Consider the following 260,858-nt stretch of genomic DNA (forward strand, 5'->3'; position numbering starts at 1 on the left):
TCTAAATATACTTTGTAATATAAATGAAAATTCGCACTCGGCGGTGGAATATATGAAATCCACCGTGTGCAACCACAAAGTCACCGTAGGAAAAGTGATACCAATGTGTCTTTTTATTGCTTTTGAAAAGAAGTTCTGAATGATTAAGATCACACACATTAGTACTTAATGGTGGATATCGGATGTTTATAGCAGGTATTTCCTTTGGTCATAAACATCACAGAGAGCAGACTTTGATACCATTTCAAACGAAATAAGAACTGTGATAAATAGCTCCTTTCAAAATCCAATCCAAGGATAGCAAAATTTTTTAATTAAAGATCTTCATCTTACAATGTGCTTCAGACATTAGTGTTATGCTAAATATATAGAATATTACATGATTATTATAGATTTCTCCAGCAGCTCAAATCTGGATCTTTGAGAGTTTTTAAGATGCTGTCTTCCAGTACAGAAAACAAAGCTTAAATATCTTTCTAGTATTAAATAAACATTTAAGGATTGAAATATATACTTGGTAAAATTTGGACACAACATCTTATTAGCTAAGTTTAGGAAATGGTATAATTTGAGAATGGGAGGACTTAATTTTAATCTTCAATGTCTTAACACAAAATATGTTGTTTACTGAACCACTTCACAACAACGTAAAAATGATGAATGTGGAGAATATTCAAAGACATTCAGACTTAAGCTCAGAATTTTCTTTCCTTCAGAGTGTCAATTAGTCTTACCCTTTGACTCTGGAAAAGGCCTTTTCCTGTGACTTACAAGCAGGTTTTCTGCTCCTTGGAGCAAAACAAATGTGTTTGTTCTGTCAATGGAGTTTGACAAGTAAACAAAGAGTACCATGAGATTAATTAACTGGCAAAAACTTTGGAAAACAGGTCAATCTGAGAAATAGCCAAGAGACTGAAGGTATCAAAATGCCACATCATGTCATGTTCATCATTTTTAACCCCATCCCTGATACTTCACCTCACATCGCCTCCTAAAAATGTCTTCAATTATTCAGCAAATCTAAATTATTAACTGTCATCCTGATACACTTGACTGTGCTGTGGGTCACGTCCACACTGCCCACACATTTCCTGCAGACCGACCTCTCAATTTCTTGGCAGCCTGGTGGCCTGATTGTCTAACATGGATATTATTGATTAACATAGCAATCCCAGCCACATATTCCACACCGTCCCGTCTCCATCGACAAAATGAAACACAAATTGCAACTGTGATGATTAACTGAAGCCTTAAAGGGAAACCTGTATGTTTTCATTAGTAATGAGTTCCTTATCCTCACTTATCCGAGCCAATCCCATCAGACACACCCGCTCTCTGCGTGTCATGTGTTTAGGACTGATTAGTTGTTTTGCTGAGTTTACCATAGTTGGTAATAAAAACTATTCATATTTTGTTGGAAGCATCATGTAGAAATTATGATAGAAATGTTTTTCAAAAATTAAGACAATACCAGAAGAAGGAAGGAAATGTTGGAAAACTGGACAGAAACTGTAACTTTATTTCCATCGTGAGTCATTAATGAAGTTAATCTTTAAGTTATTAGTAATATGAAACCAGCTTGTAAAGTAAAAAACAGTGCCTTTAGTGTTTACAGTTGTCAAACACAGTACACCATCACCATATCAGAAGATAATCTATGCAGAAAAGCTTGTCCTGACAAAAACATACCTCCAAGAGCCTGATATAGTGGTCTTTTTCATGATTATATAATAATACTTTTATTTTCATAAAGCTGCTTTGCAACAAGATGATACCCCATTATGAGTAATGCAAGCTTTGCATTACTCATAATGCAAAGCCTGTGTCCTTACTCATCTGAATGAGTAAGGACGTACTCATTCAGATTTAATTCTTATATCTGACTGCGCACATTGAGTCACAGGTTTTTTTGTCAGTAAAGTTGAATATCAAATAACTGTCACATAGTGGGTGGGAACCCACTTCTCATTACGAGAAGTGGGTTCCCTTGAACATATTTGCACATCAAACAAGGCAATAAATTTGAATGAACAATATTAAAATGCGTAAATCCAGAGCAGTCAAAAACGAAACTCCGATAAAGTTATGAGACAGATGTACAGCAAGCTTGATGAGTGTGATTGTAAATTTAAAACGATGAGATGTCATTCACAATGTTTACACCAAAGGGGTTGTTAAAGTCAGCACAGTCATAAATATAGATGGAGTATATATGAGGTGTTTGGAAGTTTATAAAGCTCTTAACTTTCTTTTAAATATTAATTATGAAACATAACTGGTAAACCTAATGGTAGGATTTAGGAGGCCTCAGGATACTTTCTGCACTAAAATATAAACTATAATGAACAGTTGTTGTCTATTTTGTCTTGATTAATAAAGAAAAATGCTACAATTTACCACAGGAAAAAATATTAAAGATATAGATTTACTGCAATCAACCAATTAATCAGTTTGCTTAGGGTCATTTTCCATTTAGAAGACCCACTTTTGCCCAAACTTGAACTTCCTAATGTTTTGAGATGTTGCTTCAATATTTCTACATAATGTTATTCCCAGAAGGTACTGTCCATATTACCATATCTTGGTAATTCTGCTTTTTATGTTGTTTTAGGGGTGAATCCTTCTTCCTCACTGACTGGCCTTTCAGCCAATGTCAGTGCAGAGCTTATTTGACTGTGGGTAGTCACCCTCTTTCTAGCTTTACCCAGCATCCTTACAAAGTCTCTTGCTTTGATGCACACATCATCCACTAAAAACCTGTCCGTTTCTTTCCTGATTGGTGGGCTTTCCCATCTAGTTGATATTTGTGAACATTGTTTTAAAGAAATGAGCCACAGTTCCTCCATGCATTGTTCCTAGAAAAGAACTAGACATATGTACTCCATCAATTCTCCTCTTGATATCTTTTGGGATTTCTTATTTTCTCTTGAGACAGAAAGTTTGAGGTATTGCCTTAAAACACACCTGCTTGCTGCTCCACTTAACTCAGATGCTGAGAATTACCAGTCGGCATAACCTCTCAGAAGCTTACAAACCCATGACTTCATAAACTGGGTTTCCTGAATTGAGTGATCTTAGAGTATGTAAACATTTTACTTTGAAAGAAGAAATAAAACAATTTTCGTATTCTCTGTAATTATTATCCGACAGTTAAAAAGTCTAAATAATCTGGAAAATTTGAAGATAAAACATAGGTTTCCACAAAGATGACCATCTTCATTCCTTTAAGCCCACAGTAATTATATATTGATGGCTGCCTTCAGCAAGACAATGTGTCATCACACAAAGCTCAAATGATCTCAAATGACAGTAAGTACACTGCTCTCCATGCATTTCAGTTCTATTGACCATCATGATTCACATCTTTAAGATGCACAGATTACACATCTTCTGCAACTCTGTGATGCTTTAAAATCAATATGAAACAAAATCTCAGAGGATTTTTTCTGACTTATTGCTTGATCTGTGCCAAAAATAATATAGGCAGCTATCAAGGCCAAAAAGGGTTTGACTTGCAAGGTGTGTCTGATAAAATCACTGTGGAGCCAAGCCAAGCCATTGCAAATGACATAAGAAAAAAGTAAGTAAAAAGGAAACTGAAAACAGAAAAAAAACAGATTTTAAAGTGTAGTATTGAAAATTTAGGTCAGTCAGACAATCTTGACCATATTACTAAATGTGTTCTGGACAATAAGCAAGCATGACAAAGATATATTTAGCCTGCAGCAAAATGGGAATCATGTTCAGTCAGTTACACTATGAATTTTCTGATATTTTAAAGTAAAAAAGCAGCAATATGCATAAGTCCTATTATCCAAGTTAATAACATTTGTCACACAAAGTTTCTCCAGTGTTTTAAGGGTGAAGTGACAATTATAGTTTTGTTCACTCTAAGAGAAGGAACCCCAGCTCTATAGATTTTACTACGACAAAAACAAATGTTCTTGAAGCTTCAGTGGTTAACAAGAGATTCTGTGTTGATCACACATTTTTGGTGTCAGTGCTTTTGAACATTTTTTAACAGGCAACAAAGGTTTATACACTGAGCATATGACTGAATTTTCTTCTGTCAAAATCATACCCTTGTCCAACACAGACTTCGCAAAAGGGCAGTTAATTACTGTGAAAAAAAACTAGATTTTTCGTATTTCTTACTCACAGACATTAAAAGTAAACAATTATTAGGGATGGAGGGCAACAGTGTATTGAAGATGCTCAGAACAATTCCCAGTAGTTTGACTAATGGTTCCTTCATGGTGTGTGTGTGAAAAATTGGGCTTCATGAGCTCGTTAAAAAGCCTCCCAGATGTGTTGGTGGCATGCCAAATGCTCACAGAGCTGTGTGAGTGCTGGTAGGTTTCATGCCACACCAAAACAAAATCAGTATAGATATATATATAGGGTTTGCCATGTCCAACCCTTGCTGTCCTTCAGATGTTTGAAAAACTGTTTCACTTTTGGAAGGTCACAGGTCTGTGTTTTCATTTAGATGGCTGACAAAAAGGGCAAACCTGCAACCCGGAGCGAAACATATCTATAGATATTTGGTCTGTAATGTATAACTCCCCTTCTTTTTCAATGTAGCCATTTTCATGGCTACATTGAAAAAGAAGCTTTCACAGCTGCAATTCTTAACACTCTGAGTCAAGCAGGTCTCAACTAGTATGGCTAGTTTGCCTTTTTGTGATAATTAATTCATATCTGACCAGGCAGGAAGGCAAATCAAGTCAAATAAACAACTGCTTATGCACAACTGCACAACAGCAATCCATTCATTCAAGATCCAATAAGCCATATTTTCTCCTCAAATTGCTGAGGAGAGCTTAACAAGCATTTGATATAGGCCAGGATGGTATTTGTGCATAGATTTATTGGTCTGCCTTAGGACTCTTATTTGGGACTGTGTGTGTCTGTCCAAAGCTCTGAACCTGTGGTTTTCTGTGATTAGCACTCTTTATTTTTCCATTGTTTAAAATGTAGGCCCAGCAGGCGTTTTAAACTTTAAACAAAGCTTAATAAAAAGGTGTGAGCAGCTGAACTTTTTAACAATGAGATGGTGTGGCTCTTTCGTCATCCATGAATCTCCTGGTAACTGTTTAACAGCAGACCACTGAGCCCCAGATCCATAAAAATAATCAGACAGATGATGAGGTCAAAGGAAGATTTATGAATTCCTCCTTAGGACCTTGTAAAACCTTATCAGTACTCATTAACTCATGAGAAAAACTTTGCTCTCATTTGTAGGAATTCTGGTCACATGACTGCTTGATTCCTGGGTTTGAGGGTTTAAAAGGTGGCCTGTGTGGCAGGAGAAAAACCAAACACACTTAGCTGAGCATCTGCTGAGAACAACCAAGAGACCAAAGAAGCTGCAAAACATCCTGCTGTCAACTATCACCATGAAGACCACCTTTGCTGCCGTTGCTCTCCTTGTTCTGGCTCTCGGCTTGACCTCTGAGGCCGTGCAGGTTGAAGTAAGTGATTATGAGATTTTTGATTATTACATACTTGATTACATACTTTATTCATCACAGAGGGAGCATCATGTAGCTATCTACCATGTGGCTTGGACTACAGAGATTTATGTATCTTATCCTTTGCACACATTTAGTCAATGAGCCATTAATAACAACTAAATCTGCTTTTTCCTTCAGGAAAATGGATTGATTTTCTCTCTGGAGGCCGTAAAAAGGCTTCAGGAGCTATCGGAGAGCAGAGCCATGAGCGGCCAACTGAACCCGAGGTTCAGGTCAAGCCCCATTTCGCTCTGTGCCGAGCCCATGCTGCCCCAGGAGCTGCTCCCCCTCTGCAAGCAGACAGGAGGATCTTCATCTCTGGTCAGACTAGGTAAGATGATTAAAAACTAAGCAGCTCATTTAGATATGAAATTATGTGAATAATGTGTGACTGAGCTCTCATCTGTCTGATTTTTGCCTTAATTTCAGCTGCAGTTCCCATGGACGTCTGTGAGATCTGCGCGTTTGCTGCCTGCACTGGTTGCTAAACTCCCACTGCAAGCCAGAAAGCTCTTGCCTCGCTTTAGGCTGGTGATCTTTTTGTCCTCCCATCCCCTTTAAAACCTGATAATTTTTTTCCCCCTGAAAATGATGAGCCAAAGGCTTTATCCCTGATGTTCTGTCCCAGTGGGCACTTGATATATTTTGAAATATCTATCAGACCAAAAAATGGCCACAAAAGATATTAATCAGACTGAGGAATGTTTTGAAAACTGTTACTATAGCGTATTGACTTTTTTTTTTTGTTTATCATTCAACTGACAGCTCTTGCCAAACAATTTATTTTGGATTTTACATTGGATGTTACATTTCTCTTATCTTGCTTTATATATTTAAATAAATGTTTTCTTTTCACCTTTTTATATTATTGTTATTTTGAATAAAAAGCATTCAGTCAATAGCCTTGTACATATTGTGTTTTTTCTTAAAAAAGGTCTGTTGCAACAAATACATGTCTAAATTCAGACCTTTTATGTTGAGAAATTCTTCTTATTTACAGCTGGAAAATATAACATATATACAGTAACTATATTTCTGTCAAAGTTAGAGCCAGAGCTTGCCCATGATTCAATGTGACCATGGACAGTGGGGGGTAACAGTTGGCGGGGGTTAAGGGGTGCTCATGCTGCCCCCACAAGATGCCACCCAGGGTGGTTGCCAATGTTGCCCATATCAGAAACTGCCACTAATTACAATTAATATGACTCATTTTACAGTCAAATAATTAGCCAGCAATAAAAACATTGTAACAATAACACTTTCTATGAAATTCATAAAAAAACTTTGCAAAAAAATAAAACTATCAGAAAGCATAGTCTTTCAATTTGTCCTTGTTCTCTTATTCAGATCTGATTCTGTCCTGTTTTAAACATTTTTCATAGCAGTGGAGACAGTTTTCCACAATTTTACTAAGATGTGACAAAATGCCATAGTTTAGTTCAAAGGTCAATTATAAGAAATGTATGTTATAATATAACATGGCAAAAAAAAAGTATTATTTTGTTTATTAAATTAATTTGAACCTGTACATGTACATGCATACATTGGCTGTTACTCATGAGTCTAAGAATAACTTTTTACACTCGATCAAGTATGATAGAGGATGAGTTATTATTATGATTACACATGTCTTGGAAAATAAAACTTTTGCTCATTTTTCTGGGAAGAATGAAATGATAATGAAGGTTTCTGAGCAAGTGTTACACTTATGGAACTGATAACCGAGGTTTCAGTGAAGATGTTTTTTCTTCTCTTTCCAACCAAAACTCCTTTGATTACCAATTAACCAGAGATGTGAAAAACTGAGAGAAACTCCCTACAGGAGAGAGATGGGTGGAAGGCACCATGTACATGACTGATAAGATATAAAAAGAAAATTGAGTGTTAGGTTTCAATTCTGCTTTCTTCTTCTCTCTTGCTTTTCTTTTCTCACATACATTCAAGTACTTATGAACTTTAGAAACTTTAGAAAAGTACTCACAAGTACTTTTCTAAATAAAATATCTAAAGACAAATGTGTATTTCTGTGATTGATTCAGTGTATCTCTCTCTCTCCCAAAACAAAAAAGAATTTTTCTAAACACAGACAAAAGCAAAGTGTGGCCTAGAAAAATCACCCAAGACTTTATAAATTAGCTCAGGGTGTATTGTTAAGAGAAAAAAAACACAAAAAAAACAAAACCTTTTTATCAATTAAAACAGTTTTCTCAACAAAAAAAAGAATGGCAGTACACAGCATCATTTGCACAATACATTGGAAATTATTTATAGTTCACATTATTATAAAAAGTAAACTCCTAACTCTTCCAAACTACTTATTCTCCCATTACTTCTTCACAAAATGTTGTTCACACACAGCTTTTTATAAACTATAATCTATATTTTAAAATAAATAATATTTAACATACCACATGATGGTGCTCTGGACACACTCAACCAGCTGATTTGATTTTAAGGTCCATATGATTACATTCAAATGAAAGCAAAATATAAATTCATTGAGTAAGGGATCCTTTGCAGCTGCAGTAATTTCACATTACTCCAGCATGTCAATATTGTTAGATTTCACTGTTAGCAAAATTCAAACAAGCAACCAAAAAGTCTAAAAGTCACATTTACTAAATTACCCCCAGCTCACCTGAGGTTAGTTGAGCATGTATTGATACATATAAAAAGCATACCTGTTGAGGAAGAAAATATAAGACTGTAACGTTTCCTCGAATTATTTGAGTGCCTCTGAAACTAAAATTCTTCAAGACATAAATTATGTTTTACTATTTAGCGCAGGGCCACGTTCCAGCCCGGTGATTATTTATGCTCCGCAACACTCTTACTTCTGTCGTATTCATGTCTATGCTAAGGTTTTGTTGGCTTTAGTGTCCTTTATTTGAAAGTAGTTTGACAGGAAAGAGGGCAATCAGAGAGGGAAGACATGCGGCAAATGTCGACAAGATGGGAATCGAACCTGCGACCACCGCCATGAGGACTAGGGCCTCAATACATGGGTTGTGCTTTGCCCCTGTGCCATCACAGCACCCCATATGTTGGTAATTATCTTCCTTAATTCATTAAATGCTAGTGAAAAGGAGGCAAACAGTAGTTTGTAGCTAAGCTAACTATGCTAAATGTTTGATAATCTCACACAGTCTACTCACCTCTTATGGAGAAAAACTGGGTTATAAATTAACACTCTTGCCTTTTTCTCTCTCTCTCTCCCTCTCTCTTTTTTTTAAACCTGATTTTATAACTTTTCTTGGCAGCATAGTAACTGCCACCATCGTTCATGTCTTCCACTGACTGCTGCTAACTGCGTCACTCTGAAGCTCCAAGCAGGAACGAACCATTTAACGCAGGTAGGGGGGTTCAGGGCAAATACGGATGTATGTTTTATGATCTGGGAGTGGGAACATAACATTTTTACTGCTAAAAATAATCTTTGAAAATACAATATAATTAATTTTGTAATTGACAGGGCCCCGATTTTTTTTGTTTTGTTTTGTTTTAATTTCTATGAATAAAAAATAAATAATTAAATTGTGGAGGGCCCCCTATTGGTCAGGGCCCCTAGAATTGCACCCCTGTCTGCATCACAAATAACACCTATACACTGAAATTTGCATTACATCAAAATTCAGCAATGTAAATAATTCATTTTGTGCAGCTAAATTACATTATCATACAGCTCAGCGCCCCAGTGGTTCTTTGTATATCAGCAAATCCTCAAACCTGTTAATTTAATTGACTAACAGCAAACTTAATTAACAAAGTGGATCCATATGGAGAAATTCAGGCTCAGATTGCTACACTGAAAAATTGGGAATTTAATAGGTTGTCAAGTGTTTGTTGTTCTATGCTAGAAGTGTATTTAATTAAAGGTAAGAATTACAAGTAGAGTGAAGTTATTCTAGGATAACTAATTCAAAAGTTCTGTATGTTTCACTCGGAACATGGCTAAAAATAATTAGTTCTACAGTGCTGAGATGAAAAAATAAAGGTAAACTATGGTTAAACTTTCAAGTGTACAGGTGCTGGTCATAAAATTAGAATATTGTGATAAAGTTCATTATTTTCCATAATGTCATGATAAAAATTAAATTGTCATATATTTTAGATTCATTGCACACCAACTGAAATATTTCAGGTCTTTTATTGTTTTAATTTTGATGATTTTGGCAAACAGCTCATGAAAACCCAAAATCCCTGTCTCAAAAAATTAGAATATTATGAAAAGGTTCTCTGAACGAGCAATAAAAATAATCATCTGAATCAACAAAGTAACTCTAAACACCTGAAAAAGATTCCTGAGGCCTTTAAAAACTCCCAGCCTGGTTCATTACTCAAAACCGCAATCATGGGTCAGACTGCTGACCTGACTGCTGTCCAGAAGGCCATCACTGACATCCTCAAGCAAGAGGGTGAGAAACGGAAAGAAATTTCTGAACAAATCGGCTGTTTGCAGAGTGTTATATCAAGGCACCTCAGTGGGAAGTCAGTAGGAAGGAAAAAGTGTGGCAGAAAACGCTGCACAACGAGAAGAGGTGACCGGACCCTGAGGAAGATTGTGGAGAAGGGCCGATTCCAGACCTTGGGGGAAGCAGTGGACTGAGTCTGGAGTAGAAACATCCAGAGCCACCGTGCACAGGCGTGTGCAGGAAATGGGCTACAGGTGCCGCATTCCCCAGGTCAAAGGTCAAGCCACTTTTGAACCAGAAACAGCGGCAGAAGCGCCTGACCTGGGCTACAGAGAAGCAGCACTTTGGACCACTGTTGTTCAGTGGTCCAAAGTACTTTTTTCGGATGAAAGCAAACTTTGCATGTCATTCGGAAATCAAAGTGCCAGACTCTGGAGGAAGACTGGGGAGAAGGAAATGCCAAAATGCCAGAAGTCCAGTGTCAAGTACCCACAGTCAGTGATGGTCTGGGTGCCATGTCAGCTGCTGGTGTTGGTCCACTGGGTTTTATCAAGGGCAGGATCAATGCAGCAGCTATCAGAAGATTTTGGAGCACTTCATGCTTCCATCTGCTGAAAAGTTTTATGGAGATGAAAATTTAATTTGGTCTGGAATCGGCCCTTCTCCACAATCTTCCTCAGGGTCCGGTCACCTCTTCTCGTTGTGCAGCGTTTTCTGCCACACTTTTTCCTTCCTACTGACTTCCCACTGAGGTGCCTTGATATAACACTCTGCAAACAGCCGATTCGTTCAGAAATTTCTTTCTGTTTCTCACCCTCTTGCTTGAGGATGTCAGTGATGGCCTTCTGGACAGCAGTCAGGTCAGCAGTCTGACCCATGACTGCGGTTTTGAGTAATGAACCAGGCTGGGAGTTTTTAAAGGCCTCAGGAATCTTTTTCAGGTGTTTAGAGTTACTTTGTTGATTCAGATGATTATTTTTATTGCTCGTTCAGAGAACCTTTTCATAATATTCTAATTTTTTGAGACAGGGATTTTGGGTTTTCATGAGCTGTTTGCCAAAATCATCAAAATTAAAACAATAAAAGACCTGAAATATTTCAGTTGGTGTGCAATGAATCTAAAATATATGACAATTTAATTTTTATCATGACATTATGGAAAATAATGAACTTTATCACAATATTCTAATTTTATGACCAGCACCTGTAATAAAAACATATGCATGACTTTTACAGCTGACAACGTTCTTCTATTACCTTCTGTTCCTTTTTTCCACAGCAGCTAATTGCCCCATGAATGCAGCGGCTACTTAGGAGTTACATAATCCTAAATCAATGTCAGTGAAAATTTATTGCAGCCCTTATTGATTTTTCCAAGCAACTTTTTCACTCATTGTTTTGCCTACAGCTATTGCATGTGTGTTTGTCACGTTTCTTTTTAAGTCATGACAGAACAGCTGATGTTTATATATCTTGCATCATGATCACACACAGAGACAGAAAATAAACTTTCTATTTGAAAAATGCATTCAACTGGGATGTTTTCCACAAGAAGATAAATTCAGCATAGCACATTTCTATGATAAATGCTGTAATTCATAACTTATGTACTGATTTATTGGGGCTAGAGACCACGGATCATGGAAAAATCTTTGATGTTGTTTTGGAAAGAGGTGTTAACTTTTACAACCACTTATATATATAGTGTAACTCAGTTTATGATCATTGTAAAAATGTTGCTAGAATTGAAGGTTTCTTGTTGTGATAGCCAAGTCTATGGTTACACTCCACTGAAGTCGAGTGCACCTTTGCACCTTTTATTCATTTGTCACATTGACACTTGAATTTGGAATTAGATTTGTGTTAGTTGGTTTAAATACAGTTGTTCTATTTGTAACCATGAACATTTAGCTACTCATTGTTCATCTTTATTTGTGCTTCTGACTAATACTTGTTTCTTTTATCAGTTCTTACCAGATTAGTTTATTAACAAGCAGTTGTACTGTGTTGTTAGCTGTAGCTACTGGTTGTAGTGAGTTTTGTTACCCCTATTTTGTCGCAATGGTGTTATCAGCCAGTATATTTACACCCTTTGTGTCATTTCTGTGTTAAGTCAGTTATGTTTTGTTTGTACAGTCATTTAGTTTGCTCAGTTTGGCTTCTTTGACATTATTTATGAGCACAAGATTCATTTTTTGTAAATATATTTTTGGGGGTTAAAATGAAAACTATTTTTCTAATGATTCCTGTGACTCGATTTCCTCTCAGCCCATCACGCTTCTCTTGTCATAACATGACACAGAAAAATTGGTGCATGAATTTATGTCCAGTAGGTTAGATTACTGCTCTGATGTCTTTACTGGTAGAAAAATAAATCAGGCAGATGCAGCTCATCCAAAATGCTGCTTCCAGAGCCCTGAGCAACACAAGGAAAATTTATCCTATTATGATTCTTAAGTCACTGCACTTAGGATTAGATAGATTTAAAACTTTGCAATTGGTCCATAATGCAATAAATTCTGTAGCTGTTTTCTCACTTTCTCATGAATGATAAAGAAATGGACTGAAGATTATACTAACATATTAACATTAGTTTTTTGGTTTGTTTGTTTTGATAGTGCAGTGCTTTTAAAATCTTAGAGTTTTTTTTATTTTATTTTGATGTTTAGCCTGTGTTTTGTGTAAAGTAGTTAAAATCAAAATATATCTGAGATAATCCTCCCTTTGCACCTTCATTTTCTGGTCTCCATCTGCTCAAAGTTTCATCTCACCAGGCAGTAGCATGCCTATTAGGTTCATTTACGATTCAAAATTGGCTCGCGATTTGAGACGTGAAAGTGCATGGTCCTCTGACTCTGTCATGGTCCCATGATGGATTGGACACCTGTGCTTGTTCTAATGCTAATGAAAGCATGCCTATGCACTGAGCAGTCTCCCATTTAAAATTCAGCCAAATATATCGCTTATTTGGAGGAGAAACTCTTAAAGGGAAATTTATAGACAAAACTGAGAACAGGAAACTGACAAATGTGTGGAGAGCTGTGGCGCATCCAGCTGACATAAATTGTATTGCAACACAGCCTTGAGCATAAAAAGGTCTCAATTAGATCACTCCCACACTTCAACCATGAACTGGCTTTTCATTTCTGATCAAATAAATCCAGACTCTGACTCACCGTTACATCACAGAAAGATAGAAACCTCTCCTCTAGGAGAACAACGTTCTCTGTTCAAAAGGACAAGATTATACATCCATTTTTTTCTTTTTCTATTTGGGAGGAATTTGGGTTTATTTATTCTTGGAAAACTTTTTCTGGATAACGAACATGTCCAATCAGCACTCCAAATTTCTACCACAAGGCTGTTTTTCTACCATCCATTCCTTTGATATGTCAATGGACAGCTCTGTGACTGTAGGGAAAAGAGTAGAGAAGAAATAGTGAAGAGGTTAAACTATAAATATTTAAATGTTTAAGCTCTTTGCTTGGTTATTAAGATGATGTTTCTAGTTCAATCAAACCACAATTTAAAGGTCTAGCAGTGGACTATTTTAGTAAAAAAAAAAAAAAAATCTGCTGAAATTATTACTTTTAAAAGACACTGATTGTTGCTGTGTATCTTTAGGTATGAAAACATTCTCACCTGCTTTTATACATTTTTTTGTTTTGCTCCTAAATTGTGCATTTTCTTCATGTTTGGACTGCCTGGACTCAACTGCATCAAGTTGTCTCATTCAGCATGGAAGCATAGAGTGAAAAAAGAACTGTCGCACAATTAAAGATTTTTATGACAACTGAAGTTGATATAGTTACTTGATTGTGCTATAAAATGTCACTGTGTGCCTAGAAAAACACATAGTGAATCTTTAATCATTATCAATCATTTAATCATTGACAACAGTTTGTTGTTGTTGGAGTGAAATTAAGAGACATGAATTTGTTTTACCTGAAAACAAAATTCATGTACAACTTGTTCAATATTTTTGCCTCTTTCAGCAAAAGTATAATTAAATGGACGTTTTTGTTTATCTGTGCTTGAAGTAATAAACTGAATCCTAACTTATTCTAATTTATGTTAAGAGATTGGGATTGTTTGGATTCTATTACTTTTTAAATATTTTACCCTACTGCCTGGAGTTACAGTAACTGGACTGAATTTCCAGCTTTTGAATAATTTCTAAGTTATTTGATTTCATATTGCAGTTCGCTGGCCTTATTTATCACTCAAAGCAATTCATGCTTGAGCCACATTCGCCCAACAATACCACACATTCATAAATCAACACACCAACTGGTAGGCAACATGGGGCTGAGTGTACTGCACATGGACAAATCAACATCTGATATAAAATGCACATTTACCTGAATTTACCATTTTAATTTGAATCGCATTTAATTCACAAAAAATCTGTTCTTAATGAGTTAAAACACTTCAGTGTTGCAGGTGGGAATTCCAGACACTTGCAAATATTGTAAACACTTCAACAAATGACCTACATGATTCCACTCCTTATCCGTACGGTTTGTTTATCATCCAACAGCTCTGCGGCTTCTATGTGTGAGAAAAGTCAAGAGACGAGATTTATTAGGTGTCGCTGTGGGATGTTGAGAGTTAGTTTTAAATCCAAAGTCAACACTGGGTTATGATGATGGCACAGAGACCCAAGATAAGTGCTGTAAACGCATGACAGAAGAGACACCATAAACAAAAAAAGAGGATCTAAAGCACTCAATGTACGTTGGAACAGCCTTTGATTATCTTTCTGAAGTCTCCGTTCTTTTACACCCCGTGTCTTTCTCACTGTCAGGCGTCCGTGTTAATAAATCACTTAACAATCTTTGCTACCACTTTATAAAGAGGTTGTGAAGGAATCCAGAGATCACAGAAGAAACGCAGCTCAAAACCGAGACGTATCGTGAATCATCTGAAAATGAGGGTACTCGCTGTTGTCCTTGTTTTGGGGCTTTGTGTGTGGAGGGGAACTTTGAGTGTGCAAGTCATGGTATGTAAAATATATATTTTTACTTTATTTTTATTTTCTGAATTATTTTCTTTCTGGTTCACACTCGCATGTGTTCTTTTAATTCATCATGGTGCAAATCTTTCTAAAGTAGCCCTTCCAGTTGTGTTGTATTGAAAAAAAACAGGAATGTATTGGTCAGAGAAAACTTGTAAAGAAGTGTTTTTCTAACTCTGTTTGTCGAAGACTTGGGTTGTGCAATGCGTTTATTATACCTACAACCTGTTCTTGAACTTTCCTCTGCAGGTTGGGGACAGGAGTTTCCCCCTGGAGGCGGTGAAGGAGCTGAAGGAGCTGATGGACTTGGAAGACAACCTTAATCCTCACCTCACAGAGACAAGTACCGCCGCCGTTTGCGCCCACCCTCTCCTGCCTCAAGTCTTTCGCCCAGTGTGCCAAGGGAAGGGCGCAGGAATTATTTTCTCGCGACTTGGTAAGGACAGGATGTTGGGGTTTCTTTAGGCAATACATCATAAAATGCTCTTTTCCCAAACTTACAGTTAATCCACTTTTTGACCTTCATAAAAATGCAAACAACTTGTCTTCGGGCACACTGCAATTCTGCTTAAGAACTGCAGAAGTTCTTAAATAGAAAAAGTAATTCTGACTGCCAATAGAAAAGTAGATGTTTAATCACAAGTAACTTTTTACAGTGCATGTTCAGAAAGATAGTGTATGATTACATCCTTTTCCTCCAAATGTCAATATTCGAGTCAATGGAATATGTGGTTAGTATGTTGATCATTGAAAACACCATCGCATGATCTATTAGAAGTATTTGTTGCTGCCTACTAATCTGGAAATTTGAAAAAATTACACTACAGCAGAGGATGTAAAACAGAATGGTGAAATAAGAACACAGTAGTGTTATTGTCCAGTCAAAGTCCAACCTCACCCTCACCCACATAGTGGAGTTTATTAGTAGTATGTTCCACATAAATGAATTCCAATTAACCTAAAAAAAAATGTAACAATGTGGTATAAAAAAGAAATTCACCAAATTGTTAATTCTTCCACAAGGACTTGAGAATCCTAAAAACACTCCGATTTATCTGGTTGTAGCAATGTTTCGAAGTAATAATTTTCAATGTTGTTTTTGTCATTTTAGAATCTCTTGTGTTCATTTTATACACTGAGCAAAGATTTACACAATAACAAATCTGGTAAAAACTCAATAATTTGTTTTATTTGTATAGAACCTTCAAAGAGGTTGCTCTCTTCTTTTACGTCAACTTTTATGGTTTTGTTGTGTTGAATTTGGTAGTCTGGGGGAAGGGTTGTAAGAAGCAAACTTATCCTATAACCAATCTTCTGTTCTCGATTGAAATCAATAAATGTGCTTCCTAAAATGTCAGATTGTTTAATATCAACTGGGCTTCTCGAACACCTGCGCTCCTATTTTTCTATTTCTATTCCTAGAAATAGAAGTCTATTTCTGACTTTTGAGACAATAATACAGGAAAGACCTCCTTTCTAGAATTCCAGCTTCACCTTTAGGTTTTTCACTCAGGCACACACTCTATTTAAGTGTTTTGCTTGGATACTGACACTATACACACGCTTTGGTTAGTTTACTCAAATGCATTCCTAGAGTTCAAAGTTTACACAATGTATTATCCACACCCTGCAACTCCTGCACCATAAAGTACCTCTGGAAAACTGAGCAAATAGTCTTTGGGGCCCTTTCAACCTCATCAAGCAGCATAATTGCAACTGTTGTGAAAGGGAAATGGAGCCCATTATAATTATAGGCCATTTAATTAAGCTGAAAAGTTGGTTAATGATAGTAGAAGGCAGGATGAATACTTATCTACCCTTTGTTTTTTGTTTTTCCAGTGCACATCATCATGTCACCTGATCCTTGTGAGATATGTGCCAACCCTTCCTGCTTTGGATGTCTGGACTAAAAGTCCCATCTGCTAGATGCTCAAACACATCGAATGAGACCCTCAAGGGAGACTCATCTTCAATAGCTTCATTTTCCACATCTCTATGTTTAAGGCATCCATGGAAATAACAAAACCTACCCTGTCGCCCAGCAATAAGCCCCAAAAGCCCCATGGCTCAGCGGTCAACAACGAATTTTGGATAGCAGTTACATTTAAAAATTATTAGATGTGGTATTTTTATACATGCACATTCTAGATGTTGGTAATTATCTATTATTGTTTCAAAGTTTGTTTCAGAGATTTACCACATCACTTGAATAAGACATTCAATTTGGTAGAAAGCCAATGAAGAAGCAACTACATGTTACAGATTTTGCATGTCTATAATTGGGCTTATGTTTGGACACGCATGATGACGCCTTTAATCACAGCTTCCACGGGAGTCACTCATCTACCCTTTAGACAACCTTCATTTAGTTTTATTTAAAGCTGCTCTCCTGCCTGCATCGCCTCTAAATTGCAGCTGCTCATCTATAAACTGCACAACCAAATGAGTCTAATGGATCAGTTAATGGATAGATCAAATGAAAGAGGTGAACCATAACAATTACTGTAAAACGAAAAGAAAAAAAAACGGTGGTGACTCATGCATGTTTGTACCAGTTTGTTCCTACAAAATCTGCATTAAAATGTTTGCAAATAAAAATATGATTTATTCCTTTGGTTAATGCTGTTCTTTTAATTATAATTCCAACAAATATTGTAATTGGGACATTAATAAAATGTTTATATCTTTGTAAAAGAAAATGCAAATATCCATCCATCCATCCATCCACTTATTCCAATCGTAGGAGAAACCAGAAATCCACAGGTCTCTTTCTTCACTCTCCAGTTCATTCTGGGTCAAATGGGATGTTACAAAAGCCTCCAAAGGGAGCAATTTGAGAGGCACTTTGATCACATCCCTCAACCACTTCATAAATCTCAGGATTTAGGAGAATTTAAACCCTAAGCAGACTGTTTTTATTATGAACTGGCACTAAAATAGAAAAGAGGGAGACCTCTTGAATTAGTTTGGTCTTTGATTTTTGTCAATGCTGGACAACTGTCGCCCTCTCGCGTTAATTCACTGACATTACAACCAAGTAAAAGTTTTTAACCGACAGATACCCGAACTTAATGCGCAATCCTTTGAAGACTAAGTAAACAAATGAAACGTCAAACTTGTTTTACGTATATCAGTTACAGTGAATAGTAGAATAGTCGTTCTTATTTAGTGAAAACCTCCAGCGTGTTAAAGCAAATTTGGAGCCAAGTGAAAGCGCCGAAGAACACTTGCTGCAAAATAGCACAGTAGCGTATCAACGTCACAAAACTGGAAAAAAAAAAAAAGGAAAACAAAACCGGTTGCTTACTACGTCAGAGATGGACTAAGGGTCCTATGTCTTCCGTGGTGGCTCGTTGGTCTAGGGGTATGATTCTCGCTTAGGGTGCGAGAGGTCCCGGGTTCAAATCCCGGACGAGCCCATTTTTTACTGTCCAGTCTTCTGACCGAAGTGATTGAAACATATTGCAGACTCAATCCGTGCATTTAGTATCAATATTATAGAAATATATTGAAAGTAGTATATCAAAGTTAATTTTAGTTCTTGTGTAACCATACTGTTGTGACAGTATTATAGGTTTTACCTTGAGTTTGGATGTTTTATTGACGTTAAATTAAACATGAAATATGTCAAAGACGTTTTGATGTTATCCAAACACTGTTAGTTTTCATCTCAAGCTTTTAGTAAAGAACCCTGTTAACTGTATTTATTTTTATGTCGTTTACATGCAGACTTTTTGATAAATTGTAAAGTTGCTTTTTAACTTTTAGTAAATTTGCAAAAACATCTCTAAGTGAATTTTTTTTCACTGTCCAAAAGAATATCATAAATGTAGTTTCTTTCTTCGGGTCTGGTGTTTTAGTGTTTTTTCTAGCTTATTCCCACCAGAGGGCGCGCTACACTAAAATATCTTTTGTACATACCATTTACTTTGTGTTGCATAAAACTAAAATCCACAGCAAAAGCAGCATGGGATTTCGTTTCTATGGCCCTCTTCTTTGTTGATTTTTTTTAATCCTTACTTCTTATCATCTAGATTTTGTTCATTTAGCTTAGTTTGAATTCAATTTAGATTATTTACATAAAGCCAATACACAAAACAAACACAATTTTGGGGAACTTTAGAGGACCGACAGATCCAATTTAAATACAAATGTAAATCCATTTATCATTTGTCTATACCCGCTTATCCATGTATGGTCACGAACGGGGCTGATGGTTAACTCCAATGGTCACTGAATGATGTCCCATAGATTGCAAATAATCACCACAATCCATCCATATTATGGTGTAACTGATTGAAATTCACTTGCATACAGTCAATAGCTATAAAACTATGCAGCCAAGTTCAGCTTATTCAGCTGGTGAATAAGTTTACAAGAAAGCCCAGCTGATTACATCAAGTCACAGATTTCACAGCAATTCTTCTAAATGAGTTGGTTAATTTTGCAACAATCCCTCATAATGAGTAATAACTTGGCAATAGAGTGTTATTAATAAAATTGGATATTTTTAAAATTATATTGCATAACACAGATTATCCGTGGAAAATATCTCTCTCCACTGCCTTCTCCCTGCGCTCCTAGAACTAACTGCAAAAATACACCAATCAGGAAAATTGTATCATTATTGTAAATCATGCTTGTGTACAAGCTGCTCACACTCTCCCTCTTGCTCTCTGCTACAGTTCACCACAACACCAGCTGTCATGAATGTAAATGTGCAGGCTAGTTAGCATGGCCATTGATGATGGCAGACAAACAGTTTTCCTCTAATAAGTTGTTTCTCCACCATTAGTACATTGAGCAGCATGTACACAAGAATGATTGTCAACATTAAGATTTGTTCTGATTGGTTGTTTTTAACCAGGAGAGGTTCATTTCTGCAATTCGCAATAGTAGCTCAGGGAAGAGGTAGAGTAGCTTGATTTTTTTTTTCACATCTTATCTGTCTCGTATTATATTGTCAGGATATAGTGTCAGTATAGTTTCTACAAATACTTAAGAAACTATTTTTTTATAAAGGTTACATACTGCAGCTTTGAAGCAGATTAAATTTGGGGGTAGAAATTACAAAGCAACTTAATTGCAAAGTTAGCAATGTAATCCATTTTATCATACTAGTATTGCTCGACATACGTGAACAAAATGTAAATGTTTAAATAAAGCAAAATATTAAATGTGACAGATAAATTATTGTACACTAAGACAGCTGTCAAGTAAAAGCCATGGAAAGCATTAAAGTCATAACATCTTTATGAACAGAGAACCAACTTTGGCTACGTCCACAAAAACATTGCAAGGAGTAAAAACAAGGCATGAAAAATATTTTTCAATGTTTCCATGCTTTTTTTTATATACTATTTCCTCCTTCTGGGATCTTACTTTGTCTTTGACAAAATAAGTTTCAGACAATTACAAGTCTTTATCGGAAATTACCAAGATATGTCAGTTAACCCAGGACTGTGTGTGTGTGTGTGTGTGTGTGTGTGTGTGTGTGTGTGTGCGTGTGTGTGTGTGTGTGTGTGTGTGTGTGTGTGTGTGTGTGTTTTAGTACAGTGATCATTGAAATTACACTTTGCTTTCATACAAGCTTCTGTTATTCAGCTCTTGCAGCTTCAAAAGCACACACTGTTGGGAGCAGTGCTCCTAGTCATGATGTCCTTGTAAAGTTCACAATAACCTCAGTCTTGTTTCCTGTCTCAAGGAGCCAAGAGACAGGACTGGGATTGCTCGGTGATGTTTCTAGGACATTTGACATCTTTGAGAAAAGAGTTCTTTCATTTTCACAGAATGTTTTATAGAAAGAGACGTCTCTTATCCTGTTTAGGAGACGATTATATTTCACGTAAAGACTTGGATTGATTTTGTCTTCCACTAAATAAAATCTCTGTAATAAATTGCACAAATCATCTTTTGCTTCTTTAGTTTACGTGTCAGTTTAGAATTGGAGACATGGGGTGGGGGTGTATGACTCCTTTAAGCTGAATGTTTCTCACAATGTAACACTGTGCAGTTTATTATTACATTAGATGACTCAGTAGTGCAGTGTATTGCGTTCCTGTCTTTGTCATTTATTGGAAACATTGACCAATATTTAAATCCTGTCAAAATTCTGTTTTTTACAACACCATCAGTAGGTCTCATGGGGTCACAACTTAAACTAACGGGACGTCAGAGACTATTTTTGCTTTCCAGAAGCAAATATGTGTCAATCAACATTTCTCTAAAGCAGCTTCAACACTCAGTGAGGGGGGATGTTTAATGATATCCTCCTGACTACCAGTAGTTCATTTTTGTCCTCTGTAGAGGACATTTATAAACTTTAATATCTCCACACCCTGCATTCTACTGAATTAATTTAAAGGTTTGGAAGGCTTTGGTGGTTTGTCTCTACCTGTTTCGCACATGCATAGACTGGAATTCGTCCCGTCTTCTGTGTAAAATAACTCCATCAGATTTGTAGATTTTCAAGTTGCAGATTCTCAGTTAGATTAAATCTGAATTTTGACTTGGACCTTCTAAAGTAAGAACACCTTACTACGCCACTAGTAATTCTGCCTGTGTGTTGAGTTTTGTTCCCCTGCAGGAAGCTCAACCTCTGCCCCAGTCTGTGGCGTTCTGACAGGTTTCCATTCAACCATTTTGTTTCGTTTCATTTAAATTCCCACTATTTCTGATGAAAAGAAGCATTCTCACAGCATATTGTGTTGTTTACTACTTTCTCTTGCTCGCTTAGCTAAAATTGCAATAAAGTACATGGAGGTTTGAGGTTTTGACATCGCAAAATGTGTAAAAACTGAAAAGAGGTGTAAACAATTTAATGTATCGAGTTTCAATAAAAATATTTTGTTTCTACTACAGGGGCTAACTCTATTAAACTCAAATTTCCATTATGATACTTCATTGCCAAATCATTTGTGTTGTATCACTGAAAGAAACAAATAACACAAAAAAGTGAATCTGATTGTGCAAGCCTTTGACTCTAGTCTGCAAGTTTACTTAATCTTTTTATCTCTAGCTTTCATTCTGCTGTAGTTTGCAAATAATCCGACTTATCTCGCTGCATGAGCAGATGGACAGATAGGCAGTCATGATTTCAGCAGTGAGATAATGCTGCGATTACAACTTGTTACTTTTTAATGCTCTTGTGCTTGATCACGAACATGGAGAAACTCCGGGTTTTCCAAATAAGGCAACTGTTGATGTCTACCGAGGTTGTGGCTAATTTTTTTTGCATGAGCCTAAGGGGTTTTCACTGCATATAAATTTATGTTTACTTCAACTAACGGCCTCAGTTGAGAAGAAAGCAAATGATGATTAACCCAGAAAGTTTGCTGGGGAATAAGTAAATCCCAGCTGAGGCTCATTAACATCCATAAAAGACTCCTTTGTTTCTGCCAATTTTTTGCACAGCCTTTCATGTGCCGTCATGCTGAATTAGCAGCCAGAAGCGATCCGTTTAAATAAACAATAACTGGACATTCAGTTCATTTCGTGCAACAAGGCAAATTCTTCAAATATTTTGTTGTATATGGGCCATTATAAACTATAGAAAGAAACTGGCTTTAATAATTAGAATAATTAAAATTTGAAAGTACTTTGCTTTTAATTTCCTACTTTATCCAACAAATTAATTCAGCAGTTTTGAAGATCAGCCAATACGACGAGTGCCTTGATCCAGCTTTCTGGAAGATGATGGCAAACCTTCGCATTCCTTGTTTTCATGCAGCAAAAAAAGGAAACAAGTGTCTAGAGGGCAGTGGACGATTGATTTTCTCTGGTTAATCTGTTGGGAGTTCCTCAGCTCCTAGAGCAGATTTGTGTGGATTCGTGCTGAACAACCCTTCAGGCTGTGACTGCGCCACAGGTCTGACCACTCAGCTGGAGCCTTTGGTCTCATAAAGCCAGATCCAGTGGTGTCCATTTGAAAAATGTCCAGAAAATCTCACAGTCAAGATTAAAGAGGCTCTGACCTTTTTTTAGCTGATCCCCTACATAAAACCCCACAAACCGGATAAAGACTGGAATATAAATTACAGCATGTCAGTTCTAAATAGAACAAAATAAAAGCCCCAACCTGTTTTGTGTAATTTAAATCTAACTTCAGAAGAAGAGCTGAGAGAGTTTATGTTCTATTTATTTTTTATTGAAGTTAATGTTTAAAAAAAATATCCACATATAATAGTGCTAGAATAAGATGTAGACAACTAAATAATGAATAATTAATAATTAATAACGAAAAAATAATTCGTTGGAAAACTATTTTATTGAAATTGTTTTGATTGTTTTTTTTTCTTGTTGTTTTGCCAGTTCTTTTTTTTTCAGTAAAACTGCAAAAGTAGGTGAACATGCAGGTGATACAAAATGTAATTAATATTCAATATGGATATGTTAGTTCAGAGTAGGTTTAAAAAGCATACATGTTTAAAGTAAATAAGAATGTTAATATATAATTTTTATAGCAATTTTTGTGATGCAGACAGTTTTTGTCCTTGACACCTAGTTTAAATTCTTAAATTATCAGTATGTGTGTGTGTCTGTTGGGAAAGTGAATAGTGACTGAAAAGAGAGGGCAAAGGGAAAATATGGTGCCCCGAGAGAAGCTAAAGGAGGCATGCTCTTAGCTTAAATGCTCTCAACACAAAACACAATGCAGAGTCGGTCAAGGACAAAACCTGCGAATGCTTTGCTCAAAGCCTTTCCAAATTTTAACTGAAGGTTGGTGGAAAACCCCTGAATATTCAACATTTCTGTGAAATGTTTAGTTTACGTAAAACACAAAACCACAGTGTTAACATTCTAGTCAAATCATGACTCTAATCTACACATTCTGTTTATACTGCATTTGTTTGGGGATTTTTTTTACATTGCATTTTTTATTTTACATCTTTGCTCTGTTTGCTGCTGCACAAATAAATTGGGTTTCAGAGACATAAATTGAGTGTACTCAATGCGAGATTGTGGTCAATGAAGGAAACACGATTATGCTTTTGAGCTAAAAATTTAGACCACTATGTTTCCAGAGCAAAACTAACACAGAGGAAAGAAAGAAAAAAATAACTTTTTGGAGACAAACCCCGTATGACCTGTCAGCATCTACGCTTGTTGAAAATAGCTGCTATTAATCCATCCTATCTGCTCATTCTTGGAGGATCTCTAGCAGGGGTGGAGTCTATCGCTAGTGATCATTGGGCGGGAAGTGGAATACACCTTGGACAGGTCACCAGTTTGTCACAGGGCAACATAGAGTCACACATACAAGACAAACTACCATGCACACACATTCACACCAAAGGACAACGAAGACCAGTTACACACACTCGCAGGGAGAAGATGCAAACTGCATCCAGAAAGACCCCAGGCTGGGATCTGAACCCATATTACTACTTACTATATTACAAGACTACATAAGAAGTGACTGAAAGTAAATTATTATTCTTTTAAAGGGGACACGGATAGGTACTTTCCCAGTTTTCTTCTTCATACTAACTGTAAAATGTTTGCAGTTCTTTGAAGCTGTGGGCTGCACAAACATTTCATAAGACACTTTCATGGTCACAGGATTCGATGGAGGTTCTGTAAACATTAAGGTCAAAGTTCTAAAAATAAACAAATAGGGCGCAAAGCACAAGCTGCAGCTAAAATCTGATGATCGTACAAGAGTTGCAAACAAAACAGCAAGAAACAATCAGCAGCCTCACAGAATAAAAAAAGACTTTCAGCCCTGAGACAATCCAACAAATGAATAATATAAGCTTAAGAGAATATAGACTGTAGACTCTATTGAGGTGAGTCTAACCACGGGGGAAGACCAGTATAGAAAACAAACTGCAGAGCTTTACTGAAATCATCTGGAGCTTCATGCTTTTTCTATACATGCCATTCTTGCTCTTTAAATTATAAACTTGGGAAGAAAGCAACTGTCATCTTACAAGTTTTTTTAAAAAAAACAGCCCCTTCATCCATTAGGCAGTTAACTTGCAATGGGTTTCATCACGTTTCGGAAAAGGTTTCCTTTTGATTCTGTCACAACATTCCCTTTTTTTCTTAGTAAACCAAAGCAGCAACGCATCTACACATTGTTTAATTGGTCAATAAAGTTGATTCTGATTTATTTGGTAAAAACAATCAACAATCAAAGTGTCATTGTCCCACCTTCTGTCACATTATAATCACAAACTTTTATATTCTTGCTTCCACATTACTTTATGGATTATTTTATGAATAGTTTTCAAAATATTCAAAAGCATGGCCTACATTTCTACTCAGTCATCTGTGCTCCTGAGTAAAAACCCAAGATACAAAGTTAAATAGTTACTAAATAGCTGCTCTACTGTGTATTATGTTCTCAGTATAAACTCATCTGTACTGCCAACTTTTTTGACAGAAAAAAGTTAATAGCATCATGAAGACCCTTAGAGGCATGTTTGGTTGTAAACTAATATCCTAACATTTTAACGTTTCTGTGTTCATTCCAAAATAGAGCATATTCTGGTCAGATGAGACACAAAACTCACCCTTCTGTCCCGTTGTATGTCAGCAAAATAAGATGCCCGCATTTTATTTTGCAGACATAAAAAATAAAATGTATGTCAGCAAATCTTTACTGAAAACTGACAAATCATCTCACTCTTAATGCATAATCTCAACTTTGAAACATAATAATGTGGGGTTTCTATTCTTCAGCAGAGACTGTTGAAATCTCAGAAAAGGGATGGAGATGAATACAGCACAACTTTGAAAGATAATTTGTTAGAGGCTGTGCAGAACTCGGCCAGAGAGTTGTCTGCTAGCAAACCCTTAATATGCAGATATAAAAATTAATGGTTTAGATTAAAATCATAATGAGGTCCAGCCAAAGTCCAGACTTCAATGCAATTGAGAATCTGTGGCAAGACTTCAAAGTTGATGTCAAAAGTTGCTCTTCAACCATTGTTCCTCAGCTTGAGGAACAACGGTTGAAGATTTTTCAAATAAGGATGATCAGTATTTTGCAAATAAGGATGATCAAAGATTTTTGTTTTCTACATGAGCAAAGGTCAAGGAAGCATATGCAGGTCATGCTTTTAAATATAAATTTATAAGTTTGAAAAATATGTTCTTCATTATGGTGGTCACATAAATCATGTATAATCTCATTAAAATGCATCAAAGTCTATTGTTCTAATGTGATTGAATGTGTAGAGGCTGAACAAGTTTGAAAACTATTGCAAGGAACATATCCTTCTGAAAAAAGAATGACTTTTGAAGCAAACTGCGCAGAGGCCTGTTGCTAAGTTTTTACACAGCAATGTGGACGACCATCTGTTACCTAATCTGCATGTATGTGCTACCCTCTCTTTCCTCTCACTACCAGCACAGTGGGGCAGCCTCTCTTTGCCTCAAGCTTCCTGTGCTTTCACAGTAACAAAGGTGTTGGAAAATCGAACTGCTGTAACAGCAACAGCAGTTAACACATAAATACAATGTGAAATTCTTCTGCTAACATAGCCTTCAGTAATGAAACATCAAAGTGCCTTTTTAATGAAAGATATGCATTAAAAAAAGCAAATATATATGACTAACTAGAAAAAGACTGTTACTGACATACCCACCAACGTCTTGAAATAGAAGGTAAATAACCAATAGTGTTCTGACTTCAAATATATATGTATGTCTGTTTATTTAGCATAAGGCTAATCAACCAACATAGTTTGACTTTGACCTTTCTGGTGAGTTCCTTTGTGTTAGGCTCAGTCTTTGTCAATAATGTAAAATCCCATTAAAATACAATTAAGTTTGAAATTATAACATGACAAAATATTTAAACTTTAGGGAGGTATGGATGCAAGACCCTTGTGATTTATGTAAGGATAGCACACTGGTAGCCCATTCTCAGTTAGAAAGCCCATTCTCAATATTAGAAAGAAAATGCCACTTTGGAGCCCAAAATGCCTGGATACAATGCTTCTTGACCTGCTATTCGCTGGCATTTATAAAGCTAGTTTTCCTTGGCACTGATTGCCTATACCCTATGGAGCTGAGGTATGGAACACTATTATCTAAAACAGTTTCCATCTGTATATATTTGGTGTTTGAACTATTAAAATAAGCAGTCATGCAAGTTTTTAGAGGGGGTCTCAGGTATTTTGCAATTTTTAGCTTTTAGCCATCAACTGGGGCAGTAACCCCTATGAATATCTGAGGTCAAATGTAAAACCAGGAGAGATTGTTGCTAAATTGATCTGACATCAAACCTTAACAGAAACTCCTCTGCAATGTATATCTCCATATATTGCCATAATTTTCACTATGACTGTGTCTGCAGTCCCCGAAAAGTTTTTTTTATTATTATTTGAGTTGTATTTGATATGTATTGATATTGTATTTGATATGACAAATTACAGTATTTTTGCAGCCTTATGCCTGGCAGTGCAACACCAGGTACTTTATTTCAGGTGGAAAAGGACTCTAGATCAGGGGTGCCCAATACGTCGATCGCAATCGACCGGTTTTGAGTCGATCTCGGCAGATAACAAACTGATCACCGCCAGGACGCTGAGACCAGCACTTCCTCTTTTGACGGGCTTATCAAAAATATTCACTAAGATGCTAAACGTTTGTAGCTTCATTAAAAAAAAAAAAAAAAAAAAAAAAAAAATATTTTAAAAAATCAGCGAAACGTGTTAAAATTAATAATCTCAGTAATTATTGTTTGAACAAGGTGTGGCGCAATTCAGTGCGTTTCGGTCTCATTAACAAAAAAAAAGAGAGAAAAAAAAGGCGACTCAAAGACCGACTGCCGAGCAGAGCAGGAGTTTAAATTAGCTACTCAGCCAGCGCTGTGTTCATGAGAGGCTTATTAATAGTAAATAAATATCAAGCCTGGAAACGTGATATCGTAACGGACTGAATGTTGTGAATTTAATTTAATCTTTGCTCGGCAACGGGTGGCTTAAACGACAAAGAGACAGAAAGTAAAAAGGTAGGAGTGGTTTAGAGGTGATCGTCATTTCGGGTTTTACCTTTGTCTAACGTTGCTGTGGCTCATCACACCCGCTGTAGTTTCTGAACATTCAATAAACGACAAACTTGGACTAATTACCTCGTTCATTTGTGAGTATGTGTCTCAACAAACATCAAATGGGACAAATATATTTCATTAAGTTTAAACAAATTCTACTGCGATAATTATGTGAAATTAAATTAATTATATCCCGACTTCAGAAGATTTGCCTTTACCTTTGCTGGGCTCTTTGGTTCCTCCTATCAGTCTGTAGTTTCTCATATTGAGGTCATCAAACCAAATTTCAGATCTACTATGACTGACTGACACCTGCTGGCCTCAGGTTTGCAACCAGCTTCTGACTGAGAGACCAGTAACCTGCTCCCAGTGTCAGAATCTCACTGGGGAAGAAACTGCGTTAGGTTTCCTGTCACTTTATTATTTCTGTTATAACTGATGTATATTCGCATATAAAATAAGTCAATAGAGTTTAATTTGCAATTTTTATGTCTTTGTGTCATGAGGTAGATCTCAGGCAGCTGGTGAGAGAAAAAGTAGATCTGGCTCTCAAAAAGTTTGGGCACCCCTGCTCTAGATAAATAATAAAGAGATTTTTGCATGAGTTCAAATATATAATGGAAGCAAATCTCAATCAAATACAAAGCAAAATGTTACACTCGTCACAAAACATCATTGCAACATTTCACCATCCAGCGCCGGAGCTTTCGGCTTGGTCTACCTAAAGGATAAACCAAGAGAAGCTGAGATCAGGATCCAATCCACAATTCTTATTCTCTGCGCTACATCCCCTCTAAGGGGTGTCACTCTAAAACCTTAAGCCTCTGTGATGTTCAGCGGTTATGTGTGTGTGTAAGCTGCAGCTGTGAGCGTGTGTGCAGCTAAAAAAAAAAACACTTTCTGACTACAAAGTGCAACTACGGTTGTACTCAGATCAAAGCTTAGACTCAAGGCAAAAAGTTGAACTTAAGGCGAAAGTTAAATACAAACAGTGATACAAAATCTACAATAATAACAATGTTCAATCTAAATATTTTATCTCAGACAAAACTAAATAATGTGCAAATTGTATTAGGATTGGCACAGAATTTCAGTGGTTATAGAGCGTTTGACAAAGAAGCTGTGCCATCCATGAGCATGAATAAGAAATAAACACGGCGCAGAGTAAAAAATCAACTGTATGGCTAGTGCTTCCATGCTCTTTATCACTCTGGATTTTGGCCTCTGGATGATTTTAAATGGTTGAGGAGTTGTTTAGCCCGGCAGAAGACAGCCTCTGGCTGAATTTTTATCAACATTCCCTGTGGCAGTATGATAAGACACACCAGAGAAGAAGCAGTTACCTTGTCAGTGGACAAGAGTTGGTGAATGCAACGTGTGAAATGACTTTTGCCTGACACACACAAAACACAAATAAATCAGGAATCTTGTTCTGAGACGTCGCTATCAGCAAAGCAGCAATTAATGAGATAGCCATCATGATTTATGGCTTTCATTAAGCTCGCAATAAAGGAAATGTGGAGCGGAAAAGAGCTCAAACTCAGACTGGCCTGCAAGTCTTTTAGTTTATTTGCATTAATTGTTGATAATGGCAGTTTTATTGTGTTTCTGAGATAGACAAATGTTGCTTTTACATGACTTGTTAAATTAAATCGATCCACAGTCATTTAATGTTTTTACATATCCTTTTCCTAAAATAATGGCCTAAGACTCTTACATCATTTTTTGCCAAAAAGTGATTTTGGCAAAAAAAAAAAAAAAAAAAAAGACGATAAATAGACATAAACTCACACAGACCTGTTTTACACCATATCGTTATTTATTTAACAAGAATGAGCCAACATGGGTAATTAAAACCAAAACTCGTTTCCTCCACTTTGGAATTGCCAACAGTAATTTTTTATTATGGGCTTCTCTGACATTGTTGTGGAAAAATCCTGAACTACTTTTTCACATGTTGTAAAATATAGACTTTGTGGGGAGTCTTTTGCCTGTCTCTCCTAATATTTCATTGCAACATTTCAATCAGGCTGAGACGTTTGCTTTTCCCAGGACATTACAGCAGCTTTAGTCTCATTTGAGTTACAAACTTGATAATCTATCAAATCTCAGGTTTTATTTTCTGGGAAGTAGCTTACTATAGTTTATTTAAAAGACACTTTGTTAACCTGCTGTCAACCATGCTGCCATGTTCTTTTCAAAGACAAGACGCTTTCTCCTGGGAGCCCTTCCCAAGAGACTGTACTTGTTTAGTATTTATCTAGTTGTGCTGTTATGAAAATCAATATGTCTAAAAACATGTAACACTTGGTGATTTCTCAATTTCTTAACTCTCAAAGAACCTGGAAAACAAATGGAAACATCCAGGAGTTACATTTTAGACTCCATAGGCCTCTGTGGGCTTGTTGAGGTTCAGACTTCAAGTTGAACTTTATAAGACTTCCATTTCCACAACTTTTCTTTCTTGTCATATTTTCGTATGGAGCACTCAAAAACCAGAACAGGGTGTTCTTGACCTTTTTGCCAAGACTGTGTTTAAGCTTGCACATTTTCTTCCAGTATGAATATGTTTAAAGGTTACTTTTTTTTTTTGAGAAACTTGTTTGCCATTTTATTCATGGTATCACAGCACAGACCGTTGGTGAAAAAACAAAAATAAAAAAGTCTTGTTCCTAAACAGTTTGTTAGCAGTAGCTCCACTGATGCTCTTCCTCTGTGGCCTTTTCAAAAGATAGTAGCCGCATTTCCACTGACCATAAAATTGAGCACATTGCAATTATGAAAATTAATTCACTTAATGGAAACAAGTCAATTTTGAAAGAACTCACTTTTTTCAATAAAAGGTTTTTACGCTGGAATGAGGGGTTGTTTTTTTTGACAGTACCGAAATTAGTGTATTTCGCAAAGCTGCAACAGAAACACTTTTTTGCATCACATAAGTCATGTGATCAACTCACCCGGATGTTATTACTGATGGAAGAGACAAAGAAAACAACAGGAAGTGCTTGGTCGTTGCAACTTCTACTAACACAGCAAGAAGGTCTTGAAAGATTAGACACAGCAGTTGGTCTATTTCAGCTTCATTTGCTACTTTCATTTTACATTGGTAATATTGAAGTTGGCATGAAAGAAGCAAAATATCACAATGACTTCATTTGGTTATAATCTGTAGCTGTTTGCACTCCCTTTCTACTTCACACCTACTCAACAACTTATCTCTATGACTTTATTATTTCAGATCTCAGAGATGTAACATTGGCTTTGAGCCTTTCAATGCCTCCTTGGTCTCTATAGGTTTTACTCAGACAAAGAGAAGGTGTTAAAAATGTGTTGTAAAAGATGTGTCATTTGTCTACAAGGACCATTTTTTATTAGAATATGGCATCATAACAATTTATGGAGAAATTAGAAATTGTTCATTAAAAAAAAAAATCTGAGCACTTGAAAAATTGAGACCTCAAAAGCAATAGAGCTAAAAACAAGGTTGAGTTCTTTCCAGTTTCACACACTGGTAAGTCATTGCTGCTTCCTTGCTTATTTTATGCAGTCTCGTACTTTCTAAAGTTGATTTCTTTGGGAAAAAATCATATGAGGTTCTTTGATAAAGATCCAAAAAGCTTAACTGATTCAAAACACCCTAGCTAGAAGCAAAAGTAACTGAATCAAATGGTCTGAAACGGATGAAGAATCAAATGACTGAATCTCATCCCTGAGCAGCTGAACCCTGAGCAGTAATTGAGGTGATGTCTCAAAGAGCAATTTCATTTCTGTTGCTTGAAGGCATTTTAATCTTGGATGGCACTCTGGAAACTTATTGAGATGATCCAAGATATATATCATTTCAATTTTACCACGACATGCAGTGTCATTTTAAACTCCCTGTGTAGGCAAGAAAATTTTATATCTAGATTATGTTGAGCATTAAGAAAGGCAGAAATCCAAAATATTATTTTCTCCTTCATAAATAATGAGGTAAAAGTAAAGTTTGTGATATTCGAATCATGTGAAGCTGATCTTTAAATTATGAGCTCTGTGCTCATGTTCAGTCAGCTTTGGGTCCTTGAAGTTTTAGATTTATTTCTGCAAAATTTATGGCTGACCTATTTGTTACATTTCTGAACTTTAGGCAGATGTGAACACAAAGTTTTTTTTAGCTTTGACCTATTTATGGTTTTACAGCACGTTTGTAAAAACTGGCTTCATTGTGAATTCCCCCAGCTTTTCTAACAGATACAATACTACTGCATATTTGAAGCGAATAACAAATAGATCCTTTAGTTTTGTGTATTTATGTTTCTAAATATGGAAAAATATATTTATGTTTCTTGCATCTGTTCTGCTTCTGAGTTCAAATTCACTCGTACGTATCTAATAAGAGCCCATTCTGTTTCCTCTTCACAGTATCTATACACCTTATCTGCAAGGAAAAGTAACTATTCTTCTCCTTCACCTTTGAACTTTTCACAAGGATGAAAAGTTCAAAGAACAATAACCGCAAAATACCAATTTCCCAGGTTTCATCATACATTTCATCATTTTAGGAACTAGATTGTTTAATTATTCTGGATGAAGCACTGAGACTCAAATGCAAAATGTGTGAATAAGACAAAGTTCACACACTGTGACACACTCGGATATAGCCTAACATCCACCGTTGATCTCTGAAAACAAAAGAGATGAAATAAGACAGGATTGCAGTGAACCCATTTGTGGTAACCCAGAGGAACAAAAGAAACTTCCTGATTATTACTGTGTTTGAAGCAGCCTCTGAGGCACCTCAAAAAGTGTTTAAAGGGCATACAGTTAAGATATTAAAATAAACCAGGATTCAGTAACCTCTGCAACCATGAGGAAGTTAAGGTAGAGAATACTGAGAATGAAAACATAATTCCGCACCTGCATTTTTTAACCCACACATCCATAACTGCTTAGATTCAGTGTTTTTGCATAAATTAAGTTCCACATTTTTAAATGGAAATCGATCCTTAGGGGCAAAACTGTTATATTTTGAGGTCCAGTAGCGAATTAGATGTGACCAAGAGGTATCAATTTTACTTTTAGCTGCATCCAAAAGAAAGTCTGTTTAGAGATTAATGTTTTTGTTTGCTTGTTTGGGATTGCAGCTCTATATACTAACCACACAAATAGTTATTAGAATGTCCAACTTCTATTTTGTTGCATGTTGCCTTTTATATTTGGATACAGTTCATAGAAATACATTGGCTATCGGCTTGTGTTGTTATTCGGAATGCCTTTCTCCTCCTTGTAGAAAGTTTCATGTTATATATTTATTTTTGATAAGAAAAACCTTCATAAATCTGTATAGTTTTACTTTCTTTAACAAACATAGGAGTCTAGACATCCATCCATTCATTTGCATGGTCCTCCAGTCATTTAAAGCAACACATTCAGCAAGAAAATCCTAACATTCGTTTTCTCACTGATCCTCATCGGCTCTTTAAGGGAGATCCTTAGGCATTCACAGGTCAGAAATTACATAATGTATCTGATCTGGGGAACGTCTCTACATCTAGAGACGTCCTCCCCTGGAGCATCTTAATGACCTTAGTGGCTACAGAGAAGCAGCAGTTTCAAACTGACCTCCATTGGGCTGGTGAACAAACCCCACAGAAGAAGCTTGTTTCTGCTACCTGAATTTGAATTAAATCAAAGTTCTTGGAAAAATGTGTGTTCAATATTATTATTTTTATGGTATCCAAGAGTCCACTGCAGTTATTGATTGTATTGATTTATCATTTACTTATTTGTTGGCCTTTATGTTTCTAGACACGGTCTGGGTTCAGAATAACATGACATATTGATGGTTGAAGTGAAGCTTACACAAAGGAGCATTTATAGTATGTAGAAAGACCAAGTTTCTAGGTTAATTTCCTGTTTGTGAGACGAGGAACCATCGTTTCTAGGTGATTTTGTGGGTTTGCAAAAGCACCACCTTACGTCTTTTCAAAGTACGTAGGAAGTATAAATAACAAGATCATTTCCTTTGTTAGAGAATGCTCTGACCTGACTAACTCGTTGCATTTGCTCCTTGCTGACATGCAAGCAAAGATTTCTGTCTTTGTTGTTCGTTTTAACAAACAAATGTTTCTAACAGAAGTAAATCATGATCTGCCATCAAAAATGTTTTTTGACATGATCATTTCATACCCACCTCATTTTCTGTGCTCCTGCCAACTTAGGTCCTTTGATATTCTTCCTTAAACACAGGAATGAAGAAGACAAGGAGAGCTAGTGGGAAATGACAAATTTCATGTGCTAATGAAGTGAGATGAGTCACCAACCATACGAAGAAACTTCTCATGTTTTATCTGAAGTTTAAAAATGTTTTTAAGCTAAGATGTTGTGTCAGGTATATTGATTTTATGGTTGAAGTTCTAAAAATATGCCAAAAAACAAACATTTACATACTCATAAATAGACCAAAGCCAAATACTTTATCGAAAATCAAAATTTATTGGTTACACGGTACAAGTTCTGATTGAAGAAAATAATGAGTGAGCGATCTTATGTTCATGAGAATGGAAAGTGTCCAGCTTGAAAAAAATATATATCCTTGTAGTCAGTTTAACAAAATGATTCTATCATGTTCAGACACGAAAAACGTGTCTCCTAAAAGCAAAACGTTCCAGTGAGTAAGATAACCTGTGGGACTGAATTGGAAGAATGCGAGGTAGTTTCTATCCATTCTGTCATACAATATAAAACAAGTTCAGACATTCACCCCTGAAGGTTTCTAATGCAAACCTGACATCTTTATACATGACTGAACTAGCTCTATACCCCTTACTGAGTCCAAAACTGAAGCTGCAGTGCTGTTTCTGATGTTATTGTGAGCTCTTCCCAACATTGCTTTGGGATTTTTTTGCATAACTGGTTGACCAGAATAATTCATACTGTCAAATTTAGTCAATTTGAAAATGAAGCCCATGAGACTCATTTAAGATTAAAAGTAACTTAAAAAAACAAACAAACAAACAAACAAACAAACATTGAAGCAGATAATAAACATACTTTTTATCACACCCACATTTCTGAAATAAAAATGTTTGCTTTTTTTATTGGTCTGAATATTTTGAATTAAACTTGTCGAGTTTTAAGTAACTGCTAAGTGTGAAATAATTTGAATTAATAGAAATAAAAGCTTTTTTGAAGGTGATATATTAAGCTTCCTTGAGCAGGATAGGACAGGTATGGCTGTTGAAAACGTGTTTGGTAGGGTTGCAAGGTGATGGGCTGGGCTTTGCTGGGGTTTCTAGGTGAGGAGCAGAGCCAGGTGATTTGTGGCGTTACATTCTGGAGACTTTTGAAACGGCTCATTTTACAAACACCAAAAAACATTAACTTATTGCCAGAAAATGGTTTTCTTGTGCTGTGTTTAGAAGCATTTCATGTATAAATTAAATGTAAGCAATTTTAAATATCCATTGTCATAATTCATTAAAATACTTAAGTATTCCATTTCCATTAATTTTTTCCATTTTCTTCCGCTTGTCCGTGGTCGGGTCGCGTGGGCAGCAGCTTCAAAAGGGAGGCCCAGACTTCCCTCTCCCCAGCCACTTCTTCCAGCTCCTCCGGGGGAACCCCAAGACGTTCCCAGGCCAGCCGAGAGACATTGACTCAGCTCTCTCTTCACCATGACGGATCGGTACAGCATCCATTTCACGGCAGATGCTGCCCCAATCCGCCCCAAACAAATAAAAATTTGTTTAAATACATGGGTAAGATCTGATAATAAGAAGAGATGAAATGGTAACAGACGCAAAACAGGTAAAAGCTTGCACAAAGGGCAAATGAACCAGGACCAAAAAAACAGTCACCTGCTACCTGACAACTCTCTTCCATAAAGACCCAAAAAGAAGTACAAAAATGTGCAAAATATGAATTTTGCATTGTACATCCCCTTTAAGATTTTCAATAGAATGTATGTATTTTTTCTTGTGTGGCAGGAAGGTGATAAATAGGGTGGCATTTTCCCTTCTGACTTGTTTTCTTTTCCTGAAAGTGGGCTGACAAATCCCTCAAATCCCTCTCACTGCTTCCTAAGACTATGTGGTTCAGCAGTCTTTCTCATCTACATGCCTTCTTCACTGAACTGAAGACACTGTACCAGTGTTGCTGTACACTGTAATGGTTAAAAAAAATTATTTGAAAAATCACAAAATACTGGGGGCAGGCGCTTTTTTTAAATCGCTGGACGATAGTTTGTGATTTTGCTGATTTCGCATTACAAACATTACATAAGACATTGCAAAATGAAAAGCACAAAGGCTAAAATCTTAAATGTGAAACAGATTAATAACGATATTAACAGGACAAAGTGTCTGAGGAGGGTCAGCACAGGAGCCGAGTGACTGTGAGAATGGTTGCAATGCTGGAGAACATTGGCGTCAAGCCCACTGCGCCGTCCTTCAACATGCAGTGATTCTTGTTCTGGCCGATACAAGCCGCATACGCCATCACATGGGGGATGTAGTTCTGCTCTTGCACCCCATGCAGCAGGTGAGCCATGGGACCCTTGGCAAAGACAGCCACGTCTTCTCCTCCATGAGTCTCCGCGCTCAGAGGCACAGCTGCCTGGGCCTGGTAGTTCTTTTCTTCTGCAAGACAGACACACAATGTGCTGTTAGTGGAAGTAGAAATCCATGGATGTTTACATGGTGCTTGTAAATATTAATATTGTAATATTAACTCCAGAGCCTGATGCTGCCACCACATTTAACTCATTATATGGTGTTCTTTCGGTGTCCTGTGTTCTTTTGGTTTTGGGCCAAACATGCCATTTGGCACGACGGCCCAAAGGTTCAGGTTTGGTTTCACTGTGTCATAGCACGTTCTCACAAAATGTTTTTAGAACAATTTTGTTCTAAAAAGATTTTGTTCTTTAGCCCCATGTTCTTTGGATGCTTCTATCTTTCAGTGCTACTCCTTAGTGGAGAAAAAAGTAGTTGTCAGAATTCCTGCATCTCCTTCAGTTTCTACTTTTTCTCAGTTTTGAAGAAATGTCCAGTTTTTGAAACATCCCTATTATGCTACATTTTCTCCAATTATCATTGATGGCTACCTCAACCAACTTCAAGCTCAACAAATTTAACTGTCTCTTCAGTGTAAAGCTGGGATATAAAGCTTTATCATTGTTTGTTTGATTTGTAATGTAGCTGATGTAAATACATCCCAAACTTGAGCGAAACCAAAAATTCTACTTACCATATTTAGTAACAGAAGCATTCTCTCTTTCACCTTTGACAAGTTTGTAACCAGGTCCATTTCCATACAAAATGGAGGTATAAGACTTGTGGTCAACATCACTTGTCTTGGGGGCCAGACCTGTGGAGAGACAGCATTACGGATAAGACAAAGCTTGACCACCATTACAAAGAAAATACAACCTCACAGCTACACTTTATGTATTCAGTTTTCCATTACATACCAAATATTGTGTTTCCTCTGTGTGTGTAGCCTCCAAAGCTGAAAACGTGAGAATGGTCTGCAGTAACGACACTCAGGGTATCATGAATGCTGGTCAGGCGACCTGCAAGCCCGATGGCTCTGTCCATTTCTACAGCTTCATGCAAGGCCTGCTTGGCCTTGCCCTCATGGTGTCCGTGGTCAATGCGTCCTCCTGTCAAATAGATTTACATTTTACTAGGAAAGCAGGTTGCAGGTCATTAAATCAAATGTTGCATTGGATTGTAGTACTCTGAGAGTTCATTCTTAATTCCCCATTCCCTTTGAATGATTATTTTAATCAATCAAAGGGATTTTGAATTGAGAATGTTGCTTGTTTTAGCAATGTATGGTTTTTAAGAATGTAACAAATTGCAATTAATTCTATTAAGATGTTAACCGAGTCCCACCACTAGCTTGTATGTGCTTAGAGCAAACTGAAAACAAAATGCTTGTATGTAACAGACATTTTTAATTGAACCTTTTTTTTAAACACAAAAATGCTCTGAAAAATGCTTACTGTAAAGCACCCCCTTACCACTCTCTCATTCTAACGTATTGCTAATTGTACTCTTCCTTCCTTTCCTAATTACAGGAAGCAATTTGGCAGTTTTGTTTGCCTTCTGGACCGCAATACATCTTCAGCGACCTACGTTTTTAAAGCTTGGCTATCTCTTTAACAGGTTTATTTATTTTTCTAAGACCAGTATCATATCATCTAAAAAACAAATACTTCCTACAAGGGAAAAAGTGCTGAGATTTCATAGAGAGAAAGATTAGGTGATCCTCCAAAAAAATCCCTCATCAACTAACTGACAGACCAAACAGAGTCAAGTGCATACCCTCTACAAGAAGGTAAAATCCATTGGGGTTATTCTGTAGGATCTTGATGGCCACCTCCACCATTTCTGTCAGTGAAGGATCAGTATTGATGTTCCTGTCCAAGTCATAAGGCATGTCTAAAGGTTCAAAAAGACCTGAAGAAATGGCCGCAGGAGACAAAGAGAAGGAAGTTATTACACACATAATAGGCATACAGCGAATGCAAAGAGTAATATCTCGTCATTTGCACTTCAATGACTGTCTCATAATGAAAGTGAAACGTACCCAGCAGGTAATCCACATCTTTTGGATTCAGGGATTTGAGCTGCTCCTTGTTCCATACATAATGGGCCTTCTGTTCAAAGATTGAAATTAAAAATACTTTTAACATTGCAGTCATTTTATACATGAAAATATGAAATTGTAATTGGGGAAGTGAGAAAACAAGAGCAGAACAAGTAAAAAAAAAATTACTTCATCCTTCATTTTGTTTTTCCATTCCTCCACCAGGTTTCTTTTGTCCTTCCGTGTGCCACTATACTTTGTCATATCTGGATATTCGACATCCGACATGTTTTTGGGGTACATAAATTTCCTTCCTCCACCCATAATCACCTAAAAAGTGGAAAACTAGATTTAAAAGTCTTTAAATTGCTTTATTTTTTGTATTTGAAACACAACTAGGAAAGCTAAAAATTGAAATAATAATGCTTTTAATAAGAATACATAGCAAAATATTTTGACTTTATTACAAATAACTGTTTGCATTGCAATTACAAATGGTATTTCATAAGTATTAAAAGTCGTTGCTGGAACTCTGACTCACATTAATGTAGGGAATGTTTTCAAACAGCTGCCTGGCGATATCCTTGCAGCCGGACTGCAGCGCTTCATCTGGCATCTCGTTGTCTGAGTACCAGTCTCTGTCCACGCAGTGGGCGTAGGCGGCACTCGGCGTCGCGTGGTTCACGCGTGTAGTTGTCACGATTCCCACTGACTTTTCTGCAGTATCGACACAGAGAGAAAGAACTGCCTGAATCAGGGTTTCATTTTTGAATGAAGAACAGTGACACTGGAGACTTACAATATTTTTTTTTATAATTTAGCTTTAGCTCTTTGAACCTAATAATTTGCAATATTATGTGATTCAGACTAGGATGAATGAAGTGAAAAGGTTTTAATACAGTTGAGGACATATAAAGCCACATTAGATGTATTCATAATTTAAAGGTGATTTATCATTCTTCCTTGAACAGTTTATTACGAGTCTAAGAGCATCACAAAACATGGTCGTCACATTTTTTTCAACAAAGTCAATGGCTGCTGTTATTTCCAGCAGCCATTGTACAGCAAATATAGTGGCAAAATCAGCTGGCCAAACATGCTAGAACACAGCTAGGGTTGTTAGTTAACAGGCTGGGCTTCGCTGGGGGTGCTAGGTGACTCTGTAAAATATCTTTGAGTGTCTTAATAAAGCACTATGTGATTTATACTTTTAATATCGGTACATAAAGGTGAGGAATGACAAACCAAAGTTTGACAACTTTTTATAAATTAGCAGGCCATAAAACATTTCTTTCAGACAAATGGATTTCACTCATCTAGTTCAAAAGTTCAAATGCTGAATATGAAAATGCATCAGCTGAAAAATGACCACAGAGCTTTTCTTCAAAGACTTTGAAGTCAGGGCCTGAAGCAATTAGGTCACTGAAGTGAGTATTCAGCTCACAATACATACAGCAACAATTCATTCTTATTTCAACAACATAAAAATGGCAAAACAAAATAATGCCAGTGTTATAATAAATTTAAAGCCTCCTCACTTGCATCCTTCGCCCATTTGAGGATGGAGGTGACCTCGTTGCCCTTTGTGGTGTTACACTGGGAGCGAACAGCTGCTGCACTCACACCAACAGTGCCCTCATTAGCCTTAACCCCGCAGAGGTAAGCTGTGGCTGTGCCCGCACTGTCTGGAACCTGAGCATTAGTGTTGTATGTCTGCAAAAAAAAAAAAAACACAAGTCAATAATTTAGTTGTATTATTTTTTTTTTTTGTTCTAATCACATAAAAGAACAGAATGTAGTTTCATATAAATGTGCAGAGTGAAATGTGTCATAGATTCCCTGTAGTGGTATCACTGCAAAGACAAAGTACATTAGCTTCAGACAGAGGGTAGATGTTTCACATAATAATGCACATTTTATCAGATCATGTTTGTGTTGCCAAATATATAAAAAAGTTAATTCTAAGAGTTCTCAAACTCTGCAGCTGCATGTTTCATAATTTTTAAACATGTTTCACGTTAGTTATCTTGCAAGTTACAGTATGTAATTTTCCTTACAAATCACAGATCTCAATTTTCACACGGGTTTTTCTAGTCAGCTAAAATGCTTATCCAAATACATAGTTTGCTTATTGTCAATTCCCTGTGGGGATGTAAAATTTTAATGGTTTTCGAGATTATCGTTCGTCAGGGTTCCCACAAGGTAATGAGTTCCATTAGGTAAATTGCTGCCATAACTCCTATCTTAAAAAAACCTGGTGCTGATTGCTACAATCTGAATAATTTCCGTCCTATCTCCAACTTGCCTTTCATCTCTAAAATTCTTGAGAAGATAGTAGCATCGCAACTTCACACTTATTTATCCAACTATAACCTCTATGAACTGTTTCAGTCTGGTTTTCGTCCCCTCCATAGTACAGAAACAGCTCTTATAAAAATCACTAATGACCTCCTTATGGCAGCTGACTCTGGCTTACTGTCCATTCTTATCCTACTTGATTTGAGTGCAGCGTTTGACACTATTTGTCACGACACCCTACTTAATAGACTGTCTTCCATTGGTATCACTCAGACCCCTCTAAACTGGTTTAAATCATATCTTTCCTGCCGCACTCAGTTCGTTCGGATCAAAACCTTTTCTTCCCAACCTTCCTCTGTTACATCAGGAGTTCCCCAGGGCTCTGTCTTGGGGCCCCTTCTTTTTATTATTTATCTCCTTCCCCTGGGTAATATCTTTCGTAGATATAACATTGATTTTCACTGTTATGCAGATGACACCCAGCTTTATGTTTCCAGTAAGCCCTCCTCCAACCTTCCACCATCCTCGCTTACTGACTGCTTGACTGAAATTAAATCCTGGTTCTCCTCTAATCTACTTAACCTTAATAGTGATAAAACGGAGGTCCTTCTCATTGGTACTAAATCTAATCTGGCCAAAATCAAAAACTTTAGTCTTGAAATTGATAACTGTTCTGTTTCCCCCTCCCCTCAGGTAAAGAGTCTGGGTGTTATTCTTGACAGCACTCTTTCTTTCCAGTCTCATATTAACAATATTACCCGCTCAGCTTATTTTCATCTACGCAACATCAACCGTCTTCGCCCCTCCCTTTCTTCCCATTCCGCTGCTATTCTTGTTCACTGTCTTGTGACATCACGCCTGGACTATTGCAACTCCCTTCTGTTTGGTCTCACCCAGAAATCTCTTCATAAGCTCCAACTGGTCCAGAACTCAGCTGCCCGTATCATTACTAAAACCCCATCCATGCACCACATCACTCCTATCTTGCAAAGACTTCATTGGCTGCCTACCAAGTTCCGTATAGAATACAAAATTCTTCTGTATACTTTTAAGGCTCTACACAATTTTTCCCCACTATATCTTTCCAATCTTATTCATATTGCCACTCCCTCTCGTTCCCTCAGATCATCCTCCTCCATCCATTTGTCTGTCCCCTCTGTTCGTCTTACTACCATGGGGAGCAGAGCTTTCAGTCGCTCTGCTCCCCAACTCTGGAACTCATTACCACCTCACCTTAGAAACATAAAGTCACTCCCTAAATTTAAAACCGAACTTAAAACACACCTTTTTAGATCTGCCTTTTCAATATGACACAATTGGTTTGCTTGATTTTTATATAGATTTTTTACATAGATTTATATATAGATTTCATATAGATACATTGTTGTGTATCTATCTGATCTATTTTTAATTGCTACATTTTTATTGTTGCTGTTACTTTTCGCTCTTTGTACGGTGTCCTTGAGTGCCAGAAAGGCGCCTTAGAAATAAAATGTATTATTATTATTATTATTATTAAGGTTAGCTTCTGGCAGGCTGAAGTTATTGCACTAACAGTCTAGTCAAGATAAATTTATCAGTTCAGCAACAAGGCAGTTCAAAGTGGTTTATACCCTAAAATGTCATACACTCATCAATTATGAAACATGCAGTAGATGAAGAAGATTGATTATGTTTATGTACAGCAGATGTTATGGTCAATGCTATTATCAGATATGGTTATAGTGTTTCCTATCATTTGCACTGCATTACAACATATTTATTTTCAACTTTAATGCTTTGAAATGGAATCCCCTATATTACTTGTACAGTAATTTGAATTATTTACATGTGATATCTTTACACAACCTGTCATTTTTTTCATGTATTTTATGTTTTGTTATGTAAATGGAAGTTTAGAAAAAACTGATTAAAAAAAAAAAAGAATTACACGAAGCCAAACTGACAATGCATGTAGCATTCTGATTTGAGTTTTTAAAGCATTCTAAATAAGATAAGGGTTTTCTTAAGTTTAAAGTTCTGGAATTTGTCAGTTTTTATTAAAGGTTGCAGGATATTTTGCCCTTATTAACAAAATATACACATACCAAACCTTTTCTAGGTATAATGCCTGGTATGTTTTGACTCTGACTGTTCAATATTACATGATAATCTGACCTTGGCCAAAGAAACAAAAGGGAACTTGTCCATCTCCAGCTGCGTCTCTTCGCCGTTTTGTCCACTCAACTGACCCTTCAGTATCCGAGCTGCCGTCACCGTGGGGACGCCCATTCCTGAACACCAAAAGTAGGCTGACTTTTAGGATTGATTTCTCCATAAGGAACAGAGAGAGTCTGATCACAGATTCCTAAACATTCATACTTTTCACTCCCTGTTTCGTCATTCTTAGTTAGCAACACATCATCTTGTTTTTACTGACATTTTAGAGCATCTTGACTGCTGTCAGGTAAAATATTTTCTTTGATTCGGATTGCCTCTAGTGATTGCAAAATAATGGGAGACTGTGAAATCTGCAGGAGTCTGTTCAGATCTTTAACAAAGAAAACAGGCAAAATCCCAACAATATATAATTTACATACTATGTGTTTAAGCTTAGAAGAAGTAGGCATTTTCAGGACTTTGTTGTTCATTTTTTTTAAACCTCAATACTTAAAATAAACTGTCTACAGCATGCTAAAAAATGACGATGATGGAACGCAAATGCATATTTTCTAAAGTGTAGCTGTAAACTCTAGTTTGACCTGAGGGTTCTTTTCGTATATTTGAGGTTGTGTGTGTTTTATAAATCCTGTGGTCTACAAAGAAATTTTCAATTAAGTGTCAACACGAACAACAGATTATCAGTTGACCTGTGTAAAGCAAACAAACATATTCCAGTTAAACAAGTCTGCACATTTTCTATGGTATTCTAAGACTGGGCTAATGTGATTATGGATGCAGCAATAGGCAAGAATGCCATGCTGTGAATGCAGGGGTGAGAGACATCAGAGGCCCAGGGAACGATGAATGTTGTTGTAGAACCAGAGAGCATCCCTACATAAACAGAAGCCCAGCGGTTTGATGGGAGCTCAGCAGCTTTGCTCACTGCTATTGATTCACTTCACCCCGGTAGAAAACATCTCCCTCATCCTTCAAAGCTGAACCCTTCAATCTTTCCACCAATTATTAAAAACATTTGAGCATTTTTGAGTCTTTAGAAGAAAAAAACAACTAAAACCCTGGAAGCTTGGTAGTTATCTTTCTATAATTCAGATCCATCAATTTCAAATTTCATTCAACTTTGTCAAGGAAACTATCGTAACTTTTTGCAACACACAAAGTGTACAATCAGAGGCTTACCATCTCCGAGGAAGAGGATAAGATTCTTTGCTTTCTTATTACTGAAGTCCTGCTCCAATGAGTCCTTCAAGGTCTGCTGAGCCCAGTCGTTCCAGAACTTGGGATTTTTCTCTTGTTCTGGGTAATTAAGTGAAGAACTCTGGTTAGATTAATACAAAACTAAGTCACAAAAAAATAACAGATAAGATTTTGCAAAACTGTAAATGTTCCGAAAAGTCACATGCATGGGCAGTTCTAGATAAGGGACAACAGGGGCCAATGTCCCTGTAGAAGTGGCACTGGCTGCTGCTATGGATCCTGTATTTCTCTGGCACAGAAACCATAAGTAATTGGAACAATTTCATTTTTTGCTTTTACAATTTTACTTTAACAGTGAGTTAAAAATTATAAGGTTGCACTATTAGCTTTCCCAGACCTCTTTAGGGGTCTGCAACGTGAAGCTTCAGAGATGCCAGTGACTCTGTCTTGTAATAAGATATTCTTTTGATAATTAGTGAAACACTGAGTCAATCAGAGAAATGTGCATTTGTCTTTTAGATATTTATTTAGAAGATCAGAGTAATAGCAAAATCATTTATTCTCAGAGATAAGGCTAGAGAGAGAAGTAGAGAACTGTACTTAAACTTGCAGTTTAAGAAGTTAAACTTAACACATACAATTCTCTTTAATGTCTTCTTCAGTCACCTACACAGGACCCCCCATCCAGAGGCTAATAATTAAATATGTGTCACTTTTGAATAACTGACTCTGACACACTGGGTTAATATTTATTTACTCCAAGGTGATGGGAAAAACTGGGAGAAACTGAGGAAGTTTCTCTCAGTTTTTCCCATCTGTGGTTACTGATACTTCTGGTACTTCTGTCCCTAAATCAAACCCTCCTTTGAGTTTCCACCAAAACTCAAAAAGAGTTTCCACCGAGACTCTTCCAAGTGGCAGTGGAAAGGAGAAGAAAAACACCTCCTCTGAAACCTCTGTTATCAGTTCATTCTTCCTGGTAAATAAGAAAAAGTTCCTATTTTGTCATCACAGTCTCTATGGCTCATTATTAAATGATAATATTTTGCACAACAGTTTTCTTTCATTCTGTTGTTTTGTGCCCACAAAAAAAGACATTGGCCTCACCCTGGCCACGTGGAAAATTTAGTCTGGAACAACCACATGTCATATGGCCTCATATTTACTTTAACCGTTAAAAATAATTAATAGAGTCTTAATCTAATATGATAGAAACCCAAATACAAAACATTTGTTCAGATGAAACATGACATTTCAAGAATGAATGTAATGCAGCAGAACTGACATATTTGTAACTTATTACAGGTGGTAGACGTCAAATTCACTTTTCAAAAACCTGAACTGTTTTCTTAGTTGAAAAAGTCTTGAATTCAGTCAGTAACAGTTCACCAATTTCTAAGTACATAATGATCCGCCTTTGCATCAACAGGTAAGATAGTCTTAGAGAAACCCAGCTAAAAATTGCAAAATATTCACCTGATTCTGATCTATATAAATATCTTTTCTTTTTTAAATCCCAACCAGAGTTCAGGAAGCTTGAGTGTAACCAAATCATAGCCACACAACAATGGTTAAAACACTGAAGCTCAAAACGGAATAACAAATTCTAAAACTGGACTGTTTGGATTTTTCTGTCACAGAACACAGTGACAGCTGTTACCCTAAAATACCCAAACCTCTGGACAACAGGATGCCCAGTGTTTGTAATAGCCTTATCACAATGGATTCCTGTTATGTACTGTAGCGCCGGCAAACTGGCTTCAGCGGGTGAAATATCCAGTGTTCTGAACAGGATGTCCACGTGAACAAAAATCAACTTCCATGAACAGGTTAAAGGTTAAAACATACGCCTCCAGTCCTGAGAACATGTCCTTCAGCAACGATATCTATTCAACTACAAACAGCTTTTCTTTTTATTGTTCGGTTGCAGAGTAACTCACCAGGGAACTGTGGCATCCCCATGCATCCAGAGATCAGAAAGGAGCAAGCGATGAGCAGGCCTGACGTCTTCATGTTGTGGTCTGAGTGCGGCTGATGCGTAACTCTAGACAGCCATAAGATGCTGCTTTGGGAAGCTGTGGAAGGCTGTCTGCAGCGATGTCACAGCTGCAAAAGAATAAGATCAGAGACTAGTAATTAAATATGTGTCACTTTTGTATAACCGACTCTGACACACTGTGTTAATATTTATTTACTCCAAGATGCTTTGACTAAAGACACCTGTATCAAGCAAATAACACTGCTCAAATCGGCAAGTAGGATATAATTCACTCTATGTAGGTGATTTTTAGATTTAGTAGAAGTGGAGTGAAAATGGTATGTTTATGTTGTAACGGTTAGTTTTGACAACAAACTTCCGAGCAAAGGAGCAAACAACTCTCTCCTTACTTCCTTAGAGACGATTCTTTGAATGCAGTCACATCTATAAAATTAACACAGTTTAGGTCAGAAGTTTGGATACACTTATCTTATACTAATATACTGAGTTGATCTTTTCCATATGCAGAATAAGTAAAAACTCACAAATCATAGAACATATAGTATACACCCTGTACATGTCACCAGTTCTTCACAGGGCAACGACACAGAGCAAACAAGCATGCACACACACTCTCTATGGACAATTTAGAGATCAATTAACATGCATTTATTTATGTTTAATTAGATTTAATATCTGTATAATCAGAGGAAAGTTGAACCAAAGTCACATTTCTTGTTTGTGTGTACAGACTTAGCCAGTAAAGCTAAATTTGAAGTTCATATTAATACTTTTTGTTCACAGCTAATTAATATTTGGTTCACAGATTTAGAATATTGCATAAGGCAGATTTTAAAAAGGATATTTTCTTTTAAAAAAAACCCAGAACTATAAGAAAAAAACATATATTACAAATTTGTGTTTTTAAATTGAATTGCTGACATTTTTATGATAGTCTGATTTACTGAGCTTCAAACAATTAATGTTTGATTCAATCTTAGCAATTCTGTCCATTCTTCTTGGAAGAATTTTCAATTAAGTTGGTTACTTTCTTGTCAAATATCTGTCTTTAAACTTTACTCTAAATTTTTCAACAAATCTAATTTTGTGGTGTAGGAAGAGGATTCTGATGTAAATATCAGAACGCTTTATCCATTATGAAACTGGCGTGGTAATGTATTTGGAATCGCTGTCCCATTGGAGCAGCAAATTGTCTCCAGGTTTCCAACCATCTGTTTGAAATTGTCTACCTCAAATTAAAGGGAAATTGTCTAGGATGTCCAGAAATAGCTCACGAACCACTGCAGGCTACTGAAACAACCAAAACAAAACAATAAATGGAAAACTATCTTCAAGTTCCTTGACTTCACCTCAAATCAATAGGTAAATGCCCTAAACAAACAAATACAAATCAAAACTGGTTTTGGACTGAATAAAGCAGGTTTACATTAAGCTTCTGAAGTTGCCCCAACATTAACACTTCCGTTTGAGGACTTTGCTTGAAAGTGACCGGTTTAATGGTGGCAACAAAAAGTGTTTTTGTGTTGTTTTTTGGCTATCAGGGTTTGTGTGTACATTTGAGTTTGTATGAAGAATATTTTGACTCTATGTGCATTAAAAAAAAAATACAAACTAAACTCAAACTTGAGCACCCATTTTTTTTTCTTTATTAAAGTTTTACATTTACCATCAGTTAAAAAGATAAAACAGTTTAAATCAATCGATGTGTTTTATAACTAGTGCCAGTAATCAGTTATCCTTTCAAAACTAAAGGAGGATCTATCAATATGTGTTTATTTTTAAATGTCTATTAGGTTTGTTTTTACAATTTCTTACAAGCTTCTATGACTCCCTATAGCACGAGCTCAAGCCAACACATCATGCTCAATTAAATCAAAATATGAAGAACTTTCTTTCCATTATGTTGCAGCAAAAAACTAGAAAAAGCTTAAAGCTGATGATCTTTTTATCAATCAAATTTTTAAAAAATATGTCAATGAATGTGTTGTCTGAAACCTGCCTGTTTCCGCTTAAATATTTCACGTTGAACATATAAAGTAGATACTTTATATGTCAAAGTGTCTACTTTTTGTATTACCTCAAGAATGTTGTTAATGTTTGTTTATTGTAAATGTATGCTGATTGATCTGCCTATGTGTCCTGCCCTCCCAACCTCCCAGGTTCTTGTAAATAACACAAGTAAATAAGAATCTGTTCTTAATTACTAACCTGGTTAAATACAGGTTAAATAAAAACAGAGTATGTGAAATTTTCATTTTAACTCGAAGGGAATACGGAGAAGCAACATGCTCAAGCTAAATATTACCATCTGTTTTCTAGTCGTGAAAGCAGAACAAAAAAAAAAAAAATCTATCAAAAAGTAGATCCTAAAAGCCCCAAAAGGTCTTAGGGAGAAATAACAGAACAGCTAAAGTTGAGCTTGAGGCCTCTCTGCACGCGGTTATGACCACAACAGGGGCCCTTATAGGGTCCTGGCCGGCCAGCCTTTCAACTATAATTATCCACACCCTGCTCCTTTCTTCCTTGTGCTTATGGTCAAGGTCATTTTAATGGGATTGAGCTGCAGAGCACTGAGAGGTTTAAGGGCCATAACAAAGCCGATTAGCAGCAAATGACTGACAGGTCACGTCTATGCCAGGAAAATAAAATAAAAGATTCTAGATATGAATTATTTCAAGACAAATTATTTTGCCCAGGTCTGATGAGAAACCTCTTGAATCTGTTTATAGCTTCCTGTTCCTGTTGTCCTGCACGCAATCTTCTTTAATGCCAGACTCTTTATAACTAACAGTCAAGTTCTTCGTTAAATGGTTAGATTACTGAGTAATTACTGTATTTCTCACCAGTCTCTGCTCCGGTAGGTACCATACTAAACCTCCCCACTTTATGGCTGCCTCTAATAAAACTTCAAAACACCCGGACAGAAAATCTTGTCAGCACCTTCCCAAACCTAACCTAAATTGGGAACAGGGCCAGACTCTAGTAGGTCTAATGAGAAACAGGCAAGTTGGAAATAAACAGCACCGAACACTGATGCCAGGCTGTTTTCTTTACCATTCCTCAGTTGCACTTTGCCAGTTGTGTCTGCAGCAGCAGCACAAGTCTTCAGAAGCGCCCAGGTCCACCAAGAGGCAGCGATCCTGCCAGTCTGCAGGTGAAGTAGCAAAGAAGAGCTAAAACTGCCACCATCAGAGCTCCAGACAGCAGTGTGGTGAGCAACACGTGAAACCCCGCTTCAGACATGACTTCGATGCTGCCAAACTGGTGCCAAATAGGGTTTCCAGTTTTTCCGTGTAGATGCAGATCATCTCAGGCTCAAACTGCCAGCAGGTTGTTGTAGCAAGGCATGGATTAGGCTTTTTATTATGATGTAAGTGGAGCAGATGAGGGCTTACCTTCATACAGCTTAATCAAAATGAAGGAATGAGTGAGTCCTTTACCCCATCCTGCCAGGATTTCTAGTTCTAACCACCACGGCTGGCAGGACACAGAATCCTGGCCCCACTTTTAAATGAGCAACTTGTTTTGCTTCTCACATCCAGCCTCTTGCATGCTCAGAATGACTAAAAATATATCTGGATTTACCACACCAGCTGGGGCTCAACCCAATTTTCTGCATATTTTTTAAAGGGTTAAGGAGAGAATTTTAAAAAATCACAAAATAATAAAAAAGAAGAAATCCTACACAAGAAAGGTACAAAAGGATGCGCGCTTTGCAAAAGCATCTGTGCAGCAGGCTACTAAAATCCTCTAAAACAAACCCAGAACTGCTTGTTTTAACAATCCTGTAATAAACTGTAGCGAGAAAAGCGCGCAGAAAAAGACGATCGCAACGCATTTATTCATCTCATCTCACCGACAGCGTGGTGTCTCCCAAAGAAACCGGTAGTGTGTTGCAAAACAAAAAGTTTATCACAGTTTTACTTACTACGGTGGACTTTGTGTGGCACAAATCTACATCCAAATGTGTCCGCGGTCCATTCAGCTCCCTTCACCTTGAAGTCTATGTTCTTTGTGCTGCGTTCACGCTGCTTTTTATAAGGCCGCACTTGTCCGGATCCCAGAATAGCGGTCTGTAACCCACGAGGAAGGAGAGAGAGAAAAAGCCCTTTAGAAATAACGATTTACTGCTGCTGTGGGAATACAGACCAAGAGCGCCACCTGCCTGTGGATCCACGCACTGCTTCACGATAGACTGTCATTACAACAAGTGGTCACACTTGAGTAAAAAGCTCCAATAATAATAATAATAATAATAATAATAATAATAATAATAATAATAATACAGCAAATTCTGTAAACTTGCTGTATTCATTATACCATAAACAGTTTTTTTTAAACTGTAGAAACACTAACGAGTTATGTTTTGTTACACTAAAACTACCATATTCTTAGCACTGTACTATCTACTGCATTTGTAATTTTAATTCTGGCCATCATTCATAATAGTTTAAACTGTTTTTCATTCAGCACTTACTCTGTAAATAAAAATGAAGGAATTTTAAGCTTTTATAAAAGGAAAGTCACAATGAAACACAACACAGTTGTATAGATTTGAGGTCAGACATGATAATCTTATCTGGATAAGTAGAAGGCAATTGAACATCTCTTGAAGTTCAAGAGATGTTTCATGTTTCATCCAAACGGCTTCTTCTCTTCTTACCATAATCAGAAGTAACAAGGTTTTAAGTTGTAGTCTGAAAAATTGCATTAAGAGGGCCTTTAGGGTCACAAATAGGACAATCAGGACACATGAGTCACTACAATACCCTCTATTCAACTCAATGTTTGGATTGTTGTTGCTTGACAAACAAGAATGTCCCTAGATGACATCTGAGTTGATAAACTAATGTCTCAAGTGAACTGACATCGCTTAGGGAGACAAGTCAAGATTTCATTGTTGATAGAAAGATGAAATCTGGTGTTACTTCTTTTATTTGGTGTTGGCTTTTTACATTTAACATAGATGGATTCAAAGTTCCTACAGTTACTATGCATCTTTAGGCTATCTTTTAATGGTCTAGTTGCAGTGGCAGATTGATCAGAGTTCACTAAGATGTTCAAAGCTTGGGTTATTTATTATAGCCCAACTCTGCATTAGACCTCTCTGGAGTTTGTTGGTTTGTTCATTAATGTTCTCTAAAGATCCGAAACATTTGGAACTGCTATGTTTTTTGCATGACTATACATGTTTAAACATTCCTTTGTTCCTGTCATTTTTATTTCCATGTCTATTTTCTTGTTTATTTGCGATATTTTCAAATTGTCATTGCTTATAACCTCTTCTGTTTGAGGCCTATTTTTCATCCTCTTGTCCAAATTTACAAATGGTCTCCCAGACCTCTAAACATTTCCATATTCAAATAATGTGTGTATCTGGGCATTTCTACATACCTATCTCGTATTTTGCTGCACAATAGGACTTCCTCCACTGTTGATATTCAGTAAAAACTCTTTGGTCAGTTTAACATTCCCTCCTTTAGATGTCGCTGTAGGACATTTTTCTGTCACTACTCTCAGATTATCTAAGGTTTACCTGAATCTTCGCTTCATAAAGGATGCAAAAGGCATAGCTATTTGCATGTTTTTTAACCTATCAGTTCCCATTTTAAAATAATTCAACGCTATATCTGTTTGAACAACCTCCTGTCAAGCTGTTGTGTAATTAGCCCACTTGTGTCTTTGTAAATCCAGTGGGGTAAAGTGGGTTTTTTTTTTCTACTGTAGCCTGTCAGTACATTTCGATTAATGTTAAACCCCACTTATCTGATGTTCACACAGTGCATTTAATGGACTGTTGAACCTGCGTATCAATATTTTCAGAGTAAAAGCATGCCCTGAGCGGCCAGTCAAGAGCTTTCATCACAGCTTGTGTTTTTCTACCAACCTCATTGGTTTCCTCTTCTGAGAATTTAGCCCAGTGTTATTTTGAGTTAATCCTATTTTTGCTTCTCACTAGTAAAGAAATATAGTTTATTGCTATTTATAGCATACAAGTGTACAGTGGTGTGCTGTAGTATACATCATATAACATGTACATTACAGTGTAACAGTGTAACGTACATGTTACACCAATTGGACCAATTGGACTGATTTTTAGTGTCATTTATCTTTGTTTAATATAGAGCTCAGGGAGAGTGCTGGAAACATTCTAAAGAAAAAAAATGAGTATTGCGAGGAAAAGGATGGTTAATTACACTGGTGAGATATTGCCATATTTCACCATAATATCGCCATTTATTTTTGTTTGTTCATTTCATTTCTTTTGTCATAAAGAGTGCTTTATTTTTGTAATAATATTCAGTATTTACACATGCAAATTGTTGAGGATTTTGACCTCTGCTGGATTTTCTTAACTGACCACTACAACCATTAAGAGTACAACAGACATTCAAAAACTATAGAAACACACTAGCAGCTAAGAAAAGCTGTCAAAAGTGATAATTAACATCCACCTATTCATGTCACTTGATGACTGTGATACTGGTCTCAACAGTAAATAGAAAACAGATCAACTGATGTATGTCAAAAAGAAGAAAATAAACGGAACAAGCCTTCAAAAGATAAGGAAGCACTTCAAAATAAAAGCATAGACATGAGACATTGAAGTACTTGAATAACAGACGCCCCAACATTTACTTGTAAATGTGTAAACTCAGAGATTCTTCAAGTCTCTTTCATGTCATCCTGAAGTCCAGGAAGCTCGATGAGTCGAGCAACTGGTCTCATGTAGACTTTGTCTTTGACCTTGACTACTGCTGATTTGACACATCCATCTGAACTAATAACAGTCTTAACAATTCTCCCAAAGGGCCACTGAGCTCTCAAAAGTGATGGGTCAATGATTAGCACGACAGAGTCCACAGTGATGTTCTTCAATGATGTTTGCCACTTTTGACGGGTCTGGAGGTTCGGCAAGTAGTTCTTTGTAATTTGGAGCCAATACTGATCCACTAGTGCCTGACAGTGTTGCCATGGATGTCGCCCTATACTTGCTGGTGCATAGGTCACTTGAGGCAGAGTGGCATCCTGCTGCCCCATCAAGAGGATGTTTGGAGTGATGGGGTCCAAATCGGCTACATCAGCTGACACATAGCCTAGTGGCTTTGAATTTAAGATTCCCTCTACTTCCCCTCTGCTGTGGGGAGAACTCAGTGGGTTGAATTTAAAGTCAATCTGGTATTCTGTCAGTTGTGAGGTTTGTAGGCAAGGATGTACTCCTCTAGATGCTTGGGTGTACGGTGCTGCCTTGCATGTCGCTCTCATACATCAGTATGAGGGTGGGTTGCTGTATTTTCCTCTGATGATATTCTGTAGCAGTCAATAAATCCGGCTCAAAGGACCATTTGTTGAGGATTTTGACCTCTGTTGCTGTATTTTCTTGACTGGCCACTACAGGGCTTCGGTCAGAAAGCACGCAGGTGTTTAAATAGGTTTACTGAAGAATCATGTCAACGGTGCAAATAAATTGAGGCAGTTTCTGAAAACACAGAAATAATAAATAAAAGTTCCGAATTACTATTGTGATAATATAAATTTCCTTTGTAAAGTGCTGTTTAAATTTGAAGGATGCAGAATAGTACCTGGAATCAATCTACCTCTAACTGCCCAAATCTCAAGACAGTTAAAAATATAGTTTCAATACTAAATCACAACCATTAAGAGTAAAACAGACATTCAAAAATTACAGAAACACAATAGTAACCAAGAAACGCTATCAGAAGTGATAATTAACGTCCACCTATTCATGTCACATGACTAATACCACTACTTACATCACCAATAACAGCAACACTGGTCTCAACTGTAAATAGAAAACAGATCAACTGATGAACGTCAAGAAGAAAATTAACGGAACAAACCTAAACCTCTTTCAGAATAAAAGGAAGCACTTCAAAATAATAGCATAGACACGAGACTTTGAAGTACTTGAAGAATTAATAACACAAATGTTTTATTCCAATATGGTTGTTTATTTACATTTAAAAATTATTTATGATCTAACCTTTTTTATCATTTTATTTTCTTATGATTAATAAAGTTTGGGGTTTTAGAATTTTTGTTGGTGTTGTTTTGTCTGTTTTTGTTTGTTTGTTTTGCTTTCCATGGTGAACAACAGGTTGCATCCCCAGGTGTCAGTTTGCAATATTTATCATTTTTATTATTTACATTAATATTAACAATTATTTCGCCAGAAAAAAAAATACCACTGAGGTTAAAAATTATTTTACAAGAAAATTCTGGCCAAGACTGGGAGCAGCATCCAGAATTTACGGAACAGTCAAAGAAAACAGAACAAGTTAACACCGTCATAAATAAATCAATAATATATTCCTCAAACTGCTTGCTTAACTCTGTGTCGAAAAGAAAGCTGTTATCAAAAACTTGAGCTTCCTGCAATGACTAGCTGCACTGCATGCCTGTACACTACAGTTCAGCATGACGTCGCCATTTCACCGCCTGAGTTAGGTAGTGACGTCCACTGCGTCACGATTTCCTGGAAATAGCGGTGTGAGCGAAGCGAGTCCTCAGCGGGATGGGAACCATCTTGACAGAGAAGCGCGGTGTCTTTGGTTGTTGCAGCTGAAACTCACTCACTGTCCTGCTGGTCAGAGTACTACGGAGTCACGGCTGTGGCGGCGGACAGAGTCACAGCAGGGTAAGACCGTGTCCTCTGGTTGTAGTTAATCTTTATGGGCGTAATCAACTCTTGATTTTAAACTGATGGGAGTTTTATGACATGTGCATGATGCGATTTGGCCACAGAACTGTACGACGTGCTGTGGAGAAGATGTTGAAATCGTTTTTAAAGAAAGTTTGGGGAGTTTGTTTATAAGCTGTATGGAAAATTGAATGCAGATTGTTGCCATTATGTTCAAAATATATTTTTTAATTTCTCCTATAATCCTATAATCTAATGACTTTATAAATATTATGTTGTTCCTATATTGATCTTACGTCTAGCATTTGCAATGATTTTATATGGATTTTCAATTCTCCTATGACAATAGCTCCCATTTGTCAGCTTTAAGCCTTAAGTCATGCGGTCACATATTCCCAGAGGTATGTTAAGTGACTCATACAGCCAGCATCATATTTACACATCGACCACTTAGTGGCCTCGGTCATTGCCAGTGACCCATTTAGTGACACTTTATCTCCAGTCAAGCGGCTGCAACCAAAACATAATTTCAGCCAAAATATGTGTAGCCACAACACAGCTACACGTGTTTGTTTTATTCTATCTTATTGTGGCCAAGCTGGATAGATAATGTTTACACTGACAGCCAACATGATCTAATGTGGCAACAGAAAAGATATCACAAATCATAAATGTCCTAAAGATACTCTAATTTTCCATATAAACTGTCAGTAGAAGGTTTAGTATTTTAAGTAACAGTATATTTATATTCTGTAAACAAACCACCCCAGAATATACAATGTTTTCCTGGAAAACTAAACACAAAAAGGAACAAATATGCAAACAGCTACTTAAAACTCAGTCTTCAAAGATCCTGTGAGTCAGTTTCTTGAGAAAATATAGATTGCATCAGTTTGGTTAAGTTGCGCCAGGACATGTCCTCCCACATTGTGTCACTGCTAGTTCTGCTTTGCAATCTTTTTTTCCTAATTTATTGCTCCAATATGTCAAACCTGAAGGTTAAAGCTATAAACCATTGTCCAGATGTACGACCTGAAAGGATGTATGCGCAGAAGATATTTGATCAGTATTTGCAGAGACTCCTGCTTGGGTGATTTACTAGTTTATTAACATTACATAACCTTGGTCCTGCTTTTCTCAAGGGATCTTGATTTACTCTTTGGTTATTCATTACCTAGGTGTGATTGGGAGTGTGCTGCAGCCTGCCACAACAACTGCTAGAACAAGTAATCTCCTATTATCTGGCTGTGCCTGTGGAAGCTTCCCTGTGCCTTTCCTTTAATCCGCACCTTATGTTGATAAAAATCTTGCCAGCAGGGTATTTATATTTAGGCAACAGCTTTTAATAGTATTAATGTGTGTAGTATGCAAATTCAATGTTTTTACATTTGTTTAGCATGAATCTCCGACTGCTTAAAGTTGATACACGGCATGATGGTGAAATGAGACATGGCTGGCTGATATTTGATCCTTGTACATACGTCAGAGCACCTGAAATGTATACAGAATTGTGACTCAGAGTCTTCTGATGGCCAGGAATCTGAAGAATTTTAACGCTGCTACCTAGATATTATAAACCAGTTGAGAGAAAATGCAAGCTCTTTATTTTCTCAATGCGGCCATGCTAATGAATCACTAAAAATAAAATCCAAAGTGTTATGATTCTGTTAAAGTCTTTCAGCTTAGTCTAACAATCCCACTGTAAAGCAGTACAAAGCCGATTTCCTGGAAAAGTGGATTTTATTTTTCATTTAATGCTGTACTATCAGGATGTGGGCTTTTTTGTGTGTTTGTTTTCCAGAGGAAACATCTCGGCTCTGTGACAGTTTTGTCTTATCTGTGTCCTTCAGGCAGAAATGCAGGGAACACCGATGATAATGTTAAAGCTAAGAGGGTTTGCATTTATGAAGGTCAACTAGCACACCCTGTGAATGGAACAGGGTCAGATTTTGCATAGCTGTCTGGTTCCCTGCCATCTGTCAGGGAACCAGACAGTATTTTATGCAAACTTACATGATACTTTTACTCCCAGATGGCAGGATGCGGAATTGGAGCAAACATAAGGGTCGACATGGTCATAATTTCCTGCAAAACTATTGATGCTCTTTGAACTTCTCCACATGTTGTTTCAACCTCAAAGTCAAATATATTTGATTGGGATTTCATTTGGTAGACCAACACAAAATAAGACATATATGTGAATTAGAAACATAAAGAACATATTTTACTAATAAAATCCCTAAGTCAGTATGTTGTTGAAACATTTAACCATTTCCTCCTCATATAGTGTTTTGTAAATATATTTTTTCTTTGACCTTTCTTCTCCATCCTTGGCCTGCCTCTTTTTGAGGAAGATCGTGTCTTCGTCAGTTTGTTGCTCTGCATTAATCTTTCAATCTTTGGATAATGGTTGGAACAGCGCTCAGTGAAATGTGCGAAACTGAATATTTCCTTTCGTAATACTGCTTTGTACTGAGATTAAATGACATACATGTGGACTCCATTTACTACATACTAAATTTAGTTGCTCTGAAGTTTAGTTGGCGGTATCTGAAAAAATAGGCAAAATGCAAGTGCACCCCACACTTTTGAGGTTTTTTTTTTTAAAGAGAAAAAAGTATTTCTTTCCTTTCACTTCACATATTTCAATATTTTATTTTTCTTAAAAGCCTGAGTATTTTTTTATTTTGTAGGGCATATTACATTGGATATATTACTGATACTAAGCTATTACTGATACTACTGATTTCTAAGCTGTTTGTTCTTCCTGAAGACAGTTTTAACCTCACGTTTTACATAGAACAGGAAGTGGGAGCTTTTCTAATGTAGCTGTGGTTTCTCAGTGAGGTTATGACTGTGCTGGTCAGAGGTGATTGCAGAAGTTTCAACAGAAGTGTGTTCCTTTACTGTTGTCAAGTATGCTGCCCAGCAGTCCCAGGTTTGCACTTGTTTGTGGTGGTTTTCTGATTACTTATCATATGTAGCCTGAAACTATATCTAGATCTTGCATCCAGCAACTCAAGATGGCAAAATGAACTACAGAGTTTGTAGTTCATGGCATGTACAGCCAGAAATCACAATCTCACTTGTTTTGCACTTTTTTGTTCTTGTTTTCCTCAAAAATTAGTTGTGAAAGGGTGTCCACTGCAGCACATGCAGCACTCCGTCTCAAACACACAAAAGTTATTCTTGGAGGAATGCTCTAACGCTGCATATAATAGTCTGGTTCGCAGGATCAGTGACGAATTACTGACGCATGTTTGAGGTTTACTGCCTCACTAAAGGGTTGTGGCCTTGTGTATTAGCAGCTTTTTCTATGGGAAGACATAGTGGGACACTTTGGGGGATTTGCTACAAACCTCCTAGAAGTGACTTTAACCACAGAATTTGTGTTTTGGGACCTAAGTGTCTTGGACCTACTTCTTAGTTCTTTTCCATGGGAATTACAAGGTAGGTGTTGAGAGGCGTTTTACGATTCAACACCACAGCCACATTAGGAAGAGCGTAGGTTTTCATGATTTTAGGTTATTTAGAAATGCGTACAGCATTGGTTGCAGTTATTGGTGAAGATGTGTGAAAAATATATTTGATCTCATTAGCATAATCTCTCTCTCTCTCTCTCTCTCTCTCTCTATAATTTAGAACAAAAACAATTTTCATATGAACAATTTCACATTAGAAAATAGTTTGTCACTTTTCAGTAAAATGTTCTGAAATATTTGGTCGAAACAACATCAAAATTGTTTGTCAGATTTGAAAAAAAATAATACTTTCCTCAGTGGTAATCACAATCCTAAGATTAAAGTCAAACATAAAACTCGGAGACTGAGCTGAAAAGATAAGTTCAGCTCAGTCTCAGTCTGAATCAGTTCAGCCTATGCTGAACTGATTCAGTGTGGTAACATGTTCCTGCGCTTCATGCAAAGATGCAAAGATGCATGACTGTATGTTCCAACTTTGTAACTCACACTTCTCCCTCACATGAGAAGAGTGAGGGATGTCCTATTAGCAAAAGGGGATTGCACCAACAGATTTTCCCCACTGAATAATTGTTCTCAATTAAAGGTTCGGTTTTTCAGTGTGAGGTTAAGCTACTAAAATAAACAATGCATTTATCGTAAGCATCTTTCTGCGGAGTGCCAATGAATGTTCCCAGTGTTGTACATTTGTAGAAACTGAGCTAATGCTTCTTGTATCAACTGGTAATGACATGTTTCCTCAAAAGAGGCTGATATTGGTCACCATATAACACGAACAGGGAATGGGAAGTTGTGTTTTCACTAAGAACTGATTCAGCCTACGGCTTTCAGTCTGTGTGGTAACATGTTCCTGCGCTTCAGCAGACTTCAATTCCAGGAAAGTGTTCAAAAACAGCGAATGTGAGCTAAGGAATGTGTGTGTGACAACAGCAGGGTCTATGCCAGTTTTCTACGTTGATCGGCACACAGATCTAGCACAGAGCGGATGATTAAGTCACAGATGTTTTAGGGGAATGTCATATTTTTTCAGCCAAAAAAAAAAAAAAAGAAAGAAAAATAGTTCTGACTGTTCAGCAAGCACTCTTTGTTTAGTTTCAGTGCACCTCTGTAAACCCTCAGTAAATTATAGGGTAAACGTTGATGGAGCAAAGGAGGAATGCGAGACAAAAGAAAGAAATCAGATAATTGTGTTGCCATTACACCTTTCCATGCACGTGAGTGGTAACATAGAACCCTTGTGTAATTGAAAAATGTCAGACAGTTATAGTAGTTCCCTTCTTTTCACCGTCCTCCCTCCATCCTTATCTCGCTCCATTTCTCAACACATTTCAGTCCTCTGCCCTTTCACAACTTCATTGTTTTACTTTGTTGATCAGCTCTGAGGCTTTTAAAAGACATAATAAACCCACCAGTACGGGGAGAGTTTGAATATGAAAGGAATTTTCTTATTATCCCTTAAGTATTTATAGGAGGCAAACAGTAATCTCTTACTGTCTGTACAACTGGGGTTGTTTAGGAACATCTTGTGTAACAGAAACAAGCTTTAACTGGAATCTGTGCTCCATGTTTGACTTGAATTGTTTAAGATGTGGGAATACCATTCTTCTTCAATGGCATGTTTATATGCAGCAAGTTATAAGTAAGCTAAAACAAGCATTCAAGAATAGATTACAGTTCAGTTGTGTTTATAAAAAAAAGATCTAATCTGTTTTATTTAAGAATTCATGGTCTGTAGTTGGTTTGTTTTGTATTTAATGGATTAAGCTGGACAGATAAAAACCAGAGCCTGAGGGTTTATGTAGTGCTCCACATCTGATGTTGAGCAGGTTCACATTCAGACAAATTTCTCAGGCCCATCTATGTTCTGTTTTGCTTTGCCATCTGTCCTAGAATGAGTTGTTTTTCTGTGACGCTGCCTGGAGATTAGTCACCGTTTTTACAACACTGTTAAACTTACTGAAGTCTCTTCATTGTCTCACATAAGTTACAGACACATTTCAGTTAAATTAATTGCTGAAAATGTAATTGATATCAGTAATTTCATTAAGGAACACTCAAAGCTAGACCCATGTTGCATAATGGTGTATATTTAATACTTTTAATAATAAGTTGTTTTTTGTCTGCTTTTGGTTTACAGCTAGCCTGGTGAACATTAGCCCTTTGTTTCGTACAGAGGGTCTGGGCCCCCCGCTATTGAGAAATGACTTCTTGCTGGAGGCGTAAACTTTGCTGAAGTTCCCCACTGCAAAAAGAGAAGTGCTGGGCTGGATGACATCTCTGCCAGCGATAAAATGTCTTAGGCATTCCTCTTGTTCCAACTTTAATTGCTTAATATTTGGATTTGTGGACAACATGAATGGCTTCACTTACATCCTCTGCTGCCATTGAAAAACTGCATTCAGACTACAATTCTGAAACAGCACATAAAATCAAAGCTTTTGTTCACTACGTCTCGTTCTGTTCCCAACTTCCCTGATTGGCCAGGTTGAAATTCTACCAGAGAAATCCAGCTCAATGGGAGAAATCCCAGACTGAACACTGAGGGTACATGAGAATTAAGCAGAATTGCATAGGAAGGCAATGGCCAGGCTAGCTTACATTTAATGAAAACTTGATTTCCAATGTTTCTCAGAACATTTTAATATTACCTAAGTTCAATAACAGAAATATTTTTTCACAGAGAATGCGGACCTACTAAAAAATATGTCTGTATTCTGTACTGTGTTTCCTCTTAATGCTTAGGACCTCTTTTGCATTATTTACTGTATCAATTCAGCATGGCATGCAGCCAATAAGCGTTTGGCTCTGATGAGGTCTTATGAGGCCCCAGTTGCTTTAACAGTGACCTTCTGCTCTTTGGGATCAGTGGGCCTGATATCCTTTTAACTTGCTCTTCACGATACTTTCATTTATTTATTTACCTTATTTATTTAAGGTTCACTTCCTGCATAATAATTCACAGTTAAGCCATGAACATTAAGCAAGTCTTGATATTTTTGCTGCGTGGTGCCAAGGCCTGCTGAAAAATGAAATCAACATGTCCAAAAAGTTTGTCAGCAGATTAGAGCATGAAGTCCACTGAAATGATTTGGCCGGCTGCATGGACTTTGAACAAACAGCAGCAGATGAAATGGCTTCATAGGTTTTAACTAACTGTGTGAAAGTCACACTAGACTTCAACTAACTTGGTTTCTATGCCTGTCCACTGTTTCTTCAGACTCTGAAATGTCAATTTCCAAATTAAATTCATTGTTAACTTTCAGCTGAAAAGAGAACTTTGGACTACTGAGAAACAGTTCTGTCGCTGTCAGGTGACTTCTGACATTAACTCTGGTTCACGAGTGGCTTAACACAGGAACTGCAACAGTCATTGCTCATGACTTAGATATGTCTGTGTGTGCTAGCTTCTTAATCATCTGTATTCTTCATTAAGTTAATCAAAAACTCCTAAATGTGGTTATTCTTCCTGCCTGTGCACCTCTTTTCTACCAAGCTTTTTCTCTTCCCTTAACTCCAGCATTCTGAGAGCAGGCCTTTGTAGCCTTCTCTTATTTTCAAGAAGTTTTAATGACTACTTGTTGGACAACTGTCTAGTTGTCAATCTCTGTGATTGTGTTTGCTGCGAAATTACATCACGGTGTTGAAAATCGTTTTTAGCAGTCTTATACAAATTTCCCCAGAAACTGAATTTTGGCTGTAAATTCTAATCAACTCAGTTGGTGTAACCAACTACTGAATCCTATTTGTAAATGACACAATACAGAAAGAGGTTAGTGGGATGATGCCTCTTTTTAATCAACATGGAATGCCCGTTTAAACATGGAATGCAAGTTAATCCAAAGAGTCAACCTCAACATATAGTCAAACACTCTCAGACTCTTTGACTAAATATTGCTGTAAAAAACTTGTGTTCGTTTTTGCTCCACCATTATCAAAGTTCCTCTTAAGGAACATTAATAATTTACTTACAAGCACAAATTTGTCGGCCTAATCAGATAAACCTATAATTCCAGTAATTGCGCAAGTAGTAGTTCATATGTCAGAAGTTCATGAAGAGTGTTTCTGAGTCTGTTTGCATCTAGAGACAAACTAAACAGGAACAAAAATAATTTTTTTACACCAAGCTAAGCTTGAACAAACTCCAACAAGGACTTTCTCTGCAGTATGATAACTGAATTAATTGTGCCTCTTACATCTGGAAGGGACTCAGATTTTATGGGGTGAAAGAGGATGATAGTCAGGCAGTCAATAGGCCTGACTGATTTACATTCAAACAAGTTTCAAAAAGTATTCTCTCCACTAATTGTTTAATCACGTGTAAACTATTAGAACCTTTTGGTTAGTATTTGGTATTTTAAGGAGCATGCTGTTGTGCATCAGGTAACACAACAGACAACAGCAGCATGCAGTTGGAGGAGGATCTTTTGTTTCGATGCACCACCCCTGAGTGTATTTCGTCCTATAGAAACAGCACTGGGTGTGCTGTAGCGGTGAGATTCCCTCCCTAAACCTAAGTGAAACCACATTGAGGAATGTGCTCACACAAAGACACACATCGTCACACAATCACTTGCGCGCACTCTGTCTCAGTCATGTAAATCGCTCAAGTCAGACCTCCTTCCTGTTTTTCACTAGTTCCGTGTTTGCATAGAATGGGCTGAGGAGGAAGTCCAAGAAGAGAGAAAGAGAGGGAGAAAGAGAAGGAGCTTTTAGTAGGACTTTCAGGAAGATTTTAGGTGTTACGTCTGTCTTTGTGCCTAAAGCCATGGGGGCTGCTAGAGGTGTCGATAGGGAAGGTGCTTTCAAAGAAGCGGACTGACAGTTTTTCCTTTTCTTAAAAGAGGGTCTGCCTTTTGGATTAAATAGTTTCAACCTGAAAAACAGAGTTTTTCCTGAAGGATTTTAAAGGACCACCCTGGTCTAAAACCTCAAGAACTGAGGAACAATAGACATCAGAAATGAAAAACCCTCTCCCTCACATCTCTCACCTGGGAAAGATAGGGGCTTGAATGGAACATGGAAGCACTGAGAGAATCATTTCTTCATTTGACTTTTCAGATGTCAACCTATAAGAGAGCAACGTTAGATGAGGAGGACCTGGTGGACTCTACCAGTGACGATGTCTACGCACCATCACCCTTGCAGGTAAAAGCCCAAAACTGCTTTAGATCAAAATCAGTAATTATTTTCACTGCTCCATTGTCAGTCCCTTTTAACCCTTCGTACTCCAGGAAACAGTATATTTTCAAGTAAATACTTTAACAAAAGACTTACAAAATGTACATAATTGACTACACTACTTTGCATGAATCAAATTAAATATTACTAGATATGCATCAAAAGCACATCTCTAACTTCTATCTGAATTTTTCCAACAAAGTGTCTCAAGAAACATACTTGTTGATGTGTTTACTGACTTGTAAACAGAAGTTGTGAATAAATAATAAATGATTAAAAAGTTTAACCAGAGTTCCGACTTTATTCTGACAGAGAATCTGTGGAGGAAGCGAAAGATTAGGGTGATGACAAGTATGTGTTCCAACTGTATAGACTTGTAGCTCATCACCAAAAATAAATTGTCTGAGTGCCAGTGGAAACATGCAAAAACCAAGTCAGCCATTTTAGGAAAGGTTTGATTCATGTAATTCCAATAAAGATTTTCTCAAATAAATATTGAGAAGATCATAAGTATTTTTTTATCATGTCATTTTTAAAAAATAAAATGACAGTAAAAATGTTTTTTGTGTATCTGAAATTGATTCTTCTTTGTATTATTTTAAAAGTCTGTCATATTTCCTATTGGAAACAGATTTACTGGTTGCCATAAAATGCAAATCATCATTTTTGCTTGACTCATTTCTTTTTATTGTACATTTAGGTCTAGTAAATAATTGAATTCCTAAATTTACAGTTTTGTAGAAGATCATTTTGTTATTTCTCTAGTCTCTTGATTGTTTTAGAGTCAACCAGAAATTTATCTGTGGAGCTTAATTATTGTTTTTGATTCAAATCCAATTCTTCCTTGTTGTTTTAGATTAGTTAGCTTAAATTTTTTACTGACTGTGAAAAGCTGCAGATTGAACATGCTTCCACAGCGAGACTTTCCTAATTAGACTCAAACCAAATTGTATTTATGTAGCACATTTAACACATCACAAAATGCTTCACAAACACAGCATAAAAAATTAAACATGATTAAGAGAATATATGATTCGAAGTGTAAAAAGCAAGTTGAATGATACAGACAATGAAATAGATGCAATAATATTTTTCAAAAAATATGTCTGTCTGTGTCTGTCTGCACATGTTTGACCATGTTAAATGTCAATAGAAACAATTAAAAGGATGTGTAACCTTTTCTTTTACCAACTTTTGAGAATGCTTCATAGAGAAAGCATTGTGCTCTGAAATCAAACCAGTCATCCAATCTCTCAGAAATCTTTAGCAGTTAATTCATCAAGGTAAAAATAACCAGTGTGTATTTTAAAGCTTAAAGTCTTTGTGATTTAACCCTGCAAATACCTTTCTGGTGATACCTCGAATAGTTCAGTTACGTACTTTATGTGTGTGTGTTTCTGTGCACAGGTGAACTTTTTGCCAGGCCAGAACAGCATGTGTTGGGTGGACAAGACACAAAAAGAGAAGAGGCTGCTGTTTTTAGTGTGTCTCCTGTCAGTCGCCATGTTCATATCATTCATCTCTGCTGGAGTCTTTTATAATCAAGGTGAGCTTAAGGCTTTTTGTACCCTGAAAGGCATCAACTGCAAACACACATCCAGATTCATTGGAATGTTTTTGCTCAATTAATGCAGATTAATATTCTTAAAATAGTGCACATACAGTCATGGGTAAATAGTTTTTCAAATTTTTGTTATTTAACAGCCCAAGAACAGAATCTGATTAGTTTAGCATACATACCAGAAAGAATAAGAATCATAATAAAAAAAAACATATTTGAACCAAAAATAACTTAGAATTTTGTTTGCAGGTTCACTTGTTCAGGCAAAAGTATTTTTATTTTTGGCTTCATGCACATCATGTGCATAATTTGCACAGTACTTTCTCATTCATTTTTCCTTTTGCTGGGGCCACACCTTAGCACTGAGCTGCTTGAAAACAACCCGAAATCTCTCCCTTGAGCCTGTTTATAATGGAAAAGATCTTTTCGACTGGCTGCTTCTCATCAGTGTTTGTTTCCTCAATTTTATCATGGGAAACAGAATGCCACTTCCTCCTATTCAGGAGTGCATGTTGGATCACACTTTGAAATAATAAAAGGAACAAGGATGAAATGTCTTCTGGGAAAGCCTAACTTCATCACTACTCATAATTTTGCATCAGTCTCTGTCTCGTTCCTTATATGGCTGGTTGATGGTTAAGGTTTCAGTCTAGGCCAACTGTTATAAACGGAGCTGTTCATGTACTGAGTAATAACGCATACTTTTTCTTCTCTAAACAGTTTTTGTGGGTACACAAAAGCAATTAACACACCTTAACACTGATCTTCAAAGTGCTTCCTTTTTTAAATGAATCTGTTGATCATTTATTTTCTTTTTCTTCAATTATACAGTAAAGAGTTAGAGATAGTTTAGATGATGCATTTCCCTTGTCAGTTCTCAGCTGACTGTTTATAAAAGACTTTTCTTGGGACAAGTATTCCCTCCAGGTTGTATTCTTTGGCTTAAAAAATGATAGCTTCCAGATGCTCTAAAAACCCTCATGCATATTTGTCTTACCATGAAATATTTTCAAATTCTCTACTGTTTCCCACAAGCAGAAAGTGAAATATCTAAAATGTTAATCTTATTTTTTCTTTTGCAAATATCTTTCTGTTGCAGCTCATCCAGGCCTGTGTCTTTCAGAGCCATGCATTACTGTCGCCAGCTCTGTCATGGGAGCCCTGGACAGATCTGTGGACCCCTGCCATGACTTCTACAACTTTGCTTGTGGGGGCTGGGTGAAGAACAACCCTCTTCCAGAGGGGAAGTCCCGGTGGGGTCCTTTTAGCAACTTGTGGGAGCACAACATGCTTGTGATGAAACGTTTGTTAGGTAAGCGTATTCTGTTGGACCAAAACTTTGGAGCAAGATTTTGGAAGCAAACTTGGTGGCTTACATTATAATGTCTTTTCATTGGTTTCTTGTCCATTGTAGAATTCATTGTAAACTACTGACTGTAAGGGTCCTTCACGGTCAAACTCCTTTTTATATTACTGAATTGTTAAAGCGACACACCACAACATGAGGCCTCAAACCAAAATCTACTTGTATTCCCAAGGATCCTGTATAAAACTCCAGGGGACTGCTCTTTTCAGACTGTTGGAATGAGATTCCTTTGTTTTGCATAATCATAATTTAAAATCAACTAAAGATATTCTGCGAATACTCTGCCGCCTTTGGCTTTTAGTCTTGATTTAAGAATCGAAAACAAGTCCTGACCAGTCAACCTTACAGATATGATGGTCAGAATCTGTGAGAGCAAACTATCAGGAGCACAAATTCAGTTGGAATAAATTATCCAACAACCAAGCTTTAGCATTTTTCAAACATTCTGTAGCATCAAAACTTCCTCAATTTACTGTGGTTTAAAGGTTACAAAAAGTTTAATGTCATTAGCATAGAAGTATTAGGTCACACGAGTAAGCCATTGTAAAAGATGAAGAAACACAAAAAAAGCATTGATAAAATAAAAATGAGAGTAGAGTCGTGTGGAGCTCCATGCTAAAGAGTAACCAAAGATGTTTTAAAGTTCAGTTTTTCAACAGAAATTATTCCAAATGATAATTAAACTATCTTTACCCAAAGTAAGATAAAGCCATTTTCTTTTTTCTTTTTTTCTTACTGGCCTCATTTATCTTGTTGTATACTTGGGCAGAAAACACAACTATGAAAGGATTGAGTAAGGCTGAGGAAAAAACCCAGCGATACTTTCAGGCCTGCATGAATGAGTCAAAGATCGAAGAATTAGGAGCAAAGCCTCTGCAGGAGCTAATCAGCAAGGTATGCTTCTTTTACGAGTACTTACACATCAAACAAATGTACAGTTCCTGTTGTTGATTATTGCTTCCAGCTCTTTGCGTCACAGTGTGTCTACTTAATGCCTGTCGGTTTCAGATAGGAGGGTGGGCTCTGACTGAACCCTGGGACAAGGACAACTTCCAAGAAGTTCTCCGAACTGTCTCTGCCAGCTTGAGGACCTCCCCTTTCTTCACTGTGTTTGTTAGCACAGACTCCAAAAACTCTAACAGCAATGTAATCCAGGTATACATTCTTTACCTAATGCATTTATTTATTGAAGCTATATATTGATATGTGAGGAATGCCTTTTTTAGCAACATTTTAAATGATATCCCATCTGTTCTACAGCCAAACAAAAGCAGCTTTTGTTGGCTTCTCTAAAGCGTACGATTTTATGTATGACATTCTCGTGATATTCCTCACGCTATTGCTTGGACATGTGTTTATCTGTTTATCCTGAAAGATGAGATTAACCAGTTCTAAAGAGACGATCGGTTGCAAGCCGTTGCTCTTAAACAGTCATGCTTATAGCGGAGGAATGAAAACAATATGTTCTCTCTGAGTGTTGAAATCGAAGAAGAGCAGAGATTCATGGGATGTGTCTCTTAACTGTAGGTGGATCAGTCTAGCCTGGGACTGCCTTCAAGGGATTACTACCTCAACAAAACAGCCAATGAAAAGGTAATATTGGGTAATTATGCACAGTAGAATTCAGGTGTTTACAGTTTTAATCTCAAGTATGCAAATTTGATGTTATAATAAATATTTAAATTTTCTTAAAGTGCGTCATAAAGTGTGTCCTAATATTAGAATGCACGTCAATACCTAAAATGGCTCTTCTAGTTGATTTGAATGACACATGCACGTTGTTCCCTTCTACTACTGCTTTTTTATTGTGCTTCTCATGTGGTTTTTGCAGTATCTCACAGCATACCTCAACTTCCTGGTGGAGTTAGGAGTTCTCCTGGGCGGCTCGGAAGAGACGTCAAAGACGCTCATGAAAGAAATTGTGGACTTTGAAACCACCCTGGCTAACATCACAGTGCCTCTGGAGGAGAGACGGGATGAGGAGCTCATTTACCATAAAGTACAGGCGAAGGACCTGAAAGTGAGTGATGGCATTGGCTAAGACAAGAATGAAACTCAAGTCTTTTTCATGTGAGTCTGCAGGGAAATGGCAGGCATTGTGTTCAGAGCTCTATAGACCTTCATTCATGTCCTGTTGCAGGATCTGGCTCCTGTGATCGACTGGATGCCTTATCTGACAGAAGTGTTCACACCTGTGACACTTAATGAGTCAGAGCCTGTTGTTGTCTATGCCAAAGAATACCTCCAGAAAGTTTCTGAGCTCATATCAAAGACAAATAAAAGGTAAAATTGTAGGTCACTTTATTGCTTTAATGCACTAGTAACTCTGACTGCATGCTTTGCTCTTTAAATTATATATGCAAAGGCAAAAGTCTCCCACAAGGGGCATAGTGTTTAAGGGAGAGCAAAAGCAATGATGTGACATTTTCTTTTTTGCAGCCTACTCAATAACTACATGATAATGAAGGTGGTGAGAAAGATGGTTTCCGTCTTAGACCAAAGATTCCAGGATGCAGAGCAGCGCTTCCTTGAAGTCATGTATGGGACTAAAAAGGTAAAAAAATAGACATTTAGGCCTTCGAGATATTTTTTTAACTCAAACTCAGTGGTAAACTTGTTTATGTAAAATAAAAATAGTGATATTATGCACATTTGATCTGGCAGCTGATTTTTATCTTTATAAATTTGGAGCCATATTGTCACATGTTTATCGGAAAAAGAGAAGCTGTGAAGAGTTGTTAAGATACCCAATTGGCTGTTGGTTATTTTCCCTTTATAGTTCAGCGTACAGGGGTGGTGAAGTTGGTCCGCAAGGACATCTTTTCTTGGAACTGTCCTCTTGACCTTATGTACTTCCTTATTCATTTTTCCGTGTTTCATTTTTACTGAGCACAGATAATTGGGTGCAGTTGCCAAGAGAGAAGCAGAATTTACCCAATATTAAAACCAAACACTGATAGATGGTCAGTGTCACATCACTGACTGTAATTTCTGAAACTAATTTTCTCTGGTTTTCCTTGAAATCTCCTGTTTTGTTTTGTTTTTTTAGTTGTTTTTGTTTTAAACAAATTGATTAGTGATGCTCTGAATATCCCAAGATCTGTACCATAATTAAAGACCAATTTCAAGATTATGTGTAAAACAGTTTTTAAATATGTTTTTTTTTATTTGTCAAAAATTGTGACACATTTTTGACAAATAAAAATTAGTCAAAATTATAGGCATGCAGTCTTTGATTTAAATCAAAGCATACATTCTTTGATTTAAGACTGCATGCTTAAATCAAGCATGTAAAATTGGATTGTAAAATATCCAATTTTACTATTCAGTTTGTCACTTAACATCCCGATAAAGTACAATGAAGTTTGTGGTTACAATGTGACAAAAGGTGAACATTTACAAAATGTATGATTTTATCTGGCAAGTACCATGTGTAAATTTAAAGCAGAATATTCACTATTAATCTAACTAGACAATTGAAATGTAGGTCCATGCATTGAGTAACCCTTCAGTGAAATCTTGTCTGTAACGGTTTGACTGTCAAAAGCTCCTGTGACCCCAGCCCTTATCTTAGCCAGATCCTTTTCCTCCTGCTGTGCTTCTTGCAGAGTTCAAGCTGTAAAAACAAACCAACTCTATCTCTCTGTGTGTGTCTTTGTGTTTTTGCTTTGAGTGAGAGGGCAGCTGTGTCTCTTTTTCCATCCTGATCTGTGTGCTTAAGTAGATTTTTACGGCTTTGCTTGCTCAGAGTTCTCCTCACTTCCTCACTGTGACCTTGTTCATTTTTCCTACTTGAACATGCGGTGTCCTTGTCCTTCCTTTAACCCAATCATGTCTTTATCAAACAGGGACTGTATATCACTTGGTTACAAGCAATCTGGTAAAAAAAAAAAAAAAAAAACAGTTGTAGAATCTTTTTGTTAAATGCGCTTACATGTTTAAATTTTAATTGGCTAAACAAAAAATGCTTTTTCTAGATTGCTGAAGTTTCAAGGTTTTTTTTTCCATTTAGATTTGATATAGATGGCCAACAAGTGGACATGTGTAGGCTTCTGTTGTTGTTTACGTTGATATTATATCTAAGTGTTGCAGTTTTACTGGAGATAGCCCACCTTCTTGAAACATTGCACTTTGCTGCAGTTTCACCACTACTCTTCTTGTACAAACATGTAACCTACACCTGAATCCAAATCCACCAAGTGACATTAATCATATAGTCCTTCTCACTCATTCTACAAAATTTTAAAATATATTACTTATAAGGTTTCAAACCGGATTTACAAGCACAAAATACACTTCAGGAAGTGACCATAATTGAACATTTTCATTTTGTGTGAATATATGAAACATGTGAAGTGACGTAGAACAGTTCCAGTCCTTGACATGTTTTGTTGTTGTTTTTGTAGAGCTGTACTCCACGTTGGAAGCTGTGTGTCAGCGACACAGACAGTGCCTTGGGCTTCGCTCTCGGTGCCCTCTTCGTCAAGGACACTTTTGCAGAGGACAGCAAAGCCATTGTAAGCGTCTCATGCAGAAACGTCTTGCTGCTATGTGACATGATGGGGTTCTATATTTATTTTACTTATCTCTGTTTTGTCTGCGCTTCAGGCTGAAGAAATGGTTGCCGAAATTAAAGGGGCATTTGAGGATAGCTTGAAAGATGTGAACTGGATGGATTCAGATACAAAAAAAGCTGCAAAGGAAAAGGTAAAAGGAGGAGACTGATTATTTTCGGTCAATGAACCCTATCGCTAGGGGACTGTTGTTGCAAAACAGTTAAGTGGCAGTGAAATACAGCGCTGCCACCTGGTGTAAATAAGTGACTTTTACAGTTTTTTTCTGTTTTCTTTTATAGGCAGATGCTATTTACAACATGGTTGGATATCCAGAATTTATTATGAACGCTACAAAGCTGGACAAAGTGTTCAATGATGTAGGTTCTCTTCTCTAACAAGACATGCCATTTCTATGTACCACCTAATCCCATTTGACTGATTTAAAACAGTGAAATCCATTTTCCGTTCCCTGTCGTTGCTCTTTTTTTAGTTTATGGTGGTGTCAGATCTTTACTTCCAGAATGTCATGCAGTACTACAACTTCTCAGCCAGAGTGACTGCAGACCAGCTGAGGAAAGCACCCAACAGAAACCAGTGAGTTGTTCAATGTCGCCCATCTTCATTTAGAGGAGGAGCATGCTTTGATGAAAACACATTCCCATTGTACTGACTCAGCAAAATACTGCTGCCATCCACAAATGTTCCCAGGCAACCAGCTTCTCTCCACTGAACCGATCCTTGTATATAATTAGACTGTGTTGGGCGAGAGGTTAGTTTGCTGTTCTCATGCCCTCTGAACTGATCTGTAGTCCACCTGGCATGGAGGTTGAGCAAATCATTATTCTCAATTTGTTGTGACCTTGAACTGAGGAACTTCTTTCAGCTTTACGGCTCTTGTTTTGCAGGTGGAGCATGACCCCTCCGACTGTAAATGCTTATTATAACCCGACAAAGAATGAGATGGTTCTACCAGCTGGGATCCTTCAGGCTCCGTTCTATAGTCGATCGTGGCCCAAGTATGTCACTCTCTTTATGTCAAGTCCATCACGTTGTCCGTACTTTAGTTGTCCCACTATAGTACGGACAACATATAATGACGAAGTATTTAATTTTGGTACTCTTCAACTGTCAGTGATGGAATCTAAATCAAAAATCCAGAAAACTACACTGTATGATTTTTAAGCAATTCATTTCCATCTTATTCCACAATTATTAGAACAACCGATGATTATAATAGCTGTTTAATTGGAAGATTGTAACCTCTAATTTGAGTATTTATTCATTTCATAACTTTTTAAAAATAATGCAGACTCAACTTTGCTTCTTATCTTGCAAGCATGATGTCTTTCCCAAAATAAAACAGCTCTTTCTACTCATAAAACAGCACTGTGTTTTTTTAAACTCTGGGTGCAATTTATTTTATTTTTTACAGAGCTCTCAACTTTGGTGGAATTGGAGTTGTCATGGGCCATGAACTGACTCATGCGTTTGATGACCAAGGTTTGTAAATAAAAGGAAAATAACCATAAAGATATTTAATTTTTTTTATCAAAGTAATAATTGTAAAACAGGCATTGTTTAAAGATTCTGATTCATTTAAAAGGGAGGGAATATGACAAAGATGGAAATTTGCACCCCTGGTGGAAGAATTCGTCTGTGGAGGCCTTTAAGAGGCAGACCCAGTGCATGGTGGAGCAATACGGCAATTATAGCATCAACAAAGAGCCTCTGAATGGAAAACACACATTGGGAGAGAACATTGCTGACAACGGGGGATTAAAAGCTGCTTATAAGGTGGGATTTGATTTTAAAGACATTTTGTTGATATTCTTCAAAGAAATTAAAAGAAACTGTAACCATATGTGCTGATAAATGTGTTTCATTATTATAGCAACTTACAGTTCTCAGGTTACTTACTCACATGTGAACTGTAGAAATTTTGCGAGATTTTATGATGTATAAGGTCAGACAGCGATCATCCCTGCCGTGTTACTGTCGTGTGAAGGTTTGTTGATAGTCATCTTGATTTTTCTGTATTGGAAAAAGTACGCTGTTCCGTGTACAGCGAGGTCTGGAAAGGCAACAGGTGGTTATGAATGGCCTTGTCAGCTTCTGGTTACTTCCTCACATGAACACATTCTTTCCGTGTAATCAAAGGTCATATGCAATGAAGCAGATGAGAAGGTAACAGGGAACTGAAGCAACGACTGAGCAGGAACCAAAAACATTTCCTCTGCAACATCGGTCTAACTTAAAGCTAGTGTAAACATTGTACTTTCCTATGAGGAGGGAAAACTGATTCCATATGTGTAACATGATAATTTGTTGCTTTCAAGGCCTATGTGAACTGGATCAAAAAGAACGGTGAGGAAGCAACGCTGCCGGCTCTGGGAATGACGAATCATCAGCTGTTTTTTGTCGGATTTGCACAGGTTTGTATTTTCCACTAGATATTCTTCCCTCTGTAGATTGTACTGGCATTATGTTTTAAGGTTCAGCTTCTTTCTACTTTTAAAAGCCAAAATTATTTGCATGAAGTGACAAGTTTACGCAAATAGACTGTATCCTGTTAATCCTAATATGTAAAATATCCACAGCAGACTTTAGTGTTTATTTCAAGTTGAAAATATGTAACTATAGTTTTGTGCAAAAGTATTTGCTCCTTTTAGTTCTTTTGTTTTGTTTTCATCACACTTTCACGTTTTAGATCATCAAAAAATATTAGACAGAGATAACCTAAGTAAATACAGAAATCAGTTTTCAAATTAGGATTTCATTTTGAAGAGGATTAAGCCTTTTGTAACATTTACTCCTCTTAAATCATGGCTTAACTGTGTTCAGCCACATTTTTGGAAAACTAAATTCAGTTTCTGTTGTCACACCCAGGTCTGATTTTTGACTGAATTGTTGAATCAAGGATTCACTTAAAATAATTAACCTGACTGAAAGATCTCACCAACACACCCTGTCCCAGTTTAAAGAAATTAAAGAGTAAATCAAAACAAAGTTAACTAATTTCTTAGCTAACAAAGTTAGCCCACAACTGACAAAGCTAGAGTGCCAGTCTGGAGTGCCACACTTTTTAGTCGGGAAAGTCTGGCACTCCAAAAACTACAGTGAGAAACATTATCCAGAGTGATGAACCTTCCCAGGAGTAACTGCTTGCTAAAATTACTTCAAGTACACATCAGCAACTCATTCAGAAGGTCACAAAAGAACAAAAACAACACTTAAAGTTCTGCATTATTTTAATCACTTAATGCCATAAAATTTACACATAAAATTTACACGTTTCAGAAAACATACTAGCAGTCACACATTTTGATGGTTGTGTGATAGTCTGTGGTTGCTTCTTAAGGATCCAGACAAGTTGGTGTAATTGATCAAACTATGAGTTCTCCTCTCTTGCTGAAAAACTCGAATGAGAATGTCTGGCCATCAAGTCCTCCAACAACAACAAAAAAACTAAGTTAAAGTTTGGACTTGGCCACTCCAGAAAGATCTACAAGACCCCAAAACAAGCAAGCTTAAATGAGTGGGCCAAAATTTCTTCTGTGATGTCAGTTTTGCAAACACTTATTGGCAATTATTGTTGCCAAAAGTGACACTGGAAGTTGTTAGGTTAAGAGGGAAATTACTTTTTCACATAGAGCTAAGTTGGTTTAGAAATAAATTTAAAAGTGATCAAGCAGACTCCACCACACACCTTTCTAAGAGGATGATTCTGATTTAAGGATATGTGTGGTGGAGTTAAACACTTTTAAGCTAACTTTAAGCTCGACCTTCATTGGCTAATTTTAAGTTGTTATGTTACCAACTAGTATTTTTTAGCCCATTGATGTGTAAACACAAACACTCAGACATAAACATTTTGGATAAAAAGGTTCTCCTTTCACTGGTTGGAGCTCGTAGATTCACATTGCTGGCAAAGAACTAAAGGAACACATGGAAAAGATTTGTAGTTAAGACACTATAAAATAAACATACAAGTATCTTGGTAATAACTTTTAAATCACTTACCCCGAAAATGCCTCAAATATCTTAGAGATATTAAAAAATCCATTAAAGATATAGGAAACAGCTGTGATCATAGAGGCTGGCCATAAATTGGATAGATGGAAACAAAACAACAAAAAATATTTCTTTCTTTTTTGGATTTTAGGTATGGTGTGCTGTTAGGACACCCGAGAGTTCACATGAGGGTGTAATCACCGATCCTCACAGCCCATCAAGATTTCGAGTCATCGGTACCATCTCCAACTCACAGGAGTTCTCAAAGCACTTTGGCTGCAAAGCAGATGCTCCAATGAACCCGAAACATAAGTGTGAGCTTTGGTGACGCCTCGCTGCCTAGCACTGTCTTTCAACAAATGGTGAAGTGGACACAGAGAAAAGACCACAATGCCGACAATGCTGAAGTCTCTTTGGATGAAAATACAAGAACTACTAAAACCCTTCACACCGTCCCACTTAATGCTTGTCAGGACCCTTATCTGGACAACATGTGCCTGCTTCATGTGGAAGACAGCGATGTTTGCTGCTTCACCACAAGAACTATTAGTGTAGAAAATAGCTTTCCTCAGCTTAAATGTAGCAATAAATCTGTTTTCTACACTAGAATCCCATTACATAGTTAAAAAAGAACAGCGGGGATTGTTCAGATTATGCAAACTGCTTGTTTCACAAGTGACAAAGAAACAAAGTGATGTTTCTTTCTTTTTGTGTGTATACTATCTTAAACTATGCTTTGATCTGCTCTGGTTTATTTATAGTTTTATATATATATATATATATATATATTTTTTTTTTTAAAGCAACAACATGCAAGATTTATAACAATATAATTACTTAAAAGTTGTATGATTGTTTTTATTCTACTGCTTTGTCATTGAGCCGTTGCAATATTTCCAAAAACGTTATAAAACTGTTATTTAGAACATGAGCAATTTTTAAGCTATGATGTAACATACATTGTCTTATTTGTAAAAGTTTGTCACAAATTATTTTGTATAGTAAAATCAATCTTGAAAAAAATATTTGTGTCTCTAATTTCACATGTCATTTACCTACAGCTTCTCCTTAGCAAATGAGAATATCATTGAAAAGAAGAAAAATACTTCAGTATTTCAATTCAAACAGCATTCATTCATAACATTTATATAGAAATAATATATTTCAACTGTTTATATTTGTTCATTCTGATGGTGACTTGCAGCTAATGAATTCCTAAAATTCACTTTCTCAGACAAAGATATTTATAAGACTGATAATTTGATTTTTATAGGCTTTTCAGTAGGAATACTGTGGTATAACCAACATAACTATGGGAGAGACTTCTGATTTGGTAGTTTTCCACAAATATACCAATGACATCCTCCACAAGTTGGGTAAAACATCATTCCTATTGGAGCTGGCTGTTTACAGTGCTGTACCCAAGCATATTAATTGTGTGGAAGGAAAAGGTTTGGTAGAAAAAAGGTGTATAAGTAAGAGAACCAGAGCCCAAAGTCTGTGAAGAAAATCCAGGTTGAATCTGGTTATAGAGTAAAGAAGAGACTGACCAAAATATCTCAGGCTTTGGTTGACCAGCAAATTCTTGACCACATCACATACATTATCTGTATCTATGAGTTTTTGTCAAGAAGAAGATGAGACACAGACTGCTGTTAATGCAACCTGGGCTACTTAGACTTAGCAAACTGTTACGCCGCAGTAATTGATGGAGTAATTCACAAAAAGAACTCCTTGACTTTGACCTTGGTCAACATTTTTGTATTAAAATTTGTCCTTTTAACTTTATGCAATATAATTATCTGAGTAACTAAACTTGGGTTTCATTGGCTTGAAACCATAATAAACTACACTGAATGAAATAAAAACGGTAATTATTTTTCAAATACAAACAAGTTTTATGTTTACATTCGAATTTCCCAAATCAATTAGATGACATTTTAAATTATCGAGATAAACCTAGTTTATCTCCAATAGGAACTATTCTTATTTTGTAGACGTAAGTCTTGAACGTGAACGGTAGATGGCGCTGACAACACGTTCGTGTTAAATTGTAACTGACAAAGCGGCAGTATTTCAGTAGCTTGTGGCTATTTATTTATTCATCTATCTATTTATATATTATTTATGTATTTATGATTCATATAAACTTACAAATTACAAGATGTAAATATATAACATGGTGCATAACTGTGGTCACACGATATTGTAAATTTTGTTTTACTGACGCTTTTAAATCCTACATTAAAATCAAATTTTATTAAGTATTTAATATGCTAATTACAAACAGTGGACAATGACAGCATTAATATGAAACAAACAGGTTTTGTGAACATGAGGCGATGTGTTTGATTGAAGGTTAGTTGATTAGCCGAGCGACTCCGTAACTGGCCGAGAATTGCCGAATCATCTGTCCTGCCCGGACTGCTGAAAGCGGCCGCAACGCCATGTTGGCGAAGTCTCCCATCTCTGTGAGAAAAAAATGATAGAAAACATAATTGCCGAGAAGAAAAGGTAAATCGCCGAGGGAGGAAGAAGACCGCGGCGATTGTTTCATTTTTAAGAAACGAACCGAGCCGGATCCGCAGCGGTTCCGGACGGACGAGGGAGGCTAAACCTCCCAACCGTCCCCATGAATAGCACCGCTGATCCGAACAGCGACTTTCCATGAAAAAAGACGTTTGTGTTGCTATTCGAGCTTCGTTATCCCAGTTCGTTAAAGGGATTTCGGGCCTGCTTCAGGATCAGCTACGCTTGCTCTATGAATGCAAGCTAAGCTTTGTTTGCATCAGTATTTATTAGTGTATTGTTTTTGATTTTTTTTCCCTTTTTTTGCGATGAGTTTGCCACCGAAAGTGGTCAATAAGACCGCTGTCGCAGTTAGCGGACCTGGAAGTGGCCCCTCTTCGTCGAGCCAACTGCGGGCTACCCTGACCTCCGCTCTATCGGGAGCCCAAACAGCTCCTCAGCCGGGCGCTGTACCACCATCTTCGTATCCTTTCACATGGGTAACACAAACTGGATCATATATATGCATCTTACTCTATTCTCTGACAACATCTGACAAGGGGATTTGATTATTGGAAGATTGTAGTGGTTGGATGTGGGATGATGGTTTCAGTTGGAGGCAGCTGGGAGGGGAGGGTACAATTAGCCTGCTAAGTGTGCTAATGTTAGCTAATCAAGCCGGTTGTCCTAGCTAACAAATATGTTGATTTTAAGTAGTTGACGCTGTTTTGTATATTTTCTTATTTATGTGTCTAGATATGTCAATCTCCGAGCTGTAACCTCGGTTTTTATTTTATTTTTTAATAATGCGCATAATGGGATATAGTAAAGCTCCAGCACAGGTTGCTCGCACTGGTTACCGGCTTTGTTCAATGCTCATCATAAACTAGCAATATGTTTCAGCCGTATTAAAGCGCTTATGCGGCCAAAGATAAAGCAAAGGCAGACCCTGTGTTTGGCAAGTGTTCGGGTCAGAGGATGCTACATCGCATAGCCGACGGGCTCCATCCATTTGAGCGCCTTGACTTGAGTTTTTTTTTTTCTTTTCTTTTTTTTAAGTGTAATTGAGCTAATACCGGTTAGCACTAGGCCTGCACTTTAGGAATTGTTTAGATATGTTAAATCCAGAGGAGCTCTTGAATGGGTCATGAAGTGGCTCTTGAAAGCGGTCTTACAAAACCACATATCTACCTCTCGTCACTCTGAACTGTTTAAGTACTACCAATTGAGAACTTTAAAAAAAAAACACTTGCTGTATGTTCCTGGGTGTTTAGCTTTTATTGCTATAAAATTGTCTTCCTGCTGCAGTTACCTTTCAGTTAGCTCAGTGGTGGCCTAACATTACCTAAGCCTGCTTTTGGTTGAGTGAAGTCACCGTTGTTGTGTCACCTCCTGTTTTATTCACAGCGTGGTATCAGTAGTGTTTGTGTGAGTATGAGAGGATTAGGTATACGTTTTCTTCTGCTTGCTACTGGCAAAACCGTGTGTATTTGTGATTTGACAGCTTGTGATATCTCGACCTGATTCCCTGCCACCCACAATCACAGCTACCCAGTTTCTTATTTTTCCAAGGGCAATGAGTACCAGAGTATAGCCTGTGCCAGGGCAAAGCCCACAGCTGGTGAGAGTTCAATACACAATTATGTAATGTTTTGGAGTTGCTTGAAGGTTATCTGAGTGAACAAAACTGCTTTTTCTGGTGTATCTTGTCTTTGTTTTCACTCAAGGTGTTTGAAATGACTGTTAAATTTTCCTAACCTACTTTCAGTTGAACTTTAGTGGTATCAAAGCACAGCTGCTGAGTATGCTATGAATATAACTATCATCCTGAGGTGGGAAAATGTTCTATTTTTTCTATCTTAAATTCTATATCAGTTACCTTTTTTATTTCTACAAATTTGTAGACTGTTTAACAATTTATGAATGTGGAATTTAGTAGTCAAAGAAAAACACAAATAGATATTTGGTGATCCTTTAGGAACTTTATTTGCAGTACCACATCACGTATAACAAAAGTTGATGATGTATTCTCAATTCGTAGATGGTATTCCACATCCACATGTGCTTTGAACCATTTACATATCAAGAGATGAACTTGTCGATCAGAGATTGGAATCTGATAATCTTCTTTTGATAGGCTCTGGTCGGTGGTCAGTTTGTCAAATATTGAAAACAAAAATGTTTTCCTTACTATATAAATGCATTGATCAACATATATCTTAGTCAACCATTTGAGTTTAATAAGAATCAGACAAAGGTTAGAGAAATATACTTTGATGAATAACTGCGGATAATCTTTTAATCTTTTCAGTTTGTTCTTTTAACTCTTAAAGAATCTTGTGTTTATTAAAATTAGCATACAAAATATATAAAAAAAAACATTGATTTAAGTTAGGAAATGCCTGATTGCTTCACCTCTAGCTTTAGGTGGACATGGGTTTTATAGCCACTAATCCAGCTGTAAAGAGCACAGTTGGAATCATGGTGTTTAGGACCATTTAATAAATGTAAATGGGACTCCAAATTTCTAGAAGTGTAATGTATATTTATCCAATTTTTAATCAATTTGATCAGTTTTCATAAGCAGATTCTCATTGTGCACTATTTGTATTTGAAATTTTTTAGGGCCGTGCTATCAAAAGTCAGTTCTCAAGGGCTGGTGTCCTGCATGTTTTAGTTCATCACTGCTGAATCAAATGATGGTTCATTAGCAGGCCTCTGGACATGTTGAGGAAGTTGGACCATTTGAATCAGCTGTATTGAAGCAGGACAACGGCTGGACACCCCTCATTTAGGGGCCTTGCATAGTCAGACCGAAGTTGAACAGTAAATCTGATGTTACGTGCTTTCGGGACCTTTGTTTTCAAACACACCTTCAAAGTCCACAAGACACACCGAGCCGAGTTCCTATGGTGTTTTTCCGTATTTGAGGTTTACAAGAGTATAGTCAACACATAAGTCATGACAGACAGGAACAACCATTACGAGTTCCCAAGTTCCTTCAGAGGAGGAAATAATTGATTTATTACAACATCTCATTTTATTTTCCATTTTACCGTAAGCCCAAAAATAGAAAAAACATTGTCCGGACATTCACGCCTGCAGCATCGGACGAGAACCAACGCGGTTGTTAAAATTTAGTGTTTTGGTCCATCAGTACGTCCTTCCTCACAGCCTAATACAGTTGTTACTTAAACCTATCCATCCAGCTTTGTGGCTGAATCTAAGGCTTCTTGAAGTTGAGTTGTTGGTGCTGTTTTCCACATAAGCAAATCCCCCCTCCCCCTCCTGAAATCCTGACTAGTTTCGCATGCAAAGGAGGGAAAAAACATTCACCAAAATGGTTGACAAAAAAAGGGGCAGATGACACGAGGCTGAGAAAAAAATTATGCAATTTTCATCATGCAACTGCGGCAATGAGAACTGATTTCTGCAGTTTGGCCCGACCATGCGGAGCCCTCTGGGGTTTTTGTACTTCGAGTGTCCCCATACAACTTTTTCACTTAATGATATATCAGCATGAATCATACATAGTATTGTTACTTATTTTGTAATGTGGAATGTTAAAGAAGGCTTAGTCAGATGATATTATTCAAACAGAGAAAGATAGTCAACAACACTAGCTATCAGAACACCTGATCCATTTACCCACACCTACCTAAAATAATGATCTTAAGTCATTTAAACTATTTGATTTCTGATATCTGTATCAGATCGGGACACCCCTAAATTGTACTTGACTACATGCAACTTTTAAGAGTCATGGACAAAAGCCAGACAATCAGTAAATACATGATTAAAAAAATGTATAACATTGTCAGCATTGCAGATTTAGAAATTGGTGTAGGTGGTGGGTTTAGACTGTGCATTTGATCCTAATTCTTAGTTTTGAGTTGTCATACTACATGACACCATAAATCATAAAAAGGAATTGAATGAACAGCAAATTAACATAATTGCTATTAAAATAAACAAATTTCTGCTGAGAAATTTTATAAGTGTGTGTTCTCTGTGTTATTAGCCTTGTCTCGAATAAAATTTTCATATTTCGAGGAACGTGTCCCTCGGAGAGTTGCTGCTCATCTGACCTCTTGCTCCGCCTCAGCCTCTGAGGTCAGGAGTGTGGGAGCGTGCTGCTCTGCGTCTGGTCAGGGGGGCTCCTGGCATATGGGAATTCCTGCTTGGAGAATGTGTGTGTTTGTGGAGTCCTGAGATGCGTGGAGGTTTACAGAGGCACGGCGGTGCTGCGTGGCATGTGTGTGTGGACACACAGTTCGTGTCTGTTCCTGGTTGTCCGAGAAACACCCAGCGCAATCGTCTGCTGCTGCGCCTGCCAGACAAAAGCGCTGCTGCTTAGCATTCGAAGTGAGAGGCCAAGGTGGTGCTTCCCACCATCTGCCAACAAAAGCCCAGGTCACCCAGCTTGCCGAGCCCCCCCCCCCCCTCTCACTTCCTTCCATCCCCCCATAGTTTACCTCACCCCTCTGCTGTCCCAGCTGAGAAAACTGCAGGATTTTCCCCCAATTGCCCCTGGTCTTTTCCTCTGGCATCCCCTCAGTTTTCACATTCATGGTCCAGTAGGTTCATCTGTCTTCAAAAGGCTTTCCGCCTTTTTGTCACTTTCTGCTTTGCAAGTTTGCAAAGTTCCTTATATTTATGGTTGGAGCAAAGACCAGATGTTTGCACAAATGGACCTTTTCCAGTAACTGTAATCCTACCTTTGCAGTTGTGCAGCTTTGCTGTGTTTATAACCAGCTGGTCGCTCGTACAACGGCGTATTCCTGCATTTCGGGACAGGTGTATGCAGTCTGCACAACGAAATATTCTCATGAGCATACTCACTGTGGGCTGTTATAAATAAACTGCTGAGTTGAGATGAGCCAGCATGCAGGGCTGTTCTTTCCAGGGAAGGAGTGGGCTGATGAAGACAACCTGCATACCGACAGTTCTTTCTTTTGCACAATATTTAGAATAATTCCTTTTTTTGTTGTTGTTGCTGAAAGTTTTTAGTAAATATCCTTAGTTTGTGATTTTTAAATGACAGCACTATTTGTTTCTTCTGCCTTGAAGACCCTAGCCAATTTTATTTATTTATTGGCAGCCAGGTTAGAATCTCCCTAGTGCTACAGCGAAATCTTTTCCCATATTCTTAAAACACTGCAAGAGAGAGCTTCAGTCTCTGTTGAGTGTGCATCTTTTTATCAGGGAGATTTCTTCCTGCAGCACAAAGATATACAATTTGAGTAAATTAGGGTTTGTGAATGTGATAACCCAATAACTCTTGACGTGTTCATTCTGAACCTTTCCTGTCAAGAACAGTCAGTACGGATTTGTTGTGCACCCCTGCTGATCAGAACAGGATGTACAGTGCCTTGCTAATGTAGTCATACCCCTTCAAATTATTTATTTATTGGTGTATTAACACCACAATTTTCAGTCTGTGTAGAAGAATAATGATCCTGTAATGAAAATCTGAAAAAAAAAAAATATATATATAATATTAAAGCAGAGATGTAGCCTAGAGGAGTGTTTCCCAACTCTGGTCCTCAAAAAAAATCAAGAATAGAACTAAGCCTGGTTTATTGTGACAGAGGGGAAAAGAAAAAACTAGGTCATGAAAAGTATGAGCTTGGACCAAAGTTGAAATATGTTCAAGAAAAAAATTCACGTGACTCAGTGGCTGTTGTTCACTGATTGTCTCCATCCAATCTGAGTGAAGAAGAATGCCCAGAAATGTCTGTTTTAGATGTGCAAAGTTGGTAGGAACGCACTCCAACAAGCTTGAAGGAAAGTGGCGTACAAAGCGTTGACTTAGGCGTAATAAACTTTGTCATTTTCCTTTATACACCATAACAACACTATGTGCACAACTATAAGGCAAGTCTTATGGTGGATGATTATTTTTAGTAATCACCAGCTACAATTCACCCGGTTAATCCAAAATGTTAATAAATCTCAAACATGAAAGTTTAAGAAGGTAAAAGTGAGGTTTTGGCTTTCTTAGGAGAATGTTTTTATGTGCACAATTATTGAGCCGCTATCATGCAGAATTATTATGCAGCTAAATGGAAAACACATTTTCCACTCTGACTTTTCATATTTTCATCTGTTTAAATGAGAACTATAAATGACTCAAAAATGTTTAAGTAAGCATTTTTGACATTAAAAATAATCTGTAACCAGTACAGCCACCCATCTTTCCAGTAATAAGGATTCCATTGACTAGTTTCTTGATTTTTCGACGGTTGACTCTTCATGCAGCAGCAACGACAGCTTCTCAAACATTGTTCAGATAGGTGGACTGTTTTTTTTTTTCACAAGTTCTCAATTGGGTTCAGGTCAAGTGAGGAAGGTGGACATGTCATACCTTCTTAATATGTAATGGCTTGACTGGCTAGTCTTTTCGAGGAGTACTCCAAATGTGAAGGATCATTGTCCTGCATAAAAATCATTCTTTTTGAAAGATGCAGACTTCTTCCTAACCAACTGCTTGAAGAAAGTGTCTTCTACAAACTGGCAGTAGGTTTGGGATTTGATTCCGAGCCCATCTGCAACCCAAAAAGGTTCAACTAGCTCATCTTTAGTAATACCAGCCCACAGCAGTACTTCACCACACCTCCACCTTTCTTGCATATGACTTGAAGTGGAGTTCTGTGCCTGTGACTGATCCAGCCGCAGGCCCATCTATCTGGTCTGTCAAGAGTCACACACATTTCATCCATAAAATCTTTGAAAAATCTCTTTTCAGACATTTCCTGGCCCAGCCTAGAGGCTTCGGCTTCTTGCTCTCCCGTTTTGGTCATGTGTGTCACTCGGTGAGATATTCGGGTCTTATGGATGAAAGGATGTCATGTTATCCAAAGAGTAGTAGAAATCGAACCTCCCCATCATGCCGCTGTCACTGTAGCCCAGAAGAGGGAAGTTGCTCCTTCTTTAGCTTTTGTGTTTGCCCTGCTTGTTTCATCAGCAGTTGTATAGTTCACTTTTCCTCAGAAAGCAATGAGCTAATAATTCTTCAACACCACATTATCAGCAGTTTTATACTTGTAGGGAAATAACACTTCATGTAATAAATGAAAGTATGATTGTGTCTGCGGTAGAGCTATAACTAATGATTATTCCACTTATCAATTAATTAATTATTGTAACGATTATTTGAATAAAAAATGGCACATTCTACAGAATTTTCATTTAACCATTTTTAATGTTGGAAATGCATAAAAATATGCAAATAAACAAATGTTTATGTTCCTTTTTTTTAATTAAGAAAATAAACATTTAAAATTCAATACCACAACATTCCTTTAGTGAATCTGAACCAAGTGGAACTAAAGCTATGTCACTTGAGAAGTTTTGGCTAAAACATATTTACAGCGAAATGTATATATTTTTGCACAGTTTTATCTTAATTGCTGTTCTGAATATATCTTGTTTTCATTAAATGGTCTTCTCTGAGCCTGAATACATCAGTTAAGAATTAATGGATTATTAGTTGACCATTTTTTAGATAGTCATTTTATCATGTTAATATGATTAATTGATTCAGCCCTATTCTGATGTACTAACCAGCTGTTGAGGTTGTTGCATTTCCTTTTAATGTTTTTTGACTTTCTGGAGTTCCTCATGGTTTGAATTCATATAGTTCCCATAAGTCTTTGAGGAAGCATATATTTGTTTTGTACTGAATCTCTGCTCAACTTTTCCCCTAACTTTTCTAAAAGATTGCTTATAGTTTGTGTTGCAGCCATCTAGAACCGTTAAGATCTGGTTTGCTTGTGTTGAGCCACCATTCATCCATCCATTGTTCATACTGTAGTGAAAGAGCAGTCTCAGCAACAGCAGACAGGCAGTGAGAGCTTTGTGAGTTTTGCTTCACACAAATACACACTGTGTGCGTGTGTGTGTGTGTGTGTTACTGTAAGTGGCCAGTGAGCCTACAGGGAAAAGAAACGTTTGTATCTGCACCATCTGGGCTGTCTCCACTCACTTCCTGTACCTCCACTTAAAGCTCTGTGCAGCACTGGCAGTTCCAGGTACATCTGCTCATTCAAACATAATACTGCATTTTCCATAAGGTGTGTGCAAAACTTGGACCATAGTTATGAGATGTAACAATTCCCTCAGCCCCCTCTCTAAATAAAGAAGCTGCATATGTGTACAGTTATGATATTGTAGATGGCACCCCTTAATTTATGTGACGTTTGGATGGATAAGCCAAGTCGGCAGAAATATCTCACCTCTCACTCTGACCCTTTTTTGCTTAATTTTCCTGGTCTCCACGTATGATTTATTTAGTTACTAGGCTGTTAACTTTACACCCCTAAATTATTTATTTATTCAGCAATGGCAGATTACAGTTTATCACGCAGTATCATCCTCCTGATCACACCCCTGCTGTCTGTAAGGCTATATTTCCTCATGTCTTTGCCTTTCTCCCTCTCCCACATACTCAGCACTTAAGTGGCTTTACAGTAAGCTAATGATGAAGCATGAGCTACAGCAGCTTTACTCTCCTAACCAAGGCTTATGTGTCACTGTGGGGCAAGGGGACATGGAGGAGTGGTTGAAGCTACGTTATGATTTTTGAAAAGGAAAAAGGAATGCACATTAGTTTGTCAATCCTCAAATTTGGTGTGTAAACTAGGGCTGTAGTGATACAATAATCTCACAAAACGATACACGATATTCTGCTCACGATATGATATATATTGCAATATTCAGCAAACGATACAATTCAGTACACTTTTGCGATTTTCTGAAAGATTTTAGAGGGACAGAGTGATTTTGTTGACTGTTATAGAGTTGGACTGAATTAATTTAACTGAAAACTGATTAAAAGCACCAACTACACAATACCTGGCTCTACGTTGGACATGGACACAGACTTAAAGTCGACAGCTGGGCAAAATGAATCAAAGAAGTGGTGAGAAAACATGTTTCTTTTAATTGAAACAGTACAAACTGTAGCTTACATGCATTTGTAAAGTAAATAAAGTACACCAAGTACCCTGCTCTGAATAGTTTGATACCTTTTTAACCTTGACACCTAACATCTGAAGGAATCACTCTAAGCCTGATGACCTAATCACTCTCCCGGCGAAGCAAGCAGTGAGTGAGCAAGGCGACAGTTGGATGTTACGATACTTGCGGATGAATATCAATTTTTTTCTAGGAAAGAAAATATCGATTGCAAAATCGATATTATTACACAGCCCTAGTGTAAACTATGTAAAAGTTATCCTCAGGCTATTTGTTAGCATGATTATGGAATGTTTGGAGTCACAGTTGGTAAATCTTTGAGTTTTCATCACTCGAAGCCCTCGGTTGCAGAATTTTGTGTACATTCGTCACAATACTTTATATTCACTTTTTGTTCAGTGGCTTAGAAAGACGTAATGACATTGGAATTCTCAAGCATCACCTTATTATGCAGTTGACAGTTTCATGTTAATTTCAAACAGAACAATAACACTCTTGTAAAATTTAACATGTCTACCTAACACTTATGTAACAGTGTGAAAGTTATTTTTATCATGTTTGTGAAAAAAATGTATGAAAGTTCTTCACAGTAGCATCAGTGTTACAATTACTAGTAAGACTGTTACAAGTAGTAACTTGAAACTACCACTTACTAGTTTCAAGGCTAGTAAGTGGTGGTAATTTTTATCACTTTCTCACGCACATACTCTGGCTGGTTTCCATGAGCCTCATGCTATTTAAATTTCAAAGATTTTTGCACCTGGATAAGGCTTTTATTGTGAAGTTGACTTTATCGATGGAAGCATAAACTCTTATTATTTTTATATGTCTTTTCGAATGTAATCACACCCTGCTGGTATCTCAGTAAAGCTGACCTGCTGGTAACCAGTTAAAGACACAAACCAGACCATGTGTGCAGGTGTCCAGCTACATTTGATTGAGTCACTGTTGGCCTCTAACTAGCAGCAGCTGCAGGGCTGTCCAGTTTGAAAGCAGTAGGAAGAAAAAAAAAACATATTTCCATGTGCCCGTACAAAAACCAAAGTACAACTGCTCTTGGTTCTCTTTGGTGGATTAAATATCTCTGGGATGCATTGTAACACGTCCACTAAATATAGTTTTGATCAGAATTTGTTTTCTTCTGTTGACTTGATTACTACTACAGTACCTTTATGTGAATAATTACAACCAGTATTCAAAAAGTTGTTTATAGTTGAGGAAAAAGGAGGAAAATGAAACTGAAGTGTCAAAGCATGGAACTGCAGTGCATAAAATGTTCCTTATAACTGATCTCATGGTTTCTCTCTTGGCAGCCAGTTGACATTTTGTAATCATTAATAATCTAAGACGGTCATATCGCCCATGCCTCGTCCATATTGACGCAGACGACACTTCAGATGTGACTTTATGTTCCACAAAATCCCTTCATTTCCTCACAGTTGGAATGGGAATAGATGTTTAAATATGCCACCATACATGACAAGATGGGGAAACGATGTGACAGCATCTTTTAAGCTTTTTAGCAAGTTTACAACAGTTTTCCGCTACATTTTCTGGCTGTAAGAAGGGAAATTCTTAATGTGAGTTTTAATGCTCTGCAAGGTGACGAGGTACCATTTCATCAATACTTCATAACCAAGAAATTTAATTTATTTTTGACATCCATGTCTCAAAATGTCAGTAATCTTTTTTGTAATATTGATCAGTTGCAGATTGTTTTAGCAACACTAGAGCGTTTTAACTTTATGCTTGTCGTTTTACTCCCTGCAGAACCTAAACAGACTCAAACCCAGTTATTTCTCTCTCATTCAGATTGGTTTTGACTTGCATGTGCTGCATTTATCTATGAAGCATCTGCATCTTTCTGGTTACTCGGTCAGCCTCAAGAAGGGCCTGATTGAGATGATGTTTCACCGCAAGACATTTGATCTTGTGTTATGATACTGCTTTAGCCTTCAAGAGCCCAAAATTGCACATATTGCACAATAAATATTTATACTGATGGCAGAAAGTCTTCGTTCTGTGGTGGTGAAGGGTGAATTTATCTCAGTTTTGGTCTGTTTGTTCTGAAACTGTAGGAAATAGGAATCCAGAGTTGCTTTTAATATTGAAAGAACTCTGCTACAGACGAGAAAGCTGTGCAATTCTCTGAATGGGTGCAAAAAAATAAAAAAAATGGGGACGGGAGGTAAAATCTGCCTCTTTCTACTTAGATACTCTTCTGTGGAATACAGTTTCCCCAGAATGTCATATGTTGGCGATCTAGTGTGCAGCATATAAAAACGTGACGCATTCTGCATGACTGCAGGTGTTTTTCCTTTAGAGAAAACAGAAATCTGCATGCTGGCTTCGAGCCATTTGGCTGCGACTGGAAGAAAGTCCTGTTTTTATTTTTTCGTTTTTATTTTTTTGTCCTGGATTTCTTCACCTCATCTTACCTCCTCTGATCATTTTTGCATCTGCTTTTCCTGCTTGTGTCAGCGCATGGATCGCAGGTGGAGGCGCACCTGTTCAGGACAGGTTTAACCTGGGTTCACCTTCAGCTCTACGGCGTATGACCAGTTGTCACAGCTGTTGCTGCCAACCAGTGGTAGTATAGAGCTTAGGAGTGGGAGACCTGGACTTGGTTCTACTGCAATATCTTGTGGTACTATTGTGACAATAGCTGTGACTGCATGGGACGGCAATCCCAGCTCCACAAATACCAATACTGTGCTTCTTTAGGGCACCAGTCACATAAAGAAGTAGGATTTGCATCACTATCTACACATAGTAATTGCAGTTACTGTAATAATTTATTGATTCTCTCAATAGAAAAATAAATTTAAAAAAACTTGAGAAAATGCCAAAACCAACATTGCTGCAGATATTCTTTTTTTTTTTTTGGCGGGGGGGGGCTTAATATCATTAATTGAAATTTATCATGATGATAAATCACAATTATTATAAGAAATATATCATGATGGATGATAAACCACAATAAATGCCCTTCCCTAATAGAGCCGATTGTTCATGTTTTTCCTTTGCTGATTTGTATTTTTCATTCAATGGAACAGTCAAGAAACGTTATTTTTATTGATTGATTTTTTTCAAACAGTTTAAAGCCCTGTCATATGTTTACGCTGTCAAATACAAATAAAGCCCACACATTGAGGGTGCTGAAACTGCAATGTTTGACAGTGTTTCCTTTATCATGACTTATTTTTCTAACTGTGAGTCATAAATAGTCATTTTTCATTACTTGCAATGCTGCATTTCTTGGATGATGCAGGCTGCGTGAATCATTAAGGAATCAGGCTTTCATGATTTCAATTCTAGAGTTCAGTTGAGGGATAATATAGTGTCTCTGCACAACATGTTGTGCTTCCTCCCACCTAAACTGTCGTATGATGGAGAACGTCGGCCGCTAATTGCTCCAAATATCTGTGTGTGTATATGCATGTGTAAAGTGGAGGCGGCGGGGGCACGTATTGTTTTTCGAAATTTTCCCCGGCAGTGAAACAGATCGTGTTTCCTGCTGTGCCTCCGCGTTTTGAACCGGCGACTTTTTTTTTTTTTTTTTCTAAGACTGATTCTTCACTTTCTTTATCTTCCTCCCTCTCTGTTGTATCGCTGGGCTGCGGGTAGGGGTGCTGGCAGGGGTCCAGCAAAGATGACGGGCCTCTCCAGGCAGGAGGGGAGTGAAGGAAGGGAGCTTGGGGCAGGAGGAGGCGTGATTTGGGTGAAAGGAAGAGAGCCAGACGTTCTGTTTCCCTTAAACCATGTGATCAGTGGTGTGTGAGGCGGCCTGTCACAGACGGCTGCCTGAGCAGGTTACTAATCGGAGGGCTTCCCTCTACTGTTTGAATATTACACTTTCCCTTCTTTTGTCCGTCCGTCCCAACGTCTGACTGATGTCTCCCCTTAGAGTCTCATTATTACATGTTCCAGAATCTGCAAAGAAAGTTCCCTTGGCCTTAATACAGCCAAACGCATTATAGATGTGTGTTTTTTGATGAGTGGTTGGGGAATCAATAAGCTATCATTATTATTCTACAAGCATTGGGAGAGGAGAATGCATACAGATTGTGCTCTTCCTGTGTTGTCTAATCCTCTGCTTTGGCAGTCACCCTGTGTGAAGTAGCCCAGAAATCCATGTCAGATTTTCCTTTCAACTCTTGCAAAATGATGAAGGTACATAGTGTACTCTGGGAGATTGGGCATTTTGGGTGGGGTGATCTGGGGATCCATCACATTAACTACGCAAGCCACTGGGGTGTAAGCCCTTCACTGTGAATTCCTCTGAAGTTTGAAGCAATTGCAGTCAAATCAATCTTTTTTATTTTGCTTCTTTTTTTTTTGCAGAATTTTGTCACTGTTTGATAAAAGCTGAACTTATCTAAGTGCTTAGATCTCCTGTGCATCACTTTATAAACTAGTTAAATTCCACCCATGTGGTTCAGTTTGCTGCATGTAGAGTTAACGGTGTTTTTTTTTTTTTTTTTTTTTTCTTTTTGTTTTTTTTTTGTTTTGTTTTTTTTTCTTTTTGTTTTTTTATCTGCAAAGCTGTCCAAATTTTTTCTAACAGAACACTTGTTTCAGTTCTCAGATTTCTTGAATTTTCTTTAACGCACACTCCCCAGAATTCCTCGTGTTCAGTCTTCACTGGACGAACGGCTCTTCTCCACACAGCCTGGAGTCGCTGTCTACAGCGTGAGTCTCTTTACTCTGGGTTTTATGTTGTTTTTTTTTTTTATTTATTTATTTATTTTTGTTGCTTGTTTGTTTTGTTTTGATTTTCCTTTATCTAACCAGGAATGCCCCATTGTGATACAATAACTCTGCCAGGTAACTCTGGTTCAATGAGCAGCAAATGTGTCGGGGATAAATTCATCCAGTGATGGCATAGAACAGATGAGACATCAGTCATACTTACCCCTTTTATTTATTGAAGTCCTCGCTTGAAATTGATGGATATTTGTTTAAAATGACTACGTATGTGTATACAACATATATTCTAAAAAAATATATAAAAGCAGACATGAGTTTTTTTTTTTAAGTGGTGAGGTCCATTTAACTAAGTTTACAGGTGCTTCACAATTGATGAGCATTTCAGGGCAAATGTGATTCATTTCAGTAGTTCAATAAAAAATAGTTAAGTATTATTACACACAGTTTTTAATAATGTATATGTACAAACATTCATTTATTTTCATTTTGAAAATTGGGTCATTAATAAAATTATTTTTAAAATGGGAATTATGCAAATCCAGAGTTTGTTTCCTGTGAAAGTTTTTCTACAGATACGTGTGAGAGTTCATTCCAACTCTGGAAATAGGTCTTGGTTCAACTGAAAGCTAAAATCTGGTGACGTTCACCGACAGCAGGACAGCAAACTGTCCAGCGAGTCAAATAGGAAAAGTGAGAAAATTATTAGAAGAACATGAATTGTTATGAAAGCTTTTAAATCCTAGCTTTAATTGCTCTGTGTCTCTTGAGCCACTGTCTTTGTCTTGTGATTCTCCCTCAAACTCTTGTGGCCCATGCTTCACAAACTTCTCAAGACTGCAGTAAATCCAGTTGGTTCTGCATCTTTTTTTTTTCTACCACCTCGCTGTTTCCTCTTCCTCAACATGCCATTGACATTAAATTCGGTGATCAGCCAGTTTATCTGGTGATGTGGCTTTTCTTCAACATGGAGGACAGAAGACTTGGCACTGTCTTCTGGACATCTGCCAAGTCAGCATTCTTCCCCATGATTGTGTTGGGTGTAATTGTGAAATGCATTGTCTTTATTGGTCTTATGCAATATTCTTATCTTTACAGAAACATTTTTTTATCAGCTGTAAACCCCAATTCCAAGAATTAACTGAAACACCTGAAATATATTCATATAAATAACTAGTAGTAATAAATATATTCTGCAAGTACTTAATCTTCATATCCTAAATCTTTACTTTTTGAATTGACATTGAAATTGAAACAAGTAAACAATTTGACATTGTAATTAAATGAGACGTCCTTTAAATTTGTAATATCCATCACTGCATTTTTGCCTAAAAATAATTGGGCAAAATTATTTTGGAAACTTTTCTAACAGAATGTCTAGGGACACACATAATTTACATCATTTAACAAAAGCTTCACAATGAAACTTAGTTGGTTTGCAAAGTTACTTTCACTGGAAGGTTAAATATTAGCAAACCCATTTCTGATCACTGTCAAACTATTTAGGATCAATACTGTCAACGTATTTTTAAAACCTTCATTTTTACCCCCAACTCCAAACTAGAAGTGGAGGATATATATGTTTTTTTTTTTCTTTTTTGAACTAATTTGAATCACTAAGCTGCATGCCTAATTAATTTTTCCACAGAATTTATTTTTTGGTGATCAGATGAGTACGTAGTGATAAGATAAAATTGTCAAACCACAGCAATGTACTTTGCTCTTATGGATTGAGGGAGAACAAAACTTGACTAGTTTCTTTTGGTTATAGTAGGGACCAAAGAAATTCCAAGAAGGAAAGACCATCTACCCTGTAGCTAATGCTTTTATTAGTCCTCACGTTTTTCATCTGGAGGGCAGCTATTAAATTTGGTTGAAAGCTACATAGACTTTGATACATATCTGTCAGTTGGAAACTAAAAGGTCATTCACATCAAGAGGGACGACGGTAACAATGTGAGCATTCATAGTGCTGCATAGTAATGTTCAGTAACCTGGTTTGTCAAGCACACGGTGGATGTCCAAGCTGTTTTACATGCTGTAAGCACACTGTACAGATTCTTCTGACGCGTCAGAATAACGTCTCACGTTACTCGCACTCTGATAAGACGTTCTTTTTTAAGAACATGGCGGTATAGCCCGAAATCAAAATGTTTCCCTTAATTTCTTTGAAAGAAAATGTTTTTATGTATCTTGTTTTAGATAGGCCTCGACTGCAATCTAAGGAGATGGGAATGTTAGTTTCACTTTCCCTATATTTGCTTTTGCTCCTGAAGCGAAACTGACTGGTGTTTTTTCGCTAAGCATAAAAGTGAAAGACTACTAAATTGTTACCACATGATGCTGTCATGTATTTAAATGCAGTAGTTATGAGCTAAATGGTGTAATATAGAGGCACTTGTTGACATGAAAAGCCGTCCTCGGGTCATTTCTGAGATGTGGGAGGAACATTAATCGAACTGTACAGGAACGCTTCTGTTTGCCGGAAAGAAAGTCTATTCATCATTCATATTTATCTCTTACGACACAGCAACAGTATAAAAGACAAGGTTTTACAAGATGTTCCACTTCTGAAGAATGGCTTTTTTCTTTCCCTGTTGTTGCAAAGTGTTGGAATGATGGCACTGGTTGAAATAACCAGTACTGATGACATGGGATGGTAGTTGTGCAGGGTGGAGGTGGGGATTACTTGGTCACTGTTGCTACCTCTTTCTCTCTTTTCACATACAACCACCATATAGCTGCTAACTGCCCCTCCCCCATCCGATCACGCTCAACTGTATGTCCTTAGAATCAGATTCTGGCCTGAAGTAGAGCAGGCTCCTCCCCTGGCAACAGCAGCGAGTGTTTTTATCCCAGGTCATCTGAGGGAAGTGGGCCATGCTGTAGAGATGCTGCAGGGATCTCTACTGTAGATGCATTATGTCACTTCACTTCAACTGCTGTAACTAGAAATCAGTCACAAATCAGACAAATGGAGAGCATGTTTATGAAATAATGCCATAGCTTTATGGTATATTTTCAAAGATTCAGATATTAAGTCACATTTTTAATGAATCTGTTCTGTATTTTCTAATTTTGTTTTCATAATAGTCAGTAACGCATCTGTTCGTAACAAATTTTGATCTCTGGAATTGTTTGAAGCAGTGCTGTTTCATTTTAAACTTAAAAAATGAAATATAAAATTGAATGATTTTATATTTCCCTCTCAGACAGAAGGACTTTTTTTGTTTCACCTGCTGACATCATCTGTTTAAAGTAACTTCCTTTTTAACCTCATTACTCACTTTCCGCTTTTTTCTGCGAGTGGGATAAGCGATCAAACATGTTTCAAATGAACTTTCAGAAGTATTTGAAGACTTGATCACTGAGCAGACAAACTTGATTATTAAAGATGTAGTGTCTTGTGCTTTTTTGATATAATAGTTACACGGGAAAAGGTAGTTAGTTTGAGTTATTTTATGTTTTACAGAATTTGAATCAGAGGAAACTAAAACTAAGATCTGGGTGGAAAATATTTACAGAATGCAAAATGTTTTGGTACAGTTTTGGCTTTAATACTATGAATATGTTCTGTCCACATTTTTTTATGTCTATATAGTCCAGTTAACGAATAATCAATTCCTAAATTACTAGTAGCCCCACTGAAATGATTTTGGATTTATTCAAGAATTTTATATTGTAATTTAATTTTTGGTCTCTCTTATCTGCAGAGTTGATAAAAATAAAATAATTAACCATCCATTAGCTATTTTAGCACTTTTTTGTCTATGGGATCTTGAGCATTCTTCTCTACTATCAAATCCTAAAGATTTCCTTTAAGACCTAAAGAAAAAAATGTCATGTTTACTATTCTTGAAACAGCATTCAGATCACTACTTACTCTCTTCAGTCAGTTTCTCATGCTACGTTTACACACTGTGCAGCTCTGCTACTATTACTGGGCTGAATTCGCATGACTGCAGTGCATTTATTGCACCAGGTGTTATCAATCTGTTACAGATGAGTAGGGTTGTAATGTAATTATTCAACCGTCTGAGGTCTGTGTGTCCTCTCACTGCACAGTCTGGGCTGTGGTCTTGTGCAGCCCACTGTGCCAGTATTTCATCAAACCACAGCCAGCTTCATCGACTGCAGGTCTTCACCTCCGCACACACACTGGGAGCAATTCTTCACCTTGAGTGCTTAATTTACACTCCTCAGCAGGAGGGGAGGACTAATCACCTGTCGAGTCCCGCCACTGCTGTGTTCCCGCTCTGCATACCTCCGTCACATCTCATTTTGCGAAGCCGGCTAACCGCTCTGCTTTTATGCCGCACAGGTACCCAGGCACGCTGGCCCCACTTACACAGCTCACGACATCACAAAGGGACACCCTAACTTGGCGGGAACCCCGCCTGGTCATGCCCACTCCCCAGCGCTCTCTCAGGTATCAGTACCCACAGCTTCCCCATATCGCTACCCTAAGGGCTGGGAGGCAGGCGGAGGGGTGAGTTTGTCACTGCGGCCGCCGTCATCCTCTCTGCATCTTTCTGTCTTCATTCGTCCTTTTTTCTGTGACTTTGGATGAAAGGGGTTGGAGGATCAGTTGTTAGCATCGTTATTTACAGGGTTCCCAGTTGTCCGGAAAGGATGGAATTTGTTATTTAATAAGGATAGGTATGGCTAAAAAGGGTTGTATGGAAAAGTGTATTCCTAATCCTATTGCCGAAGTCATTTTGCAATACAGCGTCTATCAAATGCTAATTGTGTGGACTTTGGATATTCCATAACTTGTAGAAAAAATATTTATATTTTTAAAAATGCTTAACAAACCAAGAATAAACTTGTTGCAATAAATCAATTAATCATACAATAAAACGAGCTCGATTGTTTCCATTTGCAAAAAAAAAAAGAAAATATTTTAAATGCTACTTAAAGATTTGAGGGAATATGTGAATCATAACATTTTTTGCCATATATTATTATTATTTTTTTTTTACAATTTTTTTCCTGTTCTTTTCTTTCTCACCGTTTTCTTTTCCAGCTTAGAATCATGGGCATCAGTGCACTGACTTAATGTCGTAGTATAAGATCATAAAGCCCCACTCAGACATGCTCTACAGTTCTGAACATGACTTCATGTTCAGCCTTCTCAGCTTTAATGACTTTCACATATTGCAAATACTTTGGCACATGCCTGAACTGAAGAATCTGATTGACAGAGAAGCACAACTGTTACTATTGGCTTAAATTTGGGCGATATCAAGTCACCTAAATTTGATATCACCCAGCAGGACTTTCAAAACTCTAAACGATTCAGAAAATGGCATTTCAAAAGCAAAGTTTATGATTTTTTTAAGCACCAATATTTTCAGCTGATTTCTTCCACCTCAATTCTGACACATTTGTTCTAAGTAGAGTTTAAGACTACAAAGTGTTTATCGTGTTGTAATTTTTTATTTAACAATTTGTTTATCTTAAATCGGAAAAGCTGAGACAATCTAGTCAGATTTCTTTGTAACACCCACGCTTAAATCACATTTAATAAGTATAGTAGGGAACTCTGAAGCTAGTCAGAAACGCTTTTGTATTTGCACACAATAACTAACAATGTTAGAGAGAACTGCAACTCTGAAGACATCAACAACCTCATACAACCAAGATTTTACTACATGAAGTCTGATATATTACCAGTGTTTTGTTTTTGCTAACTATGGCTTATACTAAATGAAAGTATAAAATTCAGTGCAAGAAAATTAAATTATTATATAAGACCAACAACAGATTAGTTTGATATAGAGATTTCATACCATGTTATGGTTTATGCTACCATGGGGAAAAGTGCTGGATTAACAGTTGACAGTCATTGATACCCTTCACAAGGAAGGGAAGGCACAAAAGATTATTGCTGAAGAACCCGACTGTTCAGTGTTCTGTATTCAATAAGGCTGGCCAACTCGTCAATAACCATATATATTTTTGCCAGATTGTGCGATAATTTAACTGAACTCTGATTCAGAACCGCACAGCATTCTGGGGTATGTAGGCTGAAGGAAACTTTAGATGCTCAACTTCTCTCAGCAAGCTAAACAACGTTGGTGGCATCGACTAACAAGCTGAGTAACTTGCAGAGCAGCAGTTTCAGGTTTTGCCACTGTAACTCATAGCTGCTTAAAAGTCAATAATAGCGGCATAGAGTGAAGGGAGAAAATGAGTACAACGTCCCGAGAGGAAACCGTGCCTAGAACGATAAATGTCGTGTCACCAGTTTGACAGTATTTAAGTTATTTAAAACAAAATCTAATCACTAATTATCAATATCAACCGATATAAAACCCTTATATTGTGATATTTTTTTCCAACTATATCGCTCAGTCCAACTTGGTAAAAGATTCAAGTTGCTTTAGGTCCAGTGTGCCATTTCCACAGCCTCTGATGATTCAGGGAGCCGTGCCATCTGCTGCTGTTGGTCTCCTGTGTTTTTATCAAGTCCAAAGTCTGCGCAATCGTCTGCCAGGAAGTTTCAGAGCATTTCCTTTACTTCTGCTGACGAGCTTTATAGAGATGCTGGTTTCGTTTCCAGCAGTACTTGGCACCTGCTGACAGAGCCAAAAGTTGCATTACTTGGTTTAATGATCCCTGTGCTTGACCTGGCCAACCCAAACACCATAAAGACTCTTCAGGGTGTTGTCAAGAGGAAGATGGCGAACCAGAGCCAACAATGTAGATGAGCTGAATCAGCCATTAAACCAGATCTGGGCTTCCTTATCGCTCAACAGAGTTAAAGGTTGATTGCTTCCGTGACATGCTTTGCATTATATAAAGTAAGACAAGAGGATATGTTGCTTTTGAGTCGGTCAACATTTCTGTTTCAAAATTCTCCATGTTTAGATTTGTCATTAGCTGTAAGCCATAATCATTTGAATTAACAGAAATAAATGTTTGTGCTCTATTAGAAATCTTTATTTCCAGACAAACGGTAATCCATATAAGAAATAAAATAAATCAAGTGAAAAAGGCAAACCCATCCACCACAAAGCAAACAGCTATTCCAATATTTAAAAAAAAAAAAAAAAGCTTGAGATATGTCTTATGTTGCTGCATGTTACAGTTGACGAAGAGTTGTTTGATACATTCAATAGTCATATACGTTTATACTTGTATTTCTGTGTATGGCATGAGCTTCACTTTTTAGACAGAAGTATTGAGAGTAAATTACCTTTTGATTATACTGTGTGTGGGTGTGCGTGTATGTGTGTACAGTATTGGTTTCATAGGTTCTGTGTAGTTTTTGTCAAAACTCCTGTGATTTTTCCAACTAGTTTTCCTTTTGAATGTTATTTTTTGTATGAATTTCCCGGGATTTTCTTTCTGTGTAGCTGAGGCGAGATCAATGAATGCCTAACTGAGACAAGATTGGGCCGTAACTAAATTAAGAGTGACAGAGCATGAATGTGTGGGTTATTAGATAAAATACTCGCTGCTCGCCCCCTCTAGTGAGACATGCATTACCTCCGCTGGGGTAAAACTACCAGCATAAAAAGTCAGTCCATGAATCCCAAAGACATAAACACTGTCAGACAGTGACGTTGTTGCTCTGCTGGCACCTGCGTTAACCCTGCAGCTCCTACTTTGCATAAATCCCGACACCGTGACTCAGCGTCTCTGGAAGCGAGTGACTCGACTTGTGAGGAATCCAGTTGTTCCTCTTTACTGTCATAGCCTACTGGCCCACTGCCTCACCCCAAAGCAGCTGATGTCTCTCACCAGCATTCTATAAATAGTCGAGTCAGCCAGAACAAACTACAATTATCATAAGCACAGCGACAGCAGCTTAAAGGATGGCAGATCTGCCTAAGCCCTCCTGTGCCGCATTAGATTGAGCATAAAGCAACACAGGATTGGGAGTCCTTCAGGGTACCAATTATCTTCGCCGAGTACTTAAGCTTCAACTGAAAACCACTTTCTCCCACAAACCTCCACTGCCAGTTGTTGTATTATTCTAATGTTTTCTTCCTGTATGGTGTGAAATGTCATGATTGATTTGCTGTACGTTTCCTAGTCTGTATCGAATTCTCACCTGTTTGCGCCTGCTTTCTTCTTTTAACAGTCACCATACAACACTGGGCAAAACGCCGGCTCCACTCCTTTAGTGTATTCTCCCCAAACACAGCCAATGAATGCACAGCCACAGAGTCGCCCGGTGAGTTTCTCTCTGCTTCCACACTTCCAGCTGACTCACCTCAGACACTTTAAGCTCTACTCTGATTCTATTGGAAGTCGGGCATCTGTGAATGGAGGGAATGGGGGTGGTGGGAGAGAAAAAAAACAAACTTGAGTCTAGAAGCCACTAGGAGATTATTTGTCGTCTGATCGAACTGCCCAGGTACTTAACACAGTTGTAATAATTTAATGAGGCTGTATTGTTTCCTAATGAGCTCCTTGTGGTTGTTCTTATCGCTGATGACACGTAGGAAATTAGTTTATGCTGGTGTCATTTTCTTTATCTTTCATGTTAACCACTGTATAACCCCTTTCTGTAATGTTAAGCACACATACCAGTCTCTGCTGTGCATATTAAAACATCAATTGTAAATTAAATGGATTAAACTATTTGTGTAACTTCAGTGTTTGGATTATGGCAGTTTTTGTTTTTTTTAGATTCATTTTTGACATCTTGATTTAAATTATGGTCAGTGTACTTCAAATACATTTCTACTATCAGCCACATTTCCCCCAGATTTATTTTTTCGCAACTGTCATTTTCCAAGGCCACTTTGATTTTTCTCTTCTTTTTTTTGTGAGCGTTTCTAGTGTGTAATGTAATGTAAACTAGGAATTGGCCAATTTCACTATATAGCAACTTTAGACAGGCACTTTCTCAAAAGTGCTAAATATGCATCGTCCTGCGCTTAAGCTCCTTTAAATGAAATCCCAGAGGCAGTGCTGGGTTTTATCTGGTGTCACTAATCACAGAGTGAACATCATACCTGACCTGCTGCTGCCAAATGAATGGCAGCACCAAAGGAGTAGAATTCCTCCAAACGCTTTTCCTTCTTTAAACAAAACAAGTACAGCCCGATAATAATACATTGCCAAGAGTCCTGAATTGGCCACCAGAGGAGCCTCACCTAGGGCTGCACAATATATTCCAAATCTGTCTTTTATCAATGTGCACAATATCAGCAGTTCAGCAAGACTATTTGGAATGAGATTTTTGTTGGCTATGATATTCCAAGTCTGAAAACTTTAGCAACTTGAACTTCATCTTCTATGTCAGATGTGAACACCTACTGCTATGAGCTCATCACAGAAGTAGATGTTGGAAGCATCACAACAACCGATGGGATAGTGAAGCGTGAGCAAATGAGACGTATATGGATGTTGTGACTGATGCCGTTATTGTTGTATTGGACATTAAGGTGACGGTTGAATTATGCTATATTATTCTGTATCCCTGGCGCTACCCACCACTCCTTTATATAACAATTTAATGACGCACTTTCTGACACATGACGCATGAGTATTAGCATGTCTGTTGACAATACAAGGTTGCAAACAAAACAGGTAGTACGGCTAAATAAATAACCCAAGTCTACTTTAAAAAAAAATAATCTTCACACCCCTTTATAGTGTTTAAGAATTTTTTTCCCCCTTTTTATTTCAAATATTAATATTGAACTAATATTTTCTCTCAATATTTAAGATGTCATTTGGATTGAGCCTTGAAATGAATCCGTGTCCAAAATTATGTGGGATCAGAACTGCTGGAACTCTGTTAAATATTTATAACAAACTGATTTTAAAATCTTCCTCCTGCATACATGAAACGCACTCACTGATTTTTCTTTCTTTCACTCTTCTTCTACGGATCTTCTCATCAAAATTTAAGATAACTTTAAATGTATTATTATCGGGCTGTCCAATATATTAGAGACATTAAATTAAAACGATCAAGGCATACGTGTTTATCTGATTGAAATTTTCTGTAAGCATCATTACAATATAAAACCTTGATGTTTTGTTTACATATTATCATGCCTCCTGAATCTATACCAATGCATTCAGTAGATTTTGTATTACTGAAGTCGTGTCATATATCTTGTGCCATGTGTCTTTAAAGCTTTGCTCTGTGGTATTGTTATTGTATTTTCAAGCCTCTGCCTCCATCGCTCATCCTAAACCGTATCTGTGTCTCTCTTCTGCTCTCTATTCTCCCCGCTTTGCCATCACTGCTTCACTCTCCTTGCTGGACCTCTCCTCCCTCCCCCACCAGTTTGCTACGGGCCCTCGACCAACCCACCATCAGGTAATTTGCCCCTGCTGAACGCCCCTCCTGCATCCCTCTTTTGCATCATCATCATCAAAGCAGTGTGTTGGTCCCTGCTGGCAAAAGAGCTTTTTGTGGAGGGTCTGCTGGTCTGCTTAAAAAACACAGATTTAAAATGTTTTAAGTACCTTGGAACCTGATAAAAGGGTGTTCCAGTGAGTTATGACTGTGTTTGGGTGTTTTTTTTTATTATTTACATCTAGACTGACTTTAGTTCTGTCCATCTCTTCATATAATCTGTACCTGGCTTGAACTCCCTTAAATAAGTTGTTTTTGTTGGTTTTGTGCTCTTAGAACTCAATAGTACTGGAATGAGTTATCATTTTGGGATTTCAGTCTAGTATTCTGCTTGGATCCCTTAACGAATTATTCAAGATTAAGATCAGTTTTAGAGGTAATTGTATTCCAGAAGCCTGTTTCCAAATTACTGGACTGATTTATACTCAAAATGTTGTTTCTATACATGCTCAGGTATTTTGTATTAAAAAGACTTGTATGGTTTATGTAAAAACTACTGATTTCAACTTTAATGTCCAAAGTTACATGCAAATTCTGATGCCTGATTTCTGTGCAGTAGCTGTTCTAGTTATGTCTGCGGTCAACCTCATTAGAAGAATATCTTGGCAAAGATTCCACCTGATTTAAAATGATGATATTATTTCAAGCAGATGACTGAAATGTGTGCCCTTGTTGGAATGTTTGACAGAGTGAAAACTTTAACAGCTGTGGATTCCAGAATTAGCAGGATAAACTAGGGCAGTTCTAGTGGTTACTAGTTATTGATTACCCTGTCAATTATTGTGATGATTATTCGGATAAAAACATTGGCACATTCTGCAGATTTTTTTTAGTTAAGCCTTTTTTATACAATATTTGAAATGGATTCATTAAAGGCCCTGTTTAAATTAAGTAGTACTTATGTGAAAGGTCTCTACATTGCAAAGATATAGAAGAATCAAACGGTCACCTTAAGGCGAAAGAAAATTTCTCAGGACGTTTAGGAACAACCCAATAACCTAGAAAAGCTGGAGCTTGACTTTAACTAGATCTTTTAGAACACCAGTGTCACATATTAATGTTGTTTGACCTATGTGGTCAAACAACCAGATAGAATCGCACCAGTTATTGTTGGGTACAGGAGGCAAATATTAGTGTGGGAGTTTGCATATAGTTAAATTTCATCCTATATGCACCTTTTAAATAAATATTCTGTAATTATTCTACTCTTAAAAATGTATTGTTCAAATAAATCTTCAAAAAGGCCTAAAATAACATTTATGGCAATTCTGAATTTATCAATCAAATTTTATTTGTATCGCACCTTTCAGCAATAAGGCATTAAATTACATTTTGCACATCAGATTATTGATCAATGTTTCATGATTAGGTTTCAGAAACAACTGAGTTTTTATTCTCGATTTAAAGGAAGTCCGTGTTGCAGCTCTTTTGCAGTTTTCTGGAAGTTTGTTCCAGATTTCTGGTGCATAGAAGCTGAATGCTGCTTCTCCGTGTTTGGAGACTTTACTGTTCAGTGAACAGCAGACTTACTCTGTTCTCTCAAGCAGAGTAATTTTGTCAGTTCACTAAATTCAGAAGCAGATTAATTTAAGGTGTGAACCTGTAAAATATCTTTTACTTTCATAAAATTCAGACATAATGTTGTAAGATTCTGTTAAACCCGTGTAACGATAATCTGACCCCACACCTGAACATAGACATGAGAACTGTGTTAGTTCAGTGGTTGCATTGAGAAAATCTGGTGCAGTCTTCATGAGACTTTCATCTTATTAGTATGCAAACATTAAGACTGCTGTTTATTGGCATTTTGGCCATTTGATTTCTTTAAAGCTACAACTAAGAAAAAAAAATTAGACAGACACCAAACAATGGCAAATTACATAATCGCATCTCACTAGTTTTAGAAGAATTAACTCCTATTGACAGTTATTTTTTTTATTTGTGATAATATAAAGTCCCTGCTGGTCAGATGGGAAGTATTTTGGAGTATATCTATGAATGATGGTGTTTACCTGCCTCAGTGCAGGTCTGTTTTCCTGACCGACACTTTAGGAAGTCCAGAAACTGGACAGCTGACACATGCAGAACCAACATCTGTGGATTTTGAAGGGCAAATTGATGTTTGTGTCTGGCAGGTCAGTGTTTATGGTGTTTGTGCATTACCTAGAGGACGGAAAGAGTCTTAAACCTGTCTTGGTGTTGACATTTATTTCATGTGGCTTTGAGTTTGCTTTGTGTGTGTTGACTCACACAGCAGCTTGCCATGAGACTGATGTGTTCATTCATTGTGCTCTGAACGAATGGCCACGGTGTAACTCACTCGGTAACATCCTCACCTTCTGGATGCTTCTCTTTGGACACATTTTAAGCAGACTATTAATAGTATGGTGTCAAAGCGTAACTGGTGTGTTCGTTGGCGATAGTGTGTGTGTGTACACACACTGGAGTGCATGCTCTGGCTGTCACAAACTGGCTCTGAGATTTCTTGTGCCACCACGGAAGTGGAATTGGAAAGCAGATGAAGCTGAATAGTGGCTCTTTATACTCACAGAGAAAACGGCTATTGTTCTCCTGAAACACTCTCGATGCACAGAAAAGGAAGCTTTAATATGAGAAAATTGATTTGGCCAAAATACTCTATTTGAACTTTTATGGATTTGAACGTCTGTGTCGGTTTCTTTGAGGAAGAAGATTTAAGTCAGAAGTTATTTCAACACAAAAAACAAACAACCTCTGTTTTTCAGTAAGTGGTTTTATTATTAGTATTTCTTCTATAAAAGGTTCTTCTTTGTTGGTTATGCTTTCAGTATTTTTCTTTGAACTAGCAACACCACAGGCCACAATAACAAGTGCTTGCTATGATTTCCAATCATTTAGGAAACATTTGACTCAAGACTTGGCTTGTATACCTCTAAGGCTGGCTAAAACAGATTTGCACCTTATTGACATGTAGCTCACAGTTTTATTTAAACATCTTTGCTCAACTCAGCTGCAACCTTCCTGTGCTGGGATACGCCATTAGACACCAGACATTGTATTGTCTAAATGAAGCTTTGCAGAGTCGAGTCGACATCATCAGGTGGATGTTTTTAGCAATAGGTGAGGAATAAATAATGATGTGGAGTTTTGCACTCTGTCTCGACTATTAAAATGTTAGACTTGTGGAGGCACGTGTAAGCCTTTGTGGATTGATATCAACAGAAGAAGTTTAGTTGAGTCAACAAATGTGCTGCAGATGGGCTATAAGTCGTAGTTGGAGTAAAGTTTGCAAAAATGTCAGTTTAAGAAAAGATGAAATACAGTAGGAGAGTGTGATTTCAGAAAAGAAAAGTATTTCTGAAAAGCTAAGTGGCTTTTCAAAGAGTGAGGACAAAAACAAAAAATGTATATATATGTTTTTTATTTAACATATTGGTATCAGTCCCATAACACAAATGGCAACAAGATGGAAATAAATATCTGCTATTGATTGGCCCAGTTTTACTTATTGGACCAATATGTTAAAAAATGACTGACAATGGCTGATGCTGATGAATTACTAGAGATGTGTGTAATGGTTATTGCCCTTAATGATAATATATTGGATGTTGATATTTACCTGAAATGTGCTCATTGGTGCATCTCTGGTGTAAGTACATAACGATTTATCCATTTGTGGAGAAGTATTTATCTGCAGTCGGCATTCTTAGGCTCCACTGTTCTCAAGCCCCAACACTTTCCCATAATTGTTCATAGATTGACTTTCATGCCCTGAAGGCTAACCTCAACTCTAACTTTGACCTCTAACACCAAGCTTAAGCACAAGCTACACCAGCAGGTTGTTAAATTATACGTTTGCCAGTCTACTTGCAATCGTGAACCAGAAATTAACTTGAACAGGTTTACGCTTGTGCATGCCCCAAATAAATAAGTCATGCACAAACTGGGAAAAGCGTTCCTTGGCGGCAAGACCTTAGTGGTGTTGAGTCCTTAATGGGTCTGTGGTTCAGCAGTAAACATGTTCTGAACAGGTTACATCATGAAAGAGTTCACAGCAAGCACTCTGAGAATTTAGCCAGCTGCAAGGGTAGAAAGTTAGAATCTAATCTTTTTTGCTCTTTTCGTTCTTTTTTTTTTTTTTTTTAAGAGGCTGACCTAAAGAGTGGTTGCTTAAATCTGTTGTATTTAATTAGTTTTTAATTAAAAATGGGGAAATTGAAGTCCACTAATGCTTCCATTTCAATTGTAAATAAATTAAAGAGGGCCGCTAAAAGGACAATGTTTCCGGCTTTTATATATAAAAGATATAGAAGATATTGAAACACTGCAAGATCAACATCAATGTCTGTCAAGTTACAAGCTCAGAATTGAGACTTTTGCTCAAGGATTAAGGAGTACCACACTCCTTCAAGGATCAAATCAGGACAAATTAATTTTTATGGCAGTTTGGGACATAAAAAAACAGACAACAGTTACGTTGTCCTTCTATAAAACAGCTTACATGTAAAGACTGTTGAATCAAACCGGATGTTGCATTTTTAAGATGACTTTTGTTGTGAATTGTTGCTGAATGAATAAGATGAAAGTGAGGCAATATCCATAAATGAGGTAGTCTGGCGGTGCAGACGTTTTTTAGTCTATAAGCTACCAGGTGAGTCACCACTGTTGATTTTTTATATGTTGAGTTAGGAGATTTCTCACCTGTGACAATCTCCATGGTTTAATATGATTCTGTGAAAAAGTTGGGGTTGTCAAACCTGCATTGTTGTGTCCTCGGGTAGCTAAACCTCATATTTCCTCTGTCATTGAATGCTGGTCAAAGTGGCTAATGAATGATGATGGATTTGTGTGTCAAGTTGGAAGAAGATGCTCAGCTTTCTGTTTGTGTGTGGATGTTTAAATCTCACCAGTTTATCCTCCCACTGGCTTCTCTTTCTTTACTGCTTTCAAACCCCAAGGGAGGATTCAGGCCCATCCAGGTAACACTAACATCCCTCTGTGTCGAGTCTCTGCAGAGATGCATGGCATGAAGAGGATCATCCTGAAATGATCCTGTCCCTCCTAACTTTTAATCCCGTGCATCTCCCCTACCCCTCCTCCATCTTTACCGCAGTAAACACAGAGTACGGAGGCTTGTTATTATCGTTTTATTCTCTAATGTCATTTAGAGTGCCGCTAGGGGACTCTTTTGACACTTTTCAGTTTGTCAAATTGGCTCCATTCATTACTCATCTTTAATGAGCTTGCACAGTGAAATGAATTGCATGCCTAATAATGAGAGATGCGGCATATTCCCTTCGTAAGCGTTTTCTTTGTTTTTGTTTTCTTCCTGTCAAAATAGTTTCAGTGACGTTTCTGAATTGTGTCGTATTGAGCAAGTTTAAGTGGTTTCTGTGTTGCATAAAGATCTATTTTAGTTTCTCCTTTTGTTTTGAGCCAGTGTTATAAAGTTGTTTTTGTCTTTTCACTATTTGTTGCTTAGCCAACAGTTTTCCCGAGAATTTCACTGAGAATGTCTTTAGGTGACTGTTAATGAACAGTTTTCTGTTCATTTCCCACATTTCCCCCACAACTATTTACAATAAAACCACTCAGGCTGATATGTGAAAGGTGATTTCCCTCTTGGGTAATTCTAGACAGTTTTACAGCCTTGTTTATCCCTGTGTCCGACACTTATGGGATATTTGAACTTGGTCAAATATCCCAAGTTTGGCCTAGCGGCCTTCTTTATTTTTTTCTTTCTTTTTTTTTTTTTTTTCTTTGTTGTTTTCTCACAGAAGTACCTGATTTTAAGCACTTGATTGTGACGTGCTTTACAGAAGTCACTGTTGCTGCATTTGCAGTCATTTCTGGTTTAGCACATCTGAGACAAACTGATAAATGACAAAGTTTTAAAGATTTCTAAAAATGTAATTTTGGTGGCAATGCCTGTGCAGAGAAATTGGTACTTGTGGTTTGCATAGAGAATATAAGTTTTGGCATAGATGTTGATTTATAGATTTTTTTTTATTTTTATTATTTATTTATAACTGAAATTCAGAATATATTTAACCAATTACATAATTAGTCCAGAGTTTCCTTCAAAAAACCTGCTAAGCCCAGTCTTAGGGATGCTAGGGCAGTCATCCAAGGGCCCACCATGTTTTTGAGATAAAAATGTTTAAAGTTGACTGGAAATTTGAAAATATCACTAGGTAATTATGCGTTACTGGAAGACATTAACAATACCTAAACAGCAACTATGACGTCTCAAAGGGAAACATTAAAAAAAAACTAAATAAATAAATAAACAATGCTTAGCCCTGGTGGGGGGCAAGTAAAGCCTGGTGGCCCGCCAGGGTCGCCTGGTGGCCCGCCAGGGTCGCCTGGTGGCCCGCCAGGGTCGCCTGGTGGCCCGCCAGGGTCGCCTGGTGCATGTTGTCTTAAGTGCACATGTATGTTTGATTTGGTTTGAGTAAAAAAAAAAAAAAGGTGCCAATGGAATCAAATATCTGTATTTGTCCCATCCTTTTTGACTGGTAGCCATTTTGAAACTGTGTGCTTTTCATTTATTTGATTGTGCTTTGATTGATTAAACTGTTAACATGAGCACTTCAAGATTTCTGTAACAACTTGCAGATTTTCTTTTCTTATCTTCGGTTTAAAATTTTTCTTGGTGTGTTTTTTTGTTTGTTTTTTTTTTGGGTCTCTTGCTTTACAGAATACTTTTTGATCTCAAGTTTCTGAAAACAATTATTTACCAATAAAACATATTCAGTGTTTTTATTTAGGAGCTCCAAGATTAATGCCAGCATTCATGTTTCTAAGTATTATTCTGCATTTCATTCATCAGAATAACTGATTTTAATGCTGAAAATCCAAGAGACATTTTTGAGCTGCCTAAAATAAAGGATCCTGTTCGAGGAAAATATCTGGATGCCTGAAAAAAAAATGTCAGTAACTGACATGTCTTGTTTTTTTTTCTGTCTTTCTTATATTACCCTCAGTTTTTTCAAAGGACTCAGATGCAGACTGCGAGGGCCTCGATGCCGACAAACTCGCCCTCCATTCGCCCGGGTTCGCAGGCTCCCACGGCGGCTGTCTACCCCACCAATCAGCCCATCATGATGACCATGGCCCCAATGCCTTTTCCATCCCCACAGGCTCCACAGTACTACATCCCACAGGTGGAACGCAAACCTCCAAAAAACTAGTTTTCCTGTTTAGTTTGGCTTAAAAGTGAATCAGGCAGAATGTTTTCAACAGTTCTTGCTAGACTGCTCTGCCTTTTATGTTGCTTTTATTTTCTTAATCTTAACAAAAGTAATTACAATTTTAATTCAGATTGATTCATTAATACTTTGTGTAGCTGAAATTAATTTGACATCTTTCAGTTTTAATCACATTAACTGAATGTGAAAGCCAAAATGAAAATTAAACCATGCAAAATCATACATTTATATATACATTTATATCAGTACATTAATATTATTGATCAATTTTAATGGCCAATAAAAATCATTAAGATATAAACTATATATCTTTTGATGAATTAGATGAACACAAACATAGTCGCAGGCTTATTAATGTCAGTATCTGTCATGTTTTGTTTTTGTTTTGTTTTTTGTTTTTTTTAACCTTAAAACATTTTGTGTGTGTGTGTGTGTGTGTGTTTTTTTGTTTGTGTTTTTTTTTCACTCACTTTCTCTTGCGTCCCTCCAGTATCGGCCCAGTACACAATATGTGGGACCGCCACAGCAGTATTCAGTGCAGCCGCCCGGTTCTGGCACCTTCTACCCCGGTCCAGGACCAGGGGAGTACTCCAACCCATATCGTGAGTCTTCCACCTGTCATTAAGCACATGCAATCTCAAATCAGAACCACTCGTTCTGATTCCAGAATTCTGCTTCCAGGATTCTGGAAGTAGAATCTTGCTTTTACTAAAAATGTTATTTTCTTTTCTTGTAATCTGGTTCAGATCCCCTCAGGTACCACCCTCCGGTTTCACCCTCTGTCCCTGCTCCCGTTCCTGCAGCGGGGCCAAACTTCTACCCTGGCCAGACTCTGTTCCCCCACTCAACCTCGATCATAGTGCCTACACAACAGCAACCTCAACCGACCAGGCGTGAGAAGAAAACAGTAAGTACCTTAGTAGTTTTTTCTGATTTCTGTTCTTTTGCAAGTTCTTGTGTTTGACATTTGCACACATTAAGTCACCAATTAACTTGGTAACAGAAATATCAGTACCTTTCAGGACGTTTGCCCGGTCACCCATTTTTTGGGAGTGTGAATGGCCACGGCGAAAAATCCGATTTGACAAAAAATCGGAATTGGGTCACGTGAGGCTGCAGTGTGAACACAGCCTTAGAGCTGCAACTAACATTTATTCTAATAATCAATTATTCTGATGATTAATTGCATTAAAAAAAAAACATTGGCACATTCTGGAAACATTTTATTCTTTTTTTTATATAATGCTAGAAATACACAAAAAATGCAAACAACTAATACAGTTCCTATTTCAAATAAAAACATTTTCAAACTTAACATGCAATATCCAGCATTCCTTTAGTGAACACTCGATCATTTGTAGCAAAGGAAGCATATTCAGTTAAAGATTATTTCTAACTTTAATATGTGAAAACTCAGCCTTTTCTGCTTGACTTAACATTAGTACAGTGTAGGGCTGCTCTGGTGATTTTTTTATTTGTTTTTGTTTATTTTTATTATTATTATTATTTTTGATTGACCGATCAGTTAACTGGATTTAATAGCTGGATAGCAAAAGGTGCTTATTAATGGACAGAAGTTGAACCAGGTGAAGCTAAAACCGTGAAAGGAGTTTTTGGTAGAACAAATTCACAGACAAGGAAAATTTTAATCTTAAATGCAAATGTATATTTTTTTGGTTTATTTACTACACTGAGTGTGTTACTGTTTCCAAAAATTGTCATTTTTTTGAGTCTGTATAATCCAGTTAATGGTTAAGTGATTATTAATTTAGTTGTTGATTATTTTAATAATTAATTATCACAATTCATCGGCTATTTTCATAATCGGTTAAGGTTGTTAGGTGAGGCTCATTCACTGTGTCTGCCTTCTGCTTGGCCTCAGACTTTAAGACTTTAGTGAGGTCCTGTTTCTTTTTTTTCTGCCATTGTCCTCACAGATCTGTATCCGCGACCCGAATCAGGGCGGTAAGGATATCACAGCAGAGATCTTGGCAGGGGGCTCGGGGAGCAGGAACTCAACGCCCCCTGTCGGTCCCCCTTCCACCACCCCAACACCACCACAGGTATGGCTCTCTTAGGACTCTGGGAGACCTACGATACATCCACATTATGAGAAGAGCCACGAGTTAACTTTAGGAACAAACGGGAAGTTCTTTCTTAGTAATTTATGACAATTATTCCAAGAGTCGTAACTTTATTAGTAAAAACTCCGTGGTTTATTACACCTTAAATTTTGCAGATATGTTGGGTAGTAAATACGAATCTGAATGTTTTCAGTGTGGTCTTATGTGATGGAGCAACACTAAGAGATGCGCCACTGTAAACAGGAAGGAAAATGAATCATTTTTAACAATTTTCCCAACAAATAATCTGAAAAAGGAGGTGTGTATGTGTATTGAACCCCAAATAGAATAATTTCACAAGGCTCTGTAGAACATTAAGGCGTGTAGTAAGAGGCTCAAGGCCTTGTTATGTTGAAAACATCTCTGTCTGTTTTCCACCTGCTTTCTTCGCATTGCTGGTTGTTTTTCCCTGCCTTTTACTGTAGGTTGCATCAGTCTGTAAACTCCTGCAGAATCCTCTCAGATAGCCCTGACTTTCCTGAGTCAGCATGAAAGAAAATGTAATTAGTTTGACTTGCTGCTTAGAGTAACTTGGATTGTGCGAACAATCCTCAGACAAATGAGACAAATTGATTTCAAATTGGATTTCTCGTCTAGATTGTGAAGAGGAATGTTGGTGACTTTTTTCTCTTTGTATTTTCCTGGGGGTCTCCACGGCGTCTTTCCTGTTCTCCATGTTTTCATTGTCCTGTGTTTTCATCCTTCTCTTTCCAGTCCTCCCACAGTCATCCTCCCCATCATGTTTCTCATCCACCGCTGTTTCCTTTTTTTCCCACTTGTGGTCTTGTGTATTTGTATGTTTACTTGCCTACATTTCAGTGCCTCTATTTTCTGGTTTTCTGTGTTGATGGACTTTATGGCTGCACCCTCATTATCTTCGCATTTTCTCCCTCAAATCACAGCACCCGAGCAGCAGCCAGACTCCGGAGCAGCAGCAGTCGCAGCCCCCGCCCCCTCAGCAGCAACAGGCTCATCCCGGAGGCCTGGCGCTCGAGCCGCAGCAGATGCAGCAGCCGCCGCTAACCACCGGTGCTTCAGACACCAAACCAGGGCCAGGTCTGCCCCCAAAAAAACCCTCCTTCCTACATCCCACACTCTAAGAAGTTCAAATGATCTTTCAATTTTTACTTCAAGCACAAAATGACACAAAAATGATACCTTTGGTCCAAGCAATGACCATGTGCAAAATATTTCTTCTTGTTTCAACTGGAATTTAGCACTTCTTTAGGAGAAAAAAACTCCATGTAGGAAGAAATGATTTAAGCATTTAATTTGTACATTTAATTTGAACTTCATGCACCTTTACACAAACCTATTTGTTCGATGTAATGCATGTTTATTATTTCTAATGATTCTATGACTTATTCATTGAAATGAAGGTTGTCTTATACATTAGTTATTGAAATTGAGGGATTTTTTTGTGCTAAATTAGTATTTTGTGCTATAGGGCGTATGAGAGAAAATGTTCAAAACGTAAAATTCAGTTATATTTTAGTCACAAGACATCATTGATCGATTAAATGAAGTCACAATAGTGAATTGAAAGTGTTGTCATTTGTATTGTTTTATCTCCAAAGTGTGGTGCTGGAAAAAGTTTGAAAACTTACCTTGAAAAATGCTTGACGTTTACTGTGGGAAATGTGTACAAACCCTGTTCAACGTTTACTTCAAGTAATATTATCACTGTTTAGTATCCTTCTGCATCATTTCTTTCTTTCTCTTCCTCTTATCAGTGGATTTGCCAAAACTGGAGCCAGTCGTCCAGACGTCTTCCTCTCCTGCGCTCCTGCAGCCTGAAGCCCCTCTAGAGAGACTGGAGGTCGACGTTTCTGTGTCTGAGCCCTCCGTCTCCGTTGAGCCGGAGCTTCCCTTCCACGCCGCCGCCGCCGCCACAGCCGTTGCGCCACCTACAGCAGCCATCGTCGGTCCCTCAGCCAGGGAGCCCGCTGCCTCAGTCGCCTCCTCTGGTGGAGAGAGCAAATCACCCATAGTAGCACCTCACATGCCCAACACGGACAAAACTCTTCCAGACCCGCCGCAGACTTTCGACGCTTCTCCGTCAGCTGCCCCCAAGGCTTTGAATGGCCTCGCCGACTCGGGGAGTGAGCTCGACGCCGTGGCCCTCGAAGTCTCCCTCGTCCCACCGGCTTCTGCTCCCGCTTACAGAGATGCCTCCTCCTCTGAAAGTGCGCCCACTGACATGAGGCCAGAGGTGCCAATTGCTGCTGCGCTCTCCCCTCTGTCACCTGTCGCCGTGGTGCCTGTCACCCTTACCTCCAGCCCCCTCCCAGCCCTGCCAGTCATGCTCCCCCCCGGCCTCCCACCTCTTGTGCAGGCCACAGCAGAGGCAGACGAGCCGTGCAAGACCCTCGACGTAAAGGACCTCATCTCCAGAGCAGGGATGGAGGCGCAAAGCGAGAGCAAAATGGATTCCCAGCAACAGGCGCTGATCAGGAGGAGTCCTACAACAGGTAACGGGATTCACTTTCAACTAGCAAGACTTGGATGTTCTTTTGTTCAACTTTGGATGCTTTTGTTTGTATGAGTTGGGGACAGATTTCTTGTGGTGTTGCTTTTTTGTCCTATTTTTGACGTTTTAAATCATCAGATAGATTTTTGTTTGTTTTTTGGACACTTTATTTATGTTGCTTTTCAAACCAACAACAAACAATTGAATGCAGGGTTTCGCCACAACCTTAGAATGGTTTAAATGAATGTATCTAAAATGAAGGCTTAAAAATGTCTTAAAAATATATTTTTTATTAAATTAGTTGGCCTTAAATAAAGTACTATTTAATGTTCTATGTTCTATTTAGTTTTTTATGTTTTTCCTCACAAGACTTTTCTGTCAGGCAAAGTTTGAGTCACACACTGACATCTTAATTGCGTTCTGTGGCTCGAGGTGATTGAAGTAAATTTTTCATATATGTGGAAGTTGTTTCTGATTTCCTTTTTCTCTTAATAAATGAGGTTATAATTTTAATCTGTCTTTTTAAATTAACTCGGGTTATCTTTGTCTGATATCGAAGCTTTTCACCAGAAATAAACGTGACAAACCATTGTCACACACTGAAATATTTACATTTACCTGCTTGCACATTAATACTTGTTTGTTTCCTTGCAGTTAATCAGACTTCTTCTGCTATACCAAAGACCTGGAGAAAACCAAATGAAATGTTCTGTGCCGGAGATGCACCTCACAAGGACGATGAGGTCTGTTTGTTGGAAACCGAACAGTTGGTGACTAAACAAAATGTTGGCATTTGGTTTTCTTGTAGTGGAAAGTGTCAGTGTAGTGGGACAGAGTGGGTAAGGGGGAAAGAAAAGAAACAATGTAGGCAAAAGCTCAGGAGAAAAATATTTCCACATGTGGAGAAGGGAGGCAGACGGAAATGACATTCGGTCGTTAAAGTCCAAAAAAATACGGCAAGACGACATCATCAGCCATCTTTAACCGTCCTGCTAAGCTATTGGTTTGTGCTTTTTTTTAAGGGTGTTGCCCCAAAGGCTTGTTGTCACATCATCAAATGGAAACAAATAGCCTCAAGCTGCTTATTTCAGGCTTTTGGAGAAGTTCTGTAAAGTGTTTATTTCAAGTCAAAAAGCTCCAAACTGAACCACGTCTCACTGGCTTAGATTCTAAGTTGGTTCAGTTTACCGTCTGTTTCAGAGTGATACAAATGGCTACGCAAAAAGAAGCATGTGGAGGCGATTCTGGTTCATTTGGAGACTGAAGTTTTTTAGAAGTTAGAAAATCCTCAAGACTTGAGGAGTGTTTTGTTAGCCAATAAGGTCTTTCCTCCTCAGTGTGACTGCAAGTCTTAACAGAAGGTATACGGCATGCAGTTATCATTTTTTGACAACTTAAAATTCAAAAATAAATATGTCAAACTAATTTTGACATAATAAAAAAAAAACAAATTAACTCTACAAGTTTCTGTCTATTTTGCTTGGATTTTTATGTGGGTGGTTTTCATCCAGCTGTTTTGTTGAAAAGTAATTATTTTTCCATTCATGTGAAACAGATTTAACATGGGGCTGGGCGATATGAATTGGGAAAAGAAATTTCATGCCAGTGCAGATTTCCAATTTTTCTATTTTTTTCCTACAAAACAAAATTCACAAATGAGTAAAAAAAAAAAAAAAAAATCCCTCTAAAAGTCGCTTTTATTTCAATCTTTCCCTCTGTGAGTTGTATAACAGAGTTTCGGAATCAGGCTGAATCTTTTACTTAATTGTCAAGAACATAGACACAGTATTAGCAGAAAAAAATGCAATTCTACCAGAAAAAACATCTTAAAATTAGACAAGAGGGAAAAAATCTTCGATAGATCTGATGATAATTTCTATTATCATCAGCTATTAAAGTGTTAAAAGATTAAGTATTTTTAGGTATTATCTGTATAACTTGGAGCAAAGTACTGCTTCACAAAATGCTAATTTTCTTCTCATAGAATTACTACTTTTGTTCTTTTAATATTACGTCTTTATGGTCGCATTATTTTGACTGATTTGACTGTATTCTTGTACTAAAAAGTCTCAACCTGGCCCTTACATCTGGTCTTAGATTTGATCTGAATCCAAAGTCCAAATAAATAGAAGCAGTAAAACATGCTTGTCAAACAAGATGGCGGCCTTGAGAAAAGCAGACATCACTATGAAGTAGAGCATTGTCCAGTTTCCCAAAATTAAATCTCCAAAAACCAAAAATTTGATTAGTCAATAAGATAGATTTATCACCCAGCCCTAATTTAGTTTTAGTTTTTTCCATTTTATGCTCTAATAAGATGTTGAGGAAACTGCAGAAAAGCAGAATCTTAATTCGAGAAAACCTGAATCTGAAGACTGAATCTGGTGTCCACTCAGGAGGAGCCTAAATTTGTCGGCTCGCCTGCTGGTGACCAGGCCCTTCAGCTGGCCCCCCTCAGCTGCAGCCCTGGGCCCCTGCCGTCAGTCTTCCCCTCAGCCCCCGCTCCCGCTAGCAGCCCCGACGCTGACGAAAAGTCCAGCGTTTCTGAGGAGAACGGCGAGGCGGAGTCTGAACCCCTGAGAAACGGAGCGGGCCACACCTCGGAGACGGAGAGCAGCGACGGTGGCGCCACCCCTGGAGACAAGGAGAACTCCACGGGGGCTCCTCAGGATGTGGAAGGTAAGAAGTCTCAGCGGACAAGATTTTCTACAAATCCTTATTTTTTCGCGACAGTCTTCAGCAAAGACACTGTTTGACTTCCTTGTTGAGTTTTTTTTTTTTTTTTTTTTTTTGTTTCAAACCTGCTTGGTTTTCCAGACCTCGTTGATCCGAGTGGGAAGCGACAGTATGGCAGAGACTTCCTGTTGGGCTTCCAGTTCATGCCTCAGTGCGTACAGAAACCCGAGGGGCTCCCACCAATCAGCGATGTGGTGCTAGACAAGGTAAGGTCACGCAGATATCATCATTCTTTAAAAAGAACATATTTAGTTTGACACATGATCCCTATTGAGCTTTTCCTCCACTCAACTTTCCATTACCATTGCTGGATACAGCCAGCTTCTTTGGCAATCATCCACTTTGGCTAATTGTTCACAGAAAGTGTCAGTAACTGGTAACTCGTAGTATTTGTATTGAAAATCCCTTTTTCTTTTGATGCCATTTGGCTTAGTTAGTAACTGTTTCTCGCTCCTCCATCTTTCCAAATTTGTTCAGATTGTCGTTGAATAAAGGCTTCAAAGGCCAAAGCAAATGTTAAAAAAAAAAAAGTTTATTGGTGATTGTTTTTCAAATTCTCTGAGAAATTAAAATGTTGGCCCTAATTTGTCCCTCTGTTTCTTTTTTTTTTATTGATTCTGATTAATTCATATGGAAGAGAAACCAATATGTCACCATTAGTTTCAGTTGCTTATGATGTTATTTTGGTGCTATTTAAATGAACCTCAACATTCTGTTGAAACATCCACAAATTTTCACTCACGTTATTTACACAAAGAACTGTCAGACTTCCTGCTGCTTGATTTCCAATGGGTTTGACATAATCAGTCATTTCTGCTGCCGTTTTCCTTTTTTCGTCTGAAGCTCTTTGCTAAGTAAAATTGCTCGTCAGTGAGAAATTCATGTTGTAACTGGGTCTCCCGTAGATAATTATTATCCAACAGCTGCACTAATAATAAAGTAACCAAGTCTTTTATTATGCAGCTTCATCCGTTTAAATATATCTGAAATGATTATTTAATCAGTATTATAGGTTATTAGTTGGAGGAAAGATCACTTATGAAAGCTCGTGCTGGGACTTTGTCATAAATGTGTCTAAAGATGAAGCAATAAAGAATAAACTAATTAATTATTAGCATAATCTGTGGTGCTGATTCCACTTTTGGGTGATCTGTTAAATGAATCCAATTTATTTTCTGCTGCCTCACAGTGAAACAACATGGACGTGGTTTTAGTTTGTCAGAACATCTTGATCAAAGTTGAAGCAGCTTGGCTTGCTTCTCAGACCCACGTCTATGTATGGGTGGAGCATATGGCCCGTTGAAATGCTGTTTTGATTAAAATCACATTGCTATTATGTCACCCTTGGCAGCTTTAGGATTACATGCCCCTCCCCCCACTTTGTTCAAACAGAACGGTGAACAGTTGATTGGTGCCGTCCCAAAGTTTCGTTTTTCTCACAGGGAGAGAGCCGAGTTTCTTTGGAAAAGCTCAGAGAGGAAGTGGTGGACAGCTGAACGACAAAAAGTCTGACTTGTTCTCCCCCACACACTCCACTCTTCTTTTTTCTTTTTTCTTTTTTTTCCCCCTGCTCTTCACTTCCACCACATCTGGTTCCAAAGTACTGATTGTCTCTCTGAACATGCCAAGCATATTTTAATATCAGTTTAGAAAGTGCTGATCATAAATCAAACGCTGATGCTTTGATCTGCCCATCATTAATAGCAGGTCAACTATAGAGGATCACACACACTCTCTCACACAGGGCATGCTGAGCCCCTTCTGCTCTGTTGCCAGATTTGTTAGAAGATCACTGCGCCCCCTGCTGTTCAACTCAGCCTGGCGTGTGCACACATGCGTAACGGTGTGTATGCTTTGTGTCACGCAGATGAACCAAAACAAGTTGCCATCTCGGGCGGTGGACTCCAGGGTGATTTCCAGAGGTCCCGATTTCACACCTGCTTTCGCCGATTTTGGGAGGCAGATGACTGGAGGACGAGGAGCGGCTGTGAGTCACACACACACACACACACACACACACACACACACACACACACACACACACCCAGACCATAGCCATTCATAAAATCACACACACTCCGGGTGAGAAAACATGTTCTTCCAGCAGCTATAGCAGGTAAATATATTTGAGTGATATAAATTTGCTATCAAGGAAAAATAAAGCTGATAAAATCATAAGAAAAATGTGGATTTCTACTTTTTATACAAGAATTTTAACCGACAAACCAAGAGGAAAACTGATCGCCTTTGTAGAATTAGAATTTTATTACAATATTTTGTAGAACTATTGTAATAACGATAAAAGTGACCATAAAAAAGCTATTGCTAATTTTTTAGATGACTGGATAAAATGTTGTTCTTGAAAAACGTTCAGCTTCTTTAGGATGCCACATACTTAAAGAAGTGTGATTAAAATCACTTAACTGGACTTACAGGCTTAATTTAATCATATTTTTTTAATTTATTGATATTTATTGTTCCTCTTATGGAAAAAAAAAAAACAGGAGAAAATAGGAAACAAAATTTTAATCAATTTTTTTAACAGTAACTGTAATTTATTGTAACAATAGATTACAATAAATCACAATTCTTATAACAAATTTTTCACAATAAACGGTACAATAAATGCCCTGCCCATGTGTTTTCTGCATCCACAGCTGATGAACATGGGGACACGCCGGCCTCCACCCAGGAAGATCATCGTGAACTTGTCTGTCAACGATGATGTTCAGCTGAAGAAGTCGGAGAACGCCTGGAAGCCCGGCATGAAGAGGGAGGGCCTTCCAGAGGATCCAGAGGCGCAGAAAACACAGGCAGGAAAACAAAACAACACAAACAACTCAAACACAAAGGAAATGCTCAACACTAAGCTACATTAACGTCTGAACTCAAGCTTCCCTTACGGGTATTTTTGTTTCTTTTTGCTGCAGGAGCTCTTCAGGAAGGTACGAAGCATCCTGAACAAGCTAACGCCACAAAAGTTCAACCAGCTGATGAAGCAGGTCACCGATCTGACCATTGACACCGAGGAGAGGCTCAAAGGGGTCATCGACCTGGTTTTTGAGAAGGCCATTGATGAGCCCAGCTTCTCTGTGGCTTATGGACAAATGTGTCGGTGCCTAGCTACGGTGAGCAATGCGTTTAATCAACTATCATCAAATAAATAGAATGGAGAGTACTGCATCTTATTTGCTGCTGCGACGCCAAGTCAAATGGTTTCCCTTATCCGACTTTTATCTGTTGTTTCTATGCAGCTCAAAGTGCAGATGACAGACAAACCCAACTCCACTGTAAACTTTCGCAAACTGCTGCTAAATCGCTGCCAGAAGGAGTTTGAGAAAGACAAGGCAGACGACGTGGTGTTCGAGAGGAAGCAGAAAGAGCTGGACTCTGCTGCATCGGTTTGTCTTCTCATTAGCATTTTCTATATCCGCTTCCAGCTACTGGGGCCTGATGTTTGTCCTTCTCGGCGTCAGGCGACAGAGCGCGAGCGGCTTCAGGAGGAGCTGGAGGAAGCCAAGGACAAGGCCAGGCGGCGCTCCATCGGCAACATCAAGTTCATCGGCGAGCTCTTCAAGCTCAAGATGCTGACCGAAGCCATCATGCATGACTGCGTGGTCAAGCTGCTGAAGAACCACGACGAGGAGTCTTTAGAGTGCCTGTGCAGGCTGCTTACCACCATTGGGAAGGACCTGGACTTTGAAAAGGCCAAGGTGAGCGGCAGGTTTAAAGAAATATACTAGATTGCTCTAGCTTTGAGGGTTAAACCGTTCGACTGAAACCCCTTGTCGGTGCAATACTATAAAGTTACAGTGTGGAGGTTAGTAACTCAGTTTAACAGACTTTAATTGCCCCGAAATGTTCTAAACAACTGGGGGAAAAAAGCACCTCGTGTTCCCATAAACATGCCTGGCATCTCTGTTGGACACAGAGCAAAAATACACACTGTTCTCTGTGTGTCAGGTTAGCTTTTCATTTGGGATTAGTTTACTCTTAAACAGCTACACTGCATTATGCCACCTATAATCTTTTTGACGAGATGTGCCATTGGTGTGTTTATTGCAGCTTGGATGTTGGACTCCTAAGGTTTTAAAGACGTAAAAGTGAGGTTTGTGGTAGGATTTGATCCAGTAGTGGTTGGGTACCATTTACATTGGGATGTGCTTTATCTTCACAACAGCATGGAAACTAAATGTGAATTAGACCTGCTTTGCTGCATCAGTGTTCCTTCTGAAAAGTGTTTCCAGGTTACAGAAAAATGAATTAGACAAATGTCAGTAAATGGTGCCAATATTTTTCTGTCATTCCTATTTAATTTATACAACTATTCTTCTGTATCTTTGAGTGATGAGGGTTTTTTAAACACTAGTCAGTACTTTAAAAGGTAGTATTATGTATTTTCTAGGCACTTACTGCCATTTTATAGCACAATCAAGTAACTGTTAACTTCAGCTGTTATAAAAATATTATATATTTATATACATATCAGATAACTTAAAAGAAATGTGACTTCACAATTAGATGCTTTGAAATTGGGCCTCTGTCTCTTTAAGAAGCTCCTACTCTTTCCGACACACTATCTTCAACACGTCACCACAACAATGCTCCTACATTATCCTTTCTGCATCTGTTCTTTGGAGCGTTGAACTGAGAAGTAGTTTGTATGATAAGCTCCACCAGGTGTTTGCTAAAGGCTGTTGGCTGACGACGATCTGATCAGGACTTTCTGTCTGATCAGTCATTTCAAAACAGCCACAGGGAGGAAGTTAGTCCTGTTCACGTCCTTTGTAAAATTCAATGAAATAAATGCCATACATACGTTTTAAAGTGCAGTAAAAGGACACCCTACCGCTCAGTCACCAGTGTCGTTCCAGTTTCTGGAATCTCTAATGTTCTTCCTTTTCTTGAAAGTGATAAAATATTTAATCTTGGCTGGAGTTTCTGCTGTCCAGTCCAGGCTTACTCTGTCACCTGAAAGGCTCATAGCTTCTTCGCTTGTCTCTAAAGATAAACTTGAGCAGACACAAACAGCTACAGAAGTCAGTAATTTCATATTTTGTTCCTGACGGTTTCCTGCAAAATATTTTTTTGTTTTGTTTTGTTTTTTTTTTATCTCTGTTTTGATATAGATTGCTAATAATTCAGCCCAAAATTAAAGAAAAGAGATCTAAGGAAAATACTCCTTTGTTTTGCACATTGTAAAACTCTAACATTTGTTTAAGTCCGAATATCTGACCAGAGCAGATTATATGACAAGAGGCTGGAGCTTTATTGCAATATTATAATTATTGTAAAAAGTAAAAAAAAAAAAAAAAAAAAAACTTGTATTCTCAGCAGAACAAACGGTTTGATAAACAAACATAATCTTTAGAAATTGTAAATCAGTTTTGGGATCCATGCCAAAAATAATCGAGGGTTTAAAAAAAAAAAAAGGCCAGTGCAAAATGCGTCTGTCTCTCTCACGGGAGGAACAGCAGGTATCAGGAACTCATAATCCTGATTCTTCAGGACTCCCCCAGTCGGTACCCAGATCCAGTACCTGGGATTATATCCATAGAAGATTTTATTTTCTGGCATCACCTTCCTAATCAAACAGAAGCTCATTTCAAACCATCCCAACACTGTTTTTTTTTCCTCTGCAGCCTCGCATGGATCAGTACTTCAACCAAATGGAAAAAATTGTCAAGGAGCGGAAGACATCATCTAGGATACGGTTTATGCTCCAGGATGTTATAGACCTAAGATTGGTGAGTGTGTCATTCTGGTACTTTATTTTTAGTTTCATAGATAAGTTTCATACGTTCGTTCAGATTTCATGGTGCGCTCTTTCCCACATAGGTTTGTTTCGTTGTTTCTCTTTTCTTGCTCATTGGAATGCCATCTTGACTGTTCAGGTCATGTTGTGCTGAACCTGTTGTGTGCCATCAGATTTAGAGTCAAATTTCAACTCTTTTACGAGAAAGACTGATTAGTCTCCCAATCGTATTTTAAAAATAGTGATGGGCTTTTATCCAGAGGCACAGTGGCAAAAACATTTTGCTCATATCTGCTCAAATCTACTGTCATGTTTAAGATGAGCAACATCAGATGATTAAACCAGTTATGTGGTGCAGTAACTGCATTAAAAAAATCGTGAGAAGAAACCCTGAATCATGGGGCCAGTTAAATTAAACAAGCAAGCAAATGGAATGTAATAAAATAATTTATGTGAAGGAACAAAGTAGTTAAGGAGGAAAACCTACCAACCCTTCAGTTTATGTCCTCAGACAGCTAATTTAGGGAGTTTCCCATTCAAAATTCTTGACAGATGATTAAAATAAGAAATATTTTCATTAATTAAGAGTAACTAGAAAAAATGGCTTCATCAGCCAAAATTAATTTATGAAAAATGAAAGCGTATACTGTATATGTTAGCATCCTCTTTTTTTAAGGGGCTTTAACACTTACTTGTTCATATCAACTCAACAACAGTAACAGGTTTAGGTTGGTTAGTCAGTGGCTGCTCGTTGTTTTAACACATGGAATTTCTTTTTTTTATTATTATTCATGGCTCTTGAGCCTTTTACTTTCTTTGTCTGAAAAGTCTTCAACTTTTTAGATTGATTTGTGGATAATCAACCAGTTTAATGATTTAAGAAAGTAAGATTACTACTTTGGGCAGCCATTGAACAGGTTTTAATCTGGGATGCAACTAATGATTATTTTACGAATCAATTAATCTATTGATTATTCTGACAAGTAATTGATGAATCAGATTTAAAAAAAATTGTATTCATTAGATTTTTCTAGGGCTGAAACGATTCCTCGAATGATTCGAGTACCTCGATTACTAAAATTCCTCGAGGAAAATTTACCTGCCTCGAAGCTTCGTTAATTTATGTTTTATTAGTTAGCGCACCGTGTTCCGGCCGGGACTTCATTTGCGTTGCGCGGAGCTCTCACTTCCGCCTCTGAGTTGTTGACAAAAGCTAAGTCTCAGCGGCATAAAGTCCAATCTTCAAGATTGGCCCGTGGGGATTTTATTGATTGATGATAATGCCCGACTTTTTATCGTTTTTGGGGAACCAATAAGCATCCTTAACATGACTGGGGGAATGCCTGGAGTACGGCAGCATTTCTCCTCCGGGGCTGCTGGTTGAAAGCGAACGGCGGGAAGAGCGCTGAGGTGAGCGGATAGCCTGAACAGGGCGGGCGGCTGAGTAGCTGATGCTTACCGTGTAAATGTAGCTTTACCGACGAACCGCACAATAAATTTCATATCCAGGTCTGAAGAAACGGGTGGCGGAGCGCATCGTACATGGCTGGTAGATGAGTTTCTGAGTGTGACCAGTGAAGGTGTCGTAAATATCCCGTATTGCTTCCCCCCGTGTTCGTCCCCCGGTCTAACGGTTCGTCAGTCCGCTGGTCTATTTCCTCCCCTCCACCCCATCTTACGTTCGTTCATTCGCCCTCTCCTCCCACTCCAGGCGGCATTTCCCGTATTTTCAAACCCAAAGCGTGACAGGTTAGGTGGCAAGGTGAGTTTAATTAATCTATTAAACTCACTGAAGATGAATACATAAACTAAAAGCTGGATTGTAGACATTTTTTATAAGCATATTTGTGAGCCTGCCTCTTTGTTATTAAATTCAATATAATTTCAGATTTTTCTATAACTTTTCTTCTGGTTAACTTAGAAAGTGAGCTATTATCGTTACAGGTTAGTTTTCTAAACTACAAAAAAGCAACTGTTAGGGATGCTCAAATATGAAAAATTGGACTGATATTGATATCTGATAGTAAAACCGGTATTATGCCAGATTTACCAATATTTCATTTTATAAATTTTTTTTATCCGATTACTCGATTAATCGTAAGAATAATCGATAGATTACTCGATTACTAAAATATTCGTTTACAACAGCCCTAGATTTTTCATTAAAGCACTTAACGTTTTTATACAATATTAGAAATGCATTAGAATATGCAAATAAACAATTTAATACGAAAATATATTTTTTCTTGCCTAACATGCAATAACAAAGCATTCCATTTGTGTACGCTAGAATATTTATAGCAAAGGAGGCATCTGCAGCTAAAGAAATACTAATATTTTGATGTGATATCATATCAGTCCTTTCTCCTTGACTTAGCATCAATACAGCAGAAGATTCAGATGTTCTTTTGTTTTAGTTTTTTCAATTAACTGATGAATAATTTGATGCAAAAGGTGCCTAATATGATTTATAGACAGAGAGAGAGAGAGAGAGAGAGAGAATGAATTTTAACCAGGTGAATTAGACATTTATCTTAAATGCAAAATGTATGTGTTACAGCTTAATAACTGTGTTCTTCCAGCAAAATGGCCTTTTCTTTTTTTTTTTTTTGAGCATACGCCAGCTGTTGACATTTAATTGATTACTAAATTAGTTGAAGATTATTTCAGTAGTCGATTTGTCACGATTAATCCGATTAATCGTTTCAGCTCTAGAGTATTAATCGTGGCGTTGATGTTGAGCTGCCTTGTTGGAGCTAAATGTCGTGCCGTCTCCTCTACAGCACAACTGGGTGTCGAGGAGAGCCGACTCCGGCCCAAAGACCATCGAGCAGATCCACAAGGAGGCCAAGATTGAAGAGCAGGAAGAGCAGCGAAAGGTTCACCAGCAGCTGCTCTCCAAAGACAGCAAGAGACGGCCGGGTCAGTCCTGTAGTCGGAATCCTCTTTAAAGCTTAGACTCACACATCGGCTCGGGAACCCTGCAGGCATGCAGGCACACTTCCTGTCCGTACAGCCTGCAGAAATCCCATTGTGCCCAGCAGCAGACAGGAAGCCCCCCCACTGCCTGCCATCTGTCACCTGACTTATAATATTTCATCATATGCGACAGTAACTGTGGAAAATGTCTCAAATGTCCTTTGTATAAAAGGTACAATATCACAGAATCATTGAGTTCATGATAAAATTCTATTTTCTCTTCCTGTTTGTGGCGTGTTTGTTTGGTGACGTAGATCCACGAGAGCAGAGGGAATCCCGCAAAGAGGAAACCTGGAACACTGTGCCCATGACAAAGAACAGCAGGACCATCGACCCCAATAAGATCCCAAAGATCTCCAAGGTGAGCCATTCGCCTGAGGCTCACAGGCTGGGTTCACACAGCCGGCGGATTCGACCCAAATCCGCTTTCTTTTGCCCAAATGTGACCCATATTCAGCTTTTACACAGCAATCTGAACGGCCAGATTCTGATCTTTTCACCCCCAAAAAAATCAAGTTTGTGCCATTTCCATATCTGGTACTAAATTCGGATGCACATCTGATCTGCAGTCTGAACAGTCATGTCACTTTTTATTTGGCATGAAACATGCATCTAATCCTGTTTTAATAAACAGTTAATCAATTAATCGAATGATAAATTTAAATAAGCTTAATCATTTCCATTCTGATAATTAATGTTTCCATTCTGATATTCCATATTTAAAATGAAATATTTCCATTTTTATTTCTACTTTATTTATAGTTTTTGGTTGTTAGGTTTTATTTTGGATATTTAAAATGTCTTCCAGTTCCAGTGTTAAGTGCTCTTTACAAAATTAAAATTTATTAGTCTTTGAACAGGCAAACTTGCACTATCATGCCCTTATCAATATATTATTTGAAAATGGTCTCAAAATGACAATATTATCGTTTATCAAAATATCTTTTGGGACAGCTTGTCAATTACAGCTGTTCAGACCCAATCCACTGCATTAGACAGTTCTTTACCCAAAGTCTTCAGTCTCCTCATTTGACCCTAAGCAGACCAACATCTTTCCATGACCATAAAAAAACGTGAAGTGACTCATTGGATCAGTTGGGGTTAAATAGCTTGTTGCCAGCTAAAAGATAATTGCCCTGCAGTAATTATCCAATTGGAGGCCCGATAAGTTACATCCAGGTGCCGATGGACGAGTAAAGGACTTTGAGCAAGTTTGACAAGAGTTGACTCATCTGTTGGCAATAAAGAGGTTTGCATAAATCACCTTTGGTAAAAAAATGACTGTAGCCATTTTTTAGGAAGGTGACAATACAGGAAGTGAAGCTGAGACGTGTGCTTCGACAAAAAAAGCTACAGCAGCTCAGATTATTGAAGATGTTGATTCTGGTTCTGACAAGAAGATCCAAAAATGTTATACATGAATAATCCATGCAAGATTTTTATAGTATAAAAATGTTAAACTGTAAAAATGTTATGCAGGCAGAGAATCGTCTTTCCAGCTCATAGTCTCTCTCTCTGTAATAGAAATAATAATGCTTCAATATTTTTGGAGTGACTTTTTTTTCTTCTTTTTACTCTGAAATTGAAGTAAGAGAAACTTTGCAAAGTTATTAATTGACTTGAAATTATACACTAGACTCAACAGAAGATTTTCTTGTTATGCATTCATTAACACTACATAAGTGAAATTTTAAATTTAAAGTTATGAAATGAGAAACTAATTAACAAAGAAAGTATCCAACTGCTCGGTAACAAGCCAGTGCTGATGTTTTGTTGAACTGTTTCTGCACTGTCCTTTAGTTTGTCATGTCGCGACACGTCTCACCTTCATTAAGCGTTTGTCCTCCGCTGCCACTCAGGGCTGCATGTTTTGTTTTTTTTTTCTTTTGGCAGAATGTAATTTACTGTTTCCATACCAACAGGATGTCTTGTGGAACAGAACTGATCTTTAAAGGCTCCCTGGTCTGCATCTGGTCTGCATTATTGTGGTTTAGCTTCTGCAGTGCATTTAGTTGCCTCCTCTGCTGGATGGATTGGGTACTGAATGACCAAAAACAAAAATAAAATTTAATTTTGGACCATAGACTGTAACAACTTCTTGATTTCATTTCCAGGATTTATGGGCTAATTAGCACCTCTCTTGACCTCCCAAGTTTTCCAAGTTTTATGGGGACATTTGTTTTTTTTTTTTGTTGTTGTTGTTTTTTTAACTTCTGCTTTTTAAATGCTTTCTCGGGGGCCTTTTGGTTAGTTTTCAACTATTTTCATTTTTAAATCATTAGATCTCTGGCTGAACATTCTCATTGCTTTTTAATTTTTTTGTTTTTTTAATCTGTTGATGTTTTCCCACAGTAAATGTAACAAAAACTGATTTTACAGCCTCAGATGGATGAGAAGATCCAGCTGGGCCCTCGGGCTCAAGTCACGTGGGTGAAGGGCAGCAGTGGAGGGGCCAAAGCCAGCGACTCGGGTAAGAGGGCAACCAACTTAAAAACGAACAAGATTTAAAACATTGAACTAAACATGCAGCATAAGTTGATTCAGTTGTGAAATGAAGTTCAAGTCAGACCCAGTGGTTAAGGTTAACATGATTATTTTCACATTAGCTGGAACTAGAAAAATTCTGAATATCTAACCTTTTCCTCAACATTTCAAAACTCCGTTTAATTTAAAAAAACAAATAAATTAAATGCATTTTCAATTTACAGGGATTGTACAAATGCTAGAAATCCTTAAAAATGCTAGAATTACAATTAGCTGTTTGTTTTTTTCAGGGTTTGGAAAAGGCTTGATTTCTGTATAAAGTTCTTGAAAGTGCTTGATTTCAAAACTGCACAGTTTTGTAATAAAAGTTTGATTAAAAGCCTAAATTTGGAAAATCTTATTTTAATTGAAAGCAGATATTTTCATTAGCACATTTTTCTCACCTAATATTCATATAATATGAGCAGAAACACAATTTGTTTGGATTTTTTCAATGTAATTGTTTATTATCCCCAATGGGTCAATGATTGTCTTGTGTTTTGTGTGTTAAACAAAATGATTGAAATTGGGGGACTTTTTTTGTTAAATATGTGTTTTGTTTGACCAGTCAGGTGTGTGTGAGAGAGATTACAAAACATAACATTTTGCTATGTTTTAGTTTACTTTTCTCAGTTTTATAATGTAGAACATTTCCACAAAACATTATTAAACGTCATAAATTATGTTATATAATAGTTATTTAAAACTGTTCATTTATGTTTTTTTAATCTCCAAAATGTGGTGCTGGAAAAGTTTGAAAACTTTTCTTGAACATGCTTGAAAAGGGCTTGAATTTCACTGTGGGAAAATGATTACAAACCCTGTCTTTCTTGACAAATGGATGGAAAAAAAGCAATTTTATTGTGATTTTTGTCACTGTTCTCTTTCATTCCCAAACCATCAGAACTATCTCGGACCGCCGGCCTGAACCGTTTCTCTGCACTGCAGTCCACACCTTTACCTCAGCCCTCCACCACGCCTCCACAGAACCCCGACTACGACTCCAGAAGAACTCTGGGAAGGTAGAACCCACCTGGACCTCACCTGAAACTGGTAGCTACTGGTTTTCCTCCGCTCTGTTGACCTTTTCTTCTCCACCTCCCAGCAGTCGGAACAATGCGGTCAGAGAACGCAGCGAAAAGCCGCTGATCTCGGCCCCGTCGTCGTCGTCGCGGCCCGGCCCGTTCGTCAGGGGCGGCAGCTCCAAAGAGCTGCTGGAGACTCAAAACCCGGAGGAGCCGCGAAGAGAGCGGGAGGGAGCAGAACCCCGGAGGCCGAGCGTCGCTGAGGACAAGACCGAGGCGGAGCGCAGCAAAGTCAGGGAACCTGGTGAGATCACTGGTGTTTTTCTAATGTGATTAAAATCGGCAGATTGTTGATTTGTCATTGTGTAGTTACATATTGAACAAGATGGCTCACTAACAGACTCTGTTTTGCTAGAATAAGATGTGGCCGGTGCGTTTCTATGTGGCTTTTGTCAGAGCAGACCCAGCATTGATCTGAATGTCGCTCTTATTCCAGTGAAACCTGAGCCAGCGGTTCAGAAGCCAGACAGGCCTGCCCGGTCAGAGGAGGAGATCGAACGGAAGTCAAAGTCCATTATTGACGAGTTTCTGCACATAAACGATTACAAGGTAGCTCTGAATTCAACACACTGCTAGTTAAACGGAGTGTTTTCCTGCAGATTCATGTCAACGTTTCCTTCAAAGCCCAGTATGCCTTCAGGCTTAGTCCTGACCAGCAATCATTAGAATAATTTTGTGGCTCTCGGGGTTCATTCCAGTGTAATCTGCTCCAGTTCCAGTTGTCCTGTTTGTCCTGCTCATTTTTGTTTTGATGATGATATCTCGTTTTCCTGCAGGAGGCTGTCCAGTGTGTGGACGAGCTGGACTTGGGCTCTCAGTTGCACATCTTTGTGCGCGTCGGGGTGGAGTCAACCCTGGAGCGCAGTCAGATCACACGGGACCACATGGGCCAGCTCCTCTTCCAGCTGGTGCAGCAGGGAATGCTGCCCAAAGCACAGCTATACCGAGGGTCAGTCCACCTGCTGCAGGCCTCAGGCTTTAGAAGGAAACCAGCACAGCATAAGTTTGCACCAGAAGTGTGTCTGCAAATTAGGAAAAATATATTTTTGTACATATTAGGGCTGCAACTAATGATTATTTTAGCAATTGATTATTTTGATGATTAACCGGATAAAAAAAGTAATTAAATGTCACATTCAAAAGATTTAAGCCTTTTTAGCCCACTTAAGCCTTTTTAGATGGTATTAGAAATGCATTAACAGATGCACATAAACAAAAAAAATTAATTCCTTTTTAAATAAAAAAATAAACTTTTTTTTTTTTTGCCTTAAATGCAATGACAATGACATTCCATTAGTGAATTTGAACCTGGTGAAGCCATTTAAGCTTTGAGTAGAACATATAGACAAAGGTGTTTTCATATTAAGTCCAAAATGTATCTGTTTTGTACAGTTTTAGCTTAATTACTGCACTGAATATATTTTTCTTCAGCAAATCATGTATAAAGTTATACATTATTATGAAAAGATCAAGAAGAAAAGGTTAATTTTTGTTTTACTTGTGGCATGCACTAAAATCTGTTGTCGACAGAAAAGTTCACAAATGGAATAAGATGCATAAAAACATCAGAGATTTAAATTCCACACTTCCTTTTAGGAGCACTGATAACCTGTTGTTTGTTTGTTTTTTCTTTTAATCCAGCTTCATATGTTTTTTTGTAAAAAGGTCTCACATAAGCCTTACTATTTTGTACATATTGAGTTCATGTTAAAATTATCCCATATTTTGTATGACTATTTCAATATTTTGTAAATTAAACCCCAAGAAGATTAGTAAGCATTTTGGTAGAAACTAATGCAGATTAGTTTGGTAATGGGGATTACCAAACTAATCGTAATGGTTCAGATGGTTTCTGAAAAGTGTGTATTTCTCCATCTTAATTTCAGTTTGAACCTTCTGTTTCTAAGCTCCGCTGCTGTTTGTGGTTCCTCAGGTTTACAGACACGTTGGAGCTGGCCGACGACATGGCCATCGACATTCCCCACATATGGCTGTACCTGGCTGAGCTGCTCAGCCCTTTGCTGAAGGACGGATGCTTCTCTATGAGAGAGCTCTTCAGGTGATCCTGCATGAATGTTTCACATGTTTATCCAGAAAGAGAGTACATATTTTCTCTGTGTTCCACCTTTTTACATAACCTTCATGACTCCTTTCTGTTTGTTTATAGTGAATTAAGCAAACCTTTGCTTCCTGTTGGAAGAGCTGGGATCTTAATATCTGAAATACTGCACATACTATGCAAACAAATGGTAAGCAGCACAAGTTTTTTTTGTTTTTTGTTTTTTTTTATGTCGCCTGCACTCATTTTTGTAGCATGTTTTCGTTATAACAAAATAATGAACAATTTTCTACAATAAACCATCAAGTTTTTACCTTGTGATATGCACTTTCATTCATAGCATTTAGTTTGTTTTACTACAATTCTACTATATTGAATTACTATCCATTTTTGGTAAAGTGTAGTAAACAAGACACAGTCCAGACAGAAAAAATGGATGATGTTGTGTTTTGTTTTGACAGAGCCATAGGAATGTGGGATCTTTGTGGAGGGAATCGGGCCTGAACTGGACCGACCTGCTACCAGAAGGCGAGGAAGTCCAGGATTTCATCTCACAACAGGTTTGGAAGGAAAAAGAGAGGAGCTGCAGATCCTTCACCTGAGAAAACTTTTTTTTTTTGTTTTTTTTTTTGTTTGTTTTTTTATTTCACTGGTTTAAGTCTTTTGCCACTTCCATTCGCTCAGATGTTCCTCTGTCCGTCTCATCCTTGTCACTCTACTCTCCTTTTTATTTTGCTCCAAACAGAAACTCCAGTTCCTTCAGTCTGAAGGTTCGAGTCCTGAGGAGGTGCAGGCCAAAAGGATCTTGTCTCCTGAGGAGCTGAGTCGGCAGCTAGAGAAGCTCCTCCTGGAGGACATGGCGAGCGACGAGCACATCTTCGACTGGGTAGAGGTACGCCACTTGAAAATCACCCAGAAGTCCAGTTCAGTTTATTTATGTTACACCAATTCACAACATATACAATGTCATACTTCACTGATTACCATTTATATCAAATTATTTCCGATACATCAAAATCATATTGACAAAAATTCAGTTTATGATGTCAGTTAGTTAAAAATTATTCATCTTAAAAACATACTTTGTTTTAAAAAAAAAGGCTTGAAAATGTTACACAGTGCATAAATATTAACACCGGTCATGATGCATGTTGAAGATACCTAACTGTAAGATTTGTTGCTTCAGCAAAATTACTTCAGAAAAGTTTAACTAAGAGATCAAACACTATTTGTGATCAAGCACAGGTTGAGATGAAGAAACCAGAAATGGAAACAGATGGAGGAGCCAAGTCAATATATTTTTTTTGTATTTCTATCAAGTACTTAAAGAAGAGCTGTGATATTCCATCAGCCGCACTCCAACACATGTACTTCAGTTATTTAATCCCCTTTAAGTGCTTTTTTTTTTGTAGTCTGAAGAGCACTGCTAACGCTAATGCTTCCATTAAAGTTTAACATGGAGTTGGCAGCGCTGTCAGCCAGCCGAATATAAACACGTGTTTTTTATTTTTTTTTTATTTTTTAAAGCATTCTTTCCAACATGCGTTCTTGTTGTTGCTGCTGAGCTAGTTTCCTTTTCGTTAGTGGCATGAGCTAACTGAGCTGATTTTCTTCTTCTCACCAGGCAAACCTGGATGAGTCCCAGGCGAGCTCGTCCCCCTTCCTGAGGGCTCTGATGACGGCTGTGTGTAAAGCAGCAGTGAAAGGTAAGCACTTTGACGAAGAGACGCATCCTCGTTAATGTCTGCATGTACGCAGCGCCAAACTCCAAGCAGAGCAGCTTTCCATGCATCAACTCTGCCTCTTGCACTTCGCCCACAGATGAGAACCCTAACTGTCGTGTGGACACGGCCATCATCCAGAAGAGGTTGCCTGTTTTACTCAAGTACCTTAACTCAGACACTGAGCGACAGCTGCAAGCACTTTATGCACTTCAGGCGCTGATCGTTTCCCTCGATCAGCCTCCAAGTAAGTGCTCAAACAAAGCAAATACCGCCATGGTTTTAATCCTTAAAACCTAAGAGGGTGGTTAGTACTAAACACAGATGTTATAGATATTATAAAAACTGCTCTTAACTATAAAGTTTTCAGTGTTAGGCTTTACAGTTATTTACCTTTTACCTTATAAAATCAAAAAGCACAAAATGGGGCTCGTACAGACTTGAAAGTAAAAAAATAGTTTATGTTTCAAATACCACTTCCTAAAATATCAACATCTTTTTCAGTTTTGGGCATGAAAAATGTGTAATAGCCCTTAATATTTAGAATAACAGGAACACAAACAAAACATCCTCAGTCTTATGGTCTTTAATGAAAGGAAAGCAGCCGCAACCTGGTTGATATGTTTCCGGATCAAGCTGCAGTATGTAATTTTTATGCGCATGTTTTTTTTATGTTTTTTTTTTACATATTTGTTAAAACTATCACAAATTGAAGAAGTTGAGCTCTACCTTTTCCTTGTGGTCCTACAGCCACCTGGAGAAATGCACCATGCTGTCAGAAACAACCAATCAGATCCAGGAGGAGGGTCTTAGCACTGTCAATCATTTGTGCATGCACCGCAGCTGTGTCAATAACAGAGAAACAATTTACTGTTAAAGGGAAAGTGTTTATCCACTATAATCGGTAGCCATGGAAACGTCCCTGAGCATTCATGACAAGCTCTGCTGTGGGGACTAGCTGTAGCTTAGCAAAGAGAAAGAAGGAAATGTAAGCAGCAGGAACACGGGGATTATTGACCTACTTCCTTCTCTGATTGGTTGTTTCTGACTGCAGATGTATTTCTGCAGATGGCAGCAGGACGGATGCAGAGAAGCTCCTTTTTTTTTTTTTTTTTTTTTTTGATTGTCTCATATTATATTGTCACGACATAGTGACAGTCGTAAAAAGCACATTGTTTATAAAAGTTCCATACTGCAGTTTTAACGTAAAGATTAAAATAAAATATTTTTATAAAGCATGTATCGTTCATAGATATGGAGGGAAGAGGTGGGAGGGAATGGAGGTTGACGGCAGCGTTTCTGCTCTCTTGCAGACCTTCTCCGGATGTTCTTCGACTGTCTGTATGACGAGGACGTCATCTCAGAGGACGCTTTCTACAAATGGGAGTCGAGCAAAGACCCTGCCGAGCAGGACGGGAAGGGCGTGGCCCTCAAGTCCGTCACCGCATTCTTCACCTGGCTGCGGGAAGCCGAGGAGGAGTCGGAGGATAATTGACGAGGGCGACTCCCGGGACACGGCGTAGTGGAACGGCATCCTTAACAGCAGAACAAATTTTTCAAGTGGCTGCACGGACAGGGCGACGTGTTTACGGCTGGAACTTTGTTTTTGTTTTGTTTTCCCTCCTCCTGCGGTACAGTCCTGAAACCTACCGCCATCTTCAGTTTGGATTCCAATGGTGGAAGCACTAAATACTGTATCATACATAGAAAATATTTTTGTTTTAAATTTTAACTTACTTTTTTTGTTACTTTTTAAGAAGAGACTTAAAGATAAATAGGTTCTGGACTCCTTAATTTATTATTTTTTTAAGGACTGCAAATACGAAAATTATTTAACATTTGCAGATGCTCACAACAAGAACGCGACAACAGAAATAACAATATAATTACTTATAATAACAAAATAATTGTGAGATAAATATCCTCCCTGGATTTCACTCTGGTTGAGAACAGGGTAAAAAGCATCTTTATTTTAGGATGAAGGGGAAGCAGAAATGAAAGAAAGGAGTGAATAGACAAGAACTCAACTCTGTTGGTCAAAGGTCATCTTGTCATTACCAGGAAGTTATTTTCTTCAGCCTTGGCTCACTCTGCGTTGTTATGGGCACCTCAAGAGAGGGAAAATATGCATCTAGGAAGTGATGCAAATCAGAACTTATCAAGTTGCGCAGATGAACAAAGTGATAAAGAACTAAAGTTCAGCATTCAAAAGCTAATGGCCAGGGTCGCTGAAAACAAGATGCTTGTAATACTTCTTCCGACCTACAGAGCAGAGTAAAGCTTGTAAATACATTAAAGACAAAAAATGTATTTAAAAGGTTTTGATTCTTGTGACTCATTGTTGTGGGAGGTGTGGCTCACAGAGGTCGCCTCTGATGACTGCAGGGTGCGTGGTGCGTTCAGGTTGCAGCGATTCTGGTTTGGATGGAGAAAAGAGCAGCAGTGAAAATCCTAATTTAATCTCCACTCAGTCAGATGTCTTGCAATTATTACGTCTTTTGAAATGGTGGCACTTTTACGTCACAAAATGAGTTTTCATTTCTTAAATATGCTGTTATATACATATTAACTGTACACCATTAAACAACGGAACAGCTAAGGAGGTTCTTGACGGCTTGTTAGCAAATTTTAAGCAACAATTTTTAAGTGCAAGTTCGCACCAAATCCAGAATATGAACAATGAGCGTGTTCTTGTTTTTCAACCTCCTACTTCAATACAATCAGTTAAAGTAGCAACTTTGGGTTTAGGGAAGTCCTAACGCACTTTAATTTAATAACATAATATGGATAATTATAATTATCAGGAGCTGTGTCTATAAAATCATGATATTTTAAAGATTTAATGGGTTTGTCTCACTTGATCATAATTTTTTATTTTTTTAGTTATTTTTTTTTTTTTTTCATAAATATGCCTTTGTGTACATATTTACTTTCGTGTTTCGTTACGGGAAGAATCAGTTGAAAGCTTCAGAATGGAAGATGCAGATCTTTAACTCTGATAAAACAGAGTTAGTATAATAACATTATTACCAGGATACAGTTAGTTTTATCTTGGTATTCTGTTGTAATATCACCCTTATAAGTCTTAATAAACATCCGGGAAAAAACGGTTTTAAATAATATAGACTTCCAAACAATGTTCTCACAAATCAGTAGGTGATTTTTTAAATTTTTTTTTTAAATAGAAATGTTTTATACACATTTTTAAAACTCTCACTATGTCCTGACAGTAGAATTTGACCCTCCTCTTGGCTCTGATTGGTTGTTTCTTACTGGGAGCAGTGCATTTCTGCAAATGGCAGTAGGACCACAGGAAGGAGGCAGGGGAGTTCAGTTATTTTTCACAGATTATCTGTGTTGTTTTCTACTTTGAGGACATAGTGGCAGTTCTAACAAATTTGTGAAAAAACTTTTTTATATATAAAAATTACCTAATACAGCTTTAAGTGTTTTTAGGTTGACAAAAAAATCTAACATTTTAACATTTTGAGAACAGTGGTTTTCACTTGGTCTCCAGCAGAAAATTGTCTTGTTCTACATGTATTGACATGAAGGCTCTCGGTTTAATGGTTCCATGTTGCAGTTATTACCTGTGAGCATGGTGAAATAAGGATCATGCGAGATTCCAGATACAAGCGACAGAAATGAGTTTCTGCTGTAGGTGACTGGGCTAAGACTTGAACATAGGGTGGGGATGTCTGACTAAAGTTTTTACTCTTCTACATCAAAAGTTGCTCACTGATAAAATCAGGACCCGGTTCTGATTTTATCCGTTCTGACCTGGGAGGCCTTGATCCAAGGCTTTTTCTTTCACTCTTAGCTCTACAAACAGATCCGATACCTGATAAAGATGGTTACCAAGAGAGTCTTTCTGGGAAATAAGTTAGAAAAGAATGATTTCTTAATTTTATTGTCCAAAAGAAATTGTGACAGACCACTGGGGATGTTTGGATTTTAAAAATATGCTTGTTTGTTTTTGTAACGACTGTTTTCAGTCTGGAACTTGTAAATTATTTCAGTGGACTTTATTTGTTTTAAGTCATTTGACACTGACCTATTAATGACTCCAACTGAATAAGAGTTGGAATAATTAATATTTGTCGTCTTCAATTCAAATACAAAAAACACTATATTCACCCCCAAAGGGAAATTAAAAATTATTGCCAAAAATTGTTGCAGTAAAAATCTCAAGCATCGCTAGTATATTGCTTGTGTTGGGCACCAAGCAGTCTAGTCACCAGGTAAGAAACGTTCAAAGACCTTGAAAAAGCCAAGGCAAAAACCACATCAAAACACTGTTAAAATGTGTGGAAAATGCTCTGATTATTTTTTTTTCTGCAGGTAAACTGTCATATTAAAACCGTATTTCTGGCTGTACGTGATTATTTGGAAAAAAAACAGCAGTTTAATTTTTTTTTTTTATTTTTATTTCAGCCATAAAAGCACTTTTTTGTTGTTGTTATGATTTGAATCTTCTGACGTGCCGCGTGACAGCGCACGTCATGAGCGGTCCGAGTGGGGCGGGGCTCGTTAACGGAGAAATCGAAATAAAGGATCCTGCAGAAATCTCACCTGAAGCTATATCACTTGTCAGCAGAGCAGTGAAAGGTAAGCTTGCTTTGCGCTGCAATACATTTTTTGCTGAACATTAATTTGCATCGATTTTATGCTCGGAAAAGCCGCTGCTTGTGGAGTTTTTGCTCCGTGCAACTGAAATGAATTTTATGTGCCTTGTGCGACGCCATTACTGTGCTCCCAACCCCACGGACAAAATGGCGAATGTGGCGGAAAAAAAAAATCTTGCAGCTCATTGTTGGGAGCGGACGGGATGGGTTTGTGTAAAGCTGGCGGATATGAGGGGTTGTTGACGTGGAATTGGAAGGGGGTCGTGCTTTTCGCAAGAGGCGAATTGCACCTCTACTTTCAGGTGGAGGAAATGAATGAAGTGGGTTTGACTCGTTGGAAGCACGCAGATCAACAAATGTTCATGCTCATGCATATGGCTTCTCCTTTTTCGTTCAGAATAATCGTCTGTGATGCCGATTCGCCGAGCAGCCGCAACTCCAACCCAGGAGAAGGCTCCCTCTGCGGCTGCAGAGAAAGGTGAGGCCGGGGTCGGACATCCCTCTTCCCCTCCCCTCCCCAATCCGTGGACCCCTGAGTAGCGCCACCCACGCATATTTCACTAAGATCGCGGCCCACACTACTGTTTCAGGATTTATTATCTCAACTTCAACATGGTGCTATTATTCACTATTTACATTTTTCTTTACAGTCTATAACATTCACATTAACAGTATTTCACCAAATGGAATAACTCCTTTTTTTCCCCTTTTTTTTTTTAGTTTTTTTGTTCAACGTCTTATATACATTTCAGTTAGTTTATATTACTGCAAAAATATAGATTTGCTGTGACTTCATTGTTCTATTTGTTTTTTGACTTCAAAGAACAAGAGGCGTCATCTGAAGAGTCGCCCCCTGCTGATAAGGAGCAGGCTGCATCTTCAGCTGCCCCAGCAGAGGGGGAGGCATCGGGCGACGGAGAGACCGCGGATAAGGCAGAAGACGGACCCCTGGAGACAAAGGAGGAAACTGGAGACGAGAAAGAGTGAGTTACGGCCTAGACCCGGGTTGCAAGTGAAAACCCTGCGATATTTCACTTTGATAGCACTTTTATCTTTTTGAATTATCCTTACCTCTGCTGGATGACAGCTGACTGCTCACATGGTTGCAGTGTCCCATTCCTAAAAGATGTGAGGTCCTGTCACAGCCCACAACAATTTCCCTGCACTAGATTAGTCAAACTGACGGATGTGCTCACAGTCTTGGAGGAGTCCAGGAGGAGAAGACGATGTCCTTTTTCTTTGGTTTGTTTTCTTTGGACAGGAAGTGTCTGTCCATTAGGGTTTGTCACTGCACAGTTCAATGCAACAAAAGTTTATTTTTGGAGCAGCATCAATCGGCGTCCTTGTGATTTTTCTCTTTTGGTTTTTTTTATTTTATTTTTTCAAGTAGAACAGATTATTCTGCGTTTTACAAGTTGGCAGGTCTGCAGTCTCGGCCCAAATGCATGACTGTCTGCCTTATTGTAAAGTTTAAAATATTTTTAATTGGAACAACAAAACCACTAAGTGGCACTTTGAAAAACAAGCTGATGTACAATGTGCTGAAACTAAGCCTTGTTATCCATTAGGCCACTCCTGTTTTTAAAGATATTTATTTATTTGGCAGGAACAATGTACATTAACATTGCTGTAAATGCATCAGAATTAGCCAACGGGCTGTTTTTCATCCAATGTCCCTGGGCAAATGGAAAAGTTTGTCTCACTAAAAACAAACAAAGGGTTATAAAATGATAAAACAGTTCAAATTGAACTTAACTTTAAAGTGCACAGAGGATAGTGTTAGCTTTACAATAAGATTTAGCAGTGATTACTTGCACCTGGACACCTGTAATATTTCAAACATCTTTAACTCTTTACAGCCATGCTACCCATTTAAAAAAAAAAAAAGTAAAGTGCAAATTTTATGGAAACTTTACAACAATTAACTCTTGGAAATATTAGCTGTAATTTTGTTTAGTTCATAAACTGTTAGGTGAAGGCACTTGGGTAATATTTGATGAGCTCTTTTTGTAAACTTTACCCTCTTCCTCCTCCTCCTCTTCTCCCAGACTTCAATAAGTAATTCTGCATCTATCAGCTCTTGGATTGGTGGCATTTCAGCTCAAATTACCGTTGTGGTCATTGAGACCGATGTTCTGAAACTTAATTTTGTCTCTCTTGCCGGTGACAAACAGACATAATGTGAAATGCCAGGACTGCGCGGCTGGACAGTGCTCAACACACTGCTATGTTCTCCTTCTAAGGTGAGGATGTGATAAAGATAAGGATAAGGGTGGTAACGATCACAGTGAAATATCGCTTGAACCGCACTCACCCCAAACCCCTTCACTGAACTTGTGTTGCTCCTTCTGGTGGCAGGATGAAAGATGGCGTCAAGCATAAGAAATCCAAATCCAAGAAGGTGAAACGGACAATTCCTGCATGGGCTAGCGTCACCACAAACAAAAAAATCCCCGTGTCCAACTTTGCAGGCACGCAGAACAAAGTGGAAAACGTCCTTGTCGAAGCTATAGGGGTGTGTACCAACTCTGAGCTCATCTTGGTCTTGGTCGTCTCTTGGCAACGTTTGTTTCCTTCAATGCTTTTCGTTTCCCTTGCAGTCCTCCAATGACAGGTCTGGGATGTCCTTCCAATCCGTCATGAAATATATGTTGAAAAAATACCCAGGGATGGAGTTTCACAAGAAGAAGACTCTAATCAAGAAATCAATGAAGAAACACTTGGAAAAGGGCACCATCAAACAGGTAGCATGTTTTTAAACTTCTCCTACAGCGCTTTTGAAAAGGGTAGATTGGTGTATTTTTTATTTATTTATTTTTATCAAACTGATTTGATGTCGGACAAAAATAACTTCAATAAAAAAATGTAATTTTTATATTATTTAATTTGCTAAGGGACAGCGCTGCTATCCAAACCTACCTGTCTCTGTGTGAAACAGGTAATTTCCCCCCCGCCCCCCAACACCCAATTAACCTCTAAATCAAATCATGAGTAAACCTTTAGTTTAGTTTCACTTGTCATATTTCAATCTTCATATCTTCCAGATCTGTAAAATCAATAGAACCTACTTTTATGAGGAAATGGGTTAAAAGATCTCAAAAAGCATCACAAAAATAAAGTCTTGAAAAGCTTCTGCTAAAGGTGTTTTTTACACTGCGCCAAGAACTATTAAAGGAAACAAAATGAAGACACTGATCACAACTTCTTCACGAAATGTAAACAAAAATGGAGTGGCATGAGATGTTTGTTTTTAAGACAAACATCTTTTTTGTCTTTGGTAAAAGAACACGACTCATTTCTCCAGGTAGCACTAGACTTATTTATTTTTGGTTGATCCCTTGCTTTATGTGGTAGGGGTGCAAATACTACAACGCTGTATTAATGCTAAAATGAGTTTAGGTGTTTCATGCAATTATGTGTCCACTTTCTGTCCATCCTTACAGTCTTCACTTATTTAGATTAAGCCTCTAATTTGTTGCAAATATTTATTTTTAATTCTATTGTGGTCAACCTTGGGCTAACTGTCACAGGCTTATAAATGAATCCTCATTGTGTTTTTCCTGTCTCACAGCTGAAGGGTAAAGGTCTTTCAGGAACCTTCGCCATTGGAAAAGCGCCTCCCCAATCTAAGGTGTGTTACTGTAGAAAGCTGGACTGTTTCTTTGGAATAAACTGTGCTGTCTCACAAGTTCTCTAAACAATTTTTTTTTGTGCCTATTTTGGGTCCACATTAAAGTCAGATTTGTTCATGTTTATATTTAGCTGTTAGAGAATGAAAAGTTCCCACACTCTGGTCCAAGTAAAGCTTCTAGGTGACCTCAAAACTTCAATGTGGCAGCAGATGACAAGAAGCTTTAAGTATTGCAGCAGAATGTTGGTGTGACTTAGTAACTCTTATGGTGCTTTCCTGATTTGAAAAAATACATTTAAAGTTTTGTTTGTTTTGCATCAACAATCACGTCTCAATTTTATGGCATGAGATCTCATAAAATTCAAACTGTTGATATATTGTTCCACAATATATCACGATATCTCTTTTGTAAAGTATCATCCAGTTACTGTTATACCGTTGTGGTATACCAATAATTTCTTTAAGCCTTACTACATCTTGTAGTTACGCTGATAACATGTAGTATTAATTAGTCATCAAAATGGTGGCTGGTCAAAGCTGGGTACTGACTGCAGAGTCTTTAAAACACAATTTGTGAAACATTTTTAATTTGTTTAGAGGGAAGAAAATATTTGTGTGACTTAGTTACTCAAAATTGACTCTCGTCAACTTCTTGTCAGTACATGGTGTATGGTCTCGTATTGCACTGACCTGCGGTCGGATCTAACTCTGCTCTGCTCTGCCTCACAATGTTTCTAGAAAGGCGTTCCGAAGCAGGAGTCTCTGGGAGACGCCCTTCCTCTCATCATCACTCGGCTCTGTGAGCCCAAAGAGGCCTCTTATAATCTGATCAAGAAATATCTGGAGCAGCACTTCCCCAACTTCAACATTGAAAACAGGTGTGACAGGGATCCCTCAGGGTGCTCAGCTCTCCTTAACCTTTTGCTTTCCACATTGTCCAGTATAAGCCACATATTACAATTATTACAAATCTCCTTTTCAAAGGAAATTAAGATTGGTAAATTGTGGTTACAGGGATCTCCAACTCCGTTTGTGCAGACACTGTCCTGCAAACTTTAGTTTATGGATGCATCCTAGCTCCAAAACACCTGAATATATTTGAAACATAAACATGTCTTATAGAGTAACATTATTACTCATCTACATTTCCATTTTTGCCCATGAAAGACCTAAATATTGTCACCTGTTGCATAAATCAGGCTGTTGCTATAATTGATTCAATGTATCGAACTCTTGATGAACCAAATCCTCATTAATCACACTATTACAGCTAATGGAATAATAGGGGAGATGGGAATTTAGTATAAGAATTGTCCTTGGAGTTGAATTGATGGCCTTGTTTTTGTCTAAGGCCTGATCTACTGAAGACAGCCCTGGTAAGGGCGGTAGAGAAAGGACACCTGGAGCAAATCACAGGGACAGGAGCGAGAGGAACCTTCCAGGTAAACCTCCAAACACTCCTCTAACCTCACCACGTTAGTATTTTCCAAAGGAAACTATTTATTGAAAAAATGTTGTTCTATTATGCAAATGTTGTCAAAGTTACATTTGTTCCTGTCTCCTGTATTGTTTCTTTTCCAGCTGAAGCGAGCTGCCAAAGAGTCTCAGCTGAAAGGCGGCACGTTGGAAGATGCCATCACAGTTGCGATCACAGCTATGAATGAGCCCAAGACCTGCAGCACTACATCCCTACGCAAATATCTCGTAGACTCCAACAAGGACGTCAAGGAGAACCTGCTGGGTAAGTTCCCCTCTCTCCATGTTCACAGTCCTCAGCAGGACACCCTGCTGGCCTAACTTATAAAGGATTACATGCTTAAATATTTTTACTGTTGGTATGGATACTAAACCTAAAGGATTCTTCATGTATCTCAACATCAGTCAAATGCATTACACCAACCAAAGAGGATTTCTTCATGCATTCAAGGAAGACCACTGCTTCACAAACTTTATTACTTAAAGCTTTCATAAAGTCTCAGCATGTTCAGGCATGTGTACAGGTGCTGATTGGCTGATCAGCCTCAAAACATGCAGAGCCAGTTTTAATCTGAAGAAATCCATTGTAAAGTGAGCATTGTGAGACTTCCTTATAAGTCTTCACTCCTTTTTTTTTTTTTTTTTTTAAATTGCATTGTGTCACACAAAATCTTGCTTTAGTGGACAATAAACTTAGTTCCAGCTTTGGTTGGAACTTAAAGGCAACCTATTATGTAAAATTTACATTTTACATGATTTTGTACTTCCATTTGGGTTTCTACTGCTTCTGAATACAAAGTGTTAAAAAACATAAATAAACAGCTGTTTTTTTATGTTTTATGGTGTCTGAAAAAAAAAACCTTTGGAATGCAACATTGCTATTAACAGGCACAGCCTGTTGCCAAGCAACCTGAGCAAACCCCTGCCCAGTACTTAGCAACCCAAGCTGAGCTCCAGGACGTTTGGTCAGCTGGTTTCACCTCTGTATGTGCTGGAAAAGGCGAGTGCTTTGTTTGTTGACATGCCATTCCAAAACCACTTGCTGCATTTTTTGTTGGTTGTGCATAAGACCCAACTTCTGCTTTTCAAAGACGTATGGTTGTATAATTGCACAACCGTTTGCAGCCATTTTTGCATGCAAGTGTAAACTGAGAGTATGGTGGTGTGGCCAGCAGCAGCTTATTTAGACATAAAGTAACAAGAGGCCCTGAAAAGGCTCATTCTGAAAGGACCTCAAAATAGGCAAAATTTTCGAAACTAAAATCTAAAAATGACTTTGTGAAAACAAAATGTAATGAACATGTCTGGCTGGTTCTATGGGCTGTACAAAACTTGTTCTTGGAAGCATAATTATAGGTCACCTTTAAAATAAATTTGCAAACAACCTAAAGAGACATATGTTGTCACTAAAATGGGAACTCTCTTCTTCAGTGGCCAGTTTGAGGAGGACTCTGACCAAGTGTAAAGTTCTGGGCTGGATGGAGCAGATAACTGGTCACGGTTTCACAGGGACTTATCAGCTCTCATTTCCATTTTATCCAAGGTAAACCACAATTTAAAAAATATAAAATAATCAATTATATTAATGTATTGAGGCGTAGATTTTTTTTTTTTTTTGTCATAGCCCTACCACTCTGTATCCAGACAAGTTTAAAGACGTTCCAAAAAAACCAGTTAAGCGGAAGCGGCTTACAGATTCTTCAGATGAAGAAGATGAGGAGGAGGAAGAGGAATCTGAGGAAGAAGAGTCAGAAGATGAGGCTCCAATTCGTAAGAGGTAAATATAAGCCAGAATTTATTTTATTTTTTTAATGTGTTTTTCTTTTTTCATAGTAAGCTTACGTTTTTGTTGCAGCATCTAACTCTTGAAATCACTCTTAGGACACATAATAAGAGGCCTCCACCTAAGGCTCGGCGCCCTCCGCCAGCCAAGAAACCCCGCAGTGTCAGTAAGCCGAAGGCTGGAGGTAAAGGTCGAGCACTTGCAAAGAAGTCGCCTGCCAAGAAACCTGTGAGATCGGGAAGGAACCCATCTAAAAAGGAAACTGTATCAACGCCTAAAGCAACACCTGTGAAGAAAGGGGCTCCTTCAAGAAAGTCTAAAACACCAGCTGTTAAAAAGCTAAGCAAAAAAGGCTCCAGGAAACCCCCATCCAGAGAGTCATCCCCGGAAGAGCCCAAAGTTGAAAAGGCGACGACAAAAAGTGGTTCCAGGCGGGTAAAAACCGAGGAGTCCTACCCCGAGGAGCCGAAAGTTCTAAAGGAGACGACGAAAAGCGGATCGAAGCGATTTAAAGCTGAAGAGCCGTCCCCCAAGGAGCCCGCGCCCAAAAAGCAGGCGGCCAGAGGTGGGTCCAAAAAAAAGGCACAACCATCGCCTCCCGAGAAGGCTGACCTCAAACCCCCCCCGAAAAGCAGCAAACAGTCCACTCGAAAGTCCAAGAGAGGAAGATACTGAACCCATGAGCGCCTTCCAGAAACTGGGCTGTGCTGAACAGTCTGCAGCTTTGTTTCAATGCTCTCTCTATTTTGCCATTCTCTGTTTTATAGGGCTGTAGTTTTAACGTTCATTTTGTTTTGTTTTTTTACTGTAGAGTAAGAACATTATCTTAACAGTTACGTTAGCCGTGCATTGAGGGTGTGTTGAAGTCCTTTTTTTATTCATGATGTATAGAACAGCTTGGTTAGTCTTGCCGTTAAAGCTGCCAGTTTGGAAAAGCATAGCAAAATTCACCATACTGTAACTAGAACCATGTCTTGACTTCTGTTTTTATGTGTTCATCCACTCAGTGCTGGTGGCTCACATTCCTGATCCCAACAAAAGAGAGTTCAGTGTTCTTTCGAAGGCGGAAGTGTCGGATTTATTTTTTTAATTATTATTATTATTAAGAGGTTAAAGACCTTAGAGTGTCAGTGTTGCTGCTCTATAAAAGAGAAATTTAGTCTGTTGTCCAGTGTCTTAAGACTCCAATCCTGTACAGTGTGGCCAGTATAGGATTGGAGTCTGAAATCTTATCCATATTTGTAATCTTTATACTTTTGGGAACGTTTCATGTTCAACCAGCTGCCCTGTTGAAGATTTTAAATGAAGAAAAAAAGCACTTAATATTGAAATCGCAATTAAAATAATATGTCTGTATGTAAAATCAAGCATATACATTGGTTTTAATAGCTTCACAGCTGTTATTTAGTTCCAAATTATAATAAATTTGTGTTGTAAAAAATGGAGGATACCAGCTCACACATACCCTGCATGCATGTATTCCCTGTGTTATCCTTTTTTCCCCCGAGTCATTAATAAAATGGCTATATTTGTAATCTGTTTGGTTCTTTTTGTAAGCCACCATAGCTGCTTGGATCTGATTTGCTCTCTGGGTGTCTTTGAGCAGAAAAGATAATCAATCTGTCCCCAGATTTGTGACCCACATTTTCAGACTGTTATTGTCCATGATTTTTGCTGAATCTTACTTATTTCACTTTATTCTTTTAATTTAACCTTGCATTCAACTCATTACCTTTTAAGTGCAATAAGCCACATTTAAATAATGTAACCTTATTCTAAAGACATGTCTTTCTTTTAGCACTAGAAAGAAATGTCCTTATTCATTCAATCATAAACTATTTCAAAATCTCCAGTGTCCAAATTTAGTTGAAGGCAAACTATTTTTTTATTATTAATAATTTTAAATGAGAGTAAAGCAGTCCAACATTGTGACTGCTTTACCTGTGTATTGATTGACTTGCACATAATCAAAACAGTTTTGAAAGGCCAGTTCAAGCAATTCCTTGTGCCTGGAATCACTTAAGGTTTGGATAAATGAGGATTTTGTCAGGAAGGGCATCTGACATAAAACCTAAGCCAAGTCAAATATGCAAATCACAAACATGGAGTGGTGAACCCTGAAGGAAAAAGCCAAGAGAAAAACATCGAGGAATCCATTATGGCATCGTTCTCGTTCTGTAATTATAAAATAAAGTTGGTTTGTATCAGAAATTGGATCTTGGTGTAGCATTTTAAGATTATCTTTAAATTGAAAATGAAAAGATATATTCATTCATTAGAAATGGTGATAAATTATGTTTATCCCTGTTAATTTTGATTATTTGTTTACATAAGATTTATAAAACATAGTGAGTGACACCCTCTACAAAATTAGGTAAACCACAAAAGCTCATAGCTAAAGAAACCACTTAGCTGCACCCAAACATATTCATGGAAGGTTGAATGGAAGGAAAAACTGCTAAAGAAAATGGTGTAGCAGAAGTCTGGGAACAAACCCATAGTTACTTCTGCTACATCTGTAGCAGTTTCTTGTCAAGCCACTCCTGAACCATTGTCAAAAACATCTTACCTAGACTAAGGAGACAATGACTCAACTGTTAAACTGGTTCAAAGTTCCATTTTCAGATAAGGGTAAAATTTGCATTTCATTATTAAGGCGAGGAAAACTGGAGAGGCAGGGTCCAGGTTTCCACAGTTAATGATTATTGGGCAGCAATGACTTTTGACTGTGGTCCACCGCGTTTCATTAAGTCCAAAACCAGAGCAACTGTCTGCCGCGACATTTTACAAGGCAAAGAGGAAGATGAGTGACACCACACCAAATCGATGGCATAAAAATTATTTCCAGTCGGCATTGTCTGTATTTAACAGCATGTGTAAATGATGTGATTGAAGACAGAGGCATGCCTATAATGTTTCCGCTTGCAGCTCAGAAGCTGCGATCCTGACTGAGTCATAATAATGTATAACTAAAATAATCACTTGAAATATGTCTGTCTATGATTATGCTTTTTAAAATAACTGCAAAAATACTTACCGTTTCGACGACAATGTAATTTTTAGAGATGCACCTGAAATCCCACAAACATACAGAGGCCAGAACATTATGACTCTGTATTAAGAGGGGACTTTTGCCACTTGGGTGCGCTCCTGTTCTTACGAACTTAGGCGAATGTAAATGTAAAAAAAAACAAACAAAAAAAACAACAAGTCTCACACTACAACAATATGAAGAGCTTTGTTTATTGTTCATTTGCTTTGCTAGTAGTTTCGGTGTTTGTTTTGAACTTCATGGTAATTTAGCCAAAACCCATCAGGACAGAACTTTTGAGGAGGACTTGCTTGAATGTTTTCATTGAACTCCCGAGTTTCGTGTTGAGCAAGAAGCAGGAATGTGTGAGGAGCTGCCTGGGAAAGAATTTCTGGGAAGAAACAGCTGGAGGGCGGGGGGTTGACTCAAACTGTTGTCTTCCGCTGTCTTGCATATTTTGAGAGAAAAAAAGGTTCATTTTCACCTTCCTCCACACAGCCACGCCTCGAACTAACTGCACACCTGAGTCACCGAGCAGCGGCAGCAGCAGCAGCAGCAGGTAAAGGTGAAGCGGCGTGTCTGCTGTCACAACCAGGTAGATAGTAGACGAAGATTGACATTGAGGTTCCGACTCAGAAACGTAAGTATCTGTGATTTTAAGTTTTTTCTTTTCGTTTTTCTTTTTCCTTTTGAGACCTGGCGGGCTGAAATTCAAGTCGAGACCTTTCAGCAAACTGAACGGAAATTGCTCAAGTTTACACGCCGCATTCTTGTGTTTTTCCTGGACATTTTGAGATGGACTTGGACAGTAATAACAAACAAAACATAAAGAGAGAAAAAAAAGCAATCTGCAGTGATTAAAATTGTGCAAAAGAAGGCGGAGTGAGCGCAGTGATCCTTCGTTTAACCGTTAATTAAAACTAACAGTTTTTAGATCTCCAAAGGGGACACAGTCCGGATTTTAACGTGCTAAGCATTTAACATCCTTTTGAACAGTTTTTCTAGGTGAGGTTTTTGTTTCTGGATAAAACAGGCAGCATGGAAGAGACCCCAACTACAGACGACGGCACAGTGACACGATCAGCAGAGGTATGAAAACTCATCACCTGTATATTGAAGTACATTTGCAGGTTTTCTTAAACTTGTCTTTTCTCTGGGAAAGTATGTTGGGTCGTTTCTTGTGGATGACTGCTGCTTGGATGATCAAATCAAGCAGCTGCACACACAGCTGAAGTACTTAAAGGTGAGCCCTTTGCTGAGATTTCAGTCATAGTTGTAAAAAGAAATCTAACGCAAATATTGTTGACAACCAGGCTTGCAAGAAAAGCAGGCCGGTAACCTTGAAGTTCTCACTCAAAGGGGTGAAAATTTATGATGAGGATGAAATGGTAAGTGTATTTTTTTTGTTGTTGTTGTTAAAAACATCCAGCATATCAACCTGCTTCAGCTTCTTTCAATCACAGCTGATTTTTAAAATAAGTCTTGACTTGATTTTATTGTGTAACTATCACAACCTGCATTGTTTCAAGTGTGGTTTCAAACAAATGACCTTTATGTTTCTGTTTGTCTGACTCTTTGATGTCTTCCTGGTCCAAAGACCCTCCTAATGGCTCATGCTTTGCGAAGAGTCTCTCTGTCCACCGCCCGCCCAATTGATGCCCAGTTTGCCTTCGTCTCCCATAACCCAGGCAGCACCTACGCTCAACTTTACTGCCATGTCTTTAACGCAAGACATGCCCGAGCGGTAAGGAATCTCTTCAGTCAGCCATTGAAAACAAAGAAACTATTGGGATAATAAAATGTTGCTCTGTGAATTTTCTGACTGAAAAACTGTGTAAATGTGCTTTGGGAACTTTTATTACAGAAATGATGACATTTAAACTTGATTTTTCTAAAACGTTATACATGATATAGAAGTTTAAACTACGTTACTGCATACACTTTCCAGCATTTTGAATAACAAACAAAGAAAACTAGAAATCACAAACAAATGTATTTGATCCCAACAGGACACTCAAGTAACTTTGGGGGGAAAAAAATCAGGTTCTATGACTAACATGAGACGGAGCATGTAGACTAACCATGTGCGTGTTATATGATAACCTATGATAATGTTCTTTTACATAGAGAATAATTATGCAGAGGCATAACCTGTAATTTTGGAAAGAACGTTATGTTACCCTCAAGGCGAAACATCAGAGGATAAGTTATTTTAACAGAAAAGGCTACATTTGAAAAAGAAGTTTATAAAAAAAAAGAAAAGATATTTCAAAATGAGAAGGATCTTAAAAAAATTGTACAAAATTTGACATTTAGAAAGAATGGACATACAGTGGAAACCAGATATTTATACACACTGTATGAAAAGATACACAGCCTTTTTCCCTTCCTTTGTTTGACATAACCAGCCTTAATCATACCATTTTAGGTCAGCTAGGATTACCAAAACTATTTGAGAGTTTATATACAGTTAGCTTACTATGCTGCTAAACATTCTGGGAAAGCCTTGTGCTTGATTATGGCTTTGTAAGCTTCTGGAATTCAGTTCACAATATTTGAGTAAATTGGAGCAACACCTTTGGATGTATTTTAAGACGATGTCTGAAACACCATTTTTCCTGGTGTGAGATCACAGAGAAATTAGATAAGATATCAGGAAGATAACTGTGGCTCTCCACAAAGCCTGGTTCATCCTCAGGTGCAAATTCCAAATGATTTACGTTGATCCGTTCAAACAGTTTTATCCAAGTATAAACAATGGTTTTATCCAATGGTATGATGTCTAGCCATCATACCATTAAGGAGGAGATGGGTTCTGTGTTAAAGAGATGTCTGGGTTTTAGTGAAAGTGCCGCAGTCGCATAAGTTGGGTATGCAACACTGACTAAAACATCACTCAGAGAGGAAGAAGCCAGTAATAAAAAAATTTATATAGCCAGGTATAATATATATGTTAATAGCTTTATTGTGGTAATATAAAGTGATTTATCGAAGAACCAGGTAATTAATATTTTTGTGGTGTGCAGTTCCTTGAGAGAACCTGCTACATTTGGATTTGAACCTGCTACAAGAACATGTAGCAGGTTCTTGAGAGAACCTGCTACATGTATCAGACTAACTCATGAGTTTATTATTGCCTTCAGTGTTCCTGACAGAACAAAACTGGAGAGCAAATTAAACTCATGCACTGTCTGCTAACTAGAATTAACTTCTTGTACTTACTTTCTTCAGATGCTTTAAAAGTCCTGTTTATGGCTTTACATAAAACTACTTTCTCCCACTCTCCCTCTAGGTTAAATTCAGGAGTTTAGAAATTCTGCAAAATAGTGTTGAAGTCTATTTATAAGTTATAAGCTGGAGAACCAAATTTTAAATTTTCTCTCTACCTTATTTCTCACAGGCCCAGTTCTTGAATTTGCTGCTCTGCCGATGTTTCCAATTGTTTTATTTGGAGAAACATCCAGAAGAGGCAGAAGAAAGCTCCAATGGGTCATTGCCTCGGCGTAACCCCTCGCTGCTCAACCACGGCTTCCCTCTTAGCGTCAGTGCCCTAGTTTCCTTTAGAAGAGCCCCTTTTCGAGGACTGTGGTTAAGCGCAAAGGTTTGGAACCTCAACGTTTCCATCTACTAAACATTTAATTAAATTGTGAAACGATTGTTTGCACAATACATTACTTTTGACAGATTTGTGCATTGTTTGACACATTGTTTCCAAAGATCTAAATTGGCTTGAAATTCTATTTACTTTTAATTAAATAAAGCTTGGCTATAAACAATCCACAAGGTTAAAACAACAAATGACATCCTGGTTAAGGTGTAAAAAAAATGTACACCACATGCACTAGATGACCTTTTTTGATTTGTTTTTAATTTAGAAATCTAAGAAGTCGTCCTTTGACCTTCCTGACAGCCAAGATGACGTTTTTTCCTCCTCCTCACCCTCACTGACGCGGAAGAAAGTCATCCGCGCTAAAGGACTACATTCTGGAGCTTACCGCTCCTTCACTTTCACGCCACTCAAACAGCGCAGCGTTCACGAGCATCTAAGTGTGTCACAAGGTGGGCCAAGAGTTCACAGAGCGCTATCAAGAGTCAAAGAAATGATTAGGTAAAGCAGACTGTTCGGTGTTATGTGCAGGGCTGTTACTCACTGTTGTGGTGTGGATGATGAGCTCACACATGGCTTAAACATTTCCTCAGTTTGTCACGGTTTGGTTTACGTTCACAACTGTTACCGTTAAGAACGGACACACACTGGCTGCCTTCCAACACTAACAATTCTCATGGAGTGTCTTTCTTTTCCCTCCCTTGGGATAGAGGGAAATTTAAATTGATTACACATTTTGTTCTTATATACTCTTTTCTGAAACAGGAAAGGGTCAAGACAAAGTGCCAGTGAGGAGATCCCGGGCTCCAAGTTTAGCCGAAACAGAGGAAGCATTGGCTCAGGCTGTGTGGAGCTGGGCTGGTCTTGCAACGTAAGTATATCAAAGTTCTTTAAGTATCTTGCTTTCACAGTTCCTTTGTGTTTGTAATGCATCAGAGTTTGTGTTTTTTTGTTTTGTTTTTTTTTCTCTGCGGTTGCAGTGAGAGCAGCTACTCCCTCCTTGCAGATGATGTCATGGGATCATACCTTCTGTGCCCTCATCCTAAAAAACCTAAAAGTGGTTCCCTTATCGTTCGCTGTCCCTCTGGCCTGACCACCCACCTAATAGAAAACACTCGTAAAGGGAAGTTCATGCTGGAGGTAATCTTCATAACACGTGATCACTATACTTGTTTGCCAACAAAAAGTACACAGTTATGCAGTGCTAAACTATTGATAAATTTATATAATTCCATAATGGGTACAGTGCCATGAAAAAGGATTTTATCCCTCATAATGGTTTTTCATCACTCTTATGTTTCAGATTATCAAGCAGTTTTTAATATCAGAAAAATATAACCTAGGTAAACACAAAACTAGTTTTTAAAATAATAATAATGTAATTTAAATTCAGGAAAAAATATCCAAACTAACTGGGCTGTATGTAGGAAAAAAATAACTCGCCAAACTAACTGGGCTGTATGTAGGAAAAAAATAACTCGCCAATTCTGACAGAAACAACTATTGTTGGCTTGTAAAGACTGGCTTTATTTGGTGGTTTTAGATCTCAGAAATTTTAACCATTCCAAAACTTTCATTTAATTAAAATTTTTCTGTTCACCTATAACAGAGTGGAACTCTTTGAAGAAGACATTATCCCATTTTCCCTTTGGATTTTCTGTTGTAGTTAAGTTTTAAGTTATTGGGGGTTTACTGGTATGTTTTGGCACAATTTCCATACGGTTCTGGAACAGGATTTCAGTTCTGCCAAGTCTCAACAATAACCCATAGCAACTTCTTGATTTCGTTCCTTACAACTAAAAACTTTAGTTGTAGATTTGCTGCTGTGCTTCATATCACTTTCTTGTTGCATGACCCAGTTTTAGCTGCCAAACAGCTGGCCACAAATTTGACTTTAGATTACCCTAGGTTACAGAGGAGACGACGGTCAATAAATCGCTGCATGGTGCCCAGTAATGTTGGCAAAAAACAACCCTAACCCCATGACCCACCCACTGTGCTTAAACGTTTATGTTGTAATGCTGTTTAATGTTAATTGACCACGATGCCATTTATTATTTCCCAAATATTTCAGTTTTAAAGATCCAAAAGAATAACCTATAAAATGTCATGTGCAGTTCTTCATCTGAGAACTGTAATTTATATAAAAAAAATTCCCCTCTCACCCTCCGTGGGTGGTCTCTTTCATCCTCTGAGCTCGGGTCCTCTACCAGAGGCCTGGGAGCTTGAGGGTTCTGCGCAGTATCTTGGCTGTGCCTAGAACTGCACATTTCTGGACTGAGATGTCTGATGTTGTTCCTGGGATCTGTTTGAGCCACTGCTCCAATTTGGGGGTGACTGCCCCGAGGGCCCCGATGACCACAGGCACCACTGTGGTCTTCACCTTCCAGGCCTTTTCCAGTTCCTCTCTGAGGCCCTGGTATTTCTCCAGTTTCTCATGCTCCTTCTTCCTGATGTTGTGGTCACTTGGTATTGCTACATCCACCACAACGGCTTTCCTCTGTTCTTTGTCCACCACCACAATGTCCGGTTGGTTCGCCATTACCATCTTGTCTGTCTGGATCTGGAAGTCCCACAGGATCTTAGCTCGGTCATTCTCCACCACCTTTGGGGGTGTCCCCCATTTTGACCTCGGGGCTTCCAGTCCATATTCTGCACAGATGTTCCTGTACACTATGCCCGCCACTTGGTTATGTCGTTCCATGTACGCTTTCCCTGCCAGCATCTTGCACCCTGCTGTTATGTGCTGGACTGTCTCAGAGGCCTCCTTGCACAACCTCCACCTTGGGTCTTGTCTGGTGTGGTAGATCTGAGCTTCTATTGCTCTGGTGTTTAGGGCCTGTTCCTGGGCGGCCAGGATGAGGGCCTCCGTGCTGTCCTTGAGTCCAGCTTTCTCCAGCCATTGGTAGGATTTCCTGATATCAGCCACTTCAGTTATTTGTCGGTGGTACATCCCATGTAGGGGCTTGTCCTCCCATGATGGTTCCTCCAGCACCTTGTCCTCTGTTCCCCATTGCCTGAGACATTCGTTGAGCACATCGTCCGTTGAGGCTTTGTCCTTGATGTATTTATGGATCTTGGATGTCTCATCCTGGACAGTGGCTCTCACACTCACTAGTCCTCTGCCTCCTTCCTTACGGCTCGTGTACAGTCTCAGGGTGCTGGATTTGGGGTGGAACCCTCCATGCATGGTTAGTAGCTTCCGAGTCTTAACATCCGTGGCCTTCATCTCTTCCACTGGCCAGCTAATTATTCCGGCAGGGTATCTGATTACTGGCAAGGCATAGCTGTTTATTGCACGGATCTTGTTCTTGCCATTGAGCTGGCTTCTCAGGACTTGCCTTATTCGTTGGAGGTATTTGGCTGTGGCTCCTTTCCTTGTGACCTCATATATATATATATATATATATATATATATATATATATATATATATATATATATTCAAGCAAACTAGAATTTTGGTACCCTATGTAAAATGTTGCAAGCTTTTTGCATAAAAAGGAAAATAATTTCCCTTTTAATGCAAAAAGTTGTCAAATGTTTAAAATAAATATTAAGAACAACATTGTCTAATTTTAATTGTGATTTTTGTTTTTCTTTGTGGCAGAAATGCAGGAGAGAATTTCATTCCCTCGGCGAACTCATTGAATACTACTCGGTGACCCCGGATGAGCTGCCTTGTCAACTGTGCTGTGCACGTGTGAACCACTGTTATGAGTGGGAAGAAAATACCAACACACATCAAGCTGCAAAACCACGTAAAAGCTCAACCAAAGCCGGAGTTAAAAGTTCTCACTAAAAGGGAAAGGCAATAAACCCTGAGGAATTGGCTGCCAAGATGAGATGATTCAAAATAAGAGAATCTCTTTCTTTTGCACATTTTTTTTTTTTTTTTTTTTTAGCATTTTCACGTGGTATATTATGTATGTTTCACTCTTTAAAACACAGTGCCCCAATTATCAGTGTTGGCACATGTCTATGCTTTTGTATGCGCCAGATTCCATCAGGGCAGCTTATTTGTCAAAGATAATGTCGAGTGCTTGCAGCTTTTATGTAAAGTAAGTTTTTAAAGTATTTTTACATACCTGTAAGGCGTTTGACGGTTAAATGTTTTTAGATATACCCCTTTTAAGTGTGGATTTTATGACTGTCTTAACCCCCCACCCCCAATCTTCTTAAGATGTTACCTCACTACATGACCATGTTTTACTCTGATTGTCCTTATATAATCTGTGTTTAAGAGATTGTAATATGATATTGCACTTTATTGCCAGTCCATCATATTGTGTGCAGTTTAATGTAACAAAGTTTAGAGCACATCAAGATTGTCTATGATGGTGGAAGATTTCTAGTCCATCATTTCTGATTAGTTATTTCTATGTCAGCATACTTTTTTTTTTATCTCCATTTTACAATAAATAATGGACCATCTTTTTAGTCCACATCTCAGTAAAATATGTGTGCTATCATTTATGGTTCCACTTTTAGCCTTGAATTACATGAATTAAATGCAACATTTTACTCAACATTGGATTATAATTCAATGTTGCATTTTCTTTTTTAATGTTTGACAAAAAAGCATTGGGTTACATTTACAACAGTAAGATAAGACAGCTTAATTTTTTTGATGCCGTAAATAATTTTTCTGGGTTTTTTTTCTCTCTGAGAAGCAAATTATAAAAGAATAGTCATTTTGATCTCTTGTTTCAATGCATATAAATACTTCAGATTAAGCTAAATCTTCAAAAGATCAATGAGTTTTTCATTAATGCTCATTTGTGAGCATTGCTGCCATATTATTAAGTTAGATATGTTTCCAACAGTGAGTCTCTTGATTTGCATTGTGGTATTTGCTGCACATCCCCTCAAAGCAGTTCCTATTTGTTTATTTGCAACTTAGATTGACATTTAAAATTTCCCACAAATTACATAAAACCAGAATAGTCAGATTTTAATTTATTCATAATTCTAATAGTTTACTTTCTCTAAGCATTTGGAGTAAGTGATTCACTTCCTCCAAACTGTTTGAATTGAAACTGAAAATTGAAATTCCTTTTAGAAATTACTTATAAGGTTTCTTTAAAAACATACAAACTCATGGTCCATTTTTTATTCATGGTTTTTGTCATTAGTTGTACAAATCTGTTATGCAGTGATGAACTTGATCAACCAAAAACAATCCCCCCAAAAAATATTTCAGCTAAGTGATTCACTTTCTTAAATTGCTGCAAAGGTTGGAATATCAGTAATTACAATATCCCCACAAACTGGTAGAAATTATTTTCGTGATTAATATGCTTGGTATTAAGCAGCTTCTCAAATGTTCTTAAATTACCCCAGATGTTTTTCTTAATGTAATATTTTTCATGAAAAACCTACATAGGTCAAATTATTATTTTTTTATGTGTAGGGTTTCTGAAATTTGTACCACTCATTATCACACCAAAAACAACCAACAAATAGCTGAGCTTCAATTTTGTATTAAAAAGAAATCAAGGCAAAAATCATTTCTAATTAACTGTCTCATTGCCTTTCAGCAATTCCAGGGAAAGAAGAAAAGGAACATTGAGAGAACGTCTAAGATTTCTAAAAACTAAAAAAATAAAAAAAAAGTTATAAAATGAATTTTAAAGTATTGTTAGGCTTCTTGAAGTTTTAAAAAAAAAAAGAATAATACTCGGAACTTACAGGTTTGTGTCCTTTAGTTTTCTTCCTTTCCAAGATGGCCGCCAGTTTCGGCCGCTTTGACTCGGATTGGGCCTTTAAGGTTGCTAGGTAACGTTAGAACGCTACCAAGAGAAGAAGACCCGAGACGTAGAAGCAGTGGGATCCAACACTGTTTCTGGCGGTCAGCAGATGCATAAATATTTCTGTATTCTGTATTTGCTAACCTCTATGTCGGGAAGAAAATTGTTAATATAATTCTTCTAGCAGTTAGTCGTTGAGTCTTGTTGCTTCTGACTTTTATTAAGTATCTTTTCATAAGACCTAAGCTTGTCCTCAGTTAGCAATAACTGTTTCTAACCCCATTGTCACCTGCTGTGAGGTGGATGTTAAGCTATGGGTTCAGAGTCAGTGAAGGTCGTGGTGAGGTGCAGGCCGCTGGATGACAGGGAGAAGACTCTCGGCTGTAAGATGGTTCTGTCCATGGATGTCCACCGGTGCCAGTGCTTCATTGAAAAGCCCGGGGCAGTGGAGGAGCCACCCAAACAGTTCACTTTTGATGGAACCTACTACATTAATCAAACTACTGAGCAGCTGTACAACGAGATTGCCTATCCTTTGATTGAGGTAAGCAGCTATAAATAAATGAATAATGAATAATCAGCCTTATGTAGGTCAAATGGTTGTTACTTGACCCTCTCAGTCACCTTACCTTATGATTGCATCGAAGTTGCAACTGTGTTTTGATCTTTTAACACAGATGTATTTATGCAGGGTGTTACTGAGGGATACAATGGCACGGTTTTTGCCTACGGGCAAACTGGAAGTGGAAAATCTTTCACCATGCAGGGGGTGTCTGAACCTGCAACTCAGAAAGGTGTAATACCACGAGCTTTCGAACACATTTTTGAGAGCATTCAGGTATGACAGTAATCTCCCTACCCCCCCCCCTTTTTTTTTTCCAGCTATGTCTCAGATTTAATTTGTTGTTTTAGTCTTTTCTAAAACAACAAACAGGGGCACTGGGCACGTATGAAGCACACTTAGTTATAGTTATTGCCCAGACTTGCCTAAGCTGTGTTTGCTTAGGAAGAGTAACTGTGCTTAATATTTGTGTGCAATATAGTGTGCTGAAAACACAAAATTCCTTGTGAGGGCCTCGTACCTGGAGATTTACAATGAGGAAGTAAGAGACCTTTTGGGAAGTAACACCAAACAGAAACATGAGGTTAGTCTTTGTTTTTTTGTTTTGTTTTGTTTTTTTAACAAATTAAATATATTTAATTAATTATATGTATTGCATATATTTCAAGCATTTATTCCTGTTGTGATGGTTATTTTTTACACAAAATAAAAAGCCAAAATCCAGTTTCTCAAAAAATTTTTATATCAGATCAATAAGAAGAAAGGAGACATTTCTACAACTAAAGTGCAATCTAAAGTGTGATCATGTTATTATGCCTATGCTGTCATTGGGAAGATTGCTGACTTAACATTATCCAGCAGACAGTCACTGACACCATCCACTAGCAGGGTAAAAATGCTGTTGTAGAAGCTGGTTATTTTAAAAGATCTGTATTCAAATATGTTATTGGAAAGCTGAATGGAAGGAAAAATGCACTTAAAAATGCAGTGCGGAAGCATCTAAAATATCCACATTGTGATTGTGAAGCAAAGCTAGTTAAAGTTAAATCTTACCCACATCATCTGTTCCTCATATTAGCGTTTCCTGAACCAATTGCAATATTAAAAATATCTGACCTGCAGCTAATTAAGGATTGAACTGCTGTGTAATGGTGCAAAGTGCTTTTTATAAACTAAAGTCAATTTAACATTTTTTAAAAATTAGATTTATTTCTCATTCCATTTCATTTGTTAATGACCTCCATGCTATGAAAAACACCTACTCAATAATTCATTCAAGGATACTTTTCAGTAGGCCCAAATTTTTTTTTTATTATAATATACGTATATATTTTAATTTTTTACTGGATTTCTGCCAAATTATTAAGAGATAATCATCAAATGATCTCATTTTTAAAACAATCCCTGAAATAAAATTCTGGTGATATTCTAATTCACGTACATGTACTTATAATTATAATCAATTTGCTTATTTGTATCTTGATATCTATGCACAACACTTACTGCTCATGTTACCATAGTAATGTGAACTGAAGTTTTTTGAAGAGGTCAAGGTGTTTTAAGAGGATAATGGAATTGCATTAAGTGTGTGTTTTTATTACGCTGTTTGAATGGCTAGCTGAAAGAGCACCCGGAGTGTGGGGTGTTTGTGCAGGACCTCACCATGCACACGGTGCACAGCGTAGGGGAATGTGAAAGAATCATGGAGCAAGGCTGGAAGAACCGGGCAGTGGCTTGCACGCTGATGAATAAAGACTCCTCCCGCTCCCACTCCATCTTCACCATCCATTTGGAGATCTGCAACACTGGTAAACATACAATCATTTATACAGAGACTTTGACTAAGCCCTGTCTCATTTGTGCTATTTTGATCTTACTTTGCTGTTCTTAAACATTTATTTTTCTATGCTGTGGCATGATTTTAAAGTTGCTTCACTAGTTTATTTTATTTTGGTTTATTGCTTGAGGACAGATAACTTTTTCTGTTTTTTTTTTTTTTTTAATCAACCAAATATTCAGATGCAGCCGGTCAAGATCATATACGAGCAGGCAAACTTAACCTTGTAGATCTGGCAGGAAGTGAGCGTCAGTCCAAAACCGGTGCCACCGGAGAGCGACTCCGTGAGGCCACAAAGATCAATCTCTCCCTCTCAGCTCTGGGCAATGTCATCTCTGCCCTGGTGGTCGGCCGCTCCAAGCACATCCCATACCGGGACTCCAAGCTGACCAGACTGCTGCAGGACTCTCTGGGAGGAAACACACGGACATTGATGATCGCCTGCCTCTCACCTGCTGATAACAACTATGAGGAGAGCCTGAGCACTCTGCGCTATGCAAACCGGGCCAAGAGCATCCAGAACAGACCTCGAATCAACGAAGACCCCAAGGATGCTCTGCTGCGAGAGTATCAGGAGGAGATCAAGAAGTTACGGGCCCTCATCACAGGCCAGCTAGGTATCTCTGACCTTTAATGTAAAGCTAGCCGTATTACAGAGCTGTCGTGCCTTGTAAAGTTTTTTTTTTTTTGTTACAATTAAATGTTTCAGATCGTTAAATTTTTATATCAATTAAAGTTTAATGCTTAAAGTCCTCTTATATGGATTTAATCCAGAATTTGACTATACCACTCCATACATCACACTACAACCACCATGCGGTGACAGAAAAAAAAGGCTTATTTTTGTTTGCTATTAAAATGTGTGTAAGAAGTTAAACAGTTTTTCAAGACTTTGTGTTCATGTTTTTAAAATTGAATAATAATAAAAAGTAATCAAATAAAGATTGTAGGAGACAGTCTGTTTTTAATTAGCCTTTTCCTTTAAATTTTTCTACAGCTCTTCTGACTAGTCAGCCTGCAGATGCTCTTTCAAGGTTGCCACCCAACGCTGATGAAACAAAGGACAAGATTAAAGAGGCAAACAGACGATTCCCAGACCGACATATCAATGCACATTGAAGTAGCCGTTACACAACAACCAGTTGATTGATGGCTCTTCTTCTACTGTCTCCACAGGAGTACGAAGAAAAGCTGGCAAAATTGCGGGCCGAGTACAATGCAGAGCAGGAGTCCAAAGCAAAGCTGCAGGCAAACATTATTGCTCTGCAGCTCTCATATGAATCAAAGCTGTCTAATCTGGAGAAGGCCAAAGCCAGCAGGGGGCGCTCTGACCCTATGAAAGGTAAAAGGAACATTTCTTCCATGTTCTTTTTACAATACATCTGTACAGGAGGATGATAATGTTCCTTACTATGCCTCTGCTACATTTAAATTTAATAACTTTTTCTCCTTTTCAACATAAGTAAGCTCCAACTGCAAAGATGTAGATGAAGAGAAAGAGAGCACACCCAACACTGATGAAATCAGTCTCTCTACAAGTACTTCACTGGGAAAGGTATGGTCATTCTAATGTGACTAAATGATAAAAAGCCCAGATGTAATTCTGAAAGGGATTAAAAAAAAAGAAAATAATAACCCACATTACAATAAATCCTTTTTTTTTTCTGTGTCATCATATTGCTGAGGCAGCCTGATGTGTCATGTGCTGCAGTCAGCGCTCAAAAAAATCCAATTGGAAATGAGCTCACAGACTCAACTGATACCAAATCAAATGAGCCTCTGGACCAGAAACATGTTCTGGAAAGGTATGTGTTCTCATCTTAAATTTTATATTTTGCACTTTATTTACAAAATGTTGTGTGTTCTATATTGATAATTATTAATATTTGTCCAAGCAAGGCCTCTGTATATATGCACAGAGCACAGCAAAAGTGTGAATTGCAAAAAAAAAAAAAAAAAAAAAAAATATATATATATATATATATATATATATATATATATATATATATATATATATATATATATATATATATATATATATATCCTCTTACACCCTCAGGGGGTAGAAATAAATTTAAACTTAACATTTTGGGCAAAACCTTTATGCGGAATAGTTTTTGAAAGATTAAAGCCTCTTTTAGCGGATAATAAAAAATAAAAAAGAATTTAAAGGCACGTGGAGCCTTTGTTTACAGAGCGAGCCGAGCTCACGTGGCAGCTGGACCCACCGGTGGGTCCGTCGGGTTCTAGGGGATATATATATATATATATATATATATATATATATATATATATATATATATATATATATATATATATATATATATATATATATATATATATATATATATATACACACAAATTTCTAAATCATTCACCAAAAAAAAAACAAAAAACAAAAAACCTGAAAAGTGTGACGTGCATGTATATTCAGTATCCCTAGTTCACCTGAATAAAATCTGGTTCAACTAATTGCCTTTAGGAGACTTCCACTTACTATGTAAATTAGTGCTGCAAACTTCAGCTGTGTGTAATATGAATAGAGCTGTTGTGTGAAGGTGTTGGAAGTTTGTTAGAAACATCAATAGAAAAATGTGTGTGTGTGTGTGTGTGTGTGTGCGTGCGTGTGTGTGTGTGTGTGTGCACATGCCGTGCATATGTGTGTGTGTTTGAAAACTAAAAATCTTTAAAATCACATTTCCTTCTTTCCACTTCACTAATATGCAGGCGTTGATTCATTACATAGGATTCCAAATGAATACTTTGATTGTTGCAGTTCTTATATTAACCACAACAATACTTTTGGTAAGCACCAAATGTACTGTTGTTCTGATGATTTATTTCTTCATTTATCGTTCAAGACTACAGAAACTAGAACAGGAAGTAATAGGAGGGGAGCAGGCCAGGAACAAAGAGTTACAGCAGAGACATCGGCAGAGGAAGAAGTTCGCAGATCAGAGAAAAGCCCAGCTCATCAATGCACTCTCAGAAGACAGTGAGGAGAGTGACAGTGTGTTATTGAAAGTGTACAATTCAATCCAGGAAGAAGTTCATGCCAAAAGCCAGATACTGTCCAGAGTCCAGGGTAAGGTAAGGCAGTAGGTTCAGGTGCAGAACCTGAAGAACTTCTGTGAAATTTAAAAGGAATCAAACCTGGAGCTGTTTGAGCTCTTACTGTTTTATTGTGTTCAAAATTAAATTCTACATACTACAGTTTACATGTTATTTTTACTGGATAAATACTTCTTTTTTTTGTTTGTTTTTGACTAAGCCAAGATTAAATTATTTTGTTCTAACAGTTGAAAGCAGCCAAACTGGAGATTCGCGACCTGCAGGTGGAGTTTGAACTGGAGAGGAACGATTACCTGGCAAACATCCGCCGGCTTGAGAGGGAAGGCCAGCTGCTGAACTGTCTGCTGGAGCGCATGGTGCCACTGGTACGCCGAGACTGCAACTACAGCAACCTGGACCGTGTGAAGAAAGAAGCTGTTTGGGATGAGGATAGTTCCACCTGGAAGCTGCCAGATGTGATGGTGCAAAAAACAACTCTGCCGTCAGGTAAGGAATATGATGCAGTGGCGTGGTGAAACTTTTAAACACTTTTAAACTAAATCCAAGTGTGAACTCCGTCATTTTTTGAAGACTTCTTTTTCTGCTTGTTCTGCTTTTTTGTAACAGTGACTCCAAATCCTTCATCCCGCAGAGATTCAGGTTCTGATCATGCAGAGTCGCTTACGGTGTGTAAATTTATTGATCGTCTTTGCCATCAAATACACACTGTTAATTAAACTTTAAAACACAAGTGTATGTTTACATATACAGGTTGAAGAGGACAGGTACAAAGAAATGCTAAATCGCAAAGACAGTGAGAATATTGCCAGCAACTACTTTAAGTCAAAAAGAGCCAGTCAGCTGCTGAGCGGTGATGCTGTTAAAGGACATGGTGAGTCAATCATCAGTGCAGACATTAATAATGCAAAAGGAACCGATTGTGCTAAATTCTTATGTAGCATGTTTTTATACTTCTAGTTGGGTCTCAACTGCTACCAAAAAACAGATTTTTTAAGCTGAGTAGCTTAAAAAATCTACTCAGCCACTTTTTGGCTGTAAGTTAATGTTTTATGGTATCTGGAAAATCAAAAAAAACTCCTGATTGTTGAGTCACATTCCATGGACACTGTGCCGTTACCTAGCAACCCCAGACAATCTCAGCCCTGTTACCTAGCAACTCACGCTGAGCACCAGCATTTTTGGTCAGCTGGTTTTAATTATAACAATACATTTTATTTATAGGAGCCTTTCTCAAAACTCAATTAAAAGATACAGCAATAAAAATAATAAAACCACTTCAACAGAAAGAGCTATAGGCATCAAATAGAATAAGCATTTGTAATTATTATTACAAATGCTTATTTGGATTTAAAGTGACAAGAGACCATAAGACCGTCTCTTTCTTAATAGAGCTCAAAATAGGCAGAATGGACCAGACCAAAATCTCATTATCTAAAAATTATTTTGTGTAAAAAAAATTTAATGAAAATATTTTGTATAGCCCAAAGATCTATCCTGACTTGTTTAAGGAAGCACAATAGGTCACTTTTAAGCAGAGTGTTACTTTCTTTTGTTTGTCCATGATTTAACAGCTGAGAGTGTTTTTTTTAACATTGTAATGAAGCTACAATATTACTTAAACCATGTCAGCTTATTTAGAAAATCAAGGTTCATTGAACATTTATTCTTACCTTTACAATGAACACATACATCGTAATGTGAAAAAGAGGTAACTATTACCCGTTTTACTTCCTTTTGTCTTCTCCTTCCATTTCTCTCCTTTTCTTTCACTCATTCTCTTCCACTGGTTCTGCAGGCTACCATTCTGTGAACGGTATGAACCCCTCTACCAGATCAGACCCTGTCCTGCCTCGGCCCTTTCGCCTAGAATCTCTGGAAGTCTCGGTGCCCAACGGGAAGCCGAAGCGCAGAAAAAGCAAGTCTCACATTCACAGTGAAGGGACATAAAGGGACTTTGGCGTTTCAAACAGGAAGCTGACCTCATAAACATTTGATTTTGACTCAAAAGAGTTTGTATACTGGGATAAAATAAAATATTGATTGCTAGCAACCTACTTTTTTTGCATCTTTTATCTGGGATTGTAACAGTACAATCCCAGATTTATTTATCTATTTACTTAAAAGTTTGATTTGCTCAGTTAAGTTGCTTTAGTATATAATTTGCTGTATTTTTAACAGTGTAACTTGTGCCATTTAGTTGAAACAAAAACTATTAAGAAATAGCTCTGAGCCATCGTATAGATACATAGATATATCTCCTTTGCTCTCTCCCAGCAAATGCACACTCAGAATTACTGTGATTAAACTGGATTTATGCTACATTGTGATTTACTGTATTTTTTATAGCATGCTTAGTCCATTTTGACACACTAGTAGCACACCCCCAGTGTCTGCTGCTCATCTGCTTCAGGGTTTAATGTTCAGAGATATTATTCAGCATACTTTCATTATAATAATTGTTATATTTGAGTTCCTGTTGATATCAGAGGTCGGAGGAGAAATGGGCAGACTGGTTTAAGCTGATAGGAAGGCTACTAGACATTTTTGTCCACACAACTCTTGGTCACTGTAATCCTCTTTTTTTCTCATTCTGATGCTCTGTTTGTCTAAATACATTGAGTTGTCAGTGTGGTATTGATGGATTTCCATATACATTCCTAATAAAGTGGCCAGTGAGGATATTTTATCACTTGCATTAACATTGCAGATGCACTTTATTCCCACTTCTTTTTCCGTACTGATAAACTTAGTCCTTCCTGAACTCTGTGTTGAGTTCAGATTTGGCTTTTTTTTTTTCAAAGGAAACTCCTAGTTGTTTTTTTTAAACTATTGTTTCATATCACTAAAGCTGTGTCAGTTTCAAAATTTGATGCCTAACTTTTGTTCAGACATAAAAGACGGAGACACCCAGCCACTATTAAAACTTTATTCAATGCTAATACACAAGCTGTTCAGTCAGAAGAGTTCCATGTGTTGGGTATCAGGAAAACAGAGAAAACAGATTATCTTCAGCAGCACATGGGGGTTGTCCACAAGATAATCGGATAACAGAAGAACAGCTGAGCAGGCTGTGTGAGTGGCTGAGTGGCCTGTAACATTAGTACTTTAGATGATGTTCTGTAATGAAAGTACAGAACAAACTTCTTCGGTTTCAGAAAAAAATAATTTATAGGTCAAAAAACCTGCAGGTCATTTTAAGTTGATCAAATTACAGTTTCCTTGTTAACAGCTTTTTAGCTGCACTGCAAAACTCAAAATGTGCTCTGCCGTTTCTCACTTTTCCTGAAGTATGTGGTCTGGTTGGACATAACATGCAGTTCTGAAATGAGCACAATAAACAAGGCTTTCAAGATGTGGTACATTCTGTGCAAACTTTATTTTCATAAGCATTTGTGGAAAACACAGAGGATTAAAGCATTTACATACATTTATTGGTTTTTAACAGTAATTGGAATGTACAATTCCAACATGAACAATTCAGCTTTCTCTTAGATGATGTAACTCAAGCATGCGGAAAAACATTGTTTGGTATTCAAGTATTTGGGATTCATTTTGCAGTTAATTAATGAACAACTGCAAAATCGTCCTTCACAAAATCCCAAAAACAAATAAAAGCTGCAACAGCTCTTCTTCAGGCACATCTGTGAAAAGTGAACAATCAATAATCGTCAGTTAGGGCAATGCTCCTTACTCACAATTAGGCTGATTTAGTTTTTGGTTGCCTCATTTTGTGCTGCATCAAGCTGAAAATTATAATTCATACATATTTTTGATTTAGATAACATTATCTTGAGAAAAATATACAGAAACTGGGTTTCTGTATATGACTCGGTTTGAAATGTGCAAGGCATATTTTGAATGAGTTTTGGAACTTAACTAAATGTTCTCTTTACGAATGAGTCTTATATTGTAAAGAGTTGGAATGCTCAAAGTTTCCATGTAATACTCAAACGCCCATAAATCCTTTACGTTAGACACACTCAAGCTATATGCAAGGTTTATCTCTTTAGCAGGCCTAGTTTTCGGAGAGCCTCTTTTCGATCTGATCCCACTCCAGGAACCATCATCGCAGTGTAACCCACTGAGTCTACAGGGGTGTCGGATGAAGACTGAGATGTGGTGGCAGTTTTTGTTGACTTGCCATAAAATTTGTGCCGTGGATGCTTTCCCTTGTTTTTGTAGTCGTCTTGTTTAGCGGAGTGCTCCAAACCTTCTGTCTTCAACCCACTGGATTGAGATTGAACATGTAATAATAAAACAGGCTGTTGTTCTTCCTTGGATGGCTGATGGACGCTAGCACTGTTCTTCAGAGGCCTGTTCTTGGGTTCTGCTGTCTCTTGAGAGGAACAGAACAATGCGTTTCTTGTTGGGTCTGATGGATCTCTTGCAGGTTTTTTAGAGAGAGGTTTTGCTCCATCCTCGTGCTCGTGTCCTTTCAGGAGGCCGAGCTTCTGCAAAGCTTCCAGCCTCACAACCTCAGGATTTGTTGCTTGTTTGACACTTTCTGAAAGGTCTGCTGTTAGGGATTCATTTTGAATTTTTGGATATATATTGGCAGACATTTTTTTAGGTTTTGGGGGCACAACAGGAGGTACTACCTTGGGCTTGTTCATGTCTGAGAGGGATTTATCAGGTTTTGTGACATTTCCCAATTTTGAAACTTCCAGTGGTGGTGGACATTGTCTGTCCAAGTCTATAGTGTGATCAACTGTTGGACATAAAGGCGTCTTCTTCTGGGAGGCATTTCTCCGTAAATGAACTAATGCATCATAAGATAGAGGTCCTCTTGTTAAAGGGCCTTCAGCTGGCTTGGCTGAGTTTTCTCTGGGTTTCGTGGAAGGCGGTATCACATTAACCCCTGAAGGTACTGGGGGAGCAGTACGTTTCTCGTTGTGACTGGGAGCTGGCTTGAATCTGAACTGAGACTTAGGAGATGCTGTTTTGTCTACAGGGGTGAGTGATTTGGTACTGGGAACAGAACACTGAGAACCACTCGCCACAACAAGAGGTGTTGGAATAAGGTAGCTCTGCATGTGTTTGGTGTCAACATTTTTCTTGATGGGTTGGTTGCTTGGTTTCTGTGAGCCTGAAATACAAACAAGTACAGGTTTTACACCCAAAATACAAACTTTCCTTTGTTAGAGGACTCTGTTAAAACCGAATCGTAATCTAACATGTTCTAAAAAATGAGCTCACTGTTGATATTGCTTTTGCCCAGAGAGTGAGAGAGGTCAGCCAGTTTGGCTGAAATGTTTCCATAGGCGGGAAGTTGTTCAGGTTCATCATGTGAGAGTCCACTATCGTCTTCATTTTCCAAAGACTCAATAGTCTCCTCCAAAAACATTAAGCAGGCCTTCTCTTCTGCAGAAAGATGCTCTAGACTATCTTCACTCTGAAACACAAATGAACTCATGAAGCAAACATAATATGACCTAAAGATAATAAACCTCAAGTACAAAACAACAAACACTAAAAAAACCCAAAGACATTATGTAACACTGTGGTCTTTATATTTCTAGGTGCTTTGAAAAATTAGCACAAAGATTTTTAGGTTTTGGAGGCAAAACTTACAAAGCCAGAGTTTGCGCTGACAACGCTGTCGCAGCTGCCAGCACTGTCCATGCCATTCATTGTTGCTGATTCAGTCCCACCTGGCCAGGTATCGCTTTTGGGCATTTTAGTCAGTGGCACACAATGTGGTTTTCATCTGTTGAAAGAGTTTAAATCAAGAACGTGAACAAGGCAACTACAAAATGTATTCATGCAAATAAGATTTGCTGAGAGACAGCTATGTAAAATTGTTTTTAATCTGTCATTATTTGTTAAAGACATGCGATGACAGTTCTAATCATATCTAATGTAAATATCTGTGACATTGATTTTTTTTTTCTTCTGTAATAGTCAACAAATTAAGACTGCACATTAAAACTGCATACTGTTTACAGCTTCCATCCTCATAAGATATAGATGTTGTGTGGAAAATAATTCAGGTTTGCTGCTGTGTATCTGAAATTGAACCCTATAGTGTGGTAGACGTAAAACCACAGTGAGGCCATTTATAAGATGTTACTCAAGTTCATTACTGCAGACTTCTTATTCTTGTCTTCCTCTAAGACTGACTTACCTTTCTTATCTGCTGACCTGAAAAATTGTGCAAGCATTGTGCAGTTTCACAACCGCTGCTATATAATGATTAATTTAAAGATCTTTTCAAGGAAACAAAGGGAAATATGCACTCATTGTAAATGTTGGTTTGCCCTAATTAATACATTAATACATTGATTCATCATCTGCTTTGCTCTAAAAAGAATAATAGCATAAAACAAATCAATGTCATATCCTGAAACTGTGAATAATTGACTCATAAACAGAAAGAGTTGTAAAATAAAGCAACACAGACTATAGTTAAAGGCAGAAAAGAATTAAGATATTAAAAAAACTAATCAACAGCTTTTGCTCCCCAGTTCCATGTCTGCATTTGCATTGGACTTTTTTGACTAAATATTTGAAATGCACGTATAACTCTAAAATCATGGGGCTCCTTTTCTCTTCAGCTAATTAATAAATGTTTTTTTTTTTTTCAAATGATTGATACTGCTTTAAAAACATTATTGTGCACAGGAACAGCTATTGGTTTATGGCACACTTTTAAAATTTTTGACTTTATTTAGAATTTGATAGTATCAACACATATGTAGCACTGATTGAATAAAAGAAGCTGACAAAAATACTTAGCCACAACTAATCTTATTGTTGTTGAAACAAAGGTAATCCACCGGGTCATCAGTCACTCAAATAACACTGCTGTTTTACTGTATTGACTCTTGCTTTTAAAGATTGCAGAACTGTAAAAATATTAATTAATAATTAATGAACTGTGACTGGTATTAAACCTGGTAGTAAATATGAAAATCACGTGAATTATTTTTTAAACAGTACGTGCAGAGCAGCAATCTTGGATTTTAAAATCATCTTGATTATGCTGGACTGACTTTTAGAGTTGAACAGCTCCCAAAGTTGGGCATAGTCTTTTATTTTAAGATTACATAAAAGTTTTAAAATGTGAAATGACATGTCAGGGAGATCATAAAGTAAAGTGAGGCTTGTGACCGATTTTAAATTGCTCTTGTAGTTGGTGTTATTATTTTATTATTGTTTGATAACGTACTTTACTTTAACTTGTAAAGGACTCCGACTCTTTATGATAATAATCATTGCCTGCCTGCAAGATTAACTAAAGTAGCATCCAAAATATAATCTTGGGTTTATGCTTAAACATTACATATTGTCAGTCTGCCCACAACGTGTTTAGTCTTAGACTGTTTAAATGTGTTTCCTTTTCCAGTTTCACTGAAAGTTGTCTCTATTTTCTCTAGAGTAAATATTTTCTGCAACACTGGAGTGACTCACATGCACAGAAAATTTCCAGCCATAAAACCCCAATTTCAAAGAATACCAGGCTATCATACCTTAGTGTTTGACAGATAGCTCCTGTCCTGCCCAGAGCATGTGACTTGGATTACAGCACACATGGCACTCCTAATCTTACTTTAGTGGATCAGTTTCAGAGGAAGTGGAGGGTGGCAGTAATGGTCTTCTTAGAGCTATTCCATATCCAGTTTATACATGCTATTATCTTAATCCTTTTTAGTGTAAACGGTGGGCATGAAAGACTACTGTTAAGATGTGTTAGATCTTTAGCAGAGCATTGCCATTTTAAGATAAAGATGTGCTTTAATGTTGCTGTTTCCCAGATAGTGCTGCAGATTTAGTGTAAAAGCCCCTTCAGTATGAATCTGGCAACACTCACCAACAAACCTTGGGATACATTTCAACACCTGAGGCAAGGGCAGCAGGACAGACCCACAAAAACATTGAAGGCACAAAAGCATTTGTGTTCACTGTGCAAGTTTTGGTATGTCAATCCAACTCTGTAAAACTTCCAAGGCCCTATTGCCACATAAGTAGGTACAGGGGCTTATCTGTACTACTGTAGATATAGTTCAATGTATAATTCTTAACAATACAGAGTTGTTGATATGTTGATAAGGTTTAGTTTGACGTAACCTGTGGCAAATACCCAAAAACTCCTCACTAAATTGAATTTTTGGTAATCACATGTTTTCTAAATTATTACCATAGAGTTATGACTTTTTTTTTGTTTAATTCATTTGCATTGTAAAAATGTAATTCACCAAGCCTTTATCTCGACACAGATACTTTTATTACCCACAAAGCTAGGATATGGCTACCACCATAATGTTCAATGAGCCAGAAAATACAGCAATAAATTTAACTGCCTCAAGGAAGTTATGTAATAAGCAACATCAACCGTTTTTGTTTTCCCAGGGCAGCAATAAATCTGTATCTAAGTTTTAATTAGGGCCTAAGTTCATTTTTGCACTCTTTCATAATGTGTGCTACAATATTCATTAGAACATCCACTGATCAGTAAGAGCCTAAAAATGTAAAACTTTGATATAGCTAAAACCTAAGTAGTGACCTGATTGTCACTTGAACTGTCAACAGAGTAAAATATTCTAAGCAGAAATCGCTTAAAGTGGTTTGAAACATTTAGTTTATTTCATGAATTTAATTCAATCTATTAATGAACTAAATTCTTTACCTACATACACGCATGCATGACAACAGTCAGCTAATACAGTGATGTTTGCCATTAAGTGGTAATGATGCCTACCTGTCTCAGTCCTCGCGCAGCCCACAGGTGGGACAGTCATCCTCAGGCTCGCTTTCAATTGTGCGCGAGGTAAGCGCGAGGACCTGAAAACACCTGCACGGACTTTGAGCTCTAAGCTCTCAGCCAATCAGATGGCAGCACTATCCTCGAGGCACGCAAGGCTGTCAGCGTCATTTTATAAACAATTGTCTGTTTTGTATTGTTTCAGGATCAACAGGTTCGAGTCAGGCTTTTTATAGAATGTATTTGACAATAAGCTAATTATATTGAAGCGCTTTAAATAATGTGATTTAATGTCAGCCGCTCTTCCCTCCTATGAGTAGTTTTATCCCCCTGTCATCGGTTTGTAGAGGTACTAAAATGTTATACGACGTTCTCAAAAAGATATTTGCGAATAATTTACAAAAATCATTTGGAGTTTAAGAAAAAAAAAACTTTATTATTGCTAATTATGTGTGGGACAGAAAACGGATCAATTAGTTTGGGTTGAAAAAGTGACTGCACCTCTTGATCTTTAGTCTCTAGCAGCGGTGACAGCTGCAGTTGGTCAAACAGTGACTAAATAAAACCTGAATCTTATTAAGTGAGGGTAGCTTAAGATAACGTAGTGTAATCTCACTATGACTTAAAACAGGCAGTGCCAAACTTCTTGCTTGAATGCTGAGAAAATATGGGTTATGTTTAAAATACTGATACAGCTATCAGAGAAGGTTTTTAAAGATTTTTTTCCTCCCAAAATAATTAAATTCAAAAATAAAAACAAAAACAACATATGTGTAGATTCATTACAGTAAGTGAAATATTCCTTATTTTTATTTCTGGTGATATGGATGACCATGCAGCTAAAGCAATTAATGTTTCTCCTTTGACCAACAAAAAAGTTTTAACACAGATCAATCTGTGACTCTGCTGAGTCACCCCATATATCTCTATGAGGATTCAGCCAGCCAAATTTTATGGCCAATCAAATATAATGATGTAATGGTTATTGAAACAGGTACTGGCTGATTAAGGAGTGGCTTGATACAATAGCTGCAAGTCATGTCCTGGATACATCTGTATTATGGCTCCTAAAGAAATTGACACCAGCTGCAGTCTATGCCTTGTATATCTCCCCAAAAATCTTTATTAGGCTTCACAATCTGTTCTTGACTGAGAGACACACTCCTTATGGTAATTTGAAGAAGTAACCTAACAGTCATGTTTGTGGGAGGAACCGGAGCACCCAGAGAGAACACACACATGCACAGGGAGTACACGCAACCTTAATGAAGAAAGGTCCAAGACTGGGAGTTGAATCCTGGACCTTCTCACTGCTACAATGCTACCAACTGCGTCACTGTGCAGCCCTACTGCAAGACTAATGCATCCTAAACCACAACTGTGACTGTGCATTGTTTGTTTATGCAATAAAACTCAAGACAACGGTCTTGGCTATAGCTTTTATTTGCGACAACACTGGAAAAAAAAAAAAAAGAAAAAAAAAAATCAAGTAAATCCAGTTATTCCATAGTGCTTTGTGTGCAACATTCATTGTTGTTGTTAGTCATGAAAACCTGGTAAATACAAACAAGACATTTCATTGTTTCACCTTATGCAAGCTCATTAACCCAGAATCATAGCTAAACAAACTACAAAATATAAATGATGCACGACACACATAAAAAATACAACTCTAGTTTGTGTTATAAGTCATCATACCCAACTCCTTACCACCACACCGATGTTTAAAAAGTATTAAATCAATCCTTCCACAGTCAAACTTACCATTTTGGCAACAACTCAGTACCAATATTGTCATAACAAATGTGTAAAAAAAAGAAATACTGGTCGAACGCAATGTTGGGCAACAAGAGAACTGCCTGAAGAAACAAAAAATTACCTCCAAATAAACTCTCTCTGACCCGGTTATTAAATTAGTGTAATTCCATGCAAAGCAATGATGCCTGACTTAATCATAAAATGTGAGAACATGCTCCAGTTGTGCAAAATGTACAGTAGAAGAGCGGCAAACGTAAGTCAACATGCACCAAATACTAAGACCTTAAGTGTCTCATCAACACAGAAACAGGTGCGGTTTCATGTTGCATTAGAAGTTAAAGGGTTAAACCTAATGGTGAGTGAAATCATAATTGAAACAACAAAAATCCCTTAAATATTAGATCAGAAAGTAAACGGTTAAGGCTAATTAGCAAAAAAGAAGAAATAATTACTGAGTAAAGCTGATCTCATACACATACCTTATAATTAGGATTTCTAGACCACACTACACCTCTCACACTGTTAAACTACACACTTTTAATACATTTGTTTGTTTTTTTCTCTGTGCAGCAGTTCAAAAATACAAAAAACTTTCACAGCATGATATTTAAAACCTGTAAGCCAGAATTACAAACTCCTGTGAACCTGTTAAACCAATCAAATGAATCATGAGCTACACATTTTGTAAAATGAGTTTACAGCACCTTTGTTATTTTAAACAAAACAAGATCACTGGTCAGTGGCAATCTTCACACCAATAACAAAAAGGACGTACTTGAGCTAATTTGGACACACTTTGCTATATAATATTTTCATTTAAAATGTGTTTATTAAATCTCAATGTCAACTGCTCCATAAATTCAGGCAGATGTCATAAACAGCACATTTGCAGATGTATGACTATCTTAGCAGTAAAACGCATTACTTGTGCTCAACATCTAAATATCTGAAGCTAGACAAATAATCTTACTAATTAAATTCTGACATCTGTCTGCAAACAGAAAAACAACACTATAAAACCAACATGGATAACAGTCATACTGGCTGTGCTGTGTTTAAGACAACAGTGAATCAGATCACATCTCAGTACAAATAATTCTTAGTCGTTGTCCTCAACCTTTTGCAGAGACATGTACAAAGTAAGTTTGGTCAGTCGCGGTTTAAGTAGCGGCAATTTGGTGCATTTTCAACTTGAAGCATAAGCCACATTGGTTACATCAATGAGATGGGTGATCTCAGCAGACCAAAACAAATCCTAAGAATTGTTTGCATATATAACTTCACTCCACTGAAAATATCTGAAACAATCCATTACCGACCCACAAGATGGATTAGTAACAGAGTACTACAGTAGCATTTTTGACCTTAAGAGCTTTCAGCAGTTAGAAGGTAATACTGAACCAATTCGAGGCTTAACACAGTGTCTGAGGATTCTCCAAATATGTCAAAGGATAATGTGAGGTAGAGGATAACACAAGCAGGCCAACAAACTTTGCCGGACATGAGGGCACAGGAGTTGGAGGTGGTCATATCTGTGAAAGGGAGAGAAGATAATACAGCTTTCACACTTCACCAAAATTGGTGTGGCCCGTCTCCTTGGCATGCTCACGGGCCTCCTTTTGTCCCACCAGGCCCGTCTGGCACACCATGCAGCGCAATGCAAAGCGGTTAATGTCCGTGAACTGACGCTTGCGGCGGGCCTCGTCTGCCAGCTCAAGGGCTTGGGCCAAGATGATGTCATCAGTGGTAGAGAAGATAGTCTGAGGTGGGGTATCGGATTGGGGAACCTCTTTTTGCAGAGGGTCATAGTGGATGCCGTCGTAGATGAGCAGCACGCGTTTTTGGTATCCAGCATCCTCTCCAAATCTATCGACCCGAACTGTCTGGGTGTCCACCACACAGATCTCACACTGGTAAAACTTGGACAGGATGGACACCTCAATGGCTCCCCCCCAGGTGTCGTCACGTTTTATCCAGGCGCAGTACTCCTCGTTGGTTTTTCCCAGGACTGCCTCACAGTAAGCTGTAGGGTCACTTGACACTATCTGAGCTATAAGGCTGCGCATTTCGGGGGCACAAGCGGGGTCATACACACCTCCTTCGACTACATAATTCACGCTAGTAAAGAGGCAGGAGTTGTCTGCTGGGACGACTCGACGTGCCAGCACAGGAGAGAGTTCCAAGTGGGGCGCTTTCAGTATGGGATGATCCTGAGATTTTGACTTGTTCTTCTCCTCCTCAACAATGAGTGTGTCTCCTGTATACAATGATACAATAACCCAACACTTAATTTTTTTTTTTTTTTACCAAACTGATTGAGAAGGAATAAAGAAAGATTATATTGACTAAAGGTATCCAACATTAGCTCATAATAAAATAATATTGCTATTCTATTCTATCCAGTCCTAAAAATTTAAATCTCACATTTTTTCATTCAAGATTCTACTTCTGATTTTAACAGATGTTTTTCTCGCTTTCTTTTCTAAATAAATAAAAAAAATTTTTTTACAAATCTCAAGAGAATATTTTCAAAAAGCGGCTTGTATTTCAATTGTCCCTTTTCTGAGTAGGAGTTTTTAATTACCAAAGCATAATCATAACATTAGCAGAATAAAGATGCAATTTTACCATAAGACATCTTTCTTAAAATTACGAGAAAAAGTCGTTTTAGAGAGAAAAAAACTCCGATAGTTATCAGCATGATCAGCTCAGTTCATGTAGACCTTTCTTCTATTTCTAGAAGTAGATCTAGAAAGTATTTTTGTAGAAAGTAATTAAGTACTCTATTTAAATTTTTTGTTATTTTACATGTTGGAGTTCTCAAAAAATTTGTACTTAGTTCTTATATTATTACTTAATTCTGTTAATATTATGACTTTATTCTCATACTACTACAACTATATTTTGGTAGTAGTATTACTTTATTCTCGTAATTAAAAGAAGGAGAAGCTGTAAAACACGCTTGTCAAACTAATTCTATCTGATACGTTTAGAGTATAAAAAACACACACTTTCATACTTTGTGGATTATTACAGGAGTAAATTTAAACATTGAAACTCCAATAAGTTAGTTTTGGAGCAAATATAGATGTTATTACATTGTTGCATATTTCTGATTGTTAAAAATTATCTTCTTTGAATCAGTGTTAGTATTTTATTAGCCTTAAATACTTGATTTAGTGAGTCATCTGTATATTTTCCCTGCGTGAAACATACCTGATTTGATGGGATAATCTTTTAAATGAGCATCTAAATTTCGGAGATCAAGGCTGGATGGCGGGTAGCCAACCATTATTTTCTGCACATCGCATGGGATCCCTGTTAACTCCTCCACTTTGCTCTTCAGCTCCTGGACGCAGGACTGGTGAGTCAAACCTTGCATTATGTGGCTCCCGTTTTTGGTCTTACAGCGAAGCCGCAACATCTTGCCTGCAAAAAGTAAGAAATGTCTAATCTTTGTGTTAAATATCTCTCAAAACCTATGGACATACTGATCCACATCCACAAATAAGAAAAAAAGCATGAATTTAATTAATTTTACAATTAAACTGAATCTCCACACGACTAGTGTGATCAACATGTTGGGGTATTACAGTTGTCTTTGAGAGAGTTTTTATATTTATTCATGTCCAGCATCTAATCTGGTGGATTTGTTGGAGTTTTTTTTAATCTGTAAGGTTTTTTCTACTTCTCCTGTCTTTATTATTGCATAATACTGAAACAGTATGAGATAGATCATTCATTTTAACCCAAAATAAAATGCTTGTAAAAAGAAATACAGCTTTCTTGACATGTAACACAGTTAACATTTTTATTTCTGAGTTTATTATTAACATTTAGGACACTCAAGGCAAAGGATGTCCCTCCCTTCCAGTGAAGTCATGCTGACTGTGTTGAACTATGTCTATTTTATGATCATTAACAGGGATTTATTGGACTTAACTGATGGAAGAAATTCTGAGCCTGTATTCCCTGAATTACCTCCAATAGATCCTGTTATGATTCAGTCATGATCTAACGTGTACTCCAGCAGGAAGCCATCACAACCGTGGCACGGCTAACCCACTGTGACCCATGATTTAACTTTTTAAACAAAGCAGCACAGGTCAAGAATGACAACAGAACTGCTGACCAGTAGGAGAGTAAACACGCGACTGCTCCACTGCTTTGTTTTGGCTTCTTTGTTCCAGTTAACGACTTCATTCATTATCACGGTCCTACATACAGTAGGCTAATCTAATAATTCAGCACCAAACTGCCAAATTTAGATTTTTATACTATACACTTGTAAAATACAGATTTTAACGACAATGTGTTAGAACAGTTTGAGGAGATAAATGAAAGAAACATCCGTCTGAGAGATGTTTACGCTAGCTAACCATGACGTTAATTGTGTTGCTAACATTAGCAGGCTAAGTTAGCCGTCAACCTATCCGTGCTCACAAAACAGTTCGAGTCTAAGCTTTCCATATCGTTTACCTGATTAATACACCAATCATTTGGCAACTCTGAAATGTTACACGATACGTTAAACTTTCAGAAACAGCAAAGTCTGTTGCTGTTTTCTTACCTGACGTTGACTTCTACCCTGCCTGCCTTAAACAAAACACGTAAAGCGAAAGGAAGTGACGTCAGTTGAGTTCTAAGTGAAAACGATTAAACCCGTACTTTTCTTTATTGTTCACACCTGTACAGTTTTTGCTTTTTATTTTGGGTGTTATTGCTTTCAAAGTTTGTTTTCATGTTTATGCGCTATATTGTTTGAAGGTTAGTAGTCTTGTCTACGGGAACTTCAAAATTTGTAGTAAAAGAAAAACAGTTCTCAAAATTAAGTAATTTTGACATTACATGTCCTGGTTCTTAAAACAGGACATGTTTAGTCTAATTTCATGTCATACTGTGAGGAAAAATGCTGGATTATTGGTCTCAACTTTTTTATTGAAAAATATTGATTTGGAAATGTTTCTTTTGCCTTAATTAATTATTTTGTAATTATGTTATTTGTATTATTTTATGTTTTTTATTTAAATTTTTAATAATACATTTTTATAATACCCGGCATTGCACATAACTTTATTTCTGTCTGATGACACACTATAAAATGCTAAATCAGATGTCATGAGTTACTCAGTACTTAAGTCAAGTTAAGTTTACTTTTAGTTCTTACTTAAGTACAAGTTTTAGGTGTTCTACCTTTGATTACAAAGGTAATAATAAAAACAGTCTCTTGTAAAATTGGAAATGTTTTTCTGTTTTTTTAAATATGAATCAGCAGTATATCATGAACACAAATGCCAAACATGTCAATTTTTAGGGTTTATCTTTTTATGTGCTACAATTCACTATCGCTTCACAGATATGGGTCTCAAATTTGATTTCTGACAGATAAATACATTAATAAGGCATTAAGACAACTGATAAGTCGTGAAAATGGTATTGATATTGTGACGGGTTTTAATCATTGCAGCTGTTTGTGGGTGGAAAATATTAAGCAGGAAGGAAACATTTTGTCCTCAAAGTTGGCAACAGTATCATAGGCAAGCATGGCTCAGTGATGCGACAAGCTACTGTGGCTCAAATTGTTAACGAAATGAATACTGGCTCTGTTAGAAATGTGTCAGAAAACGATGCATCACAATTGGTTGTGTATTCGGCTGCATGCTGCTCATACTGATCACTAGTTCACTGGATCAGTATTTAATAAAATTTTTTTTCCAAACATTTCAGAAAAATGGAAAAGCTAAAAAAGACAGAAACACATAAAAATTGCTTTATTTATTTACTACATTCTCTCCAGGTCAGATGTAACTGATGATGTCCATCCAATACAGAATGCTTGTGCAGCATATACATAGGTTTTCATTGCAAAAATATTTCTATATCACCTACATTGTTCTATTGTGAAAACAGCTTATTTATAACATTCTGTGTTATATGGAGACGCTTATTTCTAGCAATATATTTGACATTTTCTAAGGCATTGCAGTATTTACACAGAAAATGGCACCATAGCTGTCAAGTACACCATGTTTTGGTTGACTATTTTCATTTGGTACACATGCATTACTGTATATCAGTGATAAGGGTTTTCAGTCTCAACATGCATAAAGACAGAGTGCTTGAGATAAACAGCAACGTGTTATTTTGCGCTCACATGTTCATATCTTGAGCGGGAACCCTTCTGTTCCCTGTAATCTTGATATTATCTAGAATCTGGTAAAAAATTAAAAGGAGCAAAGCCTTCCATTGTTTTGACTCATAAAAGACCAGAGAAGCTGTGAAGAAAAGCGGAGGAGGATCCGACTTTCACTCAGAAGCGGACACAGCCACTAGTTTCTTCGCTGCTGTCAAAGTCGATTCCTTCACACAGGGAGTCCTTGGTAAAAAAAAAGAAAAAAAAAAGAGATGCAACCAATATTTATAAATCATTTTCTTAGAACATAAAATATAGTTTGAAATAAATGATAATCTCTCCAGAGGCCCAGTAGAACTGGAAATATAGATAATTATTTAGAAAGTGACAATGTTTCTTTAACAAATACAACATTAATGAATTAATTAATAATTAATGTAATTATGGTCTCTGTAATCCTATAGTCTTGTAGAACTTTAAGACAGTTCTGGGCAGCTGTTTACACACACTCATGTTAGGCTGAGATCCTGAATCTTTCTTTTTCCAGAATGGAATTATTGCTAAATTAATAACTTTAAAGGTTTTAAAGAAATTAATGAACAAGCTTATATCCACTTCAGACTTTTTCAAATCCATACGTGGTCAAAATGATACAAATAGGCACATACATTTATGCCCCCACTATTGTCTGAAGGGAAAACATGTTTTTTTCATAGCCATAAACCAGCTGGTGGAATCATCCCGTCTGGCTATTTGAACATTGTTCTTGTCAATATTGATAGAACTAATATGAAATGGTTGGATCATTGACACAGACTTCTAAACCTAGTTCACAAACTCTCTATAGGTTTCATAAGTTTAATATTAACTTGCTTGATCCATTCCAAACCCAATTTTAATGTGTCCAATCGAAACACCCAGTTGAGTCCAACTTTCAACCATCTATCTGTTGATTTGAGGTGAAGTTAATTAGTTGATAATCCTTTTTTTTTATTATTACAATAATTTGCAATATAAGGTCAAAACAAACTTTTATGATGCTACTGCCATCATGCTTGACATTTGGAACAGAGTTCTAGGTTTGAAAGCATCACCTTTATTGATCGCTGTCTCATCCAACTATAAAACTTTTCTCCAGAAGGCATTTGACTTGTCATGTAGCCAGCTCATTTTTTTTTCTTGCTTGGCACCTTCTTAAAACCCCTGAAAAAAATCTAGTGCTGGCAGTATCACTGATATTCAACATTTAGTTAATGACAGGTTTGACTTTGACATTTCCTAGGTTTTTATTCAACATCATCAACCAGTTCCTTTCATCTGAGACGGGCAGGTTGAGTAAGGTGGTTAAAACCTGAACAAAGAGTGTGTTCAAACATGGTAATGATCACAAACTATCATCAAAACTGATTTTACAATGAATAAGAAAATCCCCAACCCTATCTGTTGAAAATTTGTGAATTATGGCAGAGTCTATACCAGGAACAAACCAATTTTGGTCCCCACTGGTGTAAAGAAGAAAGATCACAATGCAGTCAGAATAATCCCACAAGGTTACTGATGGCAAAACAGTCTCTAAAAATGACTGACGTCATAGCCATATAATCATTCTGCATTGGCAAAAAAACTTTGTTCTAGCTGACTTTTAAAAGCTAAACATAAAGTCGCTGATGTCCATGTGAACCTCTTGAATTTTACGGAAGCAGCTATTGATTTCTATGATACACAGCATGTGTCCAATCAGTAAATATTTTTTGTCAATATTTTACTACCAACATCATTAAGTCTCACAGATAATAATTTATGAATTAGCCTTATGTAAGAGCATCAATAAATACTTTAGATAATGTTGCTGAGGGAATAAAAAAACCTAACAGTAACTTTCACAGAACAACTGAAAACCATAAAAATAAAAAGAGACCATAAATAAATCTTAATTATTACACATATGTACACATATGGATCATTAGACAATGAATTGAAGGGTGGTAAAGCAAGTAAAAGGTTGGCTACTGATACTAAATCTCAAATACTCACAAACAACTGCTTCCTGTCCGAGTCTGTAACACAAGTTTGGAAAAAGCGGGGAGAGAGAGAACACAGATAGAAATGGGGAGAAGGGCAGAAGCTCTGTACCGTAATGCAAGACCAATGAATGAACAGTACTTACATGTATGAATATGCTTGAAATGTTAGGAATATCACACAAATTACTTAATTTATTTATTTTTTGGAGTATATTTCTTAATATGGGACCTGAGTCCAAATTTCGTACCACAAACAAGCAAGGTGGTATGACAATAAAAAATCCTTGAATAATTTTTTTTCTCCTAGCTTTTGCAAAACATTTATGTCATATTTGTTTGATTATTTGAAGGTAGTGATTGTACAACATACTTCTAATGTTTGTGTGTCATTTGTTAACAGAAAAACTTAACAACAAAACAAATATTCTGCATATTCAAGCTGGGGACAATGTTTTGTTGAGGTACGGATCATGCGGGATGATCAGTAAAAGGAGAAAGCAGCTGTTTCAAGATGCAAAACATGCCCCGGGGAAAGAAATACAAACACAGCGGTGAAATTTATGTAAGTTATTTGCAGCTTACACACACTGGATCATCAAGAAAGTCCAGAACTGAGTCAAGAGGATGCTAAACACAGGGTTACAACTGTGGTGGAAGGTGACTGATTACAGGTGACGGGGACAGACTTAGAGGGTCAGCCTGTAACTCTGCCACTAACTTGGCTTTGCAGTCTCTCTGGCATCAGAGCCGAAGGGGTAGGGGCAAGCGGTAGCCACGGCTGGTTGCCTGCGCTGTAGAGCCTGGGCCGCTTCACCTGGTCGTAACTGGACAAGGGAGTGTAACTATTCCGGCGATGTATGAGAGCAGAGTCCCTCGGAACCTTACCCTGGTCAGAAGATGAAATACCGCAAGGGTTAAAGGAAAAAGATCGGGGGACAGATGAGACGGGGGCACCACCTGAAAGGACACAGCAATGCTAAATACCTGCCCACATTAATGGACAGATACAGTGGAGCTCTGACTGAAGAGATAAAAACCGGCATCGGAAAGTATGTATCATAATAGAAAAACTAGAGTGCCTTGCAGAAGTAGTTTAAATCTTTTCACATTTTGTCACATCTGAATATGTCTGAAGTGGAAGGATAAGGACGATACATTTATTACACATAAAACGCAATGACATTTTGTTGCCAATTTCACTGTCGTGTCTTTGTGCAACGACAACAAAATAAGTCTAAAATCTGAAAAATGTACTCACTGCAGGTGAATACACTACCTGTAGTGGGGAACACTAAAGGTATTCACCAGCTTTGTTCTGATACCCCTAAATAAAATCCAGTCTAACTATATAGCCTCAGAAATCCCACTGTAGTGAATGGATAGTGCCAGTATGCAGTGGCTGCTATTGCATGAAGCAAACTCTTGTTGAAAGGTGGTTCAGCTTACCATAGACTGTAGAGGGATTGAAAATATGTGCACACCATACTTTTAATAAAAAATACATTATTTTCTTTCTATTTTACATAATGCACTGCTTTTTGTTTATTGATAAAATTTCAAAAAGGTCAATGCTATGAATACTTTTTTTAAGACACTGCACTTAAAAATGGACGTTCTGGCCTCATTGTGCCTCACACTCTTTTTTCCAGATACACACAACAATTGAATCAAGATGCAGTCATATTTAATGGAAATAATGAAGTCAGCCAAGCAGGTTGCATTATTAGCCACAGCTTCCAGGGAGCTACAATATGAGTAAAAGTAAACCTTATTTAAAAGTGTTAGGTTCAGAACTCAAGCCAAGCTGATTAATTAAAGTTAAAGATAGAAGAGGCAGAAAAAAACTGGGCTGTCAAAAAAGGCATCAGCAAAGCCTCACATGGAGGGATCCAATGCAGCTGCGGCGCCAATGTGTTGAACTAACAGACACAACAAACAACACTTTGGTAGCTTTTAAATCAGATGCTGAAAATTTCAATCAATCAAATTGATAAAAAATATGTCACATTTAATGTATTAACTCAACACAGTAGCACTAAAATTAGCAAATGGATATCAATTGTAGTTTTTGAAACTCAGACTTACAAGTGGCCGGTCTCGGTGTGTGTTTACTGCCTCCACATTCAGATAAAACATCTCCACTTTACAACCTATAAGAAAGAAAAGTTTGAGTGCACTAAATGCTTGTGAATGCTGCTTTGTAATTAGACAGTCGTAGTTACTGGTATAACTTGCCATATGCAACTGGAGTTAGCTTAAGCACTGTGTGGAGTGGACATTTCATGTAAGGGAGATCATCTGTGGAGTAAAGAACAAAGTATTTCATATATCAGCATCTTCTTGTGAGATTGGGTACACATTTTAGTGTGTCTATGTGTTTGTTTGACCTGCACCCTTGTCCAGGAAGTAGGCCAAGAGACAGCGCATCACCGCCTGGTGGCAGATAACCAGGACATTGCCCTGTCTCTCCAACTCCATGATAACCGGCTCAAGACGCTGTACAAGATCTTGATAGGACTGATGGAGAGGAAGAGACAAGAGGATATAACAGTCGCTACATCAACAATACAGCTAACTATAAGAAAGTAAATTATTTCCATGAATAAAAAATGGAGGCTGCAGGTATGAAGCTGTGGGGATTGGTCCTGATGGTCACCTCTCCTCCTGGGTAGCGGTAATGGTATTTATCCTGGTCTCTCAGAGCAAACTCCTCTGGAAAAGTCTCCTGGATCATTTGATAAGTCATCTCCTCACACACACCCTTGGGAACAATAATAAAATAAATGTTCTTCTATGATAGCAGAACAGTCGATATATTTGGCAGTAAAATGTGGCAAACAATTCTGAAAAAAAAAACAGGAATAAAGAAATGGAATTCCATCTACACAAAGACTATCCCAGCAAGCCATTTTTATCCCTAAACAGGGCTGAGAATCAAACATATGGGTGATGTTTATATCAACCACGTATGATTCACAAACTCTCAACAAGACGGTTCTTTGATTTTGGCTTGTGTGAGATATTATGTCCTACTAAACCACAAGGCTTCAAAAAGCTAACAAGTTTACTAAGCGCATATGAGGTGAATTGGGTTCTTTGGTACTGACAGCATCAATCTCGTTGAGGATTTTCCACTGCTCATAAGGCACGCTGAGTTCCTCCGCTGTCTGGATGGTCCTCCTCAGCTGGCTCGTCCACACCTTCAAATCCGACAGCTCATACTCTTCAATGAAATCTCGCAGGGCGTGGGCAAACTGGGAAATGAGGAACAGTTGTAGTTGAGTTTGATTATTTTACTTGGTAATGCTCTTTTATCATGGGAAAACAGAAAATTAGAAGAATTAAATAATAAAAAAAGAGATGTGTGTATTTTAGTAGTTCTCAGCTCCCATAAGAATAAATGCTGTTTTTGAGTTATTTGTTAGGCTAAGGACTAAGGTGTGAATTAAGTTGTTAGGTTTCGAGTTACACATGTACTAGCAATGATTAGGTGCAGGGTAAGGATTATGTTAGGACATAGAAATAAATGAAAAATGAATGGAAAGAATGCATAGTTCATATGAAGATAGAAAGATGTAATATGTGTGTTTGCATGTCATACAACAGTAAGGGATAGTCTTTTCTCATCTTAAAACTAACTTTAAGAAGTGGTGAAGGAAACAACAGGCTGCTGTACCTTTTTTCCTCTTGGAGAAAGCTCAGAGTCTCCTCCGATCCGTCCTTCCACATTGTGGTTGCTCTCTCCGTGTCGACACAGGTAAATGGAGTGTGAGTGGACATGGATGTTCATGAGGTAATAGACTATCTTGCTTTGGATGTAATCCTGCACTCGGTTCACCAGAAAACGCTGGCCCACATTTATAACCTTGATAAAAGAGAGGTCCCTGCAGGGGCATTGGAGGGAATGTCTGGTAAACATCGCCATCTGGTGTTTGATTTTTGAATCACGGCTTCCTACAACATCAACATTACTTTTTTCTTACAGATACAGTGAAGAGCTTGTTTACTGCATAAAGTATTTGACAAATTCTTACTTGTCATAGTCATCAGGATCTAACGGTTGGTAGGTGACCTTGTAGCACTCAATCCGTTTCAGGAAATCCTCCATTACCCTCTCTCTGTGCTTCTCAGGGTAATCTGGACTGGAGACTTTAACTTCCTGCAAAAGACATGGGACCTGTTTAAATATCTTTAACAAGCAGTGCATCTATGACTGTGAACATTACCAGATCAAGGCTATGATAAAGATCAGAAGTCATAGTCAACCTTTACAGACGGGTGACATAAGTTCATACCAGAATATTAGCAGCAATGACGTCTGGGTCATCACACACTGACTCCACAAAGAACACCTGTTGGAAAAAGAGCAGACTGCTTGGTCAGTTTACACTGATCATTTGTGAAATTCACACTGGACTACGTCATGCAGTTTTCCTTAAGGAAAATGTTATAGATATGTTGAAATGTTTTATTCAATTCTCAATTTGTGCTATTTCTGAGAGAATGATTGACATATCCTTAATATGCACTGGGTCAAATTGAGATAATTTGATACTTCACTTGGAAATTAGAGAAGAATACCATACAATACAGTTATTACTAAACAAGTCAGAGCAATGCTGCTTGAAAAAATGTTTTGTATTCAACTTTATTCAGTTTCCCAATTCAACTGTGGGATGACACAATATGTATGAGTTACATTGAAAACGATTAAAGTAAGAAGTTACTTCTAAGCATTGATTATTGTTGGCCAGGTGCATAAAAAGTTAAAGTTCGCCTTATGTTTGGTTGCCCTGTTATGCTCAGAGAGACAAGAGAAATAAATGTTAGAACTCGGTTTTTATTTCTGTCCAGATGTATTTCATATATAAGTGATTCTAAAGATGCTGAAAGAAACGTTCTCTTTCTCGAATCCTAAGTGCTGAATGTAGAACAGTTTCTCTTGCCGTCTACAGGGACATGTACATCAGATGCTTCTGACATTAATGGAGATATAAACATTAAGATATGTTCTTATTTCAGTACATCTTCACGCTGATTTATTTCACTTGCTACCAGTGAGTACCGTCTAACTGCTGCCTCTAGCAGAGCTGACCTAGTTCCGTACCGCAGTTTGTGGAAAACAGGCGCAGTCAGAACGTCAGCAGAATCGGAGGAGCCAGAGCATCGAGGGATACTACCCTTAGACACCTGAGTACTTTTGGTTCATTTAGCTAACTTGGGCAAAGACTTCATCAAATCAGCACACAATGGAGGAAGCTTTAAGGGATGGGAGAGAAATTAAGCAGCAATGAAGCAAAAAGGTTTGCAGAAAGGGAGGTCATGTTGGATGGTCACCCCATCAGTTTTACGTTACGTTTTAAGACGTTTCGGACAAGAATAATCCCTAGCTCTCTCAAAGCCACAACAACACGTAACATGGTGGAACCTAAGACATGAGAAAAATACCGAAATGTTCACTCATCGAAAACTAGAAACACCTGAAGTTCAAATCATTGATGGATTTTCAATGAAAACTCAAATTGCAAATGTACTATTTGTGCTGCACCAAATGAACAACATGGCTGGCAGAAAATGTGCCAAAAAATAATTTTGTGCAACAAAACACATTTCCACTCAAAAGGAAAACAAAACAAAACAAAACAAACAAAAAAACAACAACAAAAAACACAGCCTAGTGAAAACTGGTGATGAATGAAGTGGGAATTTCTTACTAAATAATTTCCAATATCCGTTGCTGTCCTGTTGCTTATCATTTTACATCGGGTAAAAAGTTGTGATGAAACATGCTAACATGTATTGTTGTAATATTTTAAAACAGAAATTAGAAACTGTTCAAAAGTTTCTATTAAATTACTCATTAAATACTCAGACACGCAACAAAATATAAGCTAACCCCGTGGTTTTAATCATTTTAAAGATACAGATTGTATTTTTGTTTCTATGTTATTTTTTGTGACGTACGTAATGGGTTTCTCTTGCAAATGATCGAATGAATCTCAGGAGAATTTTCCCATGTGAATAAAGGAGTATTAAGACATTTATGATATGCAATATGCTGTATTTTACTGAGCTTCAGCACTTGCAAAACCCAACTCAGATCAGTTTTAAACGCAGATTGAAAAAAAAAAAATCCTTTGTCAAAGCAGTTATAATCTTTGTAAAATGACAAAAATTAGAGTCACAACATCTAGTTCTAAGCATTTTGTCTGATCCCCCTTCTCTGTATCTTGTTAGAACCTATGTATTATCCAATAACATGCACTCATTCTCCATGAATCTTAGGAACAGAAGGCCAGTTCACAGTATGCATCTTGTTATAGCTGTTCAACCATGGAAATTCAAGGCTGCCTTTCATTTGTAAAAGCTCCAGGCTGTACATTCAACCAGCATGAACAAATAAAATAAAATAAAATACAGTTTTACCTTGAAGCCATTCTCTTTCACGAAAGCTTGAATAAGATCTCGCCGCTCCCTTGTTGTGTTTGTTGCATCAAAAACCTGGCAACAGGCAGAAAACAGAGAGAAACATTTGGAGGACACTGCAGCATCATGACTTTGCCAGATTTGCAATTAAAAAACATTGAAAATAGACGGAAACTTACTGCAATCTGACCTCCCTCCTCTGTTAGGTAGACCCTCACATCCTGCAGAGCCACCAGAGCACACTGCCTGTGGGGGGGGGAGGAAAATGCAATCACAATTTAAAAAATTATAAATTGCCTTATAAAAATGTGACAGTAAAAAAAAGACTAAATGCTATAATTCTGTGTGAAGTATAATCAAAATGAACTCCAGTTAAATCCAGCCATTCAATTAGATCCAATCAATGCATTTTTATGGAACAAAATTTAAATGGATTGTTAAAAGTTGTCTACTAAAGAATACACTACCCCAATTAAATTCAGGCATACAGAAAAAAAAACCCTCTGCATATTTTCAATGGAGAATTATTTCTTTTTGATAACTGAAGTTAAAGGTATTTAGGGAATGTATGCACAGGCCGCAAACTCTCAACTTTATCTCAGTCACAATCACATTCTTGTTGGTGGAAGGATTTAAGAATTACAGTTTTGTGATATATAGAGCTGTTTCAGACTGTGTTTTGAGGACAAAAGCATCCTCAGCTGTATGAGTAAAGCAAGCAGAAGGTAGGCTGTTGATCCCACACGTGGAATTTGCATTTGGAAACTCGTGACTTGAATCCGAACGTGGCTAAAGCTCTTATCTCTACAAGGGAAACTGGCCATTCTTAGGCTGCAAAACAAAACAACTGCTTCAGAGAAATGGTGGGAACATTCAGAGCAGCCAAATAGGCAGTTTGTTACATTTTGTGGTAAAGACGAAAGAATGCACTGGAGAGGCTCAGACATCTACAGAAGACAGTGGAGCTGAATGGTGGGAAGATATTTCTCATGGTACAGAGATGTCTCTGTCTGCCAAATGAAAAGTGTTTTCTAGAAGATAAACCTGTCAATTTCAAACTCTAAAAACAGAATGGCTAGACTAGATTAAAAGAAAAAAAAATAAGAAGACAAGATGCGTTCTGAAAAAAAATCAATCTGCAGTAGAATGATGCAAAAGAAAAGGGTCACACAATCAAAAACACCAACAATAATCTGGAAAAGACACACAGCCAAACTTATGAAAAAAGCCTCATAGTGCTTTGTATACTTATGATTTCAAATTGTACCTCTGTATATTTTTCTTTAATGTAAAGGGCTATGCTGCTTTCCAATACTCAGCCTGTGAAATGAACTAGCTGCAGCATATCAAACAAAACTGAAGGCAGAAAGATTCATCTGGGAAAAATGTACAAAGAAGTGAATTCATTCTTCATCCGCCTTCAGGTCCAGACTTCACTCAGTAGTTCCTACAAAGGATTTTTAAAATGTCCATGCATCCTCTCTCCACTTCTCTAAATCCAAATAACAGACTATTACTGCAAAATGTAAAAACTACAGCTAGAATCCCTCTCAGTCGTCTCCTCTGACAACAAAACGACTCAACCTGAGCAATATTGATACCCAGACAGTCGTGCTGCACAGTGGAGAGCTTGTGTCGCAGAGTGACAGCAGCAGCTTGTTTGACATCTAGGTCACAATTCAGCACCGGGACACGCCTGTCACTTTCTCATGGTAGCCAAGCATTACAAATCCCATTTCAATTACTTTAACAGGACAAAATCATGAGAGAAGAAGAGCCTTCTTGCTTCTGGTTAAGCCTTTTGGGGAACTCAGTGCAGATTTAGAGTTGACAGTGTTGACTCATACAAAAATCTGGTGGTCATAATGTGTATTATGCGTCTTTGTAGATGTGTGTGAGTATCGGTTTAGATTAGCACAAAAAAATTTGGCTGACTGTGGCCGAACTTTGACTGCTGGCCAACAAAACAGCTTAGTCACTGATGCAGCTGAAGGGTGCAGAACGGAGGAAATGAAACACGCAGATAGCAGTGATACTACAGCTTCACTTGCCGTCACACAGAAAATGAACACTCTTCGTAAAGACACCCGAAGGTAATTCATATTTGGTCACAAAATGAAACTTACTTTCTTATTTTCATGGCTTCCTCGTTGTCGTGGCGGAAGAAATCATAAGATTTATAGGCTCTGACTGCCTCTCTGCGATACACGCCCAAGTTAAACACTGTGAAATAAAAACACTTCATTAATATAATACTCACACTGTCATCCTATAAAAAAATAAATAAACAAATACCCACTGATTTCATCCAAAATATTAGACCCTACTCTGGCATTTATACTAATATCTTGAATTGTCAGTATATATACACTATGTGGATGAAGTAGTTAAAACAAATATAATATTTCATGCTTTGTTTTAAATTTATGTATCATCTTATTCCTATTTTATTTTGACTGTAAATACTATTAAGATTCAGAAATAAATATTCAAAGTTGAATCCAGATGAAGATATTGCTAACTGCTTTTTGATCCATGTTTGTTCATTTCAAGTATAACATTTTAATGCATTTCTATGAAATGTCCTGAATCTTCCAGGATTTCTTTATGTTTTGTTTTGAAAAAAATCCAGTAATTCTTTGAGTCTTTTAAGCCGTGTTGAGTGTTAAGTCTTACGAAGTTCTGAAGCTCTAAAAAAGTCTTTCCTTTGGACTTTAGCTTCTAAAATGTGAGCAGGGCGTCATATTGTTTAGTGTGTTTCAATAATGTGAATGGCAGGGTATAGAAACAGCAGCCAACATCTATAGAAAATGTTTGAAAGAACCTTCAAAAAAGTCTAAAATACACCGGCTTAAGATCATTTAAAAAACTTTCAAAAAGTCTGCGTCCTTAGAAGCAAAACATTTATACAAAATATTATTTCTAGTAATATTTTTCTTATTATTCTTTTCATTTTGTACTTTTTTCTAAGGGTTTATTATGATTGTTATAGTGTAGGCAAACTCAGAGTCTAAGATGAGTTTTACATATTTTTAAATAGAGAATAATGCATAGAAATGTTTAACTGATCTCTGATGTGCAAGTCAATATGCTGGACTTCCTTAGAATAAAATGTCGCTCCTCAAGCTTCACCTTTGGTTGGGACTCCAATCCAGTTGAGATAACGAGTGAGTTTCTTTGACATGTAGGTCTTTCCTCTTGCAGGCAGGCCGATCATCACGATCATCGTTGGAGAGTTTGTCATATAAGAAGCCCATGCTGTAAGACCAATCCAAAAAAAATAATGACCATCATAGACGAGATCAAGTCATAAGACTGTCTCCTGGTACCCAACATGTTACAGAATATATCAAATTGGGTATTTTTGTTGCAAACATAATAACTAGGCCATCATCTGTCGACTGGACAAAAATAATTGTCTCTTTGGACACAAATATCCTTTGTGGTCTGAGTTCAAAGAAGAAATGAGCGGTGGAAACATCCTGGGAATGAAAAGCAATTTTCTTAAGAATAATGGAGAGAGAGTGTCACACAAAGTATTTTTAAATTGCCAGTCAGAATTGACCTTTTGGTCATCTTTGCTAACAGTCGCTGACTAATGTAATTTGGAACTTTAAACGAATAACCTTCACTACAAAAGATGTGATTAAAAAAACATTTGTAAATTGGAACCGGAGAGGAGTGGAGTGGACAAAACATGAGCTCACGTTACAAATGCACCTGTGGATTCTTGATGCAGTCACGCAGAACTTACTCAAATCTAATTCTAGAAAACCAACGGGGAGTTCACTTACAACATTTCTTCTCGTTGCATCTCGGGTCTGTTCTTTTGGCTTCTGTGGAGTTTGTGGAAGCTCCAATGTCTCTTTGGGTGCAGGACATGTCGAAATTTAATCAGTTTTTATCTAAATGAAAAAAATCTGCACATTCTCAGGGGAACGTTGTCCAAACTGATCTCTATATGAGGGAATGAAAAAAGATAGAAAAGGCAACATTTAAAGAATTGTGTCCATGCAAATTCCAGAAAAAAAACCTCCGCCAAAATTAAGCATATTTATTAGTATCTTAAGGTTATGACTTTGTGTATCCCTGGCAACATCGATTGCTCATTTGGATGTAAAGGACCAGAGATGCTGCCGCTACATCATCTACAGGTGCTGGTCATAAAATTAGAATATTGTGATAAAGTTCATTATTTTCCATAATGTCATGATAAAAATTAAATTGTCATATATTTTAGATTCATTGCACACCAACTGAAATATTTCAGGTCTTTTATTGTTTTAATTTTGATGATTTTGGCAAACAGCTCATGAAAACCCAAAATCCCTGTCTCAAAAAATTAGAATATTATGAAAAGGTTCTCTGAACGAGCAATAAAAATAATCATCTGAATCAACAAAGTAACTCTAAACACCTGAAAAAGATTCCTGAGGCCTTTAAAAACTCCCAGCCTGGTTCATTACTCAAAACCGCAATCATGGGTCAGACTGCTGACCTGACTGCTGTCCAGAAGGCCATCACTGACATCCTCAAGCAAGAGGGTGAGAAACGGAAAGAAATTTCTGAACAAATCGGCTGTTTGCAGAGTGTTATATCAAGGCACCTCAGTGGGAAGTCAGTAGGAAGGAAAAAGTGTGGCAGAAAACGCTGCACAACGAGAAGAGGTGACCGGACCCTGAGGAAGATTGTGGAGAAGGGCCGATTCCAGACCTTGGGGGAAGCAGTGGACTGAGTCTGGAGTAGAAACATCCAGAGCCACCGTGCACAGGCGTGTGCAGGAAATGGGCTACAGGTGCCGCATTCCCCAGGTCAAAGGTCAAGCCACTTTTGAACCAGAAACAGCGGCAGAAGCGCCTGACCTGGGCTACAGAGAAGCAGCACTTTGGACCACTGTTGTTCAGTGGTCCAAAGTACTTTTTTCGGATGAAAGCAAACTTTGCATGTCATTCGGAAATCAAAGTGCCAGACTCTGGAGGAAGACTGGGGAGAAGGAAATGCCAAAATGCCAGAAGTCCAGTGTCAAGTACCCACAGTCAGTGATGGTCTGGGTGCCATGTCAGCTGCTGGTGTTGGTCCACTGGGTTTTATCAAGGGCAGGATCAATGCAGCAGCTATCAGAAGATTTTGGAGCACTTCATGCTTCCATCTGCTGAAAAGTTTTATGGAGATGAAAATTTAATTTGGTCTGGAATCGGCCCTTCTCCACAATCTTCCTCAGGGTCCGGTCACCTCTTCTCGTTGTGCAGCGTTTTCTGCCACACTTTTTCCTTCCTACTGACTTCCCACTGAGGTGCCTTGATATAACACTCTGCAAACAGCCGATTCGTTCAGAAATTTCTTTCTGTTTCTCACCCTCTTGCTTGAGGATGTCAGTGATGGCCTTCTGGACAGCAGTCAGGTCAGCAGTCTGACCCATGACTGCGGTTTTGAGTAATGAACCAGGCTGGGAGTTTTTAAAGGCCTCAGGAATCTTTTTCAGGTGTTTAGAGTTACTTTGTTGATTCAGATGATTATTTTTATTGCTCGTTCAGAGAACCTTTTCATAATATTCTAATTTTTTGAGACAGGGATTTTGGGTTTTCATGAGCTGTTTGCCAAAATCATCAAAATTAAAACAATAAAAGACCTGAAATATTTCAGTTGGTGTGCAATGAATCTAAAATATATGACAATTTAATTTTTATCATGACATTATGGAAAATAATGAACTTTATCACAATATTCTAATTTTATGACCAGCACCTGTATTCGATTACAAACATATTTCATCAAAATTATGCGAGGCGACCTTCAATGACCGAAAATGTGGACATTTGTTTGACATAATCTACACAAGGCGCATTTCCTTTAGCATAACATGCATTGCATGAATAAATTTACCTGATCGCTTTGCAAATCCGAGGATCCTTTTAAACTATAGCACCGCCTCTGCAGGATTTAATCGCGGGTAAATACCCGGATCAGCAGGACCGACAGTCTGAACCGGACGCTGCGGTCGGAGGAGCCAGTCTGGTCGGTCGGCCTGTCCTTCGTGTTGAGGCGCGTCCACGGCGCGCTGGTGTCTGTCCGAGCTGGAGGTGCGCCTCCACGTCAGATTCAGGTTTTTTTTTCTTTCTCACCCTACCGTAAAGCTGAGAATAGAAGCAGTTCTACTGCAGCGCATTACACTCTACACTGCACAGCAGCATTTCACCATTTGAACAATCATTAAAAAACAAACAAACAAACAAAAACAAACTAAAAGGGATCTAAAAAGATAAGACAAACGAGAAGGCTGATTTCAAACATTTAAAAGTGAATACCAACTTTTAAAATTTGCTTATTTTTTTTGTGAAATGAGCTTTTTCTCCCGTTAAAAAAACACAGCAGTCAAACATTTACAGATAAAAAGTCCCCAAGTAAGCCTTTAACCTTTCACAAGGAGTATAAGATGAAAGAAATCCATAGATAAAGAAGCTGGCTGTTTACAGAGCACTGAATCCAAGCATATTAATGGGAAGTTTAGTGGAAGGAAGAACTGTAAAATATCTATATCATATCATATGTAAAATTAAAACATTTTTCTCCTAAATTAAGTTTCCAGTTAGGCTGCAATCCATAATAATTGCAATAAACAAAAACACTTGAAATAAATCACTACATTTAATATTTTATGCTACATGAATTTCCGCTGTGATTGTTTAATGATTTGCACTTTTAAAAACTGATAGAAACATTACTGGATGGAAAACAATTTATTCTCCAATATCAAAGATTATGTGATTTTCTGTCTTGGTTTTTTATTTTATTTTATTTATTTATTTTTTTTACAGTGGTTCTTGATAAAAAGTGGAAAACAGAGTTCAAAGATTTACGGATAAGAAGTCCAAGAGCTTAAAACAGAAAAACAAATAAATAAAGCACAGCTATGGGAAAGAGCTGCTAAATATACTATGAAACGTCAGTTCATATGTGATATCTCGGCTTGAGACAGCAGAAGTATGTGATTTTCCTTGTCCTAAAAAAAGATTAATAAAAAAACTATTTACATGATAATATCTGCATTTACACACCATGTTAGACTACACATCTGCAAAAGACTACAATGTACATTTGGGTGCCTCAGAAGCCTGAAATGATCTCAAACGTCAGCTTGCTGCTACATTAAACCACTTCCAGAGGGACATTTGAAGGTCAAAGGTTAGGTGCTTCCATAATGGCAGAGCTGATGGAAAGTTTTAATGCCACCTCAGCTGAGCAGCTAGTAAATGTTGCATGAGTGATTGTCGAAGCATCTCTGGCTTCTGAAAGGCCTATGTGGAAGGCACAGTCAGCACTGAACGCTGTCAGTAGGTTTGAGCACGTTTTGCATTAGAGAAGAGCGTCTGCAGGAGACAGAGAGTGTTTCTGGACTCCAGTGTCCGACTGTTAGTGGCTTGTCCTCTTCACATTAGGGCTTGATTTTCCACAGCTGGAGGAAAAGAAAAAACAAATTCATTCAAGAAAAAAAATATTGTAACAAAAGCAGCTCTTATATTTGCATATACAGAACTCCTCTGATAAAAAACACTTTGTTAAAAATGTAAGTCATTTTTTGCAATTTATCATTCCAAGAAGATATTGAGGATTTTTCATTCATCATTGTAACTCGACTTACTCTGATATTGAAGCCCAGCAGGTCACTGACGACTGCAGAAACAGCAGACAATATGACAACCTTTGTGATGTTGTAGATCAGAGGGTTCATGGTCAGACCCAGCAGCCTGAAGGGGGTGTCCAGCTCCTAAAGAAGGAATGAAGAAATGCAAGAACTTATATATGAAAAACTGAACACCGTAAATCCTTATCCATCTACTTCACCATTTCATCTGCAACAGTACATTTTTCTATCACAGAGAAATCCTGGTTAAAGACATTCAGATTTTTGGTTGAAAAATGATAAAGTGTGCAAAAGTTAACAGGTATGAACTTTAATCTAGGCAGGAGCTTTTGATCAAGCAAGGGCACAAAGCAAACTTTAGCTACTGTAAATGAAAATTCAGTTCTTACCTTCATCAGCTTTGTGGCCAGTTTTAAGACGTTGTTCACTATGTTGAGCTGTTCTTTCTTATTAGGCTTCTTCTCCATCTTCAAATACAAGTTAATCTGCAACCAAGAAGAAAAGATTCATTTATCATGTGATCCTACATATGATATAGCTGGTGGTATAAAGGATTCTGCAGCCAGAGGGCGCCACCTGCTCAGTGAGCAGCACTGAGGAGTTGCTGTATTTGGAGTTGGTCTCTGAGCCCAGCGTGGCGAGCCGCAGCAGGAAGGGGATGAGCGAGAAGCACCACACCACCAGCTCCCAATTGATTAAAGACTCCAGGAATGTTTTGTGGCTGTTTAGAAGCTGAAGAGGAGAAGAGATAATGTTGGGATTTCCAATAAAACGTCTGAGCTCGTCTGTTTAACATAAATCAGACAATTTGCAAAGACATCAGAACAAAATCAATGTTATCCAAACACGCCGGGGCTGCTCCGGTCTCTCACACTGACCTGAGCACAAATGATGAATGAAATGGAAAGTGCTAAGAGGAAGATTGTGGAGACAATGACATCTACAGAGCGCTGCGGTCCTCGTCTCTGCAACGAACAAGCGGATCAGAGACGGCTTGTTTACGGACTGCAGGGCAATGTTTTAGCTGGGCGATAAAGGAGGACACTTACCCTGAGGAAAGAGCGCAGCGCCAGCCACATCTTGATGTTTTGCACTTTCTTCAGCCTGAAGTGAGGAATCTCAGACTTCTTGGCCTTTCGAGCTGAGGTGAGATGGCTGAAGTACTTGGCAAACAAGAGTCTCTGTTGGGAAATGTTGAGATACAGCATAAAAAGTCGTTAATAATCACAAATGATGATATAGATGTAAAAAATTGACTAAATATTTAATTCAAGATTTACAATTATTTCTCATTTGTGAAAGTTATAACGATTTGAATCAACCGTATTTTTCCAAAGTATCAAGTTTACTATCTACGCAACAAAAAGAAATTCATCTACAGATAAAATAATCTTATTGACTGACTGCATAGGACTTCTAAAGGCCTTTATTTGGACATTTTCAGCCGTTTCACTCACAATCAGCAAATACAAATACATGAGAGAAAGCTTAACACTTAACAACTGTATCCAAAATTATTTAAAATTCCCTTAATTAAAAAATGCATTGGGTTTTTTCTAAAGCTGCTGTCCAGTTTTCAGAAAGATCACTCAAGCTCACCTTAATTACAGTTTGCCACCGACAGAACATATGATCAGTTTTTAAAATAGAAAATTCTTTATTGTTCCTTATTTGGGGGAAAAGATATATTAAATAAATTAGAATATGAGTTCCAAAAATGCCAGTTTGTCAGATTAAAAGTGTCCTTTAAAGAAAACAACATTTAAGCAGGTCATAAATGTCCTTTTTGCTAAGCAAACATTTCTTTATTAAAACTTTTTTGTTAGTTTGATGTAACATTTTAATCTTAACTGTTATATCTTCCTTTATTGTCAGCATAAAATCATAAAATTTAACAAAAATAAAGCCTCTAACACAGTAGTGAGTGGATAATTTATCCATATAACGTGCTTCTCTTAGTTAACTGTTATTGAAATAGACATTTTCCCTAATATTCTGATTTATGGAATGGATCTATAGGTTATCTGCGAAATGGCTGAAGAAATATTTCTCACTCTTGGGTGTATTTTACTAGCGCATTCAGTGTATGCATCATTAAATAAAAATGAGTAAACCAGCCAGTGAAGCATGATGCTGCTGCATGTTGGCATGCCAACAGTGGAAAGCAACAGGCTGCAAGACAAAATAATAATTGTTTGTTTTTATTCATTTACAGTTCATCTCGACAAGGACTTCCTGGCAAAAGAAATACTGCCCCTCAATCAGACGTTACTGGTTTAAAAAAAAATAAATGAAATAAAGTGTTATTAACTGATGATTTTTATACAATAGCAATAAAAAAAGGCTTTTGTAAGGAGGAGTAATTTGTCTTTGTGACATAATATCATAATGTCCCTTTGAGAAACAGTTTGTAAGGTCATGTACATTTCTGCAAACAGATTGAATTGATCACTCACCTGTTTGTAGGTTCTCTCAGCCACACACATCATGAAAAAGAAAAGCCCTATGAGGCAGACTCTGAGAACTGTTGTGATGAAGAAAAAGGCGTAAGCTCGGTCATCCCACATGCCCAATGCGATTTCGACTAGTTGCTTTAGGGAGAGTGAGCTGAGGCCGGACATGTCCAAACGCTGAGCCAGGCGGAAGGCGAAGGGCAGCAGGGCCAGAGTGGCCGTCATGAGACCACCGAGCACAAGGTAACCCATTCCCTGCTCCACCATCTTTACCTGGTGACAAGTCACACAACAAATACAGAATATTTGTTTTTCATAAATATTTTAGAAATGATTTGATAAATAAAAGAGTTTGTAAAGTTTTAAGGTTTTAAAACGCAAGGATTTTGAATGTGGAGTAACATAAGATTTAGTGCTGGGACCTGAAATACTTAATTTATATATTTGTGAGAGTTGTAAAATGTCTTGTACATTTATTTAGTTTGTAAATAACAAACAAAAACAACAAAAAAAAAAAAACTGTAAAAATACTGTAAAAATATATGTTGAACTCGAGAAGTTATTTTTAAGTTAGATTTTAAATCATTTTAAGACTTTTGGTGGCCCAAAAAATAATGTCACTGATACTTTCTGTAAAATAGTGTGTAGAGGTATAATAATGTTACAGATTTAAATGGAAATCTCAAATCATGAACATAAAATATCTAAAAGCAAGGGAATTTTGAATAAAATTAGATCATTTTGAATTCCCCAGCACTTCATACATTGTTTTGTTCAACAGTACTACTAGCTGTGTACAAAGGTTGAAAGAGAAAATTTTAAGTCAATTTGTAGAATTTTTCAACATCTAGTGAGAACAGGCGATGGGTGGCCTACATTAAAGGAGATGTAGAAGAATAATTAAGATAAAAAATGTCTTATTCAATTCAGGGAATCCTTTGAAGAATAAAAAAATACATTATAATGTTTGAATAATACTTGGTAAAAATGATTATATATATTTATAAATGGCAAGATGGCTTTGTGTATTTATTCGAGAGTGTTGTAATATGAGAACAACAGATTATAACAATTTCTTCTTCGTCTTGCTATAAATAAAAGTGAATCATTCACTTTTATTTAGAGTCATTTCAATTTAGCATGACTTTAAATTTTTGACTTAACTATTGCTGTATTCTTCTCACTTTTGTTAAACTTACAAATCATCAATTGGTTTGACTTTAAATTATTACCTTCAAAAGACATAAAGACAGGAACATTTACCCGTGTGAGAATGATCCCGCTGATCTCCAGCACCGACATGTCTGCTTTCTTGCACTCGCCCTGCTCCCATATTATGGCGCTAACACGGTCTTTGGATGGGTGGCACGCCTGAAGCCAGTTTAGCTGGCTCTGATGAACAATGCCAAGAGATGAAAAGTGTGGAAACCCAGTGATTAAAGTTGCAATAAGATAAAAAAAACAAAAAAAAAACAATAAGTATACAGTTTGTTGTAACAAAATGGAATAAACAGCAAGACAGGTAAGAGTAACTGTAACATGAGATAAAGATTGATAAATATTGTAAGGCAGATTTATATTTACACTGGTCAATCCTTGCTGTGAACCTTCATCCTCACTGCTTGGTGTTGTGCTTTGTGGAAGGTTCATCCCAGCCTTGAACCTCCCGTTCCCCTCAGAGTCGCTGCTCCCCGTGGAGGCGGAGTCAGGGCCTTGTAGAAACTCCTCCCACATCGTGTCGTCAGTGTCAGAAGCGGGACGAGAGCCCAGCCTGAGTCGATTGATCTCACGAGGCTTTATTTCGGTGGGTACCCCACAGTCCTCCTGATCCCAGACAAAACAGTGCAATTTGCTGGATTTATAAACAAAAGTGCAATATTTAATAAAATATGTGACAACAGAGAGTGAGAAATTTAAATAACTCATTACGCTTCCTTGAACAGGATAGGATGGGTCAATGGGCTGCACAAAACATGCTTGCTACATTTTTCAACAAAATCATTCTTAGATAAATAGATTTTAGTCTGGTCAGTTCTGCCCCCAACTCAACGTTTACACTGCAAACAGATGTGCAATTATACAACGTACATCTTTGAAAAGCAGATAAAGATTCTGCTGCACAATCATCAAGAACGCAGCAGGTCATTTCATTATGGTAAGTCAAGCCTGCAGAGCCTCTAGAGGCCCCTGGCTTCCTTTTGTTGTGCAGGTTCAGATGTGAGAACACCTTCCTGGTTGGCTGCTTGGAGGCTGCGGGGGAGCAGCGACCCTATTGGACCAGCAGTGGGATTGCAAGCCAATCAGTCACTGATGAGGCCCACCTGCACCATATAAAAGGCTCCTGAAACATTCTGCCATTGGGGCAGCTTGTAGGAAGAGGCTTTGTTCAGCTTTCCCCCCACCTTTGGTGCTTGTAACTGCCCTGGGCAGTTTTGAAATATTTTGTTTCTGCTTGTTCAGTTAAGCAGTTTGTCTCTGCTCTAGATTGTTTGGACAAGCTAGAAGCTCATATTTGGGAGGCTTGGTGCTCCCTTTGTGTGTGTGTGTGTGTTTGTTTTTCCTAGTGGGTTATTTGAGTTTACCTTAGCCTGACTTGTTTGGACCTTTTTGAATTTAATTTGCACTGAATATTCTTCAGTTTGTTAGTCTTCTCTTTTTTTGTATTAATTGGGTTAAATTGTGTTTTGGTTTTGTGAAACCTTTTTGTAATAAATCATTTCACATTCCACTTGTTTTCTCTAGACACATTCTTATCCCTGAACCCTAGTCCTTGGGGGCGTAACAGTCAACAACAAAATACCTGCAAGTTCAGCAACCATTGTTCAGGGCATACAGCAGTAAAACTCCTTGTCCAAAAGTGCTGAAGCTCTGCTTGGGTTGCTAGGTAACAAGGGTTGGGCTTGGCTAGAGTTGCTAGATGGTATAGTGCAGGGGTGGCCAAGTCCAGTCCTCGAGAGCCACCATCCTGCAAGTTTTAGAAGTATCCTTACTCCAACAGACCGGGATCAGCTCTACAAAGGCCTGATAACGAGCCATTCATTTGATTCAGGTGTGTTGAAGCAGGGATGCATCTGAAAGTTGCAGGATGGTGGCTCTCGAGGACTGGACTTGGCCACCCCTGGTATAGTGCTTACAGAATGTGACTTAACAAGTAGATTTTTTTAAATCGGCTTACTTTCCAGATACCAAAAAACACATTAACATTGATTTAAAACAAACAAAAACTTTTCTTTTCTTTTTTTTTTAATGCATTTGGCCTATTTTTAGACGTAGTTGAGACTCAAACAGAAATGTATATAAAGAAGCAAAATGTGAATTTTGCATAATGGGTCCCTTTTACATTTCCATTTAAATTAATTCAAACAATGAGTTTTACCTGAGGTGCTGCTGTGAGCTTGGGGCTGAACTTTATGTTCCTCTTCCTAACAGGAGACACTGACGGAGATGACGACTTTGGGTGTGCCTTGCGATGATGTAACGATCGAATTACTTCCACTGGTTGCTCGCTTTCCCCTTCGTCACTGGAGAGCTCATCGGATGCTCCAAATCCTGAATGACTTTTGCACTGAAAGAGAACATAAATACAGGTATTAAGGATTTATGTGCTTGTGTTTGATGTAATGTTGATGTTTTCATAAAAGGACATTGTGTCATAATGGTTACAAATGCAACTTTAACGGATGTACACAAGAAGGGTATTGCAGCTTTATTTACTTCATTTCCACTGACATAATTGTTCTCTGTATAATTTTATAATAAAATTAAAGGGTGATATTTTATCTGCAATAGGGTGTAGATTTTTAGTAGCATTTTGATAGCTCCACTGTACAGGCCAAATTTAAGGCAAGTATAAGAACCTTTCCACAGAAAGCCTTTTGAAGAGGTTTCAAATTGCCCATGATGCTCAGAATAGGGCTTTTACTCTTCCACTTACCACTGTTCACCCTGACTCTGAAAATACTGACAGAGATGAGCGACTGTACCTGGCTCTCCACGGTCTTGTATAATCGCTGGCTATCTTCAAACTGCCAGGGCCCCTGCTGCTCCGCGTTCTCGCTGTCAGTCTTTTCTTCTGATTTTTTCAACCCTCTGCCCTTCCTTGGCCTGAAGGAGACAGAATTTAATAATAACTCTTGGAAGAAAAAGGAGGGATATTAAAGATGTCTTAAACCGTTAAACACAACAAAGAAAACAACAATGTATATATTTTTCTTTTGTATCTAAAACAAGTATGTGAGCAGTTAGCAAAATGTACAATGAAATTTAAATATTGTGTGGCACATTTGGGGGAAACAACAAAAAAGCCTCTGGCTTTGTGTACTTTATGTGAGAGTTTAAATATGAGCCAAGTGCAGAGAGTCTGTTGGGATATAAAAAGCAAAGATAAACCACCTCCTCCTGCGCGCAGGGCTGGTGCTGCTGCTAGCAGCTGGACTGCCTGAGGGCCACCGGCTGGACTCCGTTGAAACAATCTGGCAGTGAATGGTGCCCAGCAGCAGCATGAGACACATGGGCCCAAACACTTCGCTGGCACTGGCCCTGGGGACTTCCAGGTACAGCAGCACCGCTGCCACTGAGGGGAGCAAAACGTTTGGCAACAACAAACAAAGCGCTCTCTTAGGGGAGGCATTATAACAGAATTCATGTGTGCTAATGAGCTCTCGTCTGTGCCGCTCAGCTGTGGAGGGAAACCGGGCACAGCAGTGCATAAATGAATTTAAACAAACAGGAATCCAGTAAGTGAAGGCTTGATTAAAATGTAGTGTCACTGCAAAATGAATAGAAATTTCAACAGAATGGAGCCACTTAAACACATTTTCATTTTCACATCAATCCCAACATAATTAGTTCCAAAAAAAGTGTAAATAGCACATTAAAATTACACATAGCAGGACTACAAAGGCTGAAGTCTTTTACAGTGGAGATGTTACCTGGATCCAGGGGCACATGCTTAATAGAATTACAGTGACATGTATAGGGCTGAAACAATTAATTGGATTAATCGATTACTGGAATGAACTAATTTAATAATTAACTGGAGTATGCAACCTCATACATTTTGTATGTCAATGTATCCTGATAACTGTCCTGCTGTTTTGTTAATATTTTGCTTAAATAAATATATATCTGGGAAAAAAAAATCTGTTAACCTTTTGCTAGCCAATCATTAATCAGTAAATAAAAAAAAGTCAAGCAGGAAGAGCTGTGCTTTTCACATGCTGATGTTTGAAATATCTTTTTTTTTTTTTAAACTGCAGGTAAAATCTTTTCTATAAATGATCAAGTGCAACACTGCTCCACATTTTTTCTATAAAAAGGCTTAAGTGGTTAAAAATGTGCCAATTTTTAAATCTGATGAATCAGTTCATCATCGGCATAATCAACTGTTAAAATAATTGTGAGTTGCAGCCAGACCTATACATTAAGATCTGACTCATGAGGAAGTTGAATGCGTTCACCATGGGCTTACCTTGCAGAAAATATAACACGAGGATGCATGAGGAGATGGACCTGGAGGTCACCTGGATCCACCACTGGAAGAAGAAAGGGAACAGCAGAACTCTGACCAGACCTTTTCGAGTCAGCGCCGTCCATTGACTCTCCGGTTTGGCTTTACTGAAAGTTGATCCTGTGGCGACAAAATAACCAGCAACACTATTAAAAGTATATGCTATTCACATCAGGTAGTTAATGTCATTTAGAATCACATGTGACTTTACATAAAATGTTAAGTAATAATTCCTCTCACCTCTTACTAAGTCAACATCAATGAGGTCAGGTTTGATGTAACCTGTTTTCTTTGGTTTTCTCTCCAAACCCTTCAGTAAACAGAAGCGGGGTAATTATTTTAGAGGAAACGAGACATAAAAACACCTACAACTTTGGAAGAAAAAAAACATCTTACGCCTAAATCTGCTTTCTCCAGGGATTTTTCCCAGACTTGCTGGTCATAGGCCCCGATCTGTTACCAGAAACAGCACTGTTTGTTATTTTGTTTTCAGCACACCACCACATAAGACTTGTTTATTCAATTTATACTGACACATGTTAAAGAAAAGCAAAATGTCTGATCAGTTAAAGCAAACAATCTCTTGCTTACTAAGAGAGTTGTTGGGATTGGAACATCTTTAAAATGTATAAATCTCTTGGTCTGGTTTTAAATAATATACATGGACATATGAAGGTATGAGTTAAGCTCCAACAGATTAAAAGTTCAAGTCTGGCAGCAGGAAACACCCTTCTGTGTTCTTGTTTGTTTCTACAACATGTTAAAACAAGCCATACTTAAGCAGAAGTTAATTTATTCTCTTTCCAGACTTTCATAAATTCAAAAGGAGCTGCCTGCCTCTGCTTTATCCATACAGGCATTGCAACCTTCTACGCATGTTTGCGGTTTTTGTACATGATTGACAGGTGGCAATTTAAAATAGAATACATCACAACTAGCTGTATCATAAACGCTAACCTTCCTGTAAAATTTAAAAACAGATAGCTATAAATTTGTAAACCTAATCAACTATTGTGTTAGTAATAGATTTTATTTCAATACATAAACCCAAGTAAAAATGAAATATCAGACCCAGAAAACCTGATTAAATACAAAATGCATTTCTCAAATGAGGATTAAATTTAATACAAAAAACAAATACCAACTAGTGACAAAACATGGAACTGACTGAATCTTCCTAGAAATGGCCAGCCAATCAAAATAAGTCCAAGAGCCCATTCATAAATTACCCAAGAGGTCACCGCAAAACAGAACATCATTTAAATCACTACAGAACTCGCTTAAGTTCAGTGTTTATAATTGAGGGATAAAAAATAGACGGGGTAAAATGGAGTCTGTGAGACAAATGCACAGCAAAAATGAAAAAATGGTGATGAAAAAGAGCAGAGGACCCTGTCTGACATTAGCTAAAAACATTATTATTGCCAAGACATTTGGGAAAATATGCTGCGGACATACAAGACAAAAGTAGCACTTTACAGGTGGTGTAAAACAAATACAACTGTTCCAAAAATGTAGCAGTTTACAAACATTTTGTTAATAGAATTAAAGCTGCTTCACTGCTTTTAATGAGCAAATCCTAAAGATAAAAGTCCATTCAACAGTCTGTAATCTTGGGATCAAGCACTTGATTTAAAGCAAACCAGCTTGTCCCCAAAAAGAAGATAAAAAAAAAAAAGATAAAGGTTTGGAGTGGCCTAGACAAAGTTCAGACTTGATAGTGTGGCACAATTGGTTATTAGATTAGGAAGTAATTAATTTTTCTCATAAGGCCAGATTGGTTTGGTTAGCTTTTCCCCTTTGCAACTATCATTTGAAAACTACTTTTAAACAAGTTATCTTTGTCTGATGATTAAATATATTTAATGATATGAAACATGTAAGGGTGATGCTTTTTATTTGTCAAAAGCAGGAAAACAAACAACTTCTGGATTAATATACAAACACAATCACTAACGAAACGTTATTTTCAGGTAAAAAAAAATACTATCCATCCCAGTATAAAATCTTAAAATTGTTTAAAGACAGATGATGTTCTTACCTTCTCTTGATACCAGGCTATTCTGGCCATTGTCATCAAAGACTGGAACCAGAGATCATGTCATTTTACTGGACCGCGGAGAAGAGACTGGGCAGAGGTTCAGATTAGATTTAAACAAAGTCAAACAGGCTGACAAACTGCAGAACTACAAAAGAGAGTGAAAGAGAATCGCTTTGTTAAAAAGCTCGTACATGTTTCATTCATTCAATAAGCAGTAGAAAAAAAATTAAATGAAACTTACCTAAAACTAAAGTTGGTTGATGAACAAACTGGAAAGAAATCTTCAGAAACCATAACAAACGGATTTTAGGATCGTTCCAGCGTTTTGTTGTCAGACTTTGCCGCCCATACTGTGTGATTTACTTCAGCTGAAACATTTCAATACTAGTAACAACTAATTAATGTTCACTTTAAATCCTCACATTGTTTAAAAGCATTTTCCTCGACATTATTTCAACTATTCTGCACTTCCAGCTAATTCTTCCTCTTCCCTTTTCCGTGGTTTATTGTGTTGATGTTTGAATAGTTAATTTTCCCTCAGCATTGTCTGTCAGGAGGAACCTGAACTCCTGTTCGGTATTTTAAAATCTAAACACAGATTTGTAAATCAAAAAGAAAACCCAAAAAACACTAACAATTCTTCGTTTTAAAAAGAATGCGAAATTTTCAAGTAAGCATGAAAGTATTGATTTAGAATTTTCCAAACTGATCATTGTAAACTGCTGCCTGAGAAGACAAACACGGGATAAAAGTGACGAAGCGGCGCTCAAAATTTCAGCCAATTAGAGCGTGACAAAAAAAGTGTTTGCGTTATTCAGTGATCCTTTAGGTAAGACCAAACCAAACCGCCCCCCCCGCCCCACCAAAAAAAAAACAAAAAAACAAAAAACCGTACTGATATAGAAGGTATGTTGAATATTTCATTAATACATTTAATGTAACATATTAGCAGGACAATATACCATATTTTACGTTTTTGTTGTTTTTGTAGGAATAATAAATCTGCTGATATTTCAATTAAGAAACTAACGATGATTGTGGTTCACAAAAAACGTGCGAAGCAAATTTTAAGTATGGATTACTACTACAACTATTAATTACTACTACTTTTACTATTCTAAATTAAGACATAATTGCTTGTGGTAACCAAAAATTTAAAAGCCAAAGACAATGTGCAGCAAATCCGTGGGGGGAGAGATTATTTTAATTATTAGAACTTCATAATTAACAAGTTGGTCCACACTACTGCGCGCAACGTAGTAATTTTACATTTAAAATTACAATCTCATCTTGATTTTGTTGTTGTAAAAATGCTGTATTCTTCTACTCAAACTAACCTAATCCATTACAGTATTTTAGAAATCTGAAGGGCCAGTGAAGTACTAAATTATCTTGGTAAAAATGCTCAAAGATAAACAGGTTTTACAGGTTTGCTGCAATGCATCCTAGATGGCAGGCCGTCAAGACAGAGACAGAGTCATTTCTCATTCGACTCTTGAGTGTCCACTAACGGTTGGTCTTGCTCTGCTGCACACACAATCTTCCTCTTGACCTTCTTGTTGGATGAAATGATAAAGAAGGGGCTGAGGGAGGCATAGCAGGAGGAGAAGAACACCCTCATGTCAGCCACTACTGGTGAAACCTTTGATACCGTCAACATGTAGATCCAGATCACATTATCAATGCCAAAGAACACAATGTAGAGAACCACCAGGGTCACCACAGTTTTAGCCGCTCTAGTTTCTGCCCTGCTGCCATGAGAGCGACGGATCCCTTTCACCTGTTCGCTGTGGCGGTGCAGGAGCAGGAGGATGTACCCGCTGGAGCCCAACATCAGGGCTACAAATGCAAAATCCCTCCCAGAGACGGCTACTCCGTTAATAACATAGGACATATTGTCTCTGAAGTCCACATGACAGAAGCCGAGGTTGAGGGTGAATGCAGGGATGGTGCCGTTACGTGGAGCCATGGAGAAAAACGGAGCTGCAATGCAAATGGCCATATTAAGGAGCCACAATGCTGCAAAGGTCGGAAGGACCAGAGAGGGAAGCACAGGTTTCAGCTTGGACAATCTGGGCCCTGCAGGGGCTATTGTCATGGCTTGAAATACGCTGAGCATGCAGGTGATGCACACAGACAAGGCCCGTCCAATGCGATAGGCGTAGATCACCACCTTACAACCAGGGTCATTCAGAAGATCCTTCAACCCAAACACAGTCATGGTCTGTGGCACACAACGAGTCAGCAGTAGCATCAGGTTGGCGAAGGCAAGGTGGCAAAGGATCATGTCCACAGGAAGGAGCTTTGGTTCAGTACAGATTATGCTGGCGTATGCCAGAAGCACAACAACGTTCCCCAATATGCCCAGGCCTGTTTGCAAGAGGAAGGAGACCCCTTTGATGGTCACACAGAGATCCATACCACCAAGACCTGCATGAGACAAGGTTTAAACAGTAGGCATGACAAAAACATCTGATGCAAACCACATAAATGTTAGATCATGTGAAACAAACCTCAGTAATCCAAACCTGATAGACCTTACTCTAGCTTGAAGCTGTGGATAAAAAGCAAAAGTATTTTAGTAAACAGGCTGCCAAATAGCCTGTGAGAGACAATTTATAATCCTCAAGGTCCCTCAAGACTGCTGGTCACGATTCAGCTCACAGTTTGGCAAATTAACGCAATAAGCTAACTTTGACTCACTTGTCTCAGAGGAATAGAGTCACAAAAGAAACACTTGACTTATAATACAATAATGGCTAGTATAAACTGGGAAGCTTACAGAGTGATTTATCCAGATCTCCCTGTTATTATAATTTATTAATGAACACATTTCTGAACACAGGAGGATATTGTTAAAACTATCTTATGTGTCAGGAATAAAATAAATGATTTATTTTTAGTGGTAGCCATCAAATAAGTTGAAGCGTTGGTATTTTATCTCACCCTCAGTATGAAAAATAAGGGTAGTACTTACAATTATTCAGTTACATTTATTCGAGCAACTTATTTGAAAAAGTGGTACTTTTCAGTGTAGATTTAACCTACTCATACTTTATACTTTTACTTGAGTGTTTTATTAGTGAATATTATTGTTATAATACTCATAAATTCCTGGTTAAAATTTCTGGATACTCAACTCAGAATGAGTAATTTTTCTGAATAATGAACAAGTATATTTTAACCAAAAATACATGAGACGGATACAAACCTATAGTTTATGTTAAAGGGAGACACACTTGTTTTAATATAAGCTTTGCTGTTTTAATGTTATTTTCCGTTTGCTGAGCCTGTTAAGACATTTGGAGATTAATTAGATACACTATACGCCATATATTGTTAATGGATGCACTTACACTACTGAAAGCATTAGCTTCCTCGGTTTCATAGGGAGAAATTGATTTGGAAACATGTTTTTTCTGCCTTAATATTTATTTTGTAATTATGTCATTTATTTAACTTTTTTCTTTTAGTTTCTTTAAGTTACCAGAATTTGCACATATCTTCATGTAGTTATTTTTCCTATCTGATGGCATTATTGTAAAATATTAAATCAGGTGTTATGATCAGGTACTCCGTACTTAAGGAGCATTTTTACCAAATAGCTACTTTTTTTACTTTTACTTGAGTAAAAATATATTGAATATATTGAGTGCTAGTCATCATGAATACAACATTTAGGGTATGAACGTCATGAACTTTCTGACATTACATTGAACAAAATCATCTTGTAGTGGACACAATAAATCAAAAACAATAAGTAAATAGTTATAAATAGTATATATAGAAATGTGTGTTTTAATAAAGAATTCCTTTATAAATAAATACATTTTCAGCAATAAAATTATGTGTAAAATACTTGAATCACTTTAAGATTAATCTTTGCTAAAATAATTGTTCGTCTTTTATTATAACAACTTAGCTGTGCTGTTTTATGTAACCATATGACCAATTCAAATGTTTTTCATGCCTCCAATTTTGTTTTGTTCCTGCAAAAATTGCTTTTCACTTTCTACAAAACCAGAGAGAGAAAGAAAACACAGTTAACCAACAGGGGAACAAAGCAGTGTGTAGTTTTTGTTTACAACCATTAGTTTTTACGAAAGAACATATGGTGCTTTGTTGTGTGCTCTTTTCTGACTTCATGTCTAGAGAGCATATTAAAGAGACACAGAGGAGCAGGACAATTAACTGCAGGTATGTAACAATGCCTGTTTGCAGTAATTAGGGGCAGAAGCAAATATGGTCAGTATTAATTTAAAATGCAAGCCTCCACAGTTTGAAATGCACCTAAGGGTTTCTTTCAGTGTAAGTGGAGAATAGCATATGAGCTGCATGTTTTCCTCTAACTGCACAGAGTTCAGGGTCCATCAGCTGGAACAGTCGCTTTGAATGCTAACTGTTTTTTAGGATGGTTGTTTTTCTCACAGGAGTCTTCCATGGAATAAATCATCATTAGAGAAAGTCTCTTCCTTAGCGTTCTTTTTCGCATGTTTACATGTTCAGTGAGTTAATTAAAAAGGCATGTTGAAGCTTGTTCTCCTCAGGGGAATTCAACACGTCCTGTTTACTCCTATGTGACTTCAATAACATCGAGGCCCTTTCCTCCTGGCAAGTAATTTTTCTCTAATTGCCATCATAATTACTATATCAGAAAACATTTAATAATAATTAAATCTATTACAATGTAAATTAGTGCGATTCAGTCGTCTTCAAATATGTTAAATTTCACAAACATAAAAAAATCTAAATAGATTTCTTTATTTTGCCAAAAAAGATAATTATTAGAAAAACCAATGTGACAGTTCAACCCACTAAAAGCTATTCTGAACACCAAAGAGGTGAGCAGTTAATCCAAAAATAGTATTCATGGAATAGTAACACAACTTCAACATATTCCTACTCAAGTAAGGCTGTAACAAGGGTGTTATAATAAAGCTACTCTAGTCCTGAGTAAGTGATCGATCATCTGATTTGATACTTTACCATCAGACAGACAAAAAATATAGTTATATATCAGTTCTAGTATTTTGATGACCAGTGTTAAAAGATGTTTACAAATAACACAAGTACAAAATAACAACTTAAGTAAAAGAAACACTACTCCATCAATTTTTGAATATTAAAATTGAAACCAATTCTTTGTCTTAGAATAGGGTGAAGTGCTTCCAGTGTCTCATGGTGTTTACCATATTATTATGACCTCTAAAAGGCAATAAAACTACTGGTAAAATATCCCCTCCTCCCCATCTACTCATTACTCAAGTGTTTGTAATGAGCTCATGTAACGACTTACTACCCACTTCTGCCAACAAATACTTCTTGTATGAAGTAAAAACATGTTAGGTGAAAAATAAACACCTTTTGCAATCAACCGCATGCCATTTGTCCATATACTGCATACAAGCTAAAAACTACTGAAAAACAGAAGCTTAGCAGTGTTTCTTCTTAGTATAATGGCTGAAGAAGTAAGTAAAATCCCATTTACAAAAATAAAGTAATATGTCTATAATTTGAAATCTAAAATTCTTTAAAAAAATTTTACCAAAAGTGAGACGTTAGTTTTTCCTTAAATTAACCGATAGATTAAACAATAACTAAAACCACATCACCCGCAGTTCTTTTTTTACTTGTGCCACTTTATGTCAGGATATAAATTTAAAGGGGGAAGTTGTTACGTCCACCAAGGGCACAACATATCTGAGGACACGAGACAACAGATGAGGGTTCAACCAAAATGTTTTTATTTATAAATTCTCTTAACTTTGATTTTCTCGGGTCAGCATCTTCTGATTTCCTGAGGAGAAAATGAAGTTCGAGCCCTCAAATCCCGTGTCCCAAAAAATAAAGAAACAAAACCCCAAAAGTAGTAACAGAAAGTTGGACCTGGTGAGCCGGTCAAACAGAACAAAACGGTACAGCAGGGGGCCAACCCTATACAGGGCCGTCGAAGCCCCTACTAGTACCGGACTAGAAACAAAAGAACCTAATGCAAAAGAAAAATCGAAAACAGGACAACCGGTCCCACCAGGCCAAACACACAACGGAAAAAACAAACAAAAGGTACCACATGGCAGGCTGGAAGCCTCAGCTGCGGCCCACAGCGGCTGGTCTAGCGTGCGGAAAGGCGGAGCCCAGGCGGGAATGGAGGGGAGGCTCCCTACATGCTGAAAGCCAGCCTATTTATAGGCGGACCAACAGCCCCACAAATTAACGTAATTAAATATCCAAAAAGAAATTATCCAAACTCCAAAATATATTTACGAAACTCATTTAATCAAGGTCTATTAAAAAACAACAAAAAAAAAGTAGACAAAAATCATAATGTGCCCGAAGCACATAACACCCCCACCCAAAGACTCTGAATGGGGATTGAAGTAAAAAAAAAACTCAACCCATTCAGAAAAAAAACAGGACTAAAGTCGGGAGAGTGCATCGGCCACCACGTTGTCTTTACCACGAATATGCTGGATAGAGATGTTAAATGCTTGGAGTCGCAGAGACCAATTCATCAAACGGCGGTTTTTATTACGCATGCGATCCAGAAAAACTAACGGATTATGGTCCGTAAAAACAACCACAAATCCGCTAGAACCTCCAACATACACCTCAAAATGTTCTAATGCCAGAACCAACGCTAATGCCTCCTTTTCAATGGTGGAATACCATCTCTGATACTTGTCAAGTTTCTTTGAAAAATAAGAAACCGGATGTTCCACCCCATCAGTACCATCCTGAAGAAGGACAGCTCCGACGCCAGAGTCACATGCGTCAACCGCCAACTTAAATGGTACATCAAAACGAGGGGCAGACAACACGGGAGCATTAACTAGCAAACGTTTAGTTTGCTCAAAAGCAGATTGACACTGATCAGACCATATAAAAGCTACTTTAGGGCTAAGTAGGTCTGTTAAAGGAGCAGCCACAGAGGAAAAGTTTTTACAAAACCCCCTGTAGTAACCAACCATCGCTAGATAGCGGCGTAGCTCAGTACGAGTGGTGGGTACTGGAACAGACAAAATGGTCTCTACTTTAGCCTCAACGGGGCGCACTTGACCTCCCCCCACCCTTTTTCCAAGATAGGTCACTGTCGCTTGGCTGAATTGGCATTTAGAGAGATTAACTGTCAAATTAGCCTCACTCAGACGCGCAAACACAGTCCTTAAGTGATCAACGTGCTCAGTCCATGTAAAAGAACAAATCACCAAGTCATCCAAATAAGCCTCACAGAATGATAAACCTGACAAAACAACATTCATTAGCCGTTGAAACGTCGCTGGGGCGTTGCGCATCCCAAAAGCCATCACGGTGTATTGAAGGAAATCATCGGGTGTGACAAAAGCGGAAATTTCCTGGGCTCGTGCCGTTAAGGGTACCTGCCAGTATCCCTTCAGCAAATCCAGCTTTGTCACAAACTGGGCAGCCCCCACACGGTCCACACAATCCTCCATACGAGGGAGTGGATAACAATCCGGCCTAGTCACCCCATTCACCTTCCTGAAGTCCGTACAGAAACGGTCCTCTCCATTGGCTTTAATAGTCAGGAGGCATGGCGAACTCCACGCACTACTGCTGGCAACAGCAAGTCCATGTTTCACCATGTACTCCACCTGCGTCTTCAAACGGCGCCGCTTGTCTGGATTCACTCTGTAAGGATGTTGTTTAATAGGCTTGGAATCACCAACATCAATATCATGGCTGAGCACACGAGTCTGAGTGGGAATATCTGCAAACAGTGACCTATAAGACTGGATCAAACAAATTACATCAGCCTGCTTGGAAACATCAAGGTGAGACAACAAGAGAGGCAAGTTTTCCAACCCCTCTGAATTTGGAACCCTCCCTTCAGTAACAGCCGGGGAGAAAACGTCACCTTCAGGTTCAGCACTGGACAGCTCCTCCCGTGCGTCCGCACCTGCCCCAACGCATGCGTCATCTCGTTCACTGGAAACACAACTGACAGATTTATTCAAAGTGGGCGCACGCTCGATATACGGCTTCAACATGTTAACATGACATAAGCGTGAAGTCCGCCTCCGATCAGGAGTAGAGATCAGATAATCGCGATCTCCAACCTTTCTGGTGATCGTATAAGGTCCACTGTAGCGTGCTTGTAAGCTGGAACCAGGAACCGGAAGTAAAGCCAACACTTTTTCCCCAGGCTGAAAAACTCTCAAAGTTGCTTTTCTGTCAAACAAAGACTTCATTTTAGCCTGTGCAGCTTTAAGATGTTCTTTAGCTATCTCGCACGCACGGCTCAGCTTCAGTCGAAAATTACTGACGTAGTCCAATAAATTTTGGTCAGATTTTTCGCACAACCACTTTTCTTTCAATAGCTTTAAAGGACCGCGAACAGTGTGAGCAAAAACCAAGTCCGACGGGCTAAACCCGAGAGACTCCTGAACCACCTCCCGAATAGCAAACAGTTGTAAATGTACCCCTTCATCCCAGTCTTTGTCAAACTCCAAACAGTAGGTGCGAAGCATTGTTTTCAAGGTTTGATGGAAACGCTCGAGTGCGCCCTGACTTTCCGGGTGATACGCGCTAGAGTGACAGTGCTTTATGTCAAGTTGATGTAAAACTTGCGCAAATACTTTAGACATAAAGTTAGACCCCTGGTCAGTCTGCACAACCCGAGGTAAACCAAACACTGAAAAAAACTTCGTTAATGCTTTTACCACTACAGGGGTAGATATTTTACGCACCGGAAAAACCTCCGGAAAACGAGTAGAAGTGCACATAACTGTTACCAGGAACTTATTTCCTGCTTTGGTTCGAGGTAACGGACCCACACAGTCAACTAATACTCTTTCAAATGGTTCAGCGATAGCTGGAATGGGATACAAAGGAGCAGGAGGAATCGTCTGATTTGGCTTTCCAGATACTTGACAGAAATGACACGAATTACAGTAGCGCACGACATCACTCTTTAAACCCGGCCAAAAGAAATGACGCAAAATGCGATCATAGGTTTTTCTTATGCCGAGGTGACCTGCTAAGGGATTATCATGTGCTAACCGCAAAATTTCTGAACGATATGGAGACGGAACCACAATCTGCTTCACCACACTCCACTCTTCAGCAGGAGATACATTTAACGGCGTCCATTTACGCATCAGAAGCCCATCATCTAAAAAATAGCCAGTAGAAATGGAGTCAGACTTATCAGTTAATGCATCGTTAAACAGCAGCGCTAAACTTTTATCAGTTTTTTGGAGCTCGATCAACCGCTGTCTAGAGAATGACAGTGTATTTGTATCAGACATATCACCCACAGTTTTATTTAATGGAACATGGTCGGATTCAGTATTGAACAAAAAGCTTTCACTCAAGTCAAACTCATCTTTATTTTCCTCTTGCTGACGTTTACGTGCTGCCCGCGTAACTGCGCACGACGTGAACACATCTGGGTAGGTACGAGCAAGCTCATCTGGACAGTCGCGCAGCACCGGAACAGGTGTAACGTCTGGAGTAACCAACACTCGACCCCCAGCCAAGTCGTTGCCCATGATCATGGAGACGCCTGCTATTGGGAAACTAGGACGCACCCCAACCACAGCGTCACCAGACCACAGCTCAGACTGGATCACGACTTTGTGCAGCGGAACACCGATGTCTTGCATGCCAAAACCACGAACTGGCACAACAGAACCAATCGCAGTATCACTATTTAATGGCAAGATCCCCTCCAAAATAAAAGATTGAGAGGCAGCGGTGTCTCGCAATATTTTTACAGGGATCTTTTCACCAGTCAGAGACACGGAAATAAACCCATCCATAACGAAAGGCTTAAAATCAGCATGCTCGCAAGGCTTTGTTGTTGAAAGTGACTGAGTAACGCGATTTACAGTTTTAATTAGAGCGACCGGCTTAACGTTCTTTTTCAGTAAAACCGGGCAATTGGCCACAATGTGTCCCCTCTTTTTACAATAAAAACACGTTACATTAGTTTTTAAATCCAACCTGTTATCCGATTTGCTTTCAATGCCACCGAGCGCAGCAGGTATATCTGATTCAAGTGAAACAGTTTTGGCACACTCCTTCCCGTTACTTTCAGATTTGTCAAATTTATTAAAGACATGTGAGCGCTCAAAATTACCTTTGTGCGTCAGCATGTACTCATCAACGAGCACTGCAGCTTTTGACACATCCGACACTTTATTTTCATTCAAGTAGGTGGTAACTTTTTCTGGCAAGCTGTTTTTAAAGTCTTCCATTAAAATGAGCTGCTTAAGTTGTGCAAAGTCAGCAACATTTTTAGCAGAGCACCAACGATCAAAGAGAATTTCTTTATCCCTAACAAAATCCACATACGTTTGATTGTAGTGTTTTTTTAATTTACGAAATTTTTGACGATAAGCTTCAGGTACTAGTTCATACGCCCTCAAAATAGCACTTTTAACTTTCTCAAAATCAAGGCTATCAGCCACAGAAAGAGACGCATACGCCTCTTGCGCTTTGCCACTTAATGCACACTGCAACAACAAAGTCCACACATTTTTAGGCCATTTAAGTGTGAGTGCCACTCTTTCAAACAATGTAAAATATTTATCAACATCCCGCTCATTAAATGGAGGAACCAAACGAACATTTTTACTAACATCAAAATCATTCGATTTGGGTTGCGAAGACCCAGCACCAAGCTCAAGTTCTTTCAAACGCAGTTCGGCTTGTATCTCCATTCTTCGTTGTTCAAGATGCAGCTCCTTCTCTCTCAAAGCAAGCCGTCCTAATTCAACTTCAAGTTCCTTCAAACGAACCGGGTCATCTGGCAACGAAGCTTTCGATAGCGATCCAACAGGACTTTTTGGTAAAACTGTAGCAGGAAAAATTCCTATCTGAACCAGTGCTTCTAACAACTCAGCTTCAACTGTTCCTCTTTTAACACGTTTATCTACTGTAACCTTGAAATGCTCGGCTATTAACAGCAACTGATCTTTTGTACATTTACCTAAAGTATCCAATGTGGGCTTTTGAACAAACTCATCCAGGTCAAATTCCATATCTACCCTTAGAATCAAGCCACACTTAATCAGGAACACTCATATACAAACAAAGCCACAAGAACACCAGACCCGAATGTCCTAATTAAACAGCGCAACGCGCGCCAGCTGCGCAAAAATGCCCACTAAACCCAACATAATCGCCAAAACATGAAACAACCTTAGGACACGACAAGTTTGTAAAGGTAAATTTTGTTTAAACGAGCCCCCATAAATATGTTACGTCCACCAAGGGCACAACATATCTGAGGACACGAGACAACAGATGAGGGTTCAACCAAAATGTTTTTATTTATAAATTCTCTTAACTTTGATTTTCTCGGGTCAGCATCTTCTGATTTCCTGAGGAGAAAATGAAGTTCGAGCCCTCAAATCCCGTGTCCCAAAAAATAAAGAAACAAAACCCCAAAAGTAGTAACAGAAAGTTGGACCTGGTGAGCCGGTCAAACAGAACAAAACGGTACAGCAGGGGGCCAACCCTATACAGGGCCGTCGAAGCCCCTACTAGTACCGGACTAGAAACAAAAGAACCTAATGCAAAAGAAAAATCGAAAACAGGACAACCGGTCCCACCAGGCCAAACACACAACGGAAAAAACAAACAAAAGGTACCACATGGCAGGCTGGAAGCCTCAGCTGCGGCCCACAGCGGCTGGTCTAGCGTGCGGAAAGGCGGAGCCCAGGCGGGAATGGAGGGGAGGCTCCCTACATGCTGAAAGCCAGCCTATTTATAGGCGGACCAACAGCCCCACAAATTAACGTAATTAAATATCCAAAAAGAAATTATCCAAACTCCAAAATATATTTACGAAACTCATTTAATCAAGGTCTATTAAAAAACAACAAAAAAAAAGTAGACAAAAATCATAATGTGCCCGAAGCACATAACAGAAGTCCAATACAAAACATTCAACAGAGGTATTTTGAGGCATTTGTAGGGAAGTCCCTTTTTATTTCTGATTTGGCCACAACCAAGAGAAATCACCTAAAGACTCATGTCCAATTCCCTGCAGAGGTAAATTATGTCACCTACCTACTTGCATTAATATGTCCATCCACAAATGTAAAGATTTATTGCCTTTGGACATATACCACAGCAATAAGTTGGATTTTAAGATATGTTCTTATTGGTAAAAACAAAACAAAACAAAACAAAAAAACTAAACAAAACAAAAACAAATGTGGGGGGCTTGATTACATTTCTGACAGTTTAGAGGATTCTGGATGTGACTTGTTTTATATCTCTCCACTGGGGGGCACTGTGGTATTGAAAGGTAACTGAGCCTTTAATGTAACCTGTAATTCATTTAAAATGATTGAAGGAATCTAAATTAATGCATTATTAAAGCAGATGGTGTTTATAAAAAAAGTATTTAGAGACTAATTGGAAAAATGAAAAATAAGACATAATAGTATGTAACAAAATAATTTCCACTTGATGAAACATAGACATTGATAAATTATCTGATCATTTTTTACACTAAAACATTGCTCTAATATGTTCTTCCTCTCGCTACCATCTTGCTGTCAGCTCTAAGTGTTTTGCACCATATAAATGAGAACAATCAGTGGCTTCTTCATGTTAATCTGGTCTGTCTAAACCCAGTGAGAGGACAGAATCAGTCATCTGAATTGATCTCAAGTAATTGGAGGCTGAGGGAAGAGAAGTCAATGGACCATGCAAAGCAGAACCAACAGCTGCTACCTGTCTCCAGGTATAAAGAAAGAAAAAGCCTACTGACTTCATGAGGGATCACTGTCTGTCAGGCACAAGTTCAGCTCCAGAGCTCTCAGCCTTCCTTACCTGCCATCAGGTGGGATTTTAACTTCCAACAAAGGTTATTTTCTGAGACCATCTTGAATAACTTTAATCATTCAACATTTTGACAATATGATTGAATGATTTTCTATCTTTATTTATTGTTTTCCCTCTCTGCAGGAATGTCATCTAATGTGGATATCCGTGGGATGCTCTTTCTGTCGCTCACCGTTGTTGGAGTTCCTGGGAACATGGCGGTCATTGTTGCCTTCCTCCTTCTTGCCCTCCAAGAGAGCTGGCTCCATGCAGCAGATGCCATCGTCCTGCATCTGTCCTGCACCAACCTGCTGGTGGTGCTCGTACGCTGTCTGATGGAGACGCTGGCCTCCTTCCACCTGGCCAATGTCTTTGGAGACGTTGGCTGCAAAGCTGTGATCTTCATCTACAGAACGTCCAGGGCCCTCTCTATCTGGCTCACCTTTCTCCTTAGTGCGTATCAATGTTTGAGTATTGCCCCTCCTGGATCAAAATGGGCGTCTGTCCGCATCTTAGTGGCCCAAAATTTACCAATTGTGTTCCTCTTCCTCTGGGTCCTCCATACTAGCACAAGTGCAGGGGCCATATTGTTCTCTGTGAGCTCCAAGAATGGCACTGCTGTGACAACAAGCGCTGTCAACTTGGAATTCTGTTATGTGAATTTCCCATCAGATATCTTCAAAGAGGTTTATGGGGCGATACAAGTGAGTAGAGATGTGGTGCCTATGGCCCTCATGACTTTAACCAGCCTTATCATTCTTGTTCTCCTCTACAAACACAGCCAGCACCTCAAGGGGCTCCGTGGCGCTGGCCATGCTGGTTCAGGGACCTGCGGTTCCAAGCAGCGGGCTGCTAAAGTCGTAGTTGTGCTCGTGACCATTTATGTTGTTCTTTATGGGGTTGATAACGGTATTTGGGTGTACACGCTCACTGTGAGGCACACGATGAGCTCCTCGCTGATCTCTGACCTGCGTGTGTTCTTCGCCTCGCTGTACGCAGCGCTGAGCCCTCTGGTTATCATCGCGTCTAACAGGAAGGTGAACAGCAGGCTGAGGTGTGTAGCACAGGAAAAGCCTTTGCTGGGAAAAACGGCTCACCTTCGTTCTATATGAGGGCAATCTGAGACGGTCGATTGCACACATGGCTGGAGGTGAAACCGAAGCTGAGATGAAACTTAGCTTTTCTGATATCTGGGTCATGTGTAGGTTATTCTGTTGAAATCACACTTTCTGACAAGAATTACTTTATCTCTGCTAGTACATTCTAGAGTTGAATTTCTTTGGAGTTTTTTTTAAGGAGTTGTTAAGCAAGTTGCAGCTCTGTAAAATAACAAAAAAGAGATCACATCAACCTTTTTTTTTTCCAATATTATGATTTCTAGATGTTTGACAACCATCATTCGATACTGATTAGATCATCACCTTACCCCAGCAGTAATCTGAAAGACTAATGGCAGGACACATAAAAACTATAATACAAAATCCAGATACTTATTTCTCAACTTTAAAACAACCATTAGAATGGTGTTGTTTAAAAAATATGAATATCTTCCCTTTGTTTTATTGGAGCCAATAGCTCAGTGACATCATTTTTATTTAAAATTTGGGAAAAAATTAATCAATGGTGTATATAATTAAACAAAAATGTTAATTTTATTCAAGCACATACCTATAAAAAATTAGAGTAGAGAATTGGAACTTTTTTCCTATAATTTTTTAAAATTTTCTGGCACTGTATTTCTGGCATTATGTGTCCTTCCATATAAAAGAAAAATAGTGACAACTACAGCTCTCCTCGTCTACCAGTGTGTTAATTTTCCTGGTTTATTTCTCATGTACCAGCAGTACAAATTATAGCCTGGTAATTCATTTCATGTTGCTGTCAAATAACTTCCAAGTCCCCATTTAGCCATGATTAAGCATTTGAATAGGATGTGGGAAATGTTCCGTGATAATCAGGCAGGTTAATTGCCACACTGAGATTTGGTTGAAAATCTGACTCCAAAAGTACATTCTTCATAGCTCAGTCATAAAATAAAATATTCATTCTCTTTTTTTTTTTTTTTTTTTTTTGAATGTGTCCTGTCTGGCAGAAAGGAGCACTGGAACAATACATTCTAAAATGTTAATTTCACATTAATGAATTATTCCTCTTATTTCTGAAAATGTCTGTCTGAATCATATGTAAACTGTACAATATTGCAAAAGATGAAGAGTCACAAAATTGCATTTTATTGTAAGGTCTGGAGAGTTCACAGTTGATGTTGCAGTGAAAGAAATTAGGAGTCATAATGTAATTGCTGCGACACAAGAGAATCAAGGACATAACAACCTCCGTCACTGACAGCCCAGAGACATAAAGTGGGGCTGCCAGCTCTCTGTTATCCTGCAGTAACTCTAAAGTGAAATCAGTGTCACACTTTTAATCTGCAGGTGAGGAGAGGGAGGAGAAACCCTTGCAGTGCTTGTGCAGAACTGTTGCATTTACCAACAAGATGACATCAGCAATGAAGATCATTTAAAGGTCACATCAGAGAGTAACATTTACTTTTAATTTAAAAGTTTCGAATGTTAAAACCCCTCATATTTGCTCTCAAAGCTCTTTCTCCAGATGAGAAATCCCATGTGTTTTACTCTTCAAACCACTGAAATCTGATTGGCACTTTAAGACAGACTCCGGTGGAATGAAGGATAGAATACATGGATAGATTCGGGGCCTTGCAGCTGGAATGCTGGATGCCGATCTGTCCTTTCAGGGCTTTCCTGTGAGGAGAAAAAATAGTCAAATCATTAAAACAAAGAACAAGGACACAAGAACAGGTTCCATCAGGGTGTATGTTCAAGTGTCTGAGTCTGCGTGTGAAGGGTGAGTCAGGTAGGCCTCTCCCCGCACAAGACAAGACCTGTTGTCACGGCTTTCTGTTTTTCTGAAGTCTTTTGAGCCTGGAGAATGCTGAAGGCAGTTTAACATGATCACACAAGCACAAATGCAACCTCCTACTAGCCTTCCATTTCTCACTGTACGTTGTCTGGTTTTTTCCATTCCATCTTGATGTTAGATGGAAAACAGAATTTGCTGCCTTCTAAGCAAAACGTCCTGCATACAGAGAAATTAAAACCTTTAGGTTTTCAGTTTTAGCAAAACTGAAAACCTACAGGTGTATCTCATTTGTGTGTAGTTATGCAAAATATACAGATACAAACCTGTGCAAAAAAGCTGTCCGTCCAGAGTGTCTTGTTACACAAAAATCTCAAAATCCCGCCAGCTGATACCCCAGGACTGCTGCTCTGCCGCGCCTGACGTGAATCTGTTTACCTGCACCAGGTACAAATCTTTTTGTCCCTCTGTCCACCAATAGCAGAGCAGAAGAAGGGTTGAACCAACCCCCTTTTTTTTTGCCTTGGAGCAAATCCACACCCTGACGCAACTGAATGTTAGCTGAGAAACAAACCCCGCAAAAAACTTTTACCAATTCATCAAAGTTGATGAAAAATGAATTTACAAGGTGCAACCAGTAGCAAAACACTGCAATAGCACCAAACAAGCAAGACGGAAAAAAAAAAATATTCGGAAATCAATGTTTTTAGAATAACAAAAAAAAAGCATAGTGATTTTTATTCTTTTATTCCTACATTAAGTTTTAATTAATTGGATTGCAAAAAAGTAAAATGTTTAAATAACAAACAGTTGAAGCTTATTCCTATTTCACTAATTAACACATCCTAAAGTACATTTGGTTTTGTGCAAATGAGAGACTTGCTATAATAAGCTCATTTTGAGTCCACTGATAACATCTCTGTTGTTTCCATTTATGGGATTTTTCTTTAGCCTTGTTGTTTACAGGATTTATTTGTCAAAAAGAAGCCTCAGACAGAAAATACTGTAGCAATTTTGTGCTGGTAGTTAAATCAACACAATGAAATGATATTTGACTGCAGAACTGATAGAAAAGTCAAGAACTACATAGTAGAACTCGCATCTGTTATTTAAATATGCAAAACGGATAAAATACCTCAAAGTAATGCGCTCTAAAGTCTGAACCAATAGCTACCAGCAAATATTTACAGTTTTGATTCCTTTTTTGGAAAAAAAAAAATAAAATACATAAGATCCAGAGTTGTCTGAGTCTTTCTCTTGCATCCACCTGGTTTAACTGATTTCCTCAGACTCAAAGTCATGTTACAACTTGCCTGGAATGTTGCACTGCATGCAAGTAAGGAGGCTGTTCTGGAGCAAAATACAAAGCCAAAAAACTATTGAAAAGAAAACGGTCATAAGATAGTTGAATCTGCACATTGAGGCATTAACTAGTTCTAACTTCAGCATTACAGTATGGGTAGGAAATAAGTCAAATTTCTATTAAATCGATGAAATATGGCCAGCTTGTAGGATTAAGCAGATGATTGATGGTGCTCTCATGGTTAAGCAATACCTACAGTAAAAGTAGCAACAGTCAGCAGACTATTAATTAAGCATAAAGGACAGTGAGAAACAACTTGCCTTGCTATTTTCAGAAATAAAATCTGTCACAGTCAATCCTAAAGTCATTAATTAAAATTTTGAACTGTAGATCTGTATCACAATTAAAAACTGTCTAAATCCTGATTTTTTTAGAACTCAAAATAGACTATGTTAGATTACAGTGAGGTATTCATATCTTGTATTGTAAGCTTCTTTTGCTGCCTCATTTTCCAGGATCATACTGTATTTAGCTTCATCCATTTCACCATCAATTCTGACTAGCGTTCCCATCTCTGCTTACGCCAGGCATCCACACAGCTTGATGCTGCCACCACCATGTTTCACCATGTTCAAAATTATGTGAAGTTTTACTTTTTCACCAACAACTGAATTTTCAGTGGGATGTTCAAAGCTTGGGATACGGTTTTATAATCTAAACCTGCTTTAAACATTTTCACAGTTTTATTTTTAATCCATCTGCTTTGTATCCATAATGACTTTAAGATGCTGTTTCTTCAATAATGTTCTTTAACAAACATTTCAGAGCTTCACAGAAGAGAAGATTAAATCACACAATCACATAATCAGTGACTTTTGGAAGCATGGAGTTGGATTTTATTTAGGGGTATCCAAATAAAGAGGTCCTAATACAAATACATGATGCGCCTTATTGATTTTTCTTTGCAAAACCATGAATTATTTTATTTCCATATCACAATTATTAACTATTTTGTGTTGTTCAAATACATATATTCTTGAAATATAAAATACTTTGAAGTTTGTGGTTATAACATGACAAAATTCAATTTTATTTAGCAAAAAAATGTCAAAAGTAAACCACTATCTACGCATGTAAAAATGATAAGGTAAACATCTTGCATTTTCAATGGAAGCAGGAAGAGTGAAGCAATAAGACTGTCAGGAAACTCTCAGCTTAGTCATACAGTAAACACAGGACATGGTGAGAGTGGAATGATGGTCACCGTCCCCCCAATCAGGGAATACATGCTCTGCTTCCCTAAAACTGCTTCTTATGAAGAAAGGAGAATAGCAAGAAAATGTTGAGTTATAAAAAAAAAAAAAAAAGAAAAACTAACACAGAGATGTTTGGAACTTCTGAAGAATAACTGAATATTTAAACTCTTTCACAAGCAATGTGGAGGGAAACATCTTGAAGTGGCGGAAATGAAAGCACAGACAAGCCCCGACTTGAACTAAAGCATCGGTGGTTGCTACGTCAATATTCTCTCAAAATGTGCACGTGATTTTTTTCCCAAGTATTTTTATTTCATCTTCACACAGGTAATCTCTTTGAGATCAAGGCAATATTTTAAAGCAAAAGAGAGGAAAAAAGTGTGTCAGACCAAAACCAAGCTTCAACCAAACATCAGTTTGAGGGGATTAATATGTTGATAAGCCAATCCTGGGTCCCTAGGGGACTTTGAGTCATGCTGAAAGCTGTGAGAAGGCATAAATCCAGATTTGAATCTATTTAAATGATTGTTTTTCAAAGGCGGGAGACAGAATGATTGCTCAGAGCACTTTTTTTTTAAAAACTGAACCTAACTCAAGGAAGGATTGTGAAACAATCACAGTTTGAAATTTTGGACATTTAGCTGAGTCATTCAGGAAATGCAGCAATATTACTTTACACAAACATAGTAAATGAGACATACAGGATTCTAATCCTTATCATCAATGCAGCATTTGTGCCTCTACAGTACATACATCAACTGCAGTGCAGTGAAAAATCATCCTACGGATGTCTTACTTCTTCTTTTTGGTACTTTACGTTTTGTATAGTCAACCGCATTACAAGACAAAAAACAAAAGCAGTTTTAAAATTATGATTTTTTTTAGTTAAGGGAAAGTTAAGCCAACCTTTGTAAAGAAATAGTTTGAGCTAAACATGATTGATCACATCTTTTGAAAATCTGAGCCTACTTTCACTACCCACATGAAGACCTGATTTCTGCTAGAATCAATAAATCACAAATAATCTGCCTGACAACATGAAGTATAAGCTGCAAGATCTCAAAAAATCAATTCAAAATGTCCCAATCTAAAGAAAATCAAGAGCAGATTAGAAACAAAGCAATTGCATCTGTCAGTCTGGAAAGAATTACAAAGCCATTTCTTTGGTTTTGGGTCCCCACAGAATAACAGTGAGAGCCATTATCCACAAATGGGGAAAATATGGAAATTAACCTTCCCAGGTGTAGCCTGTCAACAAAAATTACCCCATCTGTGCATCAAATATTCATCCAGGAGGTCATTAAGGCATCCATACAAACATTTAAACCACTGGAGGCATGACATTGGTTGATATTCAACAGTTAGGATGAGACCAGACAGGAATAGCTTCAACACTGCTGACCAAAAAAAAAGAAAACACAAAGGCTTGTCTCACATTTGCTAAAAAACATTCTTGATGATCCTCAAAGCTTTTGGGAAATATTCTGTGGACTGATAAAACAAAACTGGAGCATTTTGGAAGTTGTGTGTCTCATTACATTGAACATAAACTAACACATAATTTCAGAAAAAAAAAGAATAAAATCTAACCAAAAATGGTAATAGTTTGAGGTTGTGTACTTTCCAGCTTCAAGACCATAATTGATGGACATTTTAATTTCTGCCCTCTATCAAAAAAAGTCCACCTGTCATTTAAGATCAAACAAACTTGTTCTATGCAAGACAACAATGATCCAAAGCATACTGACATGTCTGCCTCTTAGTGGCTCCAAGATAAACAAAATGAAGATTTCTGAATGGCCTATACTTAAGATCTTTTGAGCGTAGTATGACCTTGAACAGTCAAAAATTCTTCATTGTAAAAGACTGATTATAAGTTATCTTAAATGCTTGTTTGCAATTGTTGCTGCAAAAGAGGCACAAATTTTAACAGGTTTAGGAGGTCATCACTTCCTGACCCATGTAGAGCTAGGTGTGTTTGTGTAGCTTGATTCCTTAACAGATGAAAACTGTGTTTTATAATTACTAATTTTACTGGAATGATACAACAAAGACAGCAAAGGCTAAAGAAATCTGTTAGGGGACAGAACAGTTTTTTCAGCAATATTTCATAGAGTTTGGTTTTTATGTAATGCAAAGTAAGTGATGCTGTTGTGAAGTACAGTCAAACTTCAAATAAGTAGTGAATGAGAAAACAAACAAAACACATTTTACTCATATAAAACTCACATGTATATGGCATTTTTCTTTTTCATGTTATGTTGTTATAATTCTGAAATATAATTGTATTCTGTAGAATGGAGCTATGTTCTAGAGCAGTGGCTCAACAACCTTACAGAGTGTATGAGAGAGTGAGATGACAAAGCCTGGGGCTCTCAAACAATGATGCACTATGGCAACAGGAAAAAAACAGGAGTGGCTTCATTTTAATCCACCAGAAAAGAAAAATTAAAACATTACTATAAATGCCTTCCAAAGAAATGTGGGCCATTTATCAGAAAGAGATGGCTCAGAGTTTGAAAGTGGGATTCTTCTAGGACATTCTCACCAGTTCACATTTAACCTGCAACAACACCTCTTGCAACGTCTTCAGTTTGATGAAACAGAGACTAGTTTTCCAGTTAAATGTTAGTGTGGAGCTAAAGCAGTGGATATCTGATATATTAAAATATTCCAAACTCAAAATTATAACGCAAGCACTGTTTTTTATAAACATTATTAACTTGGAGTTTATGGTTACATTGATTAATCAAAAATTTTATTACCATAAAAAATTTATTACTGTAAATAATATACAATAAGATAAATGCCCACTCCTAGTTCAAACATGAGAGGAAAATGTTTGTAAACTTATTTTGCTTGGATGAGACAGATTGACAAACTCGGAAGGGTCAACAAACAGTTTATTTCTGTCACTTTTCCTACATCTTAAGAATGTGGCAGCCATATTGGATTTGAGTTTTGAGTCACATTGTGATTAAGGACTTTTAAAGTCTGAATTCATACTGATTGGTATGAGTAAACAACTTCAATTTACAAATATGAAATAATATAGACTTTAATGAAAATAAGCATCTGCTGCAAAGGTTAAGTCTCTTTAAAGGCTTAGAAATACTTCTGAATCTGGTGTTGGTATGATGCAGTAGAAGTCCTGATCAGACTTGCAAAACTTTCCTTGTAGATAAGGTTTACATAACCTATTTTTAACACCCCTTCATTATATCTGAACTACATATTCAAGACTAATGGCAACACTCGCTAGCAACAGTATAGAGACCTTAGTCAAGGCGACATGCATGCAGCTCTAACGGCCATAGTAAAAACATCTTCCTATATTTGTTGTGATTTTTTGGCAATTCTAACTCCCTAATTTACAGAATGCTTCCCAAAAATATAATATTGGATGACAAGATAATTTACATGTAAATGTGTTTTAGGAAAAAAAAAAAACCCCGACACATTTACAAACTAACTTTTAGCATCTGACAAAATCTGATGCTAATGGTTGTTCTCATGTTCATGTAAAGACTTCGGACACATTGAACATGTTTAATATTATGGCCTGCTTTTCCACTCTAAATGGTTAAAAAGAAACATAATCCTTTTTTTCAGCTGGACTGCTTTGTCTGGACTTTTGTTTTAAAGCTGTGGGATATTGGAGCCTCATTAAATGAATCATAAAACCATTTTTTACACTTCAGGTAGGATTAGGTTTCCGCTTTACAAGACCCTGTCCATTTCTCATGTTAGAGGAACCTGTAGTATGTTGTTACAGTTGATGGGGTCAAATTTAGAGTTCAGACATGCATAATGTAACTTTTCTCATACAATTTGATGAGAACAGCAGAAAATTACAGTTTGATTAATGCATTTTCCCATATTATAGAATATATTTCTCCTTTCCTCTTCTGTAACTCAGATTTTGAAACTGTGAAAATAAACAGAACCATAAATCAAAAATAAACCTCTTTTTTTTGTGTTACATTTACCCTGTAACAGGAAGGATCTTGCCCTTTATCTCGATCATCTTGCCCCCTAAATGCCACAAAGGTGGAATTTTCCATGAACTCCTTCCCTAAGTTTGCTGTGGAATTCAGACAAGATTCAGCAAGCCCTGCAGAGCTCGGCATCTCTGCAAGTAACCGTGTGCTGAAGTGCTTGTGAACGTCATGCCCACCTCCTTAATTCTGCCTTTGGGGGGTTTGTTAGGCTATTACTCAAAGAGCAACTCTCTCCTGTAGCGTGGGTAGTTGTTTAGTCGATTGTTGGGTTTCTGGAGTGGGCTGTTTCAGGGATCGGTAATCTCTGCAGTGAGCTCTGTTTGTCTTGCCTACTAACTCATAAATGTAGTTCTTCGTTTAAGGCTGAAGTACAGGATAATTTTAAAACAGAATTAAATCTATTCATTCGACTAAGTTACTCTCAAAACAGGGGAGTGAATTGGTATAAATCTAAAGCTAAAACTGCAGGGAGACATTTATGACTGCTCTATTAAACTGCTGCAGATTGCAATCTGTGCATCAAAGTAACAGAGCTTGTAAAGTTATACAACATGGGGCATGTGCTAACAAAACGGCTGCGCATATCTTCCCACTAACACCCTTCACACCACACAGGTGCGGAAAGTGAATGATAATGTGTGGAGGAAATGGCAAGAACAAAATGTCTCTTTGGAAAACAAAACCCACCGAAAACAGTAATTTGAGGCATATAGTTTTAGGAAATGCATAAACAAACCCCGCAAAGTCAATTTGACGCATATGAAATGACAAATTGTTTAGAGATAAAAGATGTTGTTTTATTGAGCTTTACTCCAACGCTCTATGAAATATTGAGTCTCTCTGAGAGTTTTCATGAAAAGCAGTGTCACTCCTCCCAGATAAAGCTGAATAATAGATCTTATGGATCCTCTGTGGATCATACGGCTACCGTCAGTGTAATTACAGAAGACTATTGAGTTTCTTTTTTATTTTTTATTTTTTACTAGTAAGAGTTTAACAAGTTTAAATTTCCAAATACTGCCTCAGAAAGTAAAAGCTGTCTCACAGAGTTTGGGGTAATGGTTCAGAAAAAAGCTAAGCAAGCTGAATTTTCACTTTTTTGTTGATATGAAACTGATCAGAAAACAACTTGGGCTGTGCACGTCTGAACGTTTTTGTACATTTAGGACAGAGTGCCACCTGTTGAATTTTTTAGGGTATTTCATTCTTTACTTCCATTTCTCTTTAACTTTTAAAATATTTTATGCAAGGACCCATGCGGGAGAAAACATGCCATCTATTATTTCTCAAATAAAGTATGAGTATAAAAGCATAAAACCAGCTTTAGTCAGATAGAGTACTGAAATGGTTGTATTACAGTTGGCAGTTACTGGGTCCTGTTGATAACACATTTCACTAGTAAGGACCACACAATAATGATAAGTTTAGAAGTTTGTTAAAGTAGGAGTTGAAAGGTTTGATTGTCTGGATGTGGAGATGGGTCATCTGGAGAGACTCTGAGGTTTCGTCTTCAGGAAGCTGCTGTTCCAATCAGTGTGTGTGCATGGTAGATGGTTGAATTGGTTTGGAAATGACTAACATCTGTCTTCTGTAAAGACTTAGGCTTAAAATGTTCCTTTCTGAAAAAGAGCTTTGGCTTTTTTCTTCTCTCTCCAAACACAAAAACATAAAAATTTGCTTCAAATCCTAAAATTGGATCCTTTAGGAGGAAAAAATTCCAGTCAGAAATTATGTGAAGTGGAATAAGATAAATGAAATGTAATTTAGTTAATAACTGCTAAAGATTTTAGAGTATGCAACAGAACTATGATGGCATGGTTTTAATCAAAGTATATTCGCACAAGTTGAAATGTCTAAGTCCACACCCAAATTTGATTGAAAAAAATAGAAAAGTAAAATTGCGACATTTAGATGTGATGTTAACCAAGATTCTGCATGCAATTACAGTGAGATTAATCAATCTTTCTCTGGATATGCAAAGTAAGTATACATCTCAGAAAACTTGTTGCTGTAACTGCGCTGAAAAAACTGTTCTTGATAAAAAAAAATGCAGCCTAAATATAAATGGACAGCACACTTTCCATTTTTTACTATGAAAAAAAAAATCATCTTACATTTCCTCCACAATTAAGCAATACTTTGTGTCAGTCTGTCACATAAAATCCCAATAAATGATTTTAAAGTTGGTGGTTCTAAAAAGATGTGACTACTTTTTCAAAGTACTCCAGCAAAGGAACAAGATGAAAATAAAATCTTCTCATCTTTCACCATATATGAAACACTGACATGAAGCCAATTAATATGGATGATGTGGGAACGTTTCACAGCTGAACTTCTCCACCTTCTGTCTTCCCTGTGGTTTTTAAAGTTACCCTCATCAACAGCAGAGGACACTGGACTTCCGACCTCATCACCGCCCCTAACAGAACCGAGACCCTCTCCCTGACCTTGGAAAATGTCCAAACCAGCAACATGTAAGCCCCTCAGGAGATGAGAGAAGTTACATGATGAAGGTCAATGAACTGCAAAGTTGTTGCATGCTAAGGAGCTCTGCTTCTTCAGAGACATAAAGTCTTTGTGCTTTTTCAGCGACACTAAAAATAACTGCGGGATCACAATGTTTCCATGCTTTTACTTCTTGTGAAAGAAGTAAAAGCATGCAGGTGTCCTAAGGAGTATCCAGCTTGTGTGATTGCTGTGTCTCGTCAATCATGTTTTGAAAGGCAAATGCCCTCTCAGTTGGCTGCACCTTTTAAGCTCTCTCTCTATTAAAAGCATATTTGAGAAGTATTCAAAGCATACACAAAGTCTGCCGTGCATCAACAGTTTTATCTTAAAATACAATAAAACTCTTTACTGAAAGAGAAAAAGCAGAAGCAGAACTTGAAAAAAACACATTAAGGAAAATGGGGTCCAATGTTGGATCGATTTGTGAGTCTTTTAATGATTACCAGCCTTTGATTGATCCAGTGCTCTACGGCAAGCACAAAGGACACTAAGAGGGGGCAAGTACTTTGCTTCTATTCAGAAAGGCAGTCATTTAATCCTAGCAGGAAACGAAAAGTTTGACAAAAAGTACCTGCAATTATATAACTTTATTCAGGTTTATATATGAATATGAATGAATCTAAGAAATAAAAAAATGGTACTGGTTTTGCAAAAAAAAAAAAACCCAAAAAACCCCCCAAAAACAAATAACAAACAAATAACAAAAAAGATTAATTTACTCATTCAAACACTTTTTAATTGAAATATGCAGTCATTGAAGAGTTAATTTATTTCAGTCACTCAGTTTGCCTCAAGTGTTTGCAGTTTTACCTATTCGTGCATTTTTCTTTGCAACATGATTCCAAGTTACAAGTGCATGATTCGCCTATTCCCTAATTTTGTTCATGGAGTAAGTCTAAAATATTCTGAAGAACATGCAGCTTGGGTAGATGGAAAAAGTTCAATACTTCACACGCTATTGACTGACTTTTGCAAAGCAGCCAATTCAGGATCCGCATTTATTTTTCTCTCCACTGATTGGCTGAACCCCAAGAGTGAAAATATGGCAGGCTGTAGATGTCAGCTTCTGCAGTAGTGCCAAGACAGTTTCCACTGTGTGCCATGTTAGAGCAAATGCATTTATCTGGTGTGTGAACTATTAAAAATATGTGTTTCTATGCATTTTCAGAGGGGCTCTTAATATTTTCATGCTTTTACTTTTTGTAAAAGCATGAAAACACTACTTCAATTGATTTTAACCTTCCAGTTGTGGTCCTTAACCCCTTATTAGGATAATCAGAAGTACGCAGTCAGTGCAAACCAATTACAGACACAGATTCAGTTTCTATTAAAAACATTTCAATTTGATCCTCTGACCATCCCTTTGAAGACTTTATGAAGATGTTCCTGCTGCTAAAATTGACAACCCCTCAGTTGAAATCTAAACAAAACCCCCAATGAATAAAATACCTCTTAGCTCTATAAGACATTAGTCAAACACCTCCACCTGTGAACAAACATTCAGTCTTTTATAGGTTTTTATTCTAGATATAAATCAATCAGTCTAATTTTATTTGTCCAAAATGAAGTTTCTTTTGTAAAGTTTAAGTTTGAGTAACACTACCATCTTAGACTTGGCAGATATTCTCTTGAATTAGTGTTGCATCATCTTCTTCCCTTTTTGTAAACACAGCTTTATGTTAAAGCATTTGTTTAGCTGCAGAAATTAGAACAGCTTATGAGCCATGTGAAAGCCTCATTATAATGTAAATGCTGTTTATTTTAAGCTCTTGTTTTGGAGGCTTGTGTATCATCAAGGTATCTATAGTTTAAATACTGACTTAGGTATCCAGGAACTGATGAATTAGTGGGATGCTGATAAATGCAGAATGAACAAACAGCAACACTCAGTGTTGGTATTAATAGCTTTTCTGTTTATTTACTTAGGGACTGTGTTTAAATCTGCAAAAGGTTGAACATATGGATAAAAGTGTTAAGAGATTTTCCCACAGCTTCTTTCAAATAACTTTTTGCAAAAACGCGTTTTGGGATGACAACTTTCAGTCAAACATAAGAAAAAAAAATGTCTTTGAAGCAAATTTTCTGTAGATTGCTTTTCCAGTAGAAAAGGTGTTGAGGGAATTTCATTTACAGACGTTTTTCAGTGTTTGATTATTTTTCCTGCTTTCCTCTTTCTTTTCCAGGAGCCCTGGCAAGTAAATAAAAAAGCAGCATGAATAAAATCAATGCCCCTTTTTGAATGCTCAAAACCCATCTAATCAGCACATGTAAATAAATTAGTTGCTTGTAGTTTATTAGGGGTTTCAAACTGTCACTATAAGAAATATAAATATGCGGATTTATGCAAGCACCTGAGTCAGTACGTGGTTCTCTCAGCAATGTGTTTCGGAGTATGTCTGCTAGCTTTGCACATTTAGAAACAGAATATTTTATTCGATCATTTTTCCAAACAGCTCAGTCAGATTGGATTGAGAGCTTGAAGAGCTATTTTCTGATTTCACCAAGAATTTTTGATTGTTTGACTGGACCGTTCTAATCAGTGGCGCAAAAAATGGGTATGCAGCGCATGCAAGCACCAGAGGGGGCGTCAAAACCCCATCAGGAGGGGGCGGCACGCCGATGATGTCTTCGCATAAACTTCAGCGCGCCCTTACGCTCCTTCACCTCGTGCACATAATGGGGTAAACATAGCCAGTTTTACCTTTCACATGCCTTCGTCTCGGGGGGGGGGGGGGGGGGATGTTTTTTATGCTCCTTCACCGTGTCGTATCTTTCTTCATGTGTTTTCACATCCACCTGAATAATATGTAGTTGCGACCCTGCTTCTAATTAATATGTTTTGAGCCAAACAGTTCAGTATGGCCCGGCTGAAAAACAAATCTCCACCGCAGTCTCAAGTCTTCTGTTTTTTTCTTTCTTAATTGCTGTGTGTTTAACTTCGTCCATCTTCAGACAAGTTTCTCAGTCCCTGTTGAAGAAGCACATTGCCAGAGCATGATGTGTCCACCACCATGTTTCACCAGAGGGAGTTGTGCTCTGTTAGTTTTTCTCCACACATGGACTGACTGAGTGGATCTCGTTAAGCTTGGTGAAGGGATATCTGATGATTAATTGTAAATCTCTTGATTTCTCTCTGCAGGCCCACACTCTCAGCTGAATACCTCACAGAATAGCAGTCTTAGAAAAGACTGCAATGCAAAGCAAAAATGTTCATCAGCAGCAGTTACACTGAACATTTCTACAAGAACCCTGAAGCAGGAAAAGTACATTTTATGGTGTTGTCCATCTATAATTCTTCATTATTAACTGTCATGAGGAATTATCTTTAATATTCAGATTCCTTTTAAGTCTTATTTACAATATTCAAGGCTTTTTCCCTTTATTTAACAAGTAGAATTAAAAGGTTAAACATATTAGTTGTCATGGTAAGTGGCATACATTCTATTTACTACTGATCATGAAAAGGAAATGGGTTTGAAATCATAATTGCATACTTTTAGAGTGGTCTGCTAAACCTATGATAGACTTTTGGTCAGCCATCCCATAATAATTCATTAACTACCATACTTTGGTCATCAACATGAAATAATTTCAATAGTGTGTCAGTAACTGCTCTCATCTGACCAGAGCAGCTTACATGCCTGTTATGTCCCGTCCTTGCAGCTTTTTGTAGATTTTCAGAAATCCTTCAGGAAATCTGAGCTCAGTCTTCTGTCTAGGTGATGTGAGCTGGTGGGTTCTATACAAATTCTACTGAAGACAAATCTTTCTTTGTCACCTTTGCGTTATTTTTCCAGGGAGTATTAAATTCCGCACTGAAGACAAAGTGCAATGAAATCTAAAGGCAGCAAATATTTCACAGGAATGTTGTTCTTCTCATTTTCAGCTTCACACAATGATCCACAGAAAGGTCAACATCTGCTAAGAAAGCATGATGTACTGCAGAGTTGCACGAAAGTGACACCTGGCATATTTCTGTGTTGATTCCCTGGTCTGTCTGCAACTTGTCACTGTCGCAATACACTGCATTGTTCGATGTCGGCCCTCCCAGAGCAAAACACGCTGTTCCTTGCTACCGTGCATGATGAAAGGTTGCAAATGGGCTAATTTGCAGCTTTGACAGCACCAGCCTCAGCAAAAAGCGGTTAGTAATGGGCTTTGAGGTGCCGCTTCAGCGACTGTTGAGATGGGAACGACATGGCTGAAAGAAGGCATAGGTCAGGCTTCTCTGGAAACTCTGACAAATTAAAAACAGCAAACCTTTGACATTTATCATGCTTGGAGTCTGCAAAGGTCATTCCCTATGTTTGCCACTTTCATTTTCCTTCTCTTTCCCCTCCGGACATGTTTTTCTGTAATTGCTTGTGGGCTGCTGCAAGAAGAGGAATGGGGAGCTGTGATTTCAGAGAAAAACTCTCACAGAAACAATTTTTTTTGCTTCGTTTTTACAAAAGAAGCAAAGAATCTGAGATGAACAGAAAAGAAACATATTTGTTTGACGTCTCCATGTTTCTCATTTAGATTAGCATGCCGTACAATAACGATTAGTGATCTGTTTTTTTGAGACTTCTGTTTAGACGTAAACTGCTGTTGTGTGAAGAGCCACCGTCGGCATGTAAAAACACATTAAAATTCATTTCTGATTTCTCATAGTGCATCATTCCACACCATAAACATTCAAAAGTTGTAATCCCCCTGGACCATGACTGCCTCATTTAAATGGTAATATAATTCCCATCATTCTTAATTTAATGTGCTCCCTGGCATTTTCCGTTCATCTCTGTAATGCTATCCCATTTGACAAGCCAATTTACGACTCGGGTTGGTCGAGTTGCTTCAGCATTGTGAGGCTAACGCCGTAATAAATCCTGGTGATAAAAGACAAAAAAAAAAAAAGAAAAAAAAGAAGGCGACACAGATTTCACCTGAGATCCATTTTCATTGATTTCCCTGCCGCTACAAGAGAACACAAGATTCCAGCTTTAAGATGGAGACGGCGCAGCCAGAGAAACACCACATGTGAGGAATGCGGGCTGATTGCCCTTTTTGCTCCCCCGTTGTCAGAGGTGGCATTAGTGAGCCTGAAAGCAGTGTGAGTGATGACACAAGCGGCGCTAGAAAGACATATCAGACAGATTATAGCTCTGGCGACGGAGTAGAAAGAGCAGGGCCAGGCTTGATGCAGTCAGGAGTCATTTTGGCTGACCTTTCTGGGAATTACAACTGTGCATGACCCAGAGCGGTGTCAGCTTGTCACCGAGACAGTCTGGAGCTTCTGTGACCATTTTCCTCATCAAGGCCAATAATTTTGACAATCTCAGATCTCTCTTTAGCCTCTGACACAACTTCATCAGAAATTTGAATTCTGCAGACTGCTCTGCGGCTCAGTCTTTGATGATATGCTTGTGAGACTTTGCAGAGAGAACCAGAGATTATTCAACTCCTGGAACTTGTTGTGGATAAAACACAGCATTAGGGGTAGATCATCATTCAGGTGGCGGAATATAAATGGGGATTCATACAGGCAGTCAAAGCTTGAAATCCTGTGATTAATACATGTAATCCTATGTTAATTTATGGGGCTGATCCGTACGTTCATGACTCACTGCAACATTTCTGCTATTTTAAACCAGATTTGCTTCAAAGGATGCATTTGCAATTTCCATTTTCACAATTCCTAGGAAACATTTAATGCCAGAACTCTGTTCAGTTTCTATTTTTCACTCCTACATCCCTACAAAATTCAAGGCTGACAGAAGATGCTACACCTAAATAATATTTTTTCTACAGAATTTTAATGTCTGTCACAGTGCTATGTTAGTGCAACCACAAACTTTAATATATTTTATTACAATTTTATACACATTGTGAAGTGAGTAAAAAAAAAAAGATGCAAGGATTTGAATTTTGTTTTTAAATATAGAAAGTTGAAGTGTCTCACTTATTTATAGTCAACCCCACCCAATAAAACATTTTACAACCACCTGTTACAACAATTACAGCTGCAAGCCTTTTAGCAAATGTAGAGACTGAAGTGTCCAAAATAGCTCAATTACATTGCCTGCATTAATAACATTTTTTTTTATTGAAACAGCTTCTCAATTAGACTTAGGTCTAGACTTTGACTGGGCCGCTCAAACACATGAATATTCTTCAACCTAAATGGTTCACCCTTGTATCAACCCTCAATAAAATTTGGAAAAGCTGAAGTGGTTTGAATACTTTTGCAAAGCTCTGTGTTTTACTAACCCTGTTTATGTGCAGAGCATCTGCAAAAAGTAGGGTCACTGTTAATTAAATAATAGATTAACTTTTGAAAGCAGTGTGCATGTTAATGATTTTGTCAAGTTCCTTCTATTTTGATATGAGCATTTAATTTAATAAATCAACAGTGTCATCCATCCACATCGCGGTGCGCTGGCTTTGTTGAAAAGCGGACAAGCAAGACATTGGAATTATATCATATAGAGTGGAAAGCATCCAAGGGGAACTTTTCTAATATAAAGTTGCCTCTGAAGAAGTTGCAGACAAACAGAAATGCTTTAAATGTATCCAAATACAAACAATGGTTTCCCTGAAGCTTTTGTCACACAGGCAAACATAAAGTCACTCAGCTTGAAAAGAAAGGGAAGCAATTTCTTCAAGGTTCCGATCAAAATAGATTTGGTGAAAAGTGAGACAGTAACAGAAGCGCAGAGGGAGAGACAAAGAGGAAATAAAGTTACAAAGCTAAATTGTCATTCTATTTGGAACAATATCTGCAGGCTTGGGCTCAGTTCCAGAAAATAATAATATATACAAAAAAAAAAAGAAAAAAAAATTCCAGACATCCACATAAATCCATTTTCTTCCCCTCAGCATTTTCCTCCCTCAAGAAGAATTTCATTTATTCATGACAGTGCTGTGTCTATGTTTCTTCCCTCTCTGCATATTCCTGTCTGTGTTTGATGTGCTGCACAATCCAGCCTTTGGATACAATGTGTTTTAAGAGACAGATGAGAGGAAATGATTCATTCATCAGACTAGAGTCTCAGATACAAATCCCAGCTGACCTGCTGATCACATGGTTGATATTGCAGAGCGTCCTTGGGGCAGATGCAGCCCTGCGTTTATTAGGACCTTCAGCGGAGCATGGTACATCGGTCATCATCTCCCCGGGAGTGACTCTGTGTGACAGCAAACACAAGCTGGTCTCGTCGCTCAAAATACGCACATTGCACCACATAATTCAAACGTCCAACCACATAAGAAACTGCGGGGAATGACGGTGAGATATGAGGGCCGGACAGATCTGTCAGAGGGATAATTATTTTCAACAAAAAGGAAATATGGATTTGGCCTCAGGTGTGTGCCTTCTTACATCCACAGAAAGTCTGTGAGTAAATGTGTCACATCAAAACTCTGTGGAGATAGATATTGTATGTCCATATATATAAGCTCATCAAAACTTTTGGGATTGGGTTGGACTGGCAATTTCAGAAGCAGAGTGAGGGAAGATGAATGAAGCTGTCCGTGTTGCTGAAAGGACATATGAAAACTACTGGGTTCATTTTATGCAACACCACCACATTTATGGGCATCCTGGGGGAAAGATTTGTAAAAAGTCTTAAAACACGTTCATCATATTTTAATAAACTTTAGAAAGTTAATTTTTAATCTGAATGAATCATTTGGGAATACATTCCATATTAAGAAGCAATTGTTTTGAAAGGGAGAACATCGTCAGTGACACAGTTTTTGGCACCCCTGCAGGTTATATATTTTGTACAATCCCCTTTTCTCAGTATGACAGCACTTAGTCTTGTAAAACATTTCACAATTAAGAGCATAGTGAGACAGAAATATTTGCACACTCCTCTTTGCACAGTCTCTGTAGATCTTCCAGAGACTTCTCTGACACTTTCCTTTTTTACGGTCAGGATTATGGTTTGAGCTGTGAGGGTCCTGGAGCAAGGTTGATTTTATGTCTGGTGAATAATTTCTGGGTTGATTTCTGCCATTTGTTTTGTGTGATTACATTGGTGAAAGGCCTAAAGATGAGCCATTTTTAGTTTCCTGAGAGAGGTTTTATTTGAAGTGTTTTGCTATTTCAAAGTTTTTCATGCCTTGCATCACAGTAGACAAGAGGGGATTTCTCACATACTCATCACTCCAAAGTCGACCTCAAGTGTTTTGTTGCTGAAAAACTCAATCTTATTCTCATTTGACCAAAATAAACAGTTGCTATGTAATGGTGGGACAAAAAAAGTGTTTTCCCTGTCATATCTCACAAACTGATGGGCAATTAGAGTCATAATCAATAACTTATGATTGAATATTTGTCATAATATTTTCTTTCAAAGCAGGTAATATTTTTTGCTTTAAGCCCCTATTTCTGTTTTCAAAATGTTTTTCTGTCTGATGAAATAGTGTAATCTATAAAGGCTTTGTTTTCCTTAGCCGTAACCAAAAAAACAATCACAATTAGCTGAAACAAAGGCTTTAACATACTAGTTTGTATATATTTATTTGTAAAATGTGTTTCATTTGGTGAACTGAGTTACAGTAATAAATTAATTTTTCAATAATATTCAAACTTACTGACTATTGGTGTTTAAATAAGGTTAAAATCTTAAGAGTTCAGTTTTAGAGACATAAAAGAGTTACATCTTGACATCTTTATAGAAATCTTTAAACTCCTGCTCACTAAGTTTGGTGGTAAGTTAAGCTTATTGTCTGGCTTTCTTCCTCATAGTTCCAACTGCTTAAAATGTTATAAACAATGCCCTTCATTATCTTACTTATGTAATTCAACATACGTCTGCCTCACCTTAATGCAATGATGTCTTGTTTTTCCTGTTTTGAAAATTGACTTTGAAAATTGGGCTAACTTGTGTTGATGTCCCAGAGACAAAGGCAGTGATTGGTTGAAAGATCCTTGACTGCTGGATACTGTTTACCTTAAAAAATAAAAATAAAGCATAAATTTAAAAAGTGGTTGGGTTACACTTATTCACTAAAATTGGTGAATTTTTGGTGGAGAAAAGAAGCAAAAGAGTAAAAAAATGCTTAATGTAGGATGGAAGGTGTTGTAATGTTCACCTGTAACACAATACTAAATGCAAGCACAACTGTCATGTCAAAAATAAGTATCATTAAAACCATATTCAGTGGGAAGCACATTTTAAAAAGAATAATTTTCAGTGTTTGGTGGTGATTTTTACTTTCCTTTTTCCTCAAACACTTTCCATTCAATGAAACAACAGAGGTACAATCTGCAAGCCAAAAACAATGTGACTCACGAATAGTGAGAATCGTAATGATTTGAGGTTCACATGCCACATTTTTTCAGGCTCATTTGGTTTCTTAGAAGGCAATGGAGCATGGAAGGAAACCAAGTTATTAAACCTAATGTAATCTCAAGCTAAAAAATTGATGTAATAAATTTCCCCTGGGGATTAAAAAAACATTCAGATTTTTCACATAAACTAAATATGTGGCTCAGGAAAGCCATCAATTTCTCTTCTAGATCCATTGGTATAATAAAGTGCCTCCTGAAAAAAAGATTTAAAATTTAATTTACATGTAAAAAAAAAAAAATCACTTGTCCTTAGTGTTTTGTATTTGAGCATCCAATGTCTCAAGCAATTAAAGAACTTGATCTCAGTCACTGAGGCAGAATTAATGTGGCTCTTGACTTCCTGTTGCTCCTTATCCTGTCTCCACTTTAACACCAGATTGTACTAGACTCCTTGTATTTTGAAGGTGAAGTGAGTAAAAACATACACAACAACCACAACCGTGGATTTTATGTGATGTGTTGAGACCAATCCAAAATTATTGTGAGGTAAATGGAAAATTATGCAAGTTTTACATTTAAAAAAATCCCTGAAAAGTGTGGCATGTATTTGAATTTGGCCCCACTGCATCAACACTTTGTAAAAACCATCTTTTACTGCAATTGCAGCTAAAAGCTTTTCACATCTCAAGACTGAAATTCTTGCACATTCTTGTTCCCAAATAGACAAAACCCAAAATGTTCAGGCCTTGGTAAACATTCTCAGTTGGACTTAGGTCTGGACTTTGACTGGGCCATTCTAACACTTTAAAATACTTTCATAGAAACCTTTACATTGTAGCTCTTGCTGCTCATTTAAGGTTGTAGTCCAGCTTTGGTGTTTCCCCTATGCTACTCAGACAACTTTTGGCTCCTTCAGCATTTCTTTTCTTCTTAGTTTATCTTATCTGTAAGGTCAAGTCTGTTGAGTGTACGACGAATAGCTGTCCAGTCCACATTTTTCCACTTAAGGTGGATCTCAGTTTATAAAACATTTGCACAATAAACAAATCCATTAAAATAATTCAATAAGTCAAACATAACTTATTTTTAAGCTTAATGAAAACATTGTATCTGAAAGAAATTAAGTTTGTACAGTAAAAATGTTTTACTGGAGAAAAAAAGCATAAATATATTTTTTTATATTCCCCTGCTGTCTTTTAATACTCTCATTTACAACATTGTAGGATAGAGTTTGTTGAATAATGTGCAGGTAATTTTAGTTTCTTTTGACAGAACCTCAATTTTATTCATTTTAGTCTAAAGTTAGCTTGTTTCCATGAAAGCAGGCATCAAAAATAGTTTTATATAAACAGATTATTTGCAAATTTATAACTCAAAATAACTTGAACATAAAGGTAAATAATAATAAAATCTGGAGTTTGTGCCAGTCAAATCTATTTTAAAGGATCAATTTGATTACTTTACTCTGCTTTTAGAAGATAGTGAGTCAACACTTCTTTCTCACTGGCTTTGTTTGCTCAATCTTTGAGCAACAATTTGCATATGCTCTATTCTAAGCACAGACTCCATTCACTGTGTATATTGTGAAGAAAATCAATAGTAAAGCTGAAAGTGGAAAGAGAAAGAAATCCTAAAGACAGTTAATCAGTGCTGCACACTAATGTGCCAGGGTCCTAAAAAGGACGCATAAACAGACACGTTCAGTAACCAATTTAAGAATTATTAATCAAGGTCAGTGGCTCATTTCATATTCTGCAAATTAAACCAAAATAATCTCTAATGTTTGTGCTGAGCTTTCTACAAGTGACCCCTGGAATATCTGTAGAGAGGCAACTCTGAATCCTTGCTGCGGTTTTGGTTAAATGGCTACAACACACATTTTTCCTCAACTTGTTTTCATCCTTTTGACAGTGCTGATTCACTCTGCTTTATTTATGAATCCAAATTTATATTTAACCACACCAATTTGCAGCCACAGGATATGCTCAAGTCATTTCTACAGAATATTTGTATGGCATTTTTATTCTGCCTACAAGGAAAACACAATTATTTTTATGCAGACAAGTATTTTCATCCAATAAGCCAGATGCAAATAAGTTCCAGTAAGAAGGTCAAACATATTCAAGACTTTTAATGCCCTCTTTTAAAATGCTCTTGCCCTAAATCTGGAAGTGCTTTTAAAATGAGATGCACTGTGTCCTGAGTGATGGCTTATAACACATTCCTAATGCTTTTAACTTGCCTTGTTGATAACAAAATTGGCTCTCTCAAATCCCTAAGAAATGAAAAATTGATTTTTGCCCTGCTTTACATTTTTTCTGAAGAACATATAGATGCACAAGTCTCTAATGTGTGAAGTGGGCAGGTTACCAGAGTGATTTGGCATGAAGAGTGCATCCTACTCTGCAGCATGTGGGAGTTGCTGAGTGTGCTGATCACATTTTCTCCACCTGTTCGCAGAGAGAATGACCTCCAGGAGCAGGTAGACTTCCCAGCAGGTTACGTTTACTGTCAAGCCAAGCACACAGGGAAATGTATTTGACTGATGAAGCCATAAAAGGGAAAATGATACACTATGTATTCAGTTCTGTTTCATAAACTTTAATTTCCTCACTAGAAGATAAAATATTTTTTTGTGAAGAGTAAATTACAATAAATGTTGCACAAACCTTCTCTGTGTAGAGTGTCTTCCATTTTTATCTTTTTTGGTGTATGTCACACATATCAGATCTATCAGGGGACAGGAGGATAAATGTACTGATGTCACCTTAATGTTGTCTTTTTGCTGATAGGGTTGGTGTCTGGCCTCAGTGAGGTTCATTGCTTTTCTGTCTATATATTTACCCATGACCGAACTGCTTTCACTGATGTGCAACATTTCCTTATTAAAGTGCACATTGATTTTACCAAACCGTTGCTGAATACAAATTAAGAAAAGAAAAGATGGAGTCACTTTTAGGGTTGAGACAATTTGCAGAAGTTAAAATTTCAGTCCAAAATAAAATTCAAATCACAGTTTACTTATTGTTGACATGCCAAGCAAACACCTGACACTCAAATACCTGACAATTATAATAAAATGTTTTCTGAACAGTAGCTCTATATAATAATCATGTTTATTTTGTAAGAAAGGATATCAATGAAACCACAAATGTTTCATACAAACGTGATCCTGTGCTTGACCTTCTGGCTGTGATGAAGGTCTTAGTTCAGCTATTCACAAACAAACTTTTCCATAAATTTTCTAATTAATCATGACAATACCCAAATAAATAATCAAAGTTTGATTTTAAACAGTTAGATTTTTTAAAGCTCTGTGAAATTAGGGCTAGGGTTAGTTTTTAATAAGCATGTCTTTTAAATGTTTTTTTTATTTTTATTAAATATCTTATCAAAGTTAAGTTCTAAACACACATATATAATTTATGAATCAGACAACACAGCTTCTGGCTTCAAAAAAAGTTTTAAATAGTATATCTATGAGGTGTTGTAAAACACCTCAGAGTTTTGCAACACTGTTAGATTACAACTCTTTGGTATAACAATGTGAAAAAAACAGAAACCACAAAATGTCAGCAAATGCCAGCTGATAAAAATGCATGACTGATTGGTCGAACCGCATGATTTCATATCATGTTCACACACAACTGACTCTAACTGTCCGCCTCCTCCTGCAGTGGGATAATGACAGCAATAAGCAAGTGATAAACAGAGCTGCTACAAACGGATCAGAGAACTTAATTCTCACTCTATTATAGCTGAGAAAAAGGGCACCTTACTCTTAATTTAGTTAATTTAGGCAATTTCTGTTTTATGACTGAAGGAACTTCGGACCCGATTTCTTTCTGTTGTGGAACTTGTGAATTAGGTCTGGTTGTAGTGTATGGTTTTAAAATGTATTTTGATCCAATAACTCAGTGGAATAAAACAGTCAGAATCTGACACACACTTTTAGTTTTCTCGTAACTAAATTAACACAATGATTTCATGTATTTTTTTTATTTGTACTGCACTTGTGCAAAACTGGTAGAAATTAGCATCAAGTGACCTGCAGACAAAATTTCAGTGGAAGGTGGTTAAGCAAATTGTTTAACCAGGCAACCTGAACTTAAAAACACAGTGATGATTTCATGGTTGGCTTTCCACATCCAATTGCCAAAGAACTCTTTAGCAGGACAGCACAGTGTTGATGTTTAGAATAAAGTAAAAAGTATGTTTTCTTACACCTTCTTACAGCAGGATAAGAACTTCATCCTATCATTCCTTGATGAACAACTATGTCTGTAAAACACGTCTGAAATTTATTGTTGAACAGCTCCTCCCATTGAAGATAATTAGAAAGCAGTGCTTGATAAGGCAAACACTAACAGGCACAATTAGTTATTCGGGTATAATTGCCTTTTTTACTAAACAAATGACATTTAACAAAAAAAACTATATAAATGCAAATTTGATATTCCTTAATTAATCACACTTTCTTTCCTTGAACCAGTTGAAGAGATGTTTTGCCTAAAGTGCTTTGCATGTTTCATGTTAGAGTACTGCAATCGGTACTCTTTTACTTTAAATTCAACAATGGCGTGTTTCGGTGTGCTCTCCATGAAAGTGGCCGACATTTTACTGCATTCACTCCAGGTAAACGACAAAACACGTCTAGTCCATTTATAAGGAGTATAAATTCAAAATCTCTTTAAAGAGAAAAAATCACTATCATCTGGAGAAATGTAATTTCTCGATAATTGTGTGGAGAGATATGACAACGTACAAACTTTGATTTTATGAACAATGAATAAACAAATCACAGAGGAGAGGAGTACCAAAGGCAGTTTTCATATGACTAATAAAGACCTTTAAAACAAGAGATGAAAGCATACATTCCCAACAGAGAAGAAAAGATTAATTAATAATTGCTTATATATACATTTATTGCTTCTGAAACAGGAAACAATTAGCCTCAGAGGTAGCAACTGTGTTGTTCAAATATCCATATTGAGAAATAAAATGGGGAAGGATGTACACTGATTTGAGAGGTCCAGTTAAAATTTCTGTGCTATAAACTGCTATACATGACAGAAAACTGAATCACTGGACAAACCATGCCCAGTGTGAACTATGGTGGTGGCAGTATCATGCTTTGTGTTTCATCAGCAAGGATAGAGGATAGGATAGTTGTAAGAGTTAAAAAAAAAAAAAAAAAAAAAAAAAATATATATATATATATATATATATATATATATATATATATATATATATATATATATATATATATATAGTCAAAATGATCATTTTGAGTATTTGATTTTTTTTCTTTTTTGTTTTATTCACTGCAAAACGAAGGAGAGAAGTTCACAGACTGTTTTGGGAGCGTCTACTCCTTCAATATGTTGTTATTCTGCCATCTGTTTCACAGCCTCACACCACATTACTGCTCACAGATTCACAGCTAAGTGAGAAAAGGGTTTCTTGGCTTTCTTCCAATGTAAAGTATAGACCTATTTTACAGCAATTCCATATTCTCTTAAAATTAGCGGTTGTCTTTTTACACATTCTACACTCACGAGTCATGAGAAATGTGATGAACACACGTTTGCACTCAAAATTCATTATAATCTCATGTTATATCTGTTCTTTTACAACACATGCATATATAGAGAAAAATTAAACCCATTTCTTGTCAGTAGCTATGAAAAACAGCAACTGTCCCCAGCAGATTTTACACGCCTCCAGTGATTAAATTAACATTAGTTCAATGAGCTATAAAAAACGCTGACACTGCGTTTGATAAAATCCAAAACAAGAAATGTTTACTTGGCTCATTCTATTAAGAGAGTTTGCCACAAAATATTTTCTTTACACAATGCAACATTAAACTAGTTGATTTACTGATCCTGGCTTAGTGACCCAAGCATCAAAAGCTGCACTGTTGATGTATCTACACATCACACTGTGTCGCTGTAGGTGTAGCTTTGTTGAATGATAACATTTCTTGAAGAAATAAATTGTTAACAGTTATGGCTGGTTTGCTTATACTACCAAGCAATAACCAACAATATACCAATAAAAATATACCAACAATAGTTACATGATATAAAAGTTACAATGCTAATCTATCATTATTTATAAGCACCGGCTTTGCCTCAACCAATAAAAACCTTCAGTAAAGCTGCATGTTAAAAACTCGCTGCAGTAAATTGGGTAATTGCATTTCCCTTTTGGATGTAACAAAATGTGTTTTTGCGACTAGTCTGTGACAAGACTTTGCAGTAATCCCAAACATGCCGAGGCTGTACCAGTGCCTATATATAATTTGTAAGCAGCTATTTAGCAGCCAGCACATTCACACTATAAACAAGCTGATAGTTATATGTTTTATTAGGGTGTTAAACTTGAAACTCTTGTATGTGTTTGACTTGACATCTATAAAAACCATCATGGGTTTTCTTTAGCTGTTGCTGATTTAATCTTCTGTTGTTTTTTGTAATCACACTGTGTCTGACAGTTATCTTGACAGTTTACCTGGTTCCATCACACTGCACATTTCACAACCAATACAGCTGCAGCTTCCTTATGTAGCAGCTAAGACGCAACATCTTGCACTGAGTTACGTCCCAGGGCTTCAAAAGATGAGGAACCTTGCTTTTTGTCACTGTCTGACCTTAAATAAGACAAAATCAATTCAAGTTACCACAACAATTTAAATCAGAAAAGTGGCAGACACGTTTTCAGAGAATTACTTTCTTTCAAATCAAGTTTATGTGCTATTTCTTTTAACAATTGGTGTTAAATGTTTGTTCTGGTTTGTACTGCAAAAATATGTTCTCATTTTAAAGATATTAATAAATATTTCCAGAGCTAATCGAATGTCAACCAGTCGCCACCACATTTACAAAATCAGTCAACTGTGCAGCAATGATTTTAGCTACACAAACCAGCACAAAAACTAATTCATATTAATTTAGTTTAATTTTGTGAATTGGGAAGAAGGGCAAGTTGCTCTATGGTGACCTCTGGAGACATTTCTACTTCATATAAACACTGCTACCTTGTGTGGTATCATTGGGGAATTTAAAGAAATAAACTAAGATGTTGAATGTTGAGTTGTGAACCTCTGCAGGTCTGGTTTTTCCTCGGGAACAATTTCCAGATGCCTGGAGGTGATGTTTTAATCTGTTCAAACAAATAATAGCAGGCAAATATAAACCCAAAGGACATTTCCAAACACCTATTTCACAGGAAGAAAACAAGTTATTTGTCCACATGAATGTGCTTTGCTCCAAACTCACAACTAAAAGTAAAGGCTTTGGAAAAAGGCGGCTGAAGTTGGAAGAGTACCAACATGGGCTGAAAGGCCACTCAGTGAGGCAGAACCCATCACTCCAAAAGCAACATCCAAAATCCATACATACACAGATCGCAAATTCACTCAGGGATAAAGTCCTAAAGTTTTGGAGGTGAGTCCAGTAGAATGATGAAAGTAGGATGGAAGAGCAAGAAAAAGTGAAAGCTTGCAAGATTCCCATCTTTAAACTTCATGCTGGCCGTATCATGTTTTAGTGCATTTCACAAGAAGAGCGTCATGAGAAAAGAACCTTATGCAGATGCTTCAATATGCGAACTGAAGCATCATCTCAAGACAGCCAGGAAGTTAAAGTGTTTGCAGAAATTGGTCTTCCAAATTAACAATGACCCTAAGCATGTCATCAGATGATTGTCTTTAAGTGGCTTAAATGTTTTGCAGATGTCCACCACAAAATCATCTCAGTCCTATAGAAAATATGTTGTATAAAAGGTGTATGCAATTGAGGGGACCCCAAAAACTGTGATGTAAGGAGGAATCAGCCAATTGACAACACAGTATAAAAGAAAAGGTGTTTTTATACAGACATCTAAATTCGACCGTAATGGAGTGTCAGCATTTCACTGATATGTTAGCGTTCTTTTTTTAACATTTAAGCTACAATTAAGCAGAAAACTGTCTGAAATTACCAAAATCAAATTTCAAAACAACAGAAGTTCATTTATGTTTCCCAGCTACGTGGTTGGCTAAAAACAACATCGTCTAATTCTCACCTAAAAATTACACCCAGTCTGGCTGTTGTTGAATTGAAACATCTGCCAATGAATGTTCATATGGAGGATTCAACAGAAATTAAAATGTTCAGAAGAAACTACTCACAATCAAGTGAAAGTGAATAAATAATTGTTTTCCAGTAGCAGCTTCCCATAGATGAATGTGTTATTAAAATCTGGAGATGATGGAAGTGAGATGTGTAAAATGTGCCTGTTTAGGCAAAACAGAGAGAAATATGAGGGTCCTTTCAGTCCTATTCTTTATACACTGAGGTGTTAATGCTTCAGAGTGAATGGTTTTAATGGCTTTTGGTTGTTATTATTCTCAGTGTTATGACAGTTTGATTGGACCTGTGGTCGTCGTTTATTGCTGCTCAGTTTGCCTGCGCCTCTCTTTACTTGCTTCCAGAGCTTTGTGTTGTTATGGTAATTTTCATGAAGTAGATTGCATCTCGCTGGCTGCTCCACTTGGGTCCTGTCTGTGAGAAAGGCCTGGAGCAACAGCGTAACAATCATAATGAACACATCAGAACAATGGCCGAACCGAATATCATGTATGTCGACACGCTGGGGCTGTGCGAATGACCACCGCTGTTACCAAAGTAACTAATTGCAAATGCTGATGAAGCTGTGGCTATGATTACCTCCAGGTGCTGGGGTTTCTTTAGACTTTCATGTCTCATTTTCATGTGTGCAAAGGCTGCAGTTTTACTGAGTGTTGAGTGAAGGTTTACTGTTAGTTTTATAATTAAATTTGGACACTGTTTTACAGCTGCACTGGAGTAGTGGAGTGTTTCCACCATGTGAATCTCCTCAGGACAGCTTAAATCCCCTTTTCTGGAACATGAAGGGAAAACTGTAAAGCTATTATTTCTCGTGTCTCATGTCTGCCACATGGTGGTTTCCTTCTATTGATTTTATATTGATAAAACTGTGCCACAGTCAACTGACAAAGTAAAATAATCAGATGGTAAAATATATAGAGAAAAGGAAGGATGAAAAGCAAAAAAATAAAGCAACTTTGATGTCATTATACTGTGCTCGTAGGGAGTCAGTCTTTCCTTGGTTTTTCTTTCTTTTTTTAAATGGTGGCTGATCAGTAGTTCTGCCGGCTCTCTGAGGACAGACAAAAGTTTGGCCAAATCTCAGCAGATGAACAGAATCTGAATCCAAGAAACAGGATCATTATAATCCAGAACAAGTCTGTTCTGACACAAGACCAGAGAGATTTCAGATGACCATCTACTCTATGCTAGTTTTTCATCTTATGGTACTTAGGGAATCTTTGGTGTTAAAATGGTACCTACCGTATGTGTTAAACTGTTTCATTTCCCATATCAGAAGAAGTAATTTATGTCTCAGCAAAAAGTCTGCTCATGAAAGAGTTAACAAATATCCAACTTAAAATGGATTCTTTACTAAATCACGTTAGGCACAGATATCACTGGCCTGTTACTTAAATTTTGGATCATAACCTACTGATGGTATTTTCTGGGTTCACACAAAGGGGATTAAATCATCATCAACAGTATCTATTATAAGTATTTACACATCTTTTTCAATTTATTCACATTATGAAAACCTTTTATCACTGGGATTTTATGTAAAAGTCTGAAGCAAAGAGGTACATAAATTATAATGGTTTTCCTTTTCTTTTTGTACAATTAAAAGCCTGAAAATTGTAAAGTGCACTCTATTTATTGCCTTGAGTAGTAGTTGCACGTCTTTTGGGGTATTGTCTACCAAATTTGCCAGTCAAGAGACAGAAATTCTTGATTAAAACAGGTGAAACTCAGACAGAAAGGACGTAGAGTTTCTGTTAGTATTACTTCACATTCTTCAATGGATTTATATCTGATCTTAGACTGGGCAATTTTATCACACAAACTAGTATGGTTTAAACCAGTAACTCAAGTCTGACCTTCACAGTTCCTGTTTTACAACTTTTACATTCATCACTGTTCCAATACACCTGATTCAAATTAATTGTTATTGTGCGTTTCCACAACCTGTTGATATCATCAGCCATTTAATTAATCTTTATTGGTGACATATATAGGTACATATATGTATATATTTATAGATATATTGAAGTAGATTTGAAAGTGGAGTCAACTAATTGCACTGGATTTATTAGAGTATAGTGGACTAAGTTAAACCACAACATTTTCTGGTTTTTATTTGTAAACATTTTTTTTTAACAATGTTTCATTAGTTTGACAAGTAATACTTTAGCTTGTTCCATCAATAAAAGTTTCTTCAACTACACTATAAAAGTGAGAAACAAAATGTGAGAAAGAAAATGCCAATGTATTATTCCAAAAGCTACAGTGCAGCTGATTTTGATTGTCCTAATTCGATAGAAGGGCACTTTCAACAACGCCTTGCATGGCAAAATAAATCTAATCGGACCCCGTGAGTGGAAACCAAGAAAGAGACTTCAAATTAACTAGACATAAAAAAAAATATATGTACTGCATACAATTTATTTTAGAATTCTGGAAATGTTTTTTGTCTGTTTCTTATAGGGTGGAAATTAAACCTAATATGGCTGAGAATGCTGCACTTAGAGTAAAACATAGTAAATCTATAGGATGGCTTCACTCACTCTGGTGGAACTGAATGGTTCCAATATGGAGGGCCGAGAATGGGTCAGAGTTATTATTTTTGGAGGTTATGCATTACCTAAAGTTAAAAACCTGAACCCTAAGAAAATTATTTTATTTAGTCAGGAAGATAAAAAGATGGCCTTCTTAGCAATAATTTATCATCTAACTTTATGTTGTGTGAAGAGAAATGAGGCATTCCAGCTACGACCTAGTTTGCAATCATTGGGATGCCATGTGTTTTTATGTAACTATCTTAACTACATTCCACTGACTATTTTGCATTTATCTCTCAGGATAATATGAATCATGTACTCAAATAAGGAAGTAAATATGACCCATCATGCGTTGTAATAATAATCTTAAAATAAACAAGAACAAAGACAAACAAACAAAAAAATTAAAATAAAAGGAGTAATTTCAGTGAGTTTATTTTGAGCTTCTAGCTTCCATTTAACCAGGATCAAAAATATGTTTGCTGTAATTTCATTGGAAATTAAGATTCAACAAGCGCTTTCCAATTACAACAACATAATAAGGTTGTTCTAAGAGATTGTGTTCCCACCATGTGCGGCAGGCCTCCTTGGAGTGTTTTTCCCGTGAGTGGCTAACCTGTGGCTTTTGTTATCCGTGAATTCACTCCAGAGTTATGACCATACAAGTGGCACTCTTAAAGGAACGATTACAGGAGTTTGCACAGCATCTTGAAAACTAATTCAAAACTGCAACCGCCCTGAAATTAGACCTGTGGGGTGCAGATAACAATTCCTGGCAAATCAGTTACATGCTCACTGTCGAAAGCCTAGCACTAAAAATCCTCGCAGCTACTGCGTTGCTTTCATATAAGCACCCTGCTGGTAATGGTTTTTACAATAACTTACACATTAAGGTTGGACCGCGACAACATAGGATTTATGTCTGGATAAATATGCTGATGTAACCTGAATTAGACTAAACACATTAAACTATTTTATTCAATTCTCTCTCTCAAAACTGACTACTGATCAAAACATGTACTAAATAAATGTCTCTTTTAGAGCTGTGGAGTGCATGCCGTGGATGCATCTGTGGACATGCTGCCTGCACCATTCATGTGCATAATCTCCCCTGAGAATATATCTCAACATTTGGGTTTGTTTGTATGTCTGCAGGCTTTCCTGCTTTCAAACTGTAATATGCTTGTGAGTGACTGGAAATTACAGCGGGTCAAGAGCTCCTGTGCCTGACCCAGTCCCAGTAAGGGGTGGCTCCCATCTGTTGAGCCGTGGGGAAGCATGGACCCCAAACAGGTAGCCCGTCTGAAATCTCTGACTCATCTCCTGCCCACCAAACAGAAAATGAAAAGAGGAGGGATAACTGGGCAATGGGCCCTGCTTCCCTCCTTCCAGCACACATACACATTTAAGACCTGCCTGCTGAGCTTTTTAGCTAGGTAAGCAGTTCTGTGGAAGTGGTGAGTTTAATGAGTATGTGCTTGTGAGGCATGCTGAATACTTTTTCATTAAAAGCAGAGACATCCATGCATCATGCAATGGCCCTCATAGCGTGTCTCAATTTGGACATAGTGATGAACCCAGATTTGAATCTTCGGAGACACATAAAGACAATTACAAAGTTAGCCTTCTGTCATTTGAGAACATTTCCAGTATTCAAGAATTAATATCCCAAGAAGATATTAAGAAACTCATCCATATTTTTATCTTTATTCAAATTTATTACCACAACACTGTCTTCACAGGTCTGCCTAAAACGTCAATCAGAAAGCTTCAGCTGATCCAGAATTCTGCTATTGTTCAAGTCCTTCAGAATATCCTACCATTGTTTACCTTTTCTGTTAAAATTTGTCTTTTCTTTTTTCAAAATAATTTCTTAAAATATCCATCTCTCTCTGAGGCATTGACTCTGGTCTCTTACAATAATAATTACCCCTCAATTACCCGAGATCCGTCCCCAAACAAGCTTTTCATTCACAGCTAAGATGATTCAAGCGCCGAAGAGTTGCAGTTACGTTAGGCTTCCTACAGATGGCGGTATTTAAAAGTCATTTGTCCAAACTGCAGTGTACATGCATCTTGTCTTCTGTTTTAAAATAAAACGCTGGGTATATAGGGATATCTGTTGATATATACAGAATTAAAATATATTTTCCGTGTCTTTCTGGTATCTTAACAACTGGTTGCAGTAAGGATGGAGCTACTAAGTAATTTTATTTTGTTTCAGAGAAGATGTGTCTGCCTAATATCAATACTGTAATCCTTTGGCATGTCCCCATGGATAAGCCTGATCATATTTAATCTGAGACCGAGTGGGTCTTATAAAAACTTTTTAGGCTTCCAAATGTATTAAATGTTTTGCTATATTTATATAAAAATATTATTTTAAATAACACAATGAATAATAAGTTTGTTTGTGCTATTTCATTACGTAGGTAATGAAATCAAGTAGTAGCCCATAGGACAGCGTTGGTGTTGGGCCACTGGATGACGCGATGGAGGTTGGGTCTAAATGAAAAAAAAAAAAAAAAAAACGCACACCGTACGTGAGGTGCAAGTGAACTGATGGGTGACTTCATGTATCACCGGCATCCTCACTGTGAAGCTCACAGCCACTCTCAGTCAAACAGACAGGCAGACAGACAGACAGGGGGAGGGAGGGAGAGCGTAGAGAAACCGTGGCAGCCTGTTAGAGAAAATGATCAGTCCCTGAGCGAGACGAGAGGGTCATTCGATGCCGCTTCCTTCTCAGCGGATCACCGGGAGATGCTCACTGTTGTCCTGATGACTTTCCAAGCTGCGCGGCGCGTCAGCACTTAGAATAAATTCATTCATCTGCTCATATCTGATCCACTGACGGACAGGTGGTGGCCGGACGCTGCGCTCAAACCCAAGAGAAATCACCGACTCTGCCCCACTCATGAATGAGTCTCCTGCTGTTTCAAGGTGAGTACTCAACCTTTTGCTTTGTTTTCCACCCATTATTGTGCAGAAGCCGAAAGTTGCATGACTTTACGCACCGTTTGAGCCTTGCAACGAGGCTGTGCACTTGTTAAAAAACATTTCTGCTGACCACCTGTGACGAGACGCAGGTGATGCTCTTAGAAGAATGTGAATGTTTTCCATCAAATTCACTGACAAGAGGCAGGTCAACTCTTCATAAGGTCAGATGGAAAAATAATGACACCATCAGGGGATAGATTTCCTTCAGCTGTATTAGACAAAGACTGCAGCAGCCTGCTTGTGAGGATTTTTTTCTCTAAGCGTGTGGATTATTCCGGGCAGCGCATCAGATCAGTGGTCATCAGGAGAGAGAAAAAATAGAGTGAAGTATTAAGCTTGGAGATACAGAGTCAGTCAGTCAGCCCTCCACTACTGCTGCCCTATCTCCTCCTCCTGCAGCCTTGGCAGGCAGGGCAGAGTGCAAGCCACTGGGATGCTGATAAGCCGGGGCAGGAGCCGGGATGATGAAGGCTGAGTCCTAAAGAGCACAGAGCTGTGAGCTGTGCCAGCCTCGACAATGCTGTTGACCAAGTGCATCTTTGTTCAAGCCCCCGTATGTGACTGTCCCTGTGTGTGTTTGGTGGAAGAGACAGGGTGAGGAGGGGAGGCAGTTGGATTCCCATCTTTTTTTTTTTTTTGACTCTCACCCCTCATGCAAAGCAGATGAACCCCTCTCTTCTGTCTGTGTGCTCTTTCTGGTCTGGCTTATCTGGCCAGCCAGTTGGACTAGCTTTTATTCTCCTGGCCCCTCCAGAGTGAGTAAAGCCTCTCGTGGAGAGAGAGAAAGACAGAGGAAAAAAAAAATTGGCTTCTCTCTTGGCATGCTCTCGCCTGTCATGTGCTTCAGCATTTTATCAGTTGCCTGCTAATTTTAGGATTTAAACGAATCTTCACATTCATTTTCTCTCTCTGTTGCATTGATAACAATAAATTAAACCTTGGTTAGGCCTGTGATGTAGTAGTTAGCAGATCAACAAAGCCCCACTTTTACCAAATAATAAAAGTCATGAATTATTTTGTTCACTGTGAAGTAAATATCAGAGACTTTTGCTGCGGTAGTAATAACCTCAGGATTAAACATGCTGATGTAAAACCCCCTTTTTGTGGGAATAAGAAGTAATATTTCCAAGAAAAACAAGAAATAATATTATATTCCATATTATATTCCAAAAGTAATATAATATGGAAAGTAACATTTTCAAGAAAAACAGTAAAGGATGTATTCACAAGGAAATATTATCATTTCTAGAAAGCCGAGTTACTGCTGAGTTAATTTCTTTAGGCTTCAAAATAGGCACAGGTTAGATGTGAAGTATCTAATACTGTTTCAAAACGGCTAATAGTGATTGTCATACAGTTGCCCTCACTTTAACAAAGTTTTTTATCAGTTTCTTTAAATTCAGATAAACCCAGTGCCTTAAGATTAGTAGATGAAGATATTATCTTAACTTTGCTGTCTTTTGATTGGTTATTTCATGACATTGAAGTTATTTTGAGGCACTGGTAAGGAACAACTTCAAGACAAACACCTCAAACACACTGTGTCCTTGTGTGAAGGCATGGGGAACTAGAAATAAATCAGACAAGTTATTAGGGGAACTGTTGACCTCCTGAATATTAAACCATTCACTCCTGGCTTAATATTCAGATGCCTCAAGGTGTCATATTCATATCGTTCAATAGGCAGACAGATTCTTTGTCTCAGTCTTTTGTTGCAAGATGCAGATATTAATCCCAGAACAAAATCAAAAGACTTTGTGAAGATGATGCATGAAGCTGGTAAGAGAGTATAATTGTAAAATATGTCCTGGACTGAAAGTCCACTCAGCACATCAAAAGCAACATCAAAAGCCAGGTTACAGTTTTTAAACGCTCTCAGGAATAAAGTAATTATTTTTAGACATGTCCTTCCATCGATGAACAGAAGCTAATTGTTTTTTTTCCGCGGCTGCACAATAATAAGATAATTTTTGATATGAGATAATATTAGTAAATATTGTGAGCAACTATGAATTGAGTAAAAATAATTAAAAAGTATTTATTTTGCTTTGGGTTCTTTGGAAACATAGACCCCAGACAGTGAGTGGTGTATCCAGCTGCTGAAATAAAAATAATTTAAATTTTACTGAAAAAAGATTTAGTTTCTTAATACCACCTTATCGTCACTTTACTTTCTAACACAATTTATTCTGCATAAGCAACGTGTGTCATCAAATATATTGCAAGCAAGTTTCAGAACATGGCGCTTAAATAATGAGCTAACATTTATTGCAGTTCAATCAGCTAATAATGATAATATGCATATTGAGTGCAGTGCTCTTGTTATTGGATATTGTTACATGAAGAGGAAAAAGGGGGAGGTTGCAAGCATTATAACAAAAAATAAAAAGAGTTATCTTAAAACATGTTTATTATTTTGGTATTTAGCAAATAGAACGGAAATCTTAACTGACCTAAAACAAAAAAAGTGTAGTGTGATTTAATGTCAGACAATGAAGAAAAAGTGTTAGGTTTTTATTCACTGTTTGAAACATCAGGTTTTAACTGTGTTTCACATGTTGTAAAGATTTGCTCAAGTATTTCTATTTCAATCAATTGTAAGATTTTATACACAGTGCTCTTATAAATTGTCCATTGATCTTTGTGTTCATCTGTAACAGAGCTCTTTGGAGCATTTTCGAGAACTGCAGATGAAACTGCATTATTGTTGAGTCTCTTACCCCGGGAGGCAACGCTGGACCGGTGTAGGTGAAGTAATTTAGAACATCTGTCTCTGTCACTTTCACCCACAAGCGAGAAGTTAAGTGTTATCTTAGACCTCTGCAGAGATTAATGAGCTACTGTAGGTTTGAGAGGATCGAAAGGAATCCTCTCAAACCTACAGGGAAAGAACGATGAAGGAACACTCCTCTGTTCTTCTGCATAGAAAAAAAAATCTTAATTTGAACAACCAGTTGCGTATGTGACATTGATTTTTGAGTAAATTAAAGAACAGGGAGTGCAAATGTGGGTCAGTGGGAAAGGCGATGCACGGTCACTGCAATAATGCATTAGTGTATGTAACAGAGTTACACAGTGCGCAGCAGCTCAATGTTATCATCCGTAGCTGGAGATCCCCCTCCACCTCCTAACTTTGAGTCTCGCCCTTTCCACCCTCCTCTACTGTAGATGCTCATGGAGAGAGTAATTTAAGTGGACTGTTCAGATGCTAAAGCCAGAGGAAAGAGGTGATGTTGAGAGCTCAGCTTGTGCCCTCATACATATAGCCCTGATATATTCTGCACCTGATGTGTCTTTGCATACACATAGAGTGGAAGAGACAAAGAGAGGCGAGAAAACAGTCAGGGGGAAGAAATATGGTGAAACTGCAGTTCATTAGGCACAACTTATAAGCTGTTGTGCTACCTTTATTTGATTTTAATCTTTGCGCTTCTCCTTGTTTTAATGTTTTATCCAGGCCTGAAGGGAGCTTAATGCAGATAGAAACCTCACATGTACTCAGGAGACTAAGACAGAGTAACAAGTAGTGGTAGAGAGAGTAAAGAGGAGCTATGAAGGCTAAAACAGAGAGGAAGACGATAGAAAGAGGTGGTGACAAACTGTGGTGGAGAGAGGTAAGTGGAAGAAAAGAAACAAGTGGAAAGAGTGCAGCTCACCTGCCAGATGGCAGCTCTTGGCAGCGGCACTCAGCATGCAGTGATGGTGGTCGTGCAATATGGTGCACTGCCTCCAGATTGTCACTCCACTGCTGATACAAACACTGCAATAACTTTGCTGATGTGTGAGTTTTGCAAGATTTTCCTTGGCACTGAGTTAAGCTGGTAGCATATGGATATGAAAGAAGCGGACAGCGTTGAGGGATTTCTTCTCTCAACTTCTTCCAACGGCCAGAAATAGCGCTTTCAAACTTTAAAATAATAAAATGTTTTAATTTGAATGTCAGCTTTGAATGTTAAATATCTAATAGAAATGAATGGATCAGTTTATCTCAAATTACCTCTTTTTTTTTATATCACGTGTTTGCAACCCTTCCTGTAAGCCACTCTGGAGGATACGTAGTGACACCGGGGTGCTGCAACTGGAGAGATGCCACAGAGTTAGTTTTTTTTTTTTTTTTTACTCAGAGTCACGTTTCTGAGCATCTGTAAACTGTGGCAGTCAGAGACAAGAGATTCTTTGCTGCAAGATGAGATAAAATGAGATGAAAAATGTTATCTCTTACTGCTTACTAACACAAAGCAAGATAAGGAAAGGAAGAAATATTTCAAATGAAGATGGCCTGGTTGTCACAAAATAGCACAGGATGGTCAGAGTTAGAATGCCCTCTTTTTAGATTAAAGGTCAATTTTGCATGATATGATTATATTCTTATCATTTGGAAATTAAAGTCGCAGCGCATGGAGGACGAGTGAATGGGCACAGAACCCAAATTCCTTCAACTCCAGAATGAAGTTTCCACAATAAGTGAAAGCTTCATCTCCTGTTCAAGGTCCACTGTGTTTTTTCCACAAGAACAATTTACACCAGTTCATCCTTCCCTCCACTGATAAGCTTAACAGAGATGCTGATTTCATTTTCCAGCAGGACTTGGCAGCTGACAACACTGCCAAAACTACCACGCCTGGGGTTTAATGACTATGGTATGACTGTGCTTGATTAGCCAGCAAACTTGCCTAAGACGAGAACTCCTGTGTGTTGTTGTCAAGTAGAAGGAGTGAGACATCAGAACCACTAATATAGACAAATTGAAGGCTGCTATTAAAGCAAATTAGATTTCCTTACACTTCAGAAGAAACACAGGCTGATTGCCTTCATGTAACTCAAGACCCGGTGACGAAGTATTGAGCAGATAGAGTCCAGTACATATACATGCTTTTTATTAGGCCCACATTTCTGTCATAAGCTATACAACGTTTTATTGCTCTTTTGTAATATTCAAACTTTCTGTTTTTCATTAGCAGTAAGCCATAAACTGAGGATAAATACAAATTAACATTTCATTGTCATCACTAGGTGTAATGAAACGCTGTTAAATTTCATTGTTTTAAATAATTTATTTAAATAAACAAACATTTCAATAATATTCTAATTTAATGAGATGTACCTGCACATTGAAGCCTCCTCAAACCTGCAGTCTCTGAAGATTAAAAGACAAAATTTAAGGTTTTGAGTTTCTAACTCTTTTGCCTCTGCTAAGAAATCATAGCTACAACATTAGAGGACATCATGAAATTAGTTTTCTCCTGCTGTAACTTGGGAAGGCAAGGCATTTGCTGGAACCGGCTGAATGCATTACCCGTGCTAGTCTTACAAGAAAGTAAGGGAGCCATTTCCAGAAAAAAAGCCTGTGTGATTGCCCAGTGGGAACATCTTCAAAATGGCTCTCATCAGATTACATATACCAGAAAGCTACCTGGACTTTTTAGACTGCTGCACTATAATTGTTTGTTGGCTTCGACAAACCAAGCTCTCTGCTGTTTCTTTGTAGGACTTTTTTCCACAGAACATTATATGTTATTTCTGCAGGATTTTGTTTTGGTAGAAAAAAAAAAGTAAATCAGTCCCTTTCAGGTAAGTTTTATTGAACAGATAGTCTGTGTCTATTCCTGATAGATTGCTTTAAAAAGGGAACTATCCTTTCACCAGGCTGCTTCTTTTTCTGTTTATTTCCTTAAAAAGAGGATTTTGAAACGGTAGAATTTCTGAGTAGGTTAAAATTAGCAAGCAAGCAATTCTGATTATGAACACAGGCAAGTATAATCTGAGCTGCTGCGCTATAAGAATGGTCACAAAATTTTCACTGTGGCTGAAATCCTGACCATTGTTTTTGTACCAACACATATAGTTTAAAGTAGAAGTTGTGAAACAGAAGATCAGTCTCCGTCTTCTGGTTCCTTTTCCTCCCTCGCCGTCTATCACTGTCTCCTCTTGCTTAGAGTGATTTGTTAGCAGCGGAAGTAGCAGCTGTTCCTTTGCATTGTAATTTCTTTGATCCTAATCATTCATGCCAGGCACTCCTAACCTTGGCATCTTCTACTCCATGAAGCCATATGGTCAAAGACTGAGGCCCCAAAGAAAAACATGCAGTCTTATTTGGGACGAGTCTTTTGATTGCATCCTGAGAATTGTGGACTTGAGTTTTACAGGTATCCTGTACCTCAGTTTCTGATTATTTTTTCCTCATTTTGAAGCTTGCTGGAGTCTAGTGTCTGCCAAATGTAATACGTTTTTCCTGTCAGATTCTTATGATTTATGCATGCAAAAGCATTATAGCCCCCCTCATGTGTAAGTGAATCAGTCTGGGCAAAAATATTGTTTTGCTGCTCAGAAAAACCAGCTCAGACAAGAAAAAACACATAAAAAACCCCCAGAAGAACACAAAAAATTACAGCTATTCCAGATTTACAGTGATATGTTTTCTAAATTTACCAGCTTTGCATGTTAAACTTTCTTTCAGTTGTAAAATCCAGTTTTAACTACAAAGCCTGACCATTTTTATTCCTCTCTTTTTTTCTCATTTTGCACCTTAGTGACGCTAAAGGAAAGGAGGTACCGGGCAGTCGATGCAGCACACATGCTGTCTGGCTCCAAAGCAAACACAGCTCACTCTGTCTTCTTCTGTGATCACTGAATTATAGAAGACCCTCTATTGCAGTCGAACTGCGCGGGTTTTCATCACGGTGCTGGAGGTCACCCTGACTTTTCCCCCTATCCTCATCATATATGCAATGGAAGGGCTTCAGCTGTTGAGATGAGCCAGTGTGAGGTCAACCAGGAAAAAAACCAAAAACAAACCAATAAGATTTATAGAAGAAGGAAATAAGTAAAAATGTATGCACAGGAACAGAGGCGGCAGCTCCTTTCATCTCTCTTCTTAATGGCAATTTCAGGTATATTGGTGCATCAGCATGTATATTGCATGTGCTCTGAGATAATGGCATGGATTGCAGAGCATTCTCCTGATGGTGTTGTGGTGATGTGCCGGAATTAGTCCCCTATGTCACATTTGCCTGTGTCCAGGTTTCCTGCAGCATCCTGCACTTACTACAAGCCGAGCGCGTTGTGATGACATAGTGCCGTTTTACTGCTCCCCACAGACACCCGCCTCTACTCTACCAGGAAGATTAGTGGCTGGCTAGAGAGCCTTTAAGCCTGCAATATCTGCAGCTGACCAATAAACTAAACAACAAGCATGCAGAAAAGGCAGTTAGGGGTCATGTTTGGTGATATAAAAATAACTCTGGGATGCACAGAGCGCTGCCAATAAAACTTAATGAATTCACAGTGGCCTGGCTTTCAGAACATCAGTGTGAGTAATTTAAATATTATGTGTGTGACTTTTCTCCCCCCGACTGAGAAAAAAACGTCTTGCCGTTTGACTTCTCATTGTTGAACAAAATGATAAAAAAATTAACCGCAGGCTAACTGTCACAAGACTCCACATTGAGGCATCAAAGTGAACATATCCTCTGGCCATTAGCAGTGTAGACATCCTTGCTACACATTACACTATATAAAGCCTGATTCTGTGTTTCTATAATTGGGGACTGTGAAGGCTGCCCTCGGCTTCCCCTTCATATAATACGGTGGGCTGATCTCAAAACATTGCTTTTTCTAATAAACCCCACTGGTCTCCTGTGATTCAATATGACATTCATTTAAAAGTCATCATTAATGAAGATGGCGGTTTTTTATGTCCTAGTTCCTCGACTCGTCACTGTAGGTACCAGCGACAGCCCCTGGCTCTGGCTCGCTGGCTCCCTCCTCCCTCCTGTCTGCCACGTTTGACCTACTTCTGTCTTCACAACATTGTAAACAGATCTACTAATTGCCTTCATTTATTCATTTGGAAGTCAAATTCGGTTGCAATTGGCACCCCCCCAGCCCATTCATGTGTAATGTGTAAGACACTAGTTCCCCCTTCCCCATAGACATCCATGCGTATTTTTGCTCCAATAAAAGTATCCCTTTTTGTTAGCTTTAGATCACTTGGCCATTTTGTATCCACACATTGTTATTTCCTTTCTTACTACATCCATTTCATAGGCAATTTTGGAGTTAAATGTTCTAAAATCTTTTAAATTATCCATGTCCAGTCCCAGTCTTTATAATTATTTTTATAAATTATGACGATAAATAGTCATAACATTGAGTAAGAAGATGTGTTGTTATTTTTTATTCTCAATAAGAGTATGTCAATATTTTTATCATCTTAATTAGTGCAAGATTGGTAAGCACCTTTGTCAGCAGTCATTTAGATTAAAGTAGACATAAAAAGTAAAGTTTTTTGCTTCACTGTATAGCGAAACAGAAACAGAATATAAGATCTGTTATAGGTGTTAATATTTTTGATCTGGTCTGGACTTTGGATTCATATAAACAAGCAACTGAAAAACAAGTTCCTGTACTTTGTCAAAGCAAATACACACAGCAAGAACTCTGTTCTGTTTCTGCGTGTTTAGGTCAACTTTGCATCAGATTTTCTTTGGTGATCAAAGACTCAGCGGGGTAGGTTGCTATGGGTTCTGACTAGTTTCTGGTCAACATTTATCAGCTTTAATCTTGGTCTTAAAAAAAACAGCAACATAGCACTGTTAAGACACAAAACTTAAAATGAACTTGGCTTATTAGAATAGAACTTTTTAGCAAGTGCAAGTTTTTCTTTAATGTCACTTATGTAATTGTTAACTGTATCCGCTACGGTGGTCATTTTATATCCAACATTTTCCAATACAAATTGGAGACATATGGTGGCTGCACAGGTCATATTGACTGGTATTCATTTGGATCTGCTAGGGAATAAAGCAGAAATAGGGCCAATAACAAGTTAAACAGATAACCTTCTTATACTGTCAGGCATATTTAATATTTTGATGTTTATCCTAATTTTGATACAAAGGTGAGCCTTTTTCTTCAGTGTTTTAATTGTAATGAAATACCAACATTTTGACA

The 260,858-nt window shown here is 37.7% G+C and overlaps 14 protein-coding genes and 1 non-coding gene across 26 annotated transcripts; 9 read left to right on the forward strand and 6 right to left on the reverse strand.

Moving 5' to 3' along the window:
- The first annotated feature begins 5,312 nt into the window (after positions 1-5,312).
- Positions 5,313-6,158, forward strand: LOC106930028 (guanylin). The gene is made up of 3 exons (XM_015007330.2): positions 5,313-5,474; positions 5,655-5,847; positions 5,946-6,158. Exons 1-3 carry the CDS (start codon positions 5,400-5,402, stop codon positions 6,002-6,004), a joined length of 327 nt encoding a protein of 108 aa, XP_014862816.2. The 5' UTR covers positions 5,313-5,399; the 3' UTR covers positions 6,005-6,158.
- Positions 6,159-14,807: 8,649 nt separating this feature from the next.
- On the forward strand, positions 14,808-17,565 carry LOC106930029 (guanylin-like). The gene is made up of 3 exons (XM_015007332.2): positions 14,808-14,930; positions 15,195-15,381; positions 16,785-17,565. The coding sequence occupies exons 1-3, from the start codon at positions 14,859-14,861 to the stop codon at positions 16,853-16,855; spliced, it is 330 nt and encodes a 109-aa protein (XP_014862818.2). The 5' UTR covers positions 14,808-14,858; the 3' UTR covers positions 16,856-17,565.
- A 727-nt stretch (positions 17,566-18,292) lies between these two features.
- On the forward strand, positions 18,293-18,364 carry trnap-agg (transfer RNA proline (anticodon AGG)). Its single transcript has one exon. It is a non-coding gene; the product is annotated as a tRNA-Pro (tRNA).
- Positions 18,365-34,402: 16,038 nt separating this feature from the next.
- alpl (alkaline phosphatase, biomineralization associated) lies at positions 34,403-50,257 on the reverse strand. The gene is made up of 12 exons (XM_015007333.2): positions 50,103-50,257; positions 46,116-46,281; positions 44,158-44,274; positions 42,976-43,091; positions 40,059-40,233; positions 39,062-39,237; positions 38,710-38,850; positions 38,521-38,590; positions 38,256-38,390; positions 37,397-37,588; positions 37,174-37,293; positions 34,403-36,566 (listed from the first exon to the last, which is right to left on the reverse strand). Exons 2-12 carry the CDS (start codon positions 46,186-46,188, stop codon positions 36,301-36,303), a joined length of 1,581 nt encoding a protein of 526 aa, XP_014862819.2. The 5' UTR covers positions 46,189-46,281; positions 50,103-50,257; the 3' UTR covers positions 34,403-36,300.
- A 4,433-nt stretch (positions 50,258-54,690) lies between these two features.
- ece1 (endothelin converting enzyme 1) lies at positions 54,691-76,855 on the forward strand. 2 transcript variants are annotated; one of them, XM_015007336.2, is made up of 19 exons: positions 54,691-54,833; positions 63,374-63,460; positions 64,901-65,039; positions 66,154-66,366; positions 67,190-67,314; positions 67,429-67,575; positions 67,948-68,013; positions 68,252-68,440; positions 68,561-68,703; positions 68,860-68,974; positions 70,827-70,937; positions 71,029-71,127; positions 71,276-71,353; positions 71,467-71,570; positions 71,882-71,992; positions 72,409-72,476; positions 72,580-72,770; positions 73,313-73,408; positions 75,139-76,855. In XM_015007336.2, exons 2-19 carry the CDS (start codon positions 63,374-63,376, stop codon positions 75,313-75,315), a joined length of 2,259 nt encoding a protein of 752 aa, XP_014862822.2. In that variant the 5' UTR covers positions 54,691-54,833; the 3' UTR covers positions 75,316-76,855. The 2 variants fall into 2 exon arrangements, with proteins under 2 accessions (XP_014862822.2, XP_014862821.2); XM_015007335.2 differs by lacking the exon at positions 54,691-54,833 and having other exon boundaries at positions 62,863-63,460.
- A 496-nt stretch (positions 76,856-77,351) lies between these two features.
- Positions 77,352-134,462, forward strand: eif4g3a (eukaryotic translation initiation factor 4 gamma, 3a). 8 transcript variants are annotated; one of them, XM_088005778.1, is made up of 34 exons: positions 77,352-77,979; positions 91,097-91,166; positions 95,503-95,670; positions 99,274-99,366; positions 101,440-101,472; positions 108,477-108,656; positions 109,192-109,303; positions 109,448-109,608; positions 110,639-110,764; positions 111,727-111,880; positions 112,558-113,295; positions 113,949-114,037; positions 115,691-115,973; positions 116,112-116,236; positions 117,898-118,017; positions 118,688-118,843; positions 118,961-119,158; positions 119,285-119,431; positions 119,507-119,743; positions 121,673-121,777; positions 124,569-124,707; positions 125,019-125,125; positions 127,144-127,234; positions 128,192-128,309; positions 128,396-128,616; positions 128,809-128,921; positions 129,149-129,321; positions 130,306-130,431; positions 130,540-130,621; positions 130,893-130,991; positions 131,177-131,323; positions 132,056-132,137; positions 132,253-132,399; positions 133,466-134,462. In XM_088005778.1, the coding sequence occupies exons 1-34, from the start codon at positions 77,825-77,827 to the stop codon at positions 133,645-133,647; spliced, it is 5,277 nt and encodes a 1,758-aa protein (XP_087861904.1). In that variant the 5' UTR covers positions 77,352-77,824; the 3' UTR covers positions 133,648-134,462. The 8 variants fall into 8 exon arrangements, with proteins under 8 accessions (XP_087861904.1, XP_087861910.1, XP_087861903.1 ...); XM_088005777.1 differs by having other exon boundaries at positions 77,353-77,979; positions 128,393-128,616; XM_088005781.1 differs by having other exon boundaries at positions 77,353-77,979; positions 95,503-95,610; positions 128,393-128,616.
- A 1,929-nt stretch (positions 134,463-136,391) lies between these two features.
- hp1bp3 (heterochromatin protein 1, binding protein 3) lies at positions 136,392-145,202 on the forward strand. 3 transcript variants are annotated; one of them, XM_014988224.2, is made up of 13 exons: positions 136,395-136,760; positions 137,175-137,255; positions 137,601-137,760; positions 138,952-139,020; positions 139,136-139,292; positions 139,378-139,521; positions 140,349-140,408; positions 141,147-141,286; positions 141,760-141,850; positions 141,990-142,149; positions 143,316-143,427; positions 143,509-143,661; positions 143,766-145,202. In XM_014988224.2, exons 2-13 carry the CDS (start codon positions 137,189-137,191, stop codon positions 144,340-144,342), a joined length of 1,890 nt encoding a protein of 629 aa, XP_014843710.2. In that variant the 5' UTR covers positions 136,395-136,760; positions 137,175-137,188; the 3' UTR covers positions 144,343-145,202. The 3 variants fall into 3 exon arrangements, with proteins under 3 accessions (XP_014843713.2, XP_014843710.2, XP_014843711.2); XM_014988225.2 differs by lacking the exon at positions 136,395-136,760 and adding an exon at positions 136,941-137,097; XM_014988227.2 differs by lacking the exon at positions 138,952-139,020 and having other exon boundaries at positions 136,392-136,760.
- Positions 145,203-147,091: 1,889 nt separating this feature from the next.
- Positions 147,092-154,761, forward strand: sh2d5 (SH2 domain containing 5). Its single transcript, XM_014988221.2, has 10 exons — positions 147,092-147,338; positions 147,695-147,787; positions 147,861-147,941; positions 148,012-148,086; positions 148,296-148,442; positions 150,099-150,299; positions 150,574-150,757; positions 151,071-151,176; positions 151,286-151,445; positions 153,914-154,761. The coding sequence occupies exons 2-10, from the start codon at positions 147,737-147,739 to the stop codon at positions 154,103-154,105; spliced, it is 1,197 nt and encodes a 398-aa protein (XP_014843707.2). The 5' UTR covers positions 147,092-147,338; positions 147,695-147,736; the 3' UTR covers positions 154,106-154,761.
- A 386-nt stretch (positions 154,762-155,147) lies between these two features.
- Positions 155,148-163,845, forward strand: kif17 (kinesin family member 17). The gene is made up of 15 exons (XM_088005785.1): positions 155,148-156,597; positions 156,745-156,891; positions 157,097-157,198; positions 158,234-158,423; positions 158,635-159,069; positions 159,450-159,529; positions 159,629-159,794; positions 159,916-160,007; positions 160,142-160,257; positions 161,314-161,542; positions 161,752-162,010; positions 162,131-162,189; positions 162,275-162,395; positions 162,711-162,713; positions 163,320-163,845. The coding sequence occupies exons 1-15, from the start codon at positions 156,367-156,369 to the stop codon at positions 163,469-163,471; spliced, it is 2,382 nt and encodes a 793-aa protein (XP_087861911.1). The 5' UTR covers positions 155,148-156,366; the 3' UTR covers positions 163,472-163,845.
- Positions 163,846-164,876: 1,031 nt separating this feature from the next.
- zgc:158258 (uncharacterized) lies at positions 164,877-170,354 on the reverse strand. Its single transcript, XM_014988220.2, has 4 exons — positions 170,223-170,354; positions 167,096-167,231; positions 166,721-166,916; positions 164,877-166,610 (listed from the first exon to the last, which is right to left on the reverse strand). Exons 2-4 carry the CDS (start codon positions 167,198-167,200, stop codon positions 165,523-165,525), a joined length of 1,389 nt encoding a protein of 462 aa, XP_014843706.2. The 5' UTR covers positions 167,201-167,231; positions 170,223-170,354; the 3' UTR covers positions 164,877-165,522.
- A 1,298-nt stretch (positions 170,355-171,652) lies between these two features.
- On the reverse strand, positions 171,653-176,627 carry yod1 (YOD1 deubiquitinase). Its single transcript, XM_014988214.2, has 3 exons — positions 176,554-176,627; positions 175,200-175,412; positions 171,653-174,240 (listed from the first exon to the last, which is right to left on the reverse strand). Exons 2-3 carry the CDS (start codon positions 175,405-175,407, stop codon positions 173,546-173,548), a joined length of 903 nt encoding a protein of 300 aa, XP_014843700.1. The 5' UTR covers positions 175,408-175,412; positions 176,554-176,627; the 3' UTR covers positions 171,653-173,545.
- A 1,112-nt stretch (positions 176,628-177,739) lies between these two features.
- On the reverse strand, positions 177,740-190,453 carry pfkfb2b (6-phosphofructo-2-kinase/fructose-2,6-biphosphatase 2b). Its single transcript, XM_014988210.2, has 16 exons — positions 190,361-190,453; positions 189,699-189,824; positions 188,693-188,789; positions 186,746-186,812; positions 186,567-186,641; positions 184,436-184,492; positions 184,175-184,299; positions 183,817-184,024; positions 183,248-183,394; positions 182,797-182,901; positions 182,528-182,657; positions 182,376-182,438; positions 182,226-182,290; positions 180,859-181,026; positions 180,151-180,173; positions 177,740-178,359 (listed from the first exon to the last, which is right to left on the reverse strand). The coding sequence occupies exons 1-16, from the start codon at positions 190,446-190,448 to the stop codon at positions 178,290-178,292; spliced, it is 1,614 nt and encodes a 537-aa protein (XP_014843696.1). The 5' UTR covers positions 190,449-190,453; the 3' UTR covers positions 177,740-178,289.
- Positions 190,454-193,288: 2,835 nt separating this feature from the next.
- phtf1 (putative homeodomain transcription factor 1) lies at positions 193,289-205,063 on the reverse strand. 2 transcript variants are annotated; one of them, XM_014988208.2, is made up of 17 exons: positions 204,453-205,063; positions 204,212-204,298; positions 202,567-202,623; positions 202,411-202,480; positions 202,132-202,290; positions 201,054-201,234; positions 200,645-200,765; positions 200,038-200,226; positions 198,246-198,485; positions 197,925-198,053; positions 196,665-196,934; positions 195,258-195,389; positions 195,087-195,173; positions 194,785-194,940; positions 194,598-194,693; positions 194,206-194,331; positions 193,289-194,019 (listed from the first exon to the last, which is right to left on the reverse strand). In XM_014988208.2, the coding sequence occupies exons 2-17, from the start codon at positions 204,245-204,247 to the stop codon at positions 193,999-194,001; spliced, it is 2,070 nt and encodes a 689-aa protein (XP_014843694.1). In that variant the 5' UTR covers positions 204,248-204,298; positions 204,453-205,063; the 3' UTR covers positions 193,289-193,998. The 2 variants fall into 2 exon arrangements, with proteins under 2 accessions (XP_014843694.1, XP_087861912.1); XM_088005786.1 differs by having other exon boundaries at positions 204,212-204,356.
- Positions 205,064-205,189: 126 nt separating this feature from the next.
- On the reverse strand, positions 205,190-217,564 carry ora1 (olfactory receptor class A related 1). Its single transcript, XM_088005788.1, has 3 exons — positions 217,203-217,564; positions 206,725-206,765; positions 205,190-206,641 (listed from the first exon to the last, which is right to left on the reverse strand). The coding sequence occupies exon 3, from the start codon at positions 206,628-206,630 to the stop codon at positions 205,689-205,691; it is 942 nt and encodes a 313-aa protein (XP_087861914.1). The 5' UTR covers positions 206,631-206,641; positions 206,725-206,765; positions 217,203-217,564; the 3' UTR covers positions 205,190-205,688.
- ora2 (olfactory receptor class A related 2) lies at positions 217,051-218,121 on the forward strand. The gene has a single exon (XM_088005787.1). It carries the CDS (start codon positions 217,114-217,116, stop codon positions 218,119-218,121), a length of 1,008 nt encoding a protein of 335 aa, XP_087861913.1. The 5' UTR covers positions 217,051-217,113.
- Positions 218,122-260,858: the final 42,737 nt, after the last annotated feature.

The sequence above is a fragment of the Poecilia mexicana genome, unplaced genomic scaffold (assembly GCF_051168715.1).
Source record: "Poecilia mexicana isolate PSO_F unplaced genomic scaffold, ASM5116871v1 scaffold_5, whole genome shotgun sequence".
Lineage (NCBI taxonomy): Eukaryota > Metazoa > Chordata > Actinopteri > Cyprinodontiformes > Poeciliidae > Poecilia > Poecilia mexicana.

What these genes read in the sequence shown, in the direction of transcription:
- kif17 (XM_088005785.1), top strand. Translation starts at nt 156,367, where the DNA reads ATGGGTTCAGAGTCAGTGAAGGTCGTGGTGAGGTGCAGGCCGCTGGAT. An exon ending in TTGCCTATCCTTTGATTGAG is followed by an intron (nt 156,598 to 156,744) that starts GTAAGCAGCTAT and finishes GTATTTATGCAG; the next exon opens with GGTGTTACTGAGGGATACAA. An exon ending in CAAGTACTTCACTGGGAAAG is followed by an intron (nt 160,008 to 160,141) that starts GTATGGTCATTC and finishes TTGCTGAGGCAG; the next exon opens with CCTGATGTGTCATGTGCTGC.
- LOC106930029 (XM_015007332.2), top strand. Translation starts at nt 14,859, where the DNA reads ATGAGGGTACTCGCTGTTGTCCTTGTTTTGGGGCTTTGTGTGTGGAGG. An exon ending in CTTTGAGTGTGCAAGTCATG is followed by an intron (nt 14,931 to 15,194) that starts GTATGTAAAATA and finishes TTTCCTCTGCAG; the next exon opens with GTTGGGGACAGGAGTTTCCC. An exon ending in AATTATTTTCTCGCGACTTG is followed by an intron (nt 15,382 to 16,784) that starts GTAAGGACAGGA and finishes TTGTTTTTCCAG; the next exon opens with TGCACATCATCATGTCACCT.
- alpl (XM_015007333.2), bottom strand. Translation starts at nt 46,188, where the DNA reads ATGAAGACGTCAGGCCTGCTCATCGCTTGCTCCTTTCTGATCTCTGGA. An exon ending in CAGAGGAAACACAATATTTG is followed by an intron (nt 37,294 to 37,396) that starts GTATGTAATGGA and finishes GTCTCTCCACAG; the next exon opens with GTCTGGCCCCCAAGACAAGT. An exon ending in TGCTTCTGTTACTAAATATG is followed by an intron (nt 36,567 to 37,173) that starts GTAAGTAGAATT and finishes TCTGTCTTGCAG; the next exon opens with AAGAAAAGAACTACCAGGCC.
- ora1 (XM_088005788.1), bottom strand. Translation starts at nt 206,630, where the DNA reads ATGGATCTCTGTGTGACCATCAAAGGGGTCTCCTTCCTCTTGCAAACA.
- zgc:158258 (XM_014988220.2), bottom strand. Translation starts at nt 167,200, where the DNA reads ATGCCCAAAAGCGATACCTGGCCAGGTGGGACTGAATCAGCAACAATG. An exon ending in TCAGCGCAAACTCTGGCTTT is followed by an intron (nt 166,917 to 167,095) that starts GTAAGTTTTGCC and finishes TTTGTGTTTCAG; the next exon opens with AGTGAAGATAGTCTAGAGCA. An exon ending in GGGCAAAAGCAATATCAACA is followed by an intron (nt 166,611 to 166,720) that starts GTGAGCTCATTT and finishes TTTGTATTTCAG; the next exon opens with GCTCACAGAAACCAAGCAAC.
- phtf1 (XM_014988208.2), bottom strand. Translation starts at nt 204,247, where the DNA reads ATGACAATGGCCAGAATAGCCTGGTATCAAGAGAAG. An exon ending in ACAAGACCGTGGAGAGCCAG is followed by an intron (nt 200,227 to 200,644) that starts GTACAGTCGCTC and finishes GTTCTCTTTCAG; the next exon opens with TGCAAAAGTCATTCAGGATT. An exon ending in CGCTGCGCTCTTTCCTCAGG is followed by an intron (nt 195,174 to 195,257) that starts GTAAGTGTCCTC and finishes TGTTCGTTGCAG; the next exon opens with AGACGAGGACCGCAGCGCTC.
- ece1 (XM_015007335.2), top strand. Translation starts at nt 63,332, where the DNA reads ATGGAAGCACTGAGAGAATCATTTCTTCATTTGACTTTTCAGATGTCA. An exon ending in AAAGCACCCAACAGAAACCA is followed by an intron (nt 71,571 to 71,881) that starts GTGAGTTGTTCA and finishes CTTGTTTTGCAG; the next exon opens with GTGGAGCATGACCCCTCCGA. An exon ending in GATTAAAAGCTGCTTATAAG is followed by an intron (nt 72,771 to 73,312) that starts GTGGGATTTGAT and finishes GTTGCTTTCAAG; the next exon opens with GCCTATGTGAACTGGATCAA.
- LOC106930028 (XM_015007330.2), top strand. Translation starts at nt 5,400, where the DNA reads ATGAAGACCACCTTTGCTGCCGTTGCTCTCCTTGTTCTGGCTCTCGGC. An exon ending in CTGAGGCCGTGCAGGTTGAA is followed by an intron (nt 5,475 to 5,654) that starts GTAAGTGATTAT and finishes TTTTTCCTTCAG; the next exon opens with GAAAATGGATTGATTTTCTC. An exon ending in TTCATCTCTGGTCAGACTAG is followed by an intron (nt 5,848 to 5,945) that starts GTAAGATGATTA and finishes CCTTAATTTCAG; the next exon opens with CTGCAGTTCCCATGGACGTC.
- ora2 (XM_088005787.1), top strand. Translation starts at nt 217,114, where the DNA reads ATGATTTTCTATCTTTATTTATTGTTTTCCCTCTCTGCAGGAATGTCA.
- pfkfb2b (XM_014988210.2), bottom strand. Translation starts at nt 190,448, where the DNA reads ATGTCCTGCACCCAAAGAGACATTGGAGCTTCCACAAACTCCACAGAA. An exon ending in GATTGGAGTCCCAACCAAAG is followed by an intron (nt 188,790 to 189,698) that starts GTGAAGCTTGAG and finishes TTTATTTCACAG; the next exon opens with TGTTTAACTTGGGCGTGTAT. An exon ending in TCCTCAACGAGATTGATGCT is followed by an intron (nt 182,902 to 183,247) that starts GTCAGTACCAAA and finishes ATTGTTCCCAAG; the next exon opens with GGTGTGTGTGAGGAGATGAC.
- hp1bp3 (XM_014988224.2), top strand. Translation starts at nt 137,189, where the DNA reads ATGCCGATTCGCCGAGCAGCCGCAACTCCAACCCAGGAGAAGGCTCCC. An exon ending in GAGCGAGAGGAACCTTCCAG is followed by an intron (nt 141,851 to 141,989) that starts GTAAACCTCCAA and finishes TTTCTTTTCCAG; the next exon opens with CTGAAGCGAGCTGCCAAAGA. An exon ending in TCATTTCCATTTTATCCAAG is followed by an intron (nt 143,428 to 143,508) that starts GTAAACCACAAT and finishes TTTTTGTCATAG; the next exon opens with CCCTACCACTCTGTATCCAG.
- sh2d5 (XM_014988221.2), top strand. Translation starts at nt 147,737, where the DNA reads ATGGAAGAGACCCCAACTACAGACGACGGCACAGTGACACGATCAGCA. An exon ending in CACAGCTGAAGTACTTAAAG is followed by an intron (nt 147,942 to 148,011) that starts GTGAGCCCTTTG and finishes GTTGACAACCAG; the next exon opens with GCTTGCAAGAAAAGCAGGCC. An exon ending in GCATCTAAGTGTGTCACAAG is followed by an intron (nt 150,758 to 151,070) that starts GTGGGCCAAGAG and finishes TTTCTGAAACAG; the next exon opens with GAAAGGGTCAAGACAAAGTG.
- eif4g3a (XM_088005777.1), top strand. Translation starts at nt 77,825, where the DNA reads ATGAGTTTGCCACCGAAAGTGGTCAATAAGACCGCTGTCGCAGTTAGC. An exon ending in GGCCAAAGCCAGCGACTCGG is followed by an intron (nt 127,235 to 128,191) that starts GTAAGAGGGCAA and finishes CCAAACCATCAG; the next exon opens with AACTATCTCGGACCGCCGGC. An exon ending in CAGCAAAGTCAGGGAACCTG is followed by an intron (nt 128,617 to 128,808) that starts GTGAGATCACTG and finishes CTCTTATTCCAG; the next exon opens with TGAAACCTGAGCCAGCGGTT.
- yod1 (XM_014988214.2), bottom strand. Translation starts at nt 175,407, where the DNA reads ATGTTGCGGCTTCGCTGTAAGACCAAAAACGGGAGCCACATAATGCAA. An exon ending in AGATTATCCCATCAAATCAG is followed by an intron (nt 174,241 to 175,199) that starts GTATGTTTCACG and finishes CATTGTATACAG; the next exon opens with GAGACACACTCATTGTTGAG.